Source organism: Ochotona curzoniae, unplaced genomic scaffold (genome assembly GCF_017591425.1).
Source record: "Ochotona curzoniae isolate NIBS_2020 unplaced genomic scaffold, NIBS_Ocur_1.0 contig_3190, whole genome shotgun sequence".
In the NCBI taxonomy this organism is placed as follows: Eukaryota; Metazoa; Chordata; class Mammalia; order Lagomorpha; family Ochotonidae; genus Ochotona; species Ochotona curzoniae.
The window spans coordinates 3440217-3728574 of NW_024465751.1; the positions used below are offsets into that span (position 1 = coordinate 3440217).

The 288358-nt window shown below is 42.0% G+C and overlaps 1 protein-coding gene across 4 annotated transcripts; it reads left to right on the plus strand.

The window, feature by feature from the left end:
• The first annotated feature begins 2374 nt into the window (after positions 1 to 2374).
• Positions 2375 to 218914, plus strand: ADCY8 (adenylate cyclase 8). Of its 4 annotated transcripts, XM_040979449.1 has the most exons (18): positions 2375 to 3903; positions 58901 to 59050; positions 99903 to 100033; positions 105361 to 105472; positions 112632 to 112759; positions 126423 to 126581; positions 131532 to 131802; positions 149919 to 150116; positions 162920 to 163020; positions 172942 to 173143; positions 175119 to 175208; positions 181697 to 181869; positions 194797 to 194875; positions 200292 to 200450; positions 208689 to 208835; positions 214039 to 214131; positions 215479 to 215593; positions 218338 to 218914. In XM_040979449.1, the coding sequence occupies exons 1-18, from the start codon at positions 2950 to 2952 to the stop codon at positions 218823 to 218825; spliced, it is 3750 nt and encodes a 1249-aa protein (XP_040835383.1). In that variant the 5' UTR covers positions 2375 to 2949; the 3' UTR covers positions 218826 to 218914. The 4 variants fall into 4 exon arrangements, with proteins under 4 accessions (XP_040835383.1, XP_040835384.1, XP_040835385.1 ...); XM_040979450.1 differs by lacking the exon at positions 175119 to 175208 and having other exon boundaries at positions 2950 to 3903; XM_040979451.1 differs by lacking the exon at positions 149919 to 150116 and having other exon boundaries at positions 2950 to 3903.
• Positions 218915 to 288358: the final 69444 nt, after the last annotated feature.

The window sequence follows — 288358 nt, forward strand, 5'->3', positions numbered from 1 at the left end:
AAGCCATTGCGATGGATCACTGAGCTGCAGCAAAAGCACATCTGCAGTGCGTAGAACAGATGTGGTGTTTTCTTCTCAGATACATTAGCATCAGACCCCGAGTTCATGAAATTCTTGGAGTTTCTTTCTGTAGCATGCTGTGCTCATTCATCAGCCTGAGTAGCTTTATCTGATTAGGCCCCATGTCCCCTTCCTTGGCCCGCCTCCTTTTGCTGCAGAATAAATCATCCTGGACTATGTCGAGGCTGGAGAAAGATTTTAATAGAAAAGTTCCATCTGCATTCAGGCTGGGTCCTCAGGCCCCCTAGGAGAAATAATTGAGAAAATAAAGAGGTGCCTTACTCTGCCAACTTTGCTAATATGGTCCCTAGCCCAGACTTGGGGGAATGCCCACAGAAAGAGGACATAGCTCCCAACACATCCTAGCACAGATGTCCCAAAAAAAGAAGAGAAAGAAGAATCTTCCAACTCTTTCATCCTATTTGGGCTCTGTTACTGTTACTGTTTTTTTTTTTTTTTTTTTTTCTGGCTCCCGAATTCTCTGCACAAGATCCACCGCCACTTGTGGATTTAAATCAATAAACCAACGTCCACACAGGAGGAAAGGCAAGGCATATTAAGCCCCTTTTTGGAGCGGGGCAGAAGGTAGGGGACACAGGCTTCACAAATAACCTTGGAAGGCATGCATGGGGGGCCTGCAGTGGGACAGGATCACCAAAAGTTGTTCACCAGGCGGACAAGCGGTTGCAAGGGGAGCTCTCCCCGGTGGAGCAAGGGACATTTCTCCTTTACGAGAGGCTGCGGGAGCGGCCAGGCAAGGAGGGAGTTGGGGCTTTCAAAGGACACCACTGGGAGCCGCGAAAGCGCCCAGGACCTGACGTCATTGGCCATCAGCTGACTGCTCCGGGCCGGGCTCTACCGGCTGGAGCCTCAGACGCAACTCCCCTGCTCTGCCACCTGCAGCCCGGCTGGTGCTGTTGCGGCCTTTCTCGGCTTGCTGACCGGGAGCCCCTGGACCCCTCCGTGCCTGGTGTTGGCACCAGCTCACGGCACATTTACTTGGTCCACAGCCGGCGCCACTGCAGGCTTTAACGGAATCTGTTCGGCGGGAAACCTGTCCTGCTCCTGGCTGGCCCCTGGAAATGCCTTTCCCATGTCCTGTTTGACCATTACTGTAAGCTGATGCTGAGACATGCAGGGGCCACCCCTAATTCAACGCCCCAGTCCTCCAGCCCTCCCAAGACATATAGTAAACACTGTCTCTAGGGCTACTTTTTTTTTTTTTTCCTTTTTTCTTGATGGGGGGAGGCGGATTTTGTTTTCAGTGGAAAAGTTGGATTCGCCAAAAGACGCCCGGGTTAAGGAGGACGGAAAGAACTTTCCCACAGCGCCGGGCTCCGGGAGTCCTTGAGTAAAGCGGCCCGAGAGTCCTGGCTCGGCACCTGCCGAGGTCAGCAGCCAGTGCCTTCCAAAGAACAGCGGAGGACGCGGCCGGCTCGGCCAGCTGGAGCGCTGGCCGGCAGCGCGGAGCGAGCGCCTGCCCGCCGCCGCCGGCTCCCACGCCGGGCGCTGCGAGTGGCGGGACCCGGGCTGGGGGGCCGGCTCCCAGACACTCCCGCACCCCAGCCACTCCCGCACCCCAGCCCTCCGCCGGCTCGGGGGTGTGGCCTGGCGCGGGGGGCGGATCCTGGTCGCCGCCGGTGTCTGACCGCTCTCCCAGGTCGCCAAATTCCTCCCGACTGCCGGGCGCCCGCAGAGCGCTGCAGAGCGCCGGGGTGGCACGGGCCCTCGCCTGCATCCGGAGGCGTCCCTGGAGACCGCCACGAGACCTCGGGCCTTCTCTGTCACCCAAACCTTGTCCCCACCGCACCCGCCGCGCTTCCAGTCTCAGCCTTCGGGATTCGCACCAGCGGCTTCTCAGAGCCCTTGGCTTGAGAGCCTGGCTCACTTCCCCCCCCGCCCTCCTGCCTCCGGCTCCTCTGAGCTGCAAGCCAAATGGACTGCAAAGAGCGAAGTGACTGGGATGGGAACGGAGCGCTATGGCCTCCCCGAAGCACAGCTGGACGCGTTGACCGTGCCTGATAGCCTAGGCTGGGACCCTGGGGCTGGTGCTCCCGCCCCCAACGGCACCCCATCTCCCTGGCGGAGGCTTCTAGACAGAGTCTACGCTGCGCTTGGTCAGTCTCCGCTGTGGAAGTGGCAACCGTGAGGAAAGAGCCAAGGAGGGAGCCCATTCCTCCAAATTAACTCTTCGGTGACTTGTTAGCGCTGGGGCTGTCACCTCGCCAACACTCCCGCGGGGCACCGCTGCCACCTCCTGGACCTGATTCCTCCTCCAGCCCTGCCCCCGTCCACAGCTCCGCCCCGACTCCCCATCCCGGCGCTGTGGAGTTCTCTGAAGGGTGTCACAGCTGCTAACTTCGCAACCCCCGCGGCGGCCGGTCACTCCCGGCTATCCCCCAGCCCCCGCAGCCGCCCAGCCGTGGGCGTCCCGAGCCCAGTGCCGCAGCCAGGACCCGCCCGACGCGCAGCAAAAGCAAAGCGCCCCGGCACCTGGGCGCCTCTTGGAGACCAAAGACTGCGCCAAGACGCTGAGCCTAGAACCAGCCAAGGAGCCAGAGCCCGGGAAGGGGCTACGTGGCTCCGATTGCCGCGGCTTCTGCGGACGCATAGCCGCCGGCGCCACTGCGCACTGGAGCTCCGCGGACGGGCGGGAGGGCGGCGCGCAAGGACGCGGGAGTCCGCAGCGATCTTCGCAGGCGCCCGTTGCCACCCCCACCACCACCGGCGCACTATGACCTGACCTGCCAGGCCCCCGCCCGGGACACCTGCAACGGGGAAACGTAAGAGAGAAGGACTTTCGCCAGGCTCTTCAAAGGGGGTCTTGAGGTCTTTGGCACCGGTTTCCCCAGCCGCCTCCCCTAGGTCCTGCCACGGCGGCCGGGCGCCATGGAGCTCTCGGATGTGCGCTGCCTTAGCGACAGCGAGGAACTCTACACCATCCACCCGACGCCCCCGGCCGGCGACGGCGGGAGCAGCTCCCGGCCGCAGCGGCTGCTCTGGCAGACGGCGGTGCGACACATCACCGAGCAGCGCTTCATTCACGGGCACCGGGGCGGCGGCGGCGGGAGCGGAGCCTCCGGGAAAACCTCGAACCCTGCGGGCTGTGGCCCCAACCACCACGCGCCGCAGCTGTCGGGCGAGTCGGCGCTGCCGCTCTACTCGCTGGGCCCCGGGGAGCGCGCGCACAGCACCGGTGGCTCCAAAGTCTTCCCGGAACGCAGCGGGAGCGGCAGCGCCAGCGGGAGCGGAGGAGGCGATCTGGGCTTCCTGCACCTCGACTGCGCCCCGAGCAACTCGGATTTCTTCCTCAATGGGGGCTACAGTTACCGGGGGGTCATTTTCCCCACCCTGCGCAACTCCTTTAAATCCCGGGATCTGGAACGCCTCTACCAGCGCTATTTCCTGGGCCAGAGGCGCAAATCGGAGGTGGTGATGAACGTGCTGGATGTGATGACCAAACTCACTCTCCTGGTCCTCCACCTGAGCCTGGCCTCAGCGCCTATGGACCCGCTCAAGGGCATCCTGTTGGGCTTTTTCACCGGCATCGAGGTGGTGATCTGTGCCCTTGTGGTGGTCAGGAAGGACACCACCTCGCACACCTACCTGCAGTACAGCGGTGTGGTCACCTGGGTGGCCATGACCACCCAGATCCTGGCAGCGGGCCTCGGCTACGGGCTCCTGGGCGACGGCATAGGTTACGTGCTCTTCACACTCTTCGCCACCTACAGCATGTTGCCCCTGCCGCTCACCTGGGCCATCCTGGCAGGCCTAGGCACCTCACTGCTGCAAGTGGTCCTGCAAGTGCTCATCCCCCGCCTGTCTGTCATTTCTGTCAACCAGGTAAGGCTTGCCTGCCTTGCTTTCCCCCTGGACTCTTCTTGGTTTGTTTATGAATTGTTTCAGGAGGGTGGTTCCTTTTCAGTAGGGCCCCTCCCCTAATCTGGCACTCACTTGCCTGGCACCAGGGGAGGGGGCTTGGTCTTGAGTGAGGTGGTATCTGTCCTCAGAGGAACTGGAACTAAATGACCCCTGAAAGTTTACCAATTCTCTACCTTTCTATTCCGATGCCGCGAGTCGCTCTTCTCAACTGACAAAGTCTCTTCTTCATAACTCCAATCTTCACTCCCGTACCTGCCAGAAGACACGAGGGGAGGGGAAACACCTGCTCTGTAGCAACTTCACTCCTAAGAGTAACTGTGGGGTGTGGGGAGGACCCTGGAGCTCTAGTTAGTTGGCTGAGTATCTCCATATAGAAACTAGCATTTGCTCTGCATTGAGTTATTGCCAGTGCTGGGTACCATCCACGTGGCAATCTCACTGACCTTTAAAACAACCCTATGACACATATCTTTGGGTCACAATATTTCTTGTTTTGGGAATCTGAAATGCCACCCCTCATTGCAGAATCTTTGAATAAAATGCTTTGAATAAACGAATCTCAGAAATTGGAGGGGACAGGGTTCTTGGCAAAGAATACATGTTTTGATTCATTGCAGGAAGTATTTTGATGTAGACAATTTGAAATATGTAGGTGGAATCTCCCTCTTGGGTGTCATTCCCCCCTCCACACTTCCTTATCAAATATGGATGTGTCCCCGAGGAACAGCATTCATGCTGTCTAAGGTAGACAATGATCGTATTGTTTGTACTCGCTGAGCCAATACATTATGAATGGCCCAGCACTTCTTCACCAAAGGCTGGTAGGTCCTCGGAGACTAAAAATGAGGGTTTCTTGGGAATGAGGGCAGTGTTGAGCAACAGTGTTTTCACCTGGCAGGTTGGAGCGAGCTGCATGGACAGGAGGATGCTTTGCCTGTCCCGAGTCTCCCCTAAGCCTTGGTGTCTCTTTTGTAATATTGAAAACATAAAGCTCCTCTTTCATCTGCTCAGGTACAAACTACCGAACGCTACTCCTGGTTTTTAGACCTGGCATCATTGGGGTCTTTGGCCATCATTGATCTCCTCTGAGCTTATGGTCCATTCAGGATCCTGCCTCCTTTCTGATGACTCTAAATCCATTTGTCCCAATGCTTATCTGGTTAGCTGCTTTCGTAGCGCTTTATAAAGTCTCTCTGGGTGAAATGAAGAACATGTGAAGTCTATGGCTGTGGACATCAGTCACGAAATGGGAAGATGAAACAACCACGGATGTTCTCTGAAAATGAACATGAGCTCCTAATACTCACCTAGAATAAGGCCCTGATTTTCAAAGAAGTCATGTGCTTCGAAAAAAGAAGTCATTAGGCTTGTATACAGTTATGTGGCATATTATCCGTGTTTTTCAATCCTATATATACTAAGATCTGAATTCTAGTACATAAAAATGTACTTTCTTCTGAAGTTTCTCATTCTGCTTTTCATGTTCTATGTCATATAGTTCGGCATCAGCATATCCCTTCTTCCCCTCACTTGCTCCTCTTCCCCGTTCTCTGTCTCATCTCGTTTATTTCCCATATACTCTGCTTGCCTTTCTTCATGTAACTCACTAAGTTGTTTTCATAATATATCAGGGCTATTGGATTATATGCATACGATTCCATTTGCTAAAACCCATTTCCTTCTCGGCACACATTACTAAAAGACTTCATCAAGTTTGGAACAGTATTTAGAATAACACATCCTAAGTGGCGATGTATGAGTATTTTCAAATTTCCAAGTATAGAGATGATTTCTTTGCCAAGTGAATCGAGAAAGTAAATTTTGGCTTCATCTGTGTTTTATACTCTGCTCAAATACTGCCAGATGGACCATGATTAAAAATAATCTTCCAAATGTCTTCCCACCCCACCCTATCAACAACAGTCCTCTGCTGCGAGAACCAAAGTCCTGGTACATGTAAGCTAAAGCTGATTCGATTTCTGCTTGGATGGGAATTGGAAAGAACCTGTGAGTGTAGAGGTTGAGTCCTCTGTACCACATTCTGGAGGAACGACCAAGGCGCTCTCCCCTCACTTCAGGTGCTGAAAGAGCCTTTAAGAACATTTTCCTTTGGCGCCCTCTAGGCTTTCAAGCTTCCTTCCTAGGTCTGCTCATGGAGACTTAATTGTTTTTGTTTTGTTACGTTTTGCTTTGCTTTGCTTTTAAAGATGTTGTCATTTGTTTGTTTCACTAGGTACTATATAGCTTCCCATAGTTGGTAATATTTTAAGGCATGCCCAAAGCCATCCAACTACCCCTTGTAGCAACAGGAGTAAAATTGCTGCTTCTTTCTGCTTATTTCCTTCTCAGCGCCTCCTCAGACTTTAAATACACCATCTGTTTTTCTATCTTTCAAAGTTCTCCAGCTCTTTCTTGCCTTTTCATCTTTGCACCTGCTGCCCAGGACAGCTTTTTCCAAGTCTTCACCTGACAGTCATATTCTCAGCGCTGCAGAGTCTCAGATGCCATGATCCTCAGTGCGTGTATCTCCCCCACCCCAGAGAAATGCACTGTCAGGAATTGTCTTATTTGTTTGTATTTGCCACGATTCTTCTCCCCACTCTCACAAGAATGTAAACTTCCTAGGTGCAAAAGGACAATGCCTACTATTTTCACCTCTTTAGCTTCAGAATCTAGGAATATGCTTGGCATCTAGTGGGCATCAGTCACTTAAAAAAAGGAACTATTCACTGCGTGTGCAGTACTGTGTTGCTCAAACTGTCTCAAAGATGCATGTGCACATGCCCACACACATGCAACTAAGGTAGTCATTTACGCATAAACAGCTCTTGGACAAATCATGGCATCATAATAATCTGTATTTGTACAGTTTTCACACATAACTAAGCACCTTCATGTCCATTGTTGCATCAAAGGATGACCACATGTGGTATCATCCTTCGTATCCTTCATCTTTATTTCTGAAAAAATGACAGAATCATAGAAATTGTAGCGAGACAGCCCAAAGACCACAAGACTAAACAGGTTGAGGGAAATATTCAAACCTTGGCTCTGATGCTAACCAACCAGTAGTATTTTAGGGTTTATCCTTTCCAACGCACAAGTGTTTGATTGTTCAAGAGCCAGGAGTACCTGTTTCATCATTCAGGAAACCCTCCTTATAACATGTGAATGAATACTTAACAATGAGAAAGTCACAGGGAAATTAGGAGGGGAAAATAATGGAATTGATGGGCATAGCTGTATGCAGCCAGCTTTTCATCCTGCCTAGCTGGACACAAGCATGCTAACTGAAGCCAATAAGCACAGGAATATCACCTTTCTTTGCATTTGTCCTAATTCCTTTTGAGAGGATGGCTCATGTTTAACTTACCATTTTCAAGAGCCAGGAAACTAAAATGACAGTACAGAGTCAATTCCCCTTGGCAGCCTTTTCACTTCACTGAAAATGCTATTTTCGGATGTCATAAATGAGCCGGGGATTGCTACGAGAATCTTTCTCCTTCTTCCCTCTTCAAGGAAATTACTTCTGTGTCTGCGCAGGACAATGGACATGCCATACATCTCAGTAAAGGCCAGAAGTGAAGGACAAACCGCTGTGTTTGTTTGCCCACCCTTTGCACTATCCTGTGGATATGGGAAGCAGCTGTGGAGACCATCTAGCAGGTCCATCAGCAAAATGAGGATGGGGGAGGGCGGGGGAGTGTTTACTCCACTCATTTAGCAGGTAAACTGCTTAACTTCCCACCTAAATACAGATATTATGCATATATAAGCCACCATTTTCCTTGGCAGGTTGAAATGTTATAGGTTAGTTCAAGAATACTGAGGTTAGTTCAAGAACTCTATTTTACCTTCACCATGTTCAGGAACAGGTAACTTAGGGCTACAGTTATTCCTTGAGAAGCCTCACCTAATTCAAGTTAAATAGCTGTGTATTTGTAATTCAAACCAGGAAAGGAATGCCTTATTCTTATTCAGATTTGTCTCTGACATCTGGATTACTTCCCACTGCTTAAGCCACCTATTTATCCTAGCAGTTCAACTTATTTATCAGGAACTTCATTATGAACGGCAGTTTTGTTTAAATAACTTAATGACCAGGTTATATTTATTAGATTTCTTTCCCATGGTGGGCAAATTCACATCACAGTTACTATAATGAGTATTTTATTCTCTTTTAATTGCTGGTGGCTATAATATGAGTTACCTAACATTTGAAAGTCATCCTGTCCTCATTCTTTAGCTCATTAGCACTAAGATGGTGGAAATCATTGAGTTATCAGAAAGCTGGGAGGCAGTAGCACATAACCAGGAAGATGATGGCATTCTGCCTCCCTCTTGAGGATTCTAAAATGTTACAGCCAGTGTCTAATTAGTCGTATATACCTCTGGCTGAAGGAGGTAAGTGAAACTGTTACAGGGTAGGGATTTCTTCAAGATGGCTCAACAAGCAAAGGCAGCCAGGTAAGTAAATCCAAGCCAGCTAGTGCACAAGGTCATGCTGCCAGGCTTTAATTTGCCACGCAACATTTTCTTCCCTGGTTACAGACATTGCATAAGACAATACAGACTAGAGCCAGAATATGCTAATTAAATAATGATCCTTAAACTTGACTAATAACAAGAGGGTATTTAGCCTACCATTTGGCCTTTAAAAATTCCTGTGGGAAAATGCATTTTTATAATGAGTGTGGTGACAGTGTATGACGTTTTATGGTAGAGACTAAGTAGGAGACAGACTGCGTGTGGCTTAACTACACATTTCTGATTATTACGGTGAAGTCACTGATTTGTAAAGATAAAATGAATAGATGGATTAGCAGCATCTCTTTGCCATTTATAAAATGTAAGCATCAGCATATGGTACTATTTGTTCCTTGTCTAAGTTTAAGGCCTTTTGTTGTTAACGCAAATAGAGGGAATTCTGTGACTACTTAATGCATAGCAAATGGCATGCGTCTTTAATCAGCCCAACTTTATAGTTGATATCAAGGTAACACATCAGAACATATAAATACATATTAAATGAATAGGACTGGGCTCTGATATAACACACCCTCACTGTATGTATCTGCATTTTTAAGTACTCCAAATACCCCCATTTCTGTGCATTTTTCTTTAGCAAATTCACATAGGCTGTAAAAAAATAATTGCAACATTCCAGTGTGCCTGAGAAAAATGCCTTTCAAAAACAGATTTGAGTGACAGTCTCCCAGGAGATTCCTCTGAATGCCAGGAAATGGAAATATTATTATCACTTACTTGTGAAAAATACGTAAGACTCTCCCTTTAGGTCTTGTTTCTCCACCTTCCACCTCCACAATTTTCTTCCTTCCGTCCTCCCTTTCTTGTCCCCATTCTTTCATCATCCTTTTTCCCTCCCTCCCTTCCTTCCTTCCTTCCTTCCTTCCTTCCTTCCTTCCTTCCTTCCTTCCTTCCTTCCTTCCTTCCTTCCTCGGTTCTTTTCTATTTGTATTTGCGTGCTGGTAGAGAATAACTTTGCAAAAGAAATTTTTAATGATTGCTGAAATGACCAATTAAAGCCCTTCAACCCTGGCCTGTAGACATTTTTGCCCTGGAGCTGCAAGCAGATTTGATGTCTGTGTGTTTTAACAGAATCATAAAATGATTGTGTGGCAAGTGTTTTTGCAAGACTAAATTATGAATTTGCTTTCCATTGTATGCTGTAATATCACCTAACTGGTATCAGGACATAATAAAATTAAAACTGCAGGGACTATGGAGTCTCAACTTCTGGAACAGCTGTGGCAATGTCATGGAAGTACGACAAATGTGCCAATTGTATTTACCCTTTTGTGATCAATGGCATTTAAAAAGTTCCTCAAAAGTGAGTGAAAGCAAGCCCAGTAAGAAGGGATTTTAAAAACAGTTTATCCCAAATCCAGCATTGCTGCTAGCAATGCAGAGGACACTAACTACTACAATCATGCTGATGTGACATTTCACTGTTGTATAAATATTTCTTAGGTTGCTAATTTATTCGTTTCACAGTGTCTATTTGAGTTGATCCTGTGTGTGCTTATTTCCAGCACAGGCGACACTTGCAGCACTCATCACAAGCCTTTCCTCACATCAACAATGGGTGCCATCTTGATTCTATGCAAAGCCTAGACTTTGCAGTTGGATAACATATCAGTTCACTTGACATATTGCATCTGAAGCTTATTCCTAGCTCTTTCTCTGGCCTGGAATTCAAGTAACTGAATCTGAAGGTTGACAGCAACATTGAAGGCTCAAAAATTGTCATGATACGTAAATTTGAACCCCAGTTAGTGAGACAGCAATTTATGTAAGATAATTTCTTCCCCTGAATTTTCCTAGTGCTTGAATAGAGGAAAGCTTCCTTAACCAGCCAGAACAGAGCAGGGAGCCATGCTACTCTGTGCTGTACTTGCCCTGCAACTGTAATTGGATCTACACACACAAATTCTATCAGTGAGTTTTGTTTATGAAGGACTATTTTAAGAAGTCAGGTCACTTAAACAGCACTTCAGAAGGCAACTTTCTCACTGCAATATTTTTCACAGTCAGCCTTGTGGAGCAGAGGAAGAATGCAAGATGGATTAATTAACCTTGGAAATGCCAGACATTCCTAGGGAGATTCAGCCATTGCTGATGGCAATAAAAATCATTTTACCAGCAAACTTCACCATGAAACTTCCTCCTCCAAAGACAAACAGAGCTTAGGACAATATGTTGTCACATAAGCACACATTTGCATCTTTCCTTGATCTCTGTTCATTGGGCCCCAAATGGGTATTATGTAAATTGACATTTGAGTTTTATTCAGCCAGAACATCCTTTTTCAGATTTAATACCTTGCAATACCTCCCATAATCAGTAGCTACCAGCATTTCTGTCCTATCTCCTCCCCTTTCTGTCTTACATGCTCAAGCTCAAGTGTCCCTAATAGCAAAATGTGTTATAAGCACAAATATCTCACAATTAGAAAATAATAGTGCAATACAATGTTAAGACTAGATGAACTTGACGAACTCATTGTAAAGATGGACCACATTAATGATCCTTTTTGTATTAATGAGTGACTTTTAAAAACTGCTATTCTATATAAAGTGCATACAGTGTGAAATCTTCACATGAAAATAGAAAGTATAACCACTTCATTTTATAAACAACACATCCTTCTTCTATGTCAGTTGGTTTTCCAGTTGACTGCAAGAAACCATTTCAGAAATCTTTTCTCAATTTATATGTGCATGTGAATGTGTGTGTGTGATTACATTGCTGAATGCACATGATTGCTTATAAAATAGAATCTACTGAGGATTGGAGAATGCATAATCAAAATGCATGCACTTCTGTAACTCATAATACAAGAAATGCAACATAAAATCTCTAAGATATTGGGGAAACATGCTAAAGCTGCTGGAAGACTTGAGGATAGGGAAATACAGGAATGTGCTGACTGCCCTCTAATACTTGATCATTTCATGATGTCTCCTATAAGACCAGTGAATGACCATTAGAATAGTATTCATTGCAAGGTGAAGCTTTGCAGTAAATGCACATGTCCTAAGTTGATGGGAGAGATTGCTGCTTTTTAAAAAATGAGATTCCTGCCATGGGGTTTCTGCACAAGGAAGCTGAGATTCTTGTCAAGTGAGTTGTTCCTCAAGGTCAATTGAAAGCCACTGGCTACATCTAAAAGCCAACAAACTTCCTTACAGGCTGACAAGGAGAAGGACACAGGCCAAAAGACCAATATGACCAAAAGGCATTGGGCCAATGGACACTTCTTCCCTTGTTAGGTCCTTAGATAGTGCTACCCCAATGACCTCTGCTTAGATTTTAAGGAGCAAAATTTTGGCACATGGCCACTGCAAAACAAAGAAAGGACAGCAAATAGATTAGATTTTGCTGATCCTCAAAAAACTTACGATTTCATCAGAAAGCAAGAGCAAGTGGGTATAGAGTAGATCAGTTAGTCAACAAATGTTTGCTTTGTAGATGCTTGCAATGAAAGAATCTCAACTGAATACCACACTTTTAATGAAAAGGAATGAATGAGCAATCAATGGAATGAACATAAGCATCTCCTTTTGACTGCCGTCTCTTCACTCACAGTCTATTGGGGGGAATGGGAAAATGATAAGACAAATTGGATCTCTGTTCATTATAAGCAAAAATGCATCAGTAATTATCCTACCAAGTACCTTGCACAAAGAGAAGTACAAGTCCAGCTTTCACCAAACAAATGCTAAAGCGGTCATTAGATAATGTGAAGAAAAACATAAATATCCAAGTCTTTTAAAATACACAAGTGGATCTGAATTACCTGTGGGTATAATTCATTCCTGGACATTTTTAATGGATCAGGTCCACCTAAATGAAATAGAATCCAAGTATAGTACCATCCTCTCCTCCTCTATTGTGATTCAGTTCCACAGTTCTAAGTCCCAGGCCCAGCTCAAGAACTCTTTATTTTGCATCCCACTCAAAATCATGCCTTTAGCTTTGTTTTGTAGGATATGTAACTTTTCCCAAATACTAGCATGTCCTTTGGCTTGTCCTCATATGATGGATGCTCACACTCCTGTACATCTGAGATGCTACAGTGGGCAGAAGGTGGAGGTCATGCTCAAGAGAAAATGATCTGAATCATTCCTAAGGGAAGATGTTGAACAAAGCGGGTTGACATTGTTGAGCACCAAATAAGATGATTAATTACCTCCATCATTTCCTGCAGCGTGACACCTATTGCCTGAAAATGACGTCATTTCCTGGCCGGGTCAGTTATCTACTGACTGACAAGAAGCAAAGGAAAGCCCAGTTTTAGGTTTGGGAACCTACTGCAGTTAACTAAAGCATTCTTCATGAAGCTTGAATAAGTTTATGAGAAACTCGTAAGCTTTTAGTTCTGTGGAGCATTATTCCACTTAGTTTTTCTGCAATTAGTTTATAAAACAAAATCAAGAAGAGATTGTTTGCTTTCTTTTGAGCTGAAAGTCAAATCCACCCCCCCCCCATTTGTGGTGAATCCTTCATCTAAAAATGTTTCAGAACCCCAGACAGTCTGTCTTCAAAAAGCACAAGGTCTCTCCTTTTCTATTTATGAGACAGAGAGATATTTCCCTGACTCTCACCAAGTGAAATGTTGATTTTTATGCGGCTTTTGGGGTTCTATCTAACCATCTCATCCTGATCGGAACTGTGCCAATGGACAGTTAGAGATATTTCTGGAATCATGCAAGTACATTTCCTTAAAAATGTAGAACCACAAATTTTCATCCTACTTTTTTTTTTCTTTGCTATGGATTTTTCTGAGTGACTTTGATAAAATAAGCGGTTTGGCTTCTTAGGGCAAAAATTTTCTCATACCTTAAAGTCTGGACAGTGGGAAGTAATGCAGAATTCTTGAACTAGATGTCCCTTCTCCTAGTGCATTCCTCTTCGCTTAGCCTTTGTTCCTGCTCCATGTTTCATAGATGCGGGCTTCCAAGTCGTTCTCATCAGTTGAACTGTGATCCTCTCAAAGTCAAGGCAGTGCCTGAGACACTGTTGAGTCTTAACAGCATGACCCATGAGTGGTGTCCTGTTGTTTCTTCTGGAATACCTTCAGGACTGCTCCTCAACCTCCTCTCTAATGTTGCGCATCCATGGATTTCCACTCAATGTATCTCCCCATTAGCTTACTGACCAACAATTTCATCCCATCTCTCCTTCTGTTACCTTGAGCCATGTTCTGCTCACTTCTAACTCTATCTGCAACACAGTTTTCTCCACCAATCTACGACCAGGAAATTTAGCTGGGTATCTCCATCTCAGTGCCCAACAGGCTGCTCAAGTTTAAGAAATGAAGCCCACTTCCTACCCGCATCCATATGGAAATCTGATGATCTGGTCTACTGATGTTGGAGTCCATTCACAGATCTCTCTCCTGCTTTTTGTGTCTTAGTGTAGTTACCCACTCCTGGTTTATTTCTCAAATCTTTCATTCCACCTGCTCATCCACTCAGTGTGATCTTTCCTAAAGGCTAGTACCAGGAATATTCTTCTGTAGAATCTTGTCACCACACTCTGACATGCCCTATTGGGCTCTGCCTACTTGTAATTTCTAGGGGGAAAAATCCCTTTTTTTCCCTGTTAGCATTCACTCAGGTATCACTCATTCCCGAAATTTGGCAGAGTGGTAGAAATAAGGCAGTTCCCAGAGTTTCCTTTATAAGGTGCTGTCCCATTCATGAGAGCGCCATCATCTCATGCTCTGATCATCTCCCAGGGACTCCCACCCCTTCATACCGTTATCTGTGGGTTAGTACTCGCACAGATGAATTTAGAGGTGAGGATACAAACATTTCAGGGCTTGGCAACAGCTGTCCACCACTTATTAATTCATTCCTTCATTTAGTACTTTGTATGCCAAACATTTATGAAGTACCTTGGCATGCTCACTGCAAGTGATAAGGACACTAATAGGAAAAAAAGCTAACACCTTGTTACCAAGGAGATGGCCATCAATCAAATAATGACCTGGATAATTAAAAGATTTCCAATTCAGTGAAGTTCGTTTAAGGCAGATTTGTTGCAGATTCATGACTGGAGCAAGGTAAGTGAGGTATAGGGTACAAAAACTCCACGAGGCACTTACTCTCAGGCACCGATCCTTAACTTGTAGGGACTGTGAAAGGAAAGATCCCTCAGGTACCCAATTTGCCTCATTCTGGTTCAGGTCATTGGTTCTATTTAAAAGGAAAAATCTGTCCAGAAGTGAGATGAGAAAATTATTTTCAATTATGATCTAAAGAAGGAAAGCAAGATAGCAAGTAAGATGGGAATTGTGCACTTTTTAGTTCTGTTACTAAGCTGTGTGCCTTTTGAGGTCAGGATCTGTCCTTTTGTGTGTCTTTGGAGTGGACACTAGTACATTCTGAGAGAAGCTTGCTAAGCTTGCTAAGTGCCTGACAATCATATTAGCATCAATACTGCTGTTTCCCTTTTTATGCATGAAGATGTTGAGCTCAGAACAGTGACATCATTTCCCTTCCAGTCATGTGGCTAATAAAAGAGTTCAATCTACAACTGCTTGATTCTAAATTTGCCCCCTTGGTTGGATGGTTTGTTATGGCCACTTATTCTCGATTAACTATGCTAATTCTGAGACAATAAGTTACAAATAATGAAAACAAAGAGAAATGAAATTTGTGTCCTGGGCAGTAGTGATGCTTGCAATTGAACTGTCATTTAACAGTTGGGGTGGGAGGGTCGATAGGGGTAGAGCATCAAGAGTCCTCGGAAGCTGTGCCTCAGATTTTCCATGCAACACACTGTGACATTGCACAAACAGCTTGTGACTGCCAAAAGAAGGTCTCATTTCTCTAAAATCCTATCACTGTGAAACAATTTCTGAGTTTCCTCACAGCCATAACGATGTTTCCCATGAGTCATTAGGAATATGGACATTTATATACTTTCCTGACTTCTCTGATCCTGAATATTGGATCATGGCAATCCTTACAGAGAATGTAATTTGTTGAGGATTTTGACCTCTGAGAACCTTGGGAAGATAATGATAAGTAATGACTTAACAATCACTGAATCACTTCCTCGATTGTGTTTAACATTATTTTATCTAATTCTTTTCTAGTGGCTTAATTAGATTGGAACCATCACTTGTAAAATCTTATGTTTCTGCAATCATTCATTGTGTTTTGAAAGTACTGCTGCCAGTAATATTTAATTGCTAGGCAGTTGTTTCTTTTCACTCTGTAATTAGTGACATCATGACACTTTTCACAATCGTCTGTTTTTATATTAGTGTTTTTTCCTTTCAAAATGTCATGTAAGCTGTGATCAACAAGCCATTGTATGTCAATATTGCCCAGCTGGTATTGATCTGTGAATTTACATAGCCTGAAAATACATAAAAGAGAGTTTGATTTTATACATTTTTTTTATTTGTCTGTGGACCTCAGGCTCCCTCCTCCCCCCAGGAAGCAGTCAGTGTAGTCTGCAGAAACTCACTTAATCCTGTTGTACTTTTTTTTTTTTAAAGATCTATTTATTTGTATTCAAAAGACATACTTTACAGAGAGGAGAGATATAGACAGATATCTGCTGGTTCACTCACCAAATGGCAGCAGTGGCCGGAGCTCAGCCAATGTGGAACCAGGAGCTCTTCCGAGTCTCCCATGTAGGTGTCATCATCCACAGATTTCCCAGGTAGTAGGCAGACATCCAGGACATAAATGGGGGCCTATATGGGATGCTAATGCTTACAGGTGAAGGATGAGCCTGTTGAGCCATAGTGCCAACCTCAATCCTGCTATAATTTTAGTCATCATTCATTATAAGATGAGAACTACATACTTAAGTAAAGACATATTGTATGCTGCTGAGTACAAACGAGGGCTCCCAATGGAATTGTTAAATATACATTGAGAGCAGGATATTAGATTTCCTTCCATTGCCAATACCTACAATGCTATGATAAACTTCAATAGCAGAATGTTGAACTTATGACCGTGGCTGAAGGACTTATACTATTGCAATAACTTGGGGAAAAACACTTGGGTAGGGAGAATGGGAAGATGAAGGGTGAATCCCCGTGCCTATAAAATCAAATAATGGAAAATAAGATAAATAAAATAAAATAGAATGAACAACTTTTACCATCACAGACTAGAGGGGAAAAAAAAGCAAAAGATATCCTCACTGTTTAGAAGTAAAATAATAGATTAATGTGAATGAATTGTGAACCAATAAATGCCTATCGCTGGCTTATAATGCCAATCACTGGTTTATTAATATTTCAATAAAATCATAAAGATGCCTAATGTAATAATAAGTGGTCAGACTACCTGACCTTTCAATGGCATGAAACTGCCAAACACAGGACACAGTCACCAGGTGAGTCTATGTGCTCACCGAGTGAATGGTGGTGCAGCCAACAGGAGGGCTGTTACAAGTGGACTGCTGTTGAGAAATCATTTGCTCTTGATGCTGCTACATCCTCCTAAAGAAAGCCATTCCTCCTGTTAAAATCTTCCCTAGCTTTATGATAGATACAAATTTCCATTCAACATTCTTAAAACAGTTTTAAAAGACCTGACTACCTTGGTTCAGGCTAATTTGAACAGATTAAAAGGTCAAAAAGATTCTTTAAAATATTAACTACCAAAATTTAGCCCCCAGGCCTATTTCCTCCACATGGCCTTATCTCAAACTATGGACTTATCCTAATATCAAACAATTAAATCACAGAAAAATCCAAGGCAGTCAACTCACTCAGTCTAGCAATTAGGATACTAGTTAAAATGCCTCCATTGCATGTCAGATGCTTTAGTTCAATCCCTGACGCCAGGTCCTAATGCTAGGCTCCCATCAAGGCAGTCTGTTAAGAGGCAGCCATGATGGTTGAAGCAATTGGATGCCTGCTACTCAGTTGGGGGATCTGGACTGAGTTCCTTGCTCCTAACTTAAATACGGTATATCCCTACCCACTGTGGGTATTTGGGGAGTGAACTAGAAGATGAGAGTTTTTCGTCTCTCTGCCTGTCAAACAAATATTTTTTTAAAAAAAAGAAAAACCAATCCATTGTCAATAAAAGCAGTACAAAAACTCATGGTAAGGTACATATCAAGTTACTTCTAACGAACAAAATGCACAAAATATTCTAGAGTGATAGCAGGTCCTTTTCCAGACTAGACTAAGCACTAACATATAAACCAAATGAAATCGGTCTTGCACTGGTGGCCAAGTTGAAGATATACTCTGTCCTCATTGTGCTGCTTCTTCTGCTCCATGACCCACAAGGCAACACAACCTTCTGTGAAATGATTGAGGAACACTCACTGCTTTAGAAAACCCCTCCTCGGGCCCGGCGCGGTGGCGCAAGCGGTTAAGGTCCTCGCCTTGCACGCCCGGGATCCCATATGGGCGCCGGTTCTAATCCCGGCAGCCCCGCTTCCCTTCCAGCTCCCTGCCTGTGGCCCGGGAAAGCAGTCGAGGACAGCCCAAGGCTTTGGGAACCTGCACCCGCGTGGGAGACCCGGAAGAGGCTCCTGGCTTCGGATCGGCATAGTATCGGCCCGTTGCGCTCACTTGGGGAGTGAATGATCGGACGGAAGATCTTCCTCTCTGTCTCTCCTCTCTGTATATCCGCCTTTCCAATGAAAAAATAATAAAAATAAAATCTTTAAAAAAAAAAAAAGAAAACCCCTCCTCCTAGGTGTTGGACCACTCAAGACTTAACTTAGGTATTCCTAAAGGGAAGGGAAGGACAGAACACACATTTGACGACTTGAGGATGTTAGCGTTGTAGGTGTAGGTGTTGGCATTGGTTAATGAACATCAGAAAACGGCCTCTTTGTTTCAGAGAATCCTTGGTACAAGCCAAGAGTTGTATCTGAATCTCATATGGTTTACACACATTGTATCCATTCCTAAGTCAGGATTTCAGCTTAAGCCTGTTTGACTTCAGATATACGTGGATTCCTATTGCCCCTACCATTATTAAGCCATATGTGCTGGTGGCCATTTAGGTAAAAGTCATATTCACGTTTTGTAAACCATATTCAGTTATCAACTTTCTACTGGGTGTTATAATTGAGGGATGAAAAGCCGATAAAACACAATTCCTCTTCTTGAATTTTTATTGTCAGAGGAAGAAGAAAAGCTCTTTGTTGTTTCCTGGCTTGCCTCCAGTGATGGCTCTGCCTTAAGCTGCAACAGATTTCAGATGGAGTCCATCCCTTGGTGCTCTAAGGACTGGAGAAGTAACAACCCCCCCTATACCTGAACTTCTGACATGCCTGAAATAAAACTAAGATACAGAGAAGAAATCTAGACTTAGAAGAATGTGGAGTTCTAATGACTTCACAGAATTCCATATTTCTCTAAGACCAGACTGGTGTGCACACCAGATGGAAAATGAAAAGAACCATCACATAATTTATCAAAATATGCAGAACAGGTCGTTATTTTCATCCCAATCCCTACCATACTGAAGCAAATCTCTGCCTTTTCTGCTTCTATTCCTGAAAGTAATCCAGATATAATTGCCCACTGAATTCTAATTCATCTTAAAATCTGATTTTCATTCTACATTCTCTAAACTGGTAAACTATTTGAGAATATATCTGGTAACCTGTGGCAAGCAGCTCAGTATCATCTATGCTTCAAACTCAACTGGACGATCACCAGCAGGAATTGTCCCTTTATCTTAAACACTGAACTAGACTTTTCATCTCCAGCTGCATTCCTGAATGATTTTGTGAAGCATTTTAAGTTGTTCAGGATAAGCATTTGATGCCGGGGTTAAGGCACCATTTGGAATACCTACCTGTTTTAACAGAGTGCCTGGATTTGAGTCCCAGTTCTAATTCCAGTTCCAGATTTCTCTTCAAGTGCACCCTATGAGACAACTGGTAATAGCCTAGGTAGTTATGCCTCTGTCACATATGTAGGCATTTGGGAAGTTAACCAGTAGAAAGAAGATTCTGTCTCTCTTTCTGTTAAAATAAAATGAAAATAAACAAGTAATAAAATATTTTGTATTTTAAAAATCTATATAAAGTGAGTAGATTTCACATTTCTCATGCTGTAAATTTAGAAGCATAGAGGCTCTCCTCTTGCTACATATTCTTTTTCAAATTATTCCAATATCATACTTACTTGCTCCATAGTAACAAACCTCACTTCTCAATATGTAAAGGTGCAATGACATAGAAAGTAGAGAGAAAAGGGAAAAAAAACAAAATAACAAATTAAAATAAGCTAAAATAAAAAACTAAAATAAAAAAAGGAAATATTACTATGGAATATAGATCCATGCTATACACAACAGTTTACTCACAGTATGCTAAATCACTTGTAGAAATTATATTTTGTTGTGATTGTTTGTGTCTTGTCGCAGATCAGAGAGAACATTTGATATTTGTCTTTTAGGGTTTGGTTTATTTCACCAAGTATAACGTTTTCCAACTGGATTAATCTTGCTACAAATAGTGAGATTTCATTCTTTTTTGTGGTTGAATATTATTCTATAGTGTATTCACCACAATTTCTTTATCAAATTGTCAATTGATTAGCAGCATCTGGGCTGATTCCGTATCTTAACTATTGTGCATTACACTGCTAAAAATGTGGAGTTACTGCTAACTCTCTCATATGAAGATTTCGTTTCATTTGGATAATTCCCAGAAGTAGGATGACTGAGTCATATGGTATATTTAATTTCAGATGTCTGAGAAATCTCCATACTGCTTTTTGTAATATTTGCACTAATTCACATTCTAACCAACAGAGAATTTGAGTATCTTTTCACTGACACTCATTGCTTTATTTTTTCTGTATGATAGCTGTTCTTGCTGAGGTTAGGTGGAACCTCATTGTGGTTTTTACTTGTATTTCCCTCATAGGTAGAGAACTGACTGGTTTTTTGTATGTCTATTAGCCATTTGAATTTCATACTTTGAAAAATGCCTGCTCATGTCTTTTGCTCATTTCTCAGCTGAAGTATTTATTCTGCTATTGTTGTTTGTGGAGTTCTTTGTAAATCCTGGATATTAATCCTCTATCGCTTGTATAGTTTGAAAAGTTTCTTCCATTCTGTTGGTTGCCTTTTCACTTTATTGATGATTTACTTTGCAGTGCAGAAGCTTCTTAATATGTAACTCCTTTGTTTAATTTTGCTTTAATTATCATTACTTTTGGGATTTTTAATGAAGTCTTTGCCTACTCCTGTATCTTACACAGTGTTCTTAATGTTGTCCACTATTAAATTGATAGTGTTGGATCATAACTTCAGATCACTGATGAATTTAGAGTTTAATTCTCTATGAAGTAAAAGGTAGAGGTCTTGTTTCTTACCTCTGAGTACTTAGTTCCAGTATTCCCAGCATCATTTGCTGAAGGGATTGTCCTTTCTGCCTGGATTGATTTGGACTTACTTCTCAAAACAAAATTGGCTATTGATGTGTTGATTCATTTCCTGACTTTCTGTTCTGTTGATGTTCACGACTGCTTTTATGCCAGTATCATGCTGCTTTGGTTACAACCACCCTGTAGCACATCTTAAAGTCTGGTATTATGATATCTGCAACTAAAACCAATGATCTTTGAAAACACAAAAAATTCCACGACTGAGAAAAGCTAGCAAAATCAGTCCCATTCATGATAATGGCAAAAACCTTAAATACCCTTGAATAAATTTAACCAAGGATGTGAGAGATCTATATGATGAAAGTTAAACTACATAAAGAAATAGAAGAGGACACCAAAACATGGAAAAATATGCAATGCTCGCTCATGGATTGATAGAATCATTATCATTGTCCATATTATCAAAAGTAAACCACAGACTCAGTATGATTCCAGTCAAAATACTGTGGCCTTCTCCTGAAATAAAGAAAAAAAAATGACCCCCTAAGTAACTAAAGCAATCTTAAGCAATGAAAATAAATATTTTAAATAATGCCTGATCCCCCTGGGAGACTCCTCTTTTACCCATATCAACCCATTTAATACATGCGATGATTCCTCTGCGCTCATCAAAGACTGAAAGAGAGATGGAAGCCAGCAGAGAGTAAGAATGCAGGTCATTGATAACACTATTAAGTTACCATAATAGCCCCATACTGCGCTTTTTTTTTTTTGTATTTTAAGTAATAGAAATATAGTCTTTATCTTTTTCCACTTTCCTTTTGGCTCCCCATGACCAATATCCAATGCCATTTTTAATGAATACTAACCACAAAATATATTCATAGTACATTTCTCAATAAATTAACATTGACTGCTCCTTAAGTTAACAATGCAATTACAATTCTCCAGATTTATACTTAGCTATATGATTGTTTAAACAAAAAGAGACATTTCCATTTTATGAGTGCTGATTTATTTTTATTTTATTTGTTTTCCATGTTTGAGATATGGGGAACAGAAAGACCCAGGTCAGATGTTATGACATCTGATGTATAATTTACAGCCCTGGAATAAATGCCAGGCAGCAGCTACAGCTGCTGGAGACATGTGCAACCATTCCCCCAGGGAAGATGCTGAGGCTCTCCTATTTATAACTCTTTGAAAGTGCACCAGGCTTGTGAGATTAAAAATCCGCCCCTGGAGTTACCAAGCAGAAGGCAGGTGTCCATTGTTAGTGACTTGGGACAAAAGAAAAAGGAGTGAACTAAATCATTTCTAAGCTTAGGACTCAGCAGCTCTTGAAGTCAGAAGGTTAAATATGGACAACTAAACTCTGAAAAGCAAATAAGTCTAGGAAGAGTCCTATCTTTCAAAGGAAGGCTGGATATTTACTCCAAGCTGTTTCTCTAATCATTCCTCCCTCTAGATCTTGATCGTGCTTCAAGGCTTGTTTGTTCCATCTTTTCACTTGCCAAGGCCAGGGAGCTCAGCAGGCAACCCTGTCATTTTTCCGTCTTCTGCTCTGCATGGTGAATCTCCTGCACATTGTTGAGTATCCTTGAGTCCATGCACTGCTGCTTCCGCTCTGAAACTGAAGACACTATCCCTTACCCCAATCATAGTAGCCTGCGTATACTCTCTGTTGCCTCTTGGCAATATACTGCGCACAGTGTTCGCAGTGAATCCTATGTTCTCATCAAGATAGCTTGAATTCCTTAAGCAAATGTCAGATTTCTTTTGCTCTTAACACGGAGACCAAATTCTTTCCAGTTGCTGACCTCTCAAATCTGATTTAATCCCTCTCACACAATGATATTCCTCATCTTATTGTCAACTCTGAAGTCACAGTGTCATTAATTCAAAGGATACCCACCTTCTTCTTTGCCTGCCCCCCCAATGGTCAGTTTGTGCCTCTCCTGCCCAATATCATCCTCCCTTAGTGCCTTTCAGGACTCTTAATCAGTCAAACTTCCTTTGTTTCTTAAGTCACAACTTAAGCATATTTTTTAATTCACTTGATTTTTTTCTTAGAACCCCCCACCCCCGCTGCCCTCTCTATATGGAGAAGAGTTGGGCAAAGAGAGGTGAGAATAATTGTTCCATGTCCTTTTCCCTAAATGGCAATACAATCACGATAGGAAGTGAGTCATATTGCTTGCTCATCTGAATATTTTCAGCATTCCATGTTTGATAATTACTAGGAACAAATTAATGATGCTATTGGGCTGGCATGTATGGTGTTGGAAGTTCAGTGTTCAAAATGGTAAGCTGAACCTGAGTTGAATTAGAGTTGATATAAATTCTTTTGCTCTGTTTCTGGCCCTTTTCTGCTTGGTTCAAATCTTGGGTAAGATTAAAAATTGCAGATAAATTATTTTTAGAACCATAGCTTAACAGGAATTGTACCAAGAGAAGATGGCCTAATGAATCTGCCAAGCTGTAATGACAAGGATCTTGCTCAAAATTTCTGTGCCAAATGAATGTTTTTCTTTTAATAGCTGATGTTCTGGTGAAAATGGTTGTGGTTTCCATAGTTGTCTTTAAAGAGATGACAGCAATATTAGTACATATAATCACCACTTTCTTAGTGTTTATCATGCGATCTTTAAATTAAGCTAAATTATCAGATCAAAATGGAATATGTGAACCTCATGACAAAATTGACACTAATGTAGTATTAGATATAGAGTTAAGATACAGATAAATAGGCTGTTACTACTGCGGAAGATTTTTAAGTCATATTCACTTGTAACACCAAATTTCAGAATGGAACTGACAAGATTAATAAACAGTATAGAAAAGTAGGATGTGAATCAATTGACTTTATAAACTTTCTCTCAAATTTTTCTCTTGATTTTGCTTGAGCACTCTAATCATTGGAACTCACTCCATCCCAGATAGCTTCTTGTTGTATGTGATAACACTAATAGAAAATAGTGTTTATGTTGATATGAGATTGACAGCTATCACATTTGTCCACTGCAAAGATCAGAACTGCCTAACACACTACAGAATCTCATTTTCATTGTTCTTATTACAGTCACTTTTCTCCACCACCTTGCTCTTTCTCCTCCTTTTTTCATAGCATGTTGAGTTAAATAGAAAATGTTGTTTCTGATGGGAACAACTCATTCAGGAAGTTGGCAGATCAGGTGGAAATTCAAGGATGAGATTTAGAGATAGCAACAAATTTTTGTGATTCCTTGTTAGGTCTTCACTGCTAGAAAACAATCATTTGCTTCCATTAATGCCATTCACTGTATTTTAATCTTTAGAAAACTTACCTCCTAGATGTGTGTGTTCTCAGGTAGAGAAAGGTGAATAAGACTACTTGGGTTTGTATATAATTACTGGTTGTATGTCCTGTCAAGTCATCCGGGCTCATAAGTTTCAGTTCCCCCATTTGTAAAATGGGAGTAATTACAAAATGTTTCTTATGAAGAAGTTTTAGCATAAACAGATGACCCTGGTAGAAACTTGGAAGGTTGCCTTGTCCAACAGTATTGCCTCTCATGGTGCAGTGGAGGCTCAATGAGGTCAGAGACCTTGATTCTCTCCTTATTGCCATTTCTCCAGGCTCTGGACCCATAATACATAAAAGGCATTCCATGAATGCTTATTGAATGAACCAAAAAGAACCACTGTGTGGCATAGACAACCAGTGCTAACACTGGCAAGAGGCTTTGGGCAAAGCACAAACCCATAACCTGGTTAACAAAAATGTATACATTCATGAGGTTAACTGATATTTCCAAGCAACTAGGCTGAAAGCTAAAATAATATATTGTATGCAAACAATAAGATGGTGTATTTTATGAAAAGGAAAATAAAAACCAGTTTGGGAACCACCTTGAGTCACTATTTTGATTAAATATTGAATGAGAACATGTATTTCAGAAATAGATTTTTATTTGAACTAACATTTGCTTCAAACGACCCACTCACCCAGAGCACTTAAGCCAAGAAAGTACACTTGGCATTTGTGATACAATTTGTATTTAAAGTTTAATGTACAATATGGTGTCATGACTTAATTACAGAGGGCAAATCACTAGGCAAACAGCTTATCTGATGAGGAAACAAGGCTGAAAGATTTCTTAACACCCATGCATTTAGCAGGCTACAGCCCTGGCTGTTCATACCCTGTGAGTTATGAGAACCACGTAGTGCCCCATCTATTTGTTCAGTGGAGGAAGGGGGACAACTCAAAGCTGCAGGCAACAGCTTACCTGTTACTTTGCATTCTGTAAATTCTATTAATTTATGTATCTGTTTTATTATACAGTTTCATAGGGGAAATCCCTGGGGTTTCCATTCTATCCCTCCCTAAGTCCCCTTCCCCCAATGATTTCCCTTCTGTTATGACAATAGTATAGTCCTTCTAAAATAGTTATATGTCCACCATTCTGCTATTTAAGCGTATCTTGGCATTGTAGGTATGGTGGATGGCAGAGTGTAACATTCTATCATCAATATATATTTAGCAGTTTCATTGGGAGTCCACCTTTGATTTGAAGTAGAGATGTATACAACATTATATCTTCACATCTTCATATGATAGTCTCTATTATACAGTTCCTCTAACTTACTCTATGTACATGCATATTTACCTATATATTATTGATCTTGTATTGTGCATGAAGGTTGGCTTCTATCAGAAAGAACATATGATATTTGTCCTTTTGGAACTGGCTTACTTAATTAACTGAGCATGATAGGCAAATGGTAGAATTTCATTCTTTTTTAATCACTGAGTAGTATTCCATACATTAGATATGGAAGTGTATTTACCCACTCCTCTTTTTATGAGCATCTGGATTGTTTCCAAGTCTTTGCTAGTGTGGATTGTGCTGCTGTAAATACAGGATTACAGCTGTGTAATATAGGATTGCAGGTCACTTCCTCATATGCAGATTTCATTTGCTTTGGATATATCTCCAGAGGTAGTGTAGCTGGGTCATACAACAAATAAATTTTTAGTTGTCTTAACACTTTCTATACTGACTCACATAGTGGTTGTACTAGCCTACATTTCCACTAACAGTGAAGAGGGTACCTTTCTCCGCACATTCACAGGAGCAGATGTTGTTAGTTGAGTTCTGAATGTAGGCCAAGCTCACTGGAATTACGTGGAACCTCAATGTAGTTTTCATTTGTATTTCTCTGATAGCTAGCGAGCCTGAGCATTTTTTTTTCATATGAATATTAGTTATTTAAATTTGGTCTTTTGAAAAACTTTGTTCATTTTCTTCACCCATTTTTTTTCACAGAATTTTTTTTTTTTTTTTTTTGCTATTGTTGAGTTCTGAAGGTCTTTGTAAATCCCGAATATTATTCCCCTATCAGCTGCGTGGTGCGTGAAGTTTTTCTCTTCACTTACTGTTGCTTCTTTACTTTGTTGATAGTTACCTTTGCTGTACAGAAGAGTCTCAGTTTTATGTAGTCCCACTTATTTATTTTGAATTTTGGCTGCCTATGCTTTTGTTGACTTTTTAAAGAGTTATTTATTTTTATTACAAAGGCAGATATATAGAGAGAGGAGGAAAGACAGAAAGAAATATCTTTTGTCCTATGATTAACTCCCCAAGTGACTGCAATGGCCAGTGCTGCGCATATCCGAAGCCAGGAACCAGGAGCTCTTCTGGGTCCCAAGGTTTGGGCCATCCTCGACTGCTTTCCCAGGCCACAAGCAGGGAGCTGAACGGGAAGCAGCACTGTTGGGATTAGAACTGGTGCCCATATGGGATCCCGTCATGTTCAATACGAGGACTTCAGCCACTAGACCCTTTGGCGCCTTTCTAAGAAGTCTTTCCCAGTGCCTTTATCTTATGGAGTACTTCCTATGTTTTCCTCTAATCATTTTCTGGTTTCTAGGTACAGATTTATGTCCTTAGTTCACTTAGAGCTGATTTTTGTAGAATTTGACGTGTGAGGGTCTTGCTTTTTTCCTCTCGGGCTGCTATCCAATTGCCCCAATAGCATTTGTTGAAGAGACCAGGCTTTTTGCCTTGATTATATTCTTTTCTCTCATCAAAGATTAGTTGGCTGTATATGTATGGACTCCCTTCTGGGGTTTCTATTCTGCTGCATTGGTGTTCCCCGTTTTTGTACCAGTCCCCAACTGCTTTGATTATCATCACCCTGTAGTATGTGTTGAGGTCTGGAACTGTGATTCCTTCAGCTTGATTTTCATTGTCCAGGATGAACTTTTGTATTATTTTTTCTATTTCTGTTAAGAATGTTATTGAGATTTTGATTGTGATCACATAGACTCTACATATTATTTTGTTAATTTGGATATTTTGATAATGTGGATCTTGCCAATCCAGAAACATGATAGGTTTCTCCATCTTTTAATTTCTTTTTTCTATTTGATTTTTAATGTTTTATAATTGATCATGGAGGTTTTCCACATCTTTAATTAAGTTAACCCTAAGTTATTTGATATTCCTCTCTGTTATTTAAAGGAGACTACTTACAAGCTCTTTCTCAGCTATGGAGTTATTTGTGTATACTGATGCCATTGATTCACATACATTAACTTTGTATCCTGCTGCCCTGCCAAATTTTGTGTTCCAAAAGTCTCTTGATTGAGTCTTTTCATTTTCTTATGTGGAGGATCATGTGATCTGCACACAGCTATAAATCTGATTTGAATTCCTTAAATTTCTTTTTCAGAGGACTTCCAATGCTATATTGAATAGCAGTGGCAAGCGTGGACATCCTTGTCTACTTTCAAATCGTAGTGGAAAAGCATCTGTCAGTCTTGCAAATGAGCCAATAGCTTCAGGGTTTAGGTAGGGGGTGGTGGGTGAGGAGAGAGCAGGGTTTGGAGAGGAATAACTTGAACTACAGCCAAATCCCTCCTCTTCCAAAGCCCAGCACTACCTTCCATTCCTGTGGGGTGATTCCAATGACAAGAAGTATCCCTAAGTCTTAACTATATCCTGAATCTTCCTCTACCCCATTTCTCCTTGCTCTCTCATTCACTCTGTTCTGCCTCAACTGCTTCCCAGAAATAGCTTAAACATATGCTCCTGGACTTAACATTGGCTTTTTCTTCTTTTACAAATGTTCTTTTCCTGGGCATTGCAGGACTCACTCAAGCCTTGGCTTGAAAACTACCTTCTCAGTGAAAGCATCTAACCTAACCTTACAGTTCAGTACTGTGACCTCTCCCCATGCTGTATCTACAACCCAATCTTTAAACTTGCTGTGTTTTTTTATAATCGGTTTCTACTCTCAGCCCAAATAAATTAGGTTTCTCTGCCGCCAAAATAGGCACAAAGAGAAGAAATTGTTTCTATTTTCCACTGATCTTTCCCAGGTCTACATCTGTCTGACATGGACCTGACACACAAGAAGTACTTGTAGAATCGTGAATGAATGAGTGTATTTGTATTACTAATTGTATCTTCATTTTTGCTTACATCATGGCATCTTGATGTTAAAATAAAAGCAGAATATTCAGTTAAGAGGGTGGCATTTTGGATCAGCTGACTTGAGTACTTTACGCTCAACCCAACCAACTAGCCATTGCCTTGACATTTCACCTCTCTGAGCCTCACACTTCTCATCAAGAAGTGGGCCTAATGGACAGCATTGTGGTACAGTATATATAGTCACCATCTGCTATTCCAGCATCCCCTGTGAGCACTGGTTTCAGTCCTGGTGGCTGTGCTTCTATTACAGCTCCCTCGTAGTACACCTGGAAAACAGTGGACGATGGCCCAGGTACTCAGGCCTCTGCCTCCCACATGAGAGGCACAGATGGAGGTTCATGCTCCCCTCATCATCCTGCAGTCTGTCCTACACTCAGCTGTTGTGCCCACTTGAAAACCAGTACATAGAAAAGTGTATCTCTTCGTCCCTCTCTTTCTTCCATTCTTTTTGTCTCTGTTTTCTTTCTACTCTCCCTCCATCTCTTTGTCTCTTTCTCCATTCCTTCTTTTTTGCTCCTTCCCTCTCTTTTCTCCTCTTTCTCTCTCTGCAACTTTGCCTTTTATTTCTTTTTTTTTATGGCCAAAACATATTTTTATTATGATTGTGTTTATTACTCCCTCCCCCCACCTTTTATTTCTTTTTAAAGTGAGCATAATGATCACCACACTGACCTGGTAGTGTAAGAAATGAGAGTATTCTGAAGCGTTGAACACCTAGGAAAAACTTAGTAAATTTAGCTATTATTTTTAGAATGCTAACAACTGGATAAAGTTATGACTTGTTTGAAGATCAAGTAGCCAAAATCATAGAGAAGATAATGTGCCGGTATGAATTGTTTTTGCCCTCCCTGTGTAAGGTAAGCTTGTTGATATCTCTTCTGTCACTTTGTAGGATTCACACTTGCCAAGGACATTGCTACAACTGTCTGCTGCTAATGAAGTGCATTCTCCACATTGTTCCTTTGGGCACTTTACTGCCTATCTGGGTCTCTGCTCAGATATAGCTATGTCAGATATACTTTCCCTCACTCTCCTATATAAAGCAAGAATGCCTCTTTCCTGTCATTCCTTGCTTTTAATCAACTTTGTCTCTATAGCACTTCTTGCCAATGTGCATGAGATTCTATCATGTTTTCTTTGTCTTATTTTCTGTCTTCTCATAAGCATGGCAAAGGTTCAATGTATTTTGTTGATTCGCATATTGCCTAAGCATACACGGTATTTACTGAATTGAAGAGTCTACTATTTAATAACCAATCACCCAAGCACAGTTTTCATCAGCCAGTGCCAGGCAGCAGTATATGCCAAATGCCCCATGTCTTGGTATGCCTACACACTCCAGATTTATGTCCCCCTTGATCCTGAAAAGTACCATAGTTTGCACAATGATATTATAATAGCTATGGAGTCCAGAAGAATCAATTATGATGCATAGTTCCACAATATAGGAATCAGTAGTATAGATGGGAAAGGGGAGGAAATTACCATCAATAATAACAGCTCAGAGGTCTTGAAGGCTAATTACACATCCAACACTAAATGCAATGACTTCACTCAATCCCAAGAACCTTACCACAATTTTCCTCACTGAATATTTGAGGAGCCTGAGGCTTAGGCAAGTTAAATAAATCCCCTGTCTTCCACACCTAGGAAAAGGCAGAGCTGAGATTCAAATCCTGGAAACAGGTGTACTCTGCTGAGCTATGCTTGCAGGCACCATGCTGAGGCTAGTCCTTGTGCGACCTCATTTTATCCTGCAGCAATCCTGGTAAGCAGTTATTAGTTATCCTACTTTTTAAAATTGGTGAAATAGGCTTACCTGTTTTTCTGTGGCACAATTCGAATTCATATCTAGATTAGACATTTATTTTAAAAATATTGTGAATAAAGTGTGGTTGTATCTGAGTAGCCATGGGCTGAAGACATTTAATGTCTTTGATTTTTATTTTATTTTTGCTGACTGGTATGCCATAAGATATATAACTCAGTGTTACAGACCAAAACATTTTTCACTTACTTGTAACCACTATGGACTAAAATTTTGGAAACCCATGTATTCGATTCAAGAATTAAATGTGCAAACTTGGAAAGGCAAAGATAAATGAAACTTTTATTGACAGGTTGGTTGAATTTTATCCCCACCATGGCTTTTAACAAACACTTGCCCTTGGCTAGATTGTCACTTTAAAATATAAGGTATATATTTAATTTTATATAATTGAAAGAGCAACAGAGAGAGACACAAAGAAAATCTTCCATCTTCTGGTCAACACTTCAAAGTCTGCAATCGCCAGAGCTGGGCCAGTCTGAATCCCTGAACACCGTCTAGATCTCCCATGTGAGAGGCAGAGGTCCAAGCAGTTGAGCCATCATCTATCGCATTCCAAAATGCTTTTAACAGGAAACTAGATTATAACTGGAGTAGCTGGGACTCTATACAGTGCTTCAACATGGGATGTGTCTGCACCAAGTGCTGATTTAGACTTTCTGATACAGTACCTATCCCTTATATCACGATTTTTAAATCAGCCTACTGTATCTACTCGTCAGAGAAAAGGGGTGCTAGGAGCTGACCAAATCCCTCCCACCATATAAAATAATACATTTGAGGAACTTTATAGTTATTTCATGTGAGGTTATTTCTTTCATGGATTGAACCATCCGATTTGAGCCTATTAAACTGTGTTTTCATCTTTCTTAGGCCTGTGGGATTGTCCTTTGTAACATTACACACTTTTTTTTATAAAGTAAAACAAAATGATATGATCTGCCTTGAAGAATCATGACACAAGTTACTTAGTAACTGCTCCAATTTGTGGGATACACTATACTTTTTCAAATGCACATAGCAAATGGATTTTAAGAGAAGCTCTTGTTATGTTGCTATTTTTATATCAATAACTAATGATGAATCAAAATGTTGCTTTAAATCCAGTTACCCAATAACAATTACCATAGTAACCATCCCATTACACTACACATCCTTCACACTCACACCGAAAACTCCTTAGGAACTGCTGGCACCACCTTCCATGACACCACCATCTGCTAGATGTAGCAAGGAGGAGATGGTGAGGGAGCTTAGCAAGAAAATGTAGCAGTTTTGTGCTAATCTTCCATATAACAGAATTTCTTTTCTCATTCCAAATCACTGTAGGATCACTCTTGCTACTTTTCCTCTGCCTGGTTTGATTTTTGCCTGATTCTTTTCTTGGAAAGTTTCTCTCCTTCAGGTGTCCTTTAAATACTTCATATTGGAAGAGTTTTTTTCTCAACTTAATAGTATAAATCAAAAGCATATCCTTAGGGAAGCAATCATACTTGATTTATTTAGCACTAATATCTAAGTTTCAGATTCATACTTAGAACTTAGTATTTTAAAAAGAATGAAGTAAGGACAAAACTGCCTGTGAGACAGTCACATCATAGTAGCCTGGATGGCACAAATGCATAAGTTCAGTCATCCTTTTGACAATCATTGGAAGTTAACTACATCACTAAGGATGATCAATACGTATTAGTGGTTACAGGTCACATTCCCTCAGAAGCAGATTGCAAAAGGATACTTGTACACTGTGGAGTTGAGTTCTCATTCAAAGAGACAAGCTGAGCAAAGATGCAATTTCAACAGAAACTTCAGCCACCCCTGTTGGGGCTTCTGAAGCTGGAATATTCTGAGTTGGAGTTAAGATACTTAAACCTTCTGTGTTTATCAGCTCTGGGGTATCTTCATGGATGGCATTAGAGGCAGTGACAGCTGAGGCCTCTGTGCCGGAAGCCATCCTTGAAGACTTTGTCCTTCATTCCTAAAAGGAGATTGGGTGATACATCTTGGCCTCTGCAGTCCAACATTTTGTGCCGTTGGAATCCACTTTCACTTTCACAAGTTCTGAGGCATTATTCTGTAATCCTGGAGAAGCTTAAGTGAGGATACCAATGGGACTTACTCCAGCTTCCACTAGGCAGACTCCTTATGACCTGAAAGATCTGTTTATCTCTGTCCTCTACTCTTTCTATCCCATTCTTCTTACTGCCCTGGTGCACGGATGCTGGCTGAGTTGTGGTGGATTACTTGGTGGTGTGAGGCAGATTCTAATCTTGAAACGTCACATCATACCCCAGGTCAGGGCAGAAGGCTTTTCCAGATTGTGACAGTTCCTTTTTACTGGTGACCTGGCATGAAGAATCCAGCATTCTCAAACGAAAGCAGAAGCTTGCAATTGTGTTGTCATCTGGCAAAGCACTTGTTTTTAACAACCTGAGAATCCAGCACCACTGGACCTAGTGTTCCAAACAACCCAAGTTGGTCTCTGGTGGCGATAAGTAAGCCAACCACTTCTTCCAACTTTGTTTTCTAGACTTGGTTTCCTAAGTAAGACCACAACGAGGCCTTAGGTTCCAAGTGACTGGTGTGTCCTGGAGTATAACCCAGTTCTCAGAGACTGTAGACAAGAGCTAGACATTCAGCAGGGTCTTCAAGAATACCCCTGCCTTGTGTCAGGGCATTGGATAATGGGGGCTAGATTGAGTCATATAATCAATGACTTTCTCCTTGTCCTACCCGCTCTGGTTCTCCCTCTGCTGTGAAGGAGGTCCCTCAGGTGGGCTGACAGCATGGCTAGGGCTACCTACAGGGTTCTTCCCTTATCCGACTCCTACACACATCTCTACCAAAGCTATAACACAGCTAACCCAGGCACATATTGTCACCCTCATTTTCACATGATTAACTCTCCCTCATCTTGCAGTAACATTCTTCAAAATGGCTAACACAAATTGCCATGCACTGTGTGTGAGAAGCTGAGCGTGTGGCGAGTACGGTAGATACACCAGATGCCTGCCAGTGATCTTTCTGGGAGAATAATTTCCTTGAGTACCACAGGTTGTATCATGCAAGCCCTTTGCTCCTTCCAGCCTCATTTAAATAGCATTTTGGGTGCAATGTGTGACAGTCCCTAGATAAAGCAGAAGAGAATTGAATCAGTGTCCACTTTGGTCTTCAGAATATCTCTGATTTGCCTGTCTGTATATATGTATGGGCTTCATTTCCAAAACAGTGTTAAATATGACCCTCTGTTCACATGAAAAGCCTTTCTGGTAACCAGCAACTTTCAGGTCACTCATTCTTTTCGTTTGTTTCATTAAAAAAAATTTATTATGCACCTGCCATTGTTGGCTATACTGCCAGGAGCTACACACTTATCCTAGATTAGAGGGACAACAAACATTGAGTTTTCCAATGTCTGTTTTTCTCATTCTTGTATCTTCTGTTACATACAACTTGAAAGGACTTGGACACACATTCCTTTTTTCTACATGAATGAAAGCTACACTTCATTGAAACCACTAATGCCCTGGAGTGACATTTTAAGGCTAATGGCTAACTCAAAAATCATGTTTCAGGCAACAATCTCCTGCATATTCACAGAATTCAGTGAAGGGATCCATTGTAGGTCAACATGTCCACCACAGTCAAGTTTCTGTCCATTGGTTGGGCTCCAGATGACGTGACCAGCTTCTGTTTAAAGACCATGCATGTGGCTTTTCTTCCTGTCCTCCCTTCTACTTCCCCTTGCCCTCTTCCCTCCTTTTTTTACTTCCCTTTGTTCTCCTTCCCCTCCCATTTCCTCTCCTGCTATCTCTGCACAAATTTGTTTCTCTAGTTTCTGTCTCTGTTCTCTCTCTCTCTCTCTCTCTCTCTCTCTCTCTCTCTCTCTCTCTCTCACACACACACACACACACACACACACTCACTCACACACACACACACTTGTGAGGGAAAGCTTTGGGTGGAACACTGAACATGCCACTTGGAACACCTGGCTCTCATATACAAATGTGTACGTTTGAATCCCGGTTCCACTATTGATTCCAGATTCCAGTTAATGTATTCTGGGAACAGGAGAACACAGATAAGTGATGGGCCTAGTCATTAGGCCTCTTCCAGCTAGATAGCGGACCCAGATGAAGTTCCTAGTTATTGGATCCTAATTTTGGCCTGGCATAGTGCTGATCATTACAGAATTTTGGAAATGAATTAATAAATGAGAAATCACTATCTATCATCTCTATCCTATCTCTATTTTTAAAATAAATGAAATTTTGAATAAATGAAAAGTATGTAAACTAAATACATATTGGTGAAAAGTCCATGATATTATAATTTGACACTTTATTCAGCTCACATTCCAAAGGAGAAGCTTTCCACCATACACTGTAAATGTGATATGTGTATTCTCTGGGCCAGCTCTTTGTTTTTCTTGCAAGAAAACAATTTACCTGACATCTCTGCCCAACCCTCTAGAAAGGGTATCACTTCCTAAAGTAAATTTATAATACAGATAATAATGTGAATTTTATAGTGGTGACATCCCTCACTGGAATGTCCAAGGAAGTGGTAGATGATTCCTGAAATAAAGAATTCCAAATACCTTGAAATTTTGGATTGGTTGTGCGAGGCTGGCATTATGGTGCAATGAGTAAAACTGCTGCCAGAATCCCTTACGAGTGCCAGTTCAAGTCTCTTGTTCTTCTTCCTGTCCAACTCTAAGCTTATGTATCTGAGAGAAGCACAAGATGGTCCCAGTGTTCAGACTCTGTTTCTCAGGTAGATGACCTAAATTAAGCTCCTGACACTTGTCTTCAGCCTGGCCCATCCCTGGCTATTGTGGTTATTTGAGGAGTAAAACAGTGGTTGGACAATCTAGCCCACTCCTATTCTCACTTTCTCTTGCTCTCTCTCTCTCCCCACTCCTCCTTTCTCAGTCACTTTACCTTTCATAAAGTATAAATAAAATTAAAAAAAAAACTGGAAATAGTGACATGAAATGGCATCTCCTTTGTGAAATATGCAACTCAAGGACAGATTAACTTTCTAAGAGTCATATTTTTGTCATTCCAATTTGAATATTTTTCTCATAGAGTCCCATGCTCTTTGTTGGGAAGGAGTGTTGGCTTGCATTAAATAGAATCTTTTGCAGCATTGTTGACCTCTAGCAGTAAAAGCCAGTTGTACACATGCCCTATCCCATGTGTAACAAACAAGAGACACTGCCACATGCCCTTGGTGAGCAACATAGCCCACATCGGAGATCGAAATACTTAATGATAAGACTTGTTTTCTTCATCTCAGAAACAATATTGAGAGACCAGGGGATGTAGTACTTGTGGGTTTGTGTGAAAAAGATGACAATTTATGTAGGCCTACTTTTTACTCTATGAGTTATTAAAATTTATTAAATCTAATTTAGTAACATGCACTCCTTTTTAGCTGGAAGAATGTAACAGTTCAAGAAAGGTAGCTATTTTTCATAAACTGTTTTGCATTTCCACTGTTTGTACATTCCTTCATTGTTGTGCACCTCCTTTTTGCCAGATATAGGCTCCCTTAATTTTGCATCTTATTTCTAATGGAATGATACCCTTCTATTCTCTGAATAGAGGATGATACACAATGAATAAATAATGAATCTTATAAATTGATTATAAATAAGATCAGTCTCTTCAGGGAGCTAAAATCATATATTTGAGCAAAAAAAGACTTCATGGAAATGTTGTCTAGCCTGGAACACATCTGTTTCATCCTGTTCCTGACTATAGGTATTTGGAAAACCATCAGTTCTGATCATTTTCTTGAAGGTTTAAGTTGAAGTTGCAAGGGAGCCAATTACTGTTGTCACTTGTACTTCTTGAAGTTCCTTCCTTTTTTCCCAACATCTAACAGCAGTTTGGTGATCCAGAAGTGATTTCTCCACTAAGTCATTATAGATTGTGACCATGTGAAAATGTGAGCTTTCCAAAGTTTAAAACTCATACGTAAAAGGGGGAAAAACTAAGGTCTGGAATTCTGCACAGTCACATGAATGTTTTTATGTAGGAGGTTCTTTATTAATAAGAATAGATTGACGTAAGATAAATTAGCCCCAACTGACCAGTACATCAGTGCATTGATAAGGGCGTATGAGTTTCCACTGAGAAACGCTCTTCTTACAGCCATAAACACACAGAGGTCACTCTTGGCTGGTCAGTGAATCCCTCGCCAAATCTCCAAGATGCTCTCACAAAACCCTGGGAGCATCCTGACAACAAACATTAACAAAATTACTGCTGTGTGTCATGTACAGTGAGACAGCAAAACATGGCAGTAGCCACTGCCCTTAGCAACACATGGAAAAGATTCTAAGAACTGACAAGACCTCCAAGGCAGTATGATAAGGGTTGGGTGGCAGAAAATGTCAAAGAGGAGTGGCCAAAAAGCAGTCTTTCTGAAAGCAGTCTCAAAGCGAAAATGTTTCTGCTTCATTTTGAACAATGTCAGGCATGTGTGTATTTGTGTGTGTCTCTGTCTGTATACACTGGAAGTGAGGACAGAAAGATACCTTAGGCAATAGAAACCGAATATACAAAGGCATAAAAAATATGAAGGTATAAAAAGGTGTGGATTATGTGTTAGCCAGGGTTCCAGTAGGAATCAGACACTCATAGGAGTACGTGATGTGAGCTCAGGCAAAGGCTTGGGACAGATTGAAGGTGACACTTGATAAGTTTCCCATGGAACAAAGGGAACCCATCTCCACTCTAGCGTCTAAAAGGATGAGGGAAAAGATGGTACTACCAGATGGAGGGCCAGTCAAAATCCCAGAAATGCTTTGTAGAGAAGCAGTGACTGCCCAGATTGGAATAATTGACTATACTGATCTCTCTATTTTTTTCTTCCCTTTTTCTCTTCTCTCCCCCACTGCCCTCTTCTTCTTCCTCCTCTCCTCCTCTTCTTATTCCTCTTCTTCCTCTTCAACCCCAACTTCCTTCCCTCCTGCTTCTGCTTCTTCTTCTTCTGCTCCTTCCTCTTCCTGCTTCCCTTTCCCCTTATTCTTTGTTCTTTTTGTCTTCGCTCTCTTTTTGAGTATATACACATAGACACAATATACACATGCACATATATACCCACAATACATGCATGCATGCCCACAAACACATACATAAGCATAGACCTGAGCATAATCATGCGTGCACACAGGCACACACGTTAGTGCATCCCTACAAGCATCAAACACATGGTACATGCAGACACGCGTGTACACGTGTACGCAATATACAAATGCATGTGCATATACAGACACACTTATACATGTACCATTCACACGTATACACAGACACAAACATGGACACAAATACACACAGGCACACGTGCGTTAACACATTCCAACACATAGGCATGCACAATATGCACACATAGTTATAAATACACACAAATGTATGTGCACCGATACATGCATGCTGATCCCTCCAGACTCTGGACACCTCCTTCTTAACAGTTACTTCAGGGGGAACTGAAGTTGATGGGGCAGGCAAGAACCAGCATCTTTTTTTCTGCAAAGGAAGAAATAGTAAGCAAGTAGTTGTTTCTGGCTCTACTAACCATGTAATTGTCTGTCTTTCTTTTTTCCCCCTTCTCATCCTCCACCTGCTCCTCCTGTGATTCCTTTCTCTTCCATAGTGATTTGAATATGTATAAACCTGGCCCGGCATGGTAGCCTAGCAGCTCAAGTTCTTGCCTTGCATGCACTGGGATGGTATATGTGTGCCAGTATCCTATATGGGCGCCAGTTCTAATCCTGGCAGCCGTGCTTCCCAGACACCTCCCTGCTTGTGGCCTGGAAAAGCAGTCGAGGATGACCCAAGGCCTTGGGACCTGTACCCTCATGGGGGAGCTGATGATGCTCCTGGCTCCTGGCTCAGCTGCAGCTCTTATGGCCACTTGGGGAGTGAGTCAGCAGATAAAAGCTCTTCCTCTCTGTCTCTTCTCCTCTCTGTATATCTGTCTTTCCAATTAAAAATCCTTTTAAAAATATGTATAAACCATTCTTAGTTTGCAAGGTCCACAGAAACAAGTCATGGGCATGCGTGTATACCCCCAGAAGAGAGCAAGTACAGAAGCCCTTCATTATTTTCTCAACAGCATGTGGATTTTAAGCAAACTCCCATGTCCAAGGCACACCAGCAAAGCCAGGCACCCTCGGATCTCTCAGAACTGTGTAGATTTTGATAAAGTCCTAATATATCCAATAGTTTCGTTTGGAGTCCATCATTGATTTAAAAGTAGAGATGCATACTGCTTTATATCTTCACATCTCGATATGACGGTCTCCATTACATGATCACTATACTTTCCCTCAAATGAGAAGCCATAAAATAAATTCAACAGCAGGAATAAAGTTAAAAGAAAACATGCAACATGCTACTGAATAACCAATGCGTCGATGAAGAAATGAAAAGCAAAACACAAGTTTCTTGGGTAAGATGATGCTACTATGTGATCTGGCATTATCTGTACCAGCAATGTTAGAACACACTTAAATAGCAGACTTATGGACATATGACTGCTTATGAAAGACTATACTATTGTAATAATATGGGGAAAATCAGTTGGTGGTTGGGAATTTGGGGAAGGGGTGGGGAAATCCCAGACCCTAGGGAATTGTGCCATAAAACTAAAGTAATAATAATAACAATAAAACATACAAAAGAAACTGGACTCAACACTATGTAGATTTTAAGACAACATTCTGTGTGCAAAGCACGGCAACAGAGTGGGCTTCCTAGGATCGCTCATGGGCTTTTGACGGGAGATGAAATCAAGACCTGTCTGAACCTCATTTTGCTTTGAGGACATGCTGCAAGTAAGACCCAGTGGTGGCTGTTGAATTGACCATAACAGAGTGTGGGGAGAAGGCCAAAGCAGTATCCAGATCATGAGCAGGTTTGAGCAGAAGGTCTCTGCCAGCCTCCTTACAGAGCAGCCTCTTGCAGTAACTATGGCTGCCCATTGCCATGTGTCTGTGTTCCATGAAATAGGCATCTTATGTGCAGTATCTTTAACTGCTTGCATTAGCAAAGTTGGTCTTCCAGGTTTGCTACTGCTTGTTATGATCCTCCTACTTGTTTCTGTTCCTCTCTTCATCAATTTCTACTCTTATTGAAGGGTTTAATCTCTTATTTCTCGACTTTCCTATTTCAGCATCTAGTGTTTTTAACCACCTCCAACATCTTACTTTAATCCAGGCTTTTAAAAACTCTTGTCCCGTTTCTTTTGGATTTTTAAATTTATTTTAGAAATTCTCTCTTTTCTCCCATTATTTCGCACGTTCTGAGGATATCATTCTTTGAATGTGCGTTGTTATTTTCATCATTTGGTGTTACTTTTTATTTTTTAGCTTACCTCATAGTTTTACCTGTTTCATAATTTTTTTTACTGAAATCTGCCTTATTGCTCTGTTGTTTTCTAAACCTTACTATATATTTATTTATAAAGCAAAGGCAGGAAATCCGGCTGTGGAGTTGACAGCTGCAGGAGAACCCACGACCTAGCAGAGGAAGGTGGCGGTCACCACTTGCCCTTCCAGTTGGTCTCTGGCCACTGTCTTGGATACTGCATCACTTCTATCTCTGGATTCATTAGAAATCTATCCTGGGCGCTAACTGATTTTCGTGTCATTCTGATACCTTTGTAAACCACAAACCTCACCACGTCACTTACCTGCTCAAGCCTTTTGGTGGATAAGTGCAGTGACATTAGACAACAGAACAATGACAAATACAGTAATTGCAATATGTGCGGCAGCTAACACATATTAAAAAATTATTGTGTGGCAAGCCTTCTTCCAATTGCTTTCACTGATGACCCAACAACATTCTGAGAAAGATAATGTTCCTATAGCATATACTGGAAAAGCTGAGGACCAAAAGTTAGCTGACAATGTAAATTACATTAAGGAGGGGTGACTCACGTTTTTCTAAAGAATTATTTATTCTTATTACCAAGTCAGATATACAGAGAGAAGAGACAGAGAGGAAGATCTTCCAGCTGTTGATTCACTCCCCAAATGGCTGATGCTGCGCCAATACAAAACCAGGAGCCTGGAGCCCCATCCAGGTCTTCCCTGCAGGTACAGGGTCCCAAGGTTTTGGATCATCCTCAGCTGCTATCCCAGAACACAAAGAGGGAGCTGGATGAGAAGTGGGGCCACCAGAATTAGAACCGGCGCCCATTTGAGATCCCAGCGTGTGCAAGGTGAGGACTTTAGCTGCTAGGCTACCGCACTGGGCCTATGGGGCCTCATATTTTTAAACACCAGACTGTACTACTAAGTTCTGTGTTCAAAGTGCAGAAAATGGACTTTGTAGTACCCACTTGCTCCGTGAGAGTGACTTGCCACAGTGCCCTGCAGGAAAACAACGCACACAGAGTTTAAAGCCCACTGTTTCCACATCGGCTCCCCAAACATGCTCTATCCCCATGGTGTAGTGAACAACAGACATAAATGTACCTTGTAAAGTAGGTTACATACTCAAGACTTTACTATCTATGGTCCTCTGCAATGTTTCATAATCTGGAGGCAGACATCAATAATGGGTCATTTATTAGGAAACAAACTGCAAGGGTGTGACAGCATGGACTAGACTAAAAAAAAAAAAAACTGGCCAGTTATTTGCAAGACACAGTCTCATGCATGCACCTCCCTTTTAAAAATAACAATTTATATTTTTATTTGAAAGGCACATTTACATACAGAGGAAAACACAGAGAGAATGATCTTGCATCTGCTGATTCACTCCTCCAATGATAGCATCATCCTGAGCTGAACTGAGCTGAAGCCGGAAGCAAGAAGCTTCTTCTAGGACTCCCGCATGGGAACAGGGTCCCAAGGGTTCCAGCCATCCCCGTGTGCTTTCCTAGACCATAGGCGGAGTACTGGAGCAGAACTGGAACAGCCAGGACTCAAACTGGCAACCATATAGGACGCCGGCACTTGCAGGTAGAGGAATAGCCCGTTGAGGCATGGTACCAGTCCACACACACTTAACCTTGATGAGGCAGCCTTTTACTCCCATTGTTAAGATGTTAACAAGAGCCGGGTGCAGTAACCTAGTAGCTAAATCCTCACCTTGCATAGGCCAGGATCCCATATGGGCACCAGTTCATGTCCTGGCTGCCCTACTTCCCATCCAATTTCCTGTTTAGGGCCTGGGACACAGAGACTTGGGACCCTGCAGCCATGTGGGAGACCTGAAAGAAATTCCTGGCTCCTGGCTTCAGATCAGCACAGCTTGAGCCACTGCGGCAACTTGGGGAATGAACCTGCAAAGAGAAGATTTCTCTCTCTGTCTCTCTCTGTCTCTCTCCCCCTCCTCTCTGTAAATCTGCCTTCCCAATAAAAGCAAATAAATCTTTAAAAAGGAAACAAAAAGTGGTAACATTGAGGCTAAAAAAAAGACATCAAGTGACATTCCTAAGCTTATGTAGCCAGTAATTCGTGCAGCGGAGGGGCAACAACCCGAGTCTCAAAAAAATTCTAGCACCTGGCAGGTACACAGTGCTGTGATGGGTTGTTGCCCTCACCCTTTCCCCACCCTGACTACACACACACACACACACACACACACACACACACACACACACACACACTTTGTCAGCATCCCCAACCTCACTCCACACCCTGGACCATGTAAAGAGTGTCACCACCTCCCTTTTAATATTACCATCATTCTGTCTTACCCCTAGATTTCTTTTCTTCTGCTACAGTCCTTACCTCCATCTGAATCTTAATTAGGTAGTAAGTAATGCTTAAGTGTGAGTCCCATAAAAACATTCAATTCAAAGAGCAGAGAGGTTTAAACACAGGTACGTGTCTCCAGGTATAAGAATAATTGTGGGATCTGGCACAGTAGCCTAGTGGCTAAAGTCCTCCCCATTCAGTATGGATACTAGTTCATTCCCAGCACCCACACTTCCCATCCAGTTCCCTGCTTGTGGCCTGGGAAAACAGTGGAGGGCAGCCCAAGGCCTTGGGGCCCTGCACCAGTGTGGGAGACCTGGAAGAGGCTCCTGGCTTAGCTCTGGCCGTTGCGCCCACTTGGGGAATGAGTCAGCAGACAGAGACTCCTCTCTGTCTCTTGTCCTCTCTGATTCCCAATAAATATAATAATAAAATAAATAAAAAGAATAACATGAAAACACAGGATAGCTTGCACATTGCACAGACTTTGAGATTGGAGACTGGGGGGTGGTACAGTCACTGATCTAGAATTCCGTAAGCTGTTTATCTTATAGATGGAGGATAGATGATGTAGGGGAGAGCTAGGCATAGTGGTCCCTATGCTTATGGACCTAGCTCATGATGTATCTGAATCTAATCAAGGCATGATAATTAGGGTGTGTTCAAAGACTATGTCCTTGCCTTAGGTGACCCCTGTACTTTCTAGAACCACAGGTAGTCCCTTATTCTAGACTGTGTTGCAAAGTTGTGCAATTCTTCCATAGTGAGAACTTTGCCAGGCTGAGAATTGAAACGTCTTAAAGGCCTGTTCCTACATTTTGCTGTGCATATGACAAATACAAATTTGTTAAAGGAGCAGACTTTCATTGCATTAACAGAGCTGGAAGCTAAGGGACAGGTTAGATAGCATGTCACGGAAAAGTTTGAAGTTCAGACTCTGACTTCAGTTGCCAGGGTTCAAAAATCATCTCAGTCATTTGATCCATTCATTACCTTGGGTAAATGATTAAACTTTGAGTTTCAACAAACTGGTTTTCTTGACTGCAGCTACCATGTTGGGCTATAGTAAGGACAAGCTGAATGAAAACATGCAAGAGACTGCAAACGGCTCCTGGCACATGCGAAGTGCTCACTGTAAGACAGTGACACCTGACCTTCTCCAGTCAGGCTCATTCATCTACAGATAGGAGACCTTTGTTCCCTCTTTCACAAACACTCAGGATGTGCTGGTGAAATCGTCATTGTGCCAATGCACTATCCAGTAGTAACCTACAAAATTGTACCTCTGCCCCCAAGGGATACAGATTGCTGGAGAAGAAGATTGCTGTGGGAGCTTTCTAAAAATAAAGATCCCCAAACCACATGCTTGAGCATTTTTATTCAGTAAGTCTGAGTAGGGCCACAGGAGTCTTCATTTTTTAACTCTGAGGAATTCTCATGTGCAGTCAAAGGTGGTAACTTGCCAGCCACTTTTTTCCCCTCATACTTCACAAAACCAACTGGCATCTCATGCCATCTTTTCCTTTTCAGTCCTAGATCATCACTGCATGACCTGTAGCCTGATCCAAGCTAAGACCTCTTTGTAATGAGGCAATCAGAAGAGGTCTCTGCTCTTACCTCCCTGCCTCCTTCCTCGCCACACTGCATTCTGTACTTGTCACAGCAATGAGTGCCATCCTGAAAACGCAGATGGCAGGTCAGGGCACCATTGAGCTCAGAACCCCCGGAGCATTCTCAACTCATGGAAAGTGAGGGCAGTGTTCTTTTCACAACAGCAGACCCTACACAGTCTGGCCCTTTGCCAACTTTCAAAGCCTTTCACACCAAAAAGGCATCCTCTGTCCCCTCCCCCTTTCTCTGCTCTACCACAGTGGGTGTCATGTTCAGCTTGTATGGACTTCTTGCAGTTCCCACTTCAGAAAAAAATTTAAAGATTTATTTGTTCTTTGAAAGGCAGAGTTACAGAGGGAGAGGCACAAAGAGAGTGACAGAGAAATCTTCCATCCACTGGCTGACTCCCCAGAGGGTTGCAACCAGCAGGGTTAGACCAGGCCAAAGCAGAAGCCAGGAGTTTCACCAAGGTTTCCATGTGAATGGCAGAGGTACAAACACGTAGGTCATCTTCTGCTGGTTTTTTCAGTCATTAACAGAGAGCTGGATCAGAAATGGAGCACCAGAGATACAAACCAGTGCCATGCCTGAGGCTTTAGCCATCACACCTGAATGCCAGTCTCTGCATCAATGCCTTTGAACTCTCTGTTTCCTTTCCTAAAATGCTCTTCTCGAATATCTTCAAGAATTATTCCTTCTTTTTTTTTTCAGGTCTTTGTTCAAAAATATTATCAGGGAAGTCTTCTCTAAGCTCCTATGTCCCTGCACCCACCCCGTTGTTTTCTACCTTCCTAAAGCTGCTGAGTTCCCCTTCCTGACATTTATTACCTTGGCCATTCACCAATCTCACGACCACTTCCATCCCAGCAACACTGCCTCCCCCACAGTTAAGTATTAAAACTCACAGTTTACTTGTTTTGAGTGCATCTCCCACACCTAGCATGGGAACACATTGGCAGTTCATAGAATGTAGGAATACTCCGTAATTTTTTTTAATACTTCATGATAGTGTTCCATAGGCTCTGGGATTACTTCTCCCACCCCTCGAGGACCTTGATATTATTACGGTAGTATAGTCCTTCATAAACTGTCCTAAGTCTATCATTCTGCTCTTTTAAGTTTACCCTGACATGGTAGATATGGACAACAGTAGAGAATCCATCCTCTTATTGCCAAGATATATTTAACAGTTTCATTGGGAGTCCATCTTTGATTTGGAAATATAGATGCATACTGCATTAACCCAGCTATCCCACTTCTAGGAATTTATCCAAAGGAAATGAAATCTGTATATGAGAAAGGGATCTATAATCCTATAGTTACAGCAGCAAAATCTATGATAGCAAATACATGGAAACAGCCCAGATGCCCATCAAAAGAGGAGTGGATATGGAAACTGTGGTACATCTACTACATGGAATACTACTCAGCCATTGAAAAGGATGAAATTCTATCATTTGCAACTAAATAGTCTGAACTAGAGACCATCATGCTCAGTGAAATAAGTCAATCCAAAATGAACAAATATCATATGTTCTGTCAGATATAAGGCAACCTTCGTGCAAAATATAAGATGAATAGCCTTTCTATTTTTGCTATACTCATGGATATTGATATTTTTATTATTAATTTCTTCACTGATTCATGGGTCATACAATAGCGTTGTTTGCTTTAAGGAGGTTTCTTATTTTCTTTTTCATTTCTTCAGTGACACATTTGCTGTTCAGCAGTATGTTATTTAATTTCATGTTGTTGTGAATTTTCTATTTTTCTTCCTGTTGTTGATTTTGTTTTATGGCTTTTCATTTAACAGGATGTATAGTAACTTATAATACAGATTATCATATCCAGATGTGAAGATACAATGCGTGAAGAATTTTGAATGAGTACACTAATAAATGCCAATGATGATTTAGGCAGTCCATTCAAATGTGGTTCACACGTATAACAAGAAACAAGAAAATACTGGACAACAAATATTTCTCCCAAGTTTCACAATTGGCGATTCAGGTCTCTCTGAGTCAGAGGTGGCCTCCAGACGGGTTTGGATCTAGGGAGAACTCTAGGTTGGCAGGATTACAAAATACAGCTCATCTGAGACAGCCACAGTATCTAGTGACTGGGTCACAGAAGCACAGGTCTACAGTTGCCACCTCCATCGTGTTTAGAGAAAGAGTAATGAATACTTAAAAGAGAGCAGTGTAGGTATTTTTAGGTACTCGGGTGGTGCGAAATGTAAAATCTGTTGCAGGGACCCAGGCTGCAGAGTCTGTGTGGTAGGGACGTCTGTGGCTGCACCTCTTCTCCTTTGGCTGTGGACTTGTTTTGGTGTCCCAGCTCCAACATTTGAGCATCAGTGACTCCACAGTTACCTCCCAGGCAATGCCTTTAGGAAGGCTGCAGCCCATACGGTAGGCTCACCCTGGTGAGTACCTCCAGAACTCAACATTTCATTTGTTTTTATTGCCTTATAAGATCTTTCCAAGTGAATTTGTAAATAACCTATTTTTCTATTTCAAGAAAACATATATCTGCATATATGAATATACATGCTATGCAAATATGTGGGTGTATATATATTACCTTTTGTGTATATTTACATACAAACATAATTTTCCTTTTAAACATTAACATCACATTAAATTTTTAGACTTATTTGTACACAGAGCTCATATAAACACCATTTACTGTATGTATCAGAGATTCAGTAAATATTCTTAATGCAAATTATGTTCTCTTGCAGACTGATTCAAACATTTACCCTACTGTTAAAAAATAATGTACCTTTTTTCATAGCTACAGTTGAATGTAAAATCCTACAACAGAAATTTCTGATCTTGCATCTGATGATTTCCTTAAAACAATTTTCTGGAATTCGGTCCACCTGTTCAAAACAGTTGAAAAGAATTGTACAACCTGTCTCCAATATGCATTTCAGGCTCATTACAGTGAGGGACCTTCCCATCATCAGAGTATTATGCATGTTTCCATGAATGAAGAGAAGTTCTCTTTAATGCAAGACTGTTCACTTTTCCACTTAGAAAATTGGAACACTATTGCCCTTTATTTTCTCTCCCTTTACAGTAACCTTGTTTTCCATCTTCGATCCATTGGCATTTGTTTCAGCAGAGGATAAAGTGACTGTTGACCTTTTTACCTGCAGTAGTTGACCAATTATTTCGTGGACAATTCTTTTTCCTTGTGATTCATTAGGACGTGTATAACATACATTCTTGTTAAGCTCGTTGTTGTTTCTTTCTGTACTATGAACTCTCCTTTAATTTATCATGTTAGTTTTCTAGTTAAGTTTTTCTTCTGTGGTAGAATTTTAATTCTTCAATCTAATGCTTTCATTAAAAAAATTATTTGATATTCTATGCATATATCCACAAGACTTTTAAATCCTCTGAAGCTTCATATAGAAATTGCAATGAGATTTTGATTATTGCTGCAGAGCTACTAAATGAGACTTACATAACCAACAACCATTAGCATTTCTTGATCAGAAACAACTCCCTCCTCTATCTTTGGTCTTCTCCATCTCTCACACGTTTATTTTGATTATTGTTAAGAATATTCTTTGGTGTTTTACCTTCATACTGCTGTAGTCAGTAGGGCTAGTTTTCTTTCATATGTTTAAATGATGATCAGCGGTGCACAGGAAAACTATGATTGTATCCCTGTGTTCCTTCAGGAACTATCTAGTACTTATTAAATACTGCGCAATTAATAGATGCAATGCTAAGTACTGTGTACTGTGCAACATAGTTGATATCCATCTGAGGCTGAACCAAACACCATCTTTGTTTCATTAGAACTAAAAATCCAGTGTAGTGAGCAAGCATCAACCAACCAAGGAAGTAAATACATAAACTGTGAGCATCAAATATGCCTACTTCTTTAAAATCTATATACTTGAGTAATTATTATATGCACATACACAAAACATGAAAAGTAGATATACATGAAGGATATGGAAGTCTATTGGAACCTGATGGAAGTCCACCTGATGCCACGACAGAGGACAGAAAAAAATCAATCAAATACCCCAGCCATGTGTTGGCAGTGAAAATCTGGCAAACGGAGACTCTAAGGTGGACTATGTCAAATCAGTGGATTTTGCAGCAATTTCATCGTGCTTGGAACAGCGAGATTGGCAGCAATTTGTAACTGTTGAACTATCAAAACCACTTGAGCAGAACCCTTGGAGCATGCCCCACATCAGGGACCCTGGAATGGGTGGGAGGCTGGGTGGGCTTTCTCCCTTTATCTCCCCCCTTACCCCAGATACAGAAAAAAAAATGATAATGTGGAAACAGCAGTCTTACCCACTTTCCTGTAGCCCTTGACCCTTTATTCCCTAATCGACTTTGAAGATTATCAAAATAAAATAATTACAAAAAAAAAAAAGAAAAGTAGATATTGTAAATCTAGCCTTCCTAGGTTTTGTCCCATGGTTCATCCACTCCCTTGCTGAGTGAGTCCATGCATGCAAAGACAGCAGATGTTAGCCCTTTGCCTTTTCTCCCTCTTAACGTATTATTCAATTGAATGGATTATAATTAATCCAATCTTCTGCTCATAGTCATTTAGGCTATTTACAATAGCATATTATCATGCGGTGCTGTGAAATTCTTTGACATTTCCACAGGGTGGCCATACTTTTTTAAAAATCTATGATAGCAGGTTAGTAAATATTGTCATTTTTATAGATACTGTCAAATTCATACATTCCTCAGCTACTTATGAGCCTATTTTCCCTACAACCTTAACAGTGTAGTATATTACTGAATTTTTTGAACATTAAGAGTTAACACTTAAAATTTTGTCGTTGGAATCACACAATTTTGCTCAATATTATTTCTGCAGTTATCCGTTTGGAGGCACATACACATTTCTTTCTCTGCTCAGTAGTAGTTGTTTAATGCAGAAGAAAATATTTATCCTCTCCATTACTGTTGGACATTCAGATTATTTCCAGTTTCAAGCCCATACGTGAGGTGCTTCTGTGGACATCTTGAGCACGCAGCTGAAGAGGCTGTTGCAAAGATGTCTCTGAGATGTGAAGTGTGGAAGGCACAGTTGTAGAGATGCAAAAATTAATCATTCGTGTATAGGGCCAACGTAGCTACAGGTGTTATTCTTTACCACCGTTCTAGCCCATTGGACAAGGCTCCGTAACCTAGCTGGTGTGTAAAGGTCTGGCTTGGTGGTGTCGATGTGCAATCTTCACTTCTCTAACCATGCCATGCTTGTTTTCACATTGCTTTCTGTTTTGAAATAGATGTGTACTTTGCCATTGCTTTCAATAGTTACTGTTTGTATTTCTGATAGATTGATCCCAGTCCATCATTTGAAGTGAACATTAATTCTTCGCTGGCCATAGTGTCACAAACGTATTTCCTCGCTTTGTGGATGACTTTTGTTTCCTAATTTTGTTTACATTGGCTTTTGATGGGATACAGATTCTTAATTGTAATTCACTAAATATATTAGTCTGCTATTTTCAGCTTGTGCTCTATAATTTACATTTTTATTTATTTTTTAATGTAGGAAATAGTATTTCTACTATTCCACTCCAAAAAACAGTGGTTTTAAAACGATAACAGTACAAGTCCTGATAACTTAACAGTTTGGGTTGGACATAATTAACTCTGTCAAGGTGATAAGAATATTTTCCTAGATTATCCCCTGATCTCAAGCAAATGTTTTGTTGTGTTATTATTTTCCACACTATATGCCATAGTGTGGTTTTGTAGATATTGGGATTTTCCTCTCCACTTCCTGTCTCCCTCCTCACTCCCCCCTGCCCACCACCATTGCCCCCCACATTATTACAATAATACAGGCAGTCAGCAACAGTCATAAGTCCAACATTTTGCTATTTAAGTACATCATGGCATTGTAGTATCAACAGTGATGGAAAATCTAGTATCATGTTGTCGAGGTATATTTTAACAGCTTCATCAGGATCCCTCTTTATCTGGGAGGAGACATGCCTACTGCAAAGTAACTTAACTTTCCAATTTGCTAGTCTCATTCTACAGCTCATTGATGAGAGAATATATGTATATACATTTTCCCCTATATCTATTGTTATGTATAGTGCATAAATGCTACCTTGTATTTCAACATTTTACTTCGAATTAGGATACTTATTATTAGTATTGTTGTTTTCATTCTCTGGATAGCCCATACAGCAAACAGAAAGTTGTTGTCTAAGTGCTATCGCTGTGGCATACTAAGTTAAGCCACCAACTGCAGTGCAAGTCTCCCACATGGGCAAAGGTTCAAGGCCCAGCTGCTCCACTTCCAAACCAGTTCCCTGATAATGGTCCTGGGAAAGCAGCGGAGGACAGCCCAAGTGTTTGGGCTTTGACACCATGCAGGAGACTTGGAAGTACTGAATTCCTGGCTTTGGCCTTATCCCGTGCTGGTGGCTGCAGTCATCTGGGGAGTGAAGTAGTTCATGGAACATCTCACCCTCTCCCTGTCTCTCCTCTCTGTATAACTCTGCCTTTCGTATAAAACAGCAAAAAGAACGTTTTCCTTATGATCTGCTTTTAAGTGAAAAAACTGAATTTTATAAATGCTTTGTTTCAACATATGAAGAAGATGACTGTTGTTAGAAGCTGTAAATACTATAGATTATATTAATGAGTTTAATCATGTAAAACTTCACTCAGATTTCTTGGAAAACTTTAATGTGGTCAAGTTACACTATCTATTCCTTACTTGTTAGCTTACAATTTTCTAATATCGTGTATGGGAACTTTCCTCTGAGTTCATGGGTGAAGTTCACCGGTTTTTGCTTTTTGAGGTTGTTTTTGTTTTTGGCTGTCTCTTTGTATCATCAGCTGGGTTAGTTTTAGTATTAAGGCTATAATATCCTTAGGGACTGAGTGAATGTTTTCTACTTTCTACTCTGAAAGAGAGAATGAAAAGTTAAATTATTTGTTTGTTTCATAATTGCATTAAGATGCTATGATGAAGCCATCAGAGTTTATTGCTTTCCTTGTGGAAAGATTTTTAATTATGATTCCATTGATTGAATTTTCCTCCTTTGTTCTTGAGTCAGCTTTGGTAGAGATATTTTTAGAAATATCTCAATTCCACATAAGATTTCATTAGCATAAGATTCATAGTTCATTTTTATTTCCTTTGCTTTCTTCGGTGTCGAATTATCCAATTTCCTAATCCTAATATTGTGTGTTTGTACCTTTTCTCTCTTTTTTAATTGATCTACTAAGAAATTTAGTCATTTCTGAGAGTAATTTTTTATTGATTTTGTTTAACTACAATACTAATTGTTTTTGTTTCATTACTTGCTGATGCTATTTTTTGTTTGTTTGTCTATATAATTTGAGGGGTTTTTTTTCAGTTCTTGTTTATTTAGTTTGATTTTTATTTTAGTTTTGTTAAATCCTGAAGTTGAATAGTTAGATATAAATTATCAACCTTTCTTCTTTCTGTAATGAAGTCTTTATAACCGTTGATTCTTTGTCCTCTAATATTTTGGTTACTTTGGGCTATATATGTATATTTTTTCCCATTGTATTCTTAAGTCCTTGAGCTATTTAAAAGTATTTAAGATTCTCAAACACTTGGGATTTTTCTGGTTTTCTTTTTATTTGGAACTTGATTGCATTGTAGTTAATAAATGTAGTTATGTAATACTCCTTTGAAAAATTTTTTTTTGCTTGTTGTTGGTTTAAACCTTTACTTCGGGCTGACTTTTGGTAGTCCTAATAAATCACTTATCTTAAAAATGAGTACACCAGACCTATTAACAAACAGGCAAGAAAATCGAAAGGAGACAAGAAAAATTAGGTGAAAACCTTCAACATTCTGAGAATATTCCTTTATGAAAAGCTGAGCCCACTGAGCTAAAGCTCATTACGTGATCAAGCAAAGACCAGAAGCAGGAAGAGTGCAGGCTTTAATATGGAGCTAGCAACGATTATCTTATGACTATTAGGAATGCAGAGGGTTTTTTGTGATTTTCACTGAAATGGTGTTATAGTACATTAAAAAAATACGTTAAGAGTCAAATTTAGATCAAAGGGGCAAGATTGTGACACAGAGGTTAAGCCACCTCCTATAACACCAACCATTTGGGCAACAGTTCAAGACCCCAGCTGCTCCATTTCCAGCCCAGCTCCTTGCTAATGTGCTTGGGGGAGGTGGAAGGTGCCCCGACTGAACTAGAAGATCTGTCCTCTCTCTTTGCCAGGCTCCTGACTGAACTAGCAGACAGAAAATCTTTCAAAATGTGTGTGTGTGTGTGTGTGTGTGTGTGTGTGTGTGTGTGTGTGTCTGACTTCCCTCTGTATCAGTTACCCTGCCTTTCAAATAAGTAACAACTAATTCTTTTTAAAAAATTCAGTCTTAAATTTACTGTAGACTCTCCTACAGTAAAAAAGAAAAATTGAAATTTACCTTTCAAGACAACTCATAAAAGCAAAATATTATTTTAATTACACATATTTCCTATCTGATAACCCATCCCTAATAGATAAGAGTTAATTTCACAATAAGTCTGTCATTCAATAACGTTTTCTCAGTAGCTAATAACCCAAACCAAAATTTCTGAACACCTTGTCCTTTACATTGCTATCCAGTAGCAATTGCAAAGAAATAGATGTGGAAAATGAGGCTCTAGAGATTACCCATGTCATTCCCACAGGGATTTATAACTGCCCAAGCCTCACAAAGCATTTTGTGCTTCAATGTCATGTACAATTAAGTGTTTAAATATCAAACTTCCTGTTCTTAAAACTATGGCACTAAACATGATTTAAATATTCATGATTTTTTCACTCTTTTGAATAACTTTAAAAATCGTTCTTCTAAGCAATAATTCTAAAATATTTTACAGCTCTTATCGGTTTTCATCTTGTCATCATCAAAATCAATACTCACCACCATCTTCATCCTGGAAGCCAAGGTTTCTGCTTGCGTCTTTGGACTTTTCTTTCCCTGAGACTAGCTTTAGTCCTATGAGATCATAAATTTTTATTAGATACCTGACACGGATTTTTCATTTTCTAATTGTGAAATGCTGTATTTCAAAATCATTCATTGTAGGACTTACCAAATTGTTTTTATCTTTGACAAGTATTCACTTAATATATTGCCAAAAAACAATTTGTTTTGTTTTGTCCTCTGAACTTGTTATGTCACTTTATTTAGCACCACATCTGTAAAAAGCTGAATTATTTTTATCTGATTCAAATATACAGTCAGAATTGAAGAGCAGATCTCTTTAATGTGACAAACCCCTTGACTATTTCCAGTACTTTCTCCACGTTTTAGCATGTTGACTAGTTTGTACACAAGCATGTTTCTATTCAAATTTAAGCTGTGTTTTTGAGCTTCCTGACTCTATAAACATGTGACTTCATAAACTTAAGTTGGATATTCCTCAACTATCCCCTCCCCCACTCTCTTCTGAAATTCCAGTTCTATGTGTCTAGAGCCCTGAAATATTGTCACTCAGGTTATTAGAACATTTTTAAATTATTTTTGTCTGGTTTCTTCAGAGCAGGCATTCTCTGTGATATAACCTCAGGTTGGTGCACTCTCTCGGAATCCACATTTTCAGGCTAACTTCATCCAGTGAAAGTTTTGTTACAAATGCTATGTTTTCCAGTTCTAGAATTTCCTTTCATGGTGATTCCAATTCCTCTGCTTATTTGCAATCTTTTATTTCATTTTTAGCAGGTTTATGTTTACCTTTATATCCCTTTACATCACTGAGGAAAGCCATCAGAGCTGCTGTCATTCTTGTCCACTGATTTCATCATCTGGAACAGATGAAAACGGTTCAAACAGCATGTCCATGTCACATATAGTTTTTGATTATATTCAAAGACATTATGAATGCAATTTAGTAAAGACTCTAGATTCTCTCATATTCCTCAAGGAATGATGATTTCCCTTTTAAGTTAATAATTAACTTTGTTGAACTCAAAGAAAAACCTTTGCCTTTTCAACTGCAGTTCAAATTTCATTTCATTCTTTTATCCTTAGCACAATTGCTTGCCGTCTTCTCTGTACACACATTGTTCGGGAGGTTTTTATCCCTTACATTAATTCTATTCTTTTAAAGATTCTCTCCTCTCTTTCCCAAAGCTACAATTGTTATTTGCTGCTTTAATTCACCAAATTCTCGACTGGACTCTCAGCTACCTCACACTGACCCACTATGATCTAACTTCAGACTAGAGTTGTAAAAACAAGGAAATTGATACTGTGATGTTATTTCCTTTCAAATATTTCTTCTTTCTCAAAATCTTTCTGATTTTCTTCACTGAAAGTAGTTTCAAAGTGAGAAAAAGTGAATTAAGAAGGCTGATTCAAGATTCCATCAAGGATATTTGACTCCAAAGACTAAATAAGAAGTAGATACAATATCTTCTCTTGAACTGGAAACAAGAATTAAATTTAATCTAATAGTACCTGTGAGCACTGGAAGTAAAAATTCAGTATTTTGCTGTAGAGAGTAAGTTTTCCTGTATTTTATTAGCCTGCTTTATTTTCCCCCAACTGATCCTCCATCCATTTAAGCTTAGAAACTTGAGCTAGTAAAGATGGGGGCCAAGGCAGCAAATATTGATTAAAGATCGCAATCCAGGTTCAATTCAAAACTTAAGTAGGATGCAAGCTTCTTTGAGGGGATGACATTTCACTCAAGAACTGAGTGATGGGTATGGTTCTATTAGCATGCTATGAAACACTATACATATTTCATTAATATTTGCCTCAATTAAAAAAAACACATCACACAGGGTCACAGAAAATACATAATAAATACTAGAATGCAATGCTCACATTAATATGATATTAATTTTAAGAGATCAAATTCAAGATAGTTCACAGATATGTCATTGTTTGGGAAAAAAGGATATGGTAAATTAATTTTCAGTGTCTGAACGCTCTCCATACTGACTTCCTTAGGGCTGCACTAGCCTACAGTCACAGTAACAGAGGAGTAGGATTCCTTTTTCACACATCCATGCCGATCTTCTAGATTTATCAATGTAGGCATTCTCTCTGGACTTAGGTGGAACTTCAATGTGATTTTTATTTATATTTGCCTAATAGTTAGGGAATATGAGCATTTTTCATATGTCTAATAGTAATTTGATTTTGTTTTTTTTTAATGCATGTTCATTTCCTTCACCCATTTCTTCACAGGGTTGTTGGTTTTGCTGTTGTTGAGTTTCTGAAGCTCTTTGTAAATTAATCCCATATCAGTTGCACAGTGTGTGAAGATATTCTCCCATCCTATTGGCTGCTTCTTCACTTTGCTGATAGTTTCCACTGCTGTACAGAAGCTTCTTAAGTTTGATGTAATCCAGTTTGTTCATTTAGACAATCTCTACCTATACTTTTCTAAGAAGTCTTTACCAATGCCTGTATCTTGTGTAGTGTGTCCTATGTTTTCCTCTAACAGGTTGATGGTGCAGATTTAGGTTCTTGATCCGTTTAGAGTTGATTTTTGTGTAAGCAGACAGGTGCAGGTCTTGCTTCAACAGTGGTTGTTGAAGAAATCAAACTTTTTTCCTGGATTATTTTCAGTTTTCTTGTGGAAGATTAGTTGGCTGTATTTGTGTGAGCTCCCTTCTGAGGTTTCTATTCTATTCTATTCTATTCTATTCTATTCTATTCTATTCTATTCTATTCTATTCTATTGATCTTCTCTGTTTTTGTACCTGTACCAGTTTTGATTATTATTGCCCTGTAATACTACTGTAATTCCCTGTCTTGAGATCTGGAATTGTGATTCCTTCAGCTTGATTTTTATTCTTCAGGATAGCTTTGGGTACTCATGATCTGCTGTGTTTCCAGATGAATCATTTTTATTATCTTCCTATTTCTGAGAAGAATGTTGGGATTTTGATTGGGATTGCATTGAATCTGTATGTTCCCACTAATATCTAGAAATAGACACAGATGTCCTCTTTGACCACTTCTACTAAACATAGTGTTTGAAGTCCATGTAAGAGATGTTAGGCAAGAAAAAGAAACCAAGGGAATTCAAATTTGAAAGGAAGAAGCAAAGTTTTCCCTGTTCACAGATGACATGATTCTTTTTTGTTTTAAGGCATAAAGGTGGTTTGCTCAGTTTAGCCTAGGTCTCCCAGCCACCTGCCCCCACCCAGCAGGACTGGTGGGGGAACAGCAGGGTGGAACAAGACCAGGAAGGCAAAAAAGGGGGCGAGTTTGAACAACACAAGGTTCTTATACATTTCTGGACTATTCCATATAGTTATATAGTCATGATTCAGCAGGCTTCTATTGGTGGGTTTGAAGCAAGCAACTTCCAAAAGGTGCAAACTGATGAGTTATAGGATAATGGATCTTATCAAACACCAGGTACTACCTTCCTGAGGAGTGGTCTGCCTACATGACCTGCCAGGTGTCCTGCCGGGTGTCACGTAGACTGTCAGGCCTGGAGTTCACACAGCCCCCAGCCAAGCAATTAAGGCAGAATTACAAAAGCAGAAATCACCTAGATTCTTCATTACCCCTCTTTCTAGTAACTAATCAAATCTTTGATTCAGTAACATACCTAGTAGTACAATTAACAATGTGCAAGCACTGTTGAAAATACTAACATTCAAGAATCTCTTAGTGCTAAGATCTTACATGTATACAAGACAGTTTTACTAGGAACCGGAGACCCCTAACTGCCTATCATCCCATCTGGCTCCTACATTTCCAAGCAGAGGACTGGACCCCAACTGTTTTTAGGGAAAAGGAATGTCGTGGTCCACTCTTAGCTACTTCCTGCTGAGAGGGGGCGCCATTGAGTAACAGCAGCAGTAGGGGTTCCATCTAGCAGTTCCTGACAGAAGGTAGATGTCATCAGGTGTTCCATGCACATACAGCCTGGCACTTGAAAGGGTTCTCTTTGTTGAAGTCAATCGTTGTAAGCCCTGAGTTTCAGGATGACACATATAGACTAGAACATAGAGCATAGCACTGAAAACATTCTGTTGCATGACCTACTAGTCACATAATAGAAGAAAAAAGTTTTAAACTGGTTTTCATTTACAATAACCCAGCAGTTTGTCCTATTCTAACAAGATTTTACAGAACTTCATATACTTTAAGGCAGAGGCAAGCAGTCTACTAGTTTATTTATTTGCAGCTGAAGAACACAGGAATCTTAATTAGTTGAGCCAAGAGATCCCAAACAATTTGTCAAGTGAAGAAGGCATGAGCTCTGCCACAGAGCATTCAGGGTGTCGTACCCCAGTAAGGCCTAGTAAAAATTAAAGAGGGAGATGGCAAACATCCCTGTAGGGTCTAGTTGTTACACTGGTTGAGTAAGCCCTAGGTCTGAAAGGTACAAGAGTGTGTAAAATCCTACAAGTGATTTCACAGTGCTATGTGAACTGTAAATGTCTCTACTTGTTTAATGTTTGATAATTACTCTAAACTCTATTCCAAATTTTAATAATAAACTATAGCTATGGTTTACTCAAGTTACTTAGAGCAAAATGTAATTCTGAACAACTAGTAACTTTAACACGATTAAGAGAATTTTCAAGAAGTGGTTACAAGAAGATGTTGCTGTTTTTATGTGTGTTACCTGATATACATATACATGTTTATGTTGCAAGCTATGTAGTCTATTTAACTGGCTTATAGATGAAAATGTTCATAGATGAGAATTGCTAAGCTAAATCCTTTTGAAAATAATTTATGGAAGCAAAATTAAGCTCTTGGAGAGTCATGTCTGTTTCTGTTTTCTCAGGACCTACAAAGTCTGTTCAGCTCAATAGTTCCGCATGCATTCAAATGGACTTACTTGCTAAGGGTACAGTTTCAAGACTGGCCATGGGAGCCCAAATCCACATAAACTAGGTGGAAAATATATAGGTATATGTACGTAAGTGTTTAGTGATAACCCAGATCTCAGAGAATGTTAAAATGCTCCAACATGGGAAGCAGCTCTTACAGCAGACTCATAAACTAGCAATCTTGAGTAGCACTCAGTGGCCTCAGAATCAGCCCAAGAGGCAGTCTGGTCTGACAGGAGAGCCAGCAAGAGAGCAAGCATATCAGGTGGAATGTCACAACACTGCAGCAAAGAGTGTCCCTCCATGAAGGACCTCAGTGGTCCATGCCCCAGTGCAAAGAAGTAGCCATCAAAGATGGTTGTGTTCTTCTCTCAAGAGAGGAGGGAACTTTTGCTTTGTGTGTGTGGCCTTGTGTAATGACTCATGGGGTGGTTGTGGGTTCAAGAGGCTTCCAGGGCCCGGCGCGGTGGCGCAAGTGGTTAAAGGTCCTCGCCTTGACCACGCCCGGGATCCCATATGGGCGCCGGTTCTAATCCCGGCGGCCCCGCTTCCCTTCCAGCTCCCTGCCTGTGGCCTGGGAAAGCAGTCGAGGACGGCCCAAAGCTTTGGGAACCTGCACCCGCGTGGGAGACCCGGAAGAGGCTCCTGGCTTCGGATTGGCATAGTATCAGCCCGTTGCGCTCACTTGGGGAGTGAATCATCGGACGGAAGATCTTCCTCTCTGTCTCTCCTCTCTGTATATCCACCTTTCCAATGAAAAATAATAAAAATAAATCTTTAAAAAAAAAAAAGAGGCTTCCACAGCCTAAGCATCGTGTGTCAAGAGCATCAGGTAATCACTGTCATCACACATAGAAGTGCTAATTTGTTAAATTCACTAGAGTCACTGTGTACTGACTTCCCATGCAGGACCTGTATCTTCAGAGTTATACTAGAATTATATATTATTAGTATTCATATATTTTTCCAAGTAGTGTCTTGTGGATCTAGAGATCAGTAGGAGGCACTTAGAATACAGTGGCTACTGCTCAACCAGATGACACGATTCTACTTATAAGAGAACCAAATAATTCAAAAAACGGACTATTGGAATTGATAAGAGAATTTGGCAAGGTTCCAAAGTACAAAACCAACGAACATAAGTCGATGGCCTTAGTGTGGAGAAACAACTCCACAGCTGCGAAAGAACTTGAAAACAATGGAGAAAAACCATAAATAGTTTGGAATAAACCTAACCACAGACTGGAAGACCTCTATGATGAAAAGTACAAAAAGAAAAACCAAAATGTAAGAAGACATTAAAAGATGGGGAAATGTACCATGATCCTGGGTTGGTAGAATCAACATCATCAGAATGTCCATAGACACAATTCTTAAAATGTGACATTACCTTCCATCCTTCTTTCTTCCTTCTTATCTTTCCTCTTTCTCTTTTTAGTTATTGAGATAATAGATTTTCAATCCATACGATAGTTAAAGTCATAATACTGCACTAAATTAAAGTTCAAAATAAAACCCCTGTTCATCAGGAATGCAGGCAAAAACTTACACTTATTTTTTTTTTCCTCTTTTGCCTCCAATCAGCTTTTAATCACCTAACTAACTGTGTCTGAAATTTTGTTTCAGGTTGTGGCCCAAGCAGTGTTATTCATGTGCATGAACACAGCTGGAATCTTCATCAGTTACCTGTCCGACCGGGCCCAGCGCCAAGCTTTCCTGGAGACACGGAGGTGTGTGGAGGCCAGACTGCGTCTAGAGACAGAGAATCAAAGACAGGTACCAGTTGCAAAGGCTGTGCCTCCCAGTTATCTCCTAGCCCTTGTCTGAATTACAAGAAGCTTTCTATTCTCCTCCATTCTAGCCTTTCCGTTATTCTCTCAAAATAAGTGACTGTACCTTTGGATTACAGAATCTAAAATAATAATGTTAGAGTTACAGGTAACAGTGGACTGGTCTTGCTCTCCACATTCAATCACTGGTTCCCCATAGAAGTAGAATACTCCTTGTAACAACATGGCTTTCTGATACTTTTGATGACCATTTATGTTGCTAAACAGGACCACTCTTTCCGAAAATGAACACTCCCTTTTTTGGACCCTTCTCTTCTTCTCTGAAGCTGTAAATTATTATTTTATATAACTTTTTATAGTATAGCAATTTAAATTATACAAATCTCTTAGTTCCCTTAATATAGCATCCTGACTTTCAAAATACATATAATGTAGAGTAAGTTCCATAGGCATGATACCCTTCTCGTGATGAGGGAAGTAGCGGGGAATAATTTGGGTTCTGAATAGGTAATGAGTTGCAGTTTGGAAAGGTTGAAATCAAGTATTTCTTGAATGTTCTGATTGGGTGGGTGTTTGGGGAACTAGGAAAATAGTTTTTGCATCAGATGCTATATTTCACTAAATAAAATTAGCTTTCTGGAGCAAGCATTTGGTGTGCCATCTTGAGAAACACGAATCTCATATTGGAGTGTTTGAGTTTGAGTTCTGGCTCTGACTCTGACTCCAACTTTCTATTGATGTATTGTGCATTTCTGTTTCTATTGTATATCCTGCAAAGCAGCAAGTGATGGCTCACTTACTTGGGTCACTGGGATCCGCGTGGGAGACTTAGAATGAGTTGCGGGATCCTGGCTTCTATCTGACTCAGGCCAGCTGCTGTGAGCATTGGGGAAGTGAGTAGTACATGGAAGATTGTTGTCAGTCTCTGCCTGACTCTGATTCTCTTTCAAGTAAATACAAATAAATAAACATTTTTAAAACTAATGAAATGAAATCACTTTTCAGAGACCAAAGATTTGCATCACTGAAGTGAGTCATGTATGCAAAATGTGTGCCTAGCACTGCTTCTGAGAATAATGTCCAAAGAGGAATGTCCCGGATGTGTTGTAACAATGGTTTTAAAATTGATGTGGGAAATCCTAAATTAAATGCTCCACACATATACCAGGTTGTGCCATAATAGCTTGCTTCTTGAAGTTTGCCTTGTTGTGCATATCACACCTGTTATTTAAGTTTTAGACAATAATGATTTGAGAAATGATAAGGAAAATAGCTGTACAGAAAAACCTGTTACTGTGCTTCATCATGTATGATTTGATGGAATTATATGGAAGTGTAGATCTTTGAATGAGTGGAGCCATCTCTGCCTGACAATGGATGACACAGAGGTCTGAAGAAATCTGCCAAGCAGTCATGGTTGCACCCGATGGTATTGTCATAGTCACAGAGGAAACTGGAGAGTTTGTGAAACCAGCCTTGAATGTGCAAGGCTAAGAACTGGGAGTTTTTAAGTTAGTGTTTAAAAAAATTGTGGAGCCTCGATAATAATCTTACTGTAGTTTCCCTGAATGGCTTTTAGAATAATTTAGAGACAACTGTAAGAAAGAAAGGATCTTATACAATAAACATGAGCACGCTCCCCGACTTTGTGTTATGTTGCTGTACAAAATAGAGTTGCCAGACTGGCGCGTCACTCTTTCCATGGGCATTGTGCCAATTCAGAGAATGCTGCCCTATCAATAATTGATTCAGCTGATTCCATGCTGTGTCACAAGAGCCACCATGTGGGCGAGTAATTGAAAATACCTGCTATCGAGTGCTAATAAAATATTGGAAGCACTGGAAGCTATTGCTTTATCATACCTGTAAGAATTTATTTTCCCACCATTCAAATTGGATGTCTTGCAACCCGTGTGATATAATAACCCAATAGGGGATGGGATGCCATGCCTTCTTCCCTAACCTTTTTTTAAAGTTGGTAGAAGGAAGGATAAATAAAAACATACAATAATAGAATATGAGAAAGTTATGGTATAGAATGCAGGCCACTAGATTTTGCAGCTGCCTTGCTTCCTAATGGGCCATCTAAGCCAATTCACTCTCAGCTTTGGTTCCTCATCTGTACATGGCAAATTATCTTCCTCTTCAGCTCTGTATTTGTTTCAGATGAGATAATGTGTATAAATCCATGTCAAAGTGTCCAAGGATGAACAGACCATCTTTTGGTAGATTAAGCAACATATGCTTAATTCAGCATTCACAATGATGACAAAGTGTGTCTTATAAACTCCCTTCCTCCCAGGACAGTATGTAACATACCCAGCTCTGTGTCACTCAGTGCTGAAGTTACTTTCCATGGAAATTTGATCTCTGCTTCAGGTTTCCATAATGGCTGAGAACTTCCTCAGTGACAGGTGTGCAGTTTAGGCGAGTAGATAGTATGTAGGCTTTCTAATGAGACTACCTTGAATTTGAAACCTTAGTTACTATTTTTAGTGAGCTGGAGCAAGATCCAGAACTTGATTTCTCCCTCTAAAGAATGTAGATAATAATACTCTGTCTGAAAAGCTGTCTTCGTGGTGAGAAATATTGTGCACAACTCAGTGAAGAGTTCCTATTAGCTTTATTAAGCATAATTATTTCTATGAGTCAGCCAACATAGTTCTGTCTCAGGAGGACTCTTTTGAGAATACATTAAGTATCGAAATAATTTAGGGTTATTTGTATGGAGGCAAATCAGAAAATTAGTTCTCAAGTATACTCGTATACTCGGCAACCAGAGTTCATTGTAAGCTTCCATATAAAATTTTAAATTATCATGTGCCACTGACAATTCATTCCCATTCACCTTTAAGCAGAGGTAATTTTAATACCATACTTGTAGAAAACCCTGCACTTTAGGAAGGAGACATTGTAAAGGCAAAAGAGACAGTATATACTTTATTATATACTAAATAGTATATATACCATATACTATATATTATATTTATATACTTGAGTAATTATCCCAAAGCAGACAGATTACATTATCTCAAATGCAAAATCAAGCAGGTCAGATTACACATATTGGTTAAAATTTACAGAATTTTTCACATTCTAACTTTATTTCTTGGTAGAATTCAAAATATATATGTCAATGACTTATTTGTTCAATCATGAATTAACTCACTTATTGAGAGTCTGTCTGAGAGGGAAGCCCGATGGACTTCGGGAAGATTGACTAGTTAAGGATTCATGGCCTGACAAAGTGCCAGATGTGGAAGGAGAGATACACAACCACCTACACCTAGAGCAGGCGTGGATGGCTCAAGTTTAAATGGATTTACATTTGTGGAAGTCTACCTAGAGGAAATATTGTCTGAGCTTCCACTTGCAAAGTGTTCAGCTCAGTGAAGAAATGATGAAAAATGCTTGCCCCCTTCCCCCAGCCAGTGGTCAAAAAACATGAAAACACTTTGAAGAAAGTGAGAAAATAGTTTGCTGGGGGACATTGTGAACATACCTACAATCATTCACCCATTTAATCACCCCTCCAATCCGCTTATTCATGCTGTGGATACAATGAAACACAGACTTGATATTTACTCAATATTGGGCTTAGAGGATAAGTGCAATTTTCTTTATTGGAAGATACGAAAGACAGAAATTAGCAATAATGCTACTCGCAAGAATTATGAAAATGTTGGGCAATAGGGATCCGCAGCAATACTAAACTGTTGAACTAGCAAAACCACTTGAGCAAGACCCTTGGAGTATGCCACCGCATCAGGAACCCAAGCATGGTTGCGAGACTGGGTGTGACTTCTCCCCTTATCTCTCCCTTTGCCCCAGATACAGTAAGGAAAAAAGAGAATATGAAAACAATGGTCTCACCCACTTTCCTCTAGCCCTTGACTCTTTGCACCCTAATTAAATATGTAAAAATTTTCAAAAATAAATAAGTAAATAAACAAAACGTATTTACCACCTAAAAATGTGTAATTCAATGAGGCACTTCAAATTTTCATCAATGAAAAAGTCTATTTACTGGACATCAACTGTGCGTCAGGTATTCTTCAAGATGCTGTACACACCAAAAAATAAAGTCTACTTCAGGTCTCTGTTACTGCCTGGTACATTGAATCTCCATTATTGCAGCAGTTGGATCAACTAGGAACCCCTGAAAAATGGCCCTATAATTCATTCCTCTCTATATTCTGAAAACTACTACAGAAAATATACCTATGAGGTAAATGGGATTATTAAGCTATAATGGTGGGTGCTAATTATTGCTACAAGTAAAAATGGTCCGATATTAGTCAGATTTAAAACGCCTTTGAATTATGCTTCCTTTTATTTGTAGCTCCCATCATATAATGAAGCATTTGATTTGTCTGGGAAACAGGTTTTCCTCCTTGGATATCATGAATTCCATGTGTGGTGCTTGAAGTTAAAGAACCAAGAACCATTAAAACCCTTTATTCAATGTTTCTTCAAAACTAGGCTTTTAATTAAGCTCTCTGAAGATGACTCTTAGCTTTACATCTAACCAGTTGAATGCCAGGTAGGAACTACTGAATGGATCCAAAGCTGACATGTCTAGTTTAAATGATTTTCCACAAGAGATAGAGATCCTATTAGTCCTTTCCTTGCAGAAGACCAGAACTTGATCTGTTTTAAAAAATCACAAATGCTAGCCAGCCAGCACAGAGCATACTAATCAGCTGCCACATGTTCTTCCGGCCCTCGGCTTCTCTTTTTCGTGCCTGTTCTTTATCCCAAGACCTTAGCCTGGCTCAGAAGCAGAATAGTGTACGTGTTGAGAAAACACCCATCAGCTTCTGTAGGACCTGGGTCCCAATCCTCTTCCTTCTCTTCTGAATACTTTGATGTTATGGATATGCAATGACCACACTGATTAAACATTCATCCAAACTTTTGATAATGGTTAATAGATGGTTCTCAGCCAAAAGCATAGTCTTACGGTAGTGGTGACATTATTTTCACTCATCTCAGCAGGAAACTCTTCTAGCTGCCATATTCCATCCCAGGAAAAATCCAGTCTTGCATTGTGCAACAGGCCTTCTAGAACCTGGCATATTCTCTTTCCCCCAAAGTTCTTCCTGGTCCCCTTCCATCTCATATTGTATGAAATGGCCACTGGCTCTTATGTTACTGATTTCCAACCCGGTATCATCGGACTTTTTCAGCAAGGAAATTTCACCTTCATCTTGCTCTGTCTCTGCTCTTCTGATGCAGTGTGCCTCCCTTCATTTGATCCCAGGCAGTATGGAAATGGTCCTCTTACTCTCCAGGATACAATGGACCATAATGTCACTAAATAATGGGCCACGCCTAATGACCGTTACTAATCAGCATTTCTGTCTCCCTAAAACACTGAAGACTAAAGCAACTACTGAGATGATTGAATAAAGAAAATGTGATGTGTACATATGTATGTGTGCATGTATATGTGTGTGCGTGATGGAATACTATTCAGCCATTAAAAAGAATAAAATCTGATATTTGCAATAAATTGGATAACTCTGGAAAACAACACATTAATTGAAATAAAACAGATGCAAAAAAGATAAATACCATATATTCTCCCTTCTTTGTAGAAGCTAGAAAATTCTCAATCAGATCATGGAATAAGAATTACTAGAGCTTGGAGGCATGGGAATAGACTAGAAAACGTTTGAATAACGGATATCAAATCAGAATTTAAAAGGAATAAGTTTCCAGTTTTGCATAGAATAGTGGGTGTGAAATAGCTCACAGTAACCTACAATATTTTATAAACAAATGGGAAAGAAAAGTGGAAGGCTTCAATAATAAAATAATTTCAAAAAAGGTGAATTTTTGATCACCCTGATTTTATTGGCACATACTAAATTCATATATTGAAATGTTTTACTTGTAACTCATAAACATGTAAAATTGTTAGTAAAAACACTTTTTGAGATTTTATTTATTTTTACTTGAAATTCAGAGTTACAGAAACAGAGAGGCAGAGGCAGAGAGAGGTTTTCCATCACTTGTTCACTGCCCACATGGCCGCAACGGCCAAGTTAGGCTAGTCTGAAGCTGGAAGCCAGGAGCTTCTCTCAGGTCCCCCCACACGGTTGCAGAGGCCCACGGACTTCACCATCCTTTGCTTTCTCTCAAGTCATTGTGTGGAGTGGAATCAGAAGTGGGTTAGCCGGGACTAGAACTAGAGCCCAAATGGGATACCAGCGCCACAGTCGGAAGATCAGTATGATACGTCAATACACCAACTGGTAAAAACACTTTACTCATCTGATTCTCTGATTTCTCTAGCAGACCGGCTAGAGTACAAGACCTTCTGATTCAAGCTTATTTAACTTAATTATGCTGTACTCGATCTTTGATTCCTGTCTCTTTTGTACCTACATGAATATTGTGAAAACTCGGCTGTGTAAGAGGGCTGTGCTTCTTAGGACTTTCATTAAAACTTGGTAGGGGAGCAGTCTTATTCCATTCAGAAGACACTGGGCCAGGCTGCGTACGTGTCCTCAGCAAAACGGCGTGGGAATTTTCCATCTGGAAGCTACATCTTGGAACATCTCTCTTCAGAGAGTTAGATTTTAATTGTTATAGTTTCTGTAATCCCACTTCTCTCCCCCAAATGGTCCACATGGCCCATATTTATTTTAAATATTAAAGTGAATTAATTGTTTTTCTTTCAGCTTTGAGAATTTTATAAACCCCCTTATGGTAATCGTGACATTTAGAGGTTTGTAAGAGGCTCTGGGGGCAGTGAAACAAAGTTCTTGGCTGCACCATATGTTGTAGCAGCAGGAAGATTATTTTTAAATGCAGCAGATGTTTTGGCTGTGTTAAAGCAATTCCACTTAAATATCTCTGTTAGACAATACTGCTGTACGTTACTGTTCCAAACAATGCACTGAGGAAGTCTGCCTTGCAGCTACATTCTAAGATAGTTGCTTTTGATTATGCTGGTGTCTTATACATCTATAGGATATTTCATTTTTAAAGCTATGGATTCTGTGGACCAGTAAGGAAGAATTTTGTCATTGATCCATTCAAGGAAAAATCACAGTTGGCCATATGGTGGCAGAACGACAGAATATACATTCTTTTCGACTCTTAAAAAAAAAGACATTTTTATTAAATAACCAAACCACTTGCTTATCATCAGGTGGTTTTTCTTCTGGTGTCCGTTTCTTATAGTCAGTGTTACCCACATATCATCCATCATATTAAGCTTTGTTATTACTATGTTTCAAATTTGTTCTGGGATATTCAAGTTCTTAGCACTCTCCACTTACCTTGACAGCATATGTTTTTCTGTCTACTTAATGTAATTTTCTTTTAATGCCTCTCTCATCTTGCCCACCCTTCAAGCTCAGCTAAAATATCACCTCTTCTCTAATGAGCCTGTTTAGTTCCCATGGTCTTGATTTCTATGAAAATTTCATTTCTTTATGGAATTCTTGTCTTCCTACACGGTGTTATCCCTTTGTTTAATTTTTGCTTCCACAGTAGGACTCTTTTAATACTGGATATGTTTAATTGGGTGTTTTTTGTTTTGGTTTGGTTTGTTTTTTTTGTTTGTTTTTTTTTTTTTTGCAATCCATGTGTTCTCAAAGAGGAAGGAAAACAGCGAGAATAAACATACAATGGTGACATAGTCTCCTGTGGTAATATGATGCCTGCCTGCAATGGTTGTCCTCCAAAGCCAGGTTCTCAGTCAAGACTTTCATTTAACTTTATTTATCCATCCATTAATTTTGCCTTCTGTTATTCCTTTACACAAATTATTTCTAATACAAATTTATAAATATAGATTTCAAGCATGGGGATTTTCTTGATCATTTTAATTATCCTAACTTCTCTTATTTGCCTAGGCTTCGCTTCTTTCATTGTTTTATCATTTCATCTATTTTCATAATTTCACTCTTGTGAAAATATATGGTACAATTCTAACAGTCCTTTTCTCCAGCATGCAATATTCCACAGCTGCAGGTCCAGAAGAGCCTGCTGTAATGATGGAACTGTTTATGTCTGTGACCTCCAAAGGCCACTAACTCCATTTGGCAGTTGAGCAGCAGGTGGAATGTGGACGGTGTAACTAAGGAAGTAAATATTTAATATCAATTAATTTAACATTTAATAGCCACACATAGCCAATGCCTCCATATTGGATTACCCATCTCTGTATTCTAGACTGTTCCACAATACTTAGATACAGTTGCAAATAAAAGTACTTCCTTCTCACTGAACAGAGATGATGAGGGGTATTTCATTTATAAGACGGTAATGGTATGTCGAAAAGTTATTGAATGAAAAATGATCCAGGGCCCAAGAGGAGCCCAGAATCAGTAAATAAATAGTCACCCAAACTCTAGGAAGCTTCCTGTCTATCCTTCATTCCTTCTCCATGTCTATCCTTGTCTCCACGTAAACTTGTTCTGCTGTTTAATTTATGCAGTAGTAAAGGCTGTGACTCAAACTCAAATTTTGTATATGCTTTGATCTAGACAGAGACCAGGGGCAATAGATACTCTTTCATTTTCCTAATTTTTATTTGAAATGCTGACAGAAGGAGAAATAGACAGGTCTTGCATCCACTGGTTCACTTCCCAAATGACCTCAGCAGCCAAAGTTGAGAGAGCTGATCTGAAACTTTAATCCAGGCGCTTCTTCCAAGTCTCCCACATGGGTTCCTCTGCTTCTTTTCCGGGCTGTAAGCATGGATCTGAATGGTAAGTGGAGCAGCCAGGACACAAATCAGCATATGTATACAATGTCAGCACTAGTGGGCAGAGGATTCGCCTGGAAAAGATGCTGTTTTGAAAGACACAAATTAAACACATACCCAAAGTCTTTAAAGAGTTCATGGTGTAGGCAGATTTCTAAAAGTACAGGAATTGAAGTGGATAGGCTTTGGTTTGTTGTCTTCCCCCAGACTCATCATGAAAGGTACCCATTGTGCAATAGAATCATGGGCAGGAGGGCACCTCTCTGGAATGGCAGGGTCTAATACATTCTTGCATTCTCCAGTTTTCTCCCAGGAGCCTTGTTCTTCCAATCATACATCAGTAGAATCCATTCATCCTGAGTTTTGTAGCTTTGAGTACTGCTGACTCATCCATCCCCATCTTTGGTGCATTCTGCTCCCTTAGAGGCACTAGGGGACGCTTGGCTGTTTGTTGTGCTTGTTTTTGCTTCTGTGTCCTCCACAAGTCCTTCTTCCTCCTCCTATCCTAAACACAGACATTCTCCAAAGGTCTCTGAGAGCCTCTTCTGAATCATCCTCTCTTTGGTCATTCATGACTTCAAACACTGCTTGTCTGGATTATTCTCATATCAGCATCGCCAAGACCATGTTCTCTCTTGAGATTCATGGGCCTTTCACCAATGTTCTTTATCAGCCTGTCCCATGTCACTGGTTAAGCCTGTTACGGAACCTCAACAAAAAGTACCCTGCTTTATTTGACACATATCCTTTACCTGGTTCATTCGCATTAACCACGACATCATTTCCCATGATGTATTCTCATATATGTACTAATTGATCCTATGTTTCCTTTATGAAGACTGTGTGGTTTAAGGCCTTCTACAAATTGACTTCCTCTCTGGTGTTACCTACCTGTTTCTAACCAATGTGCTCCAACAAGCTGAAGTCATGTCACCTTGATATTTTTGAGAAAGAAATTATATTTTTCCTTTCCCATTTTCCTTTTGAGTTGTAAAATAGGAAATTATTGGATCTACTGGGTTTGGTGAAAATGTGTGGGACAAGAAGCCAAAGCCATTGCTTTCTTTTACTATTCTCATCCCTCTCCACTTCATGTGAGGAAGGGATCTCTGGCCCCTTCTATGTCCAGAAGGTAGGATCCTTGTGTTACATATTCATTGCTAGGAATTTTGACGGGGTTAGAATGTGTCTCCTCTCTTTTCTGCAAAAGACATGCTGATGTCCTCTACATGGCGGGGCTGTAGATGCCATCAACTCCATAGGAACCCACCTGCCATGCATACAGCCAATGAACTGGCTAGTGCTAAATGAAGCAATAGGAAACCTGTATTAACTCTTTGCAACATAACTCTAGTTTTCTTGCCCATAAAAAGTTTCTGCTTCCATATTTGTTTCTCAAGTGCTTTGCTTCAGAAGTGGATGTTGTGGCTAACCCAAATGTTGAAATCTCAGAGCTCTATAAGGATCATTTTCTTAGTGCTTGATGTTGCCTGTTGAAGATCTCACACTAACACCCCTGGTCTGCTTCTTCCCATAGAATACAAGCCAATGTCATTTGAAGCCTGACATTACTCAGCTCCATCCTATCTTTTCAATCATGTCCCTTGCTACCTCCTCCCTTTTGTTCTTAACCTGCCACCTCAACCAAAAAGCATACCCTACACATGTATGCCTTTTTTCCTTCTTTATTTTTATTTTTAATATTGTTTACATAGTTGAGCAAGATGCACACCCATGTGGCCCTCTGATTAAGATTGGGAGGATTGAGGCATGGAAGAAGGTGGATGGTACGAATTCCCCCCCCCTTTTTTTTTTTTGTTCTGTGCCTGCAGTAGAGGAAAGGGAGGGGAGCCATTCCTTGCTGTCAAACTATATCAGCACCCAGGGATATGGGATGGTCCTTTGATGACACCGTAGAGAGCCCTGTATGAGGAAGAGTGCTTCGAGGATATTACCTAAGTGGTTTTGATAGTCCTAAGACATCATCAGCTTCATTGAATGACGGTTGCAAAAAATCTTTCCAAGGTCTATTGGCTGACCAGATCCACCTTAGTGCATCCAAAGGCTAAGGAACATATTGTAAAGTTGGGCTAGGAGAGTGATCCAACCTGTTCTGTTTTTCAGCCTCTGATGTAGCACTCAGTGCTCTCTGCTGGCCTAGATGAGCTGATATCATGTCCCCTGTGTGCATAGGGACATGTTGTGCACTGCACAAACATCAGCAACTGAGGGGCTCAGTCCAGACACAGGCACTCCAAGGTCAGACCACATGTCTTGTGATTTTCCACTGTAGCTAGGATTTGAGACCTGCCTTGTAGTTACAGAGTAGCCCAAGAAGCCTCACCTGGGGTGATCTCACACTGGGGTGATTCTTGTGTGTACCTGTCAGTACGTGTTCAGATTCACTCCATCACCTAAACCAACCAGCACACATACTGATACATTCTACATCTAGATCCATCTTCCATGAAAACTGTTGGGTGCTACTGCCCAGTCTAGCCCAGTCTGCCACAGACCCAGTTCACACACACCAAACAAGCACCACGGCCCTGTCAGGGCAACCCCCAATAACTCCTCCAGGCCTGACCCCAGCCCTAGTCTTTGCAGGTGCCAGCATGTACTACAGCCTGGCCTAGTCTTTCTCATCTCATCTGGCTTTCATTCACTCCCATGAGTGCTACAGCTGAGATAAGCCTGACTTGCCCCCAGACATCTATGTCTTTGAATTTTCCTGGTTGGTTCCTTGTGCCCTCTAGCTCCAGTTTCTATTCTTCTTTGCTCCAAGAGGTTAAAATGTATTGTTTACATTAACAGACTGATTCCCCTGCGGCTCATTAGGTCAGGCTACTGGAAAGCATTAGAAGGAGATGAGGGAATAGTAGGCCAGATAGATCCATGTGTGTATCCCCTGCCTCACCAAGCTGGTTACTGAACTTTACAGCTCTTGTCAAGCAACATTTTCCTACACTGCGGCATTGCCATATCCCAGAATTTGTGACTCTTGATAAAGTCTTGGACTGCCTTTTCCATGCATTATTGATCACCCTAACTCTTCACTAAATTCTTTAATACCTTTGATATATGACTTTGTTGTTCTCGCTTTGGCAGCACATATACTAAAATTGGAACGAGATATGGCTTTGTTTTCACAGGACCCTAAATGGCATGTTCATGTGGCTGGTACCCTATTCCCTTCTCTTCCTATATTTGCGAGGTAGTTTAATAGAACCAAACATCAGAAAAAAAAATCTCTATGCAATATGGTAGTCATTAGCCTATGTGGGTATTAAGCATTTATAATGTCATTGATCTAAAAATATGCTTTGAGTATAGATCTATTCATGCACCAGAATTTGAAGGCAGTACCAAGACAAAAAAAAAAAGAGAGAAAGATCTCGTTGACAACTTTTTTTACATACTGTTTACATGTTTCTTACACACTGAAATAACATTTGGGACTTAAGTAGTTAATTAGAATATGCTGTGAAGCTGAATTTTAACAGTTTCTATTTTGTTAACGGGAGTACAGGAAATTTTAAAATTCCATATGTGGTTCCCATTGTATTTTACTAGAGAGTACTGACTTGCATTCCGATCCCATCTCTGTTTCTGATTTGCTGAGGTGACTCTGGGCAAGTTGTCAAGCCATGTTGTGCATCACTCATTTAGAAAGGATCGTTCCTGCCCTGACCCATGGGGGAGTTTTGAGAAACAAATAACACGCTGTCTGAAAGAGTGTTGCTTCAACTGTTAAGAACTCTATAAATGTCGAGGCTATTTCTGTGTATCCTCTCACCAACACCCCAATCAGATGCTCAGATATGCCTCCTTTCAAGAGCTGCCTCGAATGTTCCCAGGCAGAAGTTATTCCTTCCTTAGCTCCTAGAAATTTTTAGTGAGCATGGGTTTTCCACAAGCTGCTTCATACCAGATTGACCGCCTTGTGCTCCCTAATTGCCGTGAAGCTTTTGAGCAGTGATAAAAGCTATCAATGTTAATAGACTTAGGTCTTCTCATGATAGTTGCCTTCACTCAAACGACAGTCTGCCTGTGGAAGGTGGGTCAGCAACTCTTGCATTTCATCTTGCTGCTCAGTTCTTCGTCATCTTCCCAGTTCATTATTTGCATTTTGCGACATGATCAAAGTTACAAAGATGTTGCAGAATAAACCTGGATTGATTACTACTTGTAACACTTTATTGGCCATCCTAGCAACAACATTTTAACTTTCTAAACATATCCTTCATTTGTCCAAACTGAAAGTCCCCATATCTCAAAATTGCTATGAAAAAAACTAAATAATGCATAGGAATCAGTGGTTTACATTGGCAGGCATAATACAGTCTCGGTGCATGAGAACTGAGAGCCACAACTGACGCTTCACCTTCACTTGGTGGTTCAGCTATTGAAACACTGGGGCCATATACTGCAATTCATAGCCAAAGATACACTGATTGTACCAACTTCACTTTTTCCTTCTTGCTATTTGTGTTCTTTTAGTGGCTTCTATGAACAAGGCTAATTTGAAAAACTCTCCCTGAACCAAAGAAAGGCTATCACCCTGTGCTCATTTGCATGCAATTAACATTTTCAGAGGCAGTCCAGGAATAGGAAATCAGTCACTATCACTGCACTCAGCACCTTTGATCCAGACTGAAGAAGCGCGGATCAGCCCAGGAGCCACGTGGGAGACTCTTATCTCATAAAGAAACTGGGGCTGGATACCTAATGCAGCATGACTGTAAAATACTGATGGGAAGACATGCTCTATCCGAAGGCACATTTCAGAAACGGTGGTGGAATGAAGCAGGGGAAAAATAAAATATGTGTTTTTCTGAATGCGAATATATATTTCTTGAAAAATAATCCATGATGTAAATATCTTATTTTAGGTGGATTTGAGTGCAAATCTAATGACCAGAATTCTATCTTCTCTATTTTGCATAAACCTCACCCCAAATTGGCCATAAAACAGGAGAGATAATTTAAAGGTACAGGGAAGTCTTGATGCAAAATTATCCTTGAATTTCTCTGTCTTTCCTTCTAGTCTTTTGAAAACGTCATATTAACACCTCATTTGAAAAGAATGGTTTCAGAATGAAATTTTGTTTATCTTCGTAGCACTCATTTTACCTTTCATAGCAACAGAAGCTTGTTTTATTTTCCCCATCGGCCTTAGTTAGATTGTAATAGAAACTGGTACAATCAGCAAACACAGATTGGAGAACAAGTTTTACTGCCTCTTGGTAAGCGATGGAGCAGGTGGATTAGAAAGCACCGGTTACCAGAACGTGGAGAACCAGGTTGTGGAGAACCTTCCTCAGTAGCTAGTGAATCATTTGAAACTGGGTAGCTACTATAAATGCAATGCCATTCTGTAATTACTTAGGAAAATGCAGAAATTCTCAATAGATCTTCATAAATTATTGAAATTACTGCTAAGCAGTTGAGGTGTGTAAAGTTAAGGCACAAACTATGAGCTACAATTTCATAACAAAGAGAAACTTGGCATGGGCACAAGAATCATTTTATCCTCCACTTGTTCAACAAGCATTGGTCTTCGCTCCCCAAACACTTGCCCCTTCAATATTTCCTATCTTGTTTAATAGCAGCACCAGTCATTCCGGTCTTCACACGTAAACTATTCGTCCTCTTAACTATAAGCAGCTGATTCCCTTTCTCTGCCATATTCATGTTTGTTTCTACCTTTCTCACCCAGCTCTTCCATTTATCCAGAGAGAATCCCAGTCCCTTAAGTCACTGGCATGCTGTTTTCTCTGTTATAGCCACAGTGATTCTTCCAAAATGTAAATATACTCAGCTCATTTCTGTGACTTGTATAGTAGGTAGAATTAGTGCCCACTCCCCAAAAACCTATGACTTCCCAGGTCTCAGGACAGGATCTCATATGGAAATGGAACCTTGCAAATGTATTCAGGAAAATACGAAATTATGTTGGATTAGTGTGGGGCCTAATTCACTATGGCGATATCCTTGCCATGAGATCAGAAAACATAGAGAAGCCTGGTTGCAGGAAGGAAAACAGCCAGGGACTGCCATATGATGGCACAGACAGACCGAGGCAGTGCACTGGCAGACTGCGGCTAGCCACCAGAGTTAAGAGTTCCATGAGGCAGTTTCTCCCTCAGAACCCCAGAAACAACCAGCCCTGGAATATTTGAGTGCAGACTTCTGACTCCTAGCACAGTGAGATGATGTTTTCCAGACACTGACGTTTGATTGTTTGTCACACAGCTCCAGGAATACTAATTCTATTCCTTACTTCTTTCCCCACATTAAATATTACCTGGGTAGAATTCACAGTGACTTGCCCTTACATGGATTTGGTTCTGTGTTAGGTAGTAACATAGTACTTAATCCTTGTAGAAACCATATGAGGTAAGATGTTTTTATCTCCATTTTATAGGTGAGGAAACTGAAAGACATAGAAATTAAATAACAGCAAGTTGCCAACATAACATTCAATAATTGCGAATATTGCTCCAGAAGCCTTATATCCAACAGCGGTACTGTAATGTCACTTTGAGATCTGATGCCTTCACTATTTGTGCTTCATCATATGCCTTCTCTCTACTGTTAAGAAGACCTGCGTCCTCACTTGCTAGAAATACTGGTAACCTCAAAATGACAGGAAACTCAGCCGATATAGGCCCAAGAAACAAGCAAAACTTCAAGCTTCCTAGAGAAGGCTTTCCGTCTCCTGTGGCAGTGCTAGCTCTCAAAAAAGAATCCATGAAAAGCTCCACTCCCCCCAACTCAAAAAACTATACCAGCCCTGACCAAGTCTAATAGGTTCTTGAGGAAGCTTCATTTTCTTTTTTTTTACTTTATGAATACCAAAATAGCAGTCTCCATTTTAGGACAAAAATATGGGTCATTGCAATTTTTTTCATTGTTTTATTATAATGCTTATGGTAAGGTTCCATAAGCACAGGAATTCCAGCCTCCACTCCCACATTCACCCCACACTGTTTTCTCCCATTGTATTACAATAGTATAGTCCTTCAGCAACAATCACAAGTCCATCATGTTGCTATTTAGGTGTATTACAACACTGAGGGTATAGGCAATGGTACAGAGTCTAGTGTCTAAGTCTTAAGATATGTTTGACAGTTTCATTGGGAGTCATCCTTTTAGTCAGGAGTAGTGATGCATGATGCAATATATCTTCATTTCCTAGTATGTTAGTCTCCATATATATATATAAAACTTGTTTTGTATTTTGAATGAATGGTATCTTAGAGAGGACTTTCGATATGTGTCCATTTGAGATTCTTTCTCCCTCTTCCTTCATTCTATTTTGGAGACTCTTCACTGTACTTTTAATTTGCTCCACTATATTCTTAATTTCTAATATATCAGCTTTCATTTGATTCATTTCCTGTGTGACATACTACTTAAATTACTTAAACTCCTGTATTAAGTGCTTCTCATTGTTGATAAGAAGCTTTATAGCAAGTGTTTTGAATTTTGTGTCTCCCATTTTCTCTATGTCTTCCTCAGTTAACTTTGAGGTTGGCAAAGACTTTTGCTCCTTTGCAGGGAACTCTTCAGCAATATTCATTGTGCTTTTGTCTCTTCTGTTCTTGGTAATTGTACTTCTGGCTGGCAGATTCTTTTCCATGGGACAGATTTTTAAGCTGTGTCACCCACAGGTCTGCAATTTAATTTTACTTATCGTGGTTGGTACATGGCTCTTTGTTTGCAGGCACTTGTGCTACTCTAGTGAGGTCCAGGTCTGGGTTCTTATATTAGGCTTCCGCCATGGTTTCATTTTAGGGGATGTACAGTAGCTGTGAAATGGAGACTAACATTCAGATGTGAGGATGCAATGCAGTATACATCTCTACTTCCAGACAAAGATGGACTCCCACTAAAACTGTTCACTATATCTTGACAGTAGGATACTGGACTCTCTGCCATTGTCCATGTCTGCAATAATGGACACATGACTGTTTATGAATAACTACACTATAATAATAATATAGGGGAACTCAGTGGGATAGAGGGGAGGAGATTCAGAGAGGGGGTAAGAGAAATCCCATAGCCTTTGAAACTGTATCATAAAATGAAGATAATAATAAAAAGAAGTAAAAAATAAATGAAAAGATAAAAATTCTATATCAGTATGTGGAAGTTTATCTCATTCTTTGTAGTAGCTGTGTGTGTATCTTTATGCATGCTGATTTATTTAGTAATTTCTACTTGGTTAACATTTATTGTCTTTTCTTTAGCCATTTCAAAAATGTGTCGTTATACACAACTCTCAATACAATTCGACTGCAACAATAAATTTCTACTATTGTGTTATAATTTTTTAATCATTTAAATTGGCCATTGTAGAGGTTTTGCCTTTAAATATTTTTAGATGGCCCCGGCGGCATGGCCAAGCGGCTGAAAGTCCTCGCCTTAAACATGCCAGGATCCCATATGGGCACTGGTTCTAATCCCGGCAGCTCCACTTCCCATCCAGCTCCCTGTTTGTGGCCTGGGAATGCAGTCGAGGACGCCCCAAAGCCTTGGGGCCCTGCACCTGTGTGGGATACACTGAGGAGGTTCCTAGTTTCCGGCTTCTGATCCGCGCAGCACTGGCTGTTGCGGTCACTTGGGGAGTGAATCATCAGAGAGAAAATCTTCCTCTCTGTCTCTCCTCCTTTCTGCATATCTGATTTTGTAACAAAAAGTAAATAAATCTTTTAAAAATATGTATATTTTTAGAAACTTATCAAAGCACTTATAATTTTTTGTCTGTTCATGTATTTTAATTTTTAAATTATGAAAATGTTTCTTTCATATTTGCATTTATTTGCTTATAGTGAAGTTGAACATCTTGTTAAACCCTGGCAAATTATTTTATATCCTATGGTGGGAAAAAAAAAAAAAGCCATAGGACCAAACTCTGGTGAGTGGAGGCATGGCTGAGACACATCATTATGTAGCTTCTCTCAACTGAACATAAAGAAAGAATGATGAAACAAGCAGGTAAAAATTATCAAATAACACAGACAGCAAAATCGATTAGACTTACCACTGACTTCTCAATAGAGTCCCTTTGGCTGCAAATGCTAGATTTTAATAATTTAATAGATAAGTGGTATTCCATGGAGCAGATGAACTGTAGTTCTTTTATGTTATATCTTGTAAGGTGTTTTCCTGTGTTATCCTCTGTTAGTTGAATGGTTGCTGGGTGCAGATATAGGATCTTGACCCATTTAAAGCTGATTTTTTTATAAGGTGACAGGTGGAGTGGCGGGTATTGATTTTTACCTCTACAGGCTGCTATCCAGTTGTCACAACAGCACTTGTTAAAGAGACAAGGCTCTCCCCCTAGATTATACCCTTTTCTCTTGTCAAAGGTTAGTTGGCTGTACATGTATGGACTCGCTTCTGGGGTTTCTATTCTGTTGCATTGGTCTTCCCTGTTTCTGTACCAGCACCTGACTGTTTTGATTATCATCGCTTTGTAGTATGTCTTGAGGTCTGGAACTGTGATTGCTCTTGCCTGATTTTTTCTTCCTGATGATTTTGGCTATTCGTGGTCTCTTATATTTCCAGATGAACTTGGACTGATCTGAATTTTGTTTCCAAGCACATTTAAGATAAAAATTACTTCAAGAACCAGAAATATTGAAATATCTCATTATTTCACTTCATTATTCTATATTCCACAAAGACATTAAACTCTAATAAAAATTATACAAAACTGTTATTATCCCATTAGATTAGTACATCATAGAATATATATTATGGTACATTATCCTGGTTAGATACTATAAGTAACAATCAGGTAATAATTTAAAGTAAAGTTTTCCAGACTAAACGAAAGTCTAGTGAGCTTAGTATTTTTGCAAACTAGTCACATGTGCTTCATATCTTCCTTTATAAGCTGAAAATTCCTTTTTCTATAGAGGGTTTATGTCCCTTATAATAGCTACTCTGATATGTAAACATTCAGTAGCGTTGTGTCACACAAGTAAAATCAGAATGGAATTAGGGCGTTTGAAACAACCATTTCTTTTCTGTCCTTAAACAGTTCAGTTCTGGGTTTTGCAGAGGTTTTCATATCCCACAGAGGGACTTCTTGTTGATGTCTGCAAGCAGTTGCTTTTGCTAACCTGCAAACTCTGATGAGTGAGTGCAAATCATCACCTTTGTGTATTAATCATCAACATATACACATTTCATCTCACACTTCCTGAATCCCCAGGAGCTCAAATTATCTAAATTTTTAGGAAATGACATCAGCCCACCATAGAGATACTTACAATTTCATGGACACTGCAATATTATTCACAAAAACCAAGATATGGAAACAACATAAGTGTCTGTGATAAATGAATATGGCATATATATATATGTATATATATATGCTCACATGCCCTATGATATCATTCAATCATGAAAGAACAAAATCATGACATGTTCTGCTAAATTGATGGAGCTAGAAGTTTTTATGCTAAGCGAAATAAGCCAGATCCAGAAGGACATGTCACACATTATATCTCTTAGGTGCAAGCTGAAAAAAAGTTGTTCCAAACTTACAACAGTGGTTCCTGTATAGAGGCTGTGAAGTATGGGGTGAAGAACATACAGCAATGTCAGAGAGCAGGTTCAAAATCACAGAATGGATTTGAATGTTCTGTAGTATAGTGTGTTAACTATATAAACTGATAAGCTCCAAACATGAGGATAGTAAAATGAAAAAGCTAGTCACTTAGTCTACACAATATACACGTGTTGAAATGTTACATGTGAGTTACACATGAACCATGTGTTACACATGAATAGCAATTTGAACTCTGAAATTAGGAAAGAAAGGATTTCACTTTCATATATGTTACAATGTTATATCTGTGGAAGATGCAAGAGTCTTGTCGTCCCCATGCTCAGTTGTACCATAAGGTCATTAATACTGCACTGAGTCATTTTAAACCCCCTCCCCCACCAACTAGACTGTGAGCTCAGTGAAGCTGCAGGGAGGCCTAGCCACTACTAAGTGCATGTCTTTGCAAATCACAATACCTGCTGCTGATGTGTTCCTTACACGTGCCTGCTAAATAACTCTTTATGGAAGTATGAATGACTAGTAGATACTTCAGAATAGACTGTGAAGTCTCATGGAAAAGGGAGTGACAATCAGAGGTGATCCACTACTTGCAGAGGAAGGACGATTGTAGATCAGGCTCATGGCACAGAGGATGTGCTAATGGATGCAGACACCTAGGCTGGTGTCCAGTGCTGCCCTTTGTAGCTTCCTGAAGCAATTACTGAACCTATGTCTCCACATTCATGAATTATATTGTACTCAGCGATAATAAACATATCATCCTCACCAGCTGTTGTGAGGGATAATGGAATAACATGTGTACAGCTTGACACATGTTAAATGCTCCCCCAAAAGATCTGTTGTTGGTAACCATGTTGTTAATATTTATTATAGTTTCTCGTAGACATTTTCTTAATCAAGAAATGAAGCATTCCATCAGAAAAAAATCCTCGGGCTTTCCTGAGATTGAGCTAATTTTGAGTACGTGCAAGGAGAAGCAAATGGACATGTTTGGAGTATGAGAAGATAGAAAAATCAAAGGAAATTGACTTATGTTTTATGTTTTCGGGTATAGTCAGTGCTCATCAGTTTGAATAACAAGACAATAATGAATGAGTGCTGCATGTATTATCTGGGAAAGCCCTATCGATCATGATATTTTGTGCTTCTTAAACATAAATGAGTAAGGTTTGGTTGATACTTGCTCTTCTTGTGAGTAGAAAACCAACAAAAATGCACAGTTAAACACTGGAGTAAAAAATGATGGTTCAGCTCATTAGCCAGTTCTCTTTTATATTCGCTTTTGTTACTCTAACTAAAATATGCTTAGGAAGGAAGAAATAATAGATTCCAGTTCATGGATCAGATGTTCACAGTCTAGCCTTGGCCAGCCCCATTAGTCTGGTGTCTGATAGAGGCTGACAGCGGCAGAATGTTCAAGCAGCAGTTACTACATGGTGAGCTGGGAAATGGGTCCACCAGAAGCATCTCATGAGAACTACCATGCAAGGGCAAGCCCCCAGTGGTTAAATACCTCCCAACAGACCACGCATTAGATCCAGTCTCCACCCTTAATCCATCAACATTTGTAATGAAGACTTGAATGCACAGGCCTAGAGACCCCCCAGTGTTCACTCAGTTCTTAAGAAAGAGAGGTTTGTAGACAATGTGCTCACGTCCAACAGGGACAGTTTGTGCATCAGAGTGTGTGGCTGTGACAGCAAAGGGACCAAGTCACCCAGCATCTGATTGACTCCTTTAGAGAAGTGCTGGCATTGGCAGTCCAGCTTTTCTGCAGGTCGACATGCAGCACCAAGAGAATATTCGACGTGGCGTCCTGCATGGCTTGGAGAACCTGAGCAGGCTACCTCTGTAAGCCTCAGAATCTTCACCTCCAAAATTATTGTAATTTCTACCTCACAAGGTTGTTTTAGTGATGAAATGGACTAGCTCACACAAAGGTAGTTTTTACTGAAAACATACTACAGATGTGGATGATTTTCAAGTTTATTTTAATTCTGTTTGAAAAGACTGCAGTATCTTGATAATGCTACAACCAAATGGGTTCTTATTTGAAATATTGCCAAACTTGCAGCTTCCAAATTAGCTACTCCAATCTCTAGTAAATCTAAAGTTCTTTCAGGGGTGAATCAATCATCAATCTCTCTTTCTCTTTCTCTCTCTTTCTCTTTCTCTCTTTCTCTCAATACATAAAATATAATGAAAATGAAAAAAGTTTTAAAATGTGATGTTCTTGATAAAATGTATAAAGCTCAGTTTCACATCAAATATACCACAAATTCAATATATTTTTAAATTTCAGTGGATAATTGTATGAAACATATATATAAAAAAAATGAGACCGAAATCACCACCATTGAAAATAGCTGTGCCAGAGATGTCATCCCAATAGCTTTTTGAAACACCAGCCACCACTCAGCTACAATCAGATTTCTATAGAAACACCTGTATATTAATACCTAGAAAGGGCAATAATTTGTTTTGTCTATTCATGATCAGCCATGGGTTAGCTAGGTCTCTAAGGAGTTGGATCTTCCAGCATTTGCAGTGTTGAAACACAGTTGACTATTCAGAAGTGGACTCATTAGGAAGCTTAAATGTCAAGGCCTCCCACTTGCAAGTCCCTTCTGAGGGGAGCTAGAAGGGTATTCATTGTGATTTTCACAATTTTATTGAAGAGAAATCCTTGACCAGCACCACTTGCAGCTTTTGTGTGTCAGGATCCACAGCATCTCAGGACAGGACTCTGCCCCTGCCCACCTCGCAATGGATGATTTCTCCCCCAACCTCACTATGAATAGCTAAACTTTCACATTACAAACACTGCTGCCAGACACAGATACCAGTTTGAAGTTTACATATTCTACACATCTATTCCAATATCCTTGAAAAACAAAATAAAACTTAAAAGCAGAGATCCTTTCCGCACTAGCATGTACAGACATCCAAGATACATGTACGCCACTGCAGTACATTGAGTGAATGTTTTACTTCTTTTATAACATTTCTCTAATCCCCCAGAAATAATTATGATGTGTATTTCAAGAGACTTTGAAGTCCTCACAATATGAAAAGGATTTATAGGAATTAATGGAAATGTACATGGAAATTAGACAATAGCAAAAGGCAAGTGTAATTAAGTCTGACCATGAGTTCTAATCTTCTAATGTAAGAACCTCAACTATGTATAGGCAATTTAGTTGATACATCAACAGTAGAGTCAGCACAACTAATTTGGAATCTAACACAGCACCTGATCAGCTCTATAAACTTGGGCAAAGAATGCAACTTTAGGAGTCTCAGTATCCTGATTTATTAATTGAAATAACCCAGCCCATCCGGTTGGATCACTGTGAGATTACTTCTGTGGTATGACATGCTCAGGGACTGGCACCATCATGTGTCCCTTCCCTGCATTCCATGTTACTCCAAGTGTCCTCAGAAACTGGAATTCTGTCTCAAAGCATGCCATGTGACCAGGATGCTCCTATACCTGTGGGTTATCTTCAGGGCCAGAATTTCATTCAGCTCCCAGGCACACACTCAGAGTCTGGCATAATTACTATTTATCCAAAGAAATGGTCAAATAGACTCAAATAAGCATTATGCTGTGGTAAGCAGTGGAGTAGTAGAGAGACAAATAGCATGGTATTTGTAAATACTTTGCCAGGGGACATCCAGAGCATCCATCATTTCTGAGTCTCTGATAATGGTAGAGAAGATTTTTGAGAGTGCTGATGTGACTATAAAATGCCATCCTTGTCACCTTTGTTGCCAGTAAACAGTAGGATAACCTGGAGATGAGTGAAATCCTGTTTCTGCAGGCCAAGGATTCCCTTCTAGACCTTGTGTTCCAGATTCCCACTTGTTGTGAAGGATAAGGCTTAGCAAGCCACCACTGCCACAACTGTTCCCTCCGGGGTCTGTGGAGTTGCAGGCAAAATGTTGAAGTAACTAAAAAATTGCTTCTGTCCTTCACATTTGAACAGTTGCAGGAATGCATCTCACTGATAAAACCAAAATCATACCCACAGTGGTCAGAATTTGGGGGAGTGAAATCAGAAGTTCTCTAGGCTTTTCATTTCAGCACACAGTAAAAAAATAAATTGTACTGGATAATCTAGCCCCCCTCCAACACACATATAATGAAATATTTATGATATAACACTTTTATAAACATCAGAGTCTGGTGACTTCTTTTTTGATAGATTTTATTTTTATCTCTTTGTCAACTTTTTTTTAAAAAGAAGTTGTGGTTAGAAAGAAATGGAGTGCTTGTCCACAATGTCCACCACACTCCTTTCATTATTTGTTGCAACTAGGTCCTAGCCATCTTTAGCCTTTAGACAGAGCCCATAGATAGTCAGCAACTGATTCTTCAAGATCATGGGCCCTACAAGGGAGCATTTCAGGAACAGGGCACCCGTTCTTCATTCAAAAAAAAAAAAAAGAAAGAAAAGAAAGGGCACCACTCCTAATTATACAACAGAGTATTTGGAAACTTGGAGAACAGATCAAAAAACAGTAAGCCAGATACTATAGGGTGGACAAGGTGCTAGCTTCATTCACATGGAGACATATCTCTTTGGAAATACTTGGTATGCAGAGACCATCAGCAATATTCAGAAGATCACCACTGTTTGTATCAGATTTGCTGAGTTTTGAAATCTGCCACTTGCAGTTGTGTGACCTCCTGTGCATATTTCAATTCTATGACAGTATTCTCAACCAAAAAAAAAAAAAGTTAGCAGCTCTCACCTTGTGATGTGTCCTCCAAATGCATAATGCCTCTCTGGATTTGTGTCTTAGCTGGAAACTCAATTTTTCGCTTCCCTGGCCATCTATGAGAATCCAACTGCTTAAGATGTGTGAGCACCGTCACACACAAGGGTGCTCAGTAGATACTTGTCTCCTCCCCCAGTCCTTTCAACCACTCTGTCCTTTCATTTCTGTCAATGTGGTAGCCCAGAAAGTTTTAACTTGTGATAAATGACCCCAGGCTCACCGCTCTGTAATGTTACCACATTAAGCTCTCTTCTGTTCTGATCAGTTCTAATCATCGCTGCTGAGTTCTTCCATGTAACCAGCTGTAGGGGAGACCACTGACTGTCCAGGGAGCTAGGACAGCCTTGGCCACATGTTCAGTGTTGGGGCAGACTATGCAAAGGGCATCCAGTTCTCAGCCACGTGGTCTCTCACCCTTCAGACATCACCTTCAGGGGCATTCACATGAAGATCTCAGGATTCTGAACTTCGAAACAACGACGGTAATAAAAACCATAAACCCCCGTGTGCAAGCACTTGCCAGGAAGCTGTATTTGCCACATTTGCTACTGTCTGTTTGGACCAAAGCAAAGGACATTATCAAGCCAAGAATCAATGTAGGAAGCACCCCTCAGAAAGAATTGTTATGCACATAATAACAAGCAACCTACCCACCCAGTAAGGTATGGTTCCCTAAAGTTGCCTTCCTAGAATATCTACAAAATTTTGAGTGAAAACAAAAGAGAAAACCCTTTTTCACCATAATTATAGGCCTGCAGGAAAATAGAGAATATTATTACAGAGCATTGTGAGTCATCAGGAAAGTGACAGGATGGAGGCAAATACTGTAATATTCATATTTTTCTAGTGTTTCTTTTGAACTAACTGCGGAAGGAAATGAGAGCCAGAAAGTGGTTAGCATTCGTTGAGGTCCCACTTCTTCTCTAGTCACCATTTTCACATGAAGCACTTCCTGAGAGGTTGCTTATTGCTGCCATCTTATTGATACAGAAAATGATGCAAAAGCAAGAGTGCATGGCAAAGAAAGGGTCAAAAGCTAGTTTTTCCTGTTTCAGAGCAAACTTGCTTCCTTTTCACAAATACCGTGAAGAGTAGACCTCATTTCTATCGCTTCCTAAATGCCAACAAGTATTTTTTTTTTAATTTGGAATGAGGAATTTTAATGCTTTGACTACAAAAATAAGGTTATGCATTTGAATTCTATTAAAAGAATATCAAACATACTTTTACTCTGTTGATAATTTAAGAAATGTCTTTTAAAAATACTTACATGTTGATTTTATTTCTGCTGTTAGTATAATCTTGCTAATTGTTTTGTCCTAAAAAGGCAAATGAATCCAAGTCTAAGTGTGGATCAGACTCACTGTGTCCTTGTGAGCACACATGTGTGTGGATGTGTTTGTATTGCAGATTGAGCACAGCCTTGCTGATGGCCAGAGAAAGAACAGTTTAGCAAAGCATACAGAAAGACAATATCAGACTGTAGATATGTGCTTATCTTCATTGACCTTTATACATTGAAATCTCTGTTCTCCTGGCATTTTGAATGGAATGTCTACACACTTGTATGTGCCAATTAGGAGGCAGCTACTATCTAGATCAGCCCTTGTCAAGTCTTTAGCTCTAGTGGCCCTACACATTGTTAGAGATCTGTCTTGATTCTGCCAAGGTTTGACAGTCTCTCACCAAAGACTTGATCATTACTGATATGCTAGCCTCATCCATAAGGCTCCTGCTTAAAGAAGTGAAAAGTAGAATGTGTTGAGATTTAGGGGAGTTAGATTTTCTAAAACCACAGTTTAGGGTTTTGCAGTATTTTTCCCTCTTTCAGTCCATCTCCACAGTCTGTTCTTTAAGGATACAATGTAAGCCATCCATACAGCCAGTCAGCTAATACTTGTTAAGCATTTATTAGGTCTCAGTCATTGCTTAAAGTCCTTAGGACTTTGATATTCATACTTTATAAGGGGGGGGAGATAAAGAATCCAGAGATGGGAAGATATTAACATGTTATTGTGATGAATAAAGTGATATTTTACAAAGTGATATGTGAAAAAGAAAGCCTGAAATGTTTCCCCAAAGTTGGCCATGGGTGATTGAAGCCAAAGGAAGAAAGAAAAAAAGGAAGAGAGAGAGAAAACAGGCAAGGTATTACAGATAACATTCCAGGCATCAGAGGTTCCTAACGCAATAGGCACATGATGGGAACAAGTTTGCTATATTCATAGCACAGAAAGATTCACGTGGCTTTCTCAAATGGACCAGTGATGGGGTTAAAAAAAAAAAAGCCAAAGTTGATATTTAGTTTTGTTAACATTAGGTTACCAACAATTTCCCAAGTGAAATCAAATTGGCAATTGAATATATGGGTATAGAGTCCAGACTGGAAATCATAATACAAATATAAGTACAATGTCTGGATTGACGCACAGATCTGTAAAGATGTCCATCTGGGTAAAGGTGTAAAGGAAAACTGCATGGGCAAGGCAGGAAGAAGTTGAATTACTAAATTCAGATCTGCTCCCCCTAATTTAAAGGGGTGAACAGAGGAGAAAGCACCAGCAACGATACTAAAATGTTATTAATAACAACAATAATAATAACTTTTTAAAACCTAGCCTAGAAACTACAACAAAGTCATATGCCCAAGAAGCTGAAACTGAAAAGAGCAGCCACAAATACTGAGAAGCCAGGAAGGTGAGGACCTCCAAGTGACACCTCTTTATATAGAGTGAAAGAAACCAGACACCAAGAAGAATCTACCAAGTGCCTACATTGTAAGTCAAACACAGAGCAAAGAAGCCACAGAGCAAGTTGTGGTGTGGAGGTTAAGCTGCCTCTTGTGACCCCAGCAACCTGTATCAGTGATTCTGGATTGAAATTCTGTATCTCGGGCCCGGCGCGGTGGCGCAAGTGGTTAAGTCCTCGCTTTGCACGCCCGGGATCCCATATGGGCGCCGGTTCTAATCCCGGCAGCCCCGCTTCCCTTCCAGCTCCCTGCCTGTGGCCTGGGAAAGCAGTTGAGGACGGCCCAAAGCTTTGGGACCCTGCACCCGCGTGGGAGACCCGGAAGAGGCTCCTGGCTTCGGATCGGCATAGTATCGGCCCGTTGCGGCTCACTTGGGGAGTGAATCATCGGATGGAAGATCTTCCTCTCTGTCTCTCCTCTCTGTATATCCGCCTTTCCAATAAAAAATAATAAAAAAAAAAATAAATCTTTAAAAAAAAAAAAAAAAAAAAAAAAATTCTGTATCTCTTCTGATACAGCTTCCTGTGAGTGTAAATCCTGGTGGCAGCCTGCGATGGTTTTGATATTCAGGTCTCTGAAACCCTTGTGGGAGACCCAAATTGAGTTCTAGCCTCCTGGTTTCAACCTGGTCTGCACTGGCTGTTGCAGATATTGGGAAAGTGATTTATTGGATGAAAAATCTCTCACTCGTATGTAGAAATAAGTAACTCTTTAAGAATCATAGAAAGTACTGATTTGTGGACAAGAGGAAACCTAACTCCCAACAACTTATTTCAAGTTTCACTTTTTTTGTCCTGATGTTTCTGTGAAATGCGCAAGAGGTACATGAATGCCCTGGGTTGACTTCTGTCAGAATGTTCTTTAATTTCATTGCAGTCATTTTTGGTCTATCACCAACCAAATGGAACCTCGGTGAAATAAAGTGAGGTTTACCTGTTGTATTCCATAGTGCAGAGCACAATGTCTGACACTATCTGGGTCCATTCTGTGTCAGCTACATAACATTTGAAGAGATGCCATGAGAAGGTAGCAGATGATTTCTCACCAGCAAATTACATAGAGTCATTGAATAGACTGTTTCACCAGGCAATTCACTACATGCAAGAAAAAGATGACCTCCAAGTCAGGCTGCGTGGTACAGTGAGCATTCATGCAAGTGTTACCATTAACTTGGTCTGTGCCCTTAGACGATGATCTAACCTTTTCAGCGTTTCCATTTCTATGTCAGTGGAACCACAAAAAGCAAGCAAATCTACACCATCAGCTTAAGTTGCCATCAACTGAAATTACTGACTGTATAGACTTTGACCTGTGAAGTGAGGTCAGTAAGAGGGTTTTTGTCAATGGGTGCAGTTCTCTTGGACGTTAGCCTGCCAAGTGAAATCACACATTCCCTATTATTACAAAAATAGTGACTGGATAGGGACTCAAGGGGCATCTCGGATCCCATTATGTCTGCTTTCAGGTGTCATTTCTGTTGATGAGAGTGTTCTTGGTTGGAAAATACATGGAGGTAAGAGTCAGCATGGTACTCAACTTGCTTTTCCTCCCCACGTAATTGCCGAGATCCCATGTTGGTGTCAATTCATTTCCGAACTGTTCCACTTCCCATTAAGCTCCCTGCTTGTGGCCAGGAAAAGCCTTGGGACCCTGCACCCACATGGGAGACCCAGAAGAAACTCAGAGCTCCTGGCTTTGGATTGGTTCATCTCTGGCCACTGCAGCCATTTGGGTAATAAACCAGCAGATGGGAGATCTTTCTCTCCATCTCTCCTTCTTTTCTTGAATCTGATCTGCCTTTCCAGTAATACATGGAGTTGTGCACCCAGACCGTATGTTAACCTTTCTCCATGTAAATTACAGTTCCATGAAGTAATGAAAAAAAAAGATACTTCAGTGACTTTCCATAACTTTTAGCATAAAATAATGCTCCCCACTTCATTGTGTAAGCATATTTACGATCTGGCCGTTTCTCATCTCCAAGGATTTGAAGCCTTATGGGTACAGAATCATCCCTTCACGTGTGCACTTTGCTCCACTTAAAAATGTTCTTTCTCTTGTCTATGAAATACACTTGCTCTCCAAAATTCAACTCAAGAATTGCCTCTTCCAGGAAGCCTTCTCTGACCTCCTTGGGTCCAGAATTGCGCTTGTGCTCTCCCTGGTCTCTCACTAATCAGCACGTTTGCCACCCTAAATCAGCCTGACAGGGCAGTGATCATTTTCTTCAATAAAATCAATCATTTTGAGAAAAAAAAATGATAAATGAATTTACGTTCATATTTCAGCAAATGAATGAATAATACTTTCCTAACCCTGATGTCAGAATTGTAGTCATAGAGAGATATGAGTGAGGAAAGACAGAGCCATGGATCATGGAGGGCGCTTTAGGTCTATCAATATCACGACTAGCATCTGTTTCATCCACATATAACCCTATTGCAAGAGATTTGCTCTAGGCAACACATCTTAAGCTGGGAGCAATGCTTTCATTTCTAATTAATTGAAGTACAAGTACCCAAAACAAGTAGATGACAAATTCCATAGGTTGTAGTTTATTACTAATATCTAATAGTTGGTGGAACCCCACATTACTTGTTAGCAAAACATACCACGAATACTCAACAAGCATGTATTTTAGAGACTCCTATTGAATACCAAATTTGCACTTAGCCTAAAGATATGTTAGTGAGTATTCAGTTCCCTCTGCTCAACTTCAAAGAGCATATTAATAGTAACATCAATAGCCAAATATTATCAAATCCTTCCTATGTGTCAAGCATTTGCATAAATTATCCAAAATGCCTTTCTTCCTTTCATCCCTTATATCCAATCTGTCACACCACATTCAGAATGGATTTAAAATCCATCCAGCTTTCTCCACTGACACCACAAAGTAAACCCCTGCCAAGTCTCAGCAGACAATAAAAAAACTGGACTTTTCTCCTATTTCCATATTTGTCATGCTAATTTGAATTTTCCATAGACAACTTGCACCCAGTACAAACTTCACCCCACTTTTCTCCAGCCTGGATTTGGCAGTAGCTACTGCTGCTGGGCATTTCCCCAGGCCTCACAAAAATTTCACAGGGGCTCCAGATTTTATTTTCCAGCTGACGAAGGGGAGTATTAGAGAGGTAGAGTGACTCACATTAGGTCATACAGATCAATTAGCATCTGTGAATGGCTGGCCCCTGTCAGCCACAAGTGTCTCTGGGTTTCCTGAAACTCGGTGGGCATTTGGCAAAGATAGAATAAATCAACACAGCAGAAGAGCACTTTGTGGCCATGTTTCCAATATGACAAAACTGAGAACAGCTAATGATTAGATGAGAGGAAATATTCACTCCTTAAAATTATATTTAAAAAAACTAGAATGTTGTAACTTCTTTAAATAGCTCTGCTTATCATAAATATAGATGGTAGAGTAATGCATGCACGCCATGGACCGTGAGTTGGCTCCTGGAATTGGTGCTTACTTAGTAAATACCTAGTACCCTGCACCAGATGAGTGAGAACTAGGTCATTTCTTCTGAATAACAGTACCAAGAGGTGGAAGCTTTCATTACAAATATGTAGATGAAGAAACCAATGCTCTAACGAGGGGCCTGTACGTTAGCACAGTCACAAAGCAAGCCAGTTGCTATACTCAGCCAAAATTCAGTCCAACCTTGCCTGGTTCCAAGACACTTCAGTGTTTGTGTGTTTAATAGAACCAGGGTTCCCAAGGGCTTCACACACCAGCAAGCGGGGATGGTGTTATCCCGCCGCTCAGCCTCCTTGCTGAGTAAGTGTGAAGTACACCCCCAGAACACGCTTTCAAGAACCAATTAAACGAAAGCTTCTGCTCACTTAGTTTCCAAAATAGTCCTGGGTGCAAGCGTCCATAAAGGCCTTTGAAGATGTGACCCAAATGTCAGAGTCAACATTTTGACAACACTTTTTTAAATTATTAAAACCTTGCTGCTGTAGGTTCTTCATGATTGCCTTTTCACATATTAATACACATTCCTTTGTCCCACACCTCTCATAAAATATCCTCTAGATGTTCAATAGCTTTAGCAACAATATACAGTTGTAGAGTTCTAAAACAATGCTTAAGATAGCATGCTTGCCAGTGAATTCAGTAAACATTTAGGCTGTTGCTAAAATGTGCTAGATGCTATTTAATATTGAATAAATATTAACTCATTTGGCACACATCAGCTGTATAACATAGATGCTATTGCCATCATCCTCAACTTCACAGAAGGGAATAGGTCTGTGACAAAGAGATGCGAGGTAAGCGTTCTACTTCAGAACTGGGAAGGGACAGAGGTGGGACTCCAAGCCATCGCCCAGCACCGCAGATGTGCACATGACCATCGTACTATGTGGCCCTTTGAATTCACTGCTTTCATTTTAGCTATCTGTGTCCTACTTCTCAGAGTAAATCTTGTGTTTCTGGGTTGGGTATTTATTTCTCTTCTTCTTTTCCTTCCACAAACATGCATTGACTATCACATTGTGCCCATTTATTTCCTGGAATCTCTCTGCTCTACTCTGCATCCAACCCATTCATGCTCCTTTTGATGATCACCCCAGTAATGACCATACTGTTTATCCTGACTCTGCATCTCTAACCATGTGCCTTAGCCAAGAGTGGCTGCAAACGGTCGGTTGCTTCAGTTAAAGTCCTTATACAACTTGACACTTAAACTGAACAAGAATCTTCTCCAAATAACCAAGGAAAGATATGAGGTATAAGGACTCAAACGTCTTGATGATCAGACATGAGAGTGACTTTAGCTTTCAGTAGAAGCAGAGACACAAATTTCAGGGAGAATCACTCTAGGTCATCCAATCCTTTTATTCCAAAGATCCTGTTGTAGGTTTGCCCTTAGATTCCGTGAAGTAGCCCATGTGTTTATGATAACATCTGGTTTTGATTAAGCTATGTTGAATAGAGTGTCTGTGTCTTTGACAGCAAAGGAGATCAAACCAACACATCCTTTGTTGAGAGTGTGTTGGAGTCTCATTGTGGAGCAGGCATCATTGTGGCTCTTGGCTATCTCAGTCTAAGAAGGATAACAGCCACCCAAACAGTAATCACAAAGTCCCTTTTAGCTGACGTTGTCTTAATGGGAAATTACTTGATTGATTGAGAAGGTATATTGAAAAGGGAAATTATGAAAGAAAAACATTTTATTGATTATTTAAGTGTGTACTAAACAACTTATAGCCCAGTTGCTTGAAAATAAGGTCAAAGTACTGGAAAAAAAAAAAAACGCCTTTTTGACACAGTTTGCTTATTACAGAGACAATAGTTATAGTCCCTCAGGCCTCAGGTAAGATTTCTGGTTCCTTAAAGTGCAGTAGAAAAGTACCAAAGTGACATCTAGATTTCTGTAATTATTTTTTCATGTATTTTTATAGTTTTGCTGTCCATATCTAATTTGATAACATTTTTAGCTCTTCTTCATTACAAAGTCTTCTCAAATTTTGATTTCATTATAGCACAAATGTCATATTTCTTTTCTCCCTTATTTAGTATTTTAGTTAATAGGGTGTTAAATCAATTGTGTTTGGAAAGTCTAGTAATTCATGCTAAATGTGTGTGGAGTACAGACAGAAGCAAAGCTCTTGGCATTTAGCTAGTTACCTGAGAATCAGAAACCTTTACCATCCCATTGAGTCTTCAGAATGATTTGATCCAGCGAATCAATTAAGTCAAACAGTTGGGTTGGAAGGGATCAACCTGCAGTAATTTTATCACAGTGAGGTGTGCATTTTAGTAGAACAAAGGAGGCAAGTGCATGTAGCCTAGTAAGATTCAGACACAGCTTCATGGGGGGCGGTGTCGCTTTGGCAAACCAGCTAGAGAAAACATTCCAGCTGTAGATCCAACAGTGATCCAAGGAATGAGGGACTCTTCTAAGAAACTTCATGCTTTGAGAGTGTAGACACAACATTGTGGAGCAGCAGATTAAGTTGCCACCTGTGATGCTGGCATCCTGTATGAGCACTGGTTCAAGCCCCAGCTGTTCCACTTCCAATCCAGCTTCCTGAACGTGGACCTGAACAGAGGATTTCCTAAGCATCTGAGTCAATGCCACCAAGAGAGGAGTCCCAGATGGAGCTCTAGGTACCTGAATTCAGCCTGATTCTCCCAGCCCTGGACATGCTAGCCATCTGGGAGTGAACTATCAAATAGACTCTCTCCTCTCTCCTTCCCTCTTTCTCTCTCTCACTACCTCTTTAATTCTCCCTTACTCTCTCTCGCTCTTTCTCACCCTCTCCCATCAAGAATTCTGCTTTTCAAATAAATGAAACATTTTTTACCAAAAAAATGACATTAGAGTATGGAAAATTTCTGTTCTTGTGATGAACATACTCCTGTTCCTAAGACTAAATACTCAAAGTTTAGTCTCAGTAGCTCTTTCTAGTAGACTTCTGTTGACTCTAGGTCTGAATTATAAACTAAATAGAAGCCAGCTTCTCCTGCTTTCTGTTGTGTCAGCTCTGGTGTCTCTTTCCTCCTCCAGACCCCAGCACCATGGCCTCACCATCTACGGATAAAACGCTGTCTAAACCACAAGACTGCCTACCCATATTTCTTGTGTAGACATGCCACAAGTTTACTGCCATGGTACTTGGCACCCGTTGCCAGTCCACTTTACTGGGCCTTTCTGATAACATGACTCTTCCCCTCTTCCTCTGGCACCTCTAGGACAGGAGAGTTGGCCAGCCTTTATGTCCACACTGATGTCTTCCTTCTGCACTCAACATTTACGATATCTATTATCCCCTCTTTCTAGAATCTCAATAAAAGTTGTTGAGTGGGTAAAGGGAATGGCAGTGCATTGTGGCCTCCGTGTTTGCTGGTCCCCTGTGCCTGAGGCACCTGCCAGACTTCCCATAGAATTATGCATCCTGTCCTTCAGCTTCCAGGTTAGAGCACATTATTAAGGAATATCACATTGCCCATTGAGCTAAAATGGCCACTTACTGCCCTCAGAGTTTACCATGTATTATATAACCTTCAACATGTGACTTCTGCAAAGCCAAGCACCATGTCTGTTTCTATTTTCTGCCATCTCTCCACACTCAGCATGGTGCCACTTATTCCTTATGATTCTGTTTTCAGAATAAACAAAACTGCAGGCTCTTATCTTCATTGCACACTCACCAAAATGTGTGCCTTTGGCCTTGCCCAGCTTACTTAACCGCGGATTCTCGGGGTTTTTTCATGTGTAAAAAAGAATGAAAATAGCAATTTACTTCCTCCTATAATTAATGTGAGCTTTTAGTTAGACAATGGATATAAGCACTTGGGCCCCTTTATACTGTGTGGCAATGGAAAAAAGTTGCTTCTCCACAACTCCAGAATAAGCCTCTCCCCCTGCCTGGACCTTGACTACAGTTAATACTGTTTAACTGCAGAAGAGAAAAAGGAAGGTACGGGAGAGCTTCTCACAATTTGGAAGATCCTGAGAATAGCCAGGCCATTCTGACTCCATTCAGAGAATTCTACTGTATTTAAGCCCAGAGGGGCTGCCTGCATTACAAGGCTGCCCTGCTCCTTTTCTTGTGGTACACATTTGCATACCATAAGTATCATTAATCTGTTTTCACCTGGACTTCCCTTCAGAGTTTCCTGTAGCAGATCATTCCCATGAAATCCTTTTGATTAACGATGAGAGTATATCTGATCAGATGAGAGAGGAAACCAGACAGGTGCCACTGAAGCGGTTTGAATCAGCCTGAGTCTCTTTCAAGCAAATGGAAAAGCCCAGGGAGAAAAAGATGTGCAGGCTCTGCATGCTGAACCCACCCAGGGCCAACAACTGGCTCTAGCAGAGGATTCTGTACTGCACCCCAGTGCCAGTAGGAGCTGGGAATATTATCCAAGGACAAACTCCCCTGTTTTCAGGATATTTCAGTGATGTTTCTTAAATCCAAGGGAAACAAAAAAAGGTAAAAAGAGGCTTATATAAGCACCATCTTACAGAGGACACCTTAGAAAGTCAGGAAGGAGTTGGGACAGATGCCAGTGACACCGCTGGCTGGAGACTAGCACATCTGGGTGCTGGAGAATTCTGACATGAAAAATTTTATTGTTGGACTCTTCCAGGGCCAGCAATGTGGTGCACCAAGTTAAGCTACCACCTATGACACAGGTGTAGCAAACTGAATCATAGTTTCAAGTTCTGCTTCCTATACAGCTCCCTGTTAATGTGCTTTGGAAAGCAGCAGGAGGTGGTCCCAGACCCTAGCCACTTCCACCCACCAGAAATCCTGGCTAGAGCTCCTAGTTCCTGGTGGTGGCTGCCCTCACCCACTCACTGCAGCCATTTGGGATGTGAATCAGTGGATGGAAGATGTCTCTATCTCTCCCTCTCTTTCCCACTCACCCTTTGCTTTTTGAAAAATTAAGTAAAGCTTTGAGAAAAGAAAAGAAAGAAATCTCCCACAATAACATTGATTGCATAATGCTGGATACTGGAAGAATGCTGCTTCTAAACAATTCTATTTAACAAATAATTCTAGGACATTCTCTGCTAATGTAGAGGATGTAGTCTTGAGCTGAACAGCACATACCTGCTGTACGGTCATGAGCTGGTGTTTTTGCACTGTGGAAGTTGCTAAGGCTAACAAGGCAACAAGAGACATAACCACTGTCTTCAAAGCAATTGCATTCTTGTTAGAAGAAGTAAGAACTAACAATATGTTATGAGTGTTGCAAGAGGGAAAGTCTAGTGAGAAGATGTACTGCCCTGCAAGGCAACCATGCTTAGACATTCCCAAAAGAGGGGACACTGAATGCCTTTAGAGCAAAGCCCTAAAGGATGAAGAGGAAATTTGGTGGATAAATGGTTAGAGCTTGTGAAGAGTGAGGATCAAAAAAACCTTTGAGAATTTTCAAGAAGTGAAAGACCTTCACTGTGCTTGTCATAAATATTCATCCATTCTTCCTTTTATTCACAGAAATGAGGAGAGAAATAGATCTCCTATCCATTGGTTCAGTTTTCGAAATGGCCACAATAGCTAGGTTGAAGCCAGGGCCAGGAACTCCAACCAGTTATCACAAGTGTATAGCAGAAACCCAAGTACTTGAACCATCATCTGTTGCCTGTATCATTGGATCAAGACAAATGAATATTGGATTTTCCACTGTAAAGCTATTGGCACTCCAGTCAGCATTCCAATAGGGATTCTAACATCTCAAACACTGGCTTAACTCACTGCACCACAGCACTGGACACAGTCGTACTTACTTCAGACCAGTGTCTCCTATGGAGATCTTTCCTATGGGATCTGTTGGCTCCTTTGTTACACATTTATTGCAGCCTGTTGACTGTGTTATGCTAAGCCTGAGACATAGAAAACATTAACTCCGAGAGCTCAGGGTTTATCATTTTACACAGAGACAAGTATCAAGTGATATAACACACATCACAAGAAAGACCTGTGTATAGTAACAGGATGACAGAGAATGAATAACTGCCTCCCTGAGAAAAGGAGAGCTACCCCAGAATTTGAAGATGAGCAGAAGCCCATGGAGAGCTAACCAGGGAGAAAGGAAAGGAGAAAATGATTCTTAAGGTAGGAAGAACAGTAGCAACACCACCAGGACGTGTGATTAGTCCAACACTAAGAATACACCATAATTAGCTCCAAGTTCACAAGGATGGACAAGGATGTCCATCCACGTAGATTCTAAAATGTGTGCAAGCAACCAAGGGTTTGCCCAGCAGAGCCACACCGTTCATCCAAAGACACAACTGCGCAGTTCCATAAAAACTTTACTTCTGATCAGCTGCACTAACAACTTGCTTCTGTGGCATTTCCTCACACTGGGAGGTCCATGCAGGAACCACTTGTCCAGAGGCAGCTGAGCTCATTTAAAACGATCCATCACACAGTAACCCTTACACTCATAAAATCCCTAGTGCCTCCTTTGAAATGTCTTTAGTCTTCAGAATATATGGTAGCAAAGTTCCCAGGTTCATTTTTGTATGTATTCATGAATTTTCATTAGCTGTATGGTTCTGTACAATTTTGATTTGTTTGTAATACAATCAATTGAGTTATCTGTAAGCATCACACAATCCTTTGACTTCAGTGCTTATTGAATGTTGCACTGCTGAGAATTAGGTCTTGAGGGATGTTTTCAGGAGAAGTCTCTGAGAAGGTCGGAGGAAGTATCCCAGTAGCCCTAGAGCCTGAAAAACCAGACACAATCCTTTGCTGCGTGAGCTTAGGAAGTTACTTTGCCTCTCTAAACCGTAATTTTCTTACTTGTGAATTCATAATTAGGTACCCCCATTGTAATGTTATTGTGCACACCACATGAGATTATGTGTGAAACTCCCTAACTCAGCACCTGGCCTCTGATGAGTTCTCTGATAACCCCATAAGCAACAGCTAGTGTCCATGCACCTCCTTTCATGCGATCCTGCAACCTTCTAAAGCTCAACCTGTAAAGCTCCCTCAAGAGTCCTGCCTGGGGCCAGTGCTGTGGAATAGCAAGCTAGTGTTCTACCCGGTGGCACCATCTTCCCATATGGGTGGCAGTCGTGTCCTCAACTGCTCCACTTCTCTACTTACGGCCTGGGAAAGCAGCAGAGGTTGGCTCAGAGAATCCTTAGAACCTTGCACCCATATGCCCAGAGGAAGCTCCCAGCTACAGCTTCCAATCAGCTCATCTCTGACCACGACAGCCATCTGTGGGATGAAACAGTGAATGTAAGACATCTGTGTCTCTCTAAAATCTCTTTCACATAATAATAAATGAATATATTTTTAAAGTGGGGGGAGTCACATTTGTCTTAGTCACTCTGTATCCCCTATACCTGGAAAGTTATGGTATTTGGGATAGTATCAATAAATATTTGCTAATTGAATGAATAAAATAAACATTATAATTCATGAAAAAACATGTTTAAACTTACTGAGTATCCAGGGATCCTTATTAAGAACTTCCACCTTCCATAGTGAATTTGCTCTTGCATATTTTTCATTCATATCACAAGGATATCCCAGCAGCTGTCTTGCTTTATACTTCCATTCTAAATAAATCTTTGAATCAAGCAAGGGATGATTAAAATATGTTATGAGGAAGTGGCATTGGGAGAACTGATTTTGGAGTCAGGAGACTGCTTATGGTCTAGGTGATCATGGTGTTAGGTAATCCATTTTCTAAAAGCATGGTGTGATTCTTTTATTATTACTCTGCAAATGCATTCCTGGTAACATTATACTGAAGGCCAAGTGTACTAATGTGCCTTAGGACATTACAGAGTTTATCAAGTAGTTCTCATTCTATGTCTCACTATCTCAGACATAATGGGTGATTTTAAGAACTCCACCAGCCGCACCACTGCCCCCAACAGAGTCTAATTTGTAATTCTAGGAAGGGAAAGGGCAACTGAACTTTAATGAAGGACCAGACATCATAAAATATGCTGTCAGAGTCCAGGGGGTTGCTTTATAAACATACCTCTGAACTTAAACTTCAGGGAGAGACATCTCAATAGTGCATGGGAAAGAATGCTTTGTCATGTTGTTCCCCTCACTGGATCTTATGTTCTTTATCACCACTTTTTTTAGTCTCTGTATTTTTGTATTCCTAATGGAAATTCTTCTCTCTGTGTCGTTTTTTTCCCTTAGATGTCACTCCAGTACACCACTTACAAAAACACAATTCACAATTAAACATTTTCAAACACACACAGGGACCTAGGAAGTGGGTGAGCCTTGTACTCCGTTAGCAGACCAAACTGCTGCAGATGGCATTTTAGTCAAACAACCCCCACCAGTGGCAGAGCACTGGTGCCCACAGAGCCATGAATGGCACCTTCCTCCATCCACAGGCCATTGTGTGAATAAGAGCAGAAGTACACAGGAAGTTAACAACTGGCACTTATGAACAAGAGGACACAGTGTAGGGTTGTTTGTCGAAAGTGAACCACTCTGCCCAATGACAAGACAGCTTTCAAGAGATGCTTAGCAGCCACTTCATTTAATAAAGCTGTTGGCATGAGAGCTAGGATTAAGTAGAGGCAGGGGAGGGAGGAGAGAGTTAATGCCAACTCCCTATTTTATCTCATTGAATTCTCTCAGCAACCTGCAAAGTAGACAGTAGTATTGCTATTTACCAAATTAGGGAGCCAAGGCACAGAGAGGTGACAATGTGCACTTCTAGTAAGGTAAGTGATGGCAGTGGGATTCCAACTCCCCAACCAGGAATCCTAGCAAGAAATAGCAAAGTTCAAGAGTGTAATCAGCATTGTCACCTTTCTCCATCCACAGGCCATTGTGTGAATAAGACCAGAAGTACATGGTTACAGTTCAGCTCTTCAGAACTCAGTCTGTCAATTAAATTTTAAGAAGTGTTTCTATGTAACTATTTCCCAGGTGAGAAACACGTGAGAGATTGGCTGATGACAATATTGAAGATCCATAAATAGGTACAAAGAGCTGAAAGGTAATGGTTGGAATGCACCTGTTATAAGCTCATCTTAACTTTACATCAACGCCCCCCAAAAGGATCCAGATCTTACCCTTGTTTCTGCAACCTAGGGACATTGTAGGATTTAATTTGTGTTGCTAACTAGCCAATCATTTTTGCTTTAATCTCCAGCAAATAAAGCCATTCTGTAAGTTATAATGTGTCCTTCCACAAGTTCCTTCATCTTTGATACAGAGTTAGGGTCTCATAAACCGTGTTTCTCCCCTATGTCACCTTTTGCTATAAATGTAGCATGCTCTTATCAACCACAAGTAAAACCTAGCCATCGCAGTGGCCACACTCTGTTTCTCTATCTTCCCAATTGGTTGCCAGTCGATTCTCCAGTGCCACCCTGTACCCTGGAGCTCTGCAGGGATTTCTCCAGATGCCTTCTCTTCTGCTTCTACCCTTGGCCCCTTCCTATGGTTCATTCTCACAGAGTGATCCTTAACAATGAAAATCAGCTTATGGTGCTTTTCGGTTAAGTATCATTCAGTGACTTCCAGTTGTAGTGGAAGTGAAGTGCAAGACATTGTATGCTAACCTCAGTTCTCTATCTTCTATCCTTACCTCTAGCTTCTAGCCTCTGTCCTCACCTCCAATCTTGTCACTTGTCACTGCGCCCCTCAATTCCCTCACCCACACCATTGCTCTTGTCTGCTTGAGACCATATGCACTTGCTGTCTCTTGAACTCCTTCCTCATCCTCTTGTCCTAAAAAGCCCTGGGTCATTAAAAATTCTCAGGTCTCAGTGTAAATGGCAATTGCAAACTATAATTATTCTGAATCCTTGGTTTCAATCTGGTTATCAAGTAGTTTGTCATGAGTCGATCTTTATGGCACTTTTCATATTTATCAATATATATCGACACATATATATTCTTCAATAGTGGGATCCAGCTCGCATTGTAACACAACTAGTTACACTGCTGCCTGTGATGCTGGCATCAAACATGAGCATTGGTTTCAGTACCAACTGTTTCATGAAGTTCCCTGTTTATGCACCTAGGAAAGAAGCAGATAATGGTCAAAGCGCTATGTCCCTGGCTCTCATATGGGAGACCCAAGTAGAGTTCAAGTTCCTGGCTTGCTCCTGGCCATTCCAGCCAGTTGAGAAGTCAGCCTGCCAGCAAATGGAAGATCAGAGTGTGTGTGTGTGTGTGTGTGTGTGTGTGTGTGTGAGAGAGAGATTGATTGTGTGTGTGTGTGCGTGTGTGTGTGTGTGAAAGACTGTAATTCTCCCTTTCAAATAATAAATAGTTAAACCAAAAGTAAGAACTACTTCCACCTAATTCTCCATTGTTTAGCCAGTACCTAGCACAGAACCTGGAAAATAAGTATTTAATGAATACTTGTCATATTTATAGAGTGATATGAAATTAGCAATTACTCAAGAAGTTCAACCAAGGGTCCCATAACTTCTAGAACCCTCTACCCACCCCTCTGAGACTTGCTGCTCCTCCTTATGAAACTGTCCCTCTCCACTGTTTCATTCCAGGAGCGTCTCGTGCTGTCTGTCCTTCCCAGGTTTGTTGTCCTGGAGATGATCAATGACATGACCAATGTGGAAGATGAGCACCTGCAGCACCAGTTCCATAGGATCTACATCCATCGCTATGAGAACGTCAGGTGATGCTCCACCTTGTGTTTCTGAGTGGTCTGTGTGTGCTTGCCTGCTTTTATCACAGTGCTGTGACTTCTGGCTGCCTGAATGTCAGTGCTTCCTTCCTTCTGTTGATTAATTCATTACCTAGTGATTGTTGCTCAGAGAATTCTACATTTTCAAATTGAGACCGGAAAAAAAAAAAACAGAACTCAATTATATTTTTCTAGTTTCCTTACCGCCTGGTTCCCTACACTAGGCTTGTTGCCTTTCATCTTTGAATGGAAAAAACAAAATCCAGTTAAACTATGATCAGGAAAAAAATATCTTAAAATGCAATCTGGTGGCCTAAGCTATGATCATATAGACCCCCTCCTTTCAGTTCCCATAAGTATCTACAAAACAATGCACAGAAGGTTTACATCATTTTTCTGTTTGTAAACATTATTGGCCAATCATTCACCCATCCATCCATTCATTCACCATCTCTCCACCCATCTGGATCTGCACATATTCAGCCATCTGTTTATCAGAATGTCTACCCACCCATGCCCTCATTGTACCCAGTGCTATACTGGACAACATGGTGTATACTGAAAATGAAAAGGTGGCCTTTAGAATGAGGAAGACTAGTTTTTGGAATCCTTTCTGTATGTGATCTTTTGCAGTTTACCAACCTGAATATCAAGATCCATTTTTTAATAAAATGAGTATTGTAATAATCATGATATGTAAACTTTGAAAGTGAACATATATACAATACAGAGCATGTATGGTTAGGCATCTAGGATAGCCCTAGCTTCAGACACGCTTTCTGTCTTACAAGAGAAAGATCCAATGCTGGATATTTAAAAGAAATATATTTAAAGGCCATGTGGTAGTCCATAGAGTAAGCAACCAAGTACAGAGAAGCAGGCTGCGTCATGGGCCTTAATGAAAGCAAAGTCATACAGCCAAATGCATAGTCCAGCTTTCAGTGGAGCACGAGGCCAGGAAAGCCACTGCCCTTGTCCTCTGAACAGGCCTTTGCTTGGTTACGAACCCTTGGTTCCTGGCACCACTTGCACCATTGTAATTTGTCATTCAGCCTCCAGAAACTGGATGCAGACGCCTTTGCTCTGCCACACACTCTACTTCCCCTACTCTATTTTCATCCCAAGTTAAAGTGTGAGGCAGACAGACAACTTCAATTGGTTGAGCTGTCACTTTCTAGATTTAAAACAAGTATCTAGTATTTTCAGTTTACACAAAGAATTATGTTTCCCTCCCAACAAATCTAATAGAATGGACATTTCCTGAATGTGGAGCAGTGCCCAACATCGCACATTGCCCATGCACTATAAAAATGACACAGCCACACCCTTAGCCCCTTTCTTCCAACTTCGGTAGGATGAAAGAGCATGCCTTCTCCCTCTTAGTAATCCCTTTAGGTATTCTCCGCCTGGTGTATAGAGATACACCTTGCAGTGTCCAGCAGAGATCCTGAGGCTAACCAACCATGCAGTAGGTGTAGCAGTACAGATCATTGTCAGGTTCTTGTTTAATAAGCAAGAACCCTGATGTGAATAACTTGAGTTTTCAAAGAAATTTCCTGTTACATAGCAGCTCCACTAAACATGCACACCAATCTAGGGACAGATCTCCTAGAAAATAAAAACTAGTTTATACAAATTCTAGAACAACAGACACTCATTCATCATAATCTAGAGTGGGTTTCTATTACAGTTCTATTGGCTGGTTCTCAGGGGAGTAGGGTAGAGAGCAAGGGGATGGGAGTGGATTTAGAAACCTTCCAAGGAGAAGTGATCCTCAACGGATCTCCTAATGGAGATGGAATCAGCCAAAGGAGAAAACCAATACTAGAATCTGGGTGTTAGACTCTTCATGAATCAAGGCAAAGCTGTGTCCATGCAAAGAGCCATAGATGGCTCAGCGCCCCTTCCCTGACTGTAACTCGACTCAGTGGCAAAGGCAGGTCCTCAAAAAACAGTTTGTATTTATTATATAAACCTGTATATATTCATTATATAAATATATACAAAATAACTTTTATGTCAGTCATAAAAGTGCCTGTAACCATGGAGAAAGAGAGAATTTAAAAAATAACAACCTTTAGAAGGAAAACAAAGGGGGAGAAATGAACCAGTCTGCACACCCACACTGACCTACTGGGAGACTTAGCAAGTGTCAGTGCGCCAACAAAAGGAGAACAGCTGAAGCTATTCTGCCCCCTGCAGCCTCACCTGTCCTTTTTCCCAATCATCCACCTGGGTTCTTTAACTGGTGACCCTTTCTCAGACATTCACAACACACTAAATTAGAGCATTGCTTCTTGGCCTAGATGCTTCAGTGTTGTTAGCCATGAGCCCAGTTTCTTGGGGGGAGAAAAATCAACACAGAGACTGGCTGCCACACTGGGCTTCTCTCTGATTGTTCTGAGAGCAACTGTGGCAAGATGCCCAGGTTCTTGGGAGCTCTGGAAAAAATGAACTCAACCAGGGGTTGTGGGGCCATTTCTGCCCACTGCAAGGTTGCAGGATGCTAAAATAAGACCAAAGAGATAGAAGCAGAGGAGGATGCTGCACAGCCTATGTCTGAAAACAAAGCCAGACCAGCTGCTACACCCCCTTCCTCAGCCCCCATAGCAAACCCCGTGCAGCATGAGAGCATTTGAAAAGTCATTTCTAACTGTATTCTCTGTTGCTTTTGATGTTTGCTGTTTACCTTCCTTCCCTAAAAGCTGTCTCCTGACCATTTCCAAGTTACAATGCATCCACAGGTGCTACCAGAAAGGAATGTGGGAAGAGGCACCATTCTTCGCAGGCTTTGTGTGTCCAGAGGTTACTCGGAGCCACAGGGCCAAGTTTTCATTGCAGAACTCTCTGTGAGCACACTCCTAGCAAGCCTTTGGCCATATCATTTAATCTTTGTGCACTTCAATTTCCCAGCTCAAAACCAGTGCTGTTTGAAATGGACAAAACATTTAAACTCTCCAGTTGATTTCAGCTCGAAGTCCCAGAGACCTTCTGCTCATTCAGCTTTTTATTGCAAATGAAAACTATGCTACGGTTTACAAAATCATCTTATGATAGTAGCCTCATGTTATAGATTTAACAACCCTAGGTTTATTGTAATAGAAATGGAAGAACAAAGAGGTTAATTAAATTTCCCAAGATACATGGTAACGAATAGGACTCCACATGATGCTAGTATTCCTGATTATTTTAGTAAATTGTACTAGAGATTTTTAATGACTATGCCTGCAGAACATTAATTATATAAAATGACATATTTAGCCAAATAAAAACCTCATATAACACAATTAGAGTTGAACAGTACTATGTTCATTCAGCATATTCATCTTGGAAGGCAACAAGTTTATGCCAAGAACAAAAATGTCAGATGACCTCGAGGCTAGCACATAGGGGTAGCGGAATGAGAATTGGGGCTCTCATTATCCCCTCCATCTTTTACTCAGCACGTTCTTTTGGTACCAGCATGACTTGAACCAGTATCTTCGCCACCACCTGGGACTCTGGTCAAAGTGAACTCAGATGCAGAGGATCTGGTGAAGGTGCTTGAGATCCTACAGTTCTAAAGACTTCCCAGGAGACACCAGTGACTGCAGCCACACTCTGGGGAAGGGGGGGTTAATCCTGACTATTTCTCCTGATTGGATACATTACAAAACACTTGCAATGACAGTCAGTCAGTCAGTGTACTAAAGAGGAGGAACATAATAATAGCTTTCTTTCTGTTCTTTATCTGAGTAGATGGAATGCAGCCAGGTCGGACTATATTCTTGACTGTTAAATACCATGACAGAGATGTAGCACAGCACAGACCGGTAGGGGTGAACTGGCTGGTTTGGAGAATTCTACATAAAAGAAAAATCTTCATGTATGAGCAAAACGTTGAAGCACAAGTAGGATTCTAATATGTGATGAAAGGTAAGAAAGCCACGTGAAGAAACAAGTATATCATGTACAAAGTAATGAGTGCATCAAGTGAACAGGTAGATACTAAGAGTTTAGGTATATGAGTCTATAAAGCAAGTGGGTTGAATTCCAGATCTAAGGCCTTTCACTGCCTTCTTGCAAAGACGGTGCTTCTTTTTACTACACATGCAATGTAGTTTAGCAATAATGACTTCAGATTCCAGAGCCAGTTTTCTGGCTCAAATCCTACCCCTTCATGACTTTCAGGAAAGTTACTCAGGCTTTAGTTACCTTATCTGTAAACAAACAAACAAACAAAAAAACCCTCTACCAAATAGGCTGGTGTAAGGAGTAAATGAATGAATTCAGGGAGAACTCTTACAATACCAGGTCCATGAGCCTGAGGAAGTTCAAAGTGTTAACTGAACTCATAGAATTCATAAGTCACAAGCTGGGATTAGAACTCAGACCAGTCTCTACTCAAATCCTATGCATGTGCCAATACGTTCAGCCGCACAAAATCGTAAACACAGTGGCAGTGTGGTGATTCTGCCAGAGGCAACTTCATAAACAGTAACCCTGAGTGTATTATTCCCATATGTATGAACCTCCACAAGCTTTTATCATCTTCAGAACAAAACCCCACCACGTGCACCATTTCAACTATTTCACATACTCTCAGTGAAAGTTGGGCAAGTATTCACACTTCTCAGAGCTTTCGTTTGTTTATCTCCATAATGGAAAGAAGTATGCTTGTCCCACAGGGCAATTATTGGATCAACTCAGGCAGTGTCTGGCTTTCATAAGGTTTTTGAAGACCAGCCTCCTCACTTATACCAAACCATGCACATAGAATACAGTGTCACTTAACTTAAACCTTCTGTAAATGTGAGAGTTTGAAGGACTTGCGTATTTTACTGGAGGCCTTCTAGCTTTGTCATTTCTGAGAAACAATTTCCTCAATTTGTCTGCCATCTAGGATAGAATATATGTATGGGACTCAAGATGGTGAACTTTTGTTGTCGCTCCACCCCTGCTTCCCATGTCTGCTCCATGAGCATAGCACGTGCATTGCCTCCTATTCTGAAAATGAAGAGCTAATTTATTAACTTTCATCTTGCTTTTTACAAGAAATCTACCTTTTCACAGTGATACATTGACTTTGGTGCTGTGTGCACCACCTGCACTTCACACTCTTCATTGGAGGAAATGCTTTCTGTTGTCCACCTGTCCTAGATGAATGCTCTCTACTGAGATACCTGCTAGATAGGAGGCATTCCTCTGTCTCTCATGGAATGGAAAGCTAAAACCTCAGACCAAAGACATAGTTTATTTATCTGGATGGTATTGTTATGTCTCCCAGGATGGACTAAAATATTAATGCACTTTCTCCTACCTCTTCCCCTCTTGTTTAGTATTCTTTTTGCAGATGTTAAAGGATTTACCAACCTCTCCACGACCTTGTCCGCTCAGGAGCTCGTCAGGATGCTCAACGAGCTGTTTGCCAGATTTGATCGACTGGCCCATGTGAGTTGAATTTAAGTCCCTCTCAGTCTCCTGCAGGAGTGAGGAAGTGCATGTGGAATTAGGGAAGAAAAGGATTTAAACTACATCACCAATGCTATTACCATGCTGCATCCCATCCACAGGTACAGGACCCTGTCCCTTTCGCACTCTGGAGGCATATTAGTTATTTACAAGTCTTGGGAGTGAGGCTTTTAGATTAATTTTCCCAGCTGAGAGGCAACTGGTTGAGTGGCAATCTTTTTTTAATCTTCTTTCCACTTGCCCATCATTATTTCCTCTTCACGCGGCCAGGTGTCATCCAGCGGCAGCGCTTGGTACCCATACATGCGATGATGGCTACCGCAATTTCATAGCCAACGCCGGCCATCTGGAATGAATTAGCCTGTTGTTAGAACCAGTAATCTTCTGGACCATCCTTCCAACATTGTGACTGACCTAACTTAAGAGCTTTGCTGTTAGCCAACATGACACTACCTTTATTTTTCAGCTGGCTTGATCAGAGATAAGTGAGGAAACAGATCAAAGGAGATGAACATTCACTATCAAATTAGATCTGTGATCCTAAACCACTGAAATTACAAAGGAATAACCTTGTCACACTGCATTTTCCAGTGGGCTTTGAGTTAAAATAGGCACGACTAACTGCCTGTTTGTAAGGTGTATATGTTACTGCCAACTTCTCAGGACTGTAGTGGGAATTCAGTAAGATATCACAACGAATGGAAGTTATTTTATAGTATCCAAATTTCCTGTTTTATGTCTGCCTATGTCTGCCTTGCTTGAAGGAAAATCCGTTTAGATATTGCAGCTGAGCACCTACTAGATGTTGTACATGGTGGTGCATGTTGAGAATATGAGAATAATTTTTTAAAAGCCACCCCTAATAATTTACTAGAGTCAAGTCTGGTCAGGCATACACAAACAGATAATGAAAACATGATGCATTTGTCACATGCTATTGCAAGGTTAGCCCAAGAATGTCTTAAGTTCTATGTCTAAAGAGTACAAACAACACATAATCGTTGGAGATAAAACTTTCTGAAGAACATGGCTGATATAACGACTTTGTCTAGATTATGGTGATTGCATGACTGTACACATTTGTCAAACTTGTGAATTTTATTGTAAAATATTTAAATCTTAATTATCCACAAATCTGAAATCGATACTTTATGTGGAGGGGAGAACAAAATTACAAATGTTTTCTTTACCTGAAGAAAGCAAAAGTGGATGCTACAAACAAATACAAATGATAGGAAATGACCATGAGTCTAGAAACATAGGTACCTGCAAAATACCTGGAAAATAAATTGTGTGCACTGGGCAACTATGAATAAGGACATTGACATGGACAGAGAAAAAGGTAGAAACTAAGGTTTCCTCCTAATAAGCAGGTTGGACTTATCTAGAGGATTGGAAATTTGGGGAAAAATAGTTATACTGGTTCTTTCTGGTTTTGGTGGTTGCTGTCATGTACACACAGTTTTGTCATTTCCTGTTATTGCAAGTATTTTAGTTCAGACATGTTAAGATGAACAAAACCTTCCCTCCATTAAGAACTGACAAATGTGATTAAGGTCAACTTCAGTCCAAGTAGTCTTCACCTGTCCCAAGGAATACACAACATTTATTGAGTCCTGACTGTGTGCCAGTCACCACAAAAGGCTAACAGGTGTTTACATCATGAAGTTCATAGCCTGGCAAGGCAAAAAGAAAATTCCATGCTCATTGCAGCAGAGTGGTGTAGGTGGTGATAAACCCACAGTGACACACTGATGTTTGAAGAAGGAGCCATCAACGCTTGGGTGTGGGGGTGACCTGGCAGCACCCCGAGAAGAAGCTACATGTGGTCTGGGTTTGAGGGAGAGCAGGAGGCTTCCTGGCATCGGATTAGAAAAAGACACATGCCTTTTAGGCTGAGTCATGACGCAGAAGCAGGGGAATGTGAGAGCCCACTGCTTGTTTGGGGAGCTGCAAGAAGTTCAAAATTGCTGGAGCGTAAAGGGCATGAGAGACTCCAGTGAGAAATTAGCCTGAAGGGGAAAGAAAAAAAAAAAAAGAAATCCTGGAGGGCATGGTGCAGAATCTTAAGAAACAGGGACTTTGTTCTGCAGCCTTAGCTTTTCCCCTTGGTCATGGTGTACACAGGGAGGGAGGTGAGGGTGACGGAAGTGGAGGTATGCAGTCAGGTATCAGTGGTTGCAAGCATCGTTATTATCGCTTAAGGTCTGAATTTTAAAGATTTTAAAGAAAAAGTCAAATTAAACAGGGATGTGTGACAAACTAGCTTAGTGTGTATAAATTTTGATAAGAATATTAAACATTCATAATCTACCAGATGGATGTGATGCATGGTGCCAAATGCTTTCCCCACAAATTAATCCATTTAGATCTCATAAAAAAGCACTCAGAAAAGTTCTTGATTGCCCCCATTTTACAGAATGAGTGACTGAAGCTCCAAAACACAAAATCACCCACATAGAACCATCAACAAAGATTGGGTGCTTCATCTTAATCCTTAGGCCACAGTTCAGACATTTATAAAATTGAGGGTGAGACATCAGAGAGGTGTTACTGCTCATATAGAACAGGTTGAAGGGTGATGTTAAACAATGGCCTTGACTTGAATGTGGCTTGAGCAAATCATCTTTCTGAGTCTCTATTTCCTGAAAGAATTGAAATAAAGGCTAAGTTATACAATACGTTTTAAGTGTCACGGTATAGGAGAAACCCCAAAATGGGTAGTCAGCATGCATTCACCCTTAGTAATTGCCAGTCTTTCCCGTCCACAGACCCTCCAGTACCTTCTACTGTACTGGAACACCCTTGGAAAAGCTTGAAAACTCTGTCGGTGAAAGCGATGATTGTAATGAGAAAGCCTACCCAGCTGATTCTGCCCCAACTTTAGGCAAGTCACTCAACCAGCTAGGAGACAGGTGTAAAATGGTATTTAGGTATGAAATAGATCGAATATTCATTTATTGTGGTGGCTTTTAGCACTAAAAGCCTGTGGTTCCAGAATCCTCTCTAGTTGTCTTGCCTTGATACATGGTTGTATATTTTTATTCTACTGAAGATCAGAAAGAATCCAGCTCACATGCAAATGGTGTACACTGCACTCCTTTATTCACTGCATTACTAAAATATGGAGATAACTTCTAAGTCTTCTATTAAATTCCTCTTAGTTTGAGTGAACCTTTCAGTGCCCTTGTGGATCATTTTGCTCTGTGTAGGGCGTTCTGACCCGTAACACTAGGACTTCCAGTCTTTGATCTTTCAAAAAGTTCTTGTGTACTCCAGCCTCATCCGAATTGTGCCTTACATAAAAAAAAAGAGCATATTTGTTGTTATACGCTTCCTCACTGAATCTTAGAACATTTTTTTTCTTACATGGAGGTTTTAACTGTAAGCAAACTAAATGTCCAGCAAGGTTATTAACACAGGAATGAGACCATATTTTTGTAAGAACGTAGAATGGATTTTATGATATGTTTTTCTAGGAATAAGCCTGCTTCATGTCTGAATGCCATGACAGATTTGTGGCTAAGAGCATGCCAAGTGTCCATCTGTGTAACTGTGCACCGTGCAAAAGAGTGTGCACAGCAGCATGCAAGGAGGGTTAAGGAGACCAGGCTCCCAGACTTGCCGACCTTTGCCGTATCCGCTCTTTCTTTTTCATCAGATCATATGTATTACTTAGATGGTTCTGGTTGGATAAACTCTGACCTTTTAACATGAACTCTTCTTAAATTTGTTAATGACATGGGTGCTTTCAAGCAATCTTGTCTTATCACTTTTTACAATTTTTTGTTTAATAAAATGACTTTTTTATTTTTATTTTTAAAGATTTATTTTTATTATTATTTTTTTTTTATTGGAAAGGCGGATATACAGAGAGGAGAGACAGAGAGGAAGATCTTCCGTCCGGTGATTCACTCCCCAAGTGAGCGCAACGGGCCATGCCATGCCGATCCAAAGGCAGGAGCCTCTTCCGGGTCTCCCACGCGGGTGCAGGGTCCCAAAGCTTTGGGCCGTCCTCAACTGCTTTCCCGGGCCACAGGCAGGGAGCTGGAAGGGAAGCGGGAACCGCGCGCCCACATGGGATCCTGGGCGTGCAAGGCGAGAACCTTAACCACTGCGCCACCGCTCCGGGCCCCTGACTTTTCTTAATTACATAAAGTTGAAACAGCAGAAATGTGCATGGAGCGGGTGCTTGGCCAAGTGGTTAGGAAGTCTGTTACTACTCGCAGCCAATGTCAGTGTACCTGGATTAGAACCCCCAGGGACAACTACTGACCGCTGCCTCTTCTTGGCACTCATCCTCAGGCAGCGATGGTTTAATCACATGGCTCCTGCCTCCCACGCAGCTTCCTGCCTTATGCACCCTGCTGGCTTTGGGGGCATCTGAGCAATGAGCCAGCTTTGCTGCCTGCTCACTCGCTCGCTCTTTCTTTCTCTCTTCTCAAATAAACAATTTTTAAAGGTACACAGAAAGTGTACATTCCTGTAACTCTAACAGATCACAACAATATTGCCATCTTTGGTAATTGCATGCATATACTGATTTAATAATTTTTATTTGCTATCGGTATTTTCCAAAGCAGTTAGTTATCCTTAGAACTTAAAAAAAAAGCAAATTTTATAAAGAGAAGATGAGACAGAGAGAACTTTCATCTGCTGGTTCACTCCCCAAATGGCTACAATTACAAGTGCTCTGCTGATGCAAAGCTAGTATCCAGGAGCTGCAACCAGGTCTCCCACACGGATGCAGTGCCCAAGAACTTGAGCCATCCTCCACTGCTCTCCCAACCACATTAGTAGAGAGCTGAATAGAAAGTGGAGCAGCCAAAACTTGAACCAGTGACCAGGTGGGATGCTGGCATCCACAGTCTCCTGATGCTTTTGTCAGAGTTCCCTAGGCTCCAAAAATCTGGGCTCTGCCAGCACCAGTGGACAGAATTGTTCACTAAGTTCCATTCTGACCATATTTGGGGAAATACCCTAAAACTGGAAACTTGTTCAATTCTCATTATCAGTTCTCTTGCAAAAGTATCTGCATTGAAAATGCTAACACACAGGCATCCCAAACTTCTAAAAAATGATCCTTAACATGCCTACGTGCACTGTTAGAGCCTTAAAGAGTGTGGCCATTTTGGAGGTGGGCAATGCTCTGGAAATCTGATTCAGTAAGGAAGCCCTTGAAGCAGTTCTAATTTTATTTTTCTTGCTTAATGGCTGTTTTCTATTAGGAGGATGATTTTAGGTGTTTGTTTTCCAAACATAATCCCCCAGTTCTCAATGAGATTGGAAAGGTGACACAGTGTTTGACAGCATGGCATTATAAGGGTGCTGTTCTCGTGTAGAGATCCTTTCTACGAAATTTCCCATTTCCTCACCTGGGACTATGTCTTCCCCAGGAGAACCCTACCCATCCTGTGCCGACCAACAGGCCCTGAGTCCCTAGGCTTTCATACCTAGAAGGCATCTCAAAAGTCACTGAGATAAAGTCACCTACCCAGAATGAGTGATAGATGTGTAATGGAGCAAGGATCCCAAATCATCATCAATGAGGGAGGCAACACTAACTTAGTACCCCACCTGCCAGACCTGCACTTAGCCATGTCAAGCATCACTGGTTCAGTGCTCAAAGTTGCACAACGAGGCAAGTGTTGCTATTATCCTTATTTCACAAATGAACCAATTGACACTCGAAGGTTAATTCTTTTGTTCTGAGGAACAGAGCAAAGATGGAGTGGGGGAAGGAAGCAGGTAGATGGAAGATGATCTCTGGAACTTCTTTCTTTACGGTTTAATCCTAAGCCAGGATGTTATCCCCATGCTATATAACTAGAAGTTATTTTTCCTCTAAAACCTTCAACATCTAGCCATTTCCCATGCATCATCAGAGTATATAGCATGGCCTTGATGGTGGTTGTTCTTTGAGATTTTTAAGAATCATGTGAGAGGGTCTTCAAACCATTCTTGAGAATAGCACCCTAACAAAAGACTATGCATGGATTTCAAAAACGTTTGCTACAAAATAAATATATTTTAGTTCCATTTTTCTATAAACTGAAGTTTCGTTATATGCTTAAGGTTGGAAATCTGTGAACCCTACTACTGCGTCCTGCTTCTTACCTGTGAAAGAAAGTAAAAATTGTATCTACCTCACACTGTTTTGAAAAGTAGTTCTGTTTAATATGTGACACAAAGGAGGTGATATTATTTGTCACCTTTTTTCAAAGATTTAATTATTTGAAAGTCAGATTCACAGAGAGAGAATTTCCTTAGGCTGATTCACTTGCTGAAAAGCCTCAAGTCCCAGGACTAGGACACATCAAAGCCAGGAGCCAAGAGCGCCATCCCTGTCACCCATATAGATGGTGGGGGCCTAGGCACTTAGGACCATACACACTGCTTTTTTCCATGTCATTATCAGGGTGTTCAATTGAAGGTAGAGTAACCAGATCATAAACCAGCAATCATATAGGATGTTGACAACACGGGCAATGGCTTAATACGCTATGCCACAACGTGGTTTCTATTATTAATCACCTCTGTCAAGGACCATACTTACTTTATGTTGTATGCTCAATTTATGTTTTTTAATAAATAAGCAAATTAATTTTTAAAACACATAAGGTATAGTCAGCATCTCCTAAGGCACCAATATTCTACTTGGGAAGGAACCTAAAACAAACTCAACATAATAGAAATTTCCAAGTCGTTTACAAATTCAGCTACTCATTTCTGAACTAAAGAACGCTAAAAGCTGTTCATTCACAAGTGAGTTCTGAGAAAGACAACATTGGAGATTAGACACATAGGGGAAACTTTGAATGTTCTTTCTAGGATTACTCAGGTGACAGGTGTACAGACAGGTAGCCAGTTGATGGAAGAGTTTGGATATGGCTATGTGCCTGTGGAGCTCAAATGTGAGATTTTTTCTGTAGTTTCCTACCTTTGGTTCCTTCAAACACCACTTTGGAGTATTCCCTCACTCTAGATTCCTAGCAAGATAATACAAGTGCATTGCAGGAGATGCTTCTGACCCCAAGGTTCAGAGATCCTGACCCTGCTTGCCTTTTTCCCAAGCCTTCCTAAAGGATTAGTTCTACGGTTGACACAGGCCTTTACCTTCCCACTCTGTTCATTTTAGGAGCATCACTGCCTTCGTATTAAAATCCTGGGGGATTGCTACTACTGTGTTTCTGGACTGCCTGAGCCCCGCCAGGACCATGCCCACTGCTGTGTTGAAATGGGCCTCAGCATGATCAAAACCATCAGGTAATTTGCAATTTGTTCCATATCATCTGGGCCCTCAATATGCAGAATGATGAGTAAGACCCACTTGTCCCATCTACCCTTTTCAGTAAATCACATGCATGATGAAAGACAGAACCTGTCAGGCTGTTTCATGAACACTATGTACTTACTAGTTCTCCTATAGAAATCTATTAAACTATTAGATTCATTTCTTAGTATAACTCAGTTTGTGCCACAAGTTTGTTTCATAGATGTCCTCATGAGGTTATAGCAAGGGACAAGATGAAGATCACCCTTCCCTTTAGGGGGGTAACAGTGCAGAAATTGAGATGAATACAAAGCCTTTCTGGAGTAGAGATGTATATGCTGCTTTTAGAAAAGGGGAGGAACAGTATCCAAGAGGGAAGGTGCACAGCTTCAAAAACAAAATGGATAAATGCAGATATCAGGATGGGCTGCAATCGTAGCTTGCAAGGTCTGGGGCTGGAAAAGCTGATGCAGATGAACTCTGGGTTGGAATTCCTGGGATTTACAGGGCCTTAGCATGTGAAAGTGTCATTCTTTACACTAAAGCAAATGAGAAATCACTAAAGGAGTTCCACTGGGTTTAGTTGCATTGATATATGGCAAGTGTTCTTTTTGCTTTATTAGCTTATATGACAAGCAGCGGCTTAATCAAAATGAGGAAATTGGCTGAGGACAAGTACTCTGGACCTAGACAATGCATGCTTTTCAGACAGAAACTTGGTACTATCTTGCTTATTTTTGAGATTTTAAAGTGGTGACAGAATTCTAAATGTCATCTTCACACAACCTCTGCAAAGGTGTTAATAGAAGATACAGGGACAGAACCATATTGAAATATACATGATACCTCAAAAAGTTTATGGAAACTTTGAATAAATATCTTGATATAAAACAGTTTTTACGTGCATGTACAGTTTTCTCATCATACACATTTTTCATGAACGTTTTAAACTGTCAGAGTGTGTGTGTGTGTGTGTGTGTGTGTGTGTGTGTGTGTGTGTGTGTGTGTGGCTAAAAAACAAAATATCTTCCACGTGTTGTTTTGTTTCCCAGATTCCTACAAAAACTAAGACTGAGCCAGGCTGAATCCAGGAGACCTGGACTCTAACTGGGTCTCCACTAACTCACTAACTCACTCTCGTGAGTGTAGGGATTCAAGTACCCAGGCCATCACATGCTGCTCCCCAGTGGTTACATTAACAGAAAACTGGATTGAGAGCATAGTCAAGACTTGAAGCAGGTGTACCACCATGAGCTGCAGAAATCTCAATGGCAACTCATCTGCTGTTCCACACTCAGTCCTGGAAGAGGGGTATACCCTCCACGTAACAAAAGAAGAGCACACAGAAAAGCCTTTTTACACTTAATTATCTTTGTGGAATTCAGGGCCTTTTATTGAACTCTCCACCCAAATGCTTTGGGTATTCAGTTAATCAAAAACAGTGTCTTACAGTAAAGAAGCAGTAGGAGTTTACCACATCAAACTTAGGTACATAGACAAATGGTGAATTGGGAGGAACCAGAGACCATGGTTATCAATGCTTTAATATCAAAACTTGGGATTCCTTCATTGTCTTGGCAGGATCGTACTTTTATACTTTCATTCAAATGAGAAGGAATTAAAAGATCAAAAGATAAAAATATTCCAAATGACACACCTGATATATTTTAAAGTATTGCATATTTAAGTTTTTCAGCCCTGCGCTATGCCACTTCGCCAGTCCTGGGTTGCCCAGTTAGTGATGTTTGAGTCCACAATAATCCATCTGCATCCATGCACCTGAACACACTGGTAGATTTGTTCTACTGTGAGGTAGAGATTACAATGAGCTACATTCTTTTATTACCCTTCCTTCAACAGAAATCATGTGCCCTCAGAGAAAGCACTTTTAGTAAAAAATAAATATTTCAGAAAAATATACAATGTTCAATCTGTGCATCCTATCTTTGCTCTTGGGAAGGGAAGTTCTTGAACAAAGTTCATACTTCTCATGTCTCAATCAAGGGAAAATTCTGAAAGTCTCAGCAAAATCAAGAAGAGAATTCCAGGGATGAGCAGGGGGGATGAGTTTACACTATTTTTCTCTATGGCAAGGGCTCTATGGTCAAAACAGCCCTTACCACCTCTACAACTAAGGAGAAATCTGAATGAAAGGATTAAAAAATGACCATCTATTAGTTTTCTATCTTCTGTAATGATGAAGAAATTCTCTTCTTTAAGGAATGTAGAGTGAGGAGAAAAAATATATGAACTAAAAGATAGATTAGGTTAAAATGTAATGTCAGAGGAGAAAAGAAAAATCAAGGAAGCTTCCAGGATTTATGGAGAAAATTCAAATACATATATTAGGAAAACATCCAGGTATAGAAATGTCAAAGATTCCCAATAAGACTCAATACAAATGATTTAAGACATATTACAATCAAGAAAAAACTAAGAAAGTCAGAAGATACAAGACATAGCAAGAAAAAAGCAGTGTTTGGATAGATCAAACAACTCTAGAAATAGATTTTTGAGCAGACACCTTACAGGAAAGCGAGCATGGGATTATACACTGTAGAGGCTAAATTTTAAACACCAATCAGAAGCTGGCCTGGTGGCTCAATAGGCTAATTCTTCTGTAAGTGACCAATATCCCTGATGGGCACCCATTCTACTCCTGGCTGCTCCACTTCCTATCTAGCCCCATGCTTGTGACCTGGGGACACGGTGGAGGATGGCTTGGTTTCTTGAGCCTCTCTGCCCACCTGGGAGACCTGGAAGAAGCTCCTGATTCCAGACTTCTGCTCAGTTTATCTCCAGTCATTGCAGTCATTTGGCAAGTGAACCAATGAATTAGTAGTCTCTCTCTGTCTCTCTCTCTCTCCATTTGTTGCTCCTTCTCTCTGTAAATCTGCCTTCCAAATTAAAAAAAAAAAAGGAAGAAAACCCTATCAATCAAGAATGCTTTCATTACTAAATTTGTCCTTCAGAAATAAAGGGAGACACTGTCACAGATCTACAAAACAGAGAATCCGTCAGCACTAGAGCTGTGTTACAAGAAATGCTAAAAAAAGAGTTCTGTCAGCTGAGGATGTTAATGAGTAACACAAAAACATTTGAGGTATCAAACTCACTGGTAAGAATAAGTGCATATTCAAAATTGGAATATTCTAACTAATGCTGTAATGAGATTGTTTAAACTGCTTGTATGTATGGAAGTTAAATGACTAAACTATTACTATTTAAAAAGCTACAGCAATTATTAAGAGATATAAAATATGAAAAGATGGAAATAGTGACACAAAAAATTAAAAATGTGTGGCATGACAATGTAAAAGCATAGAATTTGTGTACAGTGATGGAAAAATAATAAAAGCTGTAAAAGCTGCATGGGAACCAAAAGATATCTCTTTATACTATACAAACAAAAGCAAAAAGTAGCAAATGAAAACATACCATTTAGTCACAAATTAAGACCTTAGGAAAGGAAGAAATGAGGCAAAAGTCTATCCCTCTAAAAAAGTATTTTTAAGTTCTTACCAATCCAATCAATAATTATCTTGCATATAAATAGATTAAATCTTGCAGTCAAAATATATAAAACAAGCAAATAAATATTTTATTTTCATTTTTTAAAATATTTTTACTTATATGAAGCGAGCAAATTTATTGCCTTTCACAGTACAGATTTAAGAGCATAATGATACTTCACACCCTATCCTCTCTTGTTCTTTCCTTATTTATTTTTGATTTTAAATTACTTATTTGCAATTCACTTAACCATCACAGGCTTCACACTCCATTAGATAAAGATTTTAACCACTAGTAAGCTGAAAAAAAAATTTACTGCTTCTTCATTGTGTAGACAAAGTCTGTAAACAATAATCAAATCTCAAAATATCGATCTCACTCATAAAGGTTATGTTCTTGTCCTCTGAATGTTAGTTACCACAGCAGAGAGAGAACCTGTAATATGGGGGTTGATGTAAGCCAGACACTAAACATAACGGCTTCCAGTGATGGGTATCTACCAGTGTGTATATGGAGATGTGTGGGTGTATGTGGTCTGTTTATATGGAAGTGCGTGTGGTGAGTATAAGCGTTGAAGTAGTCCTTGATGACTAATACAGATCTAAGTTTAGACAATAGGGCTACTGTACAGAATGCTGGGATTCTATAGGCAAAAGGATATACAGCAGGGAAGTGACAAGTTCTGATCTACATGTCAGAAAAATCTAACTGTGGAGAAGGCTGGCTCTTTGTGTGGCTAAGGCTGGGAAGGAAACTGTCTAGGGAATCTTTCTGAAACAATCTAAGAGAAGTTGGAACAGAATAGCAACTGTGAAACAGAAAGGAAAAGATGATAATACTCCAAAACTGAGACCCTGGGAGACACCCTAGATGATCTGCAACACAGAAACCTAAACTAATTTAAACATTTGTCATGACAATAAGTTGATCATTGAACTAACAACACTCTGCGTTTCAGACAGGTTTCTATCTCATGAAAGATACAGTTTGTTGCTGGTAAATGTTCTCAAAGGAGTGTTCTTGTTCTGTAAGATTATTTTATGAGTAACTTGCTAAGTGCAGAACGGGAGCTGGAGATGTGAAGCAACAAAGCCAGTGTGTTTGCTGCTTCTTCCAGGTGCGTAACTTTGTATTCATGACATAACCTAGAGCTCTTATCACCTCTTCATAAGACATGGACAATAAAATAACAGGTTCACAATACCCCTTTGTAAACTCAAATGGGAAACATTCATGTTATTATAATAGACATGGTTTAGTAGCACCTTGGAAGACAAGCTGAGTTTGCATATTGGAAAATTTGACTCAGTGGAGTCACAGGTATCTTTATTGTAGCTTCTTCTATATGCTAGTAAAAAATAATAGTACTGTGACTTTATTGATCACTTATTGTATGCTGGACACTGAGATAATGAGCATTATCTCATTAACTCTTCATGACAGAGTTGCAAAGTTAGAAATTCAAATAAGACAGAGCAGATGGCATAAAGCATGTCAACCACAACCTGTACAGTTGTATTGATGCTTCTTGATTTTTGAAACTCCAATTGGATTACCACTTTATTGGCAGGAGACTTGGGATTACACAGGTTTTATAATTGCCTGATATCACACAGATCTTCCATCATGGCATGGGGATATTAGTCTGGAACCAAATGCCTGCAAAGCCATGAGTCTTAACCTTTACAGTATCCAGCTTCCCAACTTCAGCTTTGTGTATTTTCTGCTGATGCCTGATTCCACCACTGATACCAAGGAGCAACATATGGCGTAAGAGCTCTTACACACGTCTAGTAAATAAGTATAATTGACATTTAGAAGTGGAAAAAGTTTATAAATATCTGTGAATACCAAGAGAATAATCCTTAACCAATAGGATCTCCTAATATACTGATTTCATCGAAAAATATTTTATTTGAGAAACATGATACTAGTTAAATAGCTAAGAAGACACTGAATATAAGTTTGCCTCCAATGTGTCTCACACATGTCTATTTACACAATTGAATAAACTCACATAAAATTAGATGACAATTTCTGTTACATAGATTGAAGAGGGGAACCAAGTGCCACCTCATCATACGCCTGGGTCTGTATGGGGGAGTCTGGACTGCTGAGAAGATGCCAAACTCAGCACCATGCTCTGTATCTGCAACAGCGTTTTTCATGATTTACAGAAGTCGTCCCTGTGGCATCCTAATGAGAACTGCAGAGCCAGCTCTTTGCAGCGCAGTTGTTGAAAAGTCATAGGAATGACATGAGAATACAAAGTAGGAGCTGGCCTTTCTCTAGCAGTTAATTAGAGCGGAATTTTTCATCCTTGTGGCAGAGCTGCCCTGCTAAGCAGTAGGGTAAGACTAGGAAAGAACAGCCGGAACTACCTTGTTTTCCACTGACTGGAGGCAAGAACACCACACCTTGCCTCAGCATCTCTTGTATTTTTTCTTTTTTGTCTTTCTCTATCTCACCCTAATCGTTCCTTCTCTCTCTTCCCCTCTCTTTCTTTCTCACTCTCTTTACCTCCCTTCCTCACTGTTTCTCTCCATTTTCTCTCAGAAGGCATAAAACACTGTAACAGAAGATAGGTGGCTTTGATTCTCATCAGTGTTTCCCAGCATTTTTCCTTTTTCAGAAATACAGGGGTATTCCAAAATGGCTCAGAGAAACAAAATTAAATATCATATGCATTTTCCATGACCCTCATCATCATGTATCACTGATACAGCTAAAAAAAGAAAAGAAGCTTTGACAAATCAAATTGAGGTGAACAGAAAGGCATTTGTATTAACACTCTCAAAAAAAAAAAAAACAGCCAACAAGATGTTTGTATACACACAAAGAGAAATGTGTTGCAAGAGACTGTGGGAGCTTGGAAAAGACTGGCTGGCTGGAGATTCAGGGGATGTTGGCACTACAGTTCAAGCACATAGACAGTCTGCAGTGGGAAACCCATCATATCCAGGGGACACCACTGTTTTTTCTCCTAGGACTTGAAATGACCAGAAAGATACATTCACACAATGCAGGGAAATCTGAATAATTCAAAATGTATGGATATAGTTCTTCATCTCATTCTAAACAAATACCTTTATAGCCTTATTTAGACTAGCATTTGACCAAATATCGGGTTACTATAGGCTAATCAGGTTGGCACATAAAATCAACCATCACCGTGTTCTTCTGCCTCTTAGGCAATGGCATCTGTAACAGCACCAAGTAGAATGCAGAGTCTTAGATGCATGTAGACAGCTGTGAATAAGAAGTAAAATGTTCCTCCCCCATATAAAGGAGATAGGATCTTTGGAAGTTGGTAAACAGAGCAGTCCACTGCAACCATAATTGTCTTCTCCTCTTAAAGGCCTGAGATATCCCATTGGATAGAATTGTATTCCAACAGTATCCTTGACTCAGTTTGTGTTCTTTCTCTAAAAGTAGGGCTTCTCCCAAAGGCCCTGATTCCCTGACAATCCACCCACCACTCCACTCCTGAGACAATTCTCACACTAATCCAGTGATACAGCTAGGGTGAAGCCATGTGATGTAATGAAACATGCTTTCCCCTGAACACTCAAGAGATTGTGGTTGACATTCTGCTTCCAAGAGTGTTTCACATGTTAAACTTATTTCCTTCTTTGAAAAGTTAGAATAATCGTATGGGAGGGCAGATACAAATGGTTAGATCTAAGTATTGGAGACAATGGAGGTGACTTCATCTCACCACTGCATTAGAAACCAAGCATTGTACAACGTACAAAGACCTAAGGCAGCAGACATGGCATGTGACTGTGACATCCATCACTATTCCATACAATGTCTCAAAAGAATTGCAGAAAACTCAGCTACCCATACAGAGGAAGAATGCCATCAAGCCAAAACCATAATAAGAAATGTGATGAAGTTGGATTCTGCCTATTTGCAAGGACCATGTTGGAAGCTTGAAATAAGGCATGACAGGAATATCTACACCCCAAACATTGACAAGCATTAGGAATGAAGGTGGTTTGTCCCCAAAGAGACAGGTGTGAAAAGAACCCCGTTCTTGTGAAAGAAAGTAAGAAAATAAAGGGAGGGAGGGAAGGGAGGGAGGGAGGAAGGAGGAGGGAGCCAAATCACCCTAGCTTTTAAATTTCCTATAAGAAGCTGCCTGTCACAGTATGGTTTAGAAAAGGAGTTCTTTTTGTGAAGAAGAGGGTTTCCGTTTTGTGGAATGCAGATTGTAATCCATACTCATTGTAAGTTTGATTTGGAAATGGTCCCATGGAAGAATTTGATTCTGATTCTTCACAATGGTGGTTTATAAACTTCTTGCTGCTTACACCCTCAAATAATAAGTTACAACCCTCATCCAATTCTAAGCTGACATATAACTATCAATCATAAAAGCATGCTTATTTTATTTGTGGGAACTATAAAACATTAAATGATTTGAAATAATTAAAATGGGAAAGATCTATAATAAAAGTATGTTTAATGATAAAATTCTTAGAAAGTAAGTTTTAATATCTCATTTGATTAAGTATGCTTCTATTGGGCAGATTTTGACTCCTCTCAAGTTTCATATTTCACAGCTTTAGTCCTGGTGATGATATTGGAAATGGATCATTCATGAGATAAGTCAGTTTAGATAAGTTCACAAGAATGGGGTTCTTTTGGTCCACATGATGCCCTGAGAGAAAGAGACACCAAAGAGCTTACCATTAATTGTCTCTCTTCACCATGGGAGGACATACCAAGCAATTCAGCTTCAGCATGGAAAAGGATATAGGGCCCACTGTGTTCCAGCAAGATCAGAGAATATATGATTTTCATCAGCAAGAAGACACAAGAAATCTAAGAAACTGAGTAGGGCAAACCATAGTTTTAAGTGATGACCGACAGACAGTCTTGGTTTAGGGCTGTGGAATTCTGAATGTGGTCCATAATCAGCAGCAGCTTCAACTGGAAATCAACTGAGCTGTAGAATCTTGGCCTCCACCCAAGATCTGTCAAATCAGATTCTCCCTCACAGAATTCAAGCATTATGCATACCTTAACACTCAAAATACGGAGCTGGCATGAGAGACTCAGGTTCTTCGCCCTTGTGGCTAGGTCTGGCCTAGAGAATGCCAGTAAACACTAATGGGAATTAAGAGGTAAAATGAAGGAGACTAAAAGTAATTAAAGAATGGGTGCCCCTACCACTCTACAAAAACTCCAAACTGTCTGTGCCTCCACTATCCCTCTGTAAGTGTCAATTTAGGAGATAAATTATTTTATAGTAGCCAAAATTTCCCTGAGCTGGCTCAACAAGGGAATTCTGACCCAGATGCAGAGCCACCCTGACTCAATGTGTCATTATTCTCAGATTCAGAGGCATGAAGGGAAGCCAGATCAACATTGCTCACTTCCTCAAGATTGCCAATCAGGACCAAGAGGACCATTGCTCCCCCTGTGCTCTCCCTAGGCAGTTCTTAACAGGGAGGTTCTCTTGCACATCAGATTTCCACTCCCAGCAAATGGAGACAAATACAGCCAAGTGTCCAAACCACATTCATTCAGGTGTCTGGCATGGTGAGTGTCAGTCAAGCCCCATACCTTAATACCTGGGTGATCTTGGGAGAATAACTTACCCTCTCTCCACTCTGGCTTGCTTAACTATCAGGCAAGAATTAGCCATTTTAAAACAAGTTCCATAAGTACACAAACCGGTTTGTCTATTTGGCTCACGTCTTGTGTCTACCAAGATCTTCAACAGCTTCTTGGGTGGATGGATGGATGGATGGATGGGTGGATGGATGGATGGATGGATGGATGGATGGATGGATGGATGGATGGATGGATGGATGAATGGATGGATGAATGGATGGATGGATGGATGGATGGATGGATGGATGGATGGATAGATGGATGGATGAATGGATGGATGAGCTGGCGATTTTGCATAGAATGATATGGAGTTGACTTGGATTGTGAAGATGGAATATCTGACACAGAAGAGGTAATGGGCATCTCTTAATGTTCTTAGAGTCTCGGTTTCCTCATCTACAAGAGAGAAGGTTGTAACACACTCACAGCACTCTCAAAAATCACTGTGTATGTTCAAGTGAGATCTTTTTTTTTAAAGATTTATTTTTATTATTTTTTTACTGGAAAGGCGGATATACAGAGAGGAGAGACAGAGAGGAAGATCTTCCGTCCGATGAAGCGCAACGGGCCGATACTATGCCGATCCGAAGCCAGGAGCCTCTTCCGGGTCTCCCACGCGGGTGCAGGTTCCTAAGGCTTTGGGCCATCCTCGACTGCTTTCCCGGGCCACAGGCAGGGAGCTGGAAGGGAAGCAGGGCTGCCGGGATTAGAACCGGTGCCCATATGGGATCCCGGGCGTGCAAGGCTAGGACCTTTAACCACTTGCGCCACCGCGCCGGGCCCCATCAAGTGAGATCTTGAAGAGGGACGTGCTTTGTGAAGTTGCAGCTTCTATGTTGGGATGAGTTTCACTCAAGTGCAGTACAGGCCAAAAAATGAATCAGAGTTGAAGACCCACCACGCCAGTATCCCAATTCCACACTGACTCTTAAAGCACCCTTGTTTTAAATTCACTGATTTTTGAGATTAATTTGTCAAATTCAACATCTGCAGGCCAAGCCCAGCCTACTATTTTTTTCTGCTATTTTTTTCAAAGAAGCTATACATGGTAACAGAAAGCAACCTTTGGGTTTAGACTCACACACCTGTTATAAAAGCTTTCTACATAAAACTACATAACCCAAAAGCAACACACTTCTTATAACTCACTTGTTACATCATCAAAATTCCATATCTACACAATACTCTTCAAGCACAATTGATCTTCATAACTACCTCACCTTTGTTTTGCTCTGGAGTTACAAGGCGCTGCTTCTTCCAGGAAACTATATTAAATAGGCTAGGGGAAGATACTTGCTGTAAATAATGATTGCTGTCATGGTTTTAGCAGAAAATGAAAACTAGAGTGACCAATTCTCAAATTTTTAATCCTCTGATTCAACCTATGTAGTTGAAAGTCATCATAGCTGACAACAATTGGAAGTTGTGAGTGTCCAGATTAACTGTTTTACATGTTTAATTTTATGAACATTCTTCAGGGAACCTTCCCCCCCCCCTTTATATCTGAAAAACCAAGATTCTGAGACTAATACTAATAAAAGAGACCTTTAGTAAATAGGAAGCCCAGCAGCACAACCAGCATGGCTTCAATACCTGTGTCTGGAGCCCAACTCAGCAATGGTAAAATCTGCATTGGAATTCTGGTCTCTGACCCCAAAACAAACTTAAGTTGAGTGTTCATCCCACAGTGCCAAACTGCTACTCTGCAAAAATTATCCTCATTTTCTGCTTAATTATTGAGAATATAGAGTCCAGTTTACAGATCAATGACTGTTAGTGGCTCGTGCCTCCTGAAACCGCAAGTTCTATGGATGGATGAATTGACCAGAAAACGAACTACTTGAAGCATTGAAGTTAAATGGAAAATTCTAATATCCTTTATCTTATCCTTATAACTGTAACATCCCTCAATCAAAAACAATACCTTCAGTTTTCTGCTGCTAATCATTGTACTACTTGTTCCTACCTATAGAGAACTGCAAAATATCAAATGGTTTTTAAATTTTCGTTTATTTTTTAAAGAGACTCACTGTATCTCATAGGTACAATTCAAGGAATATATCTTAAAATAGGCCCACCACGAAGAACAGAGCGAAGCTGCTGTTTGGAAGGAAAATGGTCAGAAGTGTCACCACCCTCCGCCAACTAGCAGATCCTAAAGCACTGTGTGTGGTTCAGTCTTCAGACATAGGATGCTCAGCAAAACAGCCAGTGAGCCTTGCCTGCTAAGTCAGTAAGCTCCGCTGAACTGTGCCCACATGTAAGAACTGTGCGTCACAGAGAGGGATGATAAGACTCCATCCCTCAGGAAACTCAGGACTGGTGGAGGACACGAGAGAAGCTGTAGGTGTTAAGTGACCCGCAGTCACTTTCTCCTAATTTGTAGCTGATAAATCCCAGCAGACGGTCCCTGGGGTGTAAACTTGAATTAAACAAACTTGAAGAAAGCAGAGAAACTTTCATTTTGGCTGCAAGAAAGTCCAAAGGTCTTACCCTCAAGAGCTGAACTTGAATGACGCCGGGTTGGAGGTTTTTTATAAGCACAGAGTAGCCTTTCCAAAGAGGATCAATGCCTATGAATTATGAATGACTTTTACATGGTTCCATTCTTATGTTTTATTTAAGTCAAATTTCAGACGTAACCAAAAAAGGGGTGAAGGAGACAATGCAGTAAAGAAACTTTCAGTATTCTCACTATGGTTTTTGTTTAGTAGAAAAAAAAACTAAGAAATGTAAATGTCTTTTCATTAAGATGCGCCAGTGCGTTCTCTGAATAATGTTAATTATCTAATAACATCAGCACAGCACTCTGTTTAATATTCTCTCACAACGTGTTGGCAAAGCACTTTAACATCCATCATCTCCTTTGGGGCTCTAGCAGCGCTGTAAGAAAGCATCAGGTAGAACCCTATTTTACAACCCCTGATGATCAGGGTCAATGTTAAGCTATTTGCTTATGATCATGTTGTAAATCCCATACCTGTGGTGCAAAGAGTGTGGGGCTTAAAAGCAAAACAGGGCCGATTTAGTCCTAAAATCCTGCTGACTAGCTATGTGATCACAGACAGAAAAAAAAGGTCTTTTACTGTCCCAGGCTTAAGTTTCTTTATAAAAAATAAACAACCCAGTAATCCTAAGTATATATTAAGCAATATTCTGAACTCTATACATACATTTTCCTGCCCTACCATGAAAAGGCTATTGTTACTAACATTATTATCTTTGCTATTTAAATTATAGAGAAGTAATACAGCTTATGTAGCCAGCAGGCAACACATCAAAATGTAAGTTCAGTATTCCAGCAACTGCAGTCATTGTTTTGAACTCTTTGGCTACTATAACTATGTGGTGATGAGGAAAACGTGAATTATGACTAATGATTGTACCAATTATAAAATTGCTGGTTATGATGAAGCTTTATTTTTCATTCACATTTTATCCCTGTTATGCAAGGGTGAGGAGTATATTAGGATATGCCATTTTCCACCCTACTCATTCAAAGGCACTGGGCAAGGGCTGAACTTTGTAATTGATGGCGGATACAGAAGAGAGAACAAGAAATGTTGGGATTGATCAAGCCCTTAGAGCTTCTGCCTAGAAGTGGCACATGACATGTCAGCAACAGCATCAAAGATACAGGAGAGTGCAATCCTAGCATAGTCTTGGACTTTAAATCTATACTTAGTGGCTGGGCAGAAAAAACGGACACTTTTTTTTAGGTTCATTTTATTTTTATTGCGAAGTCATACATACAGAGAAGAGGTGAGACAGGGAGGAAGATCTTCCATCTGTTGATTCATTCCCCAGGTGGTCCCAATGGCTGGAGCTGGGCTGATCCGAACCAGGAGCCTGGAGTTTCCTCCAGGTCTCCCTCGCGGGTGCAGGAACACAAGACTTTGGGCCGCCACATATATATGTATATATGTATCTCTCTCCTTATCTCACTCCAACTCTAAGTTCAAAAAATAACCAATTTTTAACCAAAAAAAAAAAAGAGCTAAAGGAGGTATTTTAATTATTGCTCAGATCAAGGAAGAGTTTTAAACAGGATAGGGTGAAAGGATGACATAAAATTACTCTTTAGAAGGAGCCTCATTTACCAAGCCTTGGGCAGGATGAGGCAAGGACCTCAGACAGAGGCATAATGATGGCCTGACTGAGGGTCTTCAGAACAAATTTGCAAGAAGAAAACAATAGTAGTTTGGGGCTATAGATGGAAAGAGCAATGAAGTATGAAGCAATCACAGCTTTATGGACTTTGGGTAGAAAAGATTCTAATGCCATAACCTGAGACAGATGTATGTAGCAGGTGTGAGGAGAAGGTTTATAATAACACATGGAAGTACATATAAAAGGCCAGGAGTTTCAGAGGAGCAAGAATATCTTTCCTGTCATCTGAGAATCTGAAAAGTCCTTGTAGGAAAGTTGTGGAGGATACAAAAGTGGGACTGCCTCCTGTGTTGAAGAATACTCTCTGTGATCTTACACATGTGCCTCTCCAATCACCTATGTTCACAGGTACGTCCGGTCAAGGACAAAGCATGATGTGGATATGCGGATTGGAATCCACTCAGGCTCTGTGTTATGTGGCGTGCTGGGCCTGAGGAAGTGGCAGTTTGATGTCTGGTCCTGGGATGTGGACATTGCAAACAAACTGGAATCTGGAGGAATCCCTGGGTAAGCCAAAACAAAGTCCTTTCATTGCTCTGTACCAACTATGGAAACAGACTTGCTGTGTGCAAAATTCAGAGGCATGGGTTAAAGAGGTAAATACTTAAGGAGACTGGACATTGAAACATCACACAAATATTGACCCCTCGTGTCTAATAAAGTGCACCAGAGGTCATAGAGATGGTGGCATGACACTGAGGTGTTCTGGTCCCCGCCCTGCGTAGTAATGGCTCTTGAACTTGGCTACAAATCAGAAGTGGCAACAACACATTTTAGGAGCCCTGTTATCCAAACCTTATGCTGATTCAGTTAAAGCATAGCCTATGAGGAATCTATTTTAGTTCTTACGTCAATGCTATGAAAAGCAAAAGTTAACACCTACAGAAAATTCAGAGCTTTCCTTGAAAATTGAACACCCCAAATTTGTGTGACGAAGTTGGTCTAGACCCCAGACGGTGTTGGTGTCCTGAAAAGGACAGTTGATCCTTGAAAACTAGTATTACAATCCTATTTACAGAAACTGGATTTAGTGAGATCTCAAATATATACGATCTTGTGAACTAATTTTCCACAGCTATTCTTTCTGAGAAATTAAAGAAAGAGAGTCTGGGAGGGGAGACACGATAGGGGCAAGTGTTTAGTACATGTTTAGATGTTGCCAGGTATACCAGTAACCCTAAGTTTGAGAACCAATTCCATTTCCACTATAGCTTCATGCTAAGGTACACCCTAGCATATAACAAAAAATGGATCCAGTACTTTGATCCCTGCCATTCTAGGAGACCTTAATGAAGTTCCAGGCTCCTGAATTCAATTTGGCGCTGCCTTAACAGTGGTCGGCTTCTGGAGAGTGATGCAGTAAATGAAAAAATCTCTTCATATATCCTGCCTTCTGGGTCCTCCTCTGCCTTTTAATTAAGAGTGAAAATAAATGCACAAGCAAATGTCAAAATAATAAAACAAAGACAACAAAAAATACATTATAGGTAATTGATTAGTTGATTGAGAGATAAATGATAGATAGATAGATAGATAGATAGATAGATAGATAGATAGATAGATAGATATAGACAGACATATATTCCTCTCTCAATACAACCTTCCTGTCTTTGGAGATGCAGAGTTCTCTAGTATCCTCCATTACTTTTGAAAATCATATTTAACATTAGGTAATGTAGTACCATAGAAGAATTTCTCAGGTTACCCAACTCCCTGTACTAAGCTCTAGTATCTTTATCAAGTTGCATAAACTAGGCAAGGCACCAAGCAGGAGATTTTTGAGCAAACTTGGCTTTCATCATTCTCTCCATGTGATGTAAGGCCTGTGCTTTGCTTCTTCTGTCTCATTTTCCTCACGGTAAAATAAAGATGACAATCCTTGCTGTATTTCTCCCAGTGAGATGTGTTTTCCCTACATGGGCATAATCCAGCTTACAGATCTCTCCTGAGCACACTGCAAGCTGTACATGCACATCTCCAAGTCAGTTACCATCTTTATAGGGTTTGCCACACTGGAATAGAACTGAGGAAATCCTGGCCTGCCACTGCTGGGTTCTCTAAGTCCTTAAATTCTGTGAGATTTTTAGTAACTGAACCCTGAATTTAAACAAAGCAGGCTGTTGATCCATCTGTTTCTAGGCCTGTTTTTTAAAAACATATGTGTATGGGGAACTACCCATATACTGAATACATTCCCTTGGCAAACTTCAGAAGAGAGCTTTGAAAGTTTGCAAGATTCTGCTCTGACATCTGGAAACCAGTTTAGCTAATGTCCTCAGTCACAATCAGAAACAGAAAAGTCCCTGAGTTTATATCACATGTGGTGAAGGTTGAGCAGTGGGATCGCTATCCGCTGGCTGTAAAAGCTGAGACAGGTTCCTTCATCATCCTGTCTAGTTTCCTCTCCCAAAATTGGGTTGGAAACACATCCTTCTAAAGACTGACAGTCTGCCTAAGCTGGCCTAAGCTCAGGAATCACCAACATGCAAAAACAATCAGAAATTTCAAAACAGATCTGCAAACTCTGTTGTTTGGAATTTCATTGATTCATGTTTTTGCTGCTTTTAGATATCTGACTCTTTGACTTCTGATTCTTGAACTCCTAGAGTGGTGGTTTGTAAACTTTAGTAGGCGTTTGAATGCATTTCTCAAAGGGCTGGAAAGTCCTTGAGTATGGAATTTCTGGTTCAGCTTATGTGAAATGGATTCAATACTTTGTAACAAGTGACCAAGTGATAGGAAATACTGAACTTGGTATCACACTTGAAGGATAGCTATTCCTGAGCTTTTATTAAACAAGATAATGCGCAATGCGATCCCTTTGCACCAAAATCAGTAAAGAGTGCACGCGGTTACAGCTGTGCATACAGTTCATTGCCTGTTACAGCCGATTCAGGACCTTAGTGTGACAGTCGGAGTCCTTGTCGGAGTCCAGCACTGCCACTAACCACTGACACTTTGGAGCCAGATGATGAGTCATTGTCACTTGTCAGTTCACCATCTGCCAAACAAGAAAAAGAAAAGTAACCACCAAGACTTGTTAGAAGAATGAACACTGTGTGAAACTGTCCATAGTCAAGCATACATCAGTACTTACAGCAATAAATCAACTCATCTGCAAAATGAATGTTGCACAATTGTTAGATCTTATTTATTCTCATGATGGTAAGACTTATCTTTCATTCAATATATGAGTATATTGCCTGAGAATTAACTCATTTCCTTAGGGAGAAGTGCAATAATCAGAATCTCGTCTGGAAGAGCCTCATCCCAAAGCCCAAATGAGTAGCAAGGATGAAAATAAACATGTGTAGCTCAGCCTCTAGAAAACACTTAAGTGTGTATTGATCAGTGCTGCACAGAAGGAGCAATGAAAATTGAATATGAAGACTCCGTTCATGACCCAAGCATATTATTGCTTCAGCATATACAATATGCAAATATTAGACCGACGCCTATTGAATAATGAAATGTGAAACCCAGAAGAAAAACCAAGCAAGGTCCATGTTTAACTGAGTTCTTGAAAAGAAAATTAGCCATTGAACTTTCACAAATTTCTCCTAGAAGGTGTATTTTGCCTAGGAAAAAAAGAGCCTGGTTCCTAACACCTGACTCTAACCTTGAGCTGAGAAAGCAGTTTGGTCATCTATTTTATGATCTGACATTCTCCAGGGTCAATATTGTCAAGTTGTTAATTACTAACAGAATACATCATGAGAATATTTTTTACTTATTTAGCACCCTCCTGAAAAAAAGAGTCAAACGCATCTTTCACACACTTGCTTTTGCTACCATTAGCTTTAAATCAGTGACTGTGAAAAGGAAATTTGTATGGAATATGGGGCTAATGTGCCTTGAATTATCAAAAATGCTGTCTTGCTTCTTCACTTGCCCTTTGCAATGAAGTAACCACTCTGGAAGCAATGGTTCAGCAGAATGAGTTAATAGGGTGACAGAGAGAATAGAGTACCAGAAATATAGTACATTAGTAAACACTTATCTAAATTATTATTCTGACTAAAAAAAAAAACCTTTGTTGTTTCAGCAGAAATAACTGGCTAGCTTCTAGAATTACAAAGTCCAAGTGAATTGTGAGCACTGACTCCATTGACTCATTCGACAGTGCAGTGAAGTTTGATTAGAAAAATGACTGAAGCTGATCAGGGGCAAGGAATCACTAGTAAACATACAAAAACATTTATTTGAAGAAATGTCAGTTAATTGAATAGCTAAAGAGAATGCAGGAGGCTACCGTAAAAGATTGTTACAAAATGATATTTGGATAACAGCGCTGAAAATGCAAGTCTCAACGGCCTCATTGAAACTTAGCCCATCTCCTATAAGCCTTCGTAGGGGATGGAGCACACAGTAGTAATATGAAAACAATGAATTTTGACAGTATTCTTAATAATCGAAATATTTCTTTCATAGTATTTGCTGTATACCATAAACTGATGTAAATACTTTTACTTAGAGTCAATTCTTACAAAACAATAATCTTATGAGATATTGCTTCTCCCATTTTTCTGGGTGAGAAAATGGACTCACAACAAGATTTAGTAATTGTCCAAGATCACTCAGCTAACAAATAGTAGAACCCAGGCGATCTGTTCATTACCTCTTTTGTGGTCTACACTGACTACAGGGCTGCCCGTAAGTAATCTGATTGGGTTGGACTGGTGTGAGGACAGATGGGTTTGCCATGTAAAGAGCCCATGAATTAGCCTCTGCCCCTTAGGCCCTTGTTGTCATATGTTCTTTTGATAAAAGAGAGCTGCAGCAGCTGACAATTACACAATGATGAGCCACTTACCTTGTGAATGAAGCTAGTCAGCTATATGCCTGCAGGTGTCCATAGCTTTGCTCTCTACTCCCCGCAGCCAGTGCTACAGAGGAAAATGTATGTCACTGTATTGTTCCCATTGGATCTTCATCATAACCCGTGGACTTAAAAATGTGCCCTTGACTTAAGATGATGAAAAGGTTACAGAAACAAGGTGCAAATGATAGGAAAAGGACCAGGATGATTATAGAACTGTTGTTACTAATGATTTGGACAATAACTATCATTTGGATCAACAAATATTATGATACTTATTTTTCTAATACAATCAATACACTTAAGCAAATCACTGATTCTTAGCTTGCTGGGATCAGGCTGCCAATCACACACACACAAAAAAAAGGCTGGAAGAATCTCAACAGGACAGTATGCTAAAAAAGACTGTAGCATCCTTTGGAGAGAAGTCAGTGATAGCCTATTAATGAAATTATGCTTAAACTTCAATTCTTTTCTGAGCTTTCCATTATTTTGGTGGACAAAGTATTGTGTTTGCTGATGTGTCCTAACAGTATCACATGTAAGGCTCTGATGTAGGCTTTCCCCAGGCTAGAAGAAAGCAATATCTTTTGCCAGATAGATCAGCCATTTATGTGACTAATGCTTTCTACACACAGGAGAATCCACATTTCCAAAGCCACCCTGGACTGCCTCAATGGTGACTATAATGTGGAAGAAGGCCATGGAAAAGAACGAAATGAATTCTTGAGGAAGCATAACATAGAGACCTATTTAATTAAGCAGCCTGAGGACAGTCTGCTGTCTTTGCCAGAAGACGTCGTCAAGGAGTCGGTGAGCCCCTCCGACAGGAGAAATAGTGGGGCCACATTCACTGAAGGGTCCTGGAGCCCTGAGCTGCCCTTTGACAACATCGTGGGGAAACAGAATGTAAGTCCTGGCTTCTTCATTTAGGTTAGCCACCAGTGCATGCTTGAGTGCATCTCCAACCCAGACACCGTAGAGAAAACTGACTCATCTTCAACTTTTTCTTCACTGAGCAGCATAATCACGAGTGATCAAGCAGCTTTCTATCCTCAGGACAGAAGTAACTTATGTGTGCAATTTTAGGAAATGGCAGAAATACCAGAGGGCTCCCAGCACTGCCTTTTCTTTCTTTTTTTTTTTTAATGGCATGTAACATTTACAATTTTACCGAACAAAATCACTCATGTTGGTAAAGATAGATTTGATGTTAATGAGCTAAAGAGGAGGGTCAAGTGCAAGAGAATGTCCCTTCTGAGCTAGTGGACAGTAGGCAATTTTGAGTTGGCTTCTGTATTTCAGAGTCAACAGGGCACCATGGATTCGGAATATAAAAGCAGCGCCAATTGCTGCCAAAGACCCTATAAGGAAGTGCAAGCCTGGCGTGCACTTTCCAAGTCATTTACATAATTATATTTTTAAATGGTAACATAGACTTCCATCTCTGATATCAAGGAGGGCAACCACATCAGTATTAAAGGAGTTCAGTAGACAAAATTATTTTTAAAATTTATTTCCTCAAATATTGGAACCACATTCTACCCAATGAGATGCTCAGACTCTGAGCTGCTCTGGCAAATTGAGACTGAGCAAGTCAAGAACTATAATATATACAGAAATGGACTTTCTTCTCCCCCAGGATACTTGTGCAAAACCATCTGCTCTGATGTAGATCTTCCCTTTATCCATTTAGACAGCAATCATATCGTGAAGTTAATGCAAGTTAAATTTTATGGCTCCACCATGATTTATTACATTTTTATCCATTAGAGAGATAAAAGTCTTTCATTTGCTATTTTACTGCACCTACCCCCCCTAAATGCCCATAATAGCCCAGGCTGGGTCAGACAAAAGCCAGGAGCCTAGAATTCCATCCAGGTCTCCCACACGGATGGCAGGGACTCAAATACTTGAGTCATCACTTGTTGCCTCCCGGGGGAGAGAACATTGTCAGGAAACTGGATCAGAAGCAGAGGTGGAATTCAATCCCAAGCACTCAGAGATGGAATGTGGGCAGACATCCCATGCAGCGCCACTGTGCCTCACTCCCATACTACTTTAAGTAAACAGATGTGAAAATGCCTCTAAGACTTACCTGACAGTGACTGGCTGTTCCAGAGCTGAGTGCGACGCAACAAATAAAGCAAAATGGTAGTAACTGAAGGTGAGAGAGGGTAAATTATTAAATACAAAGATTTGAGCACTTCTCATTAAGTCTGATTAAAGACATTTTAAAAGGAAATGATTTGAATGCTGCACGTTTTCCTTCTCTTCTGTCTTTGATTGTTGGGACACTCAGAAGCCAAGTGAGCAGGGGCCTCCTTCAAGTCCTCGGGGAAGAAACTATTAGACCGGGCATGAGCCAGATTCCACTGGAAAACCTTGTAAGCTGCAGGCTAACCCTGGCCTGCATGCCCAAGCAGCGGTACGCCTAGTTTTTTCCTATGTTTTAGTGAGTGTTTTGTTTCCCAAACATTCTGATGCCCACACAAATTGTAACTGATTCCAATGCCTATTTCCTTCCTTCTCTGAATGGTGTGCATGATACGACTAGCTATTTTATAAAACAGGGGTCTTACAAACATTCTGGATTGAGTGCTTGGCCAACTGATGGCACCCTCTCAGGTTCTGCCTGTTTGTTGAGCATGAAGCCTGGTTATTTAAAAAGAACATAAATTCTGCATAAAATTCTCTCTCCATGTTGTTTTGATTTTTTTTTAATTTTGGAAATATCTCTTCATTTAAGCTGATTATGGGAACTGGAGTAAATATTTTTATTTTTAATTACATTTCATTTTGTGACACAGTTTCATAGGCTCTGGGGTTTCCCCAACCCCTCCCTGTGCCCTCCTCCCATGGTGGATTCCTCCGCCTTGTTGCAATATTACAGTTCAAATCCAGTCAAGATTCTTTCATTGCAGGCATATACCAAGCATAGAGTCCAGCATCTTGTTGTCCAGATACATTCAATTGTTTCTTGGGGAGACCATCTCTGGCCTGAAGGCTGAACTAGCAGAATATCATCCCAGCCAATTAAAAGTCCCAACATAATATCAACAACAATTTACAACATTGTGGAGTTAATTGACATGGTATTGAGTAACCAATATGTTTAAAAATGTAGGTTCTTAACCACATCCTGTGACTACTTCATTGACATTTCAAATTTAGTTTATAAACAACCGGCTACTATACACCTTAAATTGGCTATAGGGAACTATTCAGCTGTCTCGTGTCTATTTTCATTTTAGTATTTAGCAGTTTTTAGTTTAGAAGCATAACTTTTACTGAATTTGGCAGGTTTTAGGGTAGTCCAAACTGGCTTATAACTAACAAGACACAAAGAAAAGTTGCTCCCCACTAAGGCATTGGAGATTTTTGGGCACACCCCTCCTAAAACTGTTCTGCACCTCAACTGTTGACATATGCCTTGTTAGAGTTATAAGCCAGTTTGGAGTAAATGTTCTTATCGGAGTCTCAGCCGAGTAAGACCCTACCATTGATCATTGAGAACCGAGAACAGAGTGGCATGGACACTTGGCTTTATTCCATGATTGACTGACCTAGTAAAATTTATAGGAACGCTTGAAATATTTCTTTGCTGATTTTACAAATGCATCTGCTTATATGATCAAAAAGTTATTATAGAATGTGTTGTTGTTGGTCAATACTTATTACTCTTGATGTTTAACTATACTGTATTTTTTGTGCAATGCTTGAGCTTTGCCAATAGATAGCCTGTCTGTGTCATCTTTGTACTTAGGCTCAATTCTAATAGTCATGGGATCATATGTGTAATTTAGAGACGTATGTGCCCCTGGAGGAAATCTATGACTACAAGGTACCAAAACACTGTCAATTCCACAGAAGTCTGGTCCGTCTAAGGGTTTCCAAGATGGTTAGGTTCCTTGACAGACAAAAACAGTCAGAGGGATCAGAAGAGAACGAGGGGATATGGTAGCATGGAAACCAAGAGAGTGCAGCATTTTGAAGAGGATAAGCCCACCAACAAAACCAGTTGTAGCAGCCAAGAGGCTCATAGCAAAAAGGTGGGGAGCACTCTGCTAGAACTGATTTAAAGAGCACCTTGGCAGGAAGCAGGCTTGGTAAGATGGTGAAATCAGAACCCTACGTATTACAGTGTTAAGTATTACAGTTATAAGAGAGAAATGTGGATTTCCAAAAAGAATCCCAGCTTCATCCCATCCCCCTCCCATCTGCCCATCACAGTAAACTGGAAAAGTAAACAAAGTTGCTAACAATGCTTTCTCCATAGGTGAATCTTCTAATAGCTGCCTATGGACAACCACGCTCCTTTAGTGTTGATGTGGTTATCTTTCCTATCCCTGTATCTATAATAACCTGGATTGACATCATTGCTTTCACTCAGACTAGATTCTTGAATCCAGATTGCCAGTGAACATCTCAAACACTCCTGGTTCGCTTCCTTGACTTCTACCAAGTGCACATGTTCAGACTGCGGGTTTGATGTTTTGGCTCCTTAACTCTAAAGCATTTACCAGTGAGGCTACCCATGCTCTGAGCTTCCAAGAGTAATGAAAGAAAGACAGCTAGAAAGCAAAAAAGTTATGATCACTTAACTTCAGACCACAAAAACAGAAGTAGATAAAGCAAACCATGAGTGAAGACTTTCACATTTGGGGAAAGCTATCCAGACGTTTCAAGATCAGAGTGTTGAATGAGTCATAAACATGGTCCTTCAGTCACTCATAATGAAAACAAAATTGAAGACAAAAAGAGGACTTTTAAAGAAGGATCTTTATTTCAAAAATTGGATTTTTCTGTGGAAGTGCCTGTTCTAATTAAAAGCTTTAATTGGTGATAAATTTCTTTGCTCATTCAGTGATTTCACGGGTACTCCATATTCTAGAGGGAGGCTCAGTTCTAAAAATACACACTTGGTCCTTACCCCCTGGGAACTTGGGAATGCAGACAATTAACCAAAACATATATGTGAAGGAACTGGAGATTGACAGCCAGGGAGCAGACACTTGTCAATAAAGCACTCCGTGAAGAATCCAAGTGATGAAAAGTCTGTGCATGGGAATAGCAGAGAGAAAGATATTCTCAACAGAAGCAACAGCTGATACAGATGAGCAGGGTTGAATGGAGCCTATGGAGCTGGAAGAGTCGAGAAAGCCAAGTGGCTAAACCTTAGCGGGTAAGGGAGCTAACAGGCAGGAGCATGATTCTTTGATTTCGTCTTTTGCCCAAGGAGCAAGGGTTGAGGCAAGGCAGTGATATGATCACATTTAGAGTTTTAGGAGAGCACTTAGGGGGTAAAGTGTGTTTCTCAGACAAAATACATTATGGGCTTATAACTTACAAGAGAATATCAAAGGATGAGACTTTTGCATTGCTCTGAAATGTATTGTGTGAAGGATATGGATCGTCTTCATTGGGCTTTTGTGATGTGTGATTTACCAAGAGAAGTGGAGTTATTCTTTCAGAAGCAAGGGGGCCTTTTTCGGGGCCCAGGATCTGCCCTAAATACACTGTGGATACCCATGTATTCACGCATGCCCTGAACACACTCATGGCTTTTATCCCATCCCTGTCATGTTTCTGATGGCTTCCAATTCCAGGAATTTTAGTCATACTTACTCCAGCCTTTTTAGGGAGTTATAAAGAGAAATGTAAACCTTGGCACATTGTTTAAGTCATTTCTGCACAAGTCTGTATGTAATCATTGTTGTTATCTTGAAGTCAGTATAACTATCATAAGAATTATAAGCATAAATGAAATTTCTCTATCTCATCCAATAAATGGGAAGGAAGTAAATTCCATTGCCTGGAATTCTTTCACATTAAAAAAAAAATAGAGAAAAAAGGTAAAGAACACTGGGCCAGGTATCATGTTGGGGGCTTCATGCAAACTGTTTCCATTCAGTTTCTACACCAACTTAGAGCATGTGAGCTGTTTCCCAGATGAGAAAACTGTAATTCAGAGACATCCCTTTGCTCCCTGAAGGCCATGTGTACAATAAATAACACAGCTGGAATGAGAACCTTGTTACAGACTTAGACCACTCTGCCTCACCCCTCTGAACTGCTACCACTTGCAATAGAGAATGTTGAGACCAGTAGAAGAGACTATGTATAGACAGTGAGGCTCTATATAACACATGTGGGTTAGTCTTTATCTTCATCAATCCCAGATTGGACTTTTCTTGGGTCCTGTTCTTTGCATGGACTGGGAGAACTGAAGGAATTCTCATCAGATCTCAAACGAAGGCAATGCTGATCCCAGGGTTTCTTAGGAAGCTTGTTAACCCTGTACTCTGTGAACCCTGAGATCTTGGTGTTAATTCTGCAGGACCCAAAGTTTACTTTGATAATAGGAAGTGATTGCATGGAAACTTAAAGAAGTAGTTACAGTCCAGACTTCTCCATCTACTTGAGTAACCACCTCTGCTTCCCAGGCAGGATGTCATTAGTACAATGGCTAATCTGAACTTTATAATCCAGTAATTCCTTCCAGCTCTGCTATTATTCCCTCCAATTTATCCACACAATTGTGGGTTTCATAAATTTCATAATCCTACCATCCAATTAAAGATTAGCCAGGGAGTGGTGATCATACTTACAAATTATTTCTCCAAGTATACAATAAAGGTGTGCTTGCACTGCTATACCAGTGAATAGTCATAGATATGAATATCAAATTTAGCAAAATGAATTAAAGCAAAAGAAAATATTTGAGATAAAATCTAAGTAGGAAATGAGATCCCTTTTCTCTTGGTATTCAGAATAATGCAATTTTGATTTTATGTGCATGGACACCCTAACATCATTACACTCAACCTTCTTTCCATGGCCCTGTTTTCACTGTGACTGTTATGTCTCTTGCCAAATAATATCAATCCCTGAGATTAATGTCTTGTTTCTGCCCTTAAAGATGAGCTCTAAACTAAGTGCAGGCCTCTCTTTTGTGCATTCCAATACCCACAAGAAGAAGATTCCTCTATATTCAAACCTATTTTGATTCCATCATTTACTGAAACAAGTCAGTCCTACTGAGATGACCGTTCACTTGCTCAGTCATTCCTTTATCATATATGACTGAGTAATTACAGTTTTACAGGTCAACCTTAAAGTATCAGGGATGGAGAGATGTAGAGGGTAGTCTGGGTGCTATGGAACTCACATAATGCTCGCATTACCATCAGGTCACGAGGCTCCATATGAGTATCTGCCTGCAACAGAACAGGGGAGGGAAGAAGGGAAAACTGATTGGCAGTACTCAGGAAGGACCTTTCCAAGGAGGTGACGTTCAAGTTTAAGCCCACACGCAGGACATCAGAATTAGAGAAAGACCCTGGGAAGAGCAGAAAGCAAGTCCCCCACCTGAGCCTCAATTTCCATTCCTCAAGATCAAAGACCAAGGTTCCCCTTCCCACACAGGACTCTCCCCCAAAAATACCTGAAATACTGGCTATCATCCTCAGAAAAAAAAAAGTACATTTTCAGAGTTACTTGCTTCTGGGATAAGCTATCAAATTTTTATTATTCATATCTAATTTCAATATTCAGAAAATCAGATGCAAATTTTGCTTTATGCACTGCTAATTTGTTTTTAATGATTGTAACATCAGATTAGGTTTTGACATTTATTGAGTGGGACATCTGCCGACTCCGGGTCCAGAACACAGGAGGCTTCGGGAATTTCCCTGAAGTCAGTCTGCACTCTTCCAGTAATGTGACTTTTTCTGATCAGGAAACTCCCCAGGCTGTCTGTCCTGAGTCCTGACTCTGAAGAAAGCTGCTGAGTTCTGCCAGGGAAAATCATTAGAGGGGTCTGGTTGCTCATTCTGTTCCGAAAGGCAAGTAGATTTGAAGCCTTCCAGGGAGTGTTGAGTGGATTAAGCGGGCAATTTGATCCATTAATGTTGGCTAATTATCCTTCCTTTCAAGTTTCTGGGATAGAGTAGGTGGAAGATAGAAAGGCGGAGGAGTTGGGTAGAATCACAGATTTGGAAATAGCCATTTAAGTTGGCAAACCTGTAAGCTGCCACCAGTGGTTACGCCACAACCAAGAGCTGACTGAAACTTATCTGAGAAAATGTAGCTGGATGTTTATTTTACCAGGGAGTGACTAATTGTTTGAGGAGTCATAAACTATGACTTGACCAACATGAACCAATACCTGCCCAGAGAATATCTTAATCATGTAGAAAGAAGTTATAATATATCAAAAAGGTAAAGATGTGTAGGAAGAGAAAGAAGAAGTCTGTTTTCCCCACCCCCATTCTTCCAAGTTGCAAATTAATAATTGTGCCTTATTTTGTGGCATTCTTACTTTGTAAGTGATTGGGGCTAATGTCGGGCGTGACAGAACTTCTTTATGGAGCTTCATGAGACCCTTGCCCAGTTTTGACAGCAAAATAACTTCTATTACCTTAATTCGATCTGACTTGTATCCAGGAGGATTTTGTTTCCATATAATGATGTCTTTTCTATGGATGAGTCTGTATCTACGCTTTTAGAGCAATTCTGCAAACATGCCATGACCCCTGTGGTTACTGCTCTGCACATGGACATGACTACTGCTGCTCTAAATGACTTCACTCCAACAAGAGACACAATATTTTTCCTTAAAAATATAGTTATTTTTTCCCTAAAACTATTAAAGATACTGGCTATCTGTACATGTACTTATTTTTAATTTGCCTAATAGCAGAAGGCATTGTGAGCCCTCAGGTTTGCTGTACTTGTTCCCATTTGTGGCTTTTATAGCATCTTCATTTCCTGAAGGATCCTTCATCATGAGGTACCAGGGTTGTGGAAGCTTCAAGTGTGGTATCAGCTATTCAATATTCTGTGCCTCAGAAATGTGCAAACACAGTTGCTTAGGTGACAAACTTGGCAGCAAACATCAGGAGTATTCACAGCCTAGGAACCGAGGACCGATAGAATAGTGGTTAAACCCTAACTTTGCCAAGTGCCAAGATCCCATATGGGCCCCAGTTCATGTGCCAGCAGCTTCACTTCCAATCCATCTCCATCCTTGTGGCCTGGGAAAGCAGGGAGACCTTGTGTGGGAGACCTTGAAGAAGCTCCTGGCTTCAGATTTGCTTAGTGTCAGCCATTGACGCCACTTGGGGAATGAACCAGAAAACAGAAGATCTTTCTCTCTTTATCTCCTTCTTTCTGTATATCTGCCTTTTCAATAAAAATTAACACATCTTTTTTTAAAAAAAGTTGATTAGACACCTCTCAGAGAAAAGTTTGTGATAGAAAGTTTAGAGTAACAGTCAGAAAATGTATAAGTTAAAGTAGAAAATCTAATTGAATAGCAGAATGTTAAACTTGCAGTCATTACTAAAGGACTATGCTACTGAGACAATAAGGGGGAATATAGTGGGAAGTGAAAATGGGGAGAGAATAGGCTGAGGAGGGAGGAATGCCTATAACTACAAAACTGTATCAGAGAAAATCATAATAACAAATAAAAATGTAATAGCAAAACAAGAGCAAGTAGAAGGCACAAAGTTCCAAGAATGTAACAGTCTGATGCTCAACAGGGTGATGTCTTCTTTCCTTGATGTTTCCTTGTCGTGATCTGGTGAAAAGGACGATTGGCTGCAGGATTGAGGATCAGTAGTTTATACATCAGAGTCAAGGTGAAATCATCAAATACTCCAATTGATTTTACAGTAGAAATCTGGCAAGGCTTATATTGATCAATTTAAGACACCAAACTTATAAGCAACTCAAGGCTTAATACTTTGATTTGTCAAAATGTAGAGTGTGCCGAATCCTGACAAAGCTGAAAGTTTGGATAGTTCCCATTTTGCAATTTTCAGCAAATTTCTATGAAGAAAACAATCACACAGGCATTCATACACTTGGGAATGATGTTTCTGAAAAATCTATGTTTCTGGTATTCACAAGAAAAACTAAGGATCTTGGGTCCTGATTTGTGGTCATTTGCTTGTTTTCTCAGCTGAAATTCTCCACATTGTTGAACCAAGGTCACTCCATTGACAAGTGGCCACTTCTCCAGCACAGTGTATGATGGTGTAGCCAAGACATTAGCCTCAGCTACTTCTTTATTTTCACCTATCCTGCCTCCTTCAGGGGTGGAGAACATTATTTTTCAAGAATCATTTGGATATTCAGAACATCATTCAAGGCTGAATCAAAATTATTCACCTAAAATTTTCCTTGGCAGGGACAGACAAAGTGATTGTGCAAGGCTTAAATGGCCCATGGTTGGACATTCCTTATCCCTACAATTAATATAAGAGTCTCTCTGTCCCCAGCTCTCAAGTCACACACCAAGCAGGAACCCCATCCTCTCCCTCAATCATCTCCTATCCCTGTACTCATGCAACCTGTTAGCCTGCACTGAAATCAGTGTTGGAGTTTGCTTCCTTGTTGCACACACAATCAAAGGTGCAACACTGTAATAGCTAAAACCTCTATTTGCCTTAAACAAAACACGTGCTGACAAAAAATGGATTTGCTAAATTCTATTTCAGCCATCTACGTAGAAGAGCAGCAAACCTGTTTTAATAAAGTTGGCCCACGTGTGCCAGGATTCAGATATAATAGCATTTCTCCATCTGAAATGAGAGTTTTCTGCCTGAGGAACTCGAGCAATAATATCAGATCAGGAATCCAGATTTAACTGATAAGCAGATCAGTTAGGCAGAAGCAAGCATGTTTCCTGGGCTAGATAGAAACAGAGTCTGATGTAACTAGTTGAGTGTTCCACTGGCCAGAGTGCTTGGATCAGGATTAGGAACAAAATCCAGGATGAAAGAGATTTCCCTCTGGGCTCCAATGCTCCCTGTCCAAAGAACTCTGCCCAGCCTCTAGAATTGTGGTTGGGTAGGAAGGTCAGCCACAGCTGACCCTTTTCCCACAAGTTCAAAGAGAACCAACACCAGTATATCTATGTCCAAAGACCACAAAGAGCTAAAGCAGCAAGTACAGTAAAACCTTTACCATCAGACGAAGCACACCAGGCAAAGATCCTTCCAAAGTATTGATGGGGAGTATCTCAAAATGATGTTTTAATGATCCAGCTTACCAAAATCAGTTAAAATTTCAAGAGTGAAGCACAGAGTTCATGAGCACATCAGCGACTAAATGCCTGCTGTCCGCTCAGCCTTCTTGTTGCTTTGTCTCCTCACCATTAAGGGATTGTTTCAGGACACGAAGGCCAGCGTTTTGCACAAATCCTTTCATCTGCCACAAACGTAACATGCTGACGGTATTTTGAAGCCTATGCTTCTTCGTAAGGGCGGGAAGAAATAATTATCCAAAGGGCCTGGACCCCTAAGTGGTCCTTGAAATTGAGGACTAGTAGCCAGGCTGGAGAAGTTGCTGGAATCCTGCTGCAGGGCAGTTAACAATGCCAGCAGACCAGACATTCTGACTTTCATTATTTTGCTTCCTAGGCTCACAGCTGTGGGGCTGTTACAAAGTTTGTTTGTACCTCTTCCCTTGGGGGAGTCCCATAGCCTCCTGCCACAGTACCAGCTCACCCACCTTTCGTTTTGTTTAGAAAACAGATTAAAACAAAGATGTAATCAAACACCCTTGCTATAGATGCATCATGCAGACCATTGGGGTGTGACATTCCCTTTTCTCTTAGTACAGACAGGAAAAGTGGCAGCAGTCTTACTACCCCATCTTGCTTCCAGGGAATGGCCATTCATCAGCACCTCCAGTCCCCTAAGAAGGTTCTAGAGGCCCTGTGTGCACATCATCCCAAAGGTTCCTAAAATTACAAACGCAACTGACTGCTTTCTTACCAGATGAAACCCGCCAATGAAACCTCTGCTCTTACCAGCAGATCTGTGCAGGGAAATTGCCTGTTTCAGACACTGCAATCAATCTCCCTGAATGCAAACCACTGTAGATCAGATTGCTCCAGAGCTTCTCCCAAAAATAATTTTTTTCAAAAATGTTAAATGATAAATTATATGATGATGATAATATTAATGTGCTTGATAAGTTATTCCATGTCGTACACATATATCACATTACGGTGTATCCCATCATCAGATACAATTATGACTTGTCGAAGTAAAAATAACACAAAAATATGTTTTAGGTAGGAATCTGCTTCTTGTGACTTGTAGGACATAATAATGGAAAGTAAAATCTGATTTCTTCAAGCCACATCTTATGAGTGGCAAGTCTGAAATTCAGTGCAAAGGGGTGACAGAAGGGTAATCCGGGAACTGGTGGACTAACCTAGTTGACTCTCCTATGTCTGAGTGCAGACCCCAACCTTAAAGAGTAATTGAGACAAGTAGACGTCCTGTGCACAAGAGATGGAAGCCTTGCAGCTGGGCTCTGATCATGCTGGATTTGGCCTGCTCACTCATCCTTCCCAAATCAGCAGTGAGCCACGCCAAACTGTGGGACTTGAGTCACAAATACCTACAGGTACTTCCCCTCATAGGGAACTTAAAACAACAAAGCCCTTGCACAAAAGCCTTTAACCTTCCATTGTAAATTGGCTCATGAAAAACACCCAAGCTGAAATCAGGGCAGGTGGTGGGCCAAGAAAAGGCTGAAGAGTACTCCACTGCAGTTTGTGGTCCCAAGTGCCCTAGCAGCCTGCACTGGGGGGCAATAATGGGACTCACCCTCTGGAAGCCAGAAACTTTAATAAAACCTCACATTTATAAGCATCAGAAGCATGTCTTCAAAGCCTTTCCTCTTGCCTGGAGTATCAACAGATAGTGTTAGCTTATGCTGATCCAAAGCAGGGTTTGGTTATATAATAGAAAACTAAGCTACTTTTTAATTAATATAATTTGTTAAACAGAATTTTTCTAAATTTCGAGTCCGTAAGAGAAATAAGACTTTTTCTTCAAACACTTTATGTATTTTCACTGGAGAGACAGTTATAGTGAGAAGGAAAGAAGGAGAGAAAGATTTTCCATCCACTGGCCTTCTCCCCAAATGCCCACAATGGTCGGAGCTAAGCTGATCCAAAACCAGGATCTGGGAGCCTCTTCCAGGTCTCCCATGTGGGTGCGAGATCCCAAGGCTTTGGATAATTTTCTGTTTTCCCAGGCTGCAAGCAAGGAGCAGGAAGGGAGATGGAGCAGCTAGGACATGAATAAACACTCACATGGGATCCTGGCACTTGCAGGGGGAACATTAACCAATTGAATCATTGCGCTGTGTCCCAAAAGAAGTTTTTTAAAAAGAAGGAAGAGAGATTTCTGGCAACAAAAGAGCAGAAACACTGCCCTAGCAATAATTTTGTTATAGAAACTTTCAGCCATTTATCATAAATTCCACACATACCTGTTAAAACAACTAGCAAAAACACCAGGTACTAGACTAAGTTATACGTAAAATATTGCATATGATCATCAAGTGATCACAATTTAAAGAAAACAAACATACAATGAGGCTATTGCAATAAATCATAGCAACTTTTGTGTTGAGGACAAGTGGAAACTCCAAGCAGATTTCCTGGAGAAGGTGCTATCTGATCTGGTTGCTTAAGTAGCAGAAGGACATATCCCTAGGAGTTATATGATCCGTTGCAAAAACACGCTGGTCTGAGCAGTTGTCTGTGAGCTCACGTTGTGTCAGGTGTCTGAGCTTCCACTTCCACCACAAGGTCAGGTGTCATTTTTACATCAGTGCTCAGGGTACACACAAACTAAGAGGCATTCTGAAATACAGAGAAACTCTGGCCACCTGTAAAGCAATTGGGCAATCCTTTCTTATTAACCTGCAGAAGACAGTCACAGGGAGGGAGATTAAAAGCTCTCAGGAATTAGAAATAGGTCTGGTGGATGAGAGTTGTGAATAAAGCAACAAAGAGCTTTAGAGTATTGCTTTCCAAATATCATGCCATAGAATTTATGAAGGCAATCCAAGAAAAAGAGGGCTTGCTTTTTACAGAAGTTTGAGAACCTTAGTTTAACTATCTTATTGTTACAGAGCTTGTCGGTATTTTTATCTCAATAATGCAGGCCATAAGGATTCAATAGGAGTTTAATATAAATTTGTTCATTCAGTGACAGTGTACCAAGTGATTACAATATATCAAGCACTGGCTCAGGCACTGGGAACAAAAAATCAAAAATCCCAAAGTTGTCTCTCAAGGACACTAGTGAGGGGAAATAGCTATAAACAAATAATGGATCCACATGGCCTAAACCACAGAACCACTTTCAGAGAAAGCATTTGGTCATTCTTCTTTCCTGGAACACATTTTCAAGAAAGTGGATTAGGAAGACCTGGAAATGAAGCAGAACCCTCCAGCTCTGACCCTGAGTAAGCAACTTCAGTTCTAAAATTATGTTCAGGACACCCAGGATTTGGGGATTATAGTTTATGTTCCACAGAGCCAAACTGTTTCGCACTCAAGAAAACAGGTTATTCCCCAAGACTCTGAAATCCTATTGGGATGAATTTACCCACTTTGACAAACTCATTTATTATACTGAAATCTGTGGTCACCCATGAAATAATATAACCTGTAGGAAAAGCAGGTTTCCATGGGTAAACAGAAAAGACACAAATCCAAAGTCCTCTATGCATAAACCAAATGGTGGGCTGAAGAGAAAGCATGGTCACCCATACCCTATTTCAATGCAGCTTTCAGAGAGCTACACAGACCTCTGAGTGCAATTCTCACCAGGATGGAACCCATCTCCAGAAATCTGGGTTCAAAGGGCATTTTGTTCACATTTGGCCTTTGATCTGCCTTAAGCACCTGGAAAAGAGGAAATAATTTCTGAGGCACCCAAGAACAGCACAGCTTTCAGTTATGGTGAATCTAAGAGATATGACACTTTCTTCCTAAGGAACACAGCCACAAAATGTGACAGTTCTTTGTTTTATAAAGATTTATTTATGTATTCATTCATCCATTCACTCATTCAAAAGACATAGTGACAGGAAGGGAGAGAAAGAATCATCATCCACTAGTCCAAAGCCAAGAGCCAAGAATTTCATGCAGGTCTCCCACTTAGGGGAATGGTCTCCAGGAACTTGGTCATCTGCTGCTGACTTCCCAGGCACAATATCAGGTAGACCAGAAGTGGAGGAACCAAGATTAAAGGCAGTGTTCTAGCAAAGGGGTGCCAGAGCGCAAGCAGCAGTTTAACTTGTGCTACAATGTTGGCCCCAGGCTTTGACATTTCCAGTGCAAATCTGACCACCCAAACATCTAAAACAGGAGCTAAAATAAATAAATAGCATTATAAAATATGTATAACAACATTTATAGCACTATTTACAACTTATTTACAACATTGCAAGCTCAATCTGACCTCCTTAATATCTAAAAGATTTCAGCCAAAGTAAATAAATATGTGTATATGTAATACTGTGTAGAAACATAGTGAATATATTTCAATATACATTAAAACATATTTGGGCATCAGTGTTCAATTATATATTATATTTAACCTCATTGTATTTGCAATTTATTTCCATTCGATCCTTTTGTTTTTCACAGTCTCGATCTAATTCCTTAAATTGTTCATGTGAAAGAACATTCTAATAGCTGAAGGTCATTGTAAGATTAAATAATATTTGAAAATTTATGCTATTTTTAACAATCTCCAACTAACTCACACTGGTGAGTTAGTTTCATAAAGAAAAGGAAAATATTCTGTTTTAAAAATGACTCATTCCAGTATGATCTTAACTAGGCAAATTAGGCACGTAATACATTTCCCAATATATCATTGACAAATGCTGCATCAGTATTGGGATTTTGGGCATTATCCCACTGAAGTTGAAAACATAGTTCAAATCTTTGGAATCTTTAGTTGTAGAACAAAAGAAGGTATTAGAGATAAATGAAGGCTGTGGTTTTGCATACAATGTATCCCAATTTCAATTTTCTTGCCTTTCTGAACTTAGGCTGTTTTATCTTGAGTATGCAAGTGTATTCTCTTAAGGGAGGAGATAGACATGTGTAATTGTCACATGCAATTGACAGAGCACACAATCAGAGAAAACAATCGGTGTTAATTGAGTATCTACATAAAGTACGACTTATATAATTGTAAGAAATATGAATGACTGATTAAACAATGGAACAATGTTCCAAGCCTAGCGTGCTGGCATGGCAGCTAAAGTCCTCACCTTGAACACACCAGGATCCCATATGGAAGCTGGTTCTAATCTCAGCAGCCCCACTTCCCATCCAGCTCCCTGCCTGTGGCCTGGGAAAGTAGTCAAGAATGGCCCAAAGCCTTGGGACCCTGCACCCATGTGGGAGACCCAGAGGAATCTCCTGGCTCCTGGCTTTGGATCAGCTCAGCACCAGCCATTGCGCTCACTTGGGGAGCGAATCATTCGACGGAAAATCTTTCTCTCTGTCCCTCCTCCTCTCGTATATATGACTTTGCAATTAAAAAAAAAAAAGCAATGTTCCTCAACAATATTGGCATTTTGATGAAAAGAGTTCCTGCCAGCTGGTTCCCCTACCTAGTAGCAGTAGTAGAAGAAAGAGGAGGTGTTTCCAAATTTCTCTCTTATTTGAATCAACCACAGCAGTAGTGAATAGGAAGAGGTGATGTGTTCAGAATTTCCAGAAGATTTCATCATCTCTGCCAGTGGCAGCTGACTCCTCCTCTGAGTAGACAAGTGTTCTAAGCACAGGCCATAGGAGGCAGTGTGTAGGTATGGCTCCAAACATTCGACAGAGACAAGAACTGCTCCATGATGATTCTTCCAGTAGTCTGTATCCATGAGAGAAAACTAGGGAGTAAGTGAAGAGTTAATTCACTAAATGAAGTGAATAGGACTGTCACTGGGAGATTATTTCCTTGTTGTTGAGGGGGAAAGCCTTTTCTTGTGTGAGAAGAGGTTGTATAGATATATGCAGTTATAATTCTTGTTGCAGCAGTAGCTCTTACTATAATTTAAGGAAATCTGTCCCAGCCATAGTTCCTGAAACTTCCCTGCTGTGTGTAACACAACGATGTGAGAGCCGCTGGAGCCATGAGGACATCACGACACGCAGGAGCTCAATTTTGTTCAAAGGAATAAAATTGAAAAAAAGCTAAAATGATCAAAAGTGTTAGACATGCCTATCTGTGAATATGCAGGAATTTCAGTAAACTTCATGTCCTTCTCTGAAAAGCCAGCCCCAAGTACTGTTCAGGAGCATCTAAACAGAAGGTATCCCAGCCAAAGGATAATGGACTCTCCTTTCCGTATCCCTCATAACATTCAAAAGATAACAATAAAAACTTGAATTGTATCAATTCCCAGTCTCTGTGGAAATAATCTCCTTTGGTGAAACAAATAGAAAGGGTCAGCTTCTTTGCTTTCTAAGATGCTGCTCTAACAGCATTTTAGTTCCAGGCAAGGCTCAAGCCCCTTAGCCGCGTGTGAATCCTACTGTGGAATTTTCTGGAACATTGGTCCCTGCTTCCATTTCTCAACCCCATCCCTTATCCTTGCCTCTCATCCTGCCGTTCCTGCTGCCTGCAAACATCTATCATTTTTCTCTGCAGTGGTCTCCTTAATATCCAGAGCTGAAATTAACTGCTCCAGTGCACCAGAGCATAAACCTGCTTTCTCTTTTTTAGTACAAGGAGCTTCATCCTTTGTCCCACTGCTGGAGATGAGCTTTCAATAACTCCTTCCAGTGATGAGACCCTGCAGGAGAATTATTTAAGACCTCCAATTCAGGTTACACTGATTATGTCCAATGATGGTTCATCTGAAGTATCCAATAACACTTTATGTGGAATCTGTATGGAGTGGGCTGATGACTTCATGGTGCTCAGAGACCTTGCCTGATAACTGTGGCCCTAGACTAACACAGATCTGACTCTGACCTGCAAATGAACTAAAGGTTCTTAACCATGTCTCTCAAAGGCTTACGGACTTATGAAGGGCAGTATAGGAGCATCTCCTAGGTAGTCTGTCTCCTCCAACAGTCTGCTGTTCGCTGGCTGGATAATCTTACTGTAGGCTAGCTGTGTTTTAAACGTATCCAGAAGGGGCAAGCAGAGAACAGCAGAGACTGAGCATGTACCAGGCAGTTTTCACCTGCCGGCTCCACAGATGAATCCCACCCACCCCTCCTCTCAAGGAAATCTCTTGGAGTGATGGACTGGGCTTTCCTCACCTATTCGTTCACGTTCAAATCATAATGTCTTTTTAAAAAAAAGCCAGGAGTCTGAAATCGGAGCTGGGAATGACTGTTGCATTTGGCTAGATTCAGCCAGTGAATCTTATCACTGGTGGTCAAGTCACCAGGAGGTAAAATTTCTTGGCTGAAGCTGGTGTGCCTTCGCTGAGCCAATGCAATGTCTGCATCTGTGTATCCATTTCCAATTGCTGACTTTGGTGGCTGTGCGTCATGCCACCTCATGTCATTGAACCCTGGCAAATTCTGAAAGGCTAGAGCTGCTTGCATTTTTTTTTTGCCCGGAGAAAATCAAGCACATATATATCTATAAGCATATAGATATATAATGGTCTACTTGGAGAGAGAGGCATACTTGCGAAGTGTAAAAATTTAACAACCCTTGCCAAGCTGAAGGAGTACATCCTGGCACATCTAGCTGACTCTGTTAGAAATGCTAAAAAGATAAAAGACTTGGAACCCCAGGCCTCTCCACCACCAATGAAAATCCACATGAAAATGTGGCATTCTGTTGGGTTGGAGATGATCATTTTGTGGGGTCTTCACATTTTTGTGCTATTCTGGGGCATTCTTTCTCTTAACGCTGAAATCATCTTAGTTGGAGAAAGGCCTTTGATTTACATTTCTTAAACCAGCAATTCTCCAAATATCTGAACCCTGGGAATTCAGTGCACCTACATAAAGGAAATGAATGTTCCCTATTGGTGTGGTATTTTGCCAGGCTGTGTTTCTGAGAATCAAATATTAACTAATGGACCTCTGTAGGTTTCACTGAATACTACTGCATGAAATGCTGTTACTGTTTGCAATGCAACATGATCTAAAAACATTTCATTTGTTTTTAATCCAAAGGGGACTAGCAGGTTTATTGTGTTTGCATGTGCTTTCCCCCTAGACTCTGGCTGCCCTAACAAGAAATTCAATAAATCTGCTTCCAAACCATCTTGCACAAGCTTTGCATGTCCAGTCTGGGCCTGAGGAAATTAACAAGAGAATAGAACATACCATCGACTTGCGGAGTGGTGATAAATTGAGAAGAGAGCATATCAAGCCATTCTCACTGATGTTTAAAGACTCCAGCCTGGAGCACAAGGTAGAGCTGAGTGGCTCTTTTTCTAAGTAAATTGCTGTTGTAAATGTGTGTGGGACTAGAAAGAGAACCCAGGCTCTGTGGTGTTTGGTGTCTGTTCGTTTGCTGTTTGTTTGGTTTAGTTTGGTACTGTCTGTTTTTTGGCTCTCTGAAATTCATAAGATGGAAGACCAACCAAGAAAGGAGATACTAATTAGAAAAAGAACAAGAGTTTGGCAACTTAAGAAAAGGTGACTGAGAGATCAGAGTCCTCCAACTCAATGAGCATTCAGAATTCTTCCCACTTCCAAGTGGTGTTAACAACTCACCCTTGGCTTTGCTTTTGGATGAATTCATAGCAGTTGCAAGACTTGTAGTTTCCTATGTGAGGGGACCCAGTAACTTGCATAAGCACTAGTGCTGAACACTGTTTTCCTTAGATGCTAGACATCTGTTACCCTGTTCTCCCGGTGTTCTGCTCTCTGAGGGTCCATCCTTGCATTCCTCTCACCTCCATGTCAGGGGAGTAGAAAGAGGATGGGGTTATGAATCCAGTGAGGTTTGAATTCCACCTCTGCCACTTCCTTGCAAGGTCACATTTGGTAAGTGGGGCAAGCCAACTGAGCCTGACTTCCTCTCTATTTAAAGGGCATAATGAAACTGCCTTCTTGACTGGATGCTGTGAAAGTCTCCAAGGTAATGGCTTCATCTGGAGAAGTGTTCAAAACTGGCAGTCATCGCCACAGGATGATGACTTTGTCCTATGCCCCTCCCCCTGCCCCACCTCTGCCTTGCAAAGGGAAGAGGGCAAACTGGGTGCTGGCCTTACCAACTGGGCTGCTCCCCTTCACAGCTGGGAGTACACAGTCCTTCCTCGACTGAGCACAGGAGGAGCCTGGCATCTGTGGAGCCTTGGGCAGGAACAGCAGGGGATTTGCAAGCAAATTTTAAGAGTTTGATCCAATACTCTGTGAAGCTCCAGTGAGCAATTTTGGTGTGTGATTTCACTCAGCTGCCTCGGAGATTCTGCTTCTTTGGCTCGGGAAATTCACACTTCTGTGCACATGCCCCATTCCCAATGAGTTTGTGAGAGCTACCTACAGATTGCAAACTGCAAAATTAATACCTTCACTGGCAATTCCCAATTTGAAATGTATTGTGTCTATGTGCTAACTAAACAAAAGGGAAAGAAGCATTTGCCTTTCTCAAGCCCCCAGACACAGTAGGTGTACTTGCTTATTCATAATATAATTAAGGGCTTAAGGTCGAAATTAAATGCATAAGAGCAGGATGATGAGCACGGAGGCTTTGCAAAGAATCTTCGCAATTAGCTTCTGTAAAAACCTGTGTCCAGAGCTATACCAAACCCTTTTATACATTGCTGCTGAAAGATGTAGTGCTTCTCTAATGACCTAGACCCTGTAGATTGTAGCTCATTTCTACTAGGTTTTGTGAATATCCACTTCTTATCTATATCCTCCTGGGGCTATAAGAGGAATAAATCTAGGAAGTCAGAAGATGGTATCCAAGAGACATGGATATGAGATTTGCCAATGGACAGTCCTGCCATGTACCACCAAGCCAACTTTTTACATCCCTGATGTTACCAGAAATGCCCGGTGGGTCCTTTCCCCAGCTTAGTACAAAAATAAAAGCCGGGAACCTCTTATGGACAGAAAAGCTTATTTGCGAAGGGACCAGGAGAGCAGGGAAAGAGAGGGAAGGGAAAAGCACTTCCCAAGAGAATGCCAAGAGGTGAGGTGCCTCTGGAAAGGGGGAGAGAGAGAGAGAGAGAGACACCAAAGGTTTAAGGAAAGGTCTTGGGATTTTAGGCCTTCCCTGACCCCTCCTTATTGGGTGGGAACCTACAGGTAAGATGTTCCCCATTGGTGGTCTCTTAATCATTTAGAAAATGGGTGGGCAATGCTGGTACCACCCACCTGATGGTGTGGCCAAGACCTCAGCGGGCCTGATGGTCTCACCTGCTGGTGAGTCAGTGAAACACATCTTCTGTCAGAGATGTACTCCACTGACCCTTGCTCTAAGATTCTGTCTAGGCACCATGCTACTGCAAACAGAGAATATGTCACAAGTTACACATCTGGTTTTTACCAAACACCAAGTGCTATTTCTACACTTTCTACAATAATTAAATGTCAACAACAGTACAAAGTAGATGTAATTATGAATCTTGCTTTACACGTGATAAAATAAAACATGGAGAAATAATTACAAAGCTACTCAAATACAAGCTGTAAGTACACTAGAGCCTGAACCTGCTATGATACCAAAGCCAGTATTCTTCAGCAATTCCAAAACTTGCTCTTCCAGCCTCTTGGAGAAAAATATATTCACATGTTACTTTTTGAACTTTGAACGAGGCAAGAGGAACAAGGAAAGGCTTTAGAGGAGGGACTGCATGGGAAATGTTTCTTGAGAGTTACAGAAACAAAAACAATGTTTTCAAAGCCATAAGATTCCAAAGTCAGTGCGTACCATTTGTGTGCAAATTATTCTGTATATCAGAGTTTATCATTTGATCACATCCTCTTTCAATACAAAAATTACATTTACAGTAGAAAAAAACTGAGCCTCTGAAATACAAAGTTGAGATCTTGGAGCTCAAAATTGGCTACTTCCTTCCACTGACTATAAGATGCTGTAAATTGCAGATGCTGTGTCTGCTATGCAGCACTCAGAAAGAAAAAGCTCCCTCACACACACAATAAGCTGTACCTGCATCTTTGAAGTAAATAAACAGAAAAATAAAATCAATAGACAAGAGCAGTGAGGAAACAGACACACTTATAATACTACTCTTGTATTGATTAGATGAAAGAGTTCCCTAAACATTAAAACTCCACAATGAAATCTCAAAACTGGGCCTGGCAACGTGGCCTAGCGGCTAAAGTCCCCGCCTTGAACGCACCGGGATCCCATATGGGTGCCGGTTCTAATCCCGGCAGCACCACTTTCCATCCAGCTCCCTGCTTGTGGTCTGGGAAAACAGTCAAAGACGGCCCAATGCTTTGGGATCTTGCACCCATGTGGGAGACCTGGAGGAGGTTCCTGGCTCCTGGCTTTGGATCAGCACAGCACTGGCCGTTGCGCTCACTTGGGCAGTGAATCATCGAATGGAAGATCTTCTCTGTCTCTCCTCCTCTCTGTATATCTGACTTTGTAATAAAAATAAATAAACCTTAAAAAAAAATCTCAAAACTGGATCATGAAAAGTAACAATGGAAAAGAAAAAGAAGAAAAAGTAAATCTACATAAGTTTGCTTCCTGAATTTACCCTCTGAATGGAGTCTAAGCCTAGGATAGACAGTTACACTTGAAGTAATCTTCGGTGGGTCTCGCCACCTGGTGAGCAGCGGAAGCAATCTCGAAGGACCCTGGAAACAACTCAAGGTTTTAGCAGTCCGTGTAAAATAAAATGCACTCTATGTTTAGAATTCATGTGTGCATTTGAAGGAAAAAAAATGTGTTTAAATTTAAAATACACATCTTAAAATTTCTAAAATATGTACAGTTATTTATGACTCCAAAACCTGCTGTTTGGGAAGACGTTTGACCCATAAAACTTTGACTTAAAGGGAAAATAGAAAAGCAAACAATGCTCATGCCTTACAAATTTTATAGAAAATGAGAGATTTCATTCTGTTGGTACGAGAAAAAGGTAAATGAATGGGAGAACTCACCTGCTTCTCCCCTTTTATGAGTGAATTGCAAAGTTTAAAAAGAAACTCGGTTGGGATGTATAGGGGTATTCAGACATTTCCTTCTTAAGCCTTGGAAGAATTAGCTTTTTGTCAGTAGTGTTACATAATTCTTTAGTGCATGAATGAGACTGAATAAAGACTCCGGTTTTGAAGATAATTGGGGGATACTGCCTTTCAGCCTGAGCTCAGGGTATTTTCTGCAAAGTTTAACTCAAAAAACCTGGGTCTGTTTGGATCTGACCCTTTTTTATTGGAATTTCAGGCAAAAAGACTACAAATTTCACTTGGTTTCATGCCATCAAATTGCAATGTGATTTTCGATCCTACCTTCTGCAGGAATGTTTTCAGTTAAGCTTCAAAAGGAGGACTCTTGTGATTTAGCCAAGTTTGAGTAAAACCTTTTCTTTCCTCTTGTCTTTGATTTCTATGGAATGAAGGGTTGGACAGTGCCTCATCTCTGTCAGCAACCAAATCTGTTTGGAATCCCCTACAGCCATCAGTGCTCACCTGTTTTGCATGGGGCCATCTTGGCTCACCTGTGTTTCCATAATGTCTTTGTTAGCAGTATTTCCTTTATTCTTAAGAGTCACTCAGTGCAGACATCTTGGGACCCTTAGCCAGCAAATCTCTAGGTATAGGAAGGAGACATAATCCAATCATGGAATCCAGCCCTCACCAAATCTTACAAAATAATTTCTTGCCATCTTTAGTTGGGCTATTCCCCAAGGAAATCTACAGACCTCATAAGCAAGCAAAAATTACAGCTATGATAGAGAAAGCCACATTTTAAATAGTGTCAACTATATGGATTATTTTCTATTTAAAGAAGACTGCATTTCCACCAAAGAAAGTTTATGACAGACAGCATCAGTAGAATTACATGATTTCAATCTTTCACTCCCTGGAAAGCCCTGCCTGTGAGCAATTTGGCATCTGTCTTGCTGTTTTTACGTGAGAGAGTCTCTATATACTTATCTATGCATTTTTTAATAAAAATGAATCATATTTTGAAATAGTGTTGTATTATATATAGTTGTTACCCTTTTTTGAGTTTTTCCCATATTGTAAATTGCTCAATTACAAAATAATCCTAGAAATTGCACACTACTCCATTGCACATCTTAATTAATTTAGGATTTTTTTTTAGCTCTTTGCTATTACAAACCACCAACTCTTGTGCAACAATCATTGTCATAGTTAAATTATCCATGAAGGCTCATTTATCCTCCTGAGGGTAAAATGCTAAAAACAGATCAAGATAATGCACATTTTAAAATATTTGATATGCTTTCTGAAACTATCTTCAGGTGATGCTTTCATGGTTTTAAAATTCTCACTTTGATAGGAAGCAAACAGTATGTCTGTACATGTGCTTTTCTGTTCTGGAAGAGGTTTAAGGTCATGTGTGATTTGCTTATTTATATTACTATAGTTGTGAGCTTCTTTATACAATGAGGACTTTATGATCTTTTTTTTAAACTTTCCCATTTTTCAGCAATTATGAGAAGGCAGTGTTTCTCAGCCTCTAGTTCTCATTTCTTTTCTGAGACGAGACCCTGAGTGAAGCATAGGATGACAAAGAACATTAATTACAATTACTTATACATATTGCCAGGCCAGAGAAGTCAGTTCCGAACTTTAGCTGCCTTATTGGAAGATTCATCTGGAATGAGCTCATTAAACATACGGTTCCAAAAAATGTCACCACCAAAAGATGCAGCCGGTTTGATAGATACTTCAAAATGTATTAGATACTTATGTTTTGTATGGAGATATTTCAGTGAATTAGGTGTTAAAATCAAATGACTTCAGTAAAGATTAAATTCCCTTCCTTCTTTCATTGCTTCTACTTAATTCTGAAAATTTTCTTGAGACAGAAGTCACCATTTATCCTTGTGACAAATTTATGACATAGAGCCATTTTTGTCCTTTATTAATAGTTTTCAAGTTTGAAAATCACCTGGGGATCTTGTTTTAAACTCAAGTACCTGATCATCACTATGCCCCACCCCCAAGATTCTGATTTTCCAGGATGGCAGGCATTTTTGAAAAATACTCCTTTGCAATACTCCCATTGTGATTTGTCAGTCATGTTTCTCTGTACTTGGATGAGCTTACTTGAGCTGATCACCTGCCTCACATGATCAGAGATCGGTTCACATCACAGAATCAAGATCAATATGGCCTTTTACAATCTAAAGGACATGTCCCTACAAGCCTCACGATGGTCCCATGAGCACAGGCTCTGAGATCAAACAGACCTTTGTTCAAATCTGTTTGGAAGCAGAAATGGGCATGAGGGATAATTGATCAGTTTGCTGAGCATCATACATACTAACAAATTAATATACTTCTATCACTCAAATGAACATTGCCATGTACAAGCAAAGCCATCATTTAACTTGAAAATGTTTATTGAAAAGAAAGAAGAATCAACAAAGACTTGACTGAATTCCTGTCTCTGCTGACTCATCACACAAAATGGCACCCTTGATCTCACTGAGGTGAGATCATCTTTCATGACACAATATTCATGTACTAAAAGTTTGGGTAAATGCACTAGACTTTCTTTCCTCTGGTCCTTCTGATTTAACTCTTTGCTAATGCAAATCTTGATGAGGCTAATTGTTCACTTAAAGTAAATCTTACACTTCTCCTAGAGCTGGTTAGGTCAATCTTAACGAGATTAGAATCCCAAACTTCATGAATCTAACAAAGAACAAGCTGACAGCCAATTTGGAAGAGTGTTCTCAAGCAATATCTGCACCATCGGTGCACAAGCTGTGATCACCTTGGACCTCAGGGTGTGTTCAAATATATGAACAGCACTTGCTTCTCTTTTGTTCCAATGATTTGAGTATTCAAATGCTCTATTAATGCCATCTCCCAAATAAGATGCGAAAGGCGGTTTTTGTCTTTAAGGACATTTAGTGCTTGATCATGTTTGAAGCCTGTATGTATCATTCACATGGAGGTTTCATTTAGGGTCCTGCCAAAGTTGTCCTTCTTCCCACACTTCTCGTGAGTCTTAGGCAGTCCAGCTGACACTCTTCAGAACATTCACTATACATGATTTGTTCTTGATTTGTGTCACTTCACCAGGTGTCAGATACTGAGTGCTACAGGAAGAAAAATATCTATGTCCTCCATGCCCTGTGATTTACTCTTCAACTTGACTTTGGGCTAATCATTAAACTTCCAATCCTAAAAATAGACATAATCATGGCTACCTCACAAGTTTGTTACTCAGATAAAACACAGTTATTAGGGGACTGCAAAGTTTATAGAAAGTGGAATTAAAAAGACAAGTTAAGGGCAGACATTTTGATTGGGCGAACATGCCGTATCCCATTGTGGAGCAGCTGGAACTGATACCTTTCTTCAGATTCCTGGTGCAGCTTTCTACCACTGAAGCTCTGGGAGGTAACAGCAATAATTCCGTGGCTGAGTCCCTGCCACCCACAAGAGAGGTCTGGATCCAGTCCCTGGTTTCCAGCTTTAGCCTGGTACAAACATTTGGGGAGTAAGCTAGCACGAGGCTACTCTTTCTGAATCTCATTCTCTTTCTCTTTCTGCCTCAAATAAATACATTTTTAAAGACAATTTTCAAAAATTTGATATATGTGCATAGTTTTTTAATCAGGTTTGTCTTCTTTGAATTGTTTCCAGACCCATCATATATACCACCATAAACTAATCTTTTCATTGGATTTTCCATGTATTTTTATTGAGTCCTTATTGAGTGTCTCAGAGGTTGACACAGAGATGTCATGAGGAAGTTGGTATTTGTTAATTATGCAATGCCATACAGCCCCTATCATGAATATTATGATCTCCTTTGAACTCACTATTACCTCTAAGTATTCATTTCACTATTTCGCAGATGAGAGAAACTCAGAGTGTGAGAAGCTTAGCTTTCCAAGACTCACATATGTAGAACACCAACAGAGCTGGAATTCAAGCCTAATTCACTATTCACTAATTCATCCACCCGGACTATCACTAGCAAAGTGAAGGATTCTACCACATTTTCAGGACTCCCTTCTGTGCATTTTGGAATGCATTCAAAATGTGGTCAGATGAATGCTTTGCATAAGGTAATGAAGCAATGCATGAGGCAAATACCTTGGAGGCAAAAAAAAGTTGGCAAAACTGAGAATATAAACATTTCTTTCATCCTGTTTTCACTCCACACATACAAACATGTACACATGTGCCTGAACAGTACATCCAAGCTAGCACATGCTCTTTGAAGCATCCCAAATTTGATTTTAAAAAAAAAAGGACTAAAACAAAGCCAAATTATGCTAGCTCTCCATGCACCTATGAGAGTCAGGTCAACGAGTGGACAGGCACATGAACCACCACTTCTCTTAGGGCAAAAAGATGAGGATTGTTGTCCTTGAAAGTCTGAGCTGTGTATTCACTAGAAAGCAGGTGAGTTCAAGCAGTCTGGAGTCAATGGGAATGGATGGATGGAGAAGGCAGACAAAACCAGCTTGACCCTGAAAAGACCAAAGTGAAGATGCACTTCAGGATTCACATCAAATCAGCTATCAGATTTTGCTCATTTTAACATGAAAACAGCTATCACAATGCTTGCCATAAACCAAGTTCTATGCTAAGTATTTTCAAAACATTTGTTTTAGTGTTATCTTTTTTTAACCTCACCAGAAGCCCCTTAAAAACAAGGATTTGCCACACACACAGGGATATTTCAATAATCCCTCAGTGGACTACAACTGGCTCTTACCAATTTTAGAATTTCTCACTTTTCCCTGTCCTTTATGAAGAAAACAGGAGTTAAAGGGAAACTTTCAAAGATTTTAGGAGAAATTCACCATAAACTTCCAAACGTTTTATTTCTGTTCCTGTTAACTTCTATTCAATGTTGCAATGATTAGAATAAACATAATCAAGAAAACCAGACACAGGGATAAAATTGCTTGTAAGTTAACATGATAGAGTCTGGGATTAGACAATGAAAATGAAAGTAGGTTTTTATCCTAGAGGCGTTTAGAAGCTTTTGAATCATTTCTTTCATTTAATGAACAAATTGGGAACATGGAACTTGAACCAAATGGTCGTGCATGTTCTTTTATGTTTTCCTATATAAGACATTTTCCTTAATCTAAAGACAGTATGAGTATTTAGCTCCCTGCCTCAGATACGAAGGTCATGTCGCAAAGAGACTTGGAGCAGAAATCCACCACTTGTTCCAACAGCAGACCAGTGGGACTCCTTTCTATTTTTCGTGTTACTTTGTAAAATCACTGTGATTTTTGCCATCCTCTAGGAAGTTATGTGATTTCAAGGGTTATTTCACTTGTATCTTTTATTTGACCAATTAACTAGCTCCATTCTCACAGAGCCCACGTTTTTAGGCAGAAACACCAATGTCACCCGCAATGGCACAGTATAGAATGACAGAATTATGATATTTAAACCAAAGGTTACAGAGATCAGCCCTTGGAACAGTTCCACACTTCATTGACCATTGTCACCAGCATCTACTACTTTGAGTTTGGAGGCGACAAATACAGGCATAGTCACACTGCAGGGGCCTCGCAGTGGCAGGTGGTGGTACACCAATCAGGAAGGATGAAAAATTTGGGCAGGGTGGTTTTACCCAGTGATACAAGGGGACAGATGAGAACGGGTTTTTTTTTCCAAGTCCAATGGCTACAGCGGAGGCCGTAATCCCTTTGCAAAAGCTGTTTATAAAGCAGCTTTCCAGTCATCAACATTTTCAAGATATTTCATAAATTCAAGGAAAAAATATTTCCCCTTTTTAAGGCTTTGTTTTATTTATGCCTGAATTTATTTACTTTTTATCAATATAAAGAGAACAGATTCTCTATGCTTCATAAGCACAATTCTAATAACATCTACGAAGAATAGAGAATAACGTTCCAGGATACAACACTTAATGTTTAGGCTTCATAAAGGTGAAGGCTTAAAAATAAAATAAAGCGTAATTAATGGAATAGTAGTCAGAAACTCTTGTAGGGTTATTATGTGCAAGATATTACTAAAAGCACTTGGCATATATTTTATATTAGCTAGTTTCATCCTCTTGGCAACCTTTATGAAATAGTTATTGTAACCATTGTCTAGGTAAGCAGCCTGAGATGCAGAAAGTTTACTAAATCTATCCAAAATTGCATAGTTAGTAAGTGTTGAAACTGAGATTCAAACCCCAGTTCACTAGCAATAGCTTAAACCATGCTGAGTGAGGCCAGAACAAACACAAGACAAGCAGGGTATACCTTTGCCAGACGGGAGGACGCACGCAACTGAATGGATATAACTCTCAACCAGAGTTTTCAGACTTTCAAAACCCAAGAGGAAGTTAAACGAATCACTCGATCTCAGTAATCTCTCAACCTGAGTCAGTTAGGAATGTTCTTTTCATGGACTGTTCTCCTTACATGCTCAAGGTAACAAGACACTTCCTTCTGAAGCCTTGTACTTTGTATTTGATTGGCATCAAACAGAAATAATAAGATGCTTGTGTATTGCAAAGTGATGGCTTGTATTCACAGCCATTTTGACACTAGAAAAAGAGGTGAGATTTCAAAATTTAGTGTCGTTTGTAGTGAAAGATTAGCAGACCTGGAGGCAAAGCTGCCGTTCTCTACACCTAGCTTGGCATCTGGAGCAAAGGAAAAACATAAGCCCATATGCAATTTAAATCTGGTGAAATGAGAATTATATTTGTTTTAAACCATCAGCAAGAAATGCTCAGGAAAGGAGTTCCAGAGGATGAGTATCTGCAGGGGCCATAGAGCTTTAGGGTCTATGGAAAGGAAGGCTTTTCAGGATGAGGACCGGCTAGGGATGGAAAGGGCCTGTGCAAAGAAGTGACATCTCTGACTCGGGCACTGGGAGCAGCCACGAGTATTTAGCACCCTAGGATGCTCTGGCCAGGCCTACAGAGGAGGATCTCACTCCTGCAGACAAAACAGAGGAAAATGATCAATGAACACTTGAGAAGACAGCAGGGATATTAGGGAAAGTGTCCCGGAGCTGGGAGGTGACACTCTCCTGCAGTTCTAAGAGGATGTGAGGATGGCAGTGGCAGTGACATATGGTGCCAACAATGAAAATGAGAATGAAATACAACTAAAAATTGTTGCCATTGGCTAATATGTTTTTTTCATTTACATCACCAAATTCAAATAACCTAGCCAGATTGAAGTTGATGAGTCAGCCAGAAAAGAATAATTAAATTTTGTTCTATTGATTGTTAGAAGGCATTCAGGCATGTATTACTATTTTTTTTCAATATTTATTTACTTTTATTGAAAAGGCAGTTTTACAGAGAGACAGAGGGAAAGATCTTCCACCCTCTGGTTCACACCCCCAAATGGCCACAACAGCCGAAACTGAGACCATTTGAAGCCAAGACCAGCACCCAAGAGATTTTTTCTGGTTCTCCCACATCGGTGCAGAGTCCCAAGACTTTGGGCTGTCCTCTACTGCTTTCCTAGGCTGCAAGCAGGGAGCTAGATGAGAAGTGAAATATCTGGGACTTAAACGAGCACCTATATGGACTACCAGCACTTGCAAGGGGAGGATTAGCCAATTGAATCATCACGCCGGGCCCTTAGGCATATACTTCTTTGAACGTACTGCTATGCGACTATGTTCTGTTGGACATTTGTGGTTCTCTGTGATTGTGTAGTGTCCTTATGCAGCACTATTGCTAACTTAATAACATAAATTTTCTGTGGCTTTATCGAAGTAGGGATGGCCTGTAGTCATTCTTCAGGGTATATTCCTCATTCTCCTCCAGATTGCAACCATATTGTGAGCCTCAATATCAGGGAGTAGAAAATACATCCCGAAAAGGCAGTGAGTATGAAGTATCTGAGCAGCACTGCATTTCATTTGCCCCTGAAATCCATTGGCTCCAAGAGGACTCCGCAGACCTGAGCCGTGGTGCCAAGCAGTAAACCGCAGTCTCAAATGAGATCCCACAAAATTCAGCAACAAAATAAAGAATATGTAAATATTGATTCCAATCACTGTGTCAACAAATGTGACTATTTTTTCTATTTCTTGGACCTCACTGAAACCTTGTCCAGTATTGTGAACATATAGCCTAAAATGTGAGACTGGACCAGCATCCTATATATTTAGTGAAAATCAAATCCAGGATTGGAAATTTCCAAAGCCAGTTGTTGCCTCCCCACGTACTCCACCCCTTCATCTGACAAATCATCTGTACCCTTTATGATCTACATCAAGTTACTAGAGGTCTCTGGCATTAAGGTAAAATGAAAGGTTTGGATGGAGCTCATTCTAAGGTCATTTACTGTTTTAAAAACCCTTCCTTCCTTCTGAAAGAAGTAGATTAATCCTCAGCTTAATGACTCCAAGATGGCTCAGGAGATGAAGCAGGAATAAGGCAAATTCACATTCGTTGTTGACCTTCCAGAAGCTTTCAGGTTGGACAAGGAAATTACTAAGTCCACCAAGTAATCAGAATGAAATCACTACCATTCCTCAGGGCTGACAGAAGGGCTGAGCATATTGGTCTATCAGTCTTGGTTTCTCTTCTGTGAAATGAAAGGGCTACACTAAGTTGGTATGTCTTAGGCTATTTTCTATTTTAAGATCCTGTGAATTCATTTTTGATAGCTATTACTAAAAAAAAAAATGAAAGAGGCAAAAGGATTCCTGGTCAAATAGTTCCTCAGACCTCTAATTTAAACAAAATCCTTAAGATACATGAGTTCATGAAGAGAGCCATGTGGATGAACTTTGCTAACCGTAAGCTCTTCCGCTCTTTAAAGAAATGACATGAATTCAAAGCGTGGTGAAGAACTTGCAAGCTCACGCAAAACTTCCCTCCCAAACCCTTCACTTTGAACAAAATTGTGTTTGCCTCTGGGTTCTCACTGAAAGGTTGGTGGAGAGATAGACATAATATTCTGTGAAGGGTTGATAGGATGTGAATCCCTGTTTGTTTCTCTGTCTCTTTTAAGTTTTAATTGCTGTGTTTTTCCTTACTGTTTTACCTAACCCCAAGCACTTCTAACTCCTCTAAAAGCTCAATTCTGCTGCAAAGTAATTCATTCTCTCTCTTTTTAATTGCAGTATTCTCAAATGAGGGATGAAGTATTCAAGTCAAACTTGGTCTGTGCATTTATTGTTCTTCTATTTATCACGGCAATACAAAGTTTACTTCCTTCTTCAAGGTAAATATGAAAGGACTACGTCATCAGGGGCAATGCCTATGAGATTGTATTGTGCTCCTGTAGCCAGCAACCCAAACTTTTAAAAGCAGGGAGTTACAATTTACAATGACAAGATCCAGGATTCGTACCAAAATGTTTGACAGTATCAATGTTTATTCTGATTGTCTTTTGCCTGCATGATAATCTCACTAGTCTGCCAAAACAAGAGTCATCACAAAAAAAAAAAAAAAAAAATGGCTGCAAAAAATCAGAATCGTCCTCACTTTCATTGGACATGGCCTGTGTGAACATGGAAAGAGTTAAAGCTGCAATCACTATTTACTTGCTAATATGAGTTATTCATAGATAGAACATTATAGCTTCTTGAGTCAGCAAAAGTGACATTTTAATACTAGTGTAAACATCTGTAGGTGGATCAGGATTTCAAATATTTTACATACAGTAACTCATGAGTCCTCATGCTAACACTAGATACAGTGATTATCTGCAATTAAAGAGGGAAGGGTGCTCAGAATAATAAAATAACTTGCCCGAGTTCCCACAGTAGGAAAATGTAGCAGCCTGGATGACAGCTCAAGAAACCTAACTACAGAGCCTCATTTTGGATCAGTTGAGTAACCATCCTTTTTCCTCTCTCCTATGCTGCAAGCTAGTTTCTGGTACTCTTCTCATTTAAACTAACTTCTTCCTAAACTTATCATGTGGTTAAAACTAAATAATTTTTAAAGTATTTTCAAGAGACAGAAGTGTTTGTTGTAGACAAATATCCATTATATGATAACTCCTGAGGATGCTGCAATTTTGCAAAAGGAGATCTATAATCGCTAATGTGTAATTTACAAGGAAAATGAGACATTAACAGTAACTCTCTATTACTGAGGATTTACTACATGCTAGAAAAATGCTAAATCCTTCATCTGGATTTTCTCAACAAAACCTCAAAGACAACCAATACTTGTGGCAGCATTTCTAATTCCTGTTTTGGAAAATGAGAACTAATCCCAGGTACACATCTGTAAAACATTGGAGCTGGGATTTGAACTCAGGGACAAGATCTTTTCTTTTAACTGCTTAACCATTTTTTATTGCTTGTTTTTTGTTTGTTTTGTTTTGTTTTGTTTTGAATCGCAATCAGTGTTTCATTCTGATTGGGTGGCTCAAGAAAGCATTTGCAGGAAAGATTTTATATTGAGTGAAGTGGAACAAAGATGTTAGAAGAGAAGTTTCATTTAGAAAACAACAGCAGCAAAGGCATACAGGTTTTGAAATCAGTGCAAAGTTTTTGTAATATATTTGTCCATGAACTTTTAGAAGATCCTTTGTACATATAGTAAAAGCAGGTGATGAGGTAAATATCATGTATTCTAAATCAAACTAGGTAATGGCAGTTTCCAAATTCACTAAGAATTAGGTACCAGTATCAATGTGGGAGGATGAAGAAAGAGATACTGGGCATCTACCACGTTGCTCCAAAAGGATTAACAGGTATTCACTGAAATGTTCTGTGGACCAAATTGAGAAAACAACTCAAAATGCCAAGTGATTTGTCCAATACAATAGGAGTGGAATACAAATTCCGTGTAAGAGCTGAAGAACTGGAACCATCAAGACACTATGAACTACCTAGACGGATCTCCCAAATAGCCTCCCTAGGAATTACCCTTGCAAGGAATGAAATTTAAGGAAATATAAATAATATATTAGGATGGAAAAACTAAGTCTTGTAAAAATATTCAGAGAACATGCAAAATGAAATGACACAAATGATAAATTAATTATATTTAATAAAAATAATTACAAAAATGACCATACAAGTCTAACTCGGAAAAGAATCACCTCCTTGTAATAATGGTCTATGTACATCACTTAAAACACAGAGGTTGCCAGAGTAGATTAAAAAGACGCAATCACCCTATCTTGCATAGGAAAAGGTTACTGTAGAAAGAAAAACCCAGAGATTGAAAGTGAATAGACCAAGAAAGACTATCTAGCACTAGGGCTAGAAGAACATGCTGAAAGCACACACACACACACACACCGCAGTCATGGATCTATGAAAGGGGACACAGGAGGCAACTGACAGAGCTCTGAAGGTCAAAATAGGCTCAGAATGAATAATGCAGGGTTAGACTGGAGCCCAAAGTACAAACTGAATACCCACAGGCTCAAACTAACATAAACATTTATTGATAAATCACTTATCAGTCCTGATAAGTTGTTGTTAAATCCTCCCATGCAGAACAAGCACAAACAATTTATGTAGGTAATACATTCTGCAAAAGGAGCTTTCCGCAGAAACTCCCACTTCATAATTGTGTGTTGGATTAAAAATTGTTGGTGTCCAATGAGAACAGCACAGAGGGTACAACGTGGGGAAATCTGACAAACACTACCCAGCAAGGTGAGGAAGCGTCACACAGCTGTACTGCTGGAGGTACTGAGAGTGGTATACAGGCTTGGTAGTCTTCCTCCTCAAACCCACAATCGAGAGTCATGAGGAAAACTTCAGATAAATCCCCAGTAAGAGGCAGAATATGACGACCTTGACAGTATTCCCCAGAACTGCCAGGCTCATCTAGAACAAGGCAAGTCTGAGCAACGGTCACTGTCAGGGGAGCCTAAGGAAGCGTACCAAGCCAACAGAAGGTGGCATCCTGGATTGGAGATATTAGGTGTGGGGAGACCTGGAAAGAATGCCCAACCAGTGTCTATGAGCATACTAAGAAGTCAGATTGTGATTGTTTAAGCAATTATTTACTAATTTGAAACTCAGAGTTGGAGAGATAGAGGAAGCCATGTTTAGAACTGTTCAAAGATGGATATCCTTCAGTGTGCAAAGATGGAGGAGTTTCACCATCAGTGTAAATAATTATTAACACATTCAATCAATACCCAGTAAATGTCATGATCTTACAGTGATTTTTTTTTAATCAGAAAATTTGTGGTACATGATAATGAACTGTTTATATGTTTTTGGTGATCAGTGAGAAAATGAAACAATTTTTGTGCTTCCCATATGACCTATATCTTGAGAAAAAACATCTTGAAAGTATTCAGATCACTAGCGATTAATGATATTATAAAATTAAAATATCACCATTTTCCAACTTCCCACCCCACCCTATAATTATGAACCTAGGAGTTGAATATAAAAGTAAGTTCAGCACAAAACACAGAGACACCCACAGCTCCTAATGGAAGAACAGAGGAGGGATTAAGTCTAAATCTGACTAAGGATTTGAACCCAGATTCCATTTGGCAGGAATTGCACAAGATAGAGAGTGTTGAGCCAGGGCACATCAGTGAAACACAGTGACAAATGCTGTAAGACAAAGGCACATATTCCTCAATAAATAAGATGCAAAGAAAATAGTGAGATAGGGAGTTTATAGATCTTTTAAAACTTAAAGAAATTAAATTCAAAACTTTTAAAACTAGGTAATAAACTATAAGGTCCAAGAACAGATGGTAAAACTGTCAAGAAATGGGAAGTGATTAATAGGAGTTGAAAGAAAGGATTGGAATTGCAACATAGCTCAAGATGGGCTTTGGGTGTGCCCTGCAGTCTGCTTCAGGAACTCAGGGTGTTGTCTAGAAGCTGCACTTTCGTGTGATTTTCTTGGTGTTTTGTTTTATAATTTGGTACAAAAAAAAAAAAAAGAAGAAGTTCTTAGGAGTATACATTTAGCCTAGCGCTTGAAACACCAAGTCCTAACATCCTACATTGGAGTACTTTGATTCAGGGCCTGGCTCTACCGCCTCATTCCAACTTCCAACTATTGAGGCAGTGGTGAAGGCTCAAATGGCTTGTTTCCTGTGGGAGACCTAGGTTGTATTCCTAGCTTCTGTACTCAGCTCCAACTCTGAACAACAATAAAAATACAAAAAGGACCAAGCATCCTGCTTTCTGAACTCTATACATGTATAGTCATTTATATGCTATGCGTACACATACTGGTATGTGCGTGGATACATATGTATACTATGCAGGTCCATATGTAAACACATATATGCTACCTGTGTGAAGGTGTATCGATAATGCAGTGAAAACATCAGAGAAGGGTACAGGGGAACACCAGCTGAGAATGAGTTTTCCGACCATCCAAGAGACTATGCTGTCCTAGGAAAGCAATCACAGAGGGTGAACTGTGGGGCTGGTGAGCTTCTTATCAGACTCACTCAACCTTGCCGGATCTCCTCTGCAACTCTCTCTGTGAGAATGTGATAACCGAGCAGTTTGGGAACTTCTGGTGTTGCCCTTCTCAGCAAACTTCTCTAAGCATCTGCTATGTGCCTGTCTGCGCTAGTCCAGCAAGGGTCCTCCAGGAAGCTTACAGGATAAAAGGCAATCACCTGACAGCTGAGACATAGTACAAAGGATTGTGATAAAGTGCAAGATGGGGTAGGATATGTGCATGGAGGAAGGGTAAAGTGATCAGTGTGGGCTTCCAAGAGAGGTGACAGAGGCAGTAAAATTCACTCAGTGTTTAGAAGGAGCACGCTGGACCGTGGATAAGAGGGAGTGAGGTCTGGAGTGTAAAAGATCAGGAAGAACAGTGGCAGAACACCCGTGGAGAGTGCCAGTAGAGGAGACAGGGGAAGAATTTGCTAGGTGTTTGGGACAGAAGCTGACAACTCTGAGACCAATTGGTTGTGGGAAGTGAGGCAGTGGGAGGATCCCAAAATGACTCTGTGGGCCTGGACTTGGCACTGGACTGAAGAAGTAGTCATTGTCCTTTGTGGGCTGTGAGCCTCATTTGCCCTGCTTGCTTGGGCAGCTTCCTTTTCCAGATGGCACAAATGGCAGAGGTGGGAGCTCGGCGGCAGCCATCCCCAACACCTGGATTCCTGGGTTGAGAGAGACCTGGAATTTCACCCAGCAACCGGCCAGAAGAGTTCCCTGATTCCTGGGTTCAAGCTGAAGTCTGGAACTGAAACACATCCAGGGCCCCTGCCTTGCCTACTTAATGAGGGGGAACCTGGCAAGCAATGAAATTTCAAAGCTGGACTTGGACTAACAAATCCACTTGTTGTGGGAGTTGGGAGGCTCGTTCAGCTCAGATATGTATGTGCTGGTTCCCTCGCCAATTCCTTTTGTTTCTAGTTGACAAGAGACAGGTGGTGGATGCCTCTCCTTCATGTTTCTTAAGCAGATGAGGCCATCCCTACTCAGGACCACAGATAACTCTCAATCCCCACAGCAAGTTGGTGAACCCTACAAAGAAAGTGTACATGCTCTTCCATGAGTGGACACACTTTCCTCTCTCAGGAGGGTAAACTGAGGGAAAAAAAGCTTTTGTGATTACAGGGTAATATATCTACAATGTAGCAGAGGCAAACAGACAGAAGTGAGTGGAGAGGAGTGAGGGGGCGAGTCCTGAGCAAGAAAAGGAAGGTAGAAGCATTAGAAGAGTTCCTGGGTCTTACCGTTTTCTGTTCATCCTACCAGCCATATGTGACTAATCCCTCGGACACCTCAGTTTCCTCATCTGTAGAACAAGAACAATGCACACTTACAGTTTGCAGGAAGAAAGCCATGTTAATTTTAGTAGATTCTGGTCCCCTTTCCCTTTTTGTGCCAAAGCTTTTCATCTAGGAGAAGAGCTAAGAACATGTGTCTCCAAGAGTTGCAGCAATGATCGAAAGCTCTTTGCATATTCTAACACGTCTTAAACATGTCATTGTTCACTATGATAGGAGTTTCTGTGATTCCGTGCACCACAAACCACAGAGGTGACTGCTCGCTGTTCCCTGCCTCCCCAGTAAATGTCAAAACATGACACCAACCCAAACTCCGTTCTCAAGACTGACGGCAGGGAGTGATTAGAACTCAGTGTCTAGAAAGGAGTCTGTAAAGCTGCTTACCAATCTCTTGTCATTCTTTCTGAGACTCCATTTCAGAAATGAAAGGTTTCCTTGCCTCTGATGTGCAGTAACAATTCACCTGCATACCCAGAACCACTGGATGCCTGAGGAGCGATATAGTTAGATGAAATCTGCAATGCATGGTTATGGTGCTTATGGGTGCCAAAATAAGTGAGCATGCAGGAGCTGCTGTAGAGATTCCCCGGGGCTTAGTACTTTTTTAAGATTTTATTTATTTATTTATTTGAAAGTCAGATATACAGAGAGGAGGAGAGACAGAGAGGAAGATCTTCTGTCAGTTGATTCACTCCTTAAGTGGCCACAGTGGCTGGAGCTGAGCCTATCCAAAGTCAGGAGCCAGGCTTGCATGGCTGCATGCTGAATCACTTGAAACTGTCTGCCCCCTGCAAGCCATGATCTGAATTCTACACACGGATAAGCAGATCTGGGCTTCCTTGCTTAAAGGGAAACATAGCCAAGCCTCCCCCTTAGCACAGTGCATCTGGAAGGAGGGAAGACAAGCACCTGCTGTGTGCACACAGAGACCTTTCACAGTGGCCCTGTTCTGCACACAGAATGAGATCCACTGAGCATCCTACACTGGTCTGGTTTAGTGCTTCCTCCTGCCTTCAGGAAAGCTGAGTCAGCAGGGAGACAGAACACTGGCAATGTGGATAAGAGTCCATAGAGTCATCTCTCCTCTCACAAAGTATACATGGGTATTCAGTGAGCATCTTCTGTTCACCAGCATTATGTCAGGTGTCGTGGAAATGTCCAAAGAAAACGAGGTAGTGTTGTCTTTGGGGCAGACTATGTCTGATTTAGTATTCCCTGTGCATGGAATACAGAGGCAAAAGAAAGATAGGAGAGAGGACCAAAAGCAGTTTTCCAAGATCCTTGCACAAATGGACATTCTTGTATTTTATTATTATTATTTTCTATGATACTATTTGGTAAATATAGGGATTCCTCCCTCTACCTTCTCTTCTTCCTGCCCCATTCTTCCCCACCACCATGTTATTATAGCAGCAGCAGCAACAAGTCCAACATTGCTATTTAAGTACATGATGGCATTATAGATTTTGACAATGGTGAAAACTCTAGCATCATATTGCCAAAGTGTATTTAACAGTTGTATTGGGAGTCCTCCTTTTATTCAGGAGTAGTATACCAGAAAGTAGACATGTTGAAATGTACATCTCTACAAGGGGAGTTTTAAAACCTCATGGAGATTTTGAACTAAAAAGATAGTTTGGGTGCAAAAGAATTTGAAATTCATACAAGTCTTTTCATAATATACATTTCCCAGAAATGTTCTAGAGTCCCCTAGTATACCAGGCTGACATACACAGAATTTATCTGGCTGATGGTGATCATCACTTAAGCTTTTGTGACACCTGCTGAGCAGCTTTAAAATTGCCTTCCTCAAGTTTGCTTCCACTTCACACCTGAAGTAAGACATTCTTATTCTCCATAGGTGCTTCATGTTATTGAGAGACACTGGCTTGGAATTGGCTCCTCCTCCTCGTGGGGCTGCCTGACAAAGTGATGCCCTGCCTCTCCTTGTCTTACCTCCCCAGGGTGCCCAGGAATAATGAAGTGTTGCCACACAGTGCTTGTGCAGCCCGTGCCGGGGGAGGCGGGTGGTTTCCCATCTGCCTGGAGCCCTCCAGGGACAGGCCGCTACACAAACCTTCTGTTTGTATCTAAAACTCCCACAGAGAGTTCTTGTCAAGGTGATCTATAAAATCAAAACTGTGCAAGTGAACAAGAGCAAACCCCCCAAAACAATAGCTGAGGCTGCAGAAGGAGTCACTTCCCTGGCTCCATGTCACTTGACCAAGGATAGGAAATGAACACTCTTGGTTGCTCTTCCTTGTAAATGTGTTACTCCTAGCTGCTTTGTTCACATTTCTCAAGTTCCCTTCTATGACTTCTCCCTTTTACATTGTCCTTTCCCACAGCCTGTACATGCCATTCCCTGGACAAGTCCTTCCACTCACAGACCTCCAGCCACATCTGTCCAACCCAGCTGTCCTACTCACTGCCTCAATGTCTTCATATTTCCCAGTGGCTAATCTCACATTCCCCTGGACCACATCCATCAGCCCTTATGTAAGCTAGCTTCTCTCCAGGTACTGACCGAGGTGGGATGCCAAAAACACTAGTGTCACCTTTAATACATGCTAATGCATGCATAGGGAGATTACCCCCTTTCCTGCCCTTCCCAGTATCAGTACTGTTGTCCTGTGCTCATTCCTGCTTACCTCAGCTAACTGAATCTTCTAACCACTTTCTACCTCACTGTCCACTCCACTTCCCACCATAATCTGTATAATCTGAGCCCACCAGGTTCTGATTATACATCTGAAACATGTGCATATCACCCACCAGGCACTAATCCCTGACATGGCATGTATTGTTCCTTGTCAACGCCTTTCCCATGGCACCTGGGTTTTTAGAAACTCCTAAAACACTGGTCCTTCTTGTTCATTTGATGTTTCAGTCGCACTCCCCACTCTTTTGCACTTTGAACACTTCTCATATTTCTAACCTTTAAGGCCTAACTAAAAAGCTACTTCTTTTGTGGACCTCCTCCCCTTTTACTTCCCTTCCCCATTTTCTGGAATTCTCTATAGATTGTCATACATTATATAATGGTCATCAGTTGTACTTCCACATATTACTCAGGACCATGATCTGTCAGACCACACAGACCATACATCTTTGGTCCTGGTACCCTGATGCCACCGCTGTGCCTGGGAGGAGTACCTGGTCAATGAGTAAATATTATGATAAAACCACAGAAGCAACAACAAATAACTGCAAGCATGGGGGACTCACCAAACAATGTTCTTCACACACATTATTATTATGACTAAGAGGCACTCTAACACCAACTGAATGAAAGCTGGAAAGGATCCTCCTTCTAAGCTTTAAATCTTTCTCTAAAACCGATGAAGAATGAGAATGAGAGAAATCAAAAGATGACCTAGGTTTGCTCTGAGAAGTTCTTATAGCACCTAGTCAGAGATCAATAGATTAGTTGTACTAGTTTTATCATAATAGATGAGGACATTCAGGCAGGAAGATTACTAAGAAACAGCGAGAGATGAGTCCACTTTCATTCACTAAACACATCAGACAATGAGAGATATGAAAGCCAGAAACATAAGCTTCAATTTATGAAACAAACAGCAGATATAAAATTCCCCAGCGTGTCTCTCAAGGTACCTTTTAATAACTGTTACAGATTATTGGCTGAAACTAGGTAAAATAAAAATAGAGACACAAATGGCTGTTCACTGGTTAAAGAAAAAGAGATGCATTTCCAAAGATAAAGAGCATACTGGCAAAGAATGGTCCACCAAGGAAGGAAACTGTTAAATGTATCTCTGGAGGGGAGGGGGATAGCAGTCCCTGAGTTACTAGGTGTAGTCTGACACTCAGAGGAGACGCCCCAGAAACACAGCTTACTATAGAACAGAGCTTTGGAGAGGGCATGACGCTTGAAGAGCTAACTCTGGAGTGATATTGGAGGCTTGAATGAGTGAGGGAGAGTTCTCATTTCCCATATCTCAACTAGAATATATTCTGTGCCATCACTAACCAAACTGGACCACTTGGGACCAATGCCAAGCCTGGTTCTCGGCATCAATGCTCCTGTTTTGAAGGAGAAAAGCTATATGTGTTCCTCCCACGGCCATGATATTGAGATAAAATTCACATGATATGTTGTATTTGCAGCAGTTGCCTAGTGAGAAAGTGAGTGGTGAAAGTAAAGAGGAAGGTGGGAGCATCCATAATTCAAGCCAAATAGTTGACGGTCATTGCAAAGTTTCTCAAAAGACAGTACACTAGTGAACAAGAGAAAAACAAATGAACAAACAAAAACTCTTAAATGTAGTGCTTATCTTGAACAAACAGGACTTTGGAAGAAGGGTTGGCTACAAGGAGTGGGGCAGGGAGATTGTGTACATTACAGAAAGTACTACTGTGTAGATGGAGATCAAATGCTAGGTGCTACATAACCCTGTGTTCTGTGCTTCTCCGCAGAGTGGTGCCCATGACCATCCAGTTCTCTATTCTCATTATGCTGCACTCGGCTCTGGTCCTCATCACCACAGCAGAGGATTACAAGTGTTTGCCCCTCGTCCTGCGGAAAACATGCTGTTGGATTAATGAGACATATTTGGCCCGAAATGTCATCATCTTTGCCTCCATCTTGATTAATTTCCTGGGTGCCATCCTAAATATCGTAAGCATCTCATAGTCCTTCCAACCCTGTGTGTCTTGTGTACAGTCAGAAATTAGCAGTTTATGGAGCCTCCAGTTTCTGACATTGCCCTTCTGTAATAATACCACTTACCCTTGTGCTGCTGTCTGGTCCTAAGGTCACAAAGAGCAAAGATGTGATTCCTGTCCAAAAGGTGCATCTCGAGGTTGGGAAGTTGTCTTTTTCCCAACATGGGAGTTATCTACTACAAAGAAAACTCCAAAAGCCCTCTAAGTTCTCTGCTCTCGGGCCAATCAATTGTAATTTGGTAAGAGTTGCCGTTCATTTGTCACCAGTATTCACCTACTGTGTGCCATGCACTGAAGGAGGGAGCTTGAAAGTTTTCGTACCTAATCCTCACAGAAACCCCGTGAGGTAAGTCTCATTATCCCCACTTTATGGCTGAGGAAACTGAGGCTCGGAGACGTGAAATAACTTGCTAGTAAGGTCTGTCTGACTCCATGACCCACACGCATTCTCTCATACTGAGTTATTTCTCAGAGTGGGAGTGGGGTGGGTGAAGTGGAAACAATAGAACTGCCATTTTTGAGTACCTACTGTGTGCTACAGGTGGGTATCATAGCCTCCATTTAATGGATGAGGAAACCACGTTTCATGAAAATTGAGTATCATGACTCACAGAGAACTCAGGTGAAATCCAACTGGCGTGATATGTCCCTCTTGTTAATCTACCTTGTAATGACTTCACTGTCTCTAGAATGGTGTCATGGTGGCTAGAGGTGTTTTCTATATATGCACAAATAGTCTGTGTTTATGACTAAGGCAGCTGAATCTGAGGAGTGATTTCTCTGATTCCAGGTCTTAAAATTGGCACATGGCTAGTTGAGAGAAGCTAAGGGAGGAATCCTCTTGTGGTTGAGACCATCACTGTGCCCTTGGGGCTGAGAAAAGATCTCCAAGTATTCAGAATCCAAAATGCAGACACCCACAATTCACGGCCAGTGACTCAAACGAAATGTATTGTCTAAATTGACTCTGTAATGACCCTACCCATGCTTTGTGGTTGTCCTTGTACTGAAGGACTCCATGGAATAAAGGAAAAGGAAAATCACCATCAAATGATAACCTATAGATTATGACAGGTGAAATGGAAGTGCTGCGAAGTGGTAGCCTTGATGGTGCATCAGATATTCTTCGGGTACAGGACTTGGAAATCAGCCCGATCACTCTAGGTCAGGGTAACCACTGGGACCATCCATGCTGCAATCACATGTTAGGAAGATGAGAGGTGCTGGAGTCAGCTAGACCTGCCCACAAATCTCAGCTCCTCTCATTACCAGCTCAGTGGCCCTGGACAAGTTACTTTACTTCTCAGAGTTTCCTTTTTTCAGTTGTAGAATGGGGATTACAATGGTAGCTCCATGCCAAGGTGGCTGTGAGGCTTTGTACAAAGTGTCTGGCACAGAGGAGGCATTGGGCCAGTGGTACTTATGCCTTTATGAGAGACACAAGATCTCCAGCAGTAAATTCTGTCCTTGGAAAGCCCATCACCCCACATTAAATGTCTTTCTGGAATACGTATCCCTTGAGATCTCAAATCCCCTGCCCACCTGCTGTTGATCTGGAGACAGGCTGTTAGCTTACCCCAGCCCTCTTCTTCTGCCACCTTGCTCTCTCTTCTGAGCCCCTCATGCACGCTCCCATGACCTCATGTGATGAGGCCAACTGAGAAATTTTGAGTTCTCAACCAGCTCACAAAAGCTTTTTCTGAGCCTGTGCTTGTTTCCTAAAGAAAAGAGATCAAAAGTTGCTCCTTCCCTTCTGAAACGAAGCCCCGTCTAGGACCCAGTGCACCCCAGCCTGAGCTGAGTCCCCTCAACTGAAAGCACCCTGCCCCATTTCCGTCACTCACACTGACTTTGTTGTTCCTGTGTTTTTTTTGTTTTTGTTTTTTGTTGTTGTTGTTGTTCTTTTATTTATTTTTTTTAATCCGCAGCTGTGGTGTGATTTTGACAAGTCGATACCCTTGAAGAACCTGACTTTCAATTCCTCAGCTGTGTTTACAGATATCTGCTCCTACCCAGAGGTATTTATTGATAAGCATCCCCTGATGAGAGTCGGAGAGATAGCCCCACCCCCTCCAAGCCCACAGAAATGGCTGAAGGGCCTGAAAAAGAATCCAAGAGGCCCATTTCCTTGTTCAGCTTCTGCCTCCTCTCGTTTCTTCTTCCCTTTCTCTTTCTTCTCCCTGACATCTTCTGCTCCGGTCATCTATCCTGTCCCCTCCTCTTCCTATTCTGGATCTCCACCCTTCCCCTGGCTCATGCCCTTCCTCTCCCCTTATTCTTTCTATCCCTTTCCATAATTTCCTTCAGTGCTGTCTTCTCCTAACTTGTCTGAAAAATTCTGTAGTAGAGAGTGCCACAGTCTAAATCATGCTGCTCAGTGTTTGCAGGAGGAAAGAAGAAAGGGAGGAAGGTTGGAAGGGAGGAAGGAAGGAAGGAAGGAAGGAAGGAAGGAAGGAAGGAAGGAAGGAAGGAAGGGAGGGAGGAAGGAAGGAAAGGAGGAAGGAAGGAAGGAAGGAAGGAAGGAAGGAAGGAAGGAAGGAAGGAAGGAAGGAAGGAGGGAAGGAAGAAGGAAGGGAGGAAGGAAGGAAGAAGGAAGGAAGGAAGGAAGGAAGGAAGGAAGGAAGGAAGGAAGGAAGGAAGGAAGAAGGAAGGGAGGAAGGAAGGAAGAAGGAAGGAAGGAAGGAAGGTCGGAAGGTCGGAAGGAAGGAAGGAAGGAAGGAAGGAGGGAAGGAAGGAAGGGAGGAAGGAAGGAAGGAGGGAAGGAAGGAGGGAAGGAAGGAGGGAAGGAAGGAAGGAAGGAAGGAGGGAAGGAAGGAAGGAAGGAAGGAAGGAGGGAAGGAAGGAAGGAAGGAGGGAAGGAAGGAAGGAAGGAAGGAAGGAAGGAAGGAAGGAAGGAAGGAAGGAAGGAAGGAAGGAGGGAAGGAAGGAAGGAAGGAAGGAGGGAAGGAAGGAAGGAAGGAAGGAAGGAAGAAGGAAGGGAGGAAGGAAGGAAGGAAGGAAGGAAGGAAGGAAGAAAGGAGGGAAGGAAGGAAGAAGGAAGGGAGGAAGGAAGGAAGGAAGACTGGAAGTTCTGGGTTAGGAGGAAGAGCAGTTGAGTGGTTCCCTCATACCCACCCAACCAGCCCCATCCCCTGAGGTCTGTGGGTGGACACATCCTGAAGGGACTGCCACACTCAGAGACCTCCAGCATGTGGGTGAAGGAGCATCTCCTTAGCAAAGAATCACTCTGGCAAGCGTTGTGAAAGGAAAGCAAGTCCCTCCTCCCTCCACCCGCACATGCCAGGTACCTGATAGCAATAACATCAGGAAATCCTGCAGAGAGATGGGGGCAGGGTCTGTTGCTTCTTCATATTATACCAAAGGAAATGAGACCCCAGAAGGTAACTTACGTAGTACACTCAGCCCTGTACCTGCCTATCTTCCTTTCCCCCTCCCTGCTTCCCTTCCTGCATTTTTTCTGCACTTTCTTTTTTTTCCATACAGCTACCAAGAATCGGTATTGTAATTTAAGCCGTATCTGCCTTATCCCTATGCCATACTTCAGAATCCAGGCCCAGTCCCTAGAGGAAGAACTAACTCTTCTCAGGACTAGCTCTCTTCAGGATTACCTGAACAGACATGAGCCCTTTCTTGCAGCAAGAAATGGACCAGAATTGGCATTCTCTGTGGACTGCCAGATCACTGAGAAACTCTTGGCTTGGAAAGAATGGGTTCGTGTTCCAAGTTTGGAGGACAGCAAGTATGTCAAGAATTGAATGGCCAGAGCAAGATAAAAGCTGGGTTTCCCCTCCAACCAGGCCCTGTAACTTGTTAGCAGTGAAATGTAAGATTGGGTCTTACTTTCTCTGAACCTCAGTTTCCTCATCAGTAAAATGGGAAAATTAATATCTCTTGAAGGAAAATACTAGAAAGTTACCTATTTGCACAATGCTTAGATGAGCTAATGAATGTTTAGTTGCTAACATACCACCTGAGGTGGAGGAGAGGTTCATCAACTATTAATCTGTACCTCCACCTCACTCTAAATCACCTTTGTCGACCCTAGACCTCACACCAGATCCTCCCAACTTACGGCCACAGATATCATAGATATGCCAGTCCTATGAAAGTGGTAGCTAAGCCTCTTGATCACACAGCTTCATTTCAATGTCTCAGTTTCTTCTTCTATAAAAGTCCCCGTAATATAGTACCTTTCTCATTGGGTGGTTTTGAACATTAAGTGAATTAATAAATGTAAAACATTTAGGGCCATGCCTGGCACAAAATATCTACTAACTAAACGCCAGCCCTCATATACTTATTATTCCCAATAAAAAGACTACACTGTCCATTCGCATTATTAAACATGGAGCTACGCATATCTATACTGTGGTGCTAATGTACATGTCTGTCATGAAAGATAGTCAAAGGTGAAAAAATGTTTTTAAAGACCAGAAAAAATAAATATGAACCAATGTCTTACTATTTTCCTCCACAACCGAAGAGTTCAATTGTGGCCACGAGACAGATCTAGGCAGCTACTATAAGCATCAACTTGAGACACCCTTTGCCTTCCTCTCCTCTGTGGCTTCGCTTCTCTGTCTATACATTTATCTGCCAACCCAGCAGAAATTAGAAGTCCATACCTTGAAAGACTTGCTGTGTCTCCCAGCAAGCCACCTCATCTCTGCGAGCTTTGGTTTCCTCATCCAATGCCACACTACGCCACCTCGTAAGAAACAACCCCCAGTCCAAAGTCATGTTATAAATTGCATTGATGTGATATGCATATGAGACTGTGATAGCATATGGTATAAAGCATAGTTGAATTCTGAATTGAGATCGTGGAAGTTACTGAAAAAAAAATATGAAAACAGAAAAATGAGAAAGAAAAATTACATGTTCCAGCTGTAATCTGAGAAATTACCTAGGGGAAGGCAGAGACATGCGTTGTTAACATGAATGGAAGTCACATGTACAAGCAAGAATGCCTCTCCAATGGAAGTCACCCAGGAGCTCCCATGCAAACTCCTCCATTTTCACATCACCTTGATGATATGCTGTGGTGTGTCTGAATAAACAGCTCACCATACTGTAAGAGCATTCAGAGCTTGCTCTTAAAGGATCCCTGAAAGTCAGTGTTACCATGGGTTGATATTATCTATGTTTTGGCATCATGACATTTTCTCTCCTTTTTTACACTTTTACTAGGCATCATCCAGTCTTTACTTTTTCTAAATGATAATCTATAGAGCTTGGAGAGTCAGCTCAGCTGTTTCCACTCAGCACCTTGAATGACCCTACAGACTTACACACTCTCATTCCTAGACTATAGGAAAATTGGGCTAGGGGCTCAGAGAGCCACAGAGCAGTCTCTGTCTTTGCCTGTTGATTCTTCAGTGTGCTGTCTGCACCACCAGTTACAACGGCAAAGAATCAGGTTCTACATGAGTTAGTAAGTTTCGATTATCCCTTTGAACCACAGTAATTTTTGAAACTTTTTCTGATATTTTTTATTCTTGTCGTGTTAGTTTAAAAAGTCCTAGCTGCTCTGCTTCTTATCCATCTTCCTTCTGTCATTCCAGGAAAGCAACAAATCATGGCCTAAGTCCTTGGATCCCTGCCACCCAAGTAGGAGACTAGCATGGGTCCAGGCTTGAGTCTGGGCCAGCCCCAAAATTCTGTTAGTAGCATTTGGGGTGCGATCCAGTAGATAGAATATCTCTACCCCATCCATGTAGATTTAATTTTCAAATAAGTAAATAAATATTTAAGATATAGGAAAAAAACAGAGCACCCCATTACTTTATAGGAGTGCAAACACTCGCTTCCAAATGGTACCTTCAATTCACTCCTTCGTTTAATAGTGCAAGGTAAAATAAAATTAAAGGGCAACACAAATAGAAATAAATTCACTCAAAATCCATTTGAATGAGCCTCTCAAAATTGTTGTCTGATTAATCTTTGGGATATCCTATGTGCCTTTTTCACTACTGTGTTCTAGTTCTCCCCGTTAAATCCCCAGCAATTCCTAATCAGCTTTTCTGCGTTTCTTCTTCCACCAGCAGACAGACACAGTAGTCCCTGAACTTGAGTCTCTGTAACTTCCATTTATTTCTTAATCTTCTGCTTTGATGATCATTTCCATGCATGTAGGTATGGCTGAACAATGGAAACTACGTCTCTCAACTTGATCTGTCTTCCTGAGTAACACGGCAGATCACAAACACTGTTGTCTGACAGCCACAATCATTGTACTGAGTCCAGTGTCATCCCAAGTTAGAGAAAACAAGTCAGGGATCAAGACCCCAAGAGACAGAGACAGGTTTACACTAGGCTTTCACAAATCTACACTTCTCCTTGTTTTCTATTCTGCTAGTTCCTGGCCCCATCCTGAATATACAATCAAAGTAACAACAACAACAAAAAAAACTAGATAGCGATGTTCTAGATGTTGACTAGACATCTCATTCTGATTGATGATTCATGGCTTACTGCACCCAGGAGGGTTCAGCATTATACTGTGAAGTAGAAAGTTCTAAACCAATGGATTTCTTTCCATGAAACAGAGGATGGTAAGCAGAGATGCTAAGAAGATACTAACACTGCTGGTTGATCCATTGTACAAATGCATGGTTATGTTTGCTTAGTCAACCTGCAGGAGCCCTTTAGAAAACATCTGAAATTGTTCTGGCCACTTGTGGTATTAATACTCATGATCCTCTAGCATAGCCCAAGGAACTAATTCTGCTGCTTTATTACTTTGCACTCATGCCACTGTTTTCCCAATTTCTATCGTGTGAGATCCTCCGCATCCTTCAAGATTCAGTTCAAACTCATGTCTCCCACACAGGCTTCCGCAGAGGCACCTTCTCCCCACAGAGTGCACCTGTTACACTTCCATCCTCTCATTGCATTTTACCACATTGCTGGCAAAGTATTCTGTATAGTTACTCACTTTTTTGTGCTTGCTTTCCATTTTAGACCTGAGCTATCCCTTATTAGCCCTCTGCACATCCAGTGCTAGAACCATACCTTAACTTCAGTTAGCCTCAACAAGTGATTATTACATTCAAAAACCTCGGCTCTTGGAGCCCCTTAAGTTCCTATTCCAAAGGTTCAAGCTTTTGATTCAACATACAGTTCATAAAATGCATTGCACAACCCTTACACGCAGTGCAGGCAGCAGTGAAACTGAAGCTTTCATGTCTCATCCTCTTTCCTTTGTTCCTGGATAAAACAACGGGTTTGTGAAATTTCTCTGGATGGAGAAAATAAACTCTGAAAAGTGAGCACAGTTCACACATAGCATCCTTGTGCACAGAAACATCTAGAATAATTAAATACTAATGTGGCTGAAAGAAACATTCTTAAAGGATTCTATTCCATTTGATCCAATGACATAATTGGGTCTATTAGAAAAGAAGAGACAAAAGTCAAGGATGCAGAGTGGATGCTTACTTACTCCTCAGCCTATCTTACACACCACAAAAGCGAGGCCAATGCCTTCACTGGGAACATCCAGATTTGTTGCTATCAGTAGTTGAAGAAAGGATGATGAATAAATCAGTTTCTCTTAATAAGTCAGAAGAAACATCTTCAAGTGTCCTTCATGGATTTTGGTCGTTTTTACACGTCTCCAGAAAAAGAAGACCAAAAAATGTTACCAAAATCCATGTATGCCAAGACTGGAAGGGATTTCAGAAGTGATCAAGCCCAGCGTTCCCACTAGAGTCACATGTACACAAACCGGCTGTGTCTGGATCACCTACATCACACTTTTTTAGCTACGAACTTCAGCTTGCTTAAGTTTTATGAACCTCAGTTTCTTCATCTGCAAAAGGGGAATATGAGTCTAATCTTGATCAGTTCACTTAAATACTAAAAAGAGAAAATGTGAGTAGAGATCTCAGTATTATTATTAAATGGGCTTTTGACAACCCAAGCTTTGTTCTTCTTTGCAATTGGATAGTCAGAATCTGAATGCATCATCCAGAACGATGCTTTGAGATGGCTTTATTATAGGCTGAAGACCTTACCACCAAAGGTTGAAATCTAGCTGAGCTGTGACACTTGGGGACTACTCCATCGTTCCAGTTCTTTAATGATCGTAAATGTTCATAACTTATAGCATATTCAGAGGAATAAGCTGGGTCTCAAGCACCTGTATACATCCAGGAAAGCTTAGAGAAAAGGATATCTGAGCTGACATTTATTGCCAGAACAAAGTCAGTCACAGGGTAACAGCTAACCAACAGGAGCTTGGGGATGCAGAGCACTGAGACACAGGAACCCTGGTGTACCACAAAGCTTCTGGCTCTGGGAAGATGTGAATAATGACGTCATTCTCAGAAAAAGGCAGTGTGGGTTCGGGACTAGGGAAATGAAGAGTTCTGTTTGGGACCTGTTGAATTTCCAGAGGCTCTGGGACCTCCAAGATGAAATATTCCACCCACAGTGTGGAGCACTGGGAGAGGGAGCCTCTTGCCCTCCTGTCCCCTCTGATCCCTGCCTTCTCTGTTGACAGTACTTCGTCTTCACTGGAGTGTTGGCCATGGTGACCTGTGCAGTTTTCCTCCGACTTAACTCTGTGCTGAAGCTGGCTGTGCTGCTGATCATGATTGCCATCTACGCCCTGCTGACCGAGACCATCTATGCTGGTCTCTTCCTGCGTTATGACAACCTGAATCACAGTGGAGAGTAAGTGTCCACCGTTTTATGTTCAAAATGTGCTCAACTTTCTCCCGCCAGCAGAAGCACTGAAAAACATGATCAGAAGATAGAGTTATTGAAACTTAGGGGCTGTCTAGATACTGATTTGTGTCACAACTCATTAATCCACTAATTTATAAACCTAGGCAAAATGCCTACTTTTCAGTTAAATCCATCACATGGATAGCTGATAATTTAGATTTGGAGTAAATATTAACAAAATAGGAGCTCCACTCCTCTGCAAACCTAATAATTTGTTATTTCTTCCATGTGAACAACTGTAAAATTTATAGGGTCAGATCATAACTTGGATATTGCCATATTAATTATAGTAACTATGTTGAGCACACATCCACCTGGTACTGGATTATTTTTTTCTTTTAAAGATTTGTTTTTATTGGAAGTCAGACCAAAAGAGAGAAGGTGAGACAGTGATTCACTCCCCTAGTGATTCCAACAGCCAGAGCTGAGCCAATCAAAAGACAAGAGCTTCTTCCAGGTCTCCCAGATGAGTGCAGGGTCCCAAGGCTTTGGGACATCCTCTACTGCTTTCCCAGGCCACAGATAAAGAGCTGGATGGAAAGTGGGGCTGCTGGGACATGAACTGGTTCCCATATGGGATCCTGATGCATGCAAGGCAAGGACTTTAGCGACTAGGCTACTTTGCCAAACCATGGATTATTCTTTAAGTATAGACACATAAAGAAAAAATCTTAGCTAGATTTAGTAAAACGAACCTGAGGCAAAGTTTAAATGCTAGTGCAAACTCAGTGCTTGGGAGTAGGGGTAATGGAAAGTGAGGAAGTAAAGTCTGGGTTGGCAAATGCAAGTGTCTGCCTTGGCAACTGAACTGTAAAGGGAGTGGGTGGACGCCTGGGTAGGTCTCCTTTCTTAGATGGTTGAAACATCTCTGGGCAAGCTTCTTGGTGGAGGAAGCATGTTCAGAGGGGAAGAAAGCCAGAAATGTGTTTTCTGGTTCCTTCTTTCTCCCTTCCCTGTTGGTCACAGTTCTCCTGTGCTGAGCACACATTCTGATGTCACCATTTGCCTCTTCTATACCTCTGGGGAAACAGACCCCACACAGGAAGGAGCAGAAGAGTCAGACATGGAGTGCCATACTGGTTGGCTGGAGGTGAAGAAAGCACACAAATTTAGCTGAGGCCAGAATAAGTGCCAAACAGACAGAGAGAAAGACGAGGCAACCCAAGGAGCCTCAGAAAATGCACTGGAAACAAACTGTCTGAACACCTTTGAACAAACTCTTGGAAACAATGCAAGCAATTAGCCGTGCTTACTTTTGTGCTTTCATAAATAGAAAGTTGTACAGTGATTGTTGAAATTCCTCTCCCTAGTGCCATTCTTCCCCCTTCCTGCCAAGAGCAACCTCTAGCACACTGCATGTGCTCGCATAGGGTGGCATTCATATTTTAAGACACATATTTAGCTATGTCTTTGTACATCATTTATGTTATTACTTGGTTGTTACACAATATTGTCTTCTTCTAATCCATACAGATTGATAGCTATAGATTTCTTTTTAGCTGTTGTTTGTAGTATGATGCAATATGAACATAATCAAAATATTTGTATTCTTAGATCTACTACTAGATGTATAGATTAACAGTCTTTCCAATTATAAAAAAATGTTTCAATAACCATCCTGAATGTGCCTCCTAGATGTACTATATAAAAGTGCTTTCGCTGGATTGCAGGTTATTCGAATTTTCTACTTTTTAAAAGGCTACATTGCCCAATGCCTCCTAAAATAACCTCCTTCTTATAAGCAGAGGCTCACATCTCCTCATTTTCATCCAGACCACTATTCGTGGTTTTAAATCCCTGCTGAATCAAAGATTATGGCTCACGTGTGCATCATTTTGTGTACTCACTGATTATTTGATTTTGCTTATAAATGAATTGGCAGTTTATTCTCTTTTCTTGGTTTTTGATTGGATTGTTCAACTTTTTCTCACTGCATTTGTAAGAATCACTTTTGTGTTTAACTGATAAAATCCGTCTATATTTATTGCATACTATATAGTTTTTGCTGCATGTATACATTTTAGAAATGACTAATCAAGCTATTTGATACACGTATTAGCTCACATGAGTATATAAAATTTTTATAATTAGATCAACATCTCCCCAGTTCTACCTCCAACCCACCTTTCCAATCTCTAATTTCCAGAATTCAGTTTTTTTGGATTTCACATGAGTGACAACATATTGTATGTTTATTTCACTTAAAACAATGTCTTCTTGGTTCATCCATGTTGTAGCCAATCACATCACTTTTTCTTCTTTCAGGCCTGAGTGTGTGTGTGTGTGTGTGTGTGTGTGTGTGTACACTTCCATATATATTCTCTATCCACATTATCTTTATTGTGGATCAGGGTGATCGTTGATCACCGTTGGGTTGTTCATTGCAGCTTTATTCACAAGTGCTGAGGAATAAGAGTTTTCCATAAAGGGTGTCTTCTATAACCGTAGACCATGTATTTTCTCAGCTTTATCCTATTGAGCCCTCACAGTAACTTTCCAAAGAACTCAGGTGAAGAGAAGTCAACAGTCACTCATGCGCATATGCCTGGTAAATAGCAGAACTGGATTCAAGTTTGGTTCCAAAATTCACCTTTATGAACACTTACCTGTTTTAAATCGTGCTCAAGAATTTACCATCATATTTCCAGGTTTGAAAGGAAGAACAGTTCCAAAAAAGAGATGGTTATTGGCAACAGATTCCCATAACCATGGAGAAATAAGCATCAAAATAGAAACTGAGATATGAACAGAGTTGACCACTTTTTGGGGAAAGTAGAGTCATAGGAGATTGAAGTAACAGACCCGAGCTGAAGGACTGCATATTGAGCTAGGTTCCATCTCAGGTGAAACACTCCTGTTTATCCATGAGACTATAACGCAGGTGAGAAAACCATCCACCTGCTTGGCAGCAACACTCAAACCACTGGTTAAGCTGCTCAAGTATGACTAGGGGAAAAAATGAGTTTCACTTGGTTCAGCAATGAAGTGTACAGCAACAAAGGCTTGGCAGCACTGTAAATCAACACGTCAGTAGTCACAGTAGAGCTGGCTGGCATTCACCGAATTCAGGTTATTGGGAATAATCCACGTTTGGGGAGCTTACATTAATTCAGGGAAATTCCTGCTGTGTGTTCCTGAGCATCAGGTCTGATAAAGCAGGTGCAAAGATAAACTCCAATGTTTATCTCAGCGCTGTTCATGACAGCCAAGATTATGAATCAAGTGCTGCCACTTGTTATTACACATGTCCCTACCATACCACAAATTCAGCTGTTGAAGTTCCTCATCCTCATCCTCCCAACATCTACTCTCACTTCACACTCACCAAAGCCATCTGGCCAAATTATGCTTTTTTATAAAGATTTATAAAGATTTGTTTCTTTTTTCTTTTTATTGGAAAAGCAGATTAGACTTACAGAGAGGAGAGACAGAAAGAGCTTCCATCCACTGGTTCACTCCCCAAGTAGCTACAGCAGCTGGAGTTGAGCCAATTCAAAGCCAGGAGCCAGAAGCTTCTTCCAGGTTTCCCGTGTGATTGCAGGATCTCAAGGCTTTGGGTCATCCTCCACTGCTTTCTCAGGCTATAAGCAGAGAGCTGGATGCGAAGTGGAGCAGCCAGAATACTAACCAGTCTCTACATGAGATCCCAGACCTGGTAAGGCGAGGATTTAGCCACTGAGTCACCATGCTGAGCCCCAAATCACATATTTTAAAGACACCAGGAGTTTCATACCTCCCAGAAGCCAAAGGTTTAACCAGCTTGATAAGGATTTCAAAGCTCTGTTTTCCTGGCCTGCTCTTATTTCTTCCACCTCCTACAAATCACCATTTTGTAGCCATGTAAAATCATATATTCTTTCCCAAAAGAGCTTCTACATAAATGTTCCCTTGCCTGCTAACTCCTTAAGTCCAGCCCATTTTTCTCAAAAACCCAATCCAAGCACACTCTTCCTTGGTGAATCTCTCACTGGCCACTCATCATTTTTTAGTCTACGTACATAACTTAGTGTCATTGCAGTTATGTCCCTGTTGCCATCGTTGATTTCCATTTGTGTAGGAAGTTTTGAGGAGAAGGGCCATTACTCATGTTCATATTTTCAGCACTTAGAGAATCTGGCAGTAGGTGTCTCAGTATTTGTGGAATGAAGTAGTAAATGAATGGATGACTAAAAAGCACAGCAGTTCATTTAGAATTGTATTACACTATTGATCGACAGGCCGCCAACTGTCATCTACGGTCCCTATGATCTTTTTCTCACTGTTTCTCTTAAATTGGGTGCTCTCTGTGATGTAAACACCATTTGCTTTGGAACTGATTCTTTGAATTTCACGCTTAGGGTAATTGCATCTGACTAAGCCTTCTAACTTACTCTGGAAGCCTTATCTTGTTGGATTTTAAGTTGTAAGTAACTGATAATCAGAAAGATTCTATTTTCCTACCACCTATGCCTTGCTGTCTTCTTAAAATAAAGGTAAGATGTGAAAGTACTCCAAAGGGTTCACAGAAATTCTAATTAAAATTAAATTTGAGTACAACTTTTTTTTTCTGAATACCATGCATGGTTTTATTTCATTAAATGCATTTTCCATGAATTTGTTGACGTTCTCTTGTACTAGAATACATTAATGCATTATAGTTGAGGTTAGAAAATCTAGAATCAGATTCTCTTTTTTCTAACCATTAGTGGCCACATTCTTCATTTAGGAAGGCAATGAAATATGTTTACTAAGAGCCTAAACAATGCTGAGACCAGTGTTTACTAATCCAGCTTGTCAGTGATAGTGCTGGAGGACTGTCTTTTTACCTCCACTCTGTATTTTGGAAGTGGCAATGATAGTTTTCAGCTACTTCTTTCTTTGTAGAACTTAAAGGACATTTATTCTAATTCAAAAATGAAAATCTTTCAAGATCTAACTTGCACCTTGCTACAAAGTAGGTGCTTACAAAAGCGACTAGTATCTCTTTGCCTTTCATTTTATATCAGCTATTCTTGACTTTCCAATCCCCCAACCCACCCTCACATCCACCCCCACCACACAAACATACGCATACACACACATACATCAGTATGCCTTATTTTTTGACACTGCCGTTTCTTCATTTTGGTACCTGTAGGCACAATAGTATAAATAGCCTCTCAGAGATTTCCAGGCTACAGGTAACCCATAGTTACCAAAATTATCTTTATAACACTCATCAAAAATTTTTGGTATTAAAAACCTTTAAGATATAAGATGTGTTACAAGACTTTCATATACCATAATGAATTGAGTGAATGATTTCAAGAAAAATCGGACACCTAAAGTTATCTGGATGGAACCAAAGAAAATTGATGTTGACAGATTGTAGAAGACACATGGAAAGGGAGACTAACTTATCGATAAGTTTAAGTCCCTTTTATTCATTCTCTTAGAAATATCCATCTTTAGAAATGCTCCATCCTAGAAAATAACTAGAATTGTCAAGATTGATAATCTTTATAACAATTCTTCTTCACTTATGCACAAGGTTTAAGAGTCCCCATATCTCTTTAGAACTCATCATTTCATTTAGTGCCATGATAAGTTTCTATCATTTTTTTAGATTGGATTGAACAGTAAAATTACATATAGAGAGGGAGGAACAGAGATAAGTTCCATGTGCTAGTTCATTTCCCAAATTACTGCAGTGGCCTTGACTTGGGCCAGGCTGAAATCCAGGTCTCCCACTTGAGTGCAGGGACCTGAGCCTGTGGGCCATCATCTACTGTGTCAGCAGGTTAGCAGCGAGCTGGGTCAGAAGTACAACAGCATGATACGCTGACATCATAGACAGTGGCTTCATCAGCTTTTCAAAGACAGATAGTCTTGGTTTCAGGGTTTTTTTTTATTTTTTTTTCTCTTTTTCAATTGGCTTATAAAAATATCCGGCGTTTATAGGGTACCATGTAAATGGGTAAAGCTCAACTCAGGGTAAGCATTTATTATTTCTTTGTGATGAAGATATTCAAAATCCTTTGCTGTAGATTTTTTGAAATACATAGTATGCATTGTTGCCTATAGTCACCATACTGCAATAAGAATTGTTTTCTTCTGTATAATTATATATTAGTCTATACCTACCAGCCTTTCCCTATCTTTGATTTCCTTTTACAGCAGGGAAATTATTGATTACTACTTATAAGTGAAAAAGCTAGCTATGGATTGCAGGTCTTAATGTCATTTGTGGTCAGAGTACTTTTCATTGAATTACGTCCAATTCCCTTGTATTTATTTATATATGGCTATTAATCACAGCAAAAATAACCTTAGGAACTCTCCAAGTTTGTTGTGTTTAGAACTGGGGATGGGCGATCCTGGATGTGTAGTATTTCAGATGGTGTCCATCCACACAGTGGTTTACTAGGGTCTCAAGGAAACCCACTATATAATCATATGCTGAACAATATGTTGGACAATATATGCTGACCAATACCAATAGCGAGTCATATAGACAGGAACACTAGATGTGGGCGTCAACAAAGAAAACCAGTCAAGATCTGCTCAGCTAAGAACATAAAACAAAATCAGCAGAGGCAAGGCACAGAGCAACAGTATTAGCAACATTTTCCAAAGATGGTTAGAGCATTGCCATCATGAAATGCCTCAGCAGTTTATAAGGGTCATCGGAGATTAATTTATGCCTCATATCCTGATCTTTAACAAGGAGCTTCCTCAGGACAATGCTTCTCCTGGCCCAGGTCACCTCATCAGTCTTGGTTACTCAAGGAAAAATATGATAACAAGACATAGGGCACAGTTTTACTCAAGCTTGAGCAAATTTCCCACTCATCATCTTCAGCAATGGTGCATTTTTTACTTCAGTGCTGCAGATGCAGAATTAGGATCTGTTACTCAGCTCTTTCTATCAAGTCCTGCAAACCTGCTTCTGCTGTCTGTGATTTAGCACATCAATCCTTCCCAGAAATTTCAGATCGTGCTCAATCTCATGATCTTTCCCCATTATGTACTGCTTTGCCTCTTCTCCAACATCCCAAGAGGGGCTAGTTTATAGGGTCCATTATAAGGGTTGGAAGACTATGGTATATGGATCAAATTTTAATATATGGTATAAAGAGTGGAAGAATAGCAAGACTGGCATAGCTATGAGAGCATGAAGGCCTCATTAAGCATCATGGAAACTCTGATATTAACAGAAGGGCTTTAACCAAACAAGAGTAGGGATATTTTGAAGCAACGTTATTTGATTTTAAAAAGAAGAAGAATCGGAATGGGACAAGATAAAGAAAGACTAGGTGGAATGCACGCATAACTTGCCCATTGTACTAAAGCCCTTTAATTATATTGAAAGTAATAACGGTTTTCTCCCAGGCATTTTGTATCTTTTCATTTTTTTTCACTGACCCTCGTGAGTCATGGAGCAGGTTCTGGCTATTGCATTCATTCACAAGAGAGATCACACTGTAGAGAAGGAAGGAAAACCTGGGAATAACCCAAACATTATCATAAAATATCATAGGTGTCAACCATCAATCCATCTCTATTTAATAAACACTGCTGTTGCTAGGCTCTGAAGAGTAATATATTAGTAAAACATCATAATCTTGTGCTATGTAATAATGCCAACATTGGACTGTATGTATATTAGGGGTCCCTTAAGATTAAATCACATTATAATGAAAAAAAAAACACTGTTTTAAGTAAGTTCTGTAATGTTTTCACAGTCTGAAGTCACCTATTGATATAGTTCTCAGAGCAAACTGCTGCCGTTAGGCCATACATGACTGTATCTACCCTTAGGGAGTTTAAGGGCAAGCAATTATAAATATGTGCATGTAAGAGGACATTATAGGAATGGAAAAGACATTAATGAGTTCTGAATTGGTAACTGGTTCTGTGCACTGGAATAATTATTTCACATCTAAGGCTCCGTTTCTCCTTTTCTAAAACAGAGTTAGCAGCATCTTGATTGTTGATGCAACAAAGTAGGCACTACATGTAAAGTGGTTATTACAAATATGGCATTAATTAATAAACACAGTCTTCAGTAGATAACAGAATAAAAGATAAATTAAAATTTGAATTTGATATTTTAGTAGCATAAATGGGATTGGACAATTACATTATATTTTGGGAGGAGAATTCACAATAGTGAAATTTCTGAGTAAGGTGCCTAAGATGTGCGTTCTCATGTTCCTCTGTCAAAATTGCCAATTTGTCCTTGAGAAGTCTTCTCCTGGGACCTCAGACTACCACCCACGAAATAAAAGGCTTGCAAAGAATACATTATGTGTGGTATGCATAATGCAGAATGGACTATATTTACCAAGTACATACTATGAAATATTTAACTATATGAGATTGTTTTTCTACTCTGTCCTAAATGGAAAGATAGCTACCAAAATGCTCTGAACCATGTGCTTCTAAATTTGTAAATACATTTGTGCACAGGGAAAAAGAAAATTGCATTTGGTTGCTCCAAGGTATTATCTATTGTTTTCTATTGTTAAGAATCATTTTTATTTTCTTGTGAATTTTCATTAGATTCCAACTTCATGACAATTAGCATGAGCATTTCTGTATTCAGTAACATTCAAACGTTATCTTTTATTATACAATAAATAAAGTTATCCCTAATCTTATTTAGAGAATTACATCTTGTACATGAGTTTTCATTTAAGAATGCCCTTGTCTATTAGCATAGGATAATGGTAGTATTAATTTAGCACTTTATCAGACCAAATAGATCGATTCAGAAGGCTCTGTTTTTAAATACACGCAAAAATCAAGCAATGTATTATAATTTGGTACATATTTCAGCCACTTAACTCTTTTCATAAATTCTTTAAAACAATCATAGAAGTTGCAAAAAGGAAAAAGCCTCTCTATTCAAATCACAATTTCTTTTGAATGTTTATTAGAGTGGCTGACTGTGTTAATTTTGTAATCTCTACTCAAGCTATTTTTTCCATCGAAATACAACTAACAATTCAGCTATCATTCACAATTTTCCTTTGCTTCTCCTTCTGAGTTTGGTCTAGTCATCGTTATTTTTGGTCAATGGCTGCTTTCAAAGTGATTCAAGAGGCATTATGTTTGCTCTTGAGAAATGTGTTTCAAGTGATACATTGTTGGGCTTCAAGAAAATCTGCTGCATCACAAAGAAAAAGGAAATTGTAAGTGCCAAGAAGAGCAGGAGTCTGGGGCATATCCAAAAAGAGCTAAACATAGAACTCAACTCAACTCAACCCACTCAAACAATGTGAATGAGTGATCATTGAGAACAGCACCATCTGTAAGAGGAGGTGCTAGGGGCTTCGCAGGTCAAGTACATGACCATGATTTACCCTCTTAATCCTCACATTTCTGCAGATAATGATATTAGTCACTCACAGGTAGGCAAACAGATTTAAAGATGTTACACGTCTTTTACATGGTCAGATAACTGGTCAACAACGAAGCTGAGCCTGAAGCTTTAGCCCACACAAAATCCAGCAATCGTATCTTTGCTCCTTTTTTCATGTCTCCACAAACTTCAGAAGCTAGAGAATTAAATCACACTAAGGAAACAAATGGTGGTATTACTACATGCCTATAATACAATGGTGACCATGAAAGAGTAATTGGATGTAAGGAATTTCATCCCCACGGCCCCCCAAAATGTTGTCATAACCACATGTGGTTCACCATTTCTTCACTTCAACACTCACGTTGGACAACTCCAGGAGAACCAAGCAGTATTTTCTTCAGTCTGCATGTGATCCAAACATAAAATATGACATGAATTTATTAGCCCTGCCTGCACCAGACACTTAACCTGACTAGCTAGCAAAGCAAGACAGGCCCCTCCACGTGAAAGTCCCATCCCACTGTTTCTTGCTGAAGTTTTATCACCTTTTAAGTTTCCTTTGAACACTTAGCCATGCTTGCTTTAACTTCTCATGCATTTGTATAGCAACAGAGTAGATCCTTTTTGTGAGGTATATCACATTATAAAATTATGTGCATGTTGGATTCTTTTTCTCACTGGACTATGAAAACAAAACTATTTGCGTTCTTCGCCTCTGTATCCTAGAGTATTTCTGGCACACTGTAGATGCTCAATAATGATGTTCTCTTCTCATGCAATCCAGAAGAAACATAATAATGAGTACCATCTATTCATAGCATCTCAACTCCAAGAAAAAATCTCATAGAACTTGAAATTCACAAATTTGGATCTTGCTTCAGCCTACAAAGTTCTTTAAACTTCTTGGTCCCCATATATACAACATTTTTGGTCCCTAAACATATACAACAGATTCATGCTTCCATTTCTAATTCCTGGCTCTATCATGGTGAACTTGACTAAGTTTTTCCGTAAGGTTCTTTATTGCATAATGCCAGTGAAAAGCTGGCCTCATGACCCAGTTTCCCTGATCACTATGCCAGTTCTATTACTATACAACGAAATACAAGTGGAAAAGCTGAATGTTAGTGTGACCAGCTTGTTGCTCAGTCTACTACTCCCTATGGTAATTGCAGCTCATTCGTAATGACCATATAAAAGTTACTTCTAGTGAGTTGTGAAGATATAAGTACTTACATTTGGGAGAGGATGAAGCAAGAATACAGACTCACCTGCTTTTAACAATAAGAAAATCCTGAAGTCGTTTACAGTGGATAGCACTAGGAGTCTACTGATTACCATAACATCTGTACTGAGGTGGTGGTGGTAACTATGGAGAGAAGTGAATGGACTGAGAGTATATTTGGAGGTAGAGAGGACAGTGTATGGGTATAAATTGAGTAGGGAATGAGAGTGAGAACTGACCAGGTCTTGGTTGTGCTTTGTACTGGAGCACCTGGGTGAATGGGTTGGGGTCATGGCGTGAGACAGAGTAACCTGGGCAGATGAGACACAGATGAGGTGAGGTGAAGTATGTCATGACATCTTCAGGTGATTTGTTCTTGAGAATCGTATAATGAGTTTTCTTCCTTAGTGACAGTCTGTCGAATGTATATTTACTCATTTCAACCACATCTATATATTTTTATTATTATTAATTTTATTGCATTATGTGACACAATGTTATAGGCACTGGGATTCCCCCCACCCCTCCCTGAACCCTCTCCCCATGGTGGATTTCTCCACCTTGTTGCATTACCACAGTTCAAATTCAGTTGAGGTTCTTTCATTGGAAGTATTTACCAAGCATAAAGTCCAGCATCTTATTATCCTAGTGAGTTCAACAATTTCTTGGTGAGACCATCTCTGGTCTGAAGGCAAAGCCAGCGAAGTATCATCCCAATCAATTAAAAGCCCCAACATAACATCAACAACAATTTACAACATTATGGCATTAATTGACACGGTATTGATTAACAATATGTCAATAGGAAAATGGGTTCTTAACTACATCCTGTGACTTCTTCATAGACATTTCAATTTTGGTTTATAGTCAACCGGGTTCTATACACCCCAAAATGGCTATAGATTACTATTCAGCTGTCTCGTCTCTATTTTCATTTTAGTATTTAGCTGTTTATAGTGTTGAAGCATGATTTTGCTGAACTTGGTTGTTTTTCAGGTGGTCTGAACTGGCTTATAACTCTAGCAAGACATGTGTCATCAGTTTAGGTACAGAACATTTTCTTAATTAATTAATTTATTTATTTATTAGAATCAGACAGGAAATGGTCAGCGTGGATTCACTCATACCTCACTAGGTGGGACACAAAGATTAGTTACGCCTCACTGGGGTATCGGGGATTTCTCTGCACACCCCTCTTAAAAAAATAATAATAAATAAATAAATAAACACATCTATATATTTAAAGTCCAAGATTTCTTCTTTCACCCTTTTGTGTTGTGTTCTGAGAAAGGCTCCATTTTGTGATACAATGAAAGAAAACATTCAAAATCCAGCCACAGATGCTACCACCTTTCTCTGATTATTGTGGCAACTGGTAGTCCTACTGGTGTGTACATTTCCCCCTTGCCACTGAGTGTCTTCACCAGGACCTTCTGGTGATCCAAGGCAACCCCTGTCAGCAATGCTTCAACATGTGCTCTCCTGCTGTGAACTGAGAGAGGGAGATTATTTCTCTAGGAAGAGATGACACAAAGGAAAAAAGACATTAAAATACCTAAGAATAGGGGTAACATAAGTCCCCCAAATCGTAGAACTGATATAAAGATTAAAAGAATTACTATAACAAGTGAAACAGGGTCCAATTCACAGAATCAATTAGAACACATACAGCCAACAGACACTGCATGTTGGTCTCTTAAATAGAGTAATGCATCTAGCAAGACAGCGAAGAGGTCACATGTTTACCCTACCAGCTAAGATACTGCTTAAGATGCCTGGACTCAGCTCCCAGCTCCAGCCCCTGACTCCAGCCTCCTGTCAATGCAGACCTTGGGATTTAGCAACTGATGGCTGATGGCTGATGGCTCAAGTAAATGGGCTTCTGTTACTCCTAAGGGAATCATGAATTAATTCCCTGAACCTTGCTTTGACCTGGCCCAGATGCAAGCATTTGGGGAATGAAACAGTAGATGAGAACACTACTGTTTTCTCTCTCTCTCTCTCTCTCTTTCTCTCTCCTTTTCCTCTCTCTCTCTGAAGACATTGTTTTTAAGGTGAGCATATTATTTAGACAGACATTAAACTTCAAAATATCTTTCACCAGGTTTGCCCCAGTAATATACTCTTGGAAATCAACTGATTCCTGAAATAGCCAAGGCACAAACCCTCTAGCAGCTCCTGTCACAAAGTAGATGCTCAGAAAGCATTTTTTTTCTTTTTGCTCCACTCCTTTCTATACTTCTGCTGTGTAATGTTCGTCCTTGAAGTCCTTTTGTGATTATTAGAACCATGCACCATCCTGCATTTTTTCTTTCTGCAGAGATTTCCTGGGAACCAAAGAGGCGTCACTGCTGCTAATGGCCATGTTCCTCCTTGCTGTGTTCTACCATGGACAGCAGGTAATGTGACACTTTGTTCTGTATACCCTTGGCTAACTATTGCCATAAAAAGGTCCAGCAAAAGTTCACACTGTTCTTTGTCTCAAATGACTGGTAGCTGTTTGATCAATTTATAAAAAAAAAAAAAAGACCACCTAATAAAAAAGGAACTGGAAACGGTTTATTAAACAACACAGCCTCAATTTTCTTTAGGCACATCTCTTCCCAAAAGACTTTTGTCCTGGCTGAGACAAAGTTGTCTCAGTTCTGCTACCTGGACAGAACAGTAACCGTACAAGGTGTGACTAAGGCAGGCCAGCATCCGAATGATCGTCTGGGGGGCTCTCCTGTCACATCTTCGCTTCAGTGTGTGGACTTGAGAAAGCTGTTTCTCTCGCCGAACCTTACTTTACTCAACTCTGAAGTAAAATAGGATTATCTAAGTAGGGCTGTGTTAAGGGCTCATTTGAGATTATCAAGCACAACATTTAATGTGCTGCCTTACATTTGTCTAAGGTAGGCTTCACTACTGATTTGTCCTAATTAGATAAAGGGCCTGAAGGAGGTTGTATCCTGATAAAGCTGCCATGTGTAGACCACACATTCCTCAGACTTCATTGTCCCCATGATGGGAGCATCATGGAATACTTCATCCAAGGGGTGTCACAAGCTTTCACAGACCAGTAGGAATACCTCAGGTGGACTCTGACCCACGAACACCTGTCACCTGAGATTTTCATTTCTAAAGAGGAAGTAGGTCTGGCCAGCCGCCCTGCTGCACTCTGGCTCCCAATCCAGCTGTTTCTTGTCTTCATGCATTGCAAAAAGAAAAACCAGAGGAGGAGAAAAACAAAATAAGATTGTCACCCATAGCAGAAATGGAAGCTTATCCCTGGGAAATCACCGTGGGAACAGTGAAGCAACAAATCCAGGAAAACTAAGAATACAACAGCCAAAAATCCCTGGAAACTGGAGAGATACACATATGAAGTTGTTTTGCAACAGGGGATTGGCAAAATCTAGTCAAGAAAACGTGATTAGCACAGAAATTTGGCAAAGGGGGAAGTGGAGAGTTAATACTGAGTGATTGCTCCTGGTGCTTCCCTTCAGCTGGCTCATTCAACCTTATCAACAACCTGAAGTGGGAATGCCAACAGTCCACTGCTCAGGTGAGGATAGGCTGCTAAGCTAATGAATTTGAGAACTAGAATCCAAATCCAAATCTGTCTTCAGAGCCCAGCATTTTCCGCTTCACTAGTCCGAAGCAGAATAAAGAGCGAGTTTCAACACCCTGGCCCAACACAGTCAGTCCTGTATCATGACTTTGACTTACTCTCACAGTTAGCTGAATTTACAATCTATGAACCAGCCAATTATCAAACTGTAGCCATTCCAGAAAGACCTCTGGTTTACTTTGAGCGTATGCTATGTCTTGGTGGTTTCCTCAGTCTGAGAAGTGGATGACAGCCCTCGAGGAGGCTATGACAACAGCAGCAGACAAGCCAGTCCTGCAGAAAGTCATAATATGCTCACTTCATCACACACGGTTAAGTTTGACAAGTGAGAAATGTCGGAAAATATCTGAGAAGACAAGTTCAGGGTGAGGGTCTTCTTTCTGTTATAAGAAGGATATTTTTGTCTCCCGTCACCTTGAAGAATTACTTTGAGCCAATAGTGACTCCTTTCTACAAGGGAATGCTTCTGATACTCTGATTCAGTTTAGGCTCATCCCCTTTTGTCCTGAGAAAGCAGATAGCCCAATTATGTTAGATTATATGCAAGTGGGAGCATGTACATGCTTACTGATAGTGTGAGCTACGGGATTAAGTGACATCTGATATTGTTGCCTTCCATTTCTAACTTCAGCTGCCTTGGAAATTCATAGTCACGTTGCATAACAGTAGCAGTTATAGGTGCAGGCTTTGTTATTGAGTAGATAATATTCAGACTTCAACTCTGCCTCTTAGTCAAATATGTAACCATCCTCAATTTACTCATCTTTCTGTCTCAGTTTCCCCTCCTGTAAGATCAGCATACGGTTACCAAGTTCTTCACAGAACCCATGCTATCATATGAAAATATGTTCTTCGTTATCCCAGTAGTTCACATCTATAATAAGTACTCAAAGACAGTTTAGCTGTTAATATTTTATTTGCTGTCCATGACAGCAATAGGAAAATAAGTACTATCCATCTGGTCCCAAGGCAAGAGCAGAGACTCAAGTTCCCTGAGGACATAACGTGAGCAGGAAAAGCCAGGCTGCAATGGAGTGCACAGGCTGACTCCTGGTTTGCTCCTGTCTGGCACACCGCCACCGCCACCCTGTGTGAGGGCAGCCTTCTGCAGGACTGCGTCACTTCAGGTGTCTTCTATCTATAGCGTCCTCCAGGGTCTTGATCATTCCACATCAAACCTGCCCACTCCTGAGCTTGCTACCTGCTTCACTGTGACTCAGAGGTCCTCTATTTTTAACAAAAACTGAATAATGCCCACTGGTGGCTGCTAAAGCATCCAATGGGAGGATGTGTAATTATGCATCTCCAGAGTGATGGGGGTGGTTATGTAACAAAATAATTGGGAGATTTTATTTTGCACATATGTGAAAGTTATATGCCAAACACTTCCTCCTCCTTTGAGGCAGGTGAATATTCTGAAGGTTGGACAAGGAGAGCCTCCAACCTCGTGCCTGATTCATTCACAGCCCGGGAGCTTGGGGCTGCGCCTAGCCATCTCCATTTAGAGCAGAGGAAGCCACACCAGCATGTGAGGACAGAAATCAGTGAGCCTGTATCTCCAGTTACCTCCTTGTAGGTCTGATAAAGACACACTAGGAACAAGAGGCCTTGGAAGCAAATGGTCGTGCTTGAGTACCAACAGTGCCACATCGAGAATGGGTGAGACAGCCTCTCTGGTCTGTCATTTCCTTATCTGTATGAAACAACAAGCATCTGAGGGTTGAAGAATAGATGAATGAGATCATTCATTTGTACAAGAGTCACTACTTGGAGTCAAAACGCCCTCTATTGAAAACAAGCTCTTTTTGTGAGCTCCTAGGAGATTGGGTTCACCTACTGTGCCTCCGTTTCCCTGCCTTTGAAAAGGGGCCATTAAAGTGCCCACCTTATTGTGCTGAGACAAAAGCTCAGTCAATACTGGCTAGCATCAAATGAAAAGACTGGCACAAAATATAGAAGCAAGGGTCCACAAAAGATTTGCGAGGAAATGAAATATGAAAGTAAATTGATTTTGGTGAAAAAGTTTTTGAAACTCATGTATGTGAGGGTCTTTGAAAAGACTGCAGAAAATTAACAAAATATACATTTTAGATTTGCATGGATTTTAGAGACTTACACCAGAATAACCATTTTTAATTCAATTTTTGGTGAGCTTTTTAAAGCACCTACATATGTATTAGTTTCCTTTGTAGCAGGTTTTTTTTTTTTCAAATAGACAGTCCCTCAGTATTTTGGAAAAAAAAATGAAAAGGGGTTACATTCCAGTGTAGTTCATGATTTCTGAGCAAATGCTGAAAAAAAAAATTGTTTTAAAAAATACCACTCTTGGGGTGGGTTTCTGGCCTGGAAGATAAGCCAACAGTAAGGAAACCCACATTCCACATTGAAGCACCTGGGTTGTTAGGGCACTTTGATATAGCAGATGAGGCTACCCCCTGCAACATTGGCATCCCAAATGGGCACTGGCTCATTTCCCCACTGCTCCACTTTCAATTCAACTCCCTGTTAATGTCCTGGGGAAAACAATAGAGGATGTTCCAAGTATCTGGACTCCTGTCACCATGTGGGAGACACTGGACAGAAGCTCCTGGCTCCTGGCACTAGCCATTTCGGCCATCTGGAGAATGAACCAATAGATGGAAGATATCTGTATCTATCTATCTACTTATCTACCAATCTCCCCCTCTCTTTGTGTAACTCAAAATTGCAAATAAATCTTAAAAAAAAATAAAAGAATAAAAAAGCACCTGGATTGAATTCCAGGCTCTGGCGCTTGTCTGAAACTTTCTGATAATGTGGACCACTAGGGGAAGCAGTCTTGTCTCAAACGGTGGGGATCCTGCCACTCACATGGAAAGTTGGGTTTTCAGCTCCTGGCTTCAGTCTCACTCAATCCCAGCCATTGCAGGCATTTGCAGGTAGAACCCTTGGAAGGAAGCTCTGGTTGTTTGTCTCCATGTCTTGAGTAAAACCAAAGGTTCATTGTGAAATTTGCACCTAACCTTTAGCCATTTGTAAAGAGTAGGGGTTGTTTAATAGGCTGCCTGCAGTTTCTTCTACTCTTCCCAGAAATTCTAACTTTTCATGACACCCAGTAAAGTGCCTCATTCACCTTTACGTACAGTTTAGAATTGTTTGTGAATAATAAATGCAAGTGTAACTGCCTACAATATGATTAGTGTAAGCTGTTTTAACATGATGGTTGAGCTTTTTTATCCTGAGGATGTTTCTCTTCAGCAATGTGCCACCAAATAATGTTAGGAACAAGCCTTTGGCACAGTGGCTAGGGTGCCACTTGGTACACCTGTCTCTCATACTGGAGACCTGGTGCAGGTCATGGCGCCTCCACTTCTAATCAAACTTCTTGCCTACATGCACTTTGGCACACAGAAGGTTATGGTTCAAGTTCTTGATTCTAATACCAACAGAGACATGGATGGGAGACATGGATGGAGTTCCAGGCTCTAAGTTCCAGCCTGGCCAAGCCCTAGCTATTGTGGGCATATGGATCTCTGTGTCTCTGTCTTTCATATAAGTACGTTCTGGATACTGAAACCAGGCACCATACACCAGGTGACTGAACAACGGAAACTTATTTTCTTACAGTTCTGGAGACTGAATGTACAGAGCAAGGTCCAATAGGGCTTTGTTTCTGATGAGGACTCTCTTATTAGCAGACAGTCACTGCCTTGCTGGGTCTTTACATGGTCTTGAGTGGCAGACACACATGAAGAGAAAACAAAACAAAATCTCATCTTGCAGGACATGCGTTTATGATCTCATTCAATCCTTATTACTTCCTAGAGATCCCATCTCAAAGCCACATTGGGAATTAGGGCTTCAATATAGAAATTTGAAGAAGACACAAACATTCAACCGTAACAGTAAGAGTACAATGTCAGAGAGTCCCTGACTGCATGCCACCTACCATTTAGTAGAGAAAACAGGTGGTGTCAGATAATCACACAGCCTGTCATAAAATCACAGGCGCAGCAACCTCGGGTGGGCTGGGGCACATCCCTCTGAATGTGGTCGTGCTCCGACTGTCGGCTGCAAGCATACTGCCTCCCATGGTGCTTTCATCAGGCTGCAGCTCAGGTGTGAAGCGTTCCAGAGAAGCCTTCCCACCCCCTCAGACTTTGGTGCTGCAGACTGCATCCTCCAGGAGCTTGTAGGTTTTTTTCTCTTCCTCTTCACTGCAGCTGGAGTACACGGCCCGCTTAGACTTCCTCTGGCGAGTGCAAGCCAAAGAGGAGATCAATGAGATGAAAGAGCTGAGGGAACACAATGAGAACATGCTCCGGAACATCTTACCCAGCCACGTGGCCCGACACTTCCTGGAGAAAGACAGAGACAATGAGGTGAGCTGGGCTTCTCTAACAATGGGAAGGGCGGGTGGTGGGTGTTGTCCTGTGGCAACATTGGTTTCATGCTCTGGGGCACTCCACCATCTTCATTGTGTACAAGAGAACGGAGAAGAGCCTACCCCATTAGTACCAGGCAGCCCAAACTGGCTAACCCCATGAAATTTGTATATGGCTTCCACCAGGCTTATCAACTATAAAATGGATAATATCTCCACTGTAATTTTAAAGTTTTGTTTAGGACTGGATATATACTTTTTAAAAATAAAAGAAAAACCCTCATAGGTGTATTTTACACGTACTAACATTAGTCACAGTAGCCAAAAGGTAGAAACTACCCTAGAATTCACCAACGGATGAGTATTTTTATATAAATGGTATGTGTGCATCAAATGCCATAGTCTTGCTCCTTTGGAAGGAAGGGAATTCAGATAGTAATGGTTGAAAAACGTGAATGTACTTAATACCACTGAGCTATACAAGCATTGGTGGAGATGGCAGATGGCATGTTATACATATTCATAAGACATAAAAGTAGGTGTATACCCATGTAAATAAGGGTGTGTATATATCTACTGATACATAATTGTCTATGGATATACCTTCTTATAACTGCCAAGTATGTAATAAATACCCAGAGATACTCTTTTTCACACATATTTTTGTTGGTATGATGCCTGAAGAACTTCTCAAGGTGTGGGGTGCCTCATGCTCCCTGGAGTTGGCCTGAGGAAGAATATTTCCTCAGGAGTTTGTAGACTTATGTCCATGTTACTCCGAAGTCTGCCTTCATCTAATTACAGTCTTCCCTCATAAGGATATCAACCCCTACATTTAGAGCACACCACAAGGCAGTAATGGCTTTGTTTCATCTAATTGTGTCTTTTATTTAGTTGTATCTAGGATGACCTTGTGACGGGTCCTTCAGTCTTGGCTGATTTACTTGTTTCAATTTGTGTATGTGACATATTTAGATACACCTCAGCCCTCTGCACATCTATACTTTGCCTATTCTGTCATGCATTCAGATACCTAAGCAGTCTGAGTTGGTGGCCCTTGAATTTGAATCCTAAAAGTTAGGATTAGGAGAGATCTATGAAATCCATTCCCTATCCAAGCCATGGAGAGAGAAAACCCAGGAGAGAGAAAACAAGAGGATGAGTTACCAGCCACTTGAATAATGCATCTATTAATGTACGCAGGCCCTTGAGGATTTCTCAGATACAAATCAAAGCATTACCCACCCTGTTTAGCAGATGGAGTTCAGGCCAGTTCCCAAGGCTCCCTAGGGTCAGAGGCATTGTTTGAAGAGCTTCTTGACAGAGAGAAGGTTGATGTGCACAAGCCATGACCACCAGATGGGAAAGATGGAGTGCCAGAAACTCAGAGGGAAAGCCCAAGGAGAAATTAAAGAAAATATACCTTTAATAAAAATACCCAGACTATGAGGGCTGAGAACCACTGAGGGGAATTAAAGACATACTCATTTCATCCTAAGGGGAAATAAGTCAGCCAGGAAGCACGCCAGGACTCGGGTCATCAGCTTCCCTCCAGGCCAACAAAAGTGACAGCTTCTACGACATTTCTAAGAAAATCCCTGTCCAGACTATTTGAGAGTGATATTTAAACAGTTCTCATTTGACTAAGATTAGACACCGAATGCGTTTAAGTATTAAATTTCCACATTATTATGTAATACCACTTACTGTGCACCTACTTCACACAGCTGCTGAGATAGGCAATTGCTGAAAATCATCTCTTTCTCCACAGTGTTTGGAGAAAGATCCGTGTGACCCACGTGGTTCAGGAAACACTGGCCTCTGAAAGTTTTTCTAAAGTGCCTCGCTTTGAATAGGCAGTTATGACTTGAATCCAGACCCTTGAATTTCTTACTTCTGAATTACCCCTCTCCACCTTACCATGCTGCTAGCCAGGGGGTCCCTGTAGTCAGGTGAGACTAGGGGTATATGTATATAATAAAGAGAAAGACAGCAGTGTATCTTGAGGAAGGATGACATGTCTGGAACCGCAGAAATCCACAAGAATTCTCAATGTCACACCCTCAATCTATAAAAGACAGTCACTTTTCATGTCTCTGCTACAAACCAGAATGAAGATATAGCCCTCTGAAAATCCAAGGTTATCTCAGAGTTTCACAAGGCCACAACTGTGCCACAGGTGCCACCTTTCCCCACCGCTTCACGGTCATGGCTGACTGCCAGCTATCCTGGGGAGCCACTTGGCACCTGCAAACTCCAACTGACTTGTTTATGTCAAATGGGTCTCCCACTAACTCAAAGACAGCAACATTGACTGACAAGCCAAATGACTTCCCACATGTAACATGTGTGTTGGGGTGGGACCACAGAATCACTTTCTAAGCTACCATAGCCATCATTGCTGCAAGCTCAGTGACCCTCCTCAGCTCTTCCAAACTCTAACACCTCTTATAATCCTCCAGGAAAGGCCAAGTAACCTGCTGGGAGTGGATAAAGCAATTAAGCCGTTGAAACTTGTGTTCAAATCCCAGTTCTGCCAGCTATGTGAGTAGGGTCATCAGTTCGTCTGCCCAAGCCTCAGTTTTCTCACATGTAAAGCAGCTGTAGTTGTAGTTACTCTCCAAAGACCTACATATTAATAAGACTGATAGATTCAAATGATCAAAGACCTTGGGATGTGACCTTGCTGAAAAGATTAATAGCTATGAACAAGTAGGAAGACCAGAAACACCTTAGTATTTCAAGGATAGAGCACAGGAGTCTTGGGTAGAGTGGCTAGACTTCAAGGGCATTGAGGAAGCTTGGATTTCACTCTCTGGATGCTCAACAGAAAAGAATGTGAGCTTCATTTTGTAGATGATGGGACTAAGGTACAGAAAATGAACTGAATTGGTGGAGGCTTATGAATGGGTTAACTCAAACTCAAACCCAAGTACAGGTAGCACCAAAGTCAGTGTGTGTGTGTGTTTTCCTTCTCTAGCTCAATATAGACAGACCATCCACACACAGAGCAGTAGATGGAAACTCACCCCTAGATGTAACCTGCCCAAGATTCTTCCAGCTCTGTCAGCCACGCAAAGGTTCAGGCAGTTCCTGCTATTCTGTTGAACTTTGTTTGGAATAGTGGCTATCTCTACTGAGCTAGAGTTTCTTGCAAATAAAGCCAGCAGGAAGTCCATGCCAGGCAGTGTCAAGCAGGTTATACTTAAGCCCTAGGAGATCTAATGGCTCATTGTAGCTTTGTAAGCGCTCTCAAAAGGATCCTGACAAAAACGGGGGTGTATTTTATGGGACTGAGTTCATCATGGTGTGAGACACACAAGACTGAACTCAGATGGTCCTAAGTAGGTCAGGGACCAGACAGAAGGCAAAAAGGGACATTGGTCCCTGGACAAAGAAGACATTGGAGTGTTTACACTGGCATATGGAGGGCAGAGGTGGGTGCATGCTTGTGCTCAGGATGCTGTATTGAGTGCTAACCGATAGCTCCTGCCAACCAGAGAAAGATGGCAATAAAATATGACAGTGTTTCTATATTCAGCAGTCCCTTCCCAGTTTGCAAAGTGTTTTTGTCTTCTCTAAGGCCAAAATAGCAAGAAACAGATGGCACATTCAAAACAGTTGATTAGAGTGAGTTGAATGAAGGGACTGTCTGCAAAGGTGTAGGTTGATGGGCAGGATCCCTCCTGTGTGCCTCTTTGTATCTCTCTATCATCTTCTCCCTGTTATTTTGCGATGGCCATGGGGTGGGAGATGGCTCGCCTACATCAACCACTTTCCATGGGCTCTTCCCCCAGTTGAGGATGGTCAGCAATAGTGCTAGGCAGAAGGTCAGAGAAACAGGCCACCAAGGAGCTGCCTCCAATGTCAGCTTCACTCACTGCTTAGACCTGGTCTCATCCGGTTCAGCCAGGGTGACAGCTCCACTGCCGCTAGTCCTAGGTTCCTAAAAGAATTATTAGAGTTCCCCTATGCTCTTCCTTCATGTGTAGATTAACCTTCCCTGAGTATTCTTGATTTTTAGCTGCCCTTGATTGTCTCTTGGGTCCTTAACTGAAGCAATGGATAACAAAGTGATGATTAAGACTCCTGGGACCAATAGTCCTAGGAAGCTCCCACCACCCACAGAAACAAAGGGATAAGAGCACTTAGTGGAACTAATGAAAACAGATGGACAAGCAAATAGACAAGCAGGACACCCTAGTGCAAAAAGGGGCAAAACCAGCAAACTTTTATCCCCTTCTACATCTGAGGCCAATAAATTCATTTTACTTGCTGCATTGTATTTTTATTACGCAACAAAATATTTGAGCCAAATAATGTATAAAGAGTAAATTTCTGTTTTTCTTCCTGACGTTTATTTTGTTTTGTGACTTCTCATTTAATGGAATAAATATTGGAGACTGTCATATTCAGATGTGAGGATATAATGCAGTATGCATCTCTACTTCCAGATGGACTCCAATGAAACTGTTAAATATATCTTGACAATAAGATTCTGGACTCTCTGCCATTGCCCGTGCCTGTAATGATAGATTTACAACTGTTTATGAAGAACTATGCTATTATAATAATATAAAGAAAATCAGTGGTGAGGGAGGAGATTTGGTGTGGGGCAAAAAATCCCAGAGCATATGGAACTGTATCATAAAATACTACCTCTAGAGCCCGGTGCAGTGGCCTACCAGCTAAAGTCCTCACCTTGAATGTGCCGGGATCCCATATGGGTGCCAGTTCTAATCCCGGCAGCTCCACTTCCCATCCATGGCCTGGGAAGGCAGTCGAGGACAGCCCAACACCTTGGGACCCTGCACCCGTGTGGGAAACCTGGAGGAAGTTCCTGGCTCCTGGCTCCAGATCAGTACCAGCCGTTGCAGTCACATGGGGAGTGAATCATCCGACGGAAGATCTTCTTCTCTGTCTCTCCTCCTCTCTATATATCTGACTTTGTAATAAAAAATAGATCTTTAAAAATATTACCTCTAATAATAATAAGAGTAAAGTATAAGTTGGCTCACAATTTTGGAGGTCCAGGGTCAAGATCGGCCAGCCTCTTTGGTTTGCTGCCTGGTAAAGGGACCACACGACATGACGGTAACATGTTAGAGTGTTCCCGTTACAAACCAAGAGCAGAGAGAGTAGGTCTGAATTCAGGCTTTCGTAGCGCTCACATGAGCTCCAGATACATTTGGTCTTGGGGTCCACACCTAATGGAAGAAATGAGCATTGGAACAGTAGTGATGATGGCAAGGAGCCTTCTGTAAAGTAGCTCAGAGAACTACAATAGCATGCAGCTCAACTTCTCAACTCAGTCTGCTAAACATTATGGAAGATCAGGACTCAAGTGTTTAGAAAAGGAAACAACAGAACAAAAAGTGAAGCCAGTTAAAAACGATAAATTAATGACATAAAAAGAGTGTTCCATCAAAGAATAGATAACAGAAATTAAAACATGCACTGTGAAACAAAACATTTCAGTATTTAGATGTTTGAGACAAGAATTTGTGTGCAATTAATTTACTTGGAAATAAACTCAAGAAACAGGAGTATGTAGAAGAACAGAAAAGAAAGCAACAGATAAATGATATATTATTAATTCCATTACTTCTGTGGGCAACTAGGGCAAGAATTAATAATTAACTATAACTCTATAGTATATATAATTGTTTTCATTGTGTTTTACTAGTATATACCTAATTGTGACATGAAATTTATCATACTACTGTGAAGCTTGAGGAAATGATACCCAAAATCATCTGGGCTGAGGTGAAGGAGCTGGTGTCATCTATGACTTTGTATCAGTACTAGAATATCTACCCACAAGTTGGATTTCCTACACATCCAGTCTACTGTTCACAAGGGCAGAGTGCCCTCTAGTGTCCTAACACAAACTCTGGCAAGGAAACAAGCACCTCCATTGACCCCCACCCCCCAGAGTGAAAAAAGACAGGACTCCTCCAGTGTCTGCTGCAGCAAGGACACAACGCAAATGCCTTAGCAAGAGCACAAGATCCAACCTGAGGAACTGCAGGCCGTGAGAACGTGGAGAAAAGTGGGTCCCGGTGCAGTAGCTGAAGTTCTCACCTTGCACACGCTGGGATCGCATATCGGTACCAGTTCTAATCCTGGAAGCCCTGCTTCCCAAACAGCTCCCTGCTTGTGACGAGGGAAAGCAGTAGAGAATGGATCAAAGTCTTGGGACCCTGCACCCATGTGGGAGACCCAGAAAAAGCTCGTGGATCCTGGCTTCGAATTGGCTCAACTCCAGCCATTGCAGCCACTTGGGGAGTGAATCATTGGACCGAAGATGTTCCTCTCTGTCTTTCTTTTTCTCTGCATATCTGACTTTCCAATAAAAGTAAAATAAATCTTTTTTTTAAATTATGGGTGTGAATACAGCATCTGCTGCGTTGTTTGACTTTTATCTTGGCCAGGGTGAGACACTAAAAGAGCTCAGGAAGGGGAGAGGGCACAAATACTGTGTGTATGGAATATCTCTGGCTTCCCTGAGGAGGCAGTCTGGGGTCGGGGAACCCAGGAGGAGATTCTCTTAGTAGTGGGCGAGGAGGAGAATGGGAAGAGTCCACTGAAAGTAGGAAGGTTGGAGGAGGGGAAAGTGTCTAGGAGAAAAAGCTAGAAACACTTGGTGATTTACTGAATATGAATGTAACGGAGGTAAGGAAGTCACAATGACTCTACAGATCCCTCAAGTGGCTGACTTGGCAGCTCTGGCACCACCCACTGAGCTAGAGAAAGAAGGCTCATGTGTGGGTGCAGTTGGAGAGGTGGGCTGCTAGCTTCTGTAAGCTTAGGAGGGTAAAGACAGCGAACAGTGAGGCGGAGAAGTTGGAAGCCCAAGGAGAATTGACCTGAAGACAGAAGTGTAGAAACTGCCAATAGCATATGTGTGTTAGAAAGTCTGACACTGAATGAGATGGACCAGGTAAGTATTTGATACATTTGTTGGGTCAAGGACAGAACCATAGCAATGGGCAAGATCGAAGATGGAAGATAAGCCAAAGCAAGAGGCAATTTGAAGAGACCGAGCATAAAGAAAACAACACATGTCTCTAAAGCCCAGAAACTCAAGAGAACAGAACTCTTGAGAGTGATCAATAGAGAAATCTGAAAAGATATCCAGTAGGAGATAAACAGACCTGTGTGCATTGATTGTCCCACATTGACTGTCAGGCTGGCACTTTCTTGACTCATTTAATTTCATTCTGAGATGTGACGGAAATTGAGAGTGTGGGGAAAGGAGGTGGAGAAACTAACTTAAGTTTCTATAGGACCCCGGGGAGAATTGTTCTTCATAGAAGACAAGGTTAAAAGAAGGAAGAAGAGCAAGAAAAAAGAACAAGAAAAGGAAATATGTAAGAGAAGGATTATTGGGGCAATAGAAGAGATTACAAGGGGATCAAGAGCTCAGGTACAAACAGGAGAAAGAAAAACCCAAGAAAAGACATCAGAATGAAAACCATCATGAGTAGGCGTCTGTGGATTGAGGTTGAGATGAGCCATGGCCAAGGGCCACTTTTCAATAGTGTGGGCAATAAGGTAATCTAAGAGGAAGAATGGGAAGGGTTAAATTAAGAAGGGTGGTAAAAATTTGTACTAGGTATTGAGGAGAATAGAAAAGGAAGCTAGCCAAGGATGAATGAATGGGCTGTGAAAACTCAGGTCCAATAAAGGCTGGTAGCCAAAAATGTTTGTTTGTTTCAATGCACAGGCTGGCAATGTTGTGATTATGGTACAGTGAGTTGAATCTTTCCGTCCTTCCAAAATCCATATGCTGGCGTGCTAATCTCCTAAAACATTGGCATTTGAAATCGAGGCCTTTGGGGAGGTAATTAGATCATGAAGGTGAATCCCTCATCCAAGGGATCAGCACCCTTATAAAAGCAGCCTCAGGGAACTGTTTCACTGCTTACACCACTTGAAGATAGCACCATCAAAGAATCAGAGACTGAGCCCTCACCAAAAACCACGTCTACCAACATCTTGATCTTGGGCTGCTCTAGAACTGGAAGAAGGGCACATCTGTTGCTGTAAGCCACTCAGTCTAAGTCACTTAGTTATGGCAACTGGAACGTCCTGAGGTTTGATGTGTTAACACGGTGTGGGAGTCCTGCCTCCCACTTCCTGTTCTTTGACAGGCACCTGTGCGTGTGAACATGCATGTAGAGTCTGACCCTGATCCCGGTCTCTGGGGTTCTCTGGGTGTCTCCCTATCCAGGAACTCTACTCTCAATCCTATGATGCTGTCGGAGTGATGTTCGCCTCTATCCCAGGATTTGCAGACTTTTACTCTCAGACAGAAATGAATAACCAGGGAGTGGAGTGCCTGCGCTTGCTGAATGAGATCATTGCTGACTTCGATGAGGTAAAGATAATCCTCAGAAAATTTCATGCATGAGTGCAAATCTTTTGGTCATGATATTGTATTATTCATTGGGGGATTGGTCATTTTTATGTGATTATAGAATTTCAAACCACATTATAAGCACAGATGTGTATCGTGCAATCTAGTTATCACAGTTATCATCTGAAAGATATGCTATTGTTCCTCTGTTTCATGTTAAAAGAGTGCCTAAGACAGACCGAGTAACTCAATGTCACACAATTGGCAAATGGCAAAACCAGGGTCTGATTGGGAGACTATGTGGCTTCACAGAGTCATTGGACACTAATGAGGACATTTTTCCTCCTACTCAAAGTGCCAAATAAATCCTGCAGTTTAGCTCTGAGTCCGAGAGCTAAACACTCCAGATGCCAGCTTCACCCTGCGGGCTCCACAGGGATGATGAATCCGTAATGTGACGGGAAATGCTCATGTTGCTCTCGTTACATGGGCAATCCTGACCGGAGTGGCCCTTCCCATTCTGTGCCCTCTGGAAGAAGGCCACCAGTGTCTGCCCAATGGGCAGAGCCTGAAGTGGAAATCAAGTGATTCACTGAGAAAAAGACTAGGGAGAAGCCAAGCAAAAAAGTGGATTCACCTTCAGTTCAGCCTCAGTCTGACCTGCAGGAGCTCAACTGCCTCACACTGGGGTAATTGGTGCAAGAGGGACAGGTTTTGGGACACCTGGAAGTTGTGGGCTGCCCTGTGGAAGTATACACCATCCTAGGCACTTTTAGTGGGGAGATTCCCACAGATCCAGCTCAATTCTCTTAAAAAAAAAAAAAGTGTGGCAATACAAAGGAGGATCCTGTAAGAGGGTTTGCATGCGGCACAGATAGCATCTGCTTCTATTCTCACAGCATTTTCTACCCCTCTTCTCTATCCAGGCAAATGTTACTTACTTTTTTAGTAAAAAAATTCCGTATCACAGCACTTGAAGCCATCCATTGTAGTTCTGCTGGCAGATCTGACCCCTCCACATTCCTACCAAGTTCTAGAACAGAAATCTACCTTATTGACAAAACTCCATAGTAATTTACAATGTGTTGTCATAAATGCAGAGCATCTTCAATTCATTTAATTGTTACTCATCTCTCACACAAAATCAATAAGATAGAAACTATTAATCAGGACTTTTATAAATAAGCAAAACTGAGACCCAGATATGCCAGGAATGCCCAGAGTCACCACTAAGTGGCAAAGCCAATATTTAAACCATGGCTGTCGTACTGTTTTAGTTTATAATCGTTGTATTACATTGTTTCTCACTTACCTGGCATCTCACAATGGTTGCTTTGAAATCATAATTTGAACAATGGCTATTTTGACCATCTCAGGAAGGAGTGTGGGAATCAAGATAAAAGAGATCAACTTCTGCTTGTCTACTGTGGCTTCACCATCCAATGGGAAGCAGGTTGTCTTTAAATTGCTGTTCTATGAGAAGTCACTGCTCTGTGCACTGGTACAGAAGGCCCTGCAAGGTGGAGAGGTGAGACAAAGAGATCGTAGTGAGACCACCTCTGACTTCTCCGCATTGTTCGTGGCCAAATATTAATAAAGATAGAAGCCACACATATTTGTATCTTGTTAAGTCCTCAGGGCCTAGAACTGCATATAGCACAGAAGAGATGCAAGATTTATGAAGCCTGTGTTTGCTAGTATTTGCCAAATTAATTGTTTAATCAATAACCAAGAAAGGGAACTAGAACCCTGTTTGCAGGAGGAGGATGAGCTAATGTAATCCAAAACTTAGACTTTTATGTTTAAAAATAACTATTAAAGCTATCTGACTAATGCTTGACGCATCAGGCTCTGTTGTATTTTAAACTCCCTAGAAACTCAACAGCGCTCACTCGTGTCTTCTTAAATTGTAATAGAGTTGGATCTATACTCGTATCCCAATGGATCAGACTATGGAAACGACAGCTTTCCCCAAGCTGAGCAGATTAGTGCTCCAGTGATGTAGTTAAGTGTTTGCAGAGGGCAGTTGGAAATAAAGGAACTGGTCCAACAGCTTGTCTTACAGAAAAGAGGGAGAGGTGGAGGTGGAGATGAGAAGGAGGAAGAAAGGAGGAGGAAAGGGAAGGAAAGTGGAAGAAGGCAGGTGAGGAAGAAGGGTGGAAGGGCATGTAGCCAATGGGAAAAGTAAAAAGATACCTTGACTTGCCAGTTCCAAACACTTAGCTTTCCCTTGTGGGTGCTGAAGTCATCAGACAGGCCTTCTTTCTTGGGATCAAGATAGGTCTTCTGGATTATTCCTGGCTGAGCTCCAGCTAGACACTTGGTGCTTGCTTCAGTAAGGCTGCTATTCTTGCTGCTATTATTTTCACGGGAAACTGAACTCCTGCAAAATCGTTTCTCAGCCCAGAGGAAAGCGGCACATTCACAGAGCACGCTCTCCAAGCCTGTGTGCACCAAGCCAACACCAAGCTACTCACCCCATTGCCCTAGTCTGAAAAAAGGCTGTCAAAGGGCCTGCTACCATCTCAGGTCCCCACGCCCACTCATGAATTAATCAAGAGGTTGACGCAAGACCCTGAGTGAATTTTCTGCAAGGATAGTAAATAAAATAATGAAACCTTTTGCTACCTCCATGTTGAACGTATTGGAGAAGGCAACTCTGCCTGGGTCTGAAATCATTAAGAATGATTACCAAACCATTCTTAAGAGAAGGCAAGATGGAAAAGAGTCCCCAGTCCCTACAGGCTCCTGTCAGCTCATGGCCAGCTGAAAACTACAGATGTGCAGCTGCGAGCAGGCAGAGATGGGGGCTATCCAACGATCTTCCAGCTAAAACAATAATAGCCCAGGACTGTGCTGAAAGACCGAATATGATGTGGTGTCTGAGGACAAATGCCAGACACCCAAGACTGAAAATGGGATACCACAGTCACAATTTGCAGGACCTCAGTAAGATCAGAAGAGGAGCTTCATTTTACTTAGAGTAATAAAATAATGAGTAGACTACCTCCCCTGCCAGTCAAGATACATATACACACAGCAAGTCACAAAAGCACCTGCCTGTGCTCTGCACATTTCCAGAAGAGTTCCTCCAAAGCAAAAACTTACCACATTATCTTGGCTAAAGCAAGATAGTCCAAAAACAGCCCACCTATCCCCTGACCGGGGTGTCTATCACCGGGTTGACATGACCTCACTCAGTTATCACAGCACTGATGGAAGGTGAAGAGATTGCATGCATATCCCCATGCACAATGGGTGATGAGAGGCCAGAATTTAGATTTTGCTCTGAATGGAGTTCATCTGCTCAAGGCCAGTGTCATGGGTGTGTGACTTGTGCAGCCATATCAGGGACTTCCACTTGGCTTGCTAGTCTGCCATCACCACTGTATAATTTTTAAAGGTTTCCACATCTCATTTTGCACCAGCCCTGTGTTTTCTGTAGCTGGTCCTTCCTCCCCTGTCTCACGCTGGGGCCTCAGGACGTATCATTCTGTCGTGTCGAATCCTTATCGGCTCATCTACAAAATAGACTCAAGGAGAGCTCTTACATCAGGCCCCAATGGATAAATTCATCACCTCTCCTGGCCTGCATTTTAAGCTCTTTAAATTTTTCATTTAGATCTTGAAAATATAAGCTACATTGGGATTTTTTAATTGAATAATATCTGGAGGGGGAGCTTTGAAATAATCTAACTCAATTATTTCTCACTCCATGCCCTTAAGCAAATTCTTCAATCATCTGTGTAGCTCAGTTTACTCATCTGAAAATGAAACAAATCCTGGTCATTACATCATAAATACAAAGATCATAAAATACTTCAGGAGCCTTGTCCTCAGCCTGCAGACTGGCATTCCAAATGAGCGCTGGTTCATGTCCCAGCTGCTCCGCTTGCCATCCAGCTCCCTGCTACTGCCCTGGGAAAGCAGTAGAGGATCACTCAACTTCTTGGAACCCTGCAGCCAGGTGGCAGACCCCAAAGCTCCTGGTGGCTGACTTTGGAACAGCCCAACCCTGGCCAATACAGCCATTTGGAGAGTGAAACAGCAGATGGAAGATTTTTCTCGCTTCATTTCCCTTCCCTCAGATCATGATGACTTTCAAGTTAAATAAATAAAATAAAAAATAAATAATACTTCAGACTGACCTTTGGGCCATGAACTGAATGATAGCCCCTCCCAAAATTCATGTTGAAGCTCTAAGCCTGCAGGACTGTGTTTGAAAACAGGGCCCGTGCTGAGTTCATTGTGGTTAAATGAGACCATACACATGGGACCCTGATCAAACACTGAAGAGTGCGCTGTCTCTCTCGGCTCTGTCTGGGTGCTGAGCACTGTACACAGCATGCAGGGGTGCCTGCCCTAGGAATCATACAGCCCACTGAGTTTGGTGACAGTGAAAAAACAAAGTCAGGAAAAGATGATAGGAAATGAAGAGAGGAGATGAAAAGCATGTTTGTGAGGATGAGATACTGTGTTCCATTTAGAGGCAGTGGCCAAAAAGACCACCAGAGCAGGCGGAATTCAGAGAAGACCTGGAGTGATGGAGGAAAGTGGGCAGTTGTCTCAGGAAGAGTTGTCAAGCTTGGGGAATAACACATGCAGGGTCCTGAGACAGCAGAACTAGCTGGTTCCTGTGGGGCCGTAGCAAAGTAGACAAATGGACAATACAAGAAGTAGGTCATGGCAAGCCGTAGGTGATCCAAGAGGAAAAGGTCACAGTAAAGACTGACCTTGGCCTAAATGGAACAGGAAGCCATGGGAGGGGTTAGCACAGAGTGGAGCTACTGGCTGACCTCCAAGGGAATGGGTGTGCTGGGCACGGTCTGGGAGACAGGAGGTGAGAGCAAGAGGAGCAGAAGGCTAACAGTGCAGCAGGGAAGTGAGAGCCACAGGATCCAGAGTGCTTGGTGAAGGCAAAGCCACAATGAGGCATGGATGCATTTGGAAATATCTGTGATTACAAAGCTAATCAAATAGCTTTGCTTATTTCAAAGATTCATGGGTACAAATCTCCTTAAAGGCTATGGCTTCTGACATCGAGCGGGTACTCAATAAACATACATTTATGAATGTACCATCCTCAGACAGAAAAGCTGCCACCCTGAGGATGCTAGACCACTGGAGTTAGATCTTCATGGTGAACCACAGGCCTGTAACAGAAGGCACGAGCCTCCTCAAGGAGGCCACCCAAGGTCTAACCCACTGCCTGTGTCTGTTTCAGTTGCTTGGCGAAGACCGGTTCCAGGACATTGAAAAGATCAAGACCATTGGCAGCACCTACATGGCCGTGTCAGGCCTGTCTCCAGAAAAACAGGTAAGAGACCCCTAGAAATTGGACACAGCTTTTACCAGGGGCTTGCTGTCTTGTCGCTGGAGATGATGATGCCTCCGTCACCAGGAGGCTTGAGGAATGTGAGGAGAATCTGCAAACGTGGATCCCAATAGCTGTGTGATGTGTATCTGCTCTGAGGCAGGTAGAGACTGCTGGACAAAGACATGCCACTTGCTTGACAAATGTTTGGGTTTGGTTCTGAGCTTTATTCTTGCTTCACTGGGCCAAAATCAGGGCCAATCAATACCCTAGTAATGGATCAGATATGAATGCTTCTGATGCCATATGCTAGCCTCTTTTCTCATTTTTGTTTTTGCCTTTAACAGTTGTATGCAGCAATAGCAATCCACTCTGACCTTGGGAGTGTTGACTCTGTCCCAGGCATTGTGTTACATAGGGACAGCTAATTCATGAATTGCCTGGGATAATGCCATGCGCCCACACAAAGCTTATCATCTCATACACCCTGAATGCGAAGTGAGTGTGAGTCTGAGTTCATTAGGGAGATGAAATCCTCATTGATTTTATCTCCTTTCTCCTGTACTTTCTTTCTAACCAAAATTCTATAAATACCCATGGAGTGAATTCCTGGGAAGGAAGTCACACTGGTAATGTGGCACATGCATGGGCACATAATTATGGGGTCATAGAAGTATGCCCCCAACTGGCTTTGTAAATAAATCTGTACTGGATCATAGCCATGCCCATTTATTTGTATTGTGTCTATTGCTCCTTTCAAACTAAATGGGCAATGTTGAATATTCTAGGTAAAGATGAGACTATCTGCTAACTGGTCTTTCACTGAAACAGGAGTGTTTCTCTGGCACATGCAATCTCATTCAGTTCCTGTTAGTAGACAGGGCAAGTATCTTGATTACCATTTTGTAGATTTGGAAACTGGGGTTCCGGGAGGCACAGAAGCTTACCCTGCCCTTACCCAGGAATCTGAGACCAAAGGTTCATGGGAATCATCCCTTAGACAGACACTCTGAGTGTGTCACAGGGTATAGGCATGGTTCCTAGCTTGGCAAAGCTGCACATAAAGGCGTAACACATTGACACAGATGCGTGCAAATCAATGAGCACACTCAGGACTCATGGGTGCAGATAAGTGCAGTGAGGAGAAGGAAGATGGTGGCCCACACTTACAAATCCTGAAAGAAAATCTCATGCAATCCCATGTTTCTGGGATGCCCATGAGTTCAGTGTACAGAAGCCAACATACAACGTCATTTCCTGTTGAGAGATGTGCAGGTAAGGCTGGAACACAAAACTCTTGCCATCAACTGATGCCCACATTTAGTGAATCCTCTCTCCTATTTGTTCCAGCAATGTGAAGACAAGTGGGGACATTTGTGTGCCCTGGCCGACTTCTCTCTTGCCCTGACTGAAAGCATACAGGAGATCAACAAGCATTCATTCAATAATTTTGAACTCCGGATTGGTGAGTAGCAGCTGGTCAACTGGTAAGGGGCAGCTTGTGGGGTCTGCTGGCCTGGCTGCCTCAGCCCTTTCCATGTCCAGGACATTAATGCAGGGAGTATTTTCCTACAAAATGTAATAGGTGTGGTATGGCCCTGCTAAGAAAACGGACAGAGTCAGCTCAGGCCTTCCTGCGCTTCCCCTCAAGCAAGATGCTAGAGAGACGAGGACACTGAGGAGTGTACAGAAAAACAGAGCTGTCGGTCTTTAGGAAACACTAGACACTGGGTACCTACCTGTCTTCCAGCTGACCTGTCCAGCAGCCTTCCATCACACAAGGTCCTGACCAACCAATCTTTCCCATCTGACTTCTGTGTCACTTTCTTCTGACGGCCCAGGGATTGTTCTAAGGATTGTGCAATTGAGGGTGGTAGCTGCTATATGCGGCCCAGGAAAGTCAGCACCTAGCTCAGCCATACGGCTCTCCCTCTTTTGGGCTTACAGACATTTTTGTGTAAGGAGGCAATACACCGGCCATTGCAAATGAATCATCTTTTCTGAGCCGTGTGGTTCACCAACTCCTCCTGCCTCCGTGCAATCTGAAAGCCCCTGACCTGGTCAGCACACTCACTGTGTAGATGACCACACACACACAGGCCTAGAAATAGGCAGTAATTATCCTGAGGCCACGCAGCCCAGCGGGCAGGGCAGCAGCACCTCTGCAATCCTGTGACTGTGGGACAAGGACGTTATGGCTGCCTGGAGCACTTTAAAACAGCAGGCGCTGCTGTCCTCTGGCTCTTGTGGCATGTTACTCTATTTGGTTCTCCCATAGACGCCTTCAAGAAAATCAGGATCAGGAAGCATCCGTGAATGCCTTGTCAGACCTGAGGAATGCTGCGGGCCTTTGTTGTCTGCCATAAAAGAAGTTATTCTTTTAATGCTTTTTGATCTTTGGATGGGATGTTCAGGGCTTGTTCCCATGACTCCCATCGACCCTGCATGTCCCTTCTGAAATCACTAACTGCACAATTGAACCAGGAATAAAACGTTATCCTTAACCCTGAACAGAGCGCTCTATTCTGAGCAAATTCTGAAATGATGCTGACATCAGGGCCAACTGTTGGCATGATCTGTTATAAGGCTGCTGTAGTTTCATCGATCTCTGAGGTGAGAAAATCAATTTCTCAACTGGATTGAGCGTCTCTGTTTATGTTCTGGGCCTGTTGTAAGCAGCTCTGTATCTCTGGTCCTTTAAACTTCGTAATTCTGTTGCCTCCTGTGTGAGCTGGCTGTTACATTTTACCTTCCTTCTTCCATTTTACCTTCCTTCTTCCAAGAAACAACATGATAATCAAAAAAAAAAAAATCACAGGGAGGCATTTGGCACAGTGATTAAGACACCACGAAGGGATCTTGCCTCCTGCATTAGAGGCGAGATCCCTGAATCCAGCCTGAATCCTAAATCCAGCCTCCTACCATTGCATACCCTGGGAGAGAGGGTGGCTGTTAAAGTCATTGAGCCCTTGACACCCGTGCATGAGACCATAACTGAGTTTCTAGCTCCTGGCTTCAGCCTGGCCAAATCTAACCACGGATGTTGTGGCCATTTGGGGAGTGAGTCAACAGACGGATTCTCTCTTTCTTTCCCTCCATTCCTTCCCTTTGTCTTAAAATTAAATAAATTTCTAAACATTTAAAGCACTGTTCAGAAAATGAGACAATGGTTCAAAAGGTTCTCTGGAATTTTGAAGTGTGATTGTGATTCCCACATATTCCAGTCTGTTTTGCAAACTTTTGTGTTGTGTGTGTGTGTGTGTGTGTGTGTGTGTGTGTGTGTGTGTGTGTGTGTGAGAGTGTGCGCATACACACAGATAAGTGAATTCTCCCCTGTGGTACTCCTGCCTCTAACTAGAATGACCTTATCCAGACCTCTGCGTGCCCAAGCCCAGTACTTTCTTCTAATCTCTCATAAATCACTCTACTCCAAAATGTACCTCCCTCATCTTTGCCTGCCCCTTTAACCCGATTGATTTTTTTCTTTATTACTTTCCTTCTCTTCTCATTAGGATGTAAAATCCTCAAGGGTAGGACTTTATCCTTGTTCTATTCCCAATGCCAAGTCCAGTGACAGTAGAATGAAGAAACTTAAGAACGAGACACACATGCCTTCTAACGTGTTTAGTGAAATGTTACTTCTAGAGAAGTCTGTGCTTGTTTCAAATATCTTCAGAAGCATTTACCAAACTTTGCAGTTGGGAGGAAGTGAGTGTCTGAGCTGGAAGACGCAACAAAGGGAAGAGTGGGAAGCGACTGGCCAGAATGAGGACTTGGGTACCTCCTTTTGTCTTTGGTAATGCAGGTGTTCAGCACCATTTGCCCAATCCGTGGGTTGTAACTGTATCCAGTGTGCACACGGAAGCCTTTCTGAGGCTGAGCTCCCAGTGCCCTCATGGTCCCCTGACTGCTGTGGGAGGGGAAGACTTTAGGATGTGCCCATTAGATCCAGTTATACATCTACAGTTATACATCTACAGTTATACATCCAGTTATACATCAGTTAAACATCTACTGGAGCGCCTTTATCTATAAGATCAAACCACTGCTCCTTAAGATCGCATACCAGGGCATCTCCTATCTGCTTGGTGTCTAATTTCTCAACCTCATTCATCACTATCTCACCCAACCTGTACTACATGCATGCCTGACAGGCCCTGTCTGTTCCTCTTCTGTCTCTTATTTCTTGCTCCTCTGGTTCACCCATAGGCATCAGCCATGGCTCTGTGGTAGCTGGTGTGATCGGCGCTAAGAAACCACAGTATGACATTTGGGGCAAAACTGTGAATCTGGCCAGCCGAATGGACAGCACGGGGGTTAGCGGGCGGATCCAAGTGCCAGAAGAGACCTATCTCATCCTAAAGGACCAAGGATTTGCTTTTGATTACCGAGGGGAGATCTACGTGAAAGGCATCAGTGAACAGGAAGGGAAAATCAAAACATACTTTCTCCTGGGACGAGTCCAACCCAACCCATTCATCTTGCCCCCAAGAAGACTACCTGGACAGTACTCGTTGGCCGCAGTCGTCCTAGGCCTTGTCCAGTCACTCAACAGGCAAAGGCAGAAGCAGCTACTCAATGAGAATAACAATACAGGGATCATCAAAGGCCATTACAACCGGAGGACTTTGCTGACACCCACTGGGTCAGAGCCTGGAGCCCAAGTCGAAGGCAATGACAAGTCGGATTTGCCATAAATGCATTTTCTTTGTGTTTCTTTTTTTTTTTATTTCTTTTATATATAAAATAAATATACTAATAAAAAGGTTTAATTTTTTTTAGAACACAGATGTTTTCATTGGTCTTTGAATGCACCAGATCAAGTCATCTTCCGCCACACTGATGGACCACCTCTCATATACAAGACGCTTTGAGACACAATATACATAAGAGCAACTTACGACTCTGAGAGCCCGTTAGTTAAGTGGGAACAAGACACATGCAAAGCCTCAGTACAATGGGATATTCAATGACAAACTCTGCTTCTTTAAAGACTTATTAGTTTATTGAATGTAGAAGGACAGACAGAGAGAGATAGAGACTATTCATTGATCTACTCCCCAATGGCCACAATATCCAGGGCAGAGCTAGGCCAAAGCCAGGATCTAGGAGCTCCATCTTAGTTATTCACGGTGGTGACACGAACCCGAATACGTGGCTCATCATTCATTCCTTTGTCGGGTGCATTACTGAAAGGCTAGACAAGAATAGCCAGGCGTCTAAATGGAACCCTAACAGAGGATGCGTATATCCCAAGTGGAGACCCAGCCAGCTACATTGCAACATCTGCCAAATCACCATGTTTTAAGCATTTGTCATGCTAGACCAAGTGCCAGAGTCTTTACCTAATGACCGCATGTAATCCTCCCAACACCTGCCCATTTATTCAACCAGGGCACTTACCAATGGCAAGGGTTGACCCCCTGCATGTTCCAGAGAAAGCCCAGCAGAAGTGCTTCCCACACAGGACGCTCTAGTTGACAGACAACAGACACTGTACTTACAAACCAATATGTAAATCTACTTGCGGACAGCAGTACATGCAGTAAAGGAAGTTAAGTAGGACTTTTGGGATAAAAAGCAGGAGGACAGGGATGCTGCCTTAACTGGAGCAACACATAGAATTAAAGAGAAAAATAACCCAAACAGAAAAAGTAGCAAATGCAAAATCCCTACCATGAGCTCAGTCCAGGTATCTTGAAAGAACAATTAGAAAATCAACAGGTCATTTAACTACTGTAAGCAAGCTGACCGTCTCCTGGGAAGATTTTATCCTAAGCTGCCCTCTCACAACCCTAAGGCTGCAAGGGAAATTTCATATAGATGGTAAAGTTCATAAAAATTAATGGAATTGCCCAAAGTCACATAACACTAGTGTCAGAACTATATTGCTGAATAAAAGCCAACTGCTATGATAAGTAACTCTCAGGCTTAGTGGCCAGGCACAGTGGCAGGCAAACTTCTTCACATCCTATTGGATATCTGGCAGTGCTCTTCCATACAAGATTTCAGGACCTCGAATAGTTTGAGACACCTGCCCAGCAAGCTGTTTACGTGATTTCTGAGAGGCAGCTTGGGAAATGGGTTCTTCCTGGGCTTTGTCTTTATCACTAGAATTAAGATCCAGCATCTGTCTAAGCCCAAAGTCTGAGTTTAGCAACACTCAGTTATTCTCGTAAGTTAAGGCATGGAGCACAGACAGTGGAATCCCAATCATCCTCTAAATTCTTGACTGTGACTGTCAGACCACTAAAAAAGAGAAAAGGAGTAGGAGTGAGTCCAAGTAATAAATCTACAATAGATAAGCTGGCAACCTATCTGAGATCCCTGTGCTAGAGTGAAATCGTATTCTACAGATGCACGAAGAAGGAATTAGGATTCAGGATGACCTTGAACTTTGAGCCATTCTTGGAATGCCTTTCATTCTCAGAACCCCTTTTTGCATCCAAAAAAACAGAGTGTAGATAAGATGTCAAGTGGAAAGTACTGCAACAGTGTTGGACTTATGATAACCTGCCCAGATTCAGAGGGGGAGCTGAGTTCAAGTCAGTCAGAAATTTTACAGATAACACTGCAAAGAGGCTGACTCAATTAAGACAGTCCACCCGTGAAAGCACAGTGTCTGAGGGGCAGACAAAGCTTGCTACAGGTCACCAAGCTGTGGTCCACTCCAGCATACAGGACAATGTTCAGCAGAGACATCAGTGAGCAGACAAACGAATATAGCTCCAGGAGGGAGTCTACAGGGACAGATTTTGGTTTAGCTCCGAAACTAAGATTCAGGACAAAATCCCTGGACAAGAATCAGAAGGTGGTACTAGGCAGGATAACTGGGCAGCAGCTAAGGTAGGAGGCCTGAAGACTGTGACTGCTGCCATTTGGGGATGACAACAGGATGGTTATCAAATCAGTACAGCCGAGCCTTGAGATAAAACAGGTGGAGGAGGTGGACACCCTATCCAGTACCTGGGACGTATCAATGAGAGGAGAATGGGTGCAGGATGGTGCTGAGGCTCTTCATGAAAACACCAAGAATCTCCACCAAGTGGGTATTTGGCTTTGTACTAAGTCACCTGACTCCAAAGCACTGACATCCTGCCTTCCAGGCCCATCCCTCCATCAGCACCAGCAGGTGTGCACTCTCCCCACACCTTGGGCGAGAGAACAAAGAGATCCAGCACACTGGCTATTCAAGGGCCTGGTACAATCTGCAAATGATCTTTCTGAAATTTAGAGTGTGCTTCCATTTGCATACTTTTTTGGGGTCTGTTCATTTGTCAAAAGGACTTGAAATGTCAAGCCATTTTTAGAAAGTTGCATAAGTCATAAACCTGATGTAGGATCCCGGAAAAGGCATCAAACTCTTCCCCCATCTCTACCATTTAGAAGTGGTTGAGCAAATGGTACACACTCAGTGTACCTGGCCTTCTTCACCTGTTTCCTAGGGGTCATAAAGGAAGTCATCATGCTTTGGGTTGCTGACATTCTCAAATTTCAGGACTATGGTACCCACTTCACTTCCCCAGGAAGTCTGAAGCAGTGCAACATAACTCTGATTTAAGTAATAAGGTCGTAAGATCAGCTATTCAAGCTTACAATCTCTGAATAAGACTGCTTTGCCACAGTCAGGCTTCCCCCCAACAGTTTTAAGACACATTTAGAGCCCTTGCTTACAAGGCTTCCTCCCCCAGTGAGGGCTATTATGAAGATAACAAAGACATGGTTAAACACTTCGCTTGGTCTTGGGCTGCACTCAAATGTTGCTGGTTGTGTTGTCACTAAAAACACAGTGATCTTATCAAAATAGTGATCATTTGTACTTTCTTTTGTCTTTAATTTTTCTTTACTTGTCTATATTTGTACATTTTTCCCCAGATGGCTTTGGCAACCTTGCTTCCACCTGTGAGACCCCACCCATGGAGCTATCCAAGTTAGAGAACAGCAAATATTTTCAGGGTCACAGCAAAAGTGCTGACTTGTTTTTCAAGACCATTCCCTGCCCTCTGGACACCCTAAGAGAAGGGCATTGAAACACACTGCCTTCCCTGATTTTTATTCCAAGCCATTGGCTTTTCTGACTCTCTGGTGCCTGTGCCAGCCATCATTTCCAAATGAGAACATGGCTTTCAGATTAGCTGTGGGCCCCAAACAACCGAATCCCATATTTTATTGATGAGTTACCAGGGACAGGGTGCCCTGCAGAATAGCACCATGTGCTTATGTGAATTATTAATGGCACATCATCTGCCCACTCCCAGCTAGCCGCCTCCCCTCTCGCACTCTGGGAAGATAAGATCTCCATTCCTGAATGAGTGCACCAAGTAGACTCCAGGCACTGCCTTTCAGATGGCAGCAGCACTCCAGTGCCAACTGTCTGTGTCTGGAAAACAGTGATATCAGACCTAATCTTTTCATATTATACTGACCCCTCGCATAATATTACCATAACAATGAGAATGAAAATCTTTAGAGTGCTTCACTGTTTGCAAAATGCATTTCCAAATATGGTTTCAACTGATCTTCATAACAGCTCTCAGAGAAAGAGATTATTATCCGAATTTTCCAGGGAACTGGAGATCATAATATTAACAGGAATAGTCATTTGGTATAGCAAATTAACTGTCCTTCTGCAGTCCATCCCAGAGTGCCTGGGTTCAACTCCCAGGCACCACGCCCAACGTATGCCTCCTGCTAACACAGTCCTTGGAAGTCAGCAGGTGATGGTGCAATGACTTCAATCCCTGCCACGCAGTGGGAGACATGGATAGGGTGCTGGGCTCTCCCAGCCCTACCAGTTGTGGACATTAGGGAAGTAAGCCATCAACATGGGGAAAAGCTTGCTCGCTTGCTTGCCCTCTCTCCAATCTGTCTAACCTTCAAATGAATAAAAATAAATTAAAATTTTTAAATTAGTAAAAACTGTACCTAAAAACAAAGTGTTAATGCTGAAAAGAAGTTTAAAAATCACACTAAATCCCAAGTTTTCATTTTACATATACAGAACCTAAGACCCAAAAGAAGAGAACATATATAATCAACACATCACTCAAAAGTGGAATTAAGCCAGAAGGTGAACAATTTAATTCCTTTTGGTTCCACTCTGACCTGAGTATGTTGATTTCTTTTCATTTGCTCTGATTTCTTGTCAACCAGGGAGCCCTGTCACCAGGAGGTCACTTGGAGCTCCCTGACCCATCACCTAAATGAGAGCAAACAAACAAAGATCTATCTATCTTTTTTCTTTTTCCTGTTTTCTTCTTTTGAGAAAGACACAGAGCAAGACACATAGATAGGTCAAGAGAAAAAGGGCTCTCGTCTGTTGGTTCACTCCCCAAATGCCTGCAGCAGTCAGGGAATCAGAGTCAGAAATTAGGTTTCCCATTGGGTGCCAGTAGCAAAGCCATGACCGCTGCCCACCAGAACTGCTTAGTGGAATCCTGCACTGACAGTCAGAGCCAGGCGCTCATTACAATTACTCCAAGATGGGATCAAAAACTTAACCAGCAAGCCAAACCCGAACCAAGTAACTCCATGTTCCTTCCTTCCTTCCTTCTTTCCTTCCTCCCTTTCTTGTTTTGATCTTATTTTCATGATGCTTACATAACTGATCAGGGTAGTGGAAGGATTAAGGGATAGTGAAAAGTGAGTGTGATCATGATCCTTGTTTCTAAATTTTCTATTTCTTCTTCCCGTTTCCGAGGGAAGGGAGGAGATAAGGGGAGGAGTCATACCCAGCCTCCCAAATGCCCAATGTCCCACAGTTTGGAAACTGCCAATCAACATCAAACCAGGGCCTCCATGTATGCATGTTCCAAGGGTTCTGTCCAAGTAGTTTGGATAGTTCTGAAATGCTGTCGATTTTGCTGGCCCCAGGATAAAACAGCCCTCCCCATGTCCATTAGCTGACATACTTAACCTGAAGTCTCCATTCACCCATGTTTTTGCTATCATCATTTGGCTTGAATACTTGTCCAATTTGTTCTGTTCACATTCCTGTGCTATGGTGCCAGATGTCCTCTGCAGGTCCCAGTGAGCTGCCATATCCTCCATGTGCATCAGTGCCTCCTGTCCACTGCTCAGTCTTTTGCACTGAGGAGGATCAGTTTTTGCAGGCAGGCTCAAGGACCCTGGCCAGGAGATCTGGGTCCCACTGGAATCCCAGCCCTTGGGGCTCACAGACCCAGTATCCATCGTGCCCAGACTGGCGTGGCTCGCCTCACCTCGGCATCCACCAGCGGGTGTTGCAGCCTGGCGCAGTCCAGCTTGCTCCCAGCTCCAGCTCCTGCTAGTGGGTGATGAAATTTAATCCACCCCAGTCAGTACCCAACCCCAACCCTAATGTGGACTGGCTGCAGTTGCAGTCCAACCTGGCCCATCCTACACTCACTCCATCTTGGTTGTCAGATCTACCAGTGGGTGTTATGAACTGGCTCAGCCTGGCCCAGCACCAGGTCTGACTCACATGTATGCTGGTGGATACAGTAACCTGGCATAGTCTGGGCTGCTCTTTGCCTTAGTTCTTGTGCTCACCTATAGGAGCTGCATCCTGACAAGGGAGTTCCCCAAGCTCCTGTATCAATTCTTCTCCCCACAGCAGATCTTGCACACACTGATGGGTCCTTGACCTGGGTGTATTTAGTCTGCCTCCTGACCTGGCAGATACAGTGTCATTACCCAGCTAGCCTACACCCATTGCAGTTATTACTCTTGGGAGTTACAACCCAACCATACCTGGCCCACTCCCAGTCACAGTACTTACATGGTTCAGTGGAAGCCGAGACCAGCCTGTTCTATATCTACTCTGTCTCTCATGAGTATCAGTGGGTGCTGCAACCTAGCCCAATCTGGCACTCCCCAGCCCCAGTCCACACCAATTCCAAGGGAGACTGCAGCCATGTCCAGTCCAGACCACCAGCCCCATTCTGGCCCCCACCAGTGGGAACCCCAACCCAGCAGGGGCATCCCCTTAGCTCCCCAACCAGGGCTGTTCCCAGCCTCAGATCTTGTGTATGCCAACAAAGATTGCAGTTCCATTGGGGTGAGCCCACATACCCCTCAAAAGATTCTGCGCCCAGATCTGATTTTCTCACGTGCTAGTTAGTGTCGTGGGACAACCTAATATTATCCATCCTATGTTCCAAATCTCACTGGTGGGTGCTGTGATCTGACCCCGCCAGGTAGGCCCTCAGCCCTAGCTTTAGCGTGCACCACTGAGTAATATTCAGTGGTAGGTGATACTAACTACACTAACTCAGATCTCCCTAATGTGCTGGTGCTTCTGTCTGACCGTTAAAGGTTCTCCCATTTCTCCCTTCAAACCACCAGATCTCAACCCCCTCACTTATCTGCAAATGCACTGATCTTGTCTTTGGAAGTCCCTCAGCAGTCATTCCTCACCTGGACATATGTTGCAGTAAGCATCTCTACTCCCAAATAGAAGGAGAACTCCCACTGGAACTGTTAAATATACCTTGACAATATAATACAAGATTTTCCACTATTGCCCACACCTTCAATGCCATGAAATGCCTAAATAGCAGAATGTTGGACTTGTGACTGCTGTTGAAAAAATACACTATTGTAATAATATAGGGAGAAATGGTTGTGGGAGTGGGGAGAATGGAGAGGGAGGAAGCACAAGTGAAGGGAGAAATCCGCATACCTACAAAATCCTATCAGGGAAATAATAATAACAATTAAAAGTACTAAAAATTTTTTAAAAGACAGGTATGAAGGACAGGAGCTGCTGTGTGCATGCTCAGTATCTTCTCCCAGTCACCTCTATATATAGAAGATGCAGTACGACCTGGAAGAGCACACGAAGCCCATCACAGGAAAGCTGGCCAAGGTGCCATCCCCTCCCATCACAGTGACTCTACTGTTGACCCTCACCTCCTACTCCTCCTCATTGTCCTCCCTTTCTTCTCTACAACCCATCTACTTCCTCTTCCAACTGCAACATCTTATCCTTTCCCTGGGAGACTTGCTTGCCATGCTTTCCCCAATGTCACTGATCAAACCCTTTACACTGCCTCTTTCTATCAATAGGGTCTATCATGCAGATATCAAGAACGGTTGTCACAAATCTAGCTCCACCACAGGCACAAAAACATCCAGCCCAGAGTAGTGTGTAGAAATCCACCTTGAGCCTTCACCAGGGAGCAGGCTCATCATTACCTCTGCCGCCACCTTCTGTAGGGAGATGGTGCTTCTTTGCTTAAAAGGGACAAGTTCTTAGGTGCTCCAATTCCTCCATTAAGCAATGGTCAAGAAGTTCTTACTCTTCATCAACAAGGAAATCTTAATTTTTTTATTCGAAAGGCAGAAAGACAGAGATCTCCCATCCACTGGTCCATCACCTAATTGCCTACAGCAGCTGGGACTGGACCAGTGGAACTGGAAGCCTGGCACTCCCTCGGGTCTCCCACATGGTTGGTGGAAGCCCAAACCACCTGAGTCATCAGCTGCTGGATTCGCAAGCGGCTGGGATGGAGAGCAGAACTGAGCTCCAGACCGAGGCACTTCGCAAGCAAGCGTGCGAGTCCCAAGCACCAAACACCTGCCCCAACAAGGCGCTCTTAAAGCACTACAAAGGTGTGGCCAAGGCTTTCTGGTGTTCCCTGGCCCTCCTTTCCCTCCTTTACTCGTGAGAAGGCCACCGAAAACGGAGCTGCCTGCCAGTCTCTGCTGACACTACAGAATCCTGGGACCAAATTTTACTCAAAGAAAATTAAAGAACTATGTCAAGTGCCACCTACCTAAGACAGGCCTTCCTTCTCTGCCTCCAGCCTTAATATTGGAACGTGCATGTTGCCACCTCAGAAACACTGTGTTAACTATCCAGTGCTGTGGCAGACAGCCTTAACACTTAGCAGCTTCCAAGAGAGAACGTCTAGTTTCTCAGTTTGCACACACCGTAAGTTCAGAAGAGGCTGAGCTGATTCTGAGGTGATTCTGGTCAGGATCAGAGTTTCAGCCAGCACCCCCACAGGCTTGACGAGGCTAAGCGACCCAGTTCTAGGCTGGTGTAGCCACAAGACAGACCTCCATGGCTTGCTGGCTTCCCTGATTCATGAGTGTCTCCACAGGGTTGCTGGAACATTCTCACTACATGACAGCTCATTTCCCATGCAGCCAGTAATCCCAGAAGGAAACCACAGCACCTTTCCATGACTTAGTCACACACTTCACTTCCACCCCATTCCAGCCTTTAGCAATAAGTCACAGAGCCCAGCCCACATTTAAAGGGAGGAGAATGAGGCCCCACCATTCACAAAAGACCACAAACCACGTTAAAAAAAAAAAAAAAAAAACCTCCACATATCCCAAGGTTGAAGCCATCCCATAGAGCACTCTACCAACCCTAGGCCCTCGATAGATGTCTTTCTTCTTTTTGTAATACCCAAAAATGTAACATTGCCTTGCTTAAGCTTTCATTATTAGGACTTCTCTGTCAATTGCCACAAGCTTTAATTCAAGTTAATACACAGGATTTAGTCAATGCAACAAAAAGCAATTTTCTGGGCCAGTAAATCTTCCCTTCCACTTTCTTCTTCACCCGCAGGTCAGCAGCCAAGTATTTCTCCAGTCTCTGCTCCTCTTACTCCTCAGGGTTCGCACCTGACACTCTTCGCCATAGGACTCCCCAGTTCTCCCCAGTCTCCGCACTGCACTCTGTGCCTGCCCATCAGTCATCACACAGCACTCAATGCACCCCAAGCATCTGCCAAGCCATGGCCCTCCCCCACTTACAACCCACCGATTCTTTTCCAAAGCAACTGGGCTTAGGAGTTTGAGTCAAAGGATATGAGCAGATTGACAATTCTCTAAAACCCATGAATAATAACATCAAGAATACTCCGCCTTCTCAAAAATACAACTGAGAATACCCTGAATGTCACACCCTGGGCTAGGTGTGTTGGCACAGTGAGTTAAGTCTCTAGTTAGGATGACAGCATCCCATATCAGAAAGCCTAAGCTCAAGTGCCACATCTGCCATTGAACTCCTGCTAATGGGAAGCAGTAAATGATGGCCCAGTGGTGCACTTGTATTGAGTTCCTGGCATCCATCTGGTTTCAGATTAGCCCAGCTCTAGATGTTGCAGTGATTTAAGGAGTAAATAAGTAGATTGAGATTTTTATCTATCTATCCATGCCTCCTGCATCGGCAACCATCCTGAGCAAGCCATTGTCAAAGGAAGAAGGCACAGACACCTAGTGGACAATGTTTTTGTTTACTTCTGTCATCCTTTCCCTCAGCCCCAGACATTTACTCCTGCAGCTCAGAAGTGGAGAAGAGAGGCTTCAAGTTTGTCACGTGTCTCCTATTTGTCAAATACTACAAAGGGACATTTGTGCAAACATCTCACAGACAGCAATTCCATTTCCCAGCACAGGACCTGGAGACTCAGAGTCGACCTCAGCAGTTAGGAGTCCCACGTAACACCAGCACTTCGACCAGGAAGCGGACCCCGAGAGAGGGCAGGCCAGTGGGCATCCAGGAGACAGGCAGCAGGCATGCAGGTCTTAGCCAGAAGACTTGTGAGCAAGTTCTTGAAGCTTGCTTGGGAGCCGTCATGGCTACGCATCTGCCCCCATGTGAACAGCAGCTTCTTCTCTTCAAATCCCAACTCTTTCCTGACTGTGCGTTTCTGTCTGACATAAACGAGCAAACCACAGCCTCTATATCTTGGCCTCAGGGATGTTTATTTTATCACTGAAAGCTGAGACCCGTTACATCAGAAACACATTTTCATGTATTCCTTTATTTTAAAAGTGTCCCAGACAGGCAGATTTTTAGCCATTGAGGCCTGCCTACTTTGAATGCCTCCACAAAACTACACCCAGCAACTGCTGCTTCCTGATAAGTCAGAGCCTGGAGGCTACCCAATCCCTTTGGAGCTTCCTGTGCCACTGCAGGACATCGCCTGAACCCCTTAAGTAGTCCCTAGGACCTCCTTGCTCACCACCACAGAGTTCATGTATGTTACTGCCACCTGCTGGACAGTCTTCCTCCTCAGACTCCAAATTCTTGCAATTTCTTAACCTAAGAACACTGCAACTAAAGGCTAACTGAGGGGAATCTATTGGGAAATGTAATTCCTGGCTTCTCCACAACATAGTGAAGATCCAAGAAAAGGGTGACCGTGGGGCCAAGTTGACAAAGAAGCAGGCAGCACACCAAGTGTCTAGCCCCTGCTCCATCACTACATACTTGTGTGTGTAACTTCTCTGTCCCAGGAACGCAGGCTCACACTTCCGCCAGCACCTTGTGGCGAAGCATCCGTTGCCTGTGATGTCTCTGCTGCTAACTGCAAAGGAGCTCACAGTCACATTCATCACTCAAATACAGTGCACTTACTCACATGGAAGGGTTCTGCTTCTTGTCCACAGAGCCCACCCACTAGAAACAGTTGTAGCCCCTGTGGTCACGTTGACATGTATCCACCCCTGCTGCTTGTAGCTTGCTGTCACTGCTAGTTGGTGAGGCAGGACCTCCTACAGGTCATCCAGATTCGATCCTAGAATCACTGGACTGTAGGACCATGGAGGCCTGACACACTTTGGTGGTGGAGCCAGGAGTCTGCCTGTACCACTGCCAGTGATGAGGTCTCTCTGAAACCATAGCATTCTCTGTGCTGTCACAGCCACCATCACCCTGAACCCAGCACCATGAAACAGTAGAGTCACTCAGACTCAGGATTCCTTTGTTCAGAGCACGGCAGGTCCCCTTGCTTATCCTGAGCCTTGACTGCCCCTCTCACCTTGTCCAGGTGTGTTTGGGGCATTCGTACAACCAGCCCTGAGTGATGAACCATGGTGGCAGGGGTGGGGTAGTGGGAGGTGGTGCCTAAGTCAAACCCTGGCCCACTACACACAATCCACATGCCATTTAAAATGACCCTTCCTTTCTAGCATGTTTTTCTGAATCACTTGTCATCATTGGAAGTAATTCTCTTGTTTTGTCTTGCAGCTTTCTTTTTGTGTTTTTGGTCTTCTTGTCACTAGTATGTTTGGGGTTGTGTCAGTCAAGTTTATTGATGTATTTGAAGGTGTGGGACGAGGACTGGCATGTAGCAAGCACTTTGATAAGAGTGGATGAATGCTGCCCAAACGGCCCCACCTGCTGGTTACCATACTCACACATGATAGCCTAAACTCTATGCTGCATGGGTGTGGTACCACATTTATTTGAGAGTTTATTTATGAATTGTCCTGTTCCGCAGGGCTCTGCAAGCTCAATGAGTACACAGACCACACCTGGTCTTCTGTAGATAGTTGGCCCTTGGGGCAAGCAAAGGACTGAGGATGAATAGGGCTCTGAGACGGGGAAACACATGCGGGAAAGAGGTGGGATTGGACAAGGTCCACCTCTCTGTTTCTGCCCCTGGCAAAGTAACAGGAGCTGGATGTGCTGCTGGCCCCCAGTCTCAGGGGAACCTCATTCCTGGATGTGCCTTTAGTTGCTTGGCCTCGGGTGTCACATGGGGCTGGGTGGAGTCAATGGCTTTCTGTGCAGGAGCACATTGAATTGTTGTAATGATTCGTAAGGGCGAGGTCTCCCTGGTCCCTTTCCACAACTGTGGGAAACTGCAGCTCAGAGCAAGTGAGAGCAGATTCCCAACATGGGCCTTTGCTCTTCTTGGAAGATGGGGTGAGAGACAAAGGAGAAAAGAGTGGTGACTTGGCCGAGTTGCTCTTGTTTCTGAAGCCTCTTCACTTCTTCCTAATCCTGTTTTCTGCAATCTTGTCCCATAAGAGGATTCAAATCATCTTCTCTGGCAGGTGTTTCCTTCAGGGTCCCTGCCCTCCCTATAATTGGTAGTTATGCAAGAACTTGAAATAGCCTCCCTTTGCTTGCATTTCCTTCTTTATGGGTCAGACCAATATACGAGCCCACGTGGAAGACCTGAGCTGGTCCGTAGTTGACAACCATGCAGCATACACTAAAAGCTAGGACTGGGGACCTACTTGACAGGGATAGATCAGAGTATTCGCCCGTGAGTGTCAGCACAGGGAATGCATCACATTAGGTGGGCCATGACACTAACCAACATACAAAAGAATCGAGTCTGGGGGCAGATTCTATGGTGGGTATGTGGGCTCACACCTGGGGAGCTGTAATTTCGGCTGTTTAGGAGCTGGGGCTGGTGACAGGCTGAGCTAGGTATGACCATGGAATCCTTCCACACTTCTGGGTGCTGAGGTTGGGAACAGGCTGAGTAGGTCAGGCCAGGACAGGCTACAGCATGTGGTGGCAAAGGCTAAGATAGGGTGTGCCAAGCTGGGTCAGAACAACCACTGGCATGCTCAAGATCTGTGTCTGGGAACAGGAATAGTTGGGGAGCTAAGGAGGCACCCCTACTGAGTTATAGTTCCCACTGGTGAGCACAAGGGCTGGAATGGGGCAGCAATCTGGATTTGACATGGCTGAAGTGTCTCTTGGCATGGGTATGGACCAGGTCTAGAGCATGCCAGACTGGGCTAGACTTCAGCACCCACTGGTGCTCGTGAGAGCCAGGGTAGGTGTAGAACAGGCTGGGCTCCTGCTGAACCATGCAAGAGCTGTGTCAGCCATGAACTAGGTGTGGGTGGGCTGTAATACCCAACAGTAGGCACCGGAGTAGATGTGGGCCAGTTGGGTAGGGCCACTGTTCCTGCCAGGATAGGAGGTGGACTAAGTCAGCCTGAGCCAATGACCTACCTGTGTGTGCAAAATCTGCCACTGGGAGAAGACCTGATAGAGTAGCTTGGGGAATGCCTTTGTCAGGACACAGTGCCTGCAGGTGAATGCTAGAGATAAGGTGAGGAGCAGCCCAAACCAGGCCAGGTTACAATACCCACTGACATATGTGTGAATTAGGCCTGGGGGCAGTTTAGGCTGGGCCAATTCATAACGCTCTGGTAGAGCTGAAAACCAGGAAAGAGTGCAGGAAGGGCTGGGTAGGGCAGCAGCACTAGCTAGTTCACGCTGGGGTCAAGACTGAGTACTGGCTGGGCCAGGTTGGGAGGCAAGACCCACCAGTATAAGCCGGAACTGTGGGCAGAATGTGCCAGTCCAGCACCCACTGACATATGCCAGGTGAGATAGGCCATGCCACACTGGGCTACAGCATCCATCAGCAAATGCAAGACCCAGGGAGTGGGGTGGTGCTAGCCCAGAAGGGGAGTTGTGGGGAGTCCCCTGCCATGCCCACTGCTGCTGGTGAGCGTAAGAGCTGCGACTGGAGGCTGACCAGGCCAGACTGGGCTACAATTCCTGTGGACCTGCATGTGAACTGGGTTAGGGGGAGAGACAGGCAAGGCTAACCAACTCTATCCACTGGTGCAAGCATAAGCCACAGTAAGTGCAGGCTGGTCGGGCTTTGGACGCAGCATCTCTGGCAAGGGCTGGGACTGGAGGCTAGTCCTGTTAAGTTTGACTGTAGAACCACCTAGATATTGCAAGATTTGGGGTAGGGAATGAGTCTAGTAGAGAAACTATGGGCATTTCTCTGGTGGGCTGCAGATCCTACTGGTGAGTATGAGAATCAGGACTGGCAGCAGGCCTGGCTAGACAGGTGGTGGCACCCACCAGCATGAATGTGGGCTGGACAGTGGGGTTGTTTGGTTGATCTAGGCTTCAGTGCCCATTGACATTTACAAGAAATGAATGTGATGTGGGACAGACTGGACCAGTCTGTTGTACAAATTGACAAGCACAGGAAACAGGGCTGGGAGCAGGCCTAGTGGGAGTTCATACGGGTTGCTCCAACTAAGCTGCAGCTCCAGCTGGTATATGTGAGGGCTAGGTGTGTGGTGGGTAGGGTTGGGCTGGGCCACAGCATCCATTGGTTTATGTAAGAGACAATGTTGAAGACAGACCTAACCCAGCAACTGCACCTACTAGTATGCATAGGATGATACGGGGGACGGACAGAGCCGGGCTGCATACTGGTAAGCACACACGATTCAGGTCTGAGATCACTTCAGGCAATGTCTCTTTGGGGATCCCCCCAGCCCCAAATGAACTGCTGGACTCAGCATCCCAACCATGGGGAGAATCACAGGATCTGTGATCTGACCATGGAATGCATGTGTCAGAGTCGGGCCTCCTCTGTGGCTTGCATGAAGCCATGGATAGCACAACCAGATGCACACAGATGATATGGCAGTCTCCTGGAGCCTGCAGAGGACATCTTGTACCATTACAGAGGGAAGAGAGCAGGACAAGTTGTTGGCAGCAAACGTATGGCCAAATGGGGAATGTAATGTGGACCATATCAGCCAGCAGACTTGGAAGGATTTCCTCATCCTTGGATCTGCAAAATAAACAGCATTTTGGAACTATTGAACTTGAGCAGAACCCTCGGAGCATGCTGCACACCAAGGACCCTAGGATGACGTCGGCTGGCCGTTCCCATCCTCCAGTACTGGGCAGTTGGGAGGCTGAGTGTGGCTTCTCCCCTTTTCTTCTCCCTTCCCTCAGATACAGGAAGAAGAAAAAAGAGAATATAGAAACAACTGTCTCACCCACATTCCTCTAACACTCGACCTTTCCCACTTTAATCAACTACGTAAACATCATCAAAAATAAATTTAAAAAAAAAAAAACCTAAGAGAACTACAAGGCCTGACACTGGGACTTGCTTTCCTTTGCTGCCATCTTGTGGCCAAACCTGCACAATAGCCAAAAGTGTGGCCAGTTTTCCATTATCAACACACCTTGACTAACATCAGCTGATTTCCAGCTGTGGAAAGGTCGAGTCGTTCCCACTGGGTAGAGAAGATGACGCAGGGCAGCTTCCAAGCGGTAAGCTGGAATATGAACTCAGCACATCCTTTACGTAAGCCATTCTGCCATTCAGAATACAGGACGTTGACTATGATCTGGGAGACAGATGAAAAGTTCTAAAAGAATATGACGTGTGCTGAAAGGAAAGAGACCTGATGCAGGACGCTGGAGATCTGAGTTCAAAGCTACATCCTTCCACTCTCTGGCTATGTGACCTTTGAAAACAGTACCTGGTAATCACAGAATGGACAAAAAGAGACCTAGGAAGACCATGGTCTCTTTAGCCCAATGTCAACATAGATGTAACCCGTAACGTGTGTGGTCATTGTGCTTAAGTTCGAGGTCATTCTCTTCCTGTCTCCCTTGCCATGGCCACACAGACTGAAGCCCATCAGATCTCTAAAGCTCAGTCTCTCTTGTTCCTTTGGGGGCCTGCCTGCTCTGGTCCCTCCAGCGTTCCCCGTCGATTGCCTCCTTCTGGTGGTGCACACGAACTGGTGCCCACGTGGAATTGCCTCTCTTTCCTCATACTCCCTGTGCTTCAAGTGAAGGACAGAAGTGACCTTCTTCATGGTCTCAAGGTAACTGAAACTCTTCGGTCAGCAACCCTGACAGTGACAGCAGTAAAGCCACGCCTACTGGACCTCCTCATTCCTGAACTCCCCACGCTTCCCTATTGCCTACCAGGCATGTCAGAAGCGAGGCCTCCTTCCTCTGCCCCTATTGCCTCTGCTCCACTGCTTCTGCGTGCAGCAGAGTGTGGATCTTTCAATGACATCTGGAGCACTCTCAGAGAAATTATAACAGATTTTGGGGGAAAAAATCATTTGCTAATTTGAAAGTAAGAGCTAGAGAGAGAGAGAGATCTTACATGCACTTGTTTATTCCCCAGGTGACTGGCCCACACTAGAACCAGGAGTCAGGAGTTTCTTCTGGGTCCCCCACATGGGTAGCGGGATCCAAGTATTTGATTATCTTCTGCTGTTTTTCCCAGAGCATTAGCAGGGAACCGGATGGAACTAGAGCAGCGAGGACACGAACTGGTGTCCACATGGAATGTCTGCATCTCAGGCAGCAGCTTTACTTGCTATGCCACAGCATCAGCCCCTAATTATCAAAGCTAAATAATGAATTCCTTGTATTATCATCTTAATCTTTTCTTTTCCCAACTTCGTTCAAATGTCAATTTATACTTAGGGAGAGAAGGCTTTGGAGAGAGAAGGAAAGGAATGAGGTATTAAGAGAAGAACAGGATGAACAGTGGAAGTCATGAGTGGACGCTCATAAAGGCCACGCAGGCGCAGAAGGCATGCTCAAGCCCCTGCAGGAAGGGAGTGGTCAGTGTCCTGCTGGTAGACATGGTCAAAGCCGTAAGCTGGGATGTGGTCACGATTGAGATACCACCTCGAAAAGCCTGGCTGTGGCACTGCACGTTCAGTGTCTGCAAGGCCAGCCACTTCATGTCTCAGAAAATAAACAAAAGGAAAAAGACAGTGGGAAGCAATGTTTAGGTACATCCTTCTTTAGTGAATTACAAATTCCTTCTCCATCTGTATGTGTCCATTATTTAAGTAGTTCTTAAACATGAGTGTTCTCTTGGCACCTCCCCGTCCTTCTTGCTTCCCTCTATACTAGCAGCTCTCAGCGCCGACTAGGAGTAGTGGGTACAGGACATTTGACAATGTCTTCACATAGCTTTGTTTGTCAGAGTCTAGGAAGAAAATGCTTGGTAGAATGTAGGTGGAGTTTGATGCTAAACGCCATTCAATGCTCGAGAGACTTGTGACATCACAGACTATCATGACGTCACACCCTCCTGGACCATCACAGCATTCCCCAGTGTGCCAGACACCACCCGCAGGTTCACATAGCTGAATTCCTATCCACACTCAGGGCTCTTCCTCAGCTTCAAACTTCTCACGTCTCCATCTCTGTTCCACACATAAGTCAAAGCCAGCCTTCTCGCCTTGTCTATTCTTGACCACAAACTCATTGGACTACTCAAACCACCGTTCTAAAACTCACATTTAACATCTCTAATGTTGGGGAAGCTTTGTACAATCAATGTCAAGTTTGGTTAGCTGTGCTTCTTTGTTTCTTTCTCTCCTTCCTTCCTTCTTCCTTCCTTCTTTCCTTCCCTCTTTCCTTCTTTCTTTCCTTCTTTCTTTTTTTCTTTCTCTGTTTTTCATACAAAAGCAAGTCTACTTCGCCTGATTCACATTTCAGTCCCAGCTCTGAGCTGCGTGGGCTGAAAGCTTTCGGAAAAACTGTGGACACTTGAGGCTAGCTGCCCCTCTTCCACACATTTGGAGACTACAGAGGGTAGCTCCAGGCAACCGCCCCGACTCCCACTCTCCTAAACAAGTGTACAGGGTTAAATAAATAGGGCACATGTAATAGGGCTAGTGTTGGGCAGTACAGAGGACTGCAATAATGATTTACATGCTGTGTAAAGAACTGAAACAGAGGACCTAGGTAGTATGCTCCAAACAAAACAAAGGTAACGGAACAGAAAAGTTGATTGGTGTGTTTGATTTAAATTACATATGTTTGCTGAACAGTTGCATTGCACCATTAAAAACGCACAAGTATTATCAACTAATCCAGAGTTTTTGAAAGAATATTTCATCACTAAACGAATGAGCACTTGTGCAATGCCATGAATACACCCAGAAACATTACTGCGTCTTTCACTTTCAAGAGGTGAACTTCATAGTATGTAAATTGCATCTCAACAAAATTGTTTTTAAAAATAAGTGCTTCTCAATTTCTTCTGGTGTGGGTGGTTTTCAGAGAGTAGAAATGGCTTTTTTGGTGATTTTTTCCCCCACTTGCATACTTGTGTTTGAACAAAAAGTCCCACTCATCTCTTCAGGCCAGCATACTTTGAAAGGCCATAACCCAAGAGCTAGGTGGGAAGTGGAACAGCCGGACATGAACCAGTGCCCACGTAGGATCCCAGAGCATGCAAGACGGAGATTTAGCCATTAGGCTGCCATGCCGAGAACCCCTCCCCCTCCTTTTTAAAAGATTTTTTTTTTAAGATTTATTTATTTTATTGCAAAGTCAGATACAGAGAGAGAGGATGAGATGGAGACAAGAAGATTTTCCGTCCAATGATTCAGTCCCCAGTGACAGCAATGGCCAGAGCTGAGCTGATCTGAAACCAGGAGCCAGGAGCTCTTTCAGGTCTCCAATGTGGGTGCAAGGACCCAAGGCTTTGGGCTGTCCTCAACTGCTTTCTCAGGCCACAAGCAAATAGCTGGATGGGAAGTTGGGCTGCAGGGATTACAACCAGGTCTATATGGGATCCTGGTGCATTCAAGGTGAAGACTTTAGCTGCTAGGCTACTGCACCAGGCTCTAGATTTATTTATTTTTATTGGGGAGGCAGATCAGATTTACAGAAACAAGGAGGGACAAAGGAACAATCTTCTATGTACTGTTTCACTCCCCAAGTGGCTGCAATGGTTGGAGCTGACCCAATCCAAGGCCAGGGGCCAGGAGTTTCTTCTGGGTCCCCCCTGGAGTTGTAGGGTCCTCGGGCTTGGCCATCCTCTACAGCCTTCCTAGGCCACAGGCATTTGAGTTTTCAGTAGCCTACACATTCAATGGAGGGTTGGAAAGTGGAAATTCACACAACGCAACAGCAACCACTACACTCAGTTACTGAAACTCGGGACTCTTGGGTTCTTGGAGCAGGATTAACACCCCCATGCCCTGCTCTGTTTGCCCTTTGCGTCAGCATCAGCCTAAATTATCAGCTGTTTCCTTTTCAGGTAAGTGATCGGCAACTCCAAGACAAAGAGCGGGTTTATTCAATGGCTGCATAGTATCTATCCCATCAGTGAGAGTCCGAATTTGCCTGAGTCACGTGAGTACTGCTCAGCTGTGCTTGGAAACCTGATTTCCCTGTAAGTCAGTGATGCAACTCACCCCTGGCACATGGATTCCTCCTAGATTTCTCTACATTAATCTCTAGGAATTTGGAGCAGTTTTGAAATATAAAAAGCTTTCTTACCTACACTTAAACTACTTGACAATAACTACTATCCCATTTCTTTTCTTATTTAAACTATATATATAATCAATTTATTTGAAAGGCAGAGCTACAGAGCAAGAGTGAGGGATATATCTTCCATCTGCTGGTATACTTCCAAGTACTCACAGTGGTCACAGAATCAGGGTTATGCCAGGCTGAGACCAGGAGCCAGGAAATTTAGCTGCATCTTGCACAGGAGTGCATGGGACCACGTACTTGGGTCATCCTCTGCAGCTTTCCCAAGCACCTCCACAGGGAGCTGGCTAGGAAGTGGAGCAGCCAGGACTCAAACTGATCCCCATACGGGATGCCAGACCTGCAGGCGGCGCTTTAACTCATTGCACCACAACACCAGCCTGCCTGCTTTTTAATGCTTTTTCACAAACAGTAACTGAAGCATGATTCTGTTATTTACCACATTACAGAAAAAGAAATTAGAGCACAGGAGGATTATGTAACTGATTCCAAGGTTGGGACACAGCTAGTCACCAACCTCACTGTAATTTGAAGTGGAATTTGGTTCTACAGACCCTGTTCCTATGTAATAACAAGATATATGCTTCCTTCCAACTTGGAGCATACAACCTAGTGAGACAGAAAAGCATGACACAATTTGGCAAACTCCACAAGTGTCTATCAAGCCTGTTACTGTCTCTTTAAGGGGAACAAAAACAGAGATTAGCAGACCCAGAGGAAGCTCCTGGCTCCTGGCTCCAGACAGGCTTAGCTCAGCCATTGTGTTCTCTTTGTAGATATGGTTTTCCAATAAAAACAGACAAATATTCAAACAAAAAGCAATAAGATGTCCTACTTTTAACAATGTGACCAAGGAAAACCTCTTTAGAGAGATAGTTGAAACTCAATTCTAAAGGATAAGAAACTAATTGGGAGAGGGAATATTGCAGTTGCAAGAAATAGAGTGGCTTAGTTCAGGAGCAAAAACCAGACCAGAGTGCCTGGAGCTTGGTAGACAGAGACAGGCAAGAGATGATGCACTTAATGACGGGAGGGCAAGCAGCCAGGGCTCCGTAGTCCTGAGTAGAGCGTCATTTTAACCAATGCAACAGGGATTTGCACCTGTTAAGTTCACTACTACTTCCATGAGAAGAATGGATTGGACGCAGCAGACAAGTTAGGCTCCTGGGTGCGAAAGTCATGCTCAGGGCTCATCTCCACTCCTCCTAGTCTGCTCATTACTGCTTCTCAAAGCATCCCAAAGATATCTACAAAGCTGGCACAAATGCAATTAATTTTAACAGAGACCTAGTACATTCAAGAGAAAAAGTGCAAAGTCCTGCTAAGTTATTCCTTTAACATCAAAACTTCATGCCCGGTCCAATGCCTTGAGTAGTGAGTACCAAAATGAGCACACCCCTCCCAAAAAATAGGCTAAATTAAGAATTTAAAACTCCATTTACAGTGTCCTTTACCTGGAATGAAGTACACCAGATGCAGAATAATGACAGGGATTAGTAATTTTCTCCAAGGAGAGCCATTTTTAGGAAAGATACAGATGGTGTCGCCCCCTCCCAGCTGTTTTCTCAAACTGGGTGCCCACTCACCTGCCTGACAGTTCTTGGGGAATGGAGCAGCTTTGTGAAGAGAAGAGGAAAAAAAAAAAACATGAGCACAATTAAAGCTCAAGTAAAAATAGTAATAACATAACAACTATCATTCAGTCAGGTACTGTGTTAAGAATTTAATACATTTTTCCAAAGAAATGATATGTCTTAGCAGTTCTTGGCTAAGTTATTCTACACGATCACACTGGGACCGTAGCAGGTATCCTGAGACCGGCAAAATGCTGCATCCACATACAATGAAACTTAACATTCTAGTGCTTGATGTTTGCAAAAACTACCCCTCAACATATTCAAATGTCATGTCACATAATCATTCATTTTACACCCCTGCGTTTTCATTTCTGGGACTTCTCTCCTGCCCTTCCATCTGAATCTGATGACTACTTGCAAGTTTCTGAGCCCATATCAGCCTTCACTAGTTCTCAGACTGCAATGTGCATTTCCTAATGATGAATCCCCTCCCTGTCCTGCAACCTTCCCACCCGCCATTAACAGGCTTCCTTTTGTAAAGATCGGAAACCCAGCTCCGGGCTGAAACCTGCCACTGTCTCACTGCTCTCTCCTGGGGTCTCCCAGGGTTCTAGGGAGTCCACAGGAGAAAGATGATAACAATTTCAGCAAATTGCCATCAATTTAATAAAGTGTTATACTCCTAATTTTGTCCAAGTATCTCAGTTTCTTCCTGCTCCAAGTTTCTATGTTAACAGGAAAAGATCCAAAGAAATTAGATTTAACAGGCTCATTTTTTTATTTTCTTCAAATATTTGCTCCAAGTCTGTCTTCTCCAGAAGACCAATTCTGAAGTCCCTGCTAACATTACATCCTCATTGTCACTGGCTGCCCGCTAAGCACTGAGTCGATCAAAACAACCAAGCTTCCCTTTCTACTGAGTTGTTGTCATGGGAAGAATGAGGCTATGCATGGAAGCTCCAAGACAACACTTAGACAGCTATTCCAACAAGGTAGCGTGTGCTGGGCTCCAGGCCCAGGCCCTACAGAGCAACTGGAATCCTTTGGTGACTCAACTGAGAGAAACTGGGAAAAAGAATTCAGCATAGCAAAAAGTTTGTGGCCTAAGGAAGTCACAGAAGAAGCACTTCTTGGGTCATAACCTGTGTCCTAGAGTGAGCTGAAGCCTACCGCAGTCTCACTGCTCTGTGTTCCTTCTACTTCCTCCAGCCCTGGAGCTGGTGTCCAAGCAGGAAAAGTACAGCAGCTTGCTCGTGTGACACTTCCAGGTGTGTTCTGGCTCACACCTGACATTAAAACAGACACCAGGAAGCCACCACCATGCAGAGCAAGCATTTGCTGCATTTACCTGCCAGGGTCCAGGGAGTGCATACTCTACTTCACGGCAAGGCTCGGCTTTCAGGCCAACTCTCAGAAGCACAAAGGACAAGCTCACAGCCTCAGTCAGTTGAGGCTGCAATAACAAGATACACCCTTGACTGTATAATTTAGGAACAACAAAGCTTTATTCCTCCTACTGCTGAAGCCTACCAAGTCCAAGAACAAGGCACCAGCAGACGCAGCATATGGTGAGAGCCCATGAGCATAGGTGGCATATTTTTGTGTGTCTTCACATGGAGGAAAGGATGAACAAACTCCCATTCTTTTGTTTTTCAAGATTTATTTATTTTTATTGGAAAGGCAGATATACAGAGAGGAGGAGAAACAGAAGGATTCTCCATCAGCTGGTTCACTCCCCAAGTGTCTGCAATGGCTGGAGCTAAGCCAATCCAAAGCCAGGATCCAAGAACCTCCTCCAGGTCTACCTTAGGATGCTGCACCCACATGGGAGACTTAGAAGAGGTTCCTGGCTCTTGGCTTCAGATTGAAGCATCTCCAGCTATTGTGGCCACTTGGGAGTGAATCACTGGATGGAAGATCTTCCTTTCTGTCGCTCCTCCTCTCTGTATATCTGACTTTGCGATAAAAAGAAGTAAATCTTTTTTAAAAACTCAGTGATCCAATAAGATACACTCCAATAATTCTTAGTACAATACTGTTTTCATTTACCCTTCTTTCTCCTACCCCTGCCAGTAACTACTGCCATTGGCTTCCTGAGAATCCTTACAATAACTGTAGGACATGTAAAAGACACAATACCAGCTTCTTCAATGAGGAGAGGGGGCAAAAGAAATCACAGTACTGCTCCCCAGGTCACACTCTCTCAGGGAGCCTGGAATCAAATTTGAATCCTGTGCCTAAGAACTCGTCTGTCTCAGTTCTTGTTGCTATTAAGACGTGGCCGTGTGATGGCACAGCTTGTGAACAATAGGAATTCTTTCTCCGGTAATGGAGGCTGTGACGAGAAGATCCAGATATCAGCATGGTCAAGTTCCAGTGAGGGTCCGGTTCTCAGGGAGGATGGCTGAGGATGCTGAGTCTCCTTACGTGGCAGAGAGGAGTTGGCCAGCTCTCTGACCTTTTCTTAAAAGGGCACTATTCCTATTTCTGAGGGTAAGACCACAAGATCCAATTACCACAAGATCCTAACGACCCATCTCATCCTAACACCATCATATTGCTTTAGGATTTCTCAAATATGAACTGGGGTGAGGGAGGCCGAACACAGAGTCTGTGTGCCACCCCTTCACAGAGCCTGTCTCATCGCCCCCGGCAGGTGCTCACAGGTACATGTTGAATATAGTAAAAGAAAATATGTATCCCACAAAAACAACCTACAATGTTGATAGATTTTGAAAAAGTAGAGAAGATATTGACATGCAAAGAGTCTCTTCAAAGCTCCCTTAATCAACTACAAAAAGTACAAAGGTTACTCCTTCCCAGGGACTGCCCAGGATCAACACATCCTATCTCCAGGCTCTAACATACCAAATCTGAATTCTGCGTGCATGGCAGAAACCTTGATCTTTACTAGAAAAGAAAAAATGAAACCTTCCAAGAGGATGGAATGGAGAAAAGGCCAGGAATCCGAGGACTTAGCCGGTGCGTATAAGCCCCAACTGCATCCGGAGCCAGGCAATCTGGTGGGCAGGCCACACTTTCAGAGATAGTGACACTGCACACCAGTTTAAAGAAAACAGAATCTTCTGGGTTTTGTAACTGACAGGTGGCTTGTCCTTACAAATCCAGCCTTTTAAGTCAGTCTAGGATAGCAAAATGCTATAATAGTAGAAGTAATAGTAAAAGCAATAATAGAATCGATAGTAGCTTATTTCTCACAGATCTGGAGGCTGGAGATCCAAGTCAACCACCACCTAGACCCCTTAACTATGTCACTTTAATGATGGATTTCAACATAGGGAGTCAGAGGGGACACATTTAGACTACAGCAAGTAGGTAGCAAAGCTGGAATTAGACAGAGGGTTCCTAGTGCATGCCTAGAGTAACACATAAATGATGCTAAGAATGACCTTTCTAGTATGTTCCAGAATATAACTCCAAAGTGTGCTAGGAATGATTTTAGAAGACTTCCAGATGAATCTTTCAATATGCATTTTTTCAATATGTTCTCTCTCTAAAGGAAAGTTCACCAGCACATCAAGTATCACCAGTGATATCATGAATATTATTACCTAGAGGACTAGGTAATTGGTTTATATCAAAGTGAATCTATTTAAAGAGAACTGTGCTTCCACCTATAAGGGAATATCTCCTATCCAACTAAAATTCTCAAAATAAAAATGGTTACAAAATCCGGATGAATACAAAACAAATATCTGGTGCAAGTACTAAAATAATCAAAGTAATTGGGTGAGACAAGAGAAACCAGAACTCCCCAAGAAGGGAAGGCCTGGAGGTGAGCCCTGCGATTCATATTGCTTTCTTCTTTGAGGGCATTTGCTGTTGACAGCACAAGTAGGAGGGGTCTGAAGAAAGTAGTCTAGGGTGTGTGGAAGTCTCCCTAGGATGGATGGATGGATGGATGGATGGATGGATGGATGTATGGATGGATAGGTGGGTGGATGGAAGGAAAGCAAGAAAGAAATGTGAGGTTCAGGCTAGCACAGTAGTCAAGACTTTCGGGGAGATCTCCTAGAACAATGGAGCCCTAGGGAAATCCTGCACAAAATTTTCCTTCCAGAAAGTCTCTGATATTACAAGCTGTATATATAAAGGTGCTTCAATTCATTTGTAGGAAAATAAAACTAAAAGATAGATTACTTAGCTGTAAAAAAAGCAATTTTAAACCCATACAGATTTTTATAATATGTATTTGTATGAAATGTTAAAGATACCGTCCTATGCATGGATTTCAATTTTTGGCATCAATATAAACTTACCTTTCCATGATTTTTTTAAAGTAACTTCATCTATACAAAACAGAAGAGAACCAATAAAAAGGAGTCAGCAGCAGCAGAGTGCTAGGGATGCAACAGGCAGAGACCAAACCTCTTGAAGGAGGCAGGCTTTCCACTGAGACACACACTGCATGAAGAGAGAACCTGAGCCAGCTCAGCCCCGGACGCCTGAAGCCCAGCCTCACCTGCGACAAGGTGATAATGCCGCCAGTGGAACACAGAATTCTACCTGGAGAACAATCACTCCACAAAGAACATGTACTTTTTTTGTTTGCAATATCTAGCATCCAGTCAAAAGCTTACAGGCATGACGGAGATGGAAACAAACGAACAAAAACAGATGCAGGGTAGGGTGTGACACAAGCACTTTAAAAATAAAGGGGAGAGTAATGCCCACCAATCACTAGAAAGTGGAAATTAAAGTACATAAAATCTCTTAAGATGGGAAATAAAGAGAGAGAGCATAGACATATGGGACATATTGCGTACATGTATCTGTGATGGAAATCTCAAAATCAGAAAAGAGACGAGGCAAACAAGTGTTTGCAAACATACTGACTGTGAAGTTTCCAAAACTTGCCACAGATTAAAGAAGCTCTTTAACCCATATGTGTCATAAACAGAAAGAAAACTACTTCTAAGCACTTCATAGTAAAGCTGCTAAAAATCGAAGATAAAATAAATGTTTTAAAAGCATCCAGATAAAAAATGAAACCTTACCTTCAAAGGAACAGCCATAGCCAGCTTTTCAACAGAAATCCCACAAGCAAATCAATGCCAAGCTATCTCTAAAATACGAAAATAAAAGAGCTGCCAAACAAAACTTCCCTAGCCAGAGCCCAAAAAAATCCTTCAACATAAAACAAATGGCTAAGTAAAGGTTGATTTCATAGTAGGATTCATATTAATATAGCCCATTAAGAGGCCAATGGAAAAATACGATTATTTCCAGAGATGCTTGAAAAGCATTTTTATCTGACATGTGTTCCCAGCATAATTATTCAGAAAAAAAAAGTTAGTTGCTCAACACCTTCATATGTACATAAAACTTCATATATGTGCTTACTACTTTCACGCACATATGGACACACATTTTCATATTACATTTCTGTCCATTTTTATTTTTATTTTCGTATTTTATTTTAAAGATAGAAAGACAAAGAACAATGGAGAATTTCCATCCTGTGATTCCGTTACCGAGTACCTAGGCTGATGTCAGCAGCTGAAGCCTTACAGAGTGTGTCACCGGGGGTGACAGGAGCCTGCTGCTCGAGCCGATTGCGGCTGCTTCCCAAGGTGTAGACCCAAAGCCACAAAGCAGAGACCCAAAGCAGACACCATGACATGGAATGCAGGCGTCCTGAGGGGTAGCTACACCACTGCGACAAATACCAGTCCCAAATATTTTCTTAGCATCGTTTTCTTTAGTCAGGAAACACTACAACCTTGTCTGTTTGTATCTCCTCTAAGAAAGGACGTGATGCTGGAAGTGTTATCAGCTAATGTAACTAGAGAAAACAAACAGCTATAGGACTGAGAATTTAAAATGAGTAAACAAAAGCTGTGAGCATTTTCAGGGATATAAATCAACAAAAGAACTAATCCAAATAAGATAATATGATACTGTAGCAGACTGTAAAAGGAGTAAATGCAGAAACCAATGCCTTCAGGTGCGCCAAGTATGATGAGTTACCATGTGAAAAAGGTCAAGATTATCCAGTACTTTATTCCAATAGAAATAAAGACCACTGGGCCCAGCCCAGTAGCCTAGCGGCTAAAGTCCTCGCCTGGAACGCGCCAGGATCCCATATGGGCACCAGTTCCAATCCCAGTGGCCCCACTTCCCATCCAGCTCCCTGCTTGTGGCCTGCGAAAGCAATCAAAAACAGCCCAAAGCTTTGGGATCCTGCACCCACATAGGAGACCTGGAGGAAGTTCCTGGCTCCTGGCTTTGGATCAATGCAGCACCAGCCTTTGTGCTCACCTGGGGAGTGAATCATTGGACAGAAGATCTTCCTCTCTGTCTCTCCTCCTCGATGTATATCTGACTTTGCAAGAAAAAAAAAAAACAAAATGAATCTAAAAAATTTAAAAGAAACAGAAAGAAAGATCATCTTCTTGGGAATAACCCTAATGTGCAATGTGCAGTACTCATGTGAAGAAAACGATAAGACATTCCCAATATAAACATTTCCTTTAAAATGCAAACGTTTATCTCTCACATGATCATCTAGGAATTTTCCCAAAATAATTTAAAGCATAGCCTATATAAAGATAAGTACGCAAATGCTCACATCAGGGTTATTTGTAACAATAAAAAGGGGAAACAACGTAAAGGCCCAAACAGTGGATGGATGCTCCATAACACTGGGCTTAAAGAGCCTTTCTTGAACATAGCAAAAGCACAAACAGTGAAAGAAAATTAGACAAATGGGATCACATCAAACTAAGACGCTTCCACACTGGAAAAGAACCCAGCTGCAAAATCACAAGACGCTCTGGGAGTAGCAGACCGAAGCTTGTACTATGTTCCAAGTTTCCCTCTGCAAACTTTGAAAAGGAGAGAAAATGGACACCTGCCTTTAATATCAGCAGTTAGCTCGGTGCTGTCTGCTCATCAGTACCTCCACATCCCACGTCCAGGTACCCTACCCTTCCACCGGCTGAACAGGTCACCTTCACTGTGCTGAGGGAATAGACCACCTGCTGAGTACCAGTGCTCATTCATTGTCTCCAGTTGCTGTGGGAGTTGAGGCCCAGCTGTGTCTTGTCATTCAAGCAGTTTGGAAAGGGAAAGCCTGAATTTGGAAGCAAGTTGGCTGACCCTCAGCTTGGCGCTCCATAGCATGTGCTCTGGAGTCAGACCTGGAAACCACCTGATGCCTGTATGATATTGAAGATATTACTAAGCCCTTCAAGCATCATTGTCCTTCTCTATAAATATGAGGATAACACCTGACACTGAAGTTTATTCCAAGGAATTTGAAGAAACAATACATCTTCAGACATTTTCTGAAACATCTAATAAAACAAGTAAGACCAGGTAACAACAAGCATTAGCAGCCCGTTCTAATGCATAAGAAGATACGTAGATATTTAATGAGCTAAGCTAGGATTAGCAAAGTCACTAGAGCGTAGCTGTACCATATGACTCGCAAACTGAAAGCTCATTTTTTTTCTTCACTTCCAGTTATTTGGAGCTTCCCCTTTAGTAGGATCTCATATTTTCTTTCATCACACCACATGGTGCATCTAGAACCAACTAATCAAAGTGGGACATTATCACATTACCTTTTCTTCTCAAATACCCTGCAACCACCTGCCTCATTTGATTAACGTGTGTTTCACTCAAGAACTGGAAACAGAAGTCCTTAGATAACAGCTGAAGCCAAAAATACCCCATTCCTTCAGTGGAATCATTTAGTCCCTTTAGACCAGACCCTTCTCTTCCTGTCCTTATTTTCAAAACCAGTGTGAATGTCCATTGTTTTATTCCTGGCATGCTGATAAATCATCCATCTGCACAGAAGAGAAACATAGTTCCTGATGTGCTTTTTTCTATTCATTTATCCAAAGAATGTTTGTTCATCAGTGCCTTTCCGAGCCAGGCACACTCTGGGTGCCAGCGTCAGCCGTCGGCGGTTTCATTTTGCCTCCATGGACTTCAGCTTTAGCAGAGAGACAGATACTAAGTCCATAGTCTTTTAAATAGTTTCATAATTAAGTTGTGATAAGAACTGGGGGGGGAGGAATCAAGGAGCTCTGATTGCGGAAGAGGTCAACTGTACAGTTCCTGAGATACAATGCTGCTTTTCACATCTTCTTTCACTGAGCTGTAAGTTTGGCGAAGGGGCTGCTGGTGGGCAGGGCTGGCTTCACCGGAGAGGCTGTCCAAGCAGAGCGCCAGAACAGGAAGGGAAGGTCACAGATCGGGTAAGTCCAGCTGCTTCAGGACAGAGAGGCTGCATAAAGTTCCTGGAAATGGAGTTAAAAGGTAAGCATCGGAAGCAGCAGTTAGGACTCTGGCTGGGGGGCCTAAACCCCAAATTAGAGAACCTGAGCCTAGCTCTTGGTTCTGGCTCCTGATCCAGCTCCAGCAGACACGTGCCTTGGAAAGCAGCAGTGGCTTTTAGGACATGAGAAAACAGTGGTTTGCTGTGAGTTTAGGGTCCTGCCTCACAGGTGGGAGACCTGCACTGAACCCCTCACTCCTTACTTTGGCCCTTAATTGAGGTCTTTTGGGGAGTGAGAGAGCATTCGAGAGCTCCATCTTCTGTCTATCTGCCTCTAAAACAAACGGATTTTGAAAGAAATGTTAATTCCCTTATTGGGAAAGATAAATTTCTTTCCATAGTTTTATTAACAAGTAAATTCTATAGTGTTTTTTGGGGGTGTCTCCCTGGAAACCCAGTCTAGACTTCTTCAAATACCACCAAAATTTCTTGAAGCAGTAATTCCTGCACCATAACCTTTTCTAATCAAAAAAAAATCACTAAAGTAGCTAAACAGAAGTACTGGAACCCTGACTTGCAATTGCATGTTTCCCATATCTTAACTGAAAGCATTTAGTCTGAGTTGAATTTCATGCCAATGAGTTTCAGTTCCCGAGTAGAGGGAGAAAATTTCATCAAATGATTTATTCTCCTTCAGCACTACCTTAAATTCTAAATTAGAACTCACTTTGACCAGACATCCATTAACTCTTTAAAACATTCCTTAATGCCCTACTTTTTTTTTTTTTTTTTTTTTTTTTTTTTTTTTGGTTAGAATAAGGCCTTTGGCTGATACTTACCGACCAAAACTTTTAAGACATGGGACAGCTCCTTGCTGTCATCAGCACCCAGGGACGGACACCTCAGAGTCCCCAGTGTAAGGAAGAATGTTCCAAGGGTGTCACTTGAGAGTTTTGATAGTTCTGAGATGTTGTACCAGAGTTGAGAAAATCTTTCCAAGATCTATCGACAAAGTCCACCTCAGTGTTTATTCATAGACCCAAACACTTACTGTAAAGCTTGGCCAAGAGAGTTGCCCAACCTGTTCTACTTTCCATCCTCTGACAAGGCACTAGATGAGCTGGCTGTCATGTTCCTGGTGTGCATCTGGGCATACTGTACACTGCACAGGCATCAGCAGCTGAAGAGGTTCAGACCCAATACATCTACTCCTAGATTGGACCACATATCTTGTGATTTCAATTCTTGTGGCCAGGACTTGAATCCAGCAATCTGGAGAGTTGCCCAAGGCACTTCACCTGGGATGATCTCAGACTCTATTCCAGCCAGCACAGGGTCAGGTTTAGTCCATCACATGCATCAGCCAGCACACATACTTGTGAATGTAGCTGCCTGGGCAGTTCCACTTCCAATCCCATCTCCCATATGAAATTATGGATACTGTGGCCTAGCCCAGTCCAACCCAGCCCTCAACAGGTTCTGTCTTCATGCACACAAAAGGGTGCTGCAGCCTAGTCAGAGTGACTCCCAATAATCACCCACTAGACTTACCCTGAGCCCAGCTTTTGCATTTGCCAGCATGTGCTACAGTCTAGCCTGGTCTGTCCTGCATCTCATCTGGCTCTCATACATACCTACGAGTGCTGCAGTATAGCTCAGCCAGACCCAGCCCACACATGAGCTTCAGCCTAGTAGAGGAGTACCCCTAGCTCCCCTAATAGGCCTGCTCCCAGCCCCAGATGTTACACCTGCAAGGGGTTATTGCCTTCCAACCTGGTATAACTCATAGCCAGTGTCAGCACTTGTCTGCTGGTTCTGTGGCCTGGCCCACTTGCCCTGCACCCATTCTAGCTCTCTCTCATGCCAGCGGATGCAGCAGCAGCCTAGCCCAGCCTAACTTGCCCCCAGACCCAGCCCAAGTGTAACTGTTCTGCCCAAACCTGGATGCTCCCAGTTCCAGCCCTCATGTTCACCAACAGAAGCAAAGGCCCAGCAGAGGAATCCCTAAGGTTCCTCTCTACCAGACCTACTTACAACCCCGGGTCTTGTGTGTGTCAGTGGGTGCTGCAACCAAGGCTGAGATAGCCCACCCCCTGTCTGGCCATTCACCAGCAAATGTTACTGCCTGGCTTAGGCCAGCTTGTCCTCAGTCTCACTCTTGCTGGAGGGTGCAGCAGCCTAGCCCAGCCTGGCCAGCCCTAGCTCTCATGTGAAGTGGCAGGTATTGCGGTCTAACCTAGACCAACCTGTACCACTCCTGGCTCTTACTTGTGCCAGTGTATGCTATGGACCAATCCTGTCCAGCCAGCCAGCCCCCATACCCTCATCCATTTGCCAACAGGTGCTACAACCCAGCCCGGTCTGGCCCACTCACAGCCCTGGCTCTTGTGTTCACCAGCTAGAGCTACAGCCTAGCAGGGGAGTTCCCAAGTTCCCCTACCAGTCCCACTCCCAGTAACAGATTTTGTAAGAGCTGGTGGGTGTTGTGGCCCTGCCTGATATGGCTGGCCCCCAGTCCTGGCAATCAGCAGGTAATGCAGCCTAGACCAACTGGCCCACACCCATTCCAGCTCTCGGGAGCAATGAAGACCAGCCCAAGCTGGCCCAGCCCCAGACTCAGCTCTCATGTGAACTGGTAGGTGCCTCAGACTAACCTAGTCTGACATAGGCCAGACCTATCCTGGCTCTCTTGAGCACTGAAGTGCTGAAACTTAGCCCAGTCTGGCCAGCCCCTAAGTCCAACCCACATACATGCTTATGAGTGCTACAGCCTTGCCCAACCTAGTGTGCCCACCGGCCCAACTCTCACACTCACCTTTAAAGCTGTAGCGTAAGCAGGACAGTCTCCAAAATTCCCCTACCCCATTCCCAGGCCCAAATCTTGTGCATTCTGGTAGGAACTTGGACCCAAACTGGCACAGCCCACTCCCAGTTACAGCCAAGCGCACCCAGACAGGGTGTGAGCCTTTCATGGTGTGCCAAGTTGAATGACTGTGGACAGTGATGGCTGATGCAAGGATGTCACAGAATCCTTGTTATTCGGTGGTCCATATACAATTCACATAGTAATTCTGGGGCTCCAGAATCACATGATACTTCTGAATAGTATGTTCAAAACTGATACAGTGTCACTTCTAGAGCCTTCACTTGGCCAAGGAAAGCCATAGCTAGCTAAGATTCAAGGGGTAAAGAAAAAAGCTTCTGAAGGGAGGGCCTGCAACCTCACTTGCAAAGAAAAGAGAGAAACAAAGTATTGAGCATATTTCTAAAATCAGTCACGTGCAATGTCCATTCTTACCTCTAATAATGTTAGATGCTTAAAAATATATTGACTGTTTCTATTCAATCTCCAAATTGGATGAAGAAATTTCTATTCCATTCCACCATTTTATTCAAATTCAAAAGACACGCCTGTGTGCGTCCTAGTCTCCGTTCTCCATTTGGTGCTTGCACCCCTAGAATTGGAATGCTGCAGGAGCTATTACAAGTAAAGTCAGGATTTCAAATGCATTAATCTCATAGACAGGTTGGGTTTAACTGTGAGCTGGCTTTAGAAAAAGCAATCAGTAATAATTAGCACAGAAACTATGAATATAAAGCAAACAAATATATCAATGTTACCGGGAAATGAAGTATGAGAAACGCCTTTTAAAGCCATCTTGAGTCTCCTCCTCAGGATCCTCAAGAGGCACCTGCTGCCACCAGACATACATAGGTGGTTGAGATCTAAATTACAAAGCTGAAAAAAAGGCAAAAGCATAGAATTCCTCTTTCTGCAGTCTCTCCCCGAAGCACCTGACACTTTGCAAAGGTGTTACCTTCCTTTGCACCTGGGAGAAATGTTAAGCACAGGATGCAACTGAAAAGAAATCGGAAATATTCGTGTTTTCTGCAACATGAAGAACATTTGAGATGTCCTCAAAATCCCTAAGTGAAGTGTCACCATTTGCAGCAGTGACATAGTCTCTACTCCATCCATCCTGATTTTCAGAACTCAATTCCTCTCCCCGCCATCTGCCTTCCGGGAGCCTACTGCTTACAGATGCTGAGCACAAGTTCCCCTCATGATGCTATTAAGTGAATCACCCAGTGTGAATTCAATACCACATCTCCCCTGACACAGCATTACACTAAACTTGAAACCCAAATGGAAGCACCTCCTGTCACATGTCCATATGCTACCATTACCAGACTGCACTTGTTCAGAGGAGCTCGGAGAATTGCATCAAGTCAACGTTGGTGAGGGAACTGATAGCAGGGGGAGATGGTGGTCCAGTGGCCCCAGGGTTTGTCTTCCATCTGTACAGCCAGGAGGGGAAAGCTGTCTTCTAGTCCCTGGGCCTCAGGGCTCCAGAAGAATGACGACTTCCCTTTCTGACTTCCCTTTCAGCCCTCATCAGCACATCACAGGGTCCTGGAGAGCATCCCTAGAAACAAGCACATCCTTTGTTCACACAGAGGAAAATGCCCCTTGCTAAACAAAGTGTAACTTGCAGTTTTAGAAAAGTTTGATCATTTTTTTTTTAAAAATGAGTACACTGTTTGTATGATCTTGCAAGAGCTCAGTGCAGAAGGACACAATGATATAACAGTATGTAATTACTGAACAGTATTTTGGCAGCATACTGTGAATAGCTCTAACATTCAACAACAGGGAAATTTACTTGAAGTGTCATGACAGGACAGCTATGCTATGAAGTATTACATAACTATTAAAATTTTACAATGTGTATCTGTTGAACTGGAGGAATAGCCAGTTCAAAATGAAAAATATGCAGAAGAAAGCAAGTTACAATATGTAAAATATCATCCCACTTGTAAAAGAAAAATTACATATATATGCACATAGGTAGGACCAGATATACATAAAGGAAGAAATACATGAATATACGTAAAAATCTGTAAGAATATCTTCACATACTAACATTGGTTAGCATAAAGGACAGGAGGAGGAGAGAAAAATCCTTAACATTTCTAACATCTTTCTTGTTTGACTTGTTACAGTGATCATGCATTTTTTAACACTACATAAATACATAATATTTCATATATAATTATATAATATTTATCTATATGGTATCAATCAAAGCCATCATCTTTAAATTGAGATAAATCATTAAGTCACTCATCCCTGTAGTCACCTAACGGCACTGCCTCTGGTCAGTCTATATCTAGGGATGTCAGACTTAAATAGGCTCTGTGCTACCTGCTAGGATGCAGCAGAGAGCAAAACATAGACATGGCCTTCCAGGAACTTAGCATGTGTGACTGGTAAGAGTCACTTAACAACAAAAATGCACTAAGGAGACCTGACTAGGGCTATGAAAGAACAGTTTAGGATGCTGTGAAAGAATAACCAGGTAAGAATAAAGAAAGCTTAGAACTGACAGGAAACAGTCAGCATGGACTCCCATATACTTTACCAGGTAGGACACAAAGATTAACTAACTAACTCCTCACTAAGGTATTGAAGATTTCTCTGCACACCACTCCTAAAACTGCTCCACTACCCAATTGTTAACATATGACATGTTTCAGTTATAAGCCTGTTTGGACTATCCTAAAATTCACGAAGTTCAGTAAAAATCACACTTGAATACTATAAGCTGCTAAATATAAAAATGAAAATAGACAAGAGACAGCTGAATAGTAGTACCCTATAACTATTTTAAGGTGTATAGCAGCCTGTTGTGTATAAACTAAAATTGAAATGTCAATGAAGTAGTCACAGGATGAGGTTAAGAACTTGCATTTTCTAACAGATTGGTCACTCAATACCATGTCATTTAACTTCATGATGTTGTAAATCGTTGTTGAAGTTGTATTGTGGCTTTCCATTGAAGGGGATGATATTCTGCAGCTCTACTTTCAGACCAGAGATGGTCTCCCAATGAAACTGTTGAATTTATCTGGACTATAAGATGCTGTACTTTCTACATGGTCCATGCCCGCAATGAAGGAATCAGGTCTGGATATGAACTGTACTACTGCAACAATATGGAGGAATTCAATACGGGGGAGAGTTTTTTGGAAGGATTGGGGGAATCTCAGAGCATATGAAACTGTGTCATGAAGTGAAAAAAAAGAAAAGAAAAGAAAAGAAAAGAAGAGAAAAGAAAAGAAAAGAAAAGAAAAAGTATAACCAGGTGAGTATGAGGATTGCTTGTGCTGCTTGATTCCAAAGAGAAGCCAGGCAAGGAACAATGGAAAGTTCGGAAAGCTGTAAAGAATGACCTTTCTCAACTCCCTGAGGGGTGCTGGAATGAAGAAGCATCTGCAGCAGAAGGAATTTGATGCAGGTAAGAAGCTGGAAGGAACTCACAGTGTTGGGCACCCCATGAGCAAGAGGAGGCAGTTGCAGATGAGATGAGAGAGGGGTCAGATACTGTATAGCTCCTGTACTTGCCATGGGAAAGAGTTTAGGTTTTGTTGTGAAGTACACAGAAAAAAAAGAATATGCGGGGGGGGGGGGCTGCTATAACAGAATTTATGTTGTAAGATGAACACAATATGAACATCAGCAATGGAGGCATTTATATAGAAAAAGCACGTAGTGCTGCAGTTGAGGTCTACAAAAACTCAGAGGCGAGGGTAGTTGCCTTTGTATGGGAGACTCTAGAGATGTGACAGAGACACCCTGTTTAACAATACAGATTCGAAGAGTAAGTAATACCTCACCAACCCAACCCAAGAAAGATGGAGAGGGGATTCAAGTGGAAAAATTGCAGGATGATAGAATAATGTGCAATAATCTGGATGCTTAAGCATGAGGAATTTTGAATAGAAGTTACCTAATTTTCAAACAGCTCGAAAACAAAATGCATGGCAAGAAAAAGAGAAAGCGATAGGAAGTGACAGACTCCAAGGGTTTGTGTATACCACCGTACTCGCTAATGGATTCTTACAGGACACAAGACTTCTAAAACCAGAAATTTCAATAACTACAAACTACATTTCAATCCATCACTGTTTGAATTTTTGATGGAGCCATAAAAAAGGAAGTTGTGATCATGACTTTTGAATTGGATTTTGTATCATACAGAAAATGCATTTTTTTTACACTATGCAAAACTGCCAAGTGGTTTGGTAAATTAAGAGGGATACTCAAAAAGTTCATGGGAAAATGGAATTAAATGATCATGCAAATTTTCCATGACTCTTTGAAACCCATTCATAGTTGTACTGTTTCCCATTTGACCAGTAAAATACAAAGGCTGCATTGCGTCCACTCCATTTTTCACCCCACATTTTTAACAAATGGCCATTCTGTTGATACAGAAAGGCATCTTATTGTTACTAACTTTAGCACCTGGGTATATGTTTCTTTGCCCGTTCAGATGTTTTTTTTAATAAAATGCTTATTCAAGATTTTTCCCATTTTTAATTGGAATGTTCATCTTTATATGAGCGATATGTCCCAGTTCATAACAGATTCCAAGTTATTTTACTTCCCCTCAAGTCTAAATCTAAGCCTGAATGGAAAATAAGGAAGCAGATGAGAATGAATATGTATAGACCATCCAGTATATGTCAGCCAAGTCTCTGGGTAGACTTCATTTGTTACTCAAGTTTGTCCTTCCAGCAACCCTTGTACATTAGGTGTCATTGATCCCACTGAATGAGTTGGAAAACTAGATTTGAAGCAGTTGTGAAACTGATTCAATACCATCGGCCAGGATGTGACAAAGTCCAAGCCCTGATCCCTCCAGAAGATACAGGCTGCCTGTCCAGATGGACCTCTGCTCCCTCAAGATCCTAAGGGTTGATGAGGTTAATGTGACTCCCTAGAGCCCCTCTCAAGAGAAACTACTTATGCCCCAGGCTTGCTTTCACTGCACGGTATTAATCTGCTAATGGCCCTTTCGACTGGAGCACTTGTCCAGCATCTTTCACCCAGGGACCACATCTCTTTATGCCCTAGCTTTCAAAGGAATGCAGATCAATGCCTTGCAATCCATCTGCAAATCCTCTTCCCTGAAAAGACTGTGCTCAGCAGATAAACCCGCCCCTGACTTGCCATTAACAGTAATAGCTATCTGCCAGTCATGTCCACGGATGGACTCTGCAGACTTTGTCAGACGTGAACCTTCTGAGTGCTCTCAGGGAGCTGCAAGAGGCTCACTCAATCTCGGGTGTTCAAGGAATGCTCTGTGGAAAGCCAGTCTCGTTCCCACTAGAGGACTCCACTTAAACATAGGCAGAGAAATAGAACAATGTAGTGAGAAACAGTGGCACTGATGTCAGCCCCAAAGAACATTCCAGAAGAGGTACTGAAGTCCTCTGGGGACTAAATAAACGTCAGGGTTTGCAATACCCTCAAGAGACTCAACTACAGTTGTGCCCAGATTTTGAGATCCCCAGAAATCACCAGGAGTCTGAAGTTGATCCAAATGCACAAGGATGGTTTATGGAAGCTCAGCACATCAGAGCCTGGCTTCTCGGTTGAGAGCAGGTAGCTGGTTGACCGACCGGCCAGCTGGCCACCAAGACCAGCACCCTTTACTGGAAGTATGGCCCCTAACAGCACATTCGTAGGATTTTTATAAGGGCAGTCTGCAATAGCTTGAAAAGGGGCAATTCACAATAGTCTGCAAGGTGAGGGGAAATAGCACACATTCCCTACCTATCTTGGCTGGACAGCCCATGCCTGCAGCATCTAAGGTTAGCACCCATTTAATTACTTGGAGCCACCTGTAAGATAACCAGACTTAGGTGGGTCTTGATTCATAAGAATTGGGACCCATCAGTGTTAAAGGTCACATAGGCCATTTAGCCTGCAAGCTCACACAGTTTCTTAGTAGCAATGAGCCATGAACAAATGGTTGGGGTTTTGATGCTGAAGTTCTTCACTACCAGTTCTACAAGGGAGGAAATCAAGGTCCAGCAGAGACAGTTCCTGGCCTAGGACCTTCAGCCATCATAGCAGAGCAAGGATCAAAACAGAAGCACTCAGGTCCCCTGCTTCTTACATCTATCAGCCAAGGGGGCTGGTTGCTTATCTATTTCACATCCAGAAGGAGACATTGCCTGGCAGCAGGTGGGTGCCTAAAAGTAGACTAGGAATTATAAACAGACCACTTTCCTCTTGGAAGACTTTTTTTTCCTTGGGCCAGGACTGCCTCGCTGCATTTAGGAGCTTGACAAATTAATCTGACCAAATTAAAAATGACTCTGAGAGGTGCACAGAAGGAAAATGTCAGTGGACTCCCTGAGGATGGCTTCATCAGGTAATCATAAAAAGCTCTGACAGCAGTCAGCCATCCTTGTCACAACAGGCAGATGATCAATTGGGGCCAAAAAGTGAGAGATCTAGGTTGGAGCCAGCAACAGCTGCATGTCCAGCTGAGAGGCAGCTCTGGGTTCACCTTGTAAGCATGAAGAGTCATGCAAGCACTTAGATTTCCAATCAACTCCCAGCAAGTGGAAGGAATTCTGAACCCAAAAGAAAACATTGAATTCTGAAGAGTAGTACGCATGAGGGAGACTTAAAACAAAAACATGACTGAGCCTCTGTTTGATGCTGAATAATTTCTGTGTATTATTTGATCCATGGAAGAGTTTCCTTGTTATTGTGCCCACATCATAAATGAGGAAACTGAGGCCAGAAATGGTAAATTGTCTTGCCCAAGATTTCAGACCAGGTCAGCCATGTATCGCCCAGTGACAGATCAAGCAAAGAGAAAATGGCGTAGGTGTTCCAAGCAGGAAGAACGAAGCATATGAATTCTCATTGGGTATTAGTGCTTCCATAACTACTGGAAGGATCCAAGAGGTGATACTGAGCAGCATTACAAGGATTGCCACTCAGAGATGAGGATAATTCAAGGGGACACTGTCAGTATTGTTTCTTCCAAAGTCCCCAAAAAAGTATCCACTTTAGTGACACACAAAAGCCAGTGGGAAGAAGCTCATCTCCACTGAAGCCACACATCTGCAGCTGCTACCAGAGCAGGAAGAAATAGCTGCTACTTCTCTTTCTGTTTCGCTTGAGAGCATCTCTTTGGAAGATACTGTACTACATCTAGAAGTGGGCTGGCAGGTGAAAGAGGTAGAGTGCCCAGTCCAACCCCTCAAGTCAGGGAAGAGCACAGACTTCAGGGACTATCAATGACATCCAGAACCACAGGCAGCCGACAACCAAACCCAGGTCTCTCTGATTCCAAAACTTTATTTTGGCCACTGACTAGCCTTCTGCTTGTGCAAGGTGTGCAGGAAAACAAATAAAAGCAGTGCAAGATTACAGGAAAGTAAGAAAATGCATCTGTACATTGTTAAACAAAAGAATTGAAGGAAGCAAATGGTTGATGTACTTCAAACTTTTACATTTAATGTAGTTGGACTAGTTACTCTCAGGAAAGCTTTTCTAAATTCAGGTTAATAGGAGTTTTTTGAATCAGAATGATTCATTTGATAAATGTTTATGTATCTGTTCAGAAAATTCTTATTTCTGAATTCATATACATAGGAAAAACACTAAAAATCTTACAATCTAACAACAGCAACAACAAGCTTGAATAACCTCAGAGTTCACAGAGTGATCTTACACATATTATCACTTAGAGCACAAGGGTAAGACTACATATTACGCCTGTTCCATGTCATAGGGGAGCTCAGGCCCCAAGAACCGAGCTAGTGCCACTCAGTTCTGTTCTAACAACAGATCCTTTGCACTCTCAGCCCAGGTCATCCCTGCTCCACCCATGCTGCTGCTGTGTAAGCTTGGTTCATCGTGTCACCTTCATGGAATGTTAACACTGCCATGTTCACTTGCCTGATGGAGTTGTTGCAAGGACAAAGTGAGTGCAAAGCGCTGTGAAGGAAGAAGGGCAGAACTGATTGGCAAGTCAAGGGAGTGGCTGTTAGCAGCTATTTGGCTGCTTAATACTGAAGGCACAAGAATGACTTAAGTCTTTTAAAGAAAGAAAAATTTGGTCATGAGCTGACAATCAGTTAGTAGCACAACCGTGTTCTTGTCTTCTAGATCCCAGTCGCTGGCCCTGCACCATCTTGAGTGAGGGCTAGAATTTCCCTCTATTGCAGATGATCATGGATGGCAGTCTCTTCCTCTGTCCTGGTATTTCTCCTAAGTCCTGATAAAGTATGAAACGTCACTATCAGCCTTTTATAGACTTCATGATGAGATCTTTCTCTGTCTTCCCCTTTGTATCCTAGCCAACCGCTTCTCCAGTCCCTTGAAGTCTAGCAGTCATTATGGCTAGAGGCCAAAGATTCAGAACAAACAATTGTTCACCTGTTGGGAGTGATAATAATGTGTTAGTAAAAGTGAGGCCTTTTGAGTCAGCTACATATTGGCTTAGCAAAACTATTGTTATGCAGTTCAAAAATTGCAGTTGAAACATGTATGGAAATTCAAACACAGTATCATTTACACCAGAGACTATAGATTATTCACAGATACGGCTTTACACCAAGTAAATGGCCATCTTCTTCAACAGTAAATGTGGACTGTGTACAGAGGCTGATCAGCTCTCCGGGTTTGCCAATGAGACAGTGAGCCAATCAGGAGCATCCCTAAGGTGATGTTCACCTCAGAGAGGCTGGTGTTGAATTGTTGTGTAACCACCCCCCTCATGAGCCCCTCTAAAGGATCATGACAGGCAGGGACTGGCCCTCTTGGTCACATGCATCCATTGCTCTAGCACTCCAATTCTTGGCCTCCCCAGTACCTGCTTGCTTTCTGGCTTCCCACAGATAGACTCTGAGGACAGCTGTCCCCTGAGCATGACCCCTGTGGATCTGTATTCCTCACCCTCTATTCACTTCTTGGGTGGGACAATGAAGATAGCAATGCTAAGATGCTTTGTATTTCTAATTTGTGTACTACCGGAATTCAAGGAGAGGTGAGACCTAGCAGTAGTGGAATGTGGGCAGAGAACAGGGAAAGATGAATGCCTGCAGCTTTTAAGTGCATCCAGGATAGTCATTGCACGTCTCTTAGGATAACTTATGTTGTTGGAGGGTCTGGGACGTGGGTCTTCAGTTTAACAGATGAACCTCAGGGTAATAACTCTTTGTCCCTCTTGGGGTTGTGACTGACTGGACTGCCGTATGGACTTGTGATTTGCTGTTTCTAATGGGCCCTGTTATCACCAAACTTGGTTAATAAAGACTCCTTAATAAACCTTAGGCATGGCTGGCATGATCTCACACCCAGTAGTACCTCCACATGGGGAGGTGCCATGAAAATCACAATGGCTTCACGCATGCCTGGACTCCAACCTGTTTATTCAAGAAAGGCAACATCTCTCACCCCATTATAAAGGCTGAGAAGAGGGGACAGGTCTCTTTCAACAGTTGGAGGTCCTATCCCTCTCTCCCCCTACCTTTTTCCCCATCCCCCTCACCACCCTCCCCCTCACACAAACACTCATACTCAGTCCATTCTTGACAGGCATTTCTCTGCGTGAGGCGTCAAATGCTCTTACATGAATGCGTGCTTCCCCTCTCATCTTCCAAATAAACGCTGTTTTCATTTGTGTACTTTATGCACGCCTTTGCTTAAAATTGGTATCCCTGGGGTGGGGGTGGGGGGAGGAGGCAGGGAGAGGGCAAGATTTTGGATTAAAAGGGAAGGTATCAGGCCTATAGCAATATGACCATTGTCCTCAAGGACATGCTGATCACAGCAGGGGTCATTTTGCTGCAAACGTCCCTTCCTCTATGCCTGAATAGGTTTCTCTCTGTCATCAGCCTAAGGTGTCAGCTTCTGCCTTGGCAAGAGAGCCCCAGGATGTGTGTGATCAGGGCTCTTAGAGCGGAAAACAGAAAGAAAAGGAACATTTGGCATTCATCATTTGAAAACTAAAATAGAATATTCAGGACAGTATTTTTTAAAAGTCATGTCTTACCCAGATATAGAGCATGCATCTATTAAAAGCCAATTTACATAGCCAAGAATCAGGCCTGGATGACTGCTGCAAAGGGTTCATAAGAACGCATCTGTCATTGAAAACATGAGCACTTTGAAAAAGAAATCGTTTCCCTTTCATTTCTGTCTTTTACTTTTACTTAGTTGAAATGCAGGGAGAGACGGAGAGAGCTTCTGTTCCACTGGTTCACTCCCCAACCCAGTACCCAACCGAGGTCTCCCACATGGAAACCAAGGACCCAATTGCTCGTTGCCTCCCAGAAAGCTGGAAAAGAGTATGGAGCCAGAGCTTGACCCCAGACACTCCAATATCGGATGCAGACATTCTGAAAAGTGCTTCACTGCTGTACGGAAAGTCCTCGCTCATTGAAAGACGGATCATCTCACTGTTTGTCAGATAACACCTGAATTAAAAGCTTTAGAAAGCTGCATGAAGAGAGGACGGCTTTTGCTAAAACCTCACTGTATTGCTCCAAAGGCTGGACTAGGTTACAGCAGTAATACAGGAAGTTCCAGCAACTCAGAATCTCTAGCATTTATTTCTTACTCTCACCACTTGTTCCTTGTGGGTCAGTGGGTGTGTACTCATTAGAACAATTCAGGGTCCCTGACTCTCAGCGCAGCCACCATCTGCAAATTTACCATTCACTATACAGAGGGAGGGACAAGCTCAAAAGATCTCAAACCTATAATGTAATATTTCAATCCCAAATTCTTGCAACTGCTTCTACTCAGAAATCATTGTCTGCCACTACCCATGGTCCATCCAACCATAAAGGGCTGGCAGGCTTAACACTATAGGGTGCCTGAACATCTGGCTAATAGCGTAGATGACTCCCCCACAGAAGAAGTGACACCTGGTTGAATTCCGTGTGTCACGTTTTGTCAACATTATGTGAATAAATGTTGAATTGGCTGAAGGTATAAGCTTATTAACTGGCTAAAGATTTCATCAGCAGTAGAAGGAAAGTGTAGCAATAATCATATCATTAGGCTGAATTCTCTGAAAATCTGCAAGCAATATTGAATACAGTGCAAACTGGTGTATAAGAAAAGGAAATTGACGAGTCACTGTAGCTAAATAAATATGGGCTTCAGGCAGGCTGTATCTGGGATCAAAACTTTCTTTGTTTTTCAGCCTTGCTTTCTTTGCAGAGCCTCCTTCCTCAGCCAGCTCGTATTCTGTGGACTCAAGGGTGTCTGTCAGCAACCTGAAGGAAAGTGTGCCTTCCCAAGTTCAATTAGCAATTCCTAATTGAGTCATGAGCCCATTTTCAAATGTACAGATTGTATGGGTTGGCTTTTATCAATCAGGGCTTGCTGCAAGAAGAGGGTGGGGTAGGGAGGAGATAGTGCAGTGGTGTAGTAGCCTAAGCCTCTGCCTGTAGTGCCAGCGTCCTATATGGATGCCAGTTCAAGTCCCAGCTGCTCCATTTCCAATCCAGTTCTATTTTTATGGCCTGGCAAAGCAGTGGAGAATGGCCCAAGTCCTTGGGCCTTGCACCCACTTTCTGTCTCTATGTAACTGGTTTTCAAGTAAAATAAATCTTTAAAGAGAGAAATCAGCCTTTATCATGATATCCATTATATAGCATTTAGGTTTCCACAGTGGGGAGGGCTAGAACTGAGATGCTCAGCTATGTGTCCTGACTTGGAAGCTCACACATGTGACTGCCTTATGAAACTGATCCTGTGCACATCACACTCTAGTGCCTGAGTCTGCAATCTCGTGATCCAGCAGGAAGCAGGAAGTAGCTGCTGGAGGGCCAACTAGCTTATATGTACCCCAGTACTCAATAAAAAATAATTTCAATAAATTACAAAATGGAATTTAGATGTAATAGCTTTTACCACACAGAACTATATTTTCTCATTACTATTCAGATTACTTAACTACAGAATCACCCACTTGCACTGTTCCTGAGGCACACTGTTAACAACAGGGACCCTCCTTCAGTGATAAAGCATGGTACTCAAGTGAGCTGGCAACCATGCACAGCCCTTGCCACCCCTCTAAGACGTGCTGCTTTCGTAATCTCACTCAATGGCTCCTTTGTCCTGAATCTCCAGGTTGCGTCCAAACAGCCACTTGAACAGGAATCTGCAGCAAATCTTTTCTTGCTAAGTGTCTTGAAAGAAGACAAAAAAACTTCTGGAAGCCATTTCCCCAGAAAACTTTCTATATTTCATTTCTTTGGCCCAGGCAAGTCATTCACCCAACCCTTAAACAATCATTGGCCCATATGGGTGATTCTCCTATCCCTTAACCAATTGTTAACCACTAACCAATCTCTCACAGGAGGAATACAATTGATCTGATTGGAATAGGTTACTCAGGACTCATTTCCTAGGCTGGATTCTGGGCCCTCTTTCTCTAAGCCTGCTGCCCATATCTAAATTATCAAGGAGGAAGGGAGTGATGGCTGTGAGTGAGGACACACATGTCTGCCTCAGCCCCACACCACAGTCACTACTAGAACTCCATGAGATCTAGACTGTCACCCCAAGGGCATCCCCCCTTCTCTGGGACAACAACGGAAGGGGCGTGTTCCTGAGGACTTTTGTCAACACTGCTTCACCTCTTTCCTTTGCCACTAGCTTGCACTCTGACCATCCCCACTCACCTCACCAAAGCTGTGTGTCTTTGAGGAACCCAGCTTCCCGATGCAGTCAACACAGATTGCTAGCTATGAACGCAACTTAACCATTGTAAAGCTATGACAGAACTTCTAGTTAACCCACATTTAATAGGAGCAGAAAAGCAGACCATCGGGAGTTAAGTAAATTGCTCAAAGTTATAAAGCTAAAAGGGTCAGCACAAGAGTTAAATGTCAAGTCAGTTGAATCCTCAGTTATCATTCTCTGTTTAAACTTTATGCTGTTTTAAAGACAAAGAAGACAGCTAAACACACTACCTGTGTTGGCCAGGGTGGAGCCAGTCCAAAGCCATGAGCCAGGAACTCAATCCATATCTCCCACATGAATGACAAAAATGACAAACCACATGAGCTCGAGGCACTGCCTCCTAGCATGCCTGTTAGCAAGGAATTTGAGGCAGAGCCACAACTCAGACCCAGCCCCATATTTCCAAGTCAGATCCCATTCTGCTGTCCAGAGCGTCATCACAAGGCCAAGATTCTGCTCGCATTACACTTAGTTCTTGCCCAAGAGATTGCTCAGCTGCTCCATTCTGATTTGGGGTTTCACCACCCCATTCCTACAGGCCAAGTATGGCCATAACTTGGCCAGTCTGACAGTGATTGGAAGAAGCAGAGTTTTTTTTTTAATTCTTGGTTTTTATTAATGGTCATTCCATTGAATAGTTGTAACACAAACACCTAATGTGATCAGCGATCTAAATCCTACACAAACCGCATCCTGCCCATATAGAAGAAAAAGAATCATATAAGGACATCTTGGAAACTGCTTCTCTGACTGTGCTGATCTGAGCACAAAAACCTGGGGGAAGTTGTCAAGGAGAGACTATCCACTTTGCAACTTGGAAGGGATCCATCGCTGAAGGCTTTATTATCAGCCCAGCTAATTGGATGCTCAGAGGCTTATGTCAGATGAACTCTTTCCCTCCCTGTGGTCTGCAGCACCAACAGTCTGCCGTGTGACTTTTCTGTCTTTTTCAGGCTTCTCTCTCTGGCTCCTCTAGACAGAGGCTGTCTCTGCCTTTGCAATTACAGTTTTGGCCCATGTCACTAAAGCAACACCCTGTATCCTATTTCCACAAATGTCTACTCAAAGTGTTGCATTGTTAACTTTTGAACAAGTGCAATAAGAATCTCAATAATGAAACATGGATTCCATTGACCGCCAGCATAAAGGGGTAAGATAGGAGCAAAGTCCACCAAAATCCTGGTCTGCTCAGGCTGAAACACATCCCAGACCAGGCAACCTCAACATCCTGCGTGGCAGGTGCAGGTAAGCTTGTGGGCTGATTCGGTGGCTGACACAGTTCTCTTCCTGCCTCACAGGAATATCCTTTCACGGTCTTTGCTCTGCACACCTGGGGGTAAAGACAGAGGGTTCTCTCTCATTTCCTTTCTTACAAGACCCCCAGTTGTGCTGGATTGGGATTCAGTCCTTAGTAACCTCATTTCACCTTAATGGTCTTGCTAAAGACTCCCATCTACAAATATAGTCACATCAGGGGTTAGGGCTTCAACACCCAAATTCCAGGAACACAAAATGCAACACAGCTGATCTTCCATGATCTCCCTCGCTGTTTCCATTTCCTCTCTCCCTTTCTAATTGCTTATGGAACTTCTTCAGATTCTTCACCCCCTAAGCAAACCTCCCAGCCTACAGCTCCAGGCCCAAACTTCCAGATCCAATGATCCATAGGCACAAAGAAAGGAAGGTCCTCCCTCTCTATCCTTATAATTCAGGCGTAGGGAATGCACATCCCACTGGCCATAGAAGGCCTGCGAAGTCATCTGGTCTGGTTCAGCCAAAGCCTCTACAAGTGGAACTCAAAATTCAATACGTCTAAAGTAGACTAATTTTTAAGTTGATTATTTTGTACGGCTGCAAGTGATATTACAAGTATCCAAATGGTCCAGGGCTGAAAACGTTTCCCCGTGTTGTTATAGATGATCTGCACGTTCCTTCCTGTGACAAGAGATGAGCATTTAGGGAGCAGATCCGACTTACTGGCCTGCCTCTCTAGAGCTTCCATTCACTGGTCTTAATCCTCTCATCTGGGCTGTATCGGTTAGCACTGATGCAAGAGTATATTCTCTTAAAAGTGAGCCAAGATTCAATGACTTAGACCCTTATCTACTTTTTTCACATGCAGGTCTGTAAGCAGCAGCAGTGTCTCAAGCAACTGTTCTAGACTGCAGTTGTCCACAGACACAGGAGTTGGTTTGCTTTCAATGTTGCTGTAGTACCAGCCTCAAGAAGAAGGTCCTTCAAGAAAAGCTTTAGCTGCTGGTAACAAGTAATGAAGAAGAGACGGTGGGTTAGTGTAGTTCCCTGCAGAAACTGGCCCCCTTAAGAAGCAGTCCACCAGGGCTCTTACAGCAAGGGTTGTGTCAGGATGTAGATAAGAGGCCTGCTCACACCACACATCTTCATATAGGGTATGTTAAAAAAATATATGCTGAAACTTGTCTCCTGCAGCTTTACCTGTCAGTGGTGGCCTGGCCTCCTGAAAAAGCAAACTCGAAGGGTCAGCTGTTTCAGGTCCTCCAGCTGTAGTCCAGTACGGCCTAAGTGCTACACTCTTGGCACCATAATCAAGTTCCTGTCTGCTCCACATGTCTGTCACTCCAGTGCTCACTGCCCACTGGGGTTTGCTCATCTAGAAAGTGTAAGAAAGATGAACTGCGTAGCCTTTGCTTGTATCGTGTCCACAAATATACTACCTGCCCAAACCAGTCACTAAGCCAAGCCCATCAAAGGAACCACAAAATGTAGCTGTCCACCCAGCAGAATCTCTTTGCAAGGGAAGAGAGCAAAGCAAAGCTTACAGATAAGGAATGGCATCTCCCATGAGGATTAACACGCAAGAGGCATCCACATGTTCTTTTGCCCACATTGCTAAGCCATGACTTATAAAGGCAAAACTAAAATGTCTTCCTAACTTAGTGGTTCAGACAACTGCCCCTGTCTTCCCAGTTGCTCCAAGGCCAAGGGTAATTTCAAGAAAACCGTGTAAATGGCCCATGCCAGGGTCAGTGTGAAAAGGACAGGAGTATATTGATGTATGAAGCTACCTTCTCAGACCTAGAAAGGTCTGGGATCTGCATGTCCTTTTCACATCATGATATGGTTGAGGCTGCTCGGACCTAGTGCTTTGTGCTCAGCAAACAGTGCAGCCCATGTGTTTCCCTCAAGCTCAGACATCAACAACTCAGCCCCTAGGAAGTTAGCACAGCTCCCTAACCAGGAGCTCCACCTTGGAACCCTCCCCCACTCCCACGAAAGGCAGAGGGCCCATTACAGCGCCCTTGTTGGATGATCCTCCAACCTGAGAGCGTCCCCTGCAGGCAACGATACTCACCTCTTCAAGGAAGAATTTATAAGCAGCTTTGAACTAAGATATTTTTTATTCCCAACTCAAGAGCCTCTGACCCAGACCCTTAGATGTAAAGAAGGCTGAGCAGGGCTTCTCCCTCGAGGAGGAACCACTGGCATGTCAGACGCTGTGTGCTCCAGAGGTTGCTGCACCAAGAGGAAATACTGCAGGAGTCCAGGAAGCAACCCAAGGACAGCCATGATCCCAGGGATGGGAAGCTCTTCTCTGTGTTGGCCTGACGGTTTTCCTTTATGCTACATCTACGTGTTCCCCACCCCTTTAGAACATCAATCTAATCACTTTGCCAGAGAGCACCCTTCCCAATATCTGAATGCACTTGCTATCTGTCCCTTCATACCCAGAGGGCAAAGGCTTTGGGGTGTCTGTACCTTGCAGACAGATGGCTCCTACAGGCTTTCATCATGGCTGGTAGGAAGAGCTCTGGCTTTAGGGTCAGTTGCTTCTGGATGATTTCCCCTAACACTGTTCCTCATTTGTGAAATGAGACTGTGGTCTCTCCCTTGAAGAACCAAGACTAGTGTAGTGTCACCTTTCATGTGTCTTGCCAAACGTGGTTTCAATTCTCCCCTTCTTTACTCTGCCGTTCCCCAGCCCCTGGATTCAAGGATTCTAGGCTTTCATTAAAGAGCCGGTTGTCATCTCACTTTACCACCAGGTGGCAGCAACTGAGACCGCGGGGATTTCCTTCCTTAGACAACTAAAGCAATAACAGAAAAATAGCATAGTATTAACACACAGCTAGTAAGTGATAACCGGCTTCCTTGCCAGAGCTCAAATATAATACATATTTTCTCATAAAGCAGAGACTTCTAGGGGATTTGATTTGCTCTACTGCCAGGTGTTACATGATGAAATGTCTGCACATCCCGCTAATCCGAAAGCAAAGCGCTCACTGAAGAGGAAGAAATAATTTATGTAGAAAAAAACGAAAGCAACAGCAGGAGTAAATAATGAATGGTAAGGACATTGAAAAATGAAATACAAAATTATAGACTCATTAAAGAGCTAATTTTAGAATCACACGTCCAATATCACGTTAGGAATAACAGGATAGAGTCCATCGTGCCTTTATAGTATACGAGATCACGTATGCTAAGTAGACATATGTCAGCGAGTGTCTGCCGCGTACCAAGGCCAAAGTTAAAACCAATGTGCATGAACTCTATCAGAGGCTTGTCCAGGGCCTTGAAGGAGCACTCGGGGATACCATGCCAGCTTCTCCGGCAGAGGACAGAGGCAGCTGCTGTGTCCTGGTGAGTGGACCAGTGGAGGTGGGGGAAGGATACAGGAAACAGGCCCTAGGAGAGCTACTGGGAGAGGCAAAAAACCAAACAAACAAAAAACCCAGTCAGAGCAGACCAGAAGTGTGAATAATCGTATTTAAACAATGACGCTGATTCAGAAGACAAGAGGAAGTGTTAGAAAAATGGGTCAGAATAATTAACAAAGCCCCCACCTGCCAAGATAGCATGACTATCAGGGGTAATAGGAATCATCCAAAACTTTCAAGACAGGGGGAGGCTGTTAAGAGAGAAAACTCCAGGAGCAGAATGCAGGGCTAGGAAAGTCACAAGGTAAAGGGGCCCATCAGGAGGTATTTGTTCTGGCCCCAGTGGCACATCGCAGTCACCTAAACATTAGTACGCAGGGCGATGGGGAGGAGATGAGGGCACAAGGGATGCTCAGGAGGCCTTGCACCTGCCAGGACACACAGATGCAGACAGAGTCCAGAGGGACTTGACTTTCTAGCAATGGAAGGAAAGTTGGAATAAAGAAATAATAATAATAATAATAATAATAAGGGAAGAGGGAAGACAAACCAAGATCATTATTCTTAGTTGGCACAGCAGTTAAAACACTGCATGGCATGCACACATCCCACATCGGGGATATGCATCTTGTAGGTGCACACCCTGGGAAGCAGCAGATTTGGGTATAAATACCTCGGATTCCTGCACACATGGGAAATCCAGGTGGATTTCTGGAATCCTGGAATTGACTTGGCCCAGTCTCAGCTGCTGGGGAGTAAAGCAGAGGATGGAAAAACCCAAGACACTCTCTCTGTGTGTGTCTGTCTCTCTTCCTTTTAAATGAATATAAATAAATCAGTAAAAATTACTAAGAACATAAAATACCTACACTATGCCAGATTGGCATTACATTTCAAATGAGACCAGGATAAATATAGAGGTTGTTGAGTAAGGGATTAGTTTTGCCTAAAGCAAGATTTGCCCCTTACTCTCAGCTCCTGGAAAGCAAACTTTAAGTTCTGGGAATGCCCTGCTTTGGTAAAAGTCTTTTATCTATCGAGGGGCCGTGGTCCGTGGCAGACAGTCTGTGCTAGCAATGTGATTTCTGATGGGAAATCTGGCCACGTGGTATTGATCAGCCACCAGTTAGCTGGGTTTACCCAACTGATCCCCAATAACAGCACTGAGACTAAAGCTCAATGAGCTTCCCTGATTTGCAATGCTGCATGCGGGTTGCCATGGATGGTCATGGGGAGAAGCAAGTGCAGTGTACACAAGTCCACTGGGAGGAGACAGCCAGAAACTCCAGTCTAGAACCCTCCCAACTGGCGTCCCTCCTCCCTTTATGCCTCCTGATCTGCATCCTTTCGCTGTGTGGGCTAGTCCACTCAGGCTGCAACAAACCACCATGGACTGAGGAGACTTACAGGTCATAGAAGTTTCTAGCTGGTAGCTATTGCAGTCTGGCCGGTCCATGGCTCCAGCACAGGCAGATGTGGAGTCTGGAGAGGGCCTACTTCCTGGTTCATACACAGCTGAGTTTCGGGTGCTACTGGCATGGTGAAGGAGCTCTTTGCAGTCTCCCCTAAGGGCACTAATCCTGTTCATGAGGGCTCTTCCTCCACGACCTGAGAACCTGCCAATGCCATTACACTGGAGGGTGATGTCATAGCTTGGGCATCTGGACGGACATAAACATTTGACCTACTGAACTGCCAGCATGAGTGTAGCAGCATTTCTGAACTTGATGCGTCTTTAGGAGGTCAGGCCACACTATGCAAATAGGGTCAGTCAGAGGGTGGTAGCAATGACACTAGCTCAACAGTGTACTAACTTAATAGACCCTGGTTTTTATAAGACAAAATAACAAATTGTATAGGAATACTTGCTTCCTCTCTATAGATGAGAGATTGGTTGTTTGTATGTATTCAGGAATTGCAAAATTGACCACCTTAGAGTTAGTATTCAATCCAAGTTACCTGATTCAAAGCAGACATTGCCAACATCAGTAGTGTGCAACCATCAACAAAATTCTGTTTCCTTTTGTGGCCTTCACTGTTTCTACCTTGCGATCTTGTTCCTGCACTGAAGCATCCAGCAGAACACTCAGGGGAGAGGTGGCCAAGAATGCCAAGAAAGAGTGCCAAGAATGCCAGTGGGGCTTTCAGCTTTTCAAACCCAATCCTTCCAGCACAAGACAGAAGAGTGAGAAGAGTATGTGTGGAGGAAGGACCACGAGAAGCTCACCTGGACTAGGGTGTAGGTAGTGCAGAAGTACCCCAGTTGAGTCAAGTGAGAGGTGTGAGGTAGGGAAAACACTTGATAGCTTCAGAAAAATCTAGGGGTCAGCAAGGCTTGGCCCCAAGCCCAGACTCAGAATGGCAGAGGAATAGGAGAAACAATGTGTGGTCAGCTAGACACTTGTAAGAGGCAGCATCACGGAGTCCCAAACCTGTTGCACAGCGACAACAGAAGAAAGAGACAGAAGTGGCATTTCCTTGAGCCCTGGTTGGGGTAGGAATCAGTAAGAGGTTGTCTCCTACCAGAGGACAAAAATGATGATCCATGGTCGGGGACCAGAGAATCACATGGCAGAAATCCACAAGGGAGCATCCGTCTGGGGCGGTGGCACCACTGAGCATCTGGCTCTTGCTCAGTCCAACACCCTTGAGGTCAACAAAGCTCTGGAGCTTAGCATGGCGTGCAGCAGAGCGGTCCTGCTGGCTGGAAGTCATGTTTTACTATGCTCAGCAGTGACTTGAAACCAAAACCAAATGGTGTCGTGTAGAGCAAGGACAGTCCCCTTCCTAGAACACCAAAGTCACACGCCTAGATTCATGCTTGCCGAGCAGGGCTCCACGCATGTGAGGAGTGCGGTGGATCTCCCCTGGGTTTCAGCACAGACTCGTGCCATGCACCGTGCAGCAGCTCGGCAGCATCCCTCTGGGACGTTCTCTGAACACACGGTTCCCCAGTGGACTCTGGCCCGCTGGTGACCATGTTTGTTCAGTCGGCCAGCTCCTGGAGGGTGTGCATTTCTGCTTCCTTGGACGTGCTCTGCAGAGATTCTCTGCAGAATGCCCAGGGAGACATGTGCAGAGGAATGTCCACAGCCAGGCTCAGGGTTCGAGAGGGCACAGGGCCAGGTGCAGGGAAGGCCTGGAGCCCTGTCCAAGTTCTACTGTGATCCATGCAGGGCCCTCAGCCAAGTGAGTCAGCCCCTATTTTAACTTCCGTCTGCTGTCTTAAAATAAACGGTCATTTCTTCACTGCTTAGTCACAGAGTGAAGTAAGGGAGAAATGAGGTCAGGAACTGAAAAGCCGGCACAGGGGCCGGTAGCAGCCTCACACCATCCCAGAGCTCTTGCCTTCTTCCTTCTCTGCTTTCCTGATTGTAGCTGTCAGATCTGCATCTTACCTTCTGGACTCCATGTTCCTGCCCCAAAAGAGCCCTCCAGCTTACAGCTGCCCAGCCGAAGCCCTGCTAAAGCTGGGTAACTCCTGGGCTCCTCTCCCCAGCCTCAGCACTGCAGCTGCCTCTTGGCTCATTTGCCTGCCCCTCACGTTTTCCTCCCACCCTCGAGGCTCCAGCTCTGTTCCTGCCTCTAAGCCCTGGTGCTGGCCCTTCTGTCTAGAACAAGGCTCCCTCAGGCTTCTCACTCCCGCTCCTAAACTACCCTCGGCAGCTGAGCAAGATTAGCTCCTCTGAGAGAGATTCCCTGACCGAAAACTATACCTTGCCCCGCTTTCATGGTCTTTCATCCCATGTAATATAAGAAAATCATGTATGTGAGTTCTATAGTGCTATTGTCTTGTCTCTTGAAAAGACAGAAAGGGGCTGGCATTGGGATTTGACAGTTAAACATGCAAGGTTGACATCCCATTTGACAGTCCCGGCTGCTCTGCTTCGATCCAGCTCCTTGCTAATGTGCCTGGGGAAGAAGCAGATGCTGCTTAAGGAACTGGGCCCCTGACACCTATGTGGCAGACCCAGATAAAGTTCCTGTCTCCTGGCTTCAGCTTGACCCACAACTGGCTCTTGTGACCATTGGGGTGTTAACCAGAAGATGCAAGATCTCTCTTTGTATCATTTTCTCTACCTCTGCCTTTTAAATAAGCAAATACATACATACATACATGGGTTTTTTAAAAAGCAAACTCTGTAACAGCAAGCATTATCTGTTCCACTTACCTGTGTATCTCTAGCACCTGTCACCATGCTAGTAGGAGATAGCCTAGTAGGAGATAGCCAGTGTTAACGAATGGCAGAAAGGTGTGTTGCAACATGAAGCTTACACAACATCGCATATAACCCACATGCATGCCCCTCCATTGGGAGTTGTTCTGAGTCGAGTGGGACAATGTTTATGGGGCAGATGTTTAGCCTGGGTTTATGTATCAGTTTCCTGGGGATACTGTAACGAATTACCACATACCAGCAGAAATGGATTCTTTCCATTCCAGAATCAGAGGTCTGAGCCCAGTGTCATGGCAGTCTGCATAGGTGAGAATCTGTCCTCACCTGTCCCACATTCCAGGGCAGCATCTGCAAGACATGTCTCATGACCACTGTGCCTTGTGCTCTGAGCACGTCACATCTCTTCTGTCTCCCTCTTACAAGGACATAAGTGATTGTCCCAGCTCCCACCAGAACCATCTGAGACAACGTTGCTCTCTCCTCTTCCAAGAACCTCTTTTTACCTATATAAGGCAACACTCACAGGTTCTAGGATTTGGGATATGAACATCTGTGAGGGCCATTTTTTTAGCTGCACATTTGAATATACTGTAAGTGTTCAAAAATGTCACATGATGCTAGAAGAAGCCTTCCTCACTTAGCCACCCAGTTTCTCAGGGACTGAGATGAGGCTTAGAATTTAAATGTGTATAACATCAAGTTGTATGTGTGAATGAAATGATGGTATGGGTTAGAACCAGTCTTGCAGGACAGGCACTGGATGAAGCGTTTCAGAAGTCACTTGGAATGCCCACTTTTCATGTGAACATATCTAGGTTCAAGTCCTCACTCTGATCCTGACTCCAGTATCTAGGTTCAAGCCCTCGCTCTGATCCTGATTCTGTTTGCTACTAATGAGCACTCTAGGAGGCAGAAGACGGTGGCCGAAGTTCCTGAGTTCCTCCCATCCATGTGGGAGACTCAGACCGAGTTCCAGGTTCCTGGCTTCAGCCTAGCCTAGTCCTGGCTGCTGTGAACTTTGTGGGGAGTATCACCAAATGAAAGATCTTTTTCAAGGCCAAATTTCTTTGTAGTAGACAAAGCTGTCTCAGGCAAAGCCTTCATCCCATATGGCCAAAAGTTCGAGTCTCAGTTGCTTCATTTCTTTTCCAGTTCCCTGTTAATGTGCCTGGACAAGCAGCCAAAGACGGCCCAAGTGCTTGGGCCCCTGCCACCCACATGTGAGCTCTGGATGAAGCTCCTGGTTTCAGTCTGCCTCAGTCCTGGCCACTGCAGCAGCCACTTGCAGAATAAGTCAGTAGGCACAGATCTCTCTCTCTCTCTCTTTCTCTCTCTCTCTCTCTCTCTCTCTCTCTTTTCCTCTCCCCCCGCCCTGCCTTTTCTCTAACTCTGACTTTCAAATAAATCAACCTTTACAAAAATATTTGCCTCCTTGTGTCTTTACCTTTCAAGTAAAATGGAAATAACTCTAGGTCTCAGAATAGAAAACCTTCAATATTACCAAGGAATTAGACCTATTATATTTATAGGGAGTAGATGACATATAGTCATTCTTTCACTCTACACATGCCCCTGCTGTACTCACATGCCCACAGGCACTGAGCTACCTGTCAAGGAGGGAAGCATCCCTGAGAGTTATGCTCATACCCACAGTGTAAAGAGTCAGCAGGTCATCCAGGGTGAAGAGAAAGCTACCAGACCATCGCTAATCCAAAAAAAAAAAAAATGAAAGAGAGCAGGTTAATGATGCAACTGAGAAAGCAGAAGTCTCTAAGTAAATCGTACTGACGCCCAGCTGTACATAGGGCACATGGGCTCTGAGTCCAGGGTACCTTGTTTCCAGTTAGGATTTAGTATGCTAGAGGACAGAGAGGACTTTGTTGGTCTCCTCATGCCCTGAGTGAAACGTGAGCTATCTACCCAGCATCATTCACATACCAGGGGTTCAAGAGCCAGCATCAGCCTACAGGCCTGTTCTGCTTGACCTACATGTGTGTTACCCACACCTTCATCATTAGGACAAGGCATCCACATTAAAACCAGGATTAGGTCATCATTCTGTCAGAGAGACGACTGCACATTCACATTGGCCAATCTTGGCTGATGAGTGGAGGAAGCAGTCCACCCCTGGCTGCTTTTTAAGCAGCTGGCACCATCTTTACTCCGTGAGCGGCCAGTGTGCTCATAGGGTGCCGGGTTTTGCCTGCTGGCCACCCACCGATGAGCTCTGGGGACCTGGGAGTGACAAATTAGTGCCTATGGACATATATGGATATAAACACTGTACGTATAAGTGAGGAATGAATCCTGGGAGAAACCTAACAACAGGGCCACTATACTGGCTGGCAAGTGAGGGGACTGAGACCTGGTGGAATGGAGGGGAGAGACTGGAAGTTTCATATGGGTCAGACTGATTCAATAGCCCACATAGGAGTCCTGAGATGGGCTTGTTAGCATCTCTGACCTCCACATGCCAGACCACATGAAAGCTGTGGCTGAGGGCCTGTCTAGCAGAGCTAGATCCCAGTACCTGATTGAGTGTTGGAACAGGGGGAGAGTCACATTAGGCAGGGCCATGACACTAACCAGCACGCTAGAGAACCAGGGGTAGATTCTGTGGGGGATAAGTGGGCCCAACCCTATGGAAACACAAGTTCCATTGGTTAGCTCAAGATTTGGGGTGGTGACTGGCTGAACTAGGTGTGAATATGGAACCTGCCAACACTCACAGATACTGGGGCTGAAAATAGGTTGGGCAGTTCCAAGCTGCAAGACCTACATGTGCATCTTAAAACAGGGTATAGGGCAGGCCAGCCCACAACATCCATCAGCTAATGCAATGGCTAAGATGGCGGGCAGGCTATGCTGGGCAAGGGCATAGCACCTGCTGGATCATGTGAAATCTGGGTCTTGGAAAGGCTGAGTAGAGGAGCCTAGAAAACTCCCATACTGGGTCACAGCTCCCACTAGTGAGCATGTGTTCCAGACCTAGGGGTCAGGCAAGCTGAGCAAGGTAGTCCTACCCATTGGCAAGTATGTGGGCTGGTTTTGGAAGGGGTCAGGGCTGAGCAGAGCTTAGCCCTCTAGCAAGTTGCAGAAACCAGACCAGAGTGCAGGTCATGCCTGGTTAGGGTATCATACCTACTGGCTCACATGAGCCAGGGATGGGAGCAGACTGAACAGGGATAGGTTGCAGCACCTGCCAGCAAGAGTTGGGACTGGAGGCTGGCTAGGTCAGGCCAACTTGCAACATCAAAAGGCAAAGGCTAAGACAGATGAGGGTTCTGCCAAGCTGAGTCAGAGCAGCCATCGGCATGAGTGAGATCTGTGGAGGGGAGCAGGCCTGACTAGGGAGCAAAGAGGATGCCCTGGCCAGGTTGTGATCCCCATTGGAGAGCACAAGGGCCAGGGTGGGGGCTGCGGTCTGGTCTGAATATAGCTGCAGTATCCCTTGGCATGTGTGTGGGCTGGGTATGAGATGTGCCAGACTGGGCCAGAATCCAGCACTCACTGGTGCTCATGAGAACCAGGGTAGGTATAGGATGGGCTAAGCTTGGTCCTGTCCCAACGAGCCATATGTGAGCTGTGTCTGGGTGTAGACCAGGCTTGGCTGGGCTGTAGCACCCAACAATAAGAATCAGAATGGATGAGGGCCAGTTTGGAAAGGCCACTGTTCCTGCTACAACAGGAGGTAGACTAAGTAGGGCTGGCCCATGGACCCACTGGTACGCACAAGATTTGGCACTGGGAGAAACCCTGATGGAGGAGCTTGGAACAGTCCTCTGTTAAGACATGCTCCCTACAGGTGAGTGCAAGGACTAAAATGGGGAGCAGCCCAGACCAGGCCAAAATATGGTACCCACCGGCAAATATTGGGTACAGGTCTGGGGCAGGCCAGGTTGGATCAGTCCATATCACCAACTGGCAAATCTGAGTGCCAGAATGGAGTGTGTGTCAGGCCAGGTCAGGGCGCAATACCAGCCAGTCCACATGAGGGCTGGGACTGGGGGCTGGCAGGGCTGGGCTAGATCGTAACCCCCAGCAGCATGTGTTGGAATTGGGGTGGGCCTAGCCTGGCCTGGCTACAGCACCCACTGGCTGTGCCAGACTGGGCCGCAACACCTAACCAGCACATGTGAAACCTGGAGGGGGGTGGTCCCAGTGAGGGGGCTGTGGGAGTCCCCATGCTGGGCCACCACTCCTACTAGTGAGCATGAGAGCTGGAATGGGGACAGAACAGCAGGCTGGGTAGGGCCACATCCGATGGTCTACATGTGAACTGGACCAAGGAAAAGCCAGGCTAGGCTGACTGAACCTTCTGTTACATGCATAAGTCAGCGTGGGAATGGGTTGGTTGGGCCTTGCCACAGCATCACTTGGCAGATGCTGGCATAGGGACCAAATTTTGTCAGATGCAGGCATGACTTAGAAAGATGGTGGCACCTGCTGGCACCAGTGTGGACTGGATAATGGGGCTGGTTGGGACAAATTGGACTTCAATGCCCATCAACATGTACGAGAGCTGAATGGGTTGTGGGACAGATGGGACCAGTCTGCTGTACATACCGACAAGTATGGGTACCAGGGCAGTGGCAGGCCTAGTGAGGGCTTTTTGTGGGTTGCTCCAACTAGACTGCAGCTCCCACTGGTTTGTATGAAGACTGAGTATGTGATGGGCAGGATCAGGCTGGGCTCCAACACCCATTGGGTTGTGTAAAACATGGGGCTAGAGACAAAACTGACCCAGCAATTGCAACAACCAGTGTGTGCGTAGGCTGATTTGGGTAACAGACTGTGCCAGACCTTGCATTGGCAAACACATACAAGAATCAGGTCTGGGATGGCCTCAGATGAGGTTTTGTTGGCGATTCTCTACCAGCTGAACCGCTGGACTCAGAACCCTAACCATGGAGAGAATTGCAGGTTCCATAGTCTGACCATGGAGTGCATGTGTCAGAGCTTGGCCTTCTCAGTTGCTCAGAGGGAGCAATGCACAGCATATCCAAATGTACATGGAGGATATGGCAGTACATTGGAGCCTTCAGAGGATACCTGGTACCATGACAGAGGATGGAGGACAGAACAAATTAATCAACTAATGCAGCCAATCATTGGTAGTGAAGATCTGGACAGAGACACTAAGATGGACTATAGCAGTCAATAGATTCAGGAGAAATTTCATTGCAATTGGAATGCTGAGATCACCAGCAATTCAGGACCGTTGAACCATCAAAACCTCTTGAGAAATGCATGGCTTTGTAAATTTCTATTTTTCTTCCTGTTGTTTATTTTGTATTGCGGATTTTCATTTAAGAGGGATGTGTGGTGGCTGTATAATGGAAACTATTATGTCCAGATGTGAGGATGCAGTGCAATGTGCATCTCTACTTCCAGATCAGTGATGGACTACTAACGAGACTATTAGCTGTATCTTGACAATAGGTTGCTGGACTCTCTGCCATTGTCCATGCCCGCAATGATGAACATGTGACTGATTATAAAGAGCTATGTTATAGTGATAATATAAGGGAACTTGGGGAGGGGGGGAATTAGGGGAAAGGACAGGGGAAATCCCAGGGCCTATAAAACTGTATCATAGAATGATGATAATAATTTTTTAAAAAGTTAAAATAAAAATATATTTTAAAATCAGCAGCCTGGTGGCTGCTGGTGGGCACCGGGCTGGGGTGTCTCCATGCTCAGATCCCTGACTCCAGGCTCCGTGTGCACGTAGTGAGCTGTCCCCAGGCCTGCCTGGGTTTCAGGGGCTGCTCCCTTCAAGGTGAGTACACGGAGGGGGGAGGTCTCAGGGGCCTGGGCAGGCCCAGGGCCCACCCACTGCCACCACTAAGCAGGGGATGGAATTGGGGAGGGGTGTGACCTTGGACCTGGAGGCTGAAACTTCTGGCAGCTTGCTGGCTGCTGGTGGGTCCCAGGCCGGGGCGTCTCTGTGCTTGGATCCCTGACTTCAGCCACCGCGTGCACGTGGTGAGCTGTCCCAGGGCAGCCAGTGCACCATTTGGCACCAGGCTCTGCCTGCTGGCTGCCAGGCCATGAGCTCTAGGGTTTTGGTTGTTTGGATCACCGCTTTTGTAGTTCCACATTGAACCCACTGTGCTTCTGGGATGTAAATCAATCCTAAAGATTCCCAAAGACAGAGTAACCATTCATTTGAAGAACTTGTAATCACTGAACAATGCTGACCACTGAGCATCAGTCCATGCAAAACCTAAGACTTAGGGCTTGTTTAGCAGGATCGTATCCTATTACCTGACATGATGGTGGATCAGGAGACGGGTCACATTAGGCAGGGCCACAACATTAAAACTAGCACACCAGAGAACCATATCCGGGGATAGATTCTGTGAGGGATGTGTGGGCCAAACCCTGTGGGAATTCTAGCCCCACGGGTTAGTTCAAGAGATGGGGTGGTGATGGACTAAGCTAGGTGTGACCAAGGAGCCTGCCATCAATCACAAGTTAAGGAACCGACAACTGTCCGGACTGCTCAAGGCAGCAGCACCCGAAAGGGCATCCTGAATAGGGTGTGTGGTAGGCTGGGCTGCAACGTTCACCAGCTCTTACAAGGCAGCTCTTACAGGCCATGGAAAGTTTCCCACTGACATACATTTGGCATGGGTCAGGGGCAGACCAGGCTGAATCAGTTCATGTCATTCACTGGCAAATCCGAGCACCAGAACATAGTGTGGGTCAAGCCAGGTTCGATAGCGACAAAAACCAGTGCACAATACGGAATGCCAAAGTGAGGTTACCTGTACCAGATGTGACCACAGCACTCAACCAGCACACGTGAGAACCAGGAAGGAAAGGGGCAGAGCCGGCAGGGTGAATAAGTGGGGGTTCCCTTGCTGGACAGCTACTCCCACTGGAGAGCATGAGCTGGGATGGAGGCAAACCAGACTAGGCAGAGCTACAACACCTGTGCGCCTCATGTGGGCTAGATCAGGGAAAAGCCAGGCTGGGTTGATTGTTCTTACTGGTGCAAACTACAATTAGAGTGGATGAGGGTTGTTTGGGCTTAGCCACAGCATCAGATGGCACTAGGGACTAATTCCGTCAAGTTAAACCACAGAACTACCTGGAGAGTGCATAATCCGGGAGTGGGAATGGCCTGGGAAGGAAATAGTGGGCTCCTCCCTCTTGGGTTACCACTCCCATGGGAGGGCACAAAAACTAGTACAGGGGCTGGGGTGGCTAGACAGAGAGACACCCAAGAACATCTGTGAGGGCTGGATAGTTGAGCTGGTTACATGGAACTAGGCTTTAATGCCCATTGACATGTATGAGAGCCAAATTGGATGTGGGACAGGCTGGACTAGTCTGATACACATACTGGCAAACCAGGGTAGGGGAAAGGCCTCGGGGGGGTGGTTATTGTGGGTCGCTACAACTGGGTTGCAGCTCCCACTGGTTAACTGAGGGCCGATAATGTGCTGGGCAGAACCAAGCTGGACTGCAACACCCATTGGTTCCAGTGGAAGACAGTGCTGGAAACAGAACCAACCCAGCAATTGCAACCACCAGCTGATCAGGGTGATGGACTGTGCCGGGCCCTGTACTTGTTAGTACATACAAGATTCTGGTCTGGGAATACCTCAAACAAAGTTTCTTTGGGGATCCCCCCAATCAAATTGCCAGAGTCAGAACCCTAACTATCAAAGACAGAGGACAGAACAAGTCAATCAACCACCGCAGATATATGCTGGCAGTGAAAAACTGGGAAACGGAGATTCTATGTTGGGCTATGTCAATCAGTGCATTCTTCAATGACCTCATCATGCTTAGAGTGGCAAGATTGGCAGCAAATTATAACTGTTGAACTATCAAAACCACTTGAGCAAGACCCTCGGAGCATGCCCCACATCAGGGACCTGGGGTGGGTGGGAGACTGGGTGGGGCTTCTCCCTCAATATCCCCCTTTACCTCAGATACATGAAGGAAACAATATGGAACGAATAGTCTTACCCACTTTCCTGTAGCCCTTGAACCTTTTTACTCTAATTAGCTGTATCAAGATTGTCAAAAATATAATAAAAATGGAAAAAATATTAAAAAAAAACAAAAGGAAGCAACTTCAGTGTCCACTAGTGGGTGAACAGATAAAGATGATGCATATACACAGTGAATAGCAATCAAGCAGGAAAAGAATGAAATCTTGCCATCTGTAGCCACATGGAATCACCATATCATGTGAAATAAACCAGACACAGAAAGACAAATATTTCATCGTCTCACTCATATGTGGAATCCAAAAAACATTGACCTTGTGGGCGTTGAGAGTACAGTGGAGGTTACCAGAGGCCATAAAGGACAGAGGCCAGCAGGGCTGGGGAAGGCTGGTCAATGTGTACCAAGTCATTTTGGAGTAAATGCTGTCATTCTTCTCCCCAGGATGGAGGGGTGCACAGACAATGCTAACGTGCTGCATAGTTTTCTTTAAATAAAAAGAGGATTCCCAGTGAAACAGTTCAATGTACCTTGACAATATAATACTGGCTTTTCTACCTTTGTCTATACTTAAAATTGCGTGATGCACTTAAGTAGCAGAATGTTAGACCTGAGGCTCTTGCTGAAGGACTGTGTTATTGTGGTAATATGGGAGGAAATGATGGGAGTGGAAGATGTGGAGGGGAAACGGGGGGGGGGAAGGTGAGGAAATCCCTATACTTTTAGGACTGTATAATGGCAAATAATAATAATTTTTTTAAAGCTTGAAGAAAGGATCTTGAGTGTTTTCACCATTGAGAAATGACAAATACTTCGAGAGATAGATATGTCAACCCCAAGATTGTCATATACTTAATATCTGATAGCCAACTTATGTTTTCATGGTTTTTTTTTATTGATTATATTGCATTATGTGACACAGTTTTATAGGCAGTGGGATTTCCCCCCTCCCCAAACCGCGCTCCCCCGCAAGGTGGATTCCTCCACCTTGTTGCATTTTCATGTTTTAAAACCAGAATGCAAATATCCTGAACAGGAAGTTCAAGCACTTCAGTCCCTGGACTGGGCTGTTTCTGCACAAATACATCATTGACGCATCAGTGTTGTGTGTTTCATCTGGGGAATCTAAGCTGGAGACCCAGCTCATGTTGGAATGTGCTGATGAAGTTCAATCCCACACTCTGGAAACTGGAAAGTTGATGTTTCTTAAGGGCTGATTCCCTTCCCCTAACTTTGATTCCACAACTTTCAAACTTGACTGCACCATGTACTCCACATTTCCATGTTATTTTCTTTTTTAAGCCCCATTTCTTCCTCCCCACAAATACCTTTCAAGATAGAAACATCTTTACTTTACATGTGGGCAAGCAACTTGCACAAGATCCCAGAACAAATGAAAAAATGACAAAACTTCAAGAAGGGCCAAATCTAAAGAGCTTCCAATGTTTGCATTGGTCAGCAGATCTGCTAACCAGAGCTGAGGAAACACAGATTCCAATTCACTACTTTGAAAATGGAGATTTAAAGAACTGCAAAGAGAGGAACTAAGGAAGCAGCAATGAATACATATCTCCTATAGGAAGATGTGACAAGAATGGAACATGAGCCAGCACAAATCAGCAGGGATAGAGATGAGAGTGGGATGCTATGGCATTGCCATGGCAACTAAAGGAAGGACTTTGGAACACTGTCAGATAAGATAGCTCCTTAGCTTCCTGGAGGAAAGATGAAAGTGAGAAACGTGCATCCAAATCACGGTCCAACCGCTCATGCCCCTCTCTGTCCGTGGCACCCCCCTCACATCTCGCATATGAAAATCACCCTTGCTAGGCAGTGACCACACACCTAACAATGTGCCTGACATTTCCTAAAAGTGGATCAAACACAAGTATTCAACTGATGTAAGACTGGTATGAAGAAGGTATGTGATTTAAAAGTTAGGAGACTAAATAATCTCCTCACATCATTCCTGTCAAGAGATCATTCAGGTTCTACAGGAATACAATGAAAAATAGAAAGCTCAGCTCTTGCCAATAACTTAGTTATACTGTCCTCCATAGAGATCAAGTTTTTCTCTGTGTTTGCCACAATTTTTCTGAAAAATTAAGTGTGAGAAAAATCTCTCTTCTGCTCAAATGCCCTTAATGAGCCTATATTGTCTCCAGAAAAAAAAAATATCTAAGTTCCTTACCAGGGCTTACCAGGCCTTCTAGACTACCCCTTGATAATTTTCTCAGTGGGATCTTGCTATAGCTTGAACAAGATTTGGTTCCTAAAATCAGGCAGATGTTTAACATCTGAAACCGTAAGTTAATGATACTAGAAGGGGTGAAAACTTGTTCCAATAATGGTGTCTGGGAGTTGGGTCTAGTGAGAGATCTTTACACCACTGGGGGCATGATCTCAGCATGTAATTCTCACTAGAGAATTGATTATAAAGGCTGAGTTGGGTCTAGCCATTCTCTGTCTTTCTCTCTGCTTTCTGGCTTGGCATGTGGTCATTTGTCTTTACAAATTCCACCGTTGCTACCCTCCAACATCGCTAGATAACCAAGTCAATGAGACCAACATGGTGTTGAATTGCAAACCTCCAAAATCATGATTCAAAATATAAACTTCCTGCTTAGATGGTGTGTTGTAGTAACTAAAAGCTGACTAACACAGATGTCTAGTATACGCTCTGCTCCATTAAGTCAGGAGAGGCGGCTGTCAGTATCAAGCACCCTCCATCCCACTCCCCTGCTCGACCAACAGCAGTGCTTCTTCCAGTTCTCAGCATACACAGTCATCACATCCACATCCACATATCCAATCATCCTGTTTATGTTGCATTCATCTCTCACACACACACACACACTCTCTCTTTCTTCTTTGAACACCACATGTGTTAGGAATCTGTACTTTACAATTCAACTATTTCCAGATTGCAGAATTATTTTTATTATTAAAATTACTTTAATAGGAAAATCATAATGTACTACATTTGTGGAATATAATGTGACATTTTAATATATTACAAACATTGATTATCCCTTATCCAAAATATTTGGCACTAGAGTTCCACAGACTTTGGCATTATGGTACAGCACATTAAGCTGCCACCTGCAGTGAGGGCATCCCATATAAACACCAGTTCAGGTCCCAGCTGCTTCACTTCTGATCAAGCTCCCTGCTGATGCACCTGAGAAAGCAGCAGAAGAAGATGACTGAAGTACTTGGGCCCCTGCTATTCATGAGGATGATCCAGTTGAAGCTCCTGGTTCGTGTGTGTGTGTGTGTGTGTGTGTGTGTGTGTGTGTGTGTGTGTGTGTGTGTGTAAATTTCTTTTCCATATTTGGAGTATTGGGGTGGGACCCAAGCCTAAACAGTTTCATATGCACATTATACACATAGCCTAAAGTTAATTTCATGCAGTATTTTCAAGTAATTTTGTGCATAAAACCTACTTTTATAGCATGTAATTTCCCATTTTTAGGGTCATATTGGACTCAACTGTTTCAGATTTTGAAATTTCTGATTTTCTGATTAGGGATGTTCAGCCAGTATAATGTGGTATGAGTAAGTCTAAGAAAGTACACTTGAAAAGTACCATTACAAAGTATATCAAGTAAGTAGAGTGATGGATACACAGAATGCCTTGGAATTCCAGAAAGCATCACGCAACTCTTTTTGCCCCATTGAGTTTCTGTTTCTTTATCTTGGCCCTCCTTTTTTCCCTCCAGCTTCATGGAAATAAAACTAGAAAATGAAATGTATAGACTTAAAGTACACAACCAAAGATTTGATGTACTGTAAAGATTTACCATAATTAAATTAATTAGCGTATCTATTACCTATTATTTCATTACTTTTTTGTTCTGTTTTGTGATAAGAACTGTTAAGATCTGCTCACAGCTTTCCTTTGATATTCAAATACTTTCACTGGTCAGCCAGATTCCATCTGAGCTCCATGACTAGCTCTGTGAATCACATTTATGCACTTGGCTTATAATTTCTCAGCTATAGACATAGGTTTTAGCTATAGGATCCCTAAAAACTCTTCTCATCCTAACAAGCACTTTATAATATGAGCACATCTAACTTTTATCTCCTTAGTCCTCCATGCCACTTAGGAATCCTCTTATCAAGTCTGTATGCTATACAACGAAGACCAAATGGAAGACAGTATATGAAGGGGAGAAACTGTCCTGGTTTACTCAGTCATCTCCACCTGATATGCTTTTTTAAAGTGCAAGCCATGTGCTTGCTTCAACAGAACATATACTCAAAGTGCATGACCAGAAGCTGTGTCTCCGATTCAATGATTTCCTTTGCCTCCAGGTTCAGTGAAACAGAAGAACTTTCTTAGGCTAACAAAGTCATGGAAGGATTTGGATTCTAGACAGGTTTTTTGCACACACATGACTCCATTTGAAAGACTTTCTTATTGTTTTTGGAAACTCTAAGAAAATTAAGCATATGTTCAATGTTTTTAATAGTCTCGTGAAAATGAGTCAGTTTATAGTGTGTTTTGAACTGAGTTTTACATTCCTACAGGTTTGTAGCATTTTAAATTGGATCAAAACCACCTCCCGAGAAGTTGAGTATCTCTGATTCTGATTTCTCAGCACCAGAAGCCCAAGCTTTCTGAGGCTGTTCCAGTCCTTAACTTCCGAGATTACTTCAGGTAAACCTGGAAGACTAAGCACTTTAAGCGTCTGAGTTGGTTACTGCTCCCTCTGGGTCAGGTACCATGACTATGTAATCATCCACCCAAAACTCAGTGGCTTTAAGCAAAAACAACAATTCACTACAGAACTTACAGTACCAAGCAGAGTTCAGCCGAAATACCCACCCTGTTCAGTTCCACCTAAGGGCTGGAATCATCTGAGGATTCCTTTGAACACGTTTACCTGCATAGACTCAGACTGCTAGAAATAAAACAATCATGGCTACTCACACATCTCTTGATCATTTACGGATGGATGGATGGATGGATGGATAGATGGATGGATGGATGGATAGATGGATGGATGGATGGATGGATGGATGGATAGATGGATGGATGGATTTGGAAGGCAGACGTGCAGAGAAAAAGGGGGATGGATAGAGAGAGAGATCTTTCATTTGCTAATTCATTCACCTAATGACTGCAATTTCCAAGGCTGAGTCAGGCTGAAGGCAGAAGCCAGGAGTTTCTTCCAAATCTCCCATGTGAGTGTGAAAGTCCAAGCACTTGGACCATCCTCTGCTGCTTTCCCAAGAAAATTAGTAGGGAGCTGGATTGGAAGTGAAGCAAGTGGGAAATGAACTAATGCCCATTTTGGATGCCAGGATACATCTAAAATGCATCCTACTACACCACAATGTCAACCCCATACCATTTCATCACTCTATGTGGTCTCTCCACATGGTCCCTCTGACACATGGATTCAGGTCTTCCTCCAGGTCGGCCAGATTCCCAATGTGCATGGCATATGAGAAAGGACAAAGGAAAAAATGTATTTCCCTTGAACCTGGTCTTGGAAGCCATGCAAAGTCAGTTTTGTCATAGTCTGTTGGTGAATGCTGCCCCATATATCCGGTAAAACTCAGAAGAAGCGAACAAGGAGCCTACTTCTGAGTGGACTAGTGTCTAGCTATGAATTTGCATTGGGCTGCCCTCCTTGAAAAATACAGCATGGGTCACCACCCGCAAACTTATCAGACAAAAATCAATGTCCCCAATTACAAATGACGATAACAAGCCTGATAAAAGTTAAGTGATTCGTCTCATAACCACATCATGAATAAGTTGCAGGATTGATGGAACAAATGGTTGGAAGATGGAAAGTTTGGAGAATAGAGAAAATAAAATCTACAACTATCCCTGAGTCACCGTGAGGGAATAGAAAATAGAGCAGAAGAGCTAGAACAAGGAACCAGGGGTCTTGGCTATTGTTCCAACATGACACTAAGACCATGGGCACAAGAACGACCTTGCTTGTCTTTCTACCCTTGCACAGTTTATCCTGACCAGGAGGACAAGGTGGCGAAATGGAAAAGCACAGAATGGAGCTGCTCTAGAGTAAAGCTGTGACATCCAGGTCAGGACTCAGCCTTTCTGAGTTTCAATTGCCTCATCCACCATATGGTAAGACTTTCACCCTTCCAAACAGAATTTAAGCATCATTCAAAATGTGCGTGTGTGTGTGTGTGTGTGTGTGTGTGTGTGTGTGTGTGAGAGAGAGAGAGAGAGAGAGAGAGAGAGAGAGAAATGCTTGCTCTCTAGTAGGAAATCAGGAAATGGTCATTTCCCTTATCATACAGATACTTACAAAACTGAAATAAATCACTGGATTCTCTAAGTTTGGGTTTGGTTTTTTTCTTAAGATTTAGGTAACTTATCATGTAAGGTAGCTGGGACATCAGAGGACTGAAATAACAGAATGGAGTTTGCTTGCAAGTTCAAAATAGTTGAAGTGTGTGTTCATTGCATAGGCATAGATGTTGAAATCAGCTAATTTTATTTGCACTTTTTCCAATTACTTAATGTACCAAAGCATCAGTATTCTTAGTTATATAATGAGATGATATTCCTGATCAAGTGATGTTGGTATGTATATAAGCAAAATAACCAATAAGCAAACTACCAAGTAAAATTTCAAAAAAATTTATTATTTCTTCCCTCCCCACCTTTAATATCTGAAGAATAGCAGCGTCTTCCAGGTTCACATTCAAAAAATTATTAAATTTTATCTATAGTACTCATTTTGATTATTTAATTTGGTCATGAAAAATATACTGTACTCCAGACACAGTGCTGGTTGCCCAACATGCAACTTAGAAACCAAAATACATCCATTACCCTTGAGGAGATTACACTAGGAAAGCAAAGATTCAACAAGGACTATTAGGGAAGACTTTCCAATTTACAGGATAGAAGCAAGCCTGCACTGATTCTTCATCATGGCTATTTATGCCTGGCTGTTATGTGTCAACTTTATAATCACCATGGGTATTGTGTGTCATGCTTGTGACAGCTACAGGGTTGTAAGTCCTTGGAGTTGTGGGTGGAAGAACTGCCCTCCCCACTGACTTCCCTATAAATTCTTGGCCTTTTCAGAAGAGCTGGAGGCTGAACCAGCTGAAAGGATGATGAAAGGGATTGAGACATGCAGCTGACCTTCTACTTTGAATTTCTTCCCTCCGATTCCCCTACCTGCGCTGTTGCATCCTTCTCTCTCCCACCTTCTACTCTGAGAATATACTCTTGTGTTCTCTCTAGTACTCCATATCCAAGAGCTGATGTATCTGAAAGGAATGAATTCATCTTATCCTGATGTTGTTCCATCATAGCAAATCTGTGACTTCATGATCTCAGTTTTACACTAAGCTTGGAGAGATCGGGTGTCTCGAGATTAAACCAATCAGTGTTAGAACTGGATTTGAAGGCAGGACTGTCTGACTCCAACTTCACATTGGTATCCATTCCGTTATGTTCAGTGAATATCTAACACATGTGCCTGTATCAAGCGCTGGAGAAAACGGCAATGAACAACCTTTGCAGCTACTCCCTGTGGACTCACAGACTATCAGGGAAGAAAGGTGCACCAGGAGGAAGTTTGCATTTCAGTAAATGAGGTGATGTATGCCAAATGCTTGTCTTGGTCCCTGGCTCATGGAGAGCTGTCAGTTAATATCCATATTATTATGAACAGAAGCACCAAAGTAAAGGGATGAGAAGGACACCATGGAGCCTGAAGGACACTCATCTAATCAGTGCATGCACTACACGTTTGTACCTCATAGGCTGTTTGCTGTTTGAGTCATATTGTAGTCCGTATCGAGTGTTTTGGAAAAATCCAAAGTAAGATGAACAGTAGCAGGGAGACTGTCTCAGGAGTGAGAAGATTTCAACCTTATCACTGAAGGACTCCTGAGAGAAAGAAAGACCTTGTGCCCAAGACACAGATTAAGTATCAATTGGAAATTTGATTTGCCTGCTTATAAAAATGAACAGAATTACACATTTTGCAGAATTTTATTTTCAGCTTTCATTAATCCCAGAATATGGCTGCTTTATGCAATAAAAAGAATTCCCATTTGTTTCTGTGCTCAATAATGTAAGCATAGCAATCAAGGATCTGGGACTTGAAAGAGCCTCTAGCTCCCATTCAAGCAACCTTGCATTGGACTTGTGGGTCTGAGCCATATGAACAATTTTACTTTTAAATATATTTAAAGTGCAAAATTACACAGTTTGTTAAAGAAGAATCAGAAAATTCTGACAAGG

What these genes read in the sequence shown, in the direction of transcription:
- ADCY8 (XM_040979449.1), top strand. Translation starts at nt 2,950, where the DNA reads ATGGAGCTCTCGGATGTGCGCTGCCTTAGCGACAGCGAGGAACTCTAC. An exon ending in AACCTGAATCACAGTGGAGA is followed by an intron (nt 181,870 to 194,796) that starts GTAAGTGTCCAC and finishes TTCTTTCTGCAG; the next exon opens with AGATTTCCTGGGAACCAAAG. An exon ending in AGAAAGACAGAGACAATGAG is followed by an intron (nt 200,451 to 208,688) that starts GTGAGCTGGGCT and finishes CTCCCTATCCAG; the next exon opens with GAACTCTACTCTCAATCCTA.